Below are 257,835 nucleotides of genomic sequence, written 5' to 3'. Positions count from 1 at the left end.
AGGACTCCTGGCGGAGCTGACTGAGTGGGGACAGAGCCTCCGCTCCCTGGGGGCCTGGGGAGGGCGCCTGCCTCAGCCATTCAGTGGACCAGGGACCACCCTCCCCCAACTCCAGATAAGATAAAACCACAATCAGGGAATACAATCCAGAGCCACATGGAAAACTATTCCCTGGCAAATGGACACTCCCTCTCCAGACCTCAGGGAGACCCGGATCCAAGAACAGAAAATGCTTTGGCTTCAGGCATTAAATACAAAAAGCAAAACTTCACTTGGTGGGAGACTGAATTTTTAACAATGATAATAGCTTTGGGGGTGGGGGATGAAAGCCTTGAGTTAACAGTGAGGTCAAAACAATGAAGTGGATAAAAATACATTGGGGGCGGGGGGGGGGGACGGGGGAGGGGGGACTGACTTGTTTGGGAACACACTGTTTCCAGCTCTGCTGAGTGTCTTGTTTTTTCAGCCCTGGATTGAACTTTTCGGAGCTTCCACGGGTCTACGGTCACGTGGCCAGATTGCTGCATGCGTGTTTTCTGGAGTCATTATCCCTTCGCTTCTCTTATGTGTGTCTGCAGACTCACCGGGAACCTGTTTTCTTCCGTGTTAGAAAAGTCTCCCAGGACTTTTAATCTTGCCTCAAACCAAGAGGTGGAGAGGTGGTGTGGGAAGAGCCACAGGGTGGCTACCAGGGGAAGTGGGTTTGAGTTTCCATTTCCCCCCAAAACTGGCCGTGTGACCTCGATACACGCCTTGATCTCTCTGGGGCTCAGTCTGTGAAAGGAGAGAACTGGCCCAGACCAGGTGTCACTAGCCAGCTGGCCTGCTGATGGCTGTGGTTTGGCCCACACTTGGTCGGTCCATGTCCTGGCTGCTGGGGGGTGGGGTGGAGAGCGCATTCTTCAGTGCCCCACCCCGAGGCCCCCCCACTTCCTCTGCCCTGCTAGTGATCAGGAGCGCTCCAAGGCTGTCCAGGTCACTGTTGGGCCTCAGGGCATTGGGAAGGTGAGACATTTCAGTCCACAGAGGCCTCTCTGTGCCTTGGATGTGAAGTGCTCCACGTTAGTGAGTTTCAGTGTGTGCATGTGTGTGTGTGTGTGTGTGTGTGTGTGTGTGTGTGTGTGTGTGGCGGGGCAGGGTGGGGGGAGGTATTTCCCCTGTGGTCCTCCCATTGTGTATGTTTGGGAAGCCTGACCCTCAGGCAGGTGGGTCGTCAGGGCCCGGCCCCAGCCCGCAGCCACACCAGCCACCAGAGCAGGGACTCCTCTCTCATCTCTACCCCCACCCCCAATCCACTGCCCAGTCACCTCCCAATTTCCCCTCCAGATTTCATATCCTCCTTCAGTTCCTGCCCACACCTGTCAGCGGAATGTTCCAGAAGAACCACCTGGCTGAGTGGCCCCCAAGCACATGCAAAACAGACAGGCTTTGCTTGTAGCTGTATATAACTCAGGGTGTCCAAAAAAAAAAAAAAAATGCTGCTTACTTCAAAAGTGTTCACAGACACGGGGCCCGGGAAAGCCCAGCCAGTGGCTTCATTGGTAATTCATTCCCCCTTCGAAGTGAGGGGTAAAGTGAGGGTTAACTGACGCGTGACATGAGCTCTCTCCTGAGAGGGAACCACAACACATTCCGTTTCTAAAAATACCGTGTGGGCAGAGCCTTGCAGAGAAGCACCTGGCGGGGAGGCCAGACAGCAGAATGCCACACGGATGCAAGGCAGTGGCAAGGAAGGACAAGTGGTTTTCATGCCAGAGAGTCACGAAAGGAAACGGGAGATGCGCCAGGGTCCCGTCTTGGAGAAAGGTGGGGTTGGTGAAAGTGAGGAGATTTGGGAAACAAGGCAAAGAGCCTGCCCACAAGGAACCAGAGCTGGGGCCAACCCTTACAGACCTGCATGATCCGTGTGGTTTGGTGTGGGCAAGGCTGGCCCGACCAGGTTGGCGATAAGGGGGTTTGGAGGGGTGAGTGGAGTGGCTGGTAAAGAGGAAAACTGACCGAGTTGAATAGGAGGGGTGAGCAAGCAGAATTGAGTTCCTGGAGGAGATTAAAAAGTCCCACCACTTTAACAAGGCTGTTCCTGTAAATGATGTCTGTAGTCTCCCGCATCTTTGCCTACGCGCTGGGCCTGGCCTGCAACCGGCTTGGGGAAGCGGGGTGTTTTGCTAGGGAAGAAACAAAGAAACGGACACACGATAAAAATTCCCCTTACCGGTACGGGAAAGATTCTGTGTGCATGAAAAGATGCTATGAAACTTAAAGGAAATGCGTTCTTTCTTTTCTCTTGAAAGTAAAATACCGGGCTGCAGTCAGGGAGGACAGGTAGCTCTGACGGGAAATGTGGGCTTCTGAGTTTACGTGGGCCTCAGAGTTCAGCCCCTGTGTGGATCGCCATTGTTTTCTTATGCAGCCTCCTGGTGATTGACACCTGACTGTTCCCAGCCACTGGTGCTATGATGAATAAAGCTGCCATCAGCATTCCCGTGCAAGCCTCTAATTTCTTTTGGGTAAATCCCTGTAAGTGCAATGGCTGTTGTAGGGTGGGTGGGTGTTGAACTTTATGGGAAACTTCCAGACCACGTGCACGGGGGTGTCCCATTTTACACTCCAACCGGCCACCTAGGAGAGCTCTGCTAGCTCCATATCTTCGCCAATACTTGGTGTTGCAGAAATTCACTTTAAAAAAGAGTTCCTGTCTGGCCGGTGTGGTTCAGTGGTTGAGCATTGACCTATGAACCAGGAGGTCACGGTTTGATTCCCGGTCAGGGAACATGCCTGGGTTTCGGGCTAGATCCCTGTTGTGGGGTGTGCAGGAGGCAGTCGATCCATGATTCTCTCTCATCATTGATGTTTCTCTCTCTCCCCCAACTCCCTTCCTCTCTGAAATCAATTTTAAGAAAAGTTCCTCGGTGATGGTTTCACAGGCAGGTTTGGGAGCGTGTACCGGACTCGTAGTTCCCTGAATACTAATGGTTAACATTTCTGAAGCACTTCCTACGTGTCTGTATCTGTCCCAGGACCTTTAACAATGTTATATCATTTAAGCCTGACCACCCTATGAAGTCAATTCTATTCTTCTTCTTCCTATTTTAAAGATGAGGAAATTAGGTGCAGAGCTTAAGTAACTTGCTTAAGGTCACACAGCCCCTACATGGCAGAAGCTGGGTTTGAAAACAGGCAGTCTGGCTCTGGGTCCATGAGCTTTACCACTGAGCCCACACAAGTTCTGGGTACAGGTACCCTTGGGGCTTAGTCATAATTGCTACCATTATTATTGTTATTCAAATTTCACCTCTTCCATCAAGTTTACTCTGTCTCACCCCTCTTCTTGATGTAATCATAAGTCCTTCAGAAATGTAAGGCGAGTTTGGGGTTGTCTTTTATTTTTGTATTTTTGTACAGTCTTATCACCCCCATTATTTTTGTAAGGTCACCGAGCCCAGGGTCACTCGTGTTTATCCTTCTATTCCTGGCATGCTTGTTGACTTGAATCTTATGTTTGTCTAAAGGTGCTATAGGCGCCCTAACCAGTTTGGCTCAGTGGATAGAGCGTCGGCTTGGGGTCTGAAAGGTCCCAGGTTCGATTCCGGTCAAGGGCATGTACCTTGGTTGTGGGCACATCCCCAGTGGGAGGTGTGCGGGAGGCAGCTGATTGATGTTTCTCTCTCATCGATGTTTCTAACTCTCTATCCCTCTCCCTTCCTCTCTGTAAAAAAAGCAATAAAAGTATATATTTAAGGGTGCTATAGGCAAAAGCACCAAAGAGCTTTAAAAGGGGCTGCTTGCTCATTGGGACATAACCCTCGGGAATCACAGGCACTGGATTGCTGTTTCCCTAGGGGGAAAAACACCCCTTTACCCTCTTATTACGACTGGAAATGGGGCCGCCAGAGGGGCCCTGATGCTCATCACTGCAGGGAGAGGACACCATGCCATGTGGCATTCTTAATTTCCCAGTGGCCTTCCTCTCCCACCTGGCTGCCCCCTGTAAGGCCTCTGCTTGTTTGATCTGGCCTGGCCCCACTGGTCAGCGTCTATCAGGTGGGCAAACTTTTTGACTCGAGGGCCACAATGGGTTCTTAAACTGGACCGGAAGGCCGGAACAAAAGCATGGATGGAGTGTTTGTGTGAACTAATATAAATTCAAAGTAAAGGAGCGGTGGGGAGAGCAAGAGAACCGGATAGAACAGCCGGATCCGGCCCGCGGGCCGTAGTTTGCCTACGGCTGGCTAGTTGCAAGACTACCGGGTCATAATCAGTCATTTTCTTCCGACTGACATATGAAAAGCTACACAATTCATGGGACCCAACGAAGGTGAAAACATAGGGCTCTTCTTCAAACTTTTTTTTTTAATCTTATAAAACTTGGACTTCTTCAAACTTTTATTCTGAATTTTCAGATGTTGACAGCAGAGCATTAAATCAGGTTAAGGCAGAGGTTGGCCTTTGATAGGAAAAAATACTGCCCTCAGACATGACTTCCCACCTTTAACCTTTGGTTATAAAGAGTGTTAATTTCAGCCCCAGCTGGTTTTGCTCAGTGGTTGGAATGTCAGCCGGCAGACTGAAGGGTCCAGGGTTCGATTCTGGTCAATGTACTTCGGTTGCAGGCTCGATCCCTGGCCTGACTGGGGCGCAAGTGGGAGGCAATTAATCGATGTGTCTCTCTCACATGGAGGTTTGTCTCTCCCCCTCCCTTCCAAGTCTGTTTGAAGATCAATGGAATATATATCTTCAGGTGAGGACTAACAACAAAAAGTTTTAATTTCTGACGGTCCCATGTGGTTACTTTATGTCTCTGAGTTTCTAAGGCCGCCAGGCAGGCCTCCCCAGGGTTAGTGTGTGGCCCCTTTTTGGCCACATGACACACCTGGAAAAATAGATGTCCCAACAGGACTGGAGCAGGGATGGGGCCAGCACAATGTCAGTTTTGTTTTCAAGACCTTTTCCCTACAGTTGGGAAGGAGGGAGTGTTGCCTTGAGAGCGGCCTTTGTGGTCACATGTTAGAAAACTTGAGAACTTTGCCCTCCGGGTCTCAGCCCCAATTTCGAAAACAGCACCTGTCCGCTGCCTATAACGTGGGTCCCTTTTCCAGCGTCTCCAGGTGCAAGCTGCGTGTGGCCTGCTTGCCATTCCCAGGGTGATGTCCCACCCTCCAGGGTGTAACGTGGGTCAAGGCGGAGGCCACATGGGAACTGGCCACCTGGGATCAGATGCCTCCGCCCTCCGACGCAGGAAGGACCGCCCTACTTCTTCCTTGCCCTTCTAATGCGCAGGGGGCGCCCTTCTGGGTGGGCTCGCCAACGGGGGAGATGTGGGGAGGCCTCCCCTGTGGGTCGGGGTGCAGGGCCTGACGTCCCTCCAAGAAGGGCCTGGACGCCTGGGGTCCAAAAGGGCGGGGTGCCGCTTTGTGAGCACACAATCTGCAGAGGCTGCCCAGCCAGGGTGGACCGGGCTGACCCTCCCTACGGCACCGTGGGCACCCGGAGCTAGGGAGCGACCCAGTGTCCTCGGGACAGAGCGCACCCCGAGATGGCCTCCGAACCCAGGCCTCCCGGCCGCAGCCCAGACGCTGGGTGACGCCACCGCGGCGGGTTGCATCAGCCGCGCCCACGCGCTCGGCCCGCCCCCTGCCCACAAAGCCTGCCTGCGATTGGTCCACGTCGGGGCCGTGGCCTCGGCCTTAGCCAACGGGCGGCGGCCACACAGGGTTCCGAGCGCGGAGCCCGGCGCGGGGAGCCTATAAAAGGGGCCCGAGGCGGGGGCGCGCGCGCCCCAGAGACGCGAACAGTCGTTGCGGAGCTTGCGGGCGGCTGGGACGCCGCCTGCCCGGCACCTCGGAGTGCGGACGGAGGAGCCCACGGCGCAGCCGACATGGAGGCCGAGCCCGAGCCCGTCACGCTGCTGGTGAAGAGCCCCAACCAGCGCCACCGCGACCTGGAGCTGAGCGGCGACCGCGGCTGGAGCGTGGGCCGCCTCAAGGCGCACCTGAGCCTCGTCTACCCCGAGCGCCCGGTGAGCCGCCCCGCCCCGCTGCCCGCGCCCCGGCTGCCGCCCCCCAGCCCTCCGTGCGTCCCCCCTAGGAATACCACGTCCGCTTCCCCTTTCCCTACAGCTTCTCCCTTCTCCAGTCTCCCCCGATCTTGGGTGCTCACCCCGTCACCTCTCCCAGGGCCGGGATCTCCCCTCCCTGCCCTACCTCCGGAGGCACCCCCTCTCCCGGCCCGGCGGCTGTCACTTCCTGGTCCCAGGCCGCCATCGCCCCGCCTTCCAGACGGGCTGCCTTCCCCTGTCCCCTCTCCTCCGTGTCCCCGGTTCCCTCGGCAGTCGCCCTGCTGCCTCCCCCTCCCCAGACCCCCGCCCCTAGATCTGGCTTCTAGCCCGAGCCGAGCCGCTAAAACAGCAGTGTGACCTTGGGTGAGGCCGTTCACCCTTCAAGCCTCAGTTTCTCACCCGCCCTCCCAACGACCGGGCGACTTAAGTGTTCCCCATTAAGACTGCAGCCCCGGATAGAAAGAAGGAAACAGAAATGTTGCAGAATGAGTTTTCCGAATGTAGCCAGGGTCTCCTGGCGGGGAGGGCAGGGCGGGGCCGACCCCAGGCCACTGGCTGGAGAGATGAGGCGCTCGCCCGGGCGGGGTGTACTTAGGGCCCCACACCCAGGGCCCGACGTGGCTCTGCCCGCCCCGGCCACCTCCCGGCCCCTCCCTGCCACGCTCCACTCCACCGGCCTCTGCTCGGTCCCTGGGAGGAGCCGGCGCGTTGCTGGTGGAGGGAGATGGGGAAGCGACGCGCACAGGCGGAAGGAGGCTCCTGGAGTCCCGGTTTGACGACTTGGGTTCCTCAATTACAGAGACTTCCTTGCTTTGTTTTGGTGGACACATCTGTCAATATCACCCTTGTCCCCGCCCTCCCTCGCTTCCTCCCTCCTTCCCTCCCACGTGATGGAGGCTGTGAGCTGGACAATATTTACTTTCCACCCTGATATTATGTAAGTGTCAGCAGTGTTCCTGACTGCCCAGAAGTGTAATTCTCGGCCACACAGGAGAGGGCATCAGGGCGGGAGGAGGCTGAAACCGCTCCGTCGGAGCCCTCGAGGGGCAGTGTGCGCGGCAGCTCACGCTGGCGGTGGCTTTCCTTCCATATCTGTCCCCTGTCTAATGTGGAAATGAGTTTGCTTTCTGAGTTGTTCTGTTGAAATTTGCCTGTTTGTTTGCGTTCACCTGGGGGCTCTGGGGTTTCACCAAGGGGCCGTGTTGCCGAGCTAATGGCTGTTCGGGACACAGATGGGTGAAGCAGGTGCAGTCCCGAGTGGCATCATTTGGTACACGGCGGTGTGTGGGAGGAGAGCTTTCCTGAGGGCCTCCTGGGTCGGGGAGCATCACTCCTGTGAAGCCTCAAGACCCAGAAGGTGTAAATGCAAGGTCTCCCAGATGCGTAAATGTGGGCTTAGAAATGACAGCTGGAGAGTACCGATTTGTTTTCTAAGGTGCGAAGCCTTACTTCATAATAGTTGTTGGTGTAACAGGTTTAATTGTTTAACCAGCCTCCACGGTAAAAACACAGAGCGCCAATTTAGGCCTTTACTAGGGGAAGTAATTTAAAGGCAGGCAGCTGTGGATTGCAAAGGTTTTCCAGTGTGGGACTTTTTCATGTGCAGGACCCACCTCTGCAATAGCGTTTTACAAAATCCCGTGCATTGCGCTTGCTGATAAAGCCGGTTGGTGAGAACGGTGCTGAACACGGCATCCAATAGAGTAGTTTCTGTATTTGTTTTTGTTGCACAGTTTGTAAAAATCCGGATTGATGCGGTGATTGCTTTGTTTGTTTTAAACCACTTGTTTTATCTTCTCGGCCACTTGGCAGAAACAGCTTTATTCCAAGTCTTGCATAATAGGTTTTTCTGGCCAGAGTAGGTTGACAGGCTGGCCATCTCCAGTGTCCTCTGGCGTGTGAGGCCCTTATTTTTAAGTTCAATTCCTAAAGGCACTAAGAACAGGTTTTAAAAGGGAGACGTGTAGAAAGCGTGTGGGGTCCCTGTGGTCTTCAGTCCCTGGAATGGATAAGGGGGGTGGCATCCAGTCTAGGAGGTAGTGACCTGCGACAAGTCAATTTCAGACTTTCCGCCTTGAAACAGGAGTGCTCATCTCACAGGCTGTTGTAGAAATGTTACCCACACCCCGTCTCATCTGTGACTGTGTTTGTGTGTCCGGAAATGTCTCTTCCAGGGGTTGAGTTTAGAATCGCTTCATGTTCTTTGGGGACAATGATAGGTGGGTTTGGTGGGGGCCAACTTTGGGAGTGCTTTGAGTTTTCTCTGAAACTAAACACAAGTTTTGAAGTAAGTTGCTATAGAAGCCCCAAATCAAATGTGTGTTTCTAGTGGCAGAAAGCAATTTCCCTGAGTTAAATAGGTTGCTGTAGGTTTTGTGGACTGGAGATCATGTGCCATCCTAAATTTTTATGTTAGAGACCAGTTTAAACTTAAAGCACTTTCTTAAATAAAAGTTTTGTATATGGGGCCTTTGAAGAAATGTTTTCCTGTGATGTGCTGGGGAAAAACACGTATTTAAATTACATGTACGGCCCATCTGGTTTGGCTCAGTGGATAGAGCGTTGGCCTGCGGACTGAAGGGTCCCAGGTTCGATTCCAGCCAAGGGCACATGCCTGGGTTGCGGGCTCGATCCCCAGTAGGGGACGTGCTAGAGGCAGCCGATCAGTGATTCTCATCATTGATGTTTCTCTCTCTCTCTCCCTCTCCCTCTCCCTCTCCCTTCCTCTCTGAAATCAATAAAGAAATATAAAATAAATAAATGATGTGTACGAAGTAGTGTCTTCTGCGATTGGGAACTTGTGGGGTTAAAGGCTGACTCTGTTGCTCTTTCTTCCCATGATTAGCGTCCAGAGGACCAGAGGTTAATTTATTCTGGGAAGCTGCTGTTGGATAACCAGTATCTCAGGGACTTGCTGCCAAAGGTACATCGTTTATATATTAACTTAGGAATGTTTTGATGTTCTTGCCAGGTTGAGTTCAGGTGCTAAAGTGCCTCCATATTTCTTTTAGCAGGAAATCCGGCATGTTCTACACTTGGTGTGCAATGTGAAAAGTCCGTCCAAAATGCCAGAAACCAGCGCAAAGGTAGGTCTGAGTGGGTACCCTGTGTCCTTCAGACTCTCACGGGAGGAAGAAAGGACATTGGATAAAACTCTTCGAAGAGATTTTATGGTCTTTTTATTGTCATATTTTGTTTCGTCCCCGGTGAGAATTAGGAATTAGACAGTTATCAATACAAGTGAGAGTTTACTACAGCAGTGGCAGGCAGTGCCGTTGGGAAAGAGGCGTCCCCACCACTGTCTTCTGGGATGTGATTGGACCTGCAGAGGCTGCGTGTGCAGATCACTGAAACTAACAAGGCTCTCCACAGGGGGTTTTCATGGACTTGGGCACATGCATTTCTTCTAAGGAACTGTTAATTTTTATAAAGAGTAAAAAAGTGAATACATTTTCTTTGGAAAATTTCATTGTGATTAATTAGTTAGTTAGATAGGAAGAGGCCAGTTTCTTTTTTTTTCTTTTTTTAATCTTTTATTTATTTATTTATTTTTACATTTTTTTAATTGTTTGAAGTATTAAAAATAGTAGTACATATGTCTCTTTTTTTCTCCCATTGACCTCCCCCATGGAAGAGGCCAGTTTCTATCAAATGATCTTTAAAGACATATTTGACAGTCAAAATTATTTATGTTTAATTTCACAGTGTGTATTAATACATGTAGTGACATACTCTAAATCGGCATTATATCACTATTTCCCGAAACAGCCGAACATAGCAAAGGAAATTCTCTCCTTTGATTGCTGGCTGGGCTGTATTTATAATTGTGTTGGCTAAATTTAATTTTTGGGTTTAGTAAATGTAGCCATAGAAATACAGTGCATTACCAGGAAGCTTTCTCACCAGTGATAACTTCACTGGAAGATTTTAATGAAACTATAACATAGTTACTCGTATCAATGAAATATATATGTATACACACACACACACACACACTCACACACTCACACTGAGTGGCCAGATTATTATGATCTCTGAACGCATAATAATCTGGCCACTCAGTATATATCCTATATAATAAAAGGCTAATATGCACATTGTCCCCTCGACCAGGAGTTTGACCAGCAGGCAGGCCAGCCAACCGCCCATGTCTCCTCCCCATGGCCAGGTTGGCTGGACCCCACCCATGCACGAATTCATGCACCAGGCCTCTAGTATATATATATTATTATGCGTTCAGAGATCATAATAATCTGGCCACTCAGTGTGTGTGTGTGTGTGTGTGTGTGTGTGTGTGTATGTATATTTATACCCACACATATAACTATATTTTGAAATTGTGTTAAACAAATTTCAGAATATTTTTCACATAACGTTGTATCTATTTAATTTTGTTACATTCAGAGCCGGGGTGGGGGACATAAGCCATTCCCAGCAAAATCCTTCTTTCAGCTTGATTTCAGCCGGTTGCATCAGGCCCTTGGTCTCATGATCACGTTGCACTTCCCTAGGTTGCTGAATCCACAGAGCAGCCCGCTGGCCCCACTCAGGGACAGTATCCTGGGGATTCCTCAAGTGATGGTGTGAGGCCAAGGGAGCCTTTTCGGAACCTTTCTCCCTCTGGATGGGAGAGCTTCTCGAGGTGAGTGTTACATTAAAGAACTGGGTTTATGCAACATGAACGGGCCCATTTGCATCCATTTAAGAATAAGGTGTGTTTACACTGTCTGCTTACAGAACTTTAAAATGGACAGAGTGCTGCTTTATAAGCTTTTCACTAGAAAGATCTTTTATGAATTTAACTTTTCTCACGACACTGCCTTTTTGTCATTTAAACGCAGTTCTCACTTATTTGTACTAAATCAACTCCATATAAAATGTGGAGAAATATGTATCGAAAGGCATCGCCCCTCCTGCGTGGCTGTGCTTTGCATGTGCTGACCTCATGGTGGGAGGTCAGTGCTGCTGCAGAAAAACAGCTGTTAGAGGCGCCGTGCAGCTGCTCTGCTGAGCAGCCTGCCGTGGCGTTGGGTGACAAAGGTGAGGAGACTGTTTTAAGAAATGTTCTGCCACGGAATGTTGATGATGCCAGGAACAAGGGCCATTTTCTGGGCAGCGACGAGAGCCCTTTCCTTCAGAGCCAAAGGCAGAGGTGACTGTCACTCTTTTAATACGGGATGACTGATAGCGCCAGGTGTTTGAGGATTGAGGAGTTTTTGGAGTTTCTTAATAAATGGTAATCTCAAGCATACACAGAAGTGGAGGGAACTGTATAATGAATCCCCCCGTGACCATCACCTGGCACAGTAATGACAAAGTGTCGCCATGCTCCTTTCCTCTATTCCTCATTCCCTTATTCTTTTTCTGAAGATTTAAAAGTAATGCCCGGACATGAAATCATTTCACCCCTTCGTACTCGGTATGTGACTGTAAAAACCTTTTAGTTGGCTTGCGTATCTGCAGTGCCATCATCGGAGCCAGCGAGCTCCTTTATCCTCTCATTTTCATGCACTGTGATTTTTTAAATGAGTCACACCGAGGCCTGTTTGTACTGAAATACTGCTTTAAAACACTCTGGGTATGGAATTCGGTTAAAAGAGACTGTCAGCATGTGAGTTGGGTTCCTTATTGGATAGAAACACCTAAAACTGCTTCCCTCATTTGGGCTGTGCAGTGTGAGAACTGAGGCCCATACCTGACAGCTGTGAATTTCACGGTAATAAAACTCGATGATTGCATTCAACTATTTACTGAGCAGCCAGTGCATATAACTTTAAGAAATGAGTTCACCCAGTGGAGATGAGCATGTAACCAACTCCTGATCTCCCACAATTCCATTCGTTTCCATCTTGTGGGGTTCACTGTGTGCAACTCACAAAGCCACTGGTGACCCCCGCGCCCTGTCCTAGGCAGTGTCAGACCGTGTTGCATGATGGGAAAATGAGTGTGTGTGGTGTCAAACAAACCGCTCTCAAATCCAGCCCCACTATTTATTAGCTCAGTGACCCTGTGCAAATCAACCTCGTCTCCCCTGAGCTGCACTCGGGGCTTCCCCGTGAAATGGGGGGAGCTGCCTTCCCACAAGGCTGTTGGGGATCCACTCAGATAACTGCCCAGCAGCCTGTCCAGGGCACAAGTGGCCAGTGAGCAAGCATGGGTGATGCCACATGCACGCATCGCTGGCCCCGGCACAGATCCCGACCTAGAGGAGGGCGAGAAGGGTATTGGGAGAGGGAAGTTTCCTTCAGGAAAGGCTTTGGGAGGAATGTGGTTTCTTGGAGCTGCTTCGTAAGGAGAACAGGGGAGGGACCTGCAGTGACTCTGCAAGTCCTAAGTGGAGTGGGAGCCCACGGCCTAGGACGGGACAGCCTGTTTGTGTGCCATCGTGATGGCACAGTGAGAACCCGTGCTGGGAGGTCTGGACCCTGCGGGGAGTGTGCCATCAGTACCTTCTGCGCTCACGTTACAGTCACCTACGAGGAACTGTCGGAACGCCCATTCTTCAGTCCCTCTGATTTGAATTCCTGATTGTCGTTTAAACTCAGTTTTTACTTGTTTGGACTGAACCAACTCAAAATGGGCATTTAAAACCACCTTTCCTAGGCCTGATGCTGCCCAGCCGGCGTTCCAGGGCCTGGGGCCTGGCTTCTCGGGCTACACGACGTATGGGTGGCTGCAGCTCTCCTGGTTCCAGCAGATCTACGCGCGGCAGTACTACATGCAGTAGTGAGTCCTTCCCTGATGTGCGCCTGGGCCGGGGCGGAGGGAAGTCCCGTCCTGTTACCTAGCCAGCTAGGGAAGGTCACCCGTGTCTGCAGAGCCCCGTGGTTCTGTGGGTGGAGTGCAGTATGAGTGATAACTGCTAGCTAATTTGTGTATCGATGCCCTGAGGTAGGGGTGCTAGTGTCTGATACATGCTTTCCTGACTTCACTTATGTTCCTTCCTTTTCAATCTGTATCTTTAAAGCTTTGTGAAAATTTAATTGGTTATTGCACCACACTCTTAAAGTGGCCTGGATGCTTCATTCCAGACGAAATATCTCGTTGCTGCTCCTACGAGTAGAAAAGGAATGTATAGGTAGGATTGTTGGTAAAGACGTTCTTCACTGCCCAGGCAGGAGGGCCCAGTAGAGGGCATGCAGGAGGCAGCCAATCCGTGATGTTTCTCTCTCATCAATGTTTCTATCTCTGTATCCTTCTCCCTTCCTCTCTCTCTCTAAAAACATATTTTTTAAAATAGAAAAATTCTTCACTACGTTAAAGAAAAAATTAAGTTTGTATGTACCTACTTATAGTTCTTCACAGTGAAATCCCCTGCGTAAATAAGGTGACGGCCACAGATTTCACGGTGCTTTGCCCTCAACAGTATCTGCCTCTGTCGTTTCTATTTCAGTTTAGCGGCCACTGCTGCATCGGGGACTTTTGTTCCCTCACCAAGTGCCCAAGAGATACCCGTGGTCTCCGCACCTGCTCCAGCCCCTATTCACAACCAGTTTCCAGCCGAAAACCAGCCAGCCAATCAGAACGCTGCTCCTCAAGTGGTGGTTAATCCCGGGGCCAATCAAAACCTACGGATGAATGCGCAAGGTGGCCCTATCGTGGAAGAAGATGACGAGATAAATCGCGATTGGTTGGACTGGACCTACTCAGCAGCTACGTTTTCCGTTTTCCTCAGCATCCTCTACTTCTACTCCTCCCTGAGCAGATTCCTCATGGTCATGGGGGCCACCGTGGTTATGTACCTGTAAGCAGATGATCACTTTCCTTTCCCCCTCAGTACAAATCACTCTTTACGGCCACTCCAGCACTTACTGAGCATGTCCTGTGTGCCAAGTGCTGTTTATGTTGTGAGTGTAAATTGGGGAATAAACATGCCGCCCCTTTAAGAACCTGACAGGCCAGTGAGAGCCTGGGAGGTGGTGGGATAGAATGAGGTGGTGGGATAGAAGGTCTTTGCAGCTTCCAACTGGGGTGCTGCTCTGGTTAGAGGAGGGGAGGGAGGGGGACCTTACCTGCTGAGGAGACCCTTCTGTTGTTGAGTAAATCTCACTGTGCTCTTGACTAAGATGGGCATTTATGTGCTTCCTTTGAAGGCATCACGTTGGGTGGTTTCCGTTTAGACAGAGGCCGGCTCAGCACTTCCCAAATGACGGTCCTCTTCCGGAAGCTGTAAACCAGGACCCCAACAATAACTTGCAGGTATGGAGCTTCCGCGAGCCGGCGAGCGTGGTGTGAGGTGCAGGCGCTCAAACCCTCAGCCTTTAAATATCCCGTGTCCTGGTTTACCATTTTATTAGGCTCGATAGCTCAAGATTTCTTCCTGTTTCTTCTTCTTCTTTTTAAAATACATTTTTATTGATTTCAGAAAGAGGAAAGGAGCGGGAGAGGGAGAGAGAGAGAAGCATCAATGATGAGAGAGAATCATTGAACGGCTGCCTCCTGCACATCCCACACTGGGGATCGAGCCTGCAACCTGGGCCTGTGCCCTTGACTGGAATCGAACCATGACTTCCTGGTTCATAGGTTGATGCTCAACCACTGAGCCACGCTGGCTGGGCTCCTATTTATTCTTGATGGTAGCTATTTTGAAAACATTAAACATGTCACAGCATCTATCAGGTATTTTTGTCATATGGCAATTTGCATTTTGGCATATTTAAATAATTTTTTTAAGTTCACTATTTTGAGTGTTCAGTGGTCTGCAACCATGTGTTATGTCATGGAAACAGCTAATGGATAGTTAATTAAGGATTAAGAGCATAAGCATCTCACAGAATAGATTTCCTGGAAAATAACACACACAAATAGAATTTTTATAAGGCATTTTAGCCCTGACTGGTTTGGCTCAGTGGACAGAGCGTCGACCTGCGGACTGAAGGGTCCCAGGTTCGATTCCGGTCAAGGGCATGTACCTTGGTTGTGGGCACATCCCCAGTAGGGAGTGTGTAGGAGGCAGCTGATCGATGTTAATAACTCTCTATCCCTCTCCCTTCCTCTCTGTTAAAAAAATCAATAAAATATATTTTTAAAAAAGAGAATTTTTATAAGGCATTTTAATGCATACTACCAAAGGATATTTTTAAATTATATAAATTGGCACCCTACTATCTGCTTTTACAACCCTGGGTTTCCATTTCAATTCTTTTGACTCACAGCATCGCCGACATTAGACTGTCCATATTTAATGAGGAGGGGTGACTTGATCACTTGGTTAGTAGTGGTGGAAGATCCAGTTGCTACACCTGTTTTGATACTTGCTGGTGAGAATATTCGAAACGATGAGAATGTCACCAGCTCGGCTCTGCCATGGAGACCAGAGAACACGCCAGCCAGGATGTCGTTCCTGGGGCCCTGCCCGCCTGGCGCTTCCCATACGGCGCGAGGGGTCAGGGGTTACCTCTGCCACTGCCCAGCACGATCTGGTGTGGATCCCGGTCCTAACTGCTTTCTCACTGTTTCATTACCCATAGGAAGGCCCTGAGGCTGAAATGGAAAACCCCAACCGCCTCCCTCCAGACAGGAACGTAGTGGATGGCGAGCAGACCAGCCCTTCCTTTATGAGCACAGCTTGGCTGGTCTTCAAGACTTTCTTTGCCTCTCTCCTTCCCGAAGGCCCCCCAGCCATAGCAAACTGATGCGGTTTGCCCGCTGGCTGCTGGTGGCCTGGGCAGGCATGGACTGGACCGTTGACTCCAGCTAGATTTCCTCACCTGGACGCGGGATGGCACAGAATTAGTAAAGAACCAACGAGGAGGAGGAGATGCTTTTGTGATCAAGCAAAAGCCGAAAGTAAGACGTGAAGCCATGATACAAATTGATGAACAAAAAATGCCCAAGGCTTCCTATGTCTTTATTCTGAAGAGCTTTACTACCTATTGTATGTAGTTTATAGGCACTGTACATAGAAGGCGTTAGCGTCGCATGTTTATGCCTGAGGACCTTTTCCAGATATGTGTGTCTGCATGTGTGTTTGTACATAGATGTCATAGAGGCAGAAATGGTTCTGCTGGTGCGATTTGATTCCTGTTGGAATGTTTAAATTACACTAAGTGTACTACTTTATATAATCAATGAATTGCTAGACATGTTTTAGCAGGACTTTTCTAGGAGAGACTTCTGTATAATTGCTTTTTAAATGCATTGCTTTCCTTCAAACCACGGGCAACTGTGCAGAGGTGGAAACCTTTGCTGGGTTTTCTGTTCAATAAAGTTTTGCTATGACTGATCCTGGCAGAGAGTCTTAGCAGTTTACTCCGTGCCCGGGGTCACTGGATGGTCAACAGGTGAAATGCTGATTTTTTAAGTAACCTGAATGTTCTGCTTCTTTTTATAAAAGGACTATTGGCACTGATGGAAAATGACAAAGTAAGGCCATGGAAGTCTTAAACTAAGAATATACTTGTGTTTGCCCACACTCCTGGTTTACATAGTAACCCATCCAAGTTCATTCCCAACCCTCACGTTGGTGGCGTTAGGTAGCTCCCTCTTGGCAGTTCTGTAGTACACACTCTCCTTCTCTCGCCCACTCAGAATGATCAGGACAAAACTACTGCCTTCCCTTAGCAAAAACACATCTCCATATCGCATACCATGCCAAGCCCCTTTTTAAGTCTTGGATGGAAAAGTAATTCATTTCAAAGGAGGGGTATCCCCATTTTGTGAGGGGCCTGGAACCCGAGACACTGGTGGCACCCATTTCTTCTTGCTAAAGGAGTGGGGCCTCTCTCCCCGTGGTGTCAGGTTGTGAGGATTAAACTCCAGATTCCATGGACCCAAAATAGTTCCAGGAAGGTGCTTCTGAGAACAGCTGACAAGTGTTCAGATTGGCCCAAGCCCCACTAGGACGGGGGGCGGGGGGGGGGGGAAACCAGACAACAATTAAGGCTTAAGGCAGCTGACAGGTGGGGGACGTCGCAGAAATGTCAACGCTTCCTCAACAGTTACTAAATGTAGTATAATAACGCACTGTGTTCTATTAATACTTAGAAAATGATTGGTTTCGATCTTCATTATTTTTCGTAGGTAAAGATACTTTAAAAAAAATATTTTTTTACTTATTGAGGAAGAGAGAGAGAGAGAGAAACATTGACTGGGTTGCCTGTATACCCTGACCAGGGCTCAAACCCACAACCTGGGTATGTGCCCTGACCAGGAATTGAACCAGCAACCTTCCAGAGCACAGGACAATGCTCTAACCAACTGAGCCACTCCACTCAGGGCTGGATCTTCATTATTAAATAGCTAAGAATGAACCAAAAACTCCCAGATTTCAGCTCAGGCCAATGTAGCAGCTTATTACGTTTGCCGTTTCCAAGATGTTTGTTGGTTTTACTGGTAATCTACTTCTACAGAGCTCACGGTCACGTACATTTGGAGGCCTCAGGTTCGGCCAAGTTCATAGGCTTCTCCCCTGCGTCTTCTGGGCCTTTAATATGCGTGATGGGCCTGAAGGGGGCGTGTGGCCGGGCCCACAGCCTCCTTCCTGTGAAGGGCCCTGGGAAAATGCAGGCAGTGACCAGTAGATCCTCCGCTGGCATTCTAAGTAGCAAGCAGGTACTCGGTTAGAATGACATTTTACATGATAACAGTGGAGATAAAGATTCTGTCCGTAGCCACAAGGGAGGCGAGAAGCACGCCTGTCCACAGCCTGACGGGAGAGCTTCCAGGAGTCTGTCCCAGGAGCAGCCTGACGCCTGTCCCTAAGGAAGCTGTTTGACCCTGTGTATGAAGAACCGTAACCGCTCCCCCGGCGCCTACCTCGAAAGACACTAATTCTTCTCGTGGCCTACTCCCACCCCACCCCTCTTTGTTTCTAGTCCTATAACCTGACTGGAGTGCCAGCAGGCCTCAAAGGGTGAGGTGTGAGGAGGTGTACCATGCAGGGACACCAAAAGAATGATGTGGTTTTTCAAGTTCATACAGACAAAAATCAGGGCGGGGGCAGGGGAGGTGCGTGGGAATGGATATGAGGGTGTGGGATACTGGTATAAGGAACAGAAAGTTGGATCAGGCTGAACGTGTTCGTACAGGCCCAGGGAGCAGAGGTTCTAGAATGATGGACTAAGCATGCGGAGTTAGAAAGGGCTAGAACACTGTGCTCGGTGGTTGGCCGAGACAGATGACAAGGTGGTCTATCTGCTGGGCCGGCATGGCTCCGTGGTTAAGCGTCAGCCTATGAACCAGGAGGTCATAGTTCGATTCCTGGTCAGGGCACATGCCTGGGTTGTGGGCTCGATCCCCAGTAGGGGGTGTGCAGGAGGTGGCCGATCAATGATTATTCTTTCTCATCATTGATGTTTCTATCTCTCTCCCACTCGCCCTTCCTCTGAAATCAATATATATGTGTGTGTTTTTAAATGGTGGTCTATCTACACTGAATGAAGGTGACGTGCAGGAACTGCCTTGGGACACTGTAGAAGAAGACATGTAAAGGCTTAGGGACGCTGGAATGTTAGAATGGGTGTATCATGTGAGATCTGCTCATCCACCCTGTGAGGGTCCAGAAGGCACAACTTTCATCATGATGGAGAGAAATAAATTAGGGAGGGGGAGCCCGCCTCACTGCAGAGCTCTGGGTCACTCATCGCTACAGGTCAGAAATGACAGTGGGAAATAGTGCCACTCGACTGGCATCCCTAAATACAATGGGGTAACAGTTCCAGAGTGGCAGGGACCAGGTGGTGGCACTTAACCATCGAAGACAAGCTGGCTTTAGCATCATGGGCTGCAGAGGCAGCACAGAAATCTGATGGTTTGACTTGCAGAGAGCCATGGCTTTGGCTGGTTGGTCATGGTATTCCCTTGGGAAGAAAGAAAGGGATTTTCTACTCACTTCCTATTTGATCAGGAGAAGCGGAAGAGTCCTAGGTCGAGTGAATGCAAGTCTCTCTTGAATCACCAAAACAGAATTATGGTCCCTCAATCAACTCCCAGGCTTAAGCCAGTTTACAGACTCAGAACCCCTTGAATGAAGGGGGCTGGGTCCCCTTGAGGAAGGACCCTGCGACACTGAAAACAAGCGTATGCTGTCATGTATCTCCCAGGCTCCCCTGGGGGGCTGCCCTGGGAAAGGAAACGACCAGACTTTCAGGGATTACTCGACACTGGCCCTAAATTGACATTAAATCTAGGAGACCCAAAGCATCATTGCGGTCCACCGGTCAGGGTAGAAACCTGGGGAGGTCAGGTGGTCAATGGCATTTTAGCTCAGGTCGATCTCCCAGTGAGTCCAGGGGGTCCCTGAACACATCCTAGAGGTAGGTGTGTCCCCAGCTACTAGCAGACTCCCCACATTGGTTCCTTGACCTGTGGAGTGAGGGGTATCGGGGTATAGAAGGCCACGTGGAAGTCACTAGAACTGCCTCTACATAGGAAAATGGCCAATCAAAAGCAATGCCACATCCTGGAGGGCCTGCAGAGAGTGTCACCAGCAAGAACTTGAAAGGTGCAGGGGTGGTGGTTCCCAGTCTCCATTCAGCTCTCCTGTTTGGCCTGCACGGAAGACAGGTGGGTCTCGGAGAATGACTGGATGCTCATACACTTAGCCAGCTGCTGCTGTTTGCCAGCAATCCTGGGCCTGCCGTGGCTTGTACAGCATCACTCCAGTTTCTGCTTCACCTTCACTGGCCACTTCCCTCTGTGTCTTCACATGACCTTATAAGACGCCAGTCATTTGATTTACAACCGCTAATATTTTATTTCCAAGTACGGTCACATTCCGAGGTTCTGGATGGACATGAGTTTTTCCGAACACAAATTCAATGCACAACAGGGAGAAATGATTTAACCGGAGACACAACAATGATGCCATTGAACAGGAAGCTAAGACTGCCACCTAGCCCAACCAGCGTGGCTCAGTGGTTGCGTCAACCTATGAACCAGAAGGTCACAATTCAATTCCTGGTCAGGGCACATGCCCGGGTTGTGGAGCTCTCTCTTCCTCTCTGAAATCAATTTATATATATAAATAAAGACTGCTATCTGGCTACTTTGAACTTCTCCACAGGCAAAGGAGAGCATTACTCTATTGGCTGGGGTGATAATCAGGAGGAAACTGGGCTGCTACTATTCACTGAAGAGAAGGAAGAGGATGTCTGAAATGCAGGAGATCCCACACTACCATATCCTGTGATTACCGTCAGTGGGAAACTACAAGAAGCCAATTAAGGCAGGGTGACTGGGCCCAGTCTTCTCAGGAATGAAGGCTGGGGTCATCCCACCAGGTAGGGAGCCATGACCCGCTGAGATGTTTGCTGAGGGCATGGGCTGGGTAGTGGAAGAGGACAGCTATAAAACCCCACAACAACCATGTGACCGGTTGCAGAATTGAGGGCTGTCATTGTCATGCACATTTCTTCCTTGTTGGTTATGCATGCTTATATAGTCATACACAAACATGTATGTTTACATACAAATATTGAAAGCAAATATTTTTATTTTCTTATCATTTAACCTAAGATGAATTAATAACGGTTAACCGTACATCGCAGGATGGAAGTTACTGGAGCTCAAGTAGAAGAGTGACCACCACCCAAAGACGTGGCACCCTCTCCTGCAGAAAGGCCCCACGATGTCCTTCCTTACTCCACTGGTTCTCCCAGCATCCAGATCAGCCACCTGTCCATTGCCAGCCACCAGGAGGAGTGGGTGGGAGACAAGTCCATGGATGTCTCCATTCAGAACAGTCTGTGATCTCCAAGGAGACCTGGGGCGCCTGCTGGTAAGTGTCCCTACTCTGCTGACCTGCCTCTCCCTGGCCCTCTCTGGGCTGAGGGCAGGACGAAGGTCCCGGATCCTTGACTCTTTACAGGTTGAGCTTTGATTATCAATCTTTGAGATCAACTCCTCCGTTGACCTTCAGATCAACACACAGCAGGGAGGCCAGACTCCCAGCATTGGTCTCAGCAGAGAGGGAAGGCCCTACTGACAGGGGGTTCTGAGGGCATCAAAGGAGGCTCAATCTGGCATGTTTGTGGGGTGAGGGAGCCCAGAGCTGGCAGAGCTCCTGGTTGGCCTGGGCCACACGTGAGCACTGCCTGGAGGCCAAGGCTGCCCTCTTGTGGTGGTGGGGGACTCTGCAGCCTGTGACTCTGGCAGAGTGGAAATCCGATTCCCCTATCTCCAAGGGGAGGGTGAGTAAGTACACATCTCTGGGCCCCCTTTGATGCCCCCTGCAGGTGCGGGGCAGGCAGCCAGCCAGGGCAGGGAGGAAGCGAGGTCACCAGATGTTCGGACTGATGTCTTTCCTGGGAGATAAGCCTGTGAGGGTTGGCACCACACAGTGGTTGGGACATAGCAGGCACTCAGGAAATATCTGTTGAATGAATGAAAGGCCAGCTGGGAGGAGCCTCTAGTTCTGAGGGCAGCTCTCCCTCCCTTTCCCCATCTGAACTCCGGGCTGGATGTTTTCCAAGGCTCCTTTTTCGTCTTCTGGAAGCTGGCTCCTCGGCCCAGCAGGCCGCATGGGAAAGGGCAGGAGAGAGGTCCAGGCCGCATCCGGCTTTCTCCAGGGTCACTTCATCCACAGGAAGTTCTCAGACGACTCCTTCCTCCCCACCTCCGGCCCTGACTGCGGGGGCGCCAGCACGCGGTACTTCGGGTTCTCCACGCAAGTCCCTGCCTCCCTGGCCAAGGCCACCTCCCAGGACGGCCCCTTCATACTCAGCCCGTGCTCATGACCACCCTGTGCCAGAAGCTTGCCATGCGCCTTGTTTACACACAGAAAGGCGGCCAGCAGATGGCAGCGCTGATGCCCCCATGATGCCCCCACACTGTGCCTGTGCCCCCTTGTTGTTCCTTCTAGGCTGTTCTTTGGGGGGGGGGGGGGAAGCGTGCCCTCTTATTGGTTGTTGGATCTCTCACGTGGTGGATGGTTTCCTCCTGTGGTTTGTGATATTTGGTTACTTGCAAGCTCATCTTCAGTGGAATTTGGTTTTCCTGTGGACAGACTCAGCCTCCTGGGTTCCCTCCGTCTGCTTAGAGAGTGGTTTTGCACTTAGGCCAGGAACCCCAGGGGTTGTATAACACCCGGGTCTGGGTGGGTGGGGGGAGGGGGGTGTTAGGTTCATCTCTCGGCTCAGGACGACCTGTGCCAGCAGGCAGGACGGCAGAGACGGCAGAGCTGCATGTGCACCGGCTGGGGTTTCCTTTCTAGCGGCCCCGCCCCAACCCCTCGGAGGGTGGTCTGAACCCACATCCTGGCCTCGGCTCTCTGGATCGCTGTGCTTACAGCCTGGGCTCTCGGTTCCAGCTCCCTCTCCAGCGTCTAGCATGGTCTTTCCTTTTGGGTGAGCTCAGCTGTGCATTAGGTGAAGCCTCATGTTGTAAAGCAGCCGCTGGCTTCATGGTTGGAGCCCGTCCCAACTGTCTGCAAACGGGAAGTTCTGCTGATGGGCCCAGGCCACCTCAGGTCACCCTGCCCGCCGCCTGCAGCCCGCCGCCTGCAGCCCGCCGCCTGCAGCCCGCCGCCTGCAGCCCGCCGCCTGCAGCCCGCCGCCTGCAGCCCGCCGCCTGCAGCCCGCCGCCTGCAGCCCGCCGCCTGCAGCCCGTCCATTTCCTGTACTGGCCACGCTCCTTCCGCAGGGCCTTTGCACATGCCCAGAATATTTTCCCTCTCCCTTCCCCCATCTGATTCCTCCTCAGGGCCAGCCTCCCTCCCTCCCCCCAACGAAGTCAGATCCCCTCTCAGGGGCTCTCAAACTACAGCCCAGTGTGTCTCTCCGTTCAAGTGCCCTCAGCGTCAGTTGGGATTATCTGGGAAACATCCAGCTTCCTAAGGCAGAGCCCATGCCTGTTCGGTCTGGGCTGCACCTGCCCCTCGCCCAGGGCGCAAGCATCGCTGCTGCATGAATAGCCTCACATAGAAGCAACAGCGCCGCCTTGTGGAGGTCGGCCAGGCAGCAGGTCCTGATCTAAGCTTCTCTTATTTAATCTTCACAACCACGCTACCAGGTAGGCACTGTTATTGTCCCCATGGGGCGGATGAAGAAGGCGGGCTCAGTGGAGGCATCCTCACCAGACCCTGGGAGGTGAGCAGGGCAAGGGGTCGCTTCAGTCGCACAGCCGAGAAGACCAAGGCCGGAGGGGGCAAGCGTCATGCCCAGGTCACATGAAGAGGAGTGGCAGGGTGGGGCCCGGGGCTCAAGCCTCAGAGCTGCCCCGGCTGCTTCCTCTTTCCCCCGCCCTGGTAACTCCCAGTTGGCTTTGTCCCTCCAATCTCCCGGGGCAGTGGCCACCATTCTGACGGGTCCCTGTCCTGGCCATGGGTCGCCCCATCCCATGCCCCCCAAAGCTTTCCCATGACATTCTGACCCACTGGACCCAAGTACCTGATCACAGCCTCCAGAGCTTCAGATGTCCTGTCCCACCGGGCTGTCACCGTCCAGTCTTCCGTGAGGATATCATTTCTCACCCCACGCCCAGCCAGGCAACTTTTTGTGGCTCACGTTTTTAAAAAATATATTTTTTTATTGGTTTCAGAGAGGAGGGGAGAGGAAGAGAGGGTTAGAAGCATCAATGATGAGAGAGAAGCATCGATCGGCTGCCTCCTGCACTCCCCGCACTGGGGATTGAGCCCACAGCCCACACATGTGCCCTGATCGGGAATCGAACCTCAACCTCCTGGTTCATAGGTCAATGCTCAACCACTGAGACATGCCAGCCGGGCTCAATTTTTCTTAATAGTGAAAACAAAGGCAAACGTAATGCAAGGAAAATAGAGAAACGTGTAAAGAAAAAATCCGTGTCTCTCGGAACCACGGTTCACTTGTCATAACGAAGAGATTACACTCCTGTGCTGTTAACCAAACTCCAAACTTTGTTTAAATGTCACCAGTTTTCCACTGACTTTTTTTGGGGGGGGGAAGCGGTCAGGATCCAGGATAGCACATTGCATTTAGCCTTTTAAAATGCTCTGATATTTTTGGATTCTTTCATTGGCTTCCTTTTCATTATCTAGGAATCCAAAAAGCTCAAAGGACCTGTCACCCCCTCCCGGCATGTCCTGCTTGGTCCCCCCTCCCCTGGCTTCCAGGAACCCCCTTGTTCCTGGCTCCTGAGGCCCTCCCTTCTTGCTTGGAGCCTGGCCGTGGATGTAAACACCGTTAGGAGCCTGTTCACCGAGACTGCTGTGTGTAGGAGGCTTCCAGCAAGCAGTGTTAACTGGGCCTCCAGGGGCAGGGAGAGAGCCGTGGGGGTGTCCTGGGCCAGGGAAGAACGCTTAGGAGCTGAGCAGCGGAACCCAGCGAGGCTGAGCAGAGGGCCTGTTGGGGTGAAGTTGCTGCAGATCAGGCCAGGAGGTAGGTTGAGACTGTGTCATAGACGCTTAAAGGCCAGAAGGAGGCAGTAGCAGCTACAGAAGGCTCTGGGGTGGGGGTGGGAGGAGATGCCATGGTTGGCGCTGGTGATGGCTGGCTGGATTGGGAGCGGGCATTAAATTGAGCCCCTACTGAAATGGCAGAGGGTGGGAGTGGCCCTCAGGGGTCAGCTGGGCCCACCCCTTCACTGTAGAGAGGGAGCTCCAGAGGCTGAGAACCAGAAGGACCCTTGTTCAAGGTCACATGCCACATTCATAACAGAGTCAGTGTTTTCTACACCTTCAGCACTTTTTAAAAGAAATTAATTTCAGAGAGGAAGGGAGAGAGAGAGATGGAAACATCAACGATGAGAGACACACATTGATTGGTTGCCTCCTGCACGTGCTCTGACCAGGGCCGGGGATCGAGCCTGCAACCCAGGTATGTGCCCTTGACCAGAATCGAACCCGGGACTCTTCAGTCTGCAGGCTGATGCTCTATCCACTGAGCCACACCGGCTAGGGCTACACCTTCAGCACTTTATATATATATATATATATATATATATTTCCCCACCAAAAAATATCTGCTGAGTTCTTACTCTGGGCCAGGACTCTATGGTTTCTGACTTTATAAAGCGTAGCGTCTAATGGGCAGAGGTGGACAACCATTAGCCAAACAAAAGACTACATAACCACTGACTGTGCCCGGAGCCAGGAAGAAAAATGGGTGGGGTTGTCGGGCAGGTGCATCTCCAACTCCTAACTCACACTCAGGAAGCGATTCGGAAGTTACCTAGAGCTGGAGGCCTCAAACCGGGGCATGCATCAGAATCAGGCAGCGTGTCAGCCGATTCCTGGGCCACCCCAGACCTTCAAGTTACCTCCCGGGAGGGGCCGATGCTGCTGGTCGAGGGCCCACACTCGGGGTAGCGCCGATCTAGCGTGATTGGTCTCCCGGATGTCAAGGTGCAGATACACCCAACTGGCCCAGGTGGCGGATGACGTCCTGTGCTGGTTTCGCTTTGGAGGGGGAGGAAGTGAGCAATTGGGAAAGTCCTGGTGGACGCTGCTTTCAACCCACCAGGAGGAGGTTGTTGGGGGTGTGGGTAAATGGCAATCCAGAAGAGAAAGTATCCCGTGACCCCAAAGCCACAGGTGCTGGGGAACTTCCCAGGGTTTCAGAGGACCAATGTCTAGACCTGACTCCAGGACCCCTGGGGGCCCACTGCTTCCCGCTCAGCAGGAGAGGAGAGGAGAGGAGAGGAGAGGAGAGGAGAGGAGAGGAGAGGAGAGGAGAGGAGAGGAGAGGAGAGGAGAGGAGAGGAGAGGAGAGGAGAGGAGAGGGTTGCTTTGTGCTTCGAGCAGCGCCCCGGGATCCATCGTCGCTACCATCCAGGCCTCCTTTTCCAAGGAGAGGCTCTTCCTAAGCCTCTGGGGTTCCGGGATGTGCCACAGAGACCGGAGCGGGTGGTTGGCTCAGCAGATCAATCCCTGGACCCTCTGGTGTCGGGCACAGGCTGTTGGCAGGGAAATGTGGCTCCTTCCCTCCAGGACCTAGGATCTGACTGCTGAGGACACAAGACCCTACCTAGAGTCTTAATTAGGAGGGAGACACAGCAGGAAGGATGGAGGGAGGGCATAGCAGGAGGAAGGGCTGCCTGAGCAAAGGCCTGGCCCCTGAATGGCAGATCTCAATGGCAGATCTCAAGAGAGGGCTTAGAGGTTTCTCTCTCTCTCTTTTTTTTAAAAAAAATATTTTTAAATTGATTTTAGAAAGTAGAAGGGAGAGGGAGAGATAGAAACATCAATGATGAGAGAGAATTACTGATCGGCTGCCTCCTGCACGCCACCTACTGGGGGTTGAGCCAGCAACCCCTGCACATGCCCTGACTGGGAACCTCCTGGTTCATGGGCTGATGCTCAACCACTGAGCCACACCGGCCAGGCCAGAGGGGCTCTCTAATGGAGAGCCTTAGATGGGAGAGAGAAGCACTTAGAATCGTTCCTAGAATTTCTTTTCTCGAGGTTGGGGGAACAATAGTGGGCCAAGTTCTTATCTCTCTCTTTTTAAATTTTATTTTCCATTTACAGTTGACATTCAATATTATTTTATACTAGAGGCCTGGTACACAAAATTCGTGCATGGGTAGGGTCCCTAGGCCTGGCTGGCGATCAGGGCTGACTGGGGCCTTCTGGCTGCCAGCCAGGGCCTTCCTTTGTTCCGTCCCGCCCCCTGGTGGTCTGTGCACGTCATAGCGCGTGATGGAACTTCCAGTCTCCCAGTCGAACTCCTGAGGGGACACTTTGCATATCAGCCTTTTATATATATACTAGTAGCCCTGCACATGAATCTGTGCGCCACTAGGTCTCTGCCACCCTCCTGTAGCTCTCTGCCGGCTGCCCCGCCCTCCTGTAGCTTCCCCCGCACCCCCCCCCCCCCATAGCTTACTGCCCTGCCCCGTCCTGTAGCTCTCTGCTCCCGCTTGTAGTTCGCTGCCCCACCCTCCTGCAGATCGGTGATCAGGTTGTTCGTTGTTAGCGGTTGGTCGTTACACCTCAGGGCATAATGGTAATTAGCATATTCCTCTCTTGCTGTATAGGATAGGTTAGATTCAGGTGTACAGCATAGTGGTCAGACACTTACATAATTTATGAAGTGATCCCCCTGATATTTCAAGTTCCTACCTGGCCCCTTTCCGAGTTAGTCCAATGTACCTGACTATATTCCCTGTGCTATACTAGCACTTCACATCCCTGTGGCTATTCTGTAAGTATCCATCTGTACTTCAGGCCTTCACCTTTTCCACCCAGCCCCCCAGCCCTCCTTTGTCCATCTCTCTTCCTCATCTCTGCTGGTATCCTTGTGTGACTTGGGCAAGTTCCTTCACCTTTCTCCTCTCTGGGCCTCAGTTTACACATCTGCAAAGTGGGGTAATGCTTGCACCTGCATTTTTAGGGTGTTTCTGAGGATGAGATGGATTTGTAGAGCGTGTTTAGCACCGGTTAGAGGGCCAAGAACTCCGTCACCAAGACCCATCATTGTTCCCCCCCTTTCTCTGTAGAGAGCACCCCAGGACAGGACAGGTTCTCAGACCCCTCCTCCTGCACAGCCAGCATCTCCTCCCTCCCATCCTGTCCCATCCCTCCTTAGGAGGCAGGGAGAGTGGAACTCAGCCCAGGTCCTCCTACAGCGACTGACCCCTCCCACATGCCCATCGAGGTGAGTCTGAAACCCGACAACCAAGCGATAGGGCTGCCTGTCACTACTTGAGACAATTAAGCAGAGATAAGATTGAATCTGATATGAACGACGTTTATTCCGGCAGCATGGGAGAACAGCAGGTCATCCACAAAAATCTGCTCTTACCTCTCTCCTCCCCCCCCCGCCCCCCGCCCCCCGCAAGGCAGCTGCTTATACTGGATAGAAGCACAAAGATTCCATGGGAAAGTAGGAATTCAGACATGGGAAAGTAGGCACGGTTTAATGGTCACAGGTCACAGGCAATGCAGGCTGGGGGGTTGTCAATTGCGGGCACCTCCGGGATCAGACTGCCTCAGCAACAAGGTTGCAAATCTTGCCCTAAGGATAGGCCTTTCTCCGAAAAGGGGGAGGGACCGCGTTCCAGGGGTAACTCCCATGTCCTGAGCCTACAACTCTCAGCCAGGCTAGAATGTGGTTTCTCTGTTCAGAACAGAACCATCGCGGTTAACAGCATAATTCCTATTTCTTATCATCATAGCGGGCCCCCACTATTCTATTTCTGCCCTAAAAGTTAACCCTCACCCCCTGCCTCAGTTTCACATTCACGCAAGGGGCCTGCGCCCACCGCGTCCCTTGGGGGCTATCGCCGTCCTGCAAAAGTTGCCAAACGCGGGGAAGCTCAGAGGCAGGGCGAAGGCGCGCTGGCCCGCGCCCAGCCCGCGCTGGCGGGCACCCGCACCCCCACCCTCGCAGAGCTGGCACCTAGAATCCACGTGATTTCCTAGCAGTGGCCGCGGCTCGGCTGGAGCGGCTCTGGGCGCCTAGTTTCAGTTTCGTGCAGAGCTCGGAGGTGTGAGGAGTGCGGAGGGTGAGTGCACTGCGGGGCTGCGGCCCGCCGGCCCCTGGGAGGGGGCGCGTCGCACAGCAGATTGGGGTGCGAAGGCCGAACAGAGTGGGGATGCGGGGATGCCAGGGGGCTCTGCAGCGGGAGGTCCTGGTGGCCATCGGGTGGATGGCAGGGTGGACGGGGCGGATGGACTGAGGACCGGATGGGCAGATGGGGCGCCCGTGGCTGCAGCGGGGCGCAGCCTGCTGCCTGGCGGAGTTTGGGGTTGAGGTGCGAGCCGCAGAGGAAAACTGTGAGGTCACCCGGTTTGAGAGACATCCGCGCTGCGCTCTCCTTCCATCCCTTCCTCCCCACCTGGGAAAGCACCTGTCGCCTGTGGGGCTTCGCCTTCCCACCGCTGGTTAAAGAATTGCAGGACCCCACGCTGCTCATTATGCACAATGCAGACTTTTTAGCCGGAAAAAAAAATAAACTTTCTGATGGACAATTCCAAACGAATACAAAAGTGGAAGGAACAGAAATCGGTGGAACCATATGGGCTTGCTGGGTCTGATAGAATGAAGCCCCATGTAACAACCAGCACCCTTCAACCATCGCCAGCCCAGTGTGTCTCCACCACGCCTCATTCTCCATTCTCTCTCTCTCTCTCTCTCTCTCTCTCTCTCTCTCTCTCTCTCTCTCTCTATATATATATATATATATATATATATATATATATAATAGAATAGTGGGGGCCCTCTATATATATATATAGAGAGAGAGAGAGAGAGAGAGAGAGAGAAAGAGAGAGAGAGAGAGAAAGGGAGGGAGAGGGACGGAGAGGGAGAAACATCGATGTGAGAGAGATACATCGATTGGTTGCAACCGAGGTACCGGAGGTCCGTGCCCTTGACCAGAATCGAACCCAGGACCTTTCAGTCTGCAGGCCCACGCTCTATCCACAGAGCCAAACCGGCTAGGGCATACACACTTCATTCTTTTCTAAAATATATTTTTATTAATTTCAGAGAGGAAGGGAGAGGAATAGAGAGATAGAAACATCAATGATGAGAGGGAATCATTGATTGGCTGCCTCCTACACGCCCCCTACTGGGGATCTGGCCCGCAACCCAGGCATGTGCCCTTGACCAGAATCGAACCCGGGACCCTTCAGTCCGTAGGGGGACACTCTATACACTGAGCCAAACAGGCTAGGGCCACACTTCATTCTTAAACAAATATTTGACAGACACCATAGCATCCCAACCGAAATAATTCAGAACGAGTTTTTAAAAACACACACAAAACAATACCACCAGCATACTTTAAACATTTTAACCACAATTCCTTAATGTCAAACTCCCAGACTATTTCTAATGAACGTTTGAACCTCATAAGCAATAGGTGAATACATGGGTGTCCTTTTCTTACTTGCTTTTTGCATTTCCATGTCACTTTTAGTCATTTTTCTCTCTGGGGAGAGAATTTGCTGGGGTGGCCATTTTGGGAGGCCCCCCACCTTCAGCACCATTTTCATTCATTTTATAGGTTGGGTTCTTACCTTTCCTCTTTGAATGATTGGGGGTTCTGCAGTCTTTTTTGAAAATACGTTTTTATTGATTTCAGAGAGGAAGGGAGAAGGAGAAAGAGAGAGCAACATCAATGATGAGAGAGAATCATCGATTGGCTGCCTCCTGTAGCTCCCCCCCACCCCCGGCTCCGGGGATCGAGCCCACAACCCAGGCATGTGCCCTGACGGAGAATCAAACCATGACCTCCTGGTTCATAGGTTGACGCTCAGCCACTGAGCCGGACGGCTTCTGCAGTCTTAAAAAGCTGTTTGAAAACCAGCGCTTCCCAGTCTCACAAACCTGGGCGTGGCAGGAGGTGGGGTGTCCCCCCACTAACACCTTCAGATTCTCCTCCTCTCGAAGAAGCCATAAGCCCAGAAAAGCACTAGACTGGGTCTCCCGCTGGAGAACAGAGGGGGATGTAAAGCTGATGATGGGAAGGTACATCCAGGTACCCCATCCAACGTGCCTTCCCCAAACCTCACTGACCTGCAGCGCCTCTGGCGAGGGATTAAGCCCACCTGGCTCGTCTCCAGACGTGGCGCCAGCTTGACTGCCTGCATGTAGGCAGGTAGACCCGGGCCTCAGCCCTTGTGTTTGCTGGTTTCTGTGGACTAACCTCAGGCGTACCTTGGAGACACTGAGGCCGGCTCCAGACTACCACAATAAAGCCAACGTCTCAATCAGTGTTCGGTTTCCCCGTGCCTATAAAACTTACGTTTACACTATACCGTAGTCTATTAAATGTGCAATAGTATTATGTCTTTAAAAACAATGGACAGCTCGGCCGGCATGGCTCAGGGGTTGAGCATCAACCCATGAACCAAGAGGTCCCTGGTTTGATTCCCGGTCAGGGCACATGCCCGAGTTTTGGGCTGAATCCCCAGTAGGGGGCTTGCTTGCAGGAGCAGCTGATCAATGTTTCTATCTCTCTATCCCTCTCCCTTCCTTTCTCTAAAATATCAATGAGCCCTGACCGGTTTGGCTCAGTGGATAGAGCTTCGGCCTGCGGACTGAAGGGTCCCGGGTTCGATTCCAGTCAAGGGCATATACCCTGGTTGCGGGCACATCCCCAGTAGAGGGTGTGCAGGAGGCAGCTGGTCGAGGTTTCTCTCTCATCGATGTTTCTGGCTCTCTATCCCTCTCCCTTCCTCTCTGTAGAAAATCAATAAAATATATATTTTTTAAAAAGATAAAATATCAATGAAAACATTAAAAAAAAAAACACAAAAAAACAATGTACATACCTTAATTAAAAAGTACTTGATCGCCCTTGCCAGATTGACTCAGTGGATAGAGCATCAGCCTGAGGATTCAAGGGTCCCGGGTTCGATTCCAGTCAAGGGCATGTACCTTGGTTGTGGGCACATCCAGTAGGGGGTGTGCAGGAGGCAACTGAATCGATGTTTCTCTCTCATCGATGTTTCTAACTCTCTATCCCTCTCCCTTCCTCTCTGTAAAAAATCAGTAAAATATATTTAAAAAAATAAAATGTACTTGATTGCTAAAAACGCTAACCATCATCTAAGCCTTCAGCGAGTCGTTAACTTTTTGCTGGCGGAGGGTCTTCCTTGCTGTTGATGACAATACAATATCTGTGAAGGGCAGTAAAAATGAAGCGCAGTACAATAACGCATGCCTGTATTTCATCTGTCAGGACCTCCCTTTCTGATCTGTAAAATGGGGATGATGATATGTCCTTCAGAGCGTGTTTCATGGGTTGGATGAGATGAGTTTGAGGTCTGCCCCATGCACGCTCAGCCTTACGCACTGCCTGAGCATGAGCTCGTGATGAAGGCAGACAACAGAAGGGAGATGCTCCTCGGCCAGATGCAAAGGTGACTGTGGGTGCAGGGCCAGGTGACCCTCCTCACACCCCAACACATACTCCCTCCCCTCTGAGGAAAATGCACAAAACGTCTCAGTATGCCTTTTCCCATCAGTTGTGGATTAAACTTGTGTCCCTAAAAGAGTTACGTTGAAGTCCTAACCCTTGGAACCTCAGAATGTGGCTTTATTTGGAAATAGGTTTAGAGCAGATGTAATTAGCTAAGATGAGATCATCCTGGAGTTGGTAGGTGGGCCCTTCATTCAGTATGGCTGGCGTCCTTACAAAAGAAGAGATGAGTGTAAAGATAGACATCCAGGAAGGATGTTATGTGACACCAGAGGCAGAGATTGGAATAATGAGTCAACAAGTCAAGGAATTCCAAGAATTGTTGGCAACCACCAAAAACTGGGAAAGCAGAGGGATGGTTCTTTCCTTGAACCTGTTGTTGTTAATTGTCTTTTTAATCCTCCTCTGAGGATATTTTTCCATTGATTTTTTAGGGAGAGTGGAAGAGAGAGGGAAAGACAGAGAGAAATCTCGATGCGAGAGAAACACATCGATTGGCTGCCTCCTGCACACCCCCCTACCAGGGCCAAGGCTGGGGAGGAGCCTGCAGCCAAGGTACATGCCCTTGACCAGGAATCGAACCTGGGACCCTTCAGTCCGCAGGCGGACACTCTATCCGCTGAGCCAAACCGGCTAGGGCCCTGCTGACACCTTGATTTCAGACTTCTGGCCTCCAGAAAGTGAGGGAATACATTTCTGTCATTTTAATCCGCCCAGATTATGGTCCTTTTTTTCACAGCTGTAACAAAGCTAGGACACCAGTTCACCCTCCCAGAACCTCTCCTCTGCCTTCCACGCAGAGCCATCCTCGTGACTACGCAAACTGACACAGGTGCAAAGACTGCGTAAGACACTTTCTGTAGGTGTCCTGAGGATGTGGGCTGCTGGTTTTCTTTACCGGATTTATTTTTTGAGTGTTGGCTGGTAGCCCAAAGTGTACCTTGGCTGAAACTCAGTCTGTAAGATGTCGATGTCAGAAACATCTAAACCTGCCCAGAATTTTTACGAGTGTATGTGAGCCACACTGACAACAGTGGCCAGAAGCGACATCTCAGTGAACTGAGAAAACGGTCCCGCGAATGGCAGGCAGTTTTGCAGCTTATTTTACACACTAGAATCAAAGGGGGAGACCTAAGGAGGGTCCCATGAGGTCCCCTGGTGGTCGACTAGGGAGGCGGGAGACAGCAAAGGGGGAAGTTTCTGGGACTGAATAAAAAGTAAAACACAGGCTTCGTTTACCTTGGTGGCTACGGGACAGTTAATAGTTAACATTTACACACATGGAGATGGTGTTCGGGGGACAGGGGAACAACGACGTGTGGTGTGGTCTGTGCTCTGGTCCCCGGCTCGGAGGGGTCTGGACATTGCAAAGGTATATTGTCTTGGATGCCTTTTGGTGTTTGGGAGGAGGTTCCAACCAATGAGCCACCCAGCCAGGGCTCTTTGCTTTTTAACAGCGACTTAGTATAGCACTGTCTGGTTCGTCCACACTTGGTTTAATTATTGTGGTGTATTTTGGTTGATTTCCGCCTCTCGCTGTTCTAAACAGTGCCGTAAAGAACATCCTTGTTGCCCTCGCTGTTTTGGCTCCGTGGATAAAGCGTCGGCCTGCAGACTGAAGGGTTCCGGGTTCGATTCTGGTCAAGGGCGTATGCCCAGGTTGCTAGCTCAATTCCCTGGTGGGAGGCATTCAGGAGGCAGCTGATTGGTGACTCTCTCTCATCATTGATATTTCTCTCTCTCTCTCCCTCTCCCTTCATCTCTGAAATCAGTAACATCAATCAAAATGTATATATTTTTAAAAAAGAATATCCTTGTTCAAGCATCACTTGTACAGATGGGGGAATATTTCTCTTTCTTGCCTAATGCTCTGGCTAGAACTTCCGGTACTCTGTTGAGCAGAAGTGGTGAATGTACGCTCCTTGCCTTGTTACTGAACTCATCTTAGAGGCAAAGCTTTCAGACTCTCACCAGGGAGTATGTTTGCTGTGGGTTTTTCATATAAGGCTTTTCTTACGTGGAGGTAGTTTCCTTTTAGCTCTAGTTTGTTGGATATTTTTTTATCATGAAAGTGTGTTGACTTTTGTCAAATGCTTTTTTCTGCCTCGACTGAGATGATCGCATAGCATTTCCCCTTCATTTTGTGGACGTGATGTATTACATTGACCAGTTTTCATATGTTGAAACATCTTTGCATTCCAGGGGTAAATTCCACTTGGTCATGGTATGTAATTTTTTTTTAATAGGCTGCTGGCTTTATTTTACTAGTATATCGCTGAAGATTTTTTTTTCAGCGATGATTATACAGGATGTTGGTCTCTAGTTTTCTCGTAATGGCTTTGTCTGGTTTTGGTATCAGGGTAATGCTGGCCTAGAATGAGTTAGGAATTGTTCCTTCTCTTCGATTTTGGAATATTTTTAAGAAAGATTGGTATCAGTTCTGTTTTAAATGTTTGGTAGAATTTACCAGTGAAGCCATCAGGTGTCAGGAGCTTTTTTGTTGCTGATTTATCTCCTTACTAGTTGGCTATTGAGATTTTCTTCTTTGTGATCTAGTGATGGTAGGTTTTGTGTTTCTAGGATTTTGTCCATTTCATCTAGGTTATTGAATTGGTTGGCTCATAATTGTTCATAGCACTCTTTTTTAAAAATATTTTTATTGATTTTAGAGAGGAAGGGAGAGGAATAGAGAGATAGAAACATCAATGATGAGAATCATTGATCAGCTGCCTCCTGCACACCCCCTTCTGGGGATCGAGCCCGCAACCCAGGCATGTACCCTTGGCCGGAATTGAACCTGGGACCCTTCAGTCCGCAGGCTGACGCTCATTCCACTGAGCCAAACCGGCTAGGGCCATAGCACTCTTTTTTTATAATAATCCTTTTTTATTTTGGTAGAATCGATAGTAATGTCCCCACCTTTATTTCTGATTTTAGTAATTTGAGTTTTCTCTCTTTTCTCTTAGCTCCTCTAGCTAAAGGTTTGTCAGTTTCATTGACGTTTTGAAGAACCAGCTTTTGTTTCATTGATTTTCTCTTTTTTTATATTCTCCATTTCCTATACCTCTAATCCTTATTTCCTCCTTCAGTTAGCTTTGGATGTAGTTAGTTCTTCTTTTCCAGTTCCTTATGTTGTAAAGTCAGGTTGTCGATTTGTTTGTTTTTTAATGTAATCATTTATAGCTGTGCCCTTTTTCCTTTAGCATTGCTTTCATTGTGTCCCATAGGTTTTGGTATGTTGTGTTTCTGTTTTCATTCACCTCTATAAGTTTTCTCTCATTTTCCTTGTGATTTCATCTTTGATCTATTGGTGGTTTAAAAGTGTTTTTTAATTTCTACAATTTTGTAATTTTCCAGTTTTCTTTACATTATTGATCTCTAACTGTATCCCATGGTGTTCAGAGGAGATACTTTGTATGATATCTATCTTTTAGGATCTATTGAGACTTAATTTGTGGCCTCACATATGATCTGTCCTAGAAAAAGCCCCACGTGCCCTTGGGAAGAATACGTATGCGGTCATTGTTGGGAGAAATATCGTGTATATGTCTGTTAGATCTGAGTGGCTTATTGCACTAAGTCCTCACATTCCTCACGTGTCTTCTGTTTGGTTGTTCATCCATTATTGTGAGTCAGTATTGAAGTCTCCAACTATTACTGTAAAACTGTCTATTTCTCCCTTCAATTTTGTCAGTTTTTGCTTCGTATATTTTGCTGGTCTATAATTATAAACATTTATTAGACTTATAAATGTTTATAATTGGTATATATTATTGCTGTATTGAACCTTTTATTTTACCATCTAATATCCCTTGTCTCATAAACCTTTTTGAGTTACACTGTATTTTGTCTGCTTTAGTATAGACACACTCCTGCTGTCTTTTGCTTGTTATTTGCATGGAATATCTTTTTTCCATTCTTTTCTTTTTTCAACTGTTTTATATGAAGAAACATACTGAAACCGGAAACGCTGGTGTTCGTGCTACCCGTCACTACCGGAATCAATAAGGACAGACAAGGGTTGAATTATAGACACTTTATTCAGACGACAGAGATCTGAGAAGTGGCGGGTTATGTTCCCTAAAGACCGCCTTACATCTCATCTCCACTCACCTTTTTTATAAGGAGAAGACAAGAGTAGATAGAGTTTGGAATTCAGAAGAAAAGTAAGTAAGGGTTTGGAATTCAGGGAAAAGGGTTAATCAGATAAAAGCTGAAGTCCCTCGATTTTCCTTCGTAGCATTCGTTCATCTGCTGTCTAGTGATTCTTTTTTTTTTTTAAATATATTTTTATTGATTTCAGAGAGAGGAAGGGAGAGATTGAAACATCAATGATGAGAGAGAATCATTGATTCGCTGCCTCCTGCATGCCCCTTACTGGGGATCAAGCCCATAACCTGATCATGTGCCCTTGACCGAAATCAAACCCGCACCCTTCAATCCACAGGCCCACGCTCTGTCCATTGAGCCAAACCGGATAGGGCTGTCCAGTAATTCTTTCTCCGCCTCCTGAGCGTCCGACATTGTCTCCCTGGAGCACAATGGCTCAGGTACCACCTTGATCTCTGCAGTCCTCCTGGGGCCCACCGTGAGCTGGTGTTTGTCTTTAAATCTCTGAGTGTCTCCTGCGTGCAGTCACTTTCTCATTTCCCCACAGGCGCAGTTTTTGAGTGTCCTGGTGTTGAATGTCCGGCTCCTGAGAGGGAAAAGGGAGGACGTGAAGGGGGGAGCGGGACAGGCACGGGCCCTTTTTAATGTCCTGGAAGTCACTTTAGCTCAAGGGGGAGGCGCCTGCAACAAGGGAGGGAGGTGTGCCAGCAGGACCTCCTGCCTCTTTGCCTGCCCCTCTGAGCTAGAGCCGAGGCAGCAAGCCGCCATCAGAGCACAAGTCTCCAATACCTTGACCCACCCTGGCTCCTCCGAGCCGTGTGCAAGCTGCTCCAGGAACACGTGCACGGCCCCCTGACACGCGGCTGAGGGGTGGGGGATAGGTAACGGCCACTGTACGAAGAACTGGAATTAATCACAGTGTACAGTCCCAGCCTTGCCCTGGGAGTTGCCATGTACAGTCACCAGACTCCAGCGTTCCAAAACGGCTGTACCAGAGAGATTCTGCCCGTGACTTTATTGTCCAAGTGGGGGGGGGGTGTAGATTACTGGTACTTTCTACTCCTCCATCTTCCCAGAATCCTCCCCTGGACATTTAGTTTTATAAGGTGTTTGAGACCAGGTTGTTAAATTAATCTCTTAGGAGACTGGCCAGATGTAGAGGCTGCAGGCAGCTGGGAAGCATCCTGATTCCCCATCGTCCACCTCCCGGGGGAAGGGATGGAGCCTGGACCAGCACCAGACCCCGAGCCCCCATCAGCCCTTGGCCTTGGCAATGCCTTCTGTCCCTGCGGTGAAATGGAGGGAACATTCAAACCTTGGGGAACCGGGACTCGGAGGCGGTCGGGCGGCATCTCGGCGTCCTGTTTGACGAATTAGCTTGCTATTTTGTGTGTTTCTTGGGAGTCTTGTGGCCAGAGCGGCCGCTGAAATGGAGTCAGAGAGTAAGTCCGTTGTCTCTTTCAGTTCTGTGTCATCCTCCCTGGTCAGTCAAGGAGAAAGTGCTCATGTCTGCAACACTTCACACACACACTTTTTTTTTCTTGTTAATCCTCACCCGGGGATACGTTCCCCATTGATTCTTAGAGAGTGGAAGGGAGGGAGAGAGACAGAGGAGAGAAACATCGATGTGAGAGCGACACATGGATGGGTTGCCTCCCACACGAGCCCCGACCACCGGGGATTGAGCCTGCAGCCAGACCGGAATCAAACCTGGGACCCTTCAGTCCGCAGGCAGACGCGCTGTCCACTGAGCTAAACCGGCCAGGGTGCCTCGCACGCTCTTGATCTGTTTCAGCTGTGGGAGCCAGGCTCCGAGTCTGAGCCCCGGGGAGGCAGCAATACCTGATTCCAGCTCAACAGCATCGCTTTGGTTTTGTTCTCCTTGCGTTTCTTGTTGGAGTGACTTTCCGTGCGCGGTGAATGACACTGTAGAGAGTAACATGAAAGGGGAAATGACTTCTAGAAAAAATTTTGAGGCAATGATACCCTACTGCTCAGATCAGGCGAAAATAGTCTCAGACATGGGTAAGAAGTTTGGAAATTACACACCTCTCCCTGAAGGGTGTGATTGTGAAACCTTTAGGTTATATGTCTCTGCAATGTTTAGAACTACCCAGAGGAGCCAAGGTGATATTTTATAAACAGAAAAATAATAAGCCTCCATGGGGATGACCATTTCGTTTGGAAAGAAGACCATTTGCTGACAGTAGGGTAGAAAGGGCCTCTGGATTCAGTTAGGTTTTAAAATTAAAACACACACACACACACACCTTTTTATTGATTTCAGAGAGGAAGGGAGGGAGAGAGAGATAGAAACATGAGAGAGAATCATTGATTGCAGCCTGATTGCAGGCATGTACCTTGACCGGGAATCGAACTGTGACCTCCTGGTTCATGGGTCGATGTTCAACCACTGAGCCACGCTGGCCGGGCTCAATTAGGTTTTAAATCCAATGCTTTGCTTCTGGACTTTGCAGAGTCCGTTTATTCTTCTGCTGAAAGGAGGAAACACCTGCCTGGAAAGATTACTGAGGGTCCACGGGGGAAGTGCAAGTGCAATGCTGCAGCACGATGCCCAGCCTGTGCTCATAACTGCACACGCGTGGGCGCTCGCCAGCATCCTCTGCAGGCCGCCCTGTCCCCTCACGGCGCTCTGCACCCCACATGTAGTAACATCTCCAGTTCCCGTAGGGACCACGGGAAGTATGTGCAGAATATCACCCCCATTTGCTGATGAGGAGACTGTGGTACAGAGAGGTTAAGACACTTGCCTTAGGTTGCACAGCATTAAATGTTGAATCAGGATTGGGATCCAAGCCTCCTGACCCCTCGGGCTCTTGTCAGCTGCACGGATCCCTGTGAGTGACGTACAAGTGAACCATGGCTCAGAGCGGGCAGGGACTTGCCTGGTGTCACCCAGCAATTTTGGGGTAGTGGGGCTCAGAGTCGAGGCTCCAGCCTACCAACCCCCCAAGCCTTTCTCCTGTCCCTGTTTAATGTGACTGGGCACTGTCGGCTCCTATGGGATTGGTTCAGGTCAGTGGTCGGCAAACTCATTCATCCACAGAGCCAAATATCAACAGTTCAACGACTGAACTTTCTTTGGAGAGCCAAATTTTTTAAACTTAAACTTCTTCTAACTCCACTTCTTCAAAATAGACTCGCCCAGGCCGTGGTATTTTGTGGAAGAGCCACACTCCAGGGGCCAAAGAGCCGCGTGTGGCTCGCGAGCCGCAGTTTGCCGACCACGGGTTCAGGTGATCCACCCCAGAAGCAAAATTCCTCTTCTCGACTTCAGAGGGCCCAGCCTTCTGGTCATTGATCTTCTGTTTTCTTCCACGTAAAAAAAAAGTATTCCTTTTAAACCTCACAAGTGATACATGACTAAATCCCCTTTTGCAAAAAGCTCAACACCTTATATAGTATAACATTACTCGCTGCTCCCGCCCCAGGTCGGTTCTTTCCCAGTTTGGGTAACCGGTTTGGTGTGTGGCCTTCCGGGAACTGTAAACCTTCCCGTAATAAAAAGCATGCTTACATCAGGCCTACTAACTGCCAGGCCCCGTGTCGAGCACTTTACCTGCAGCACCTCATTTAAGCCCCACAACCACCGTGGGAGGTAGGTGCTGTCATTACCCTCATTTACACCTGAGAATATTGAGGCCCAGAGAGGCCACACGACTTGCCTGAGGCCACACAGCCTGTAAAGGGTGGAAAGATTCGTCCCAAACCTAGACAGCCTCGCTCCAAAACTCATGCTCTTAACCTCTAAGCCCGTGGTCGGCAAACTCATTAGTCAACAGAGCGGCCGACCACGGCTCTAAGCTACAAAAACAGGTTATAATAGACCTGGGGTTTAGTTCATGTGTATTTTTAAGGCAAATGATATCAGACTGTGCAGATCATGACACCACGTGGCTTGTTTAGTCAACAGCACGTCCTGAGGAGCCAGCTGTGCTAACACAATCATGGCCTTCACGCCCATAACAGCGGTGTGGTTCACCAAGCATCGTTGGCCTGCGGATTGTTCAAGGACGGCGACAGGATCGCCTCGTCTAGTGCTCCGTGCGGCTCTCGCAGGGCTCTCTGTCGAGCGAGCGGTTTGTTTGTGGGGTAAAAGCGTGGTTGCCTTTTCAGTGTTCGAAGTCTGGGCTAATTGACCCTCCAAGGCGGGCAGACCCATTTCCAGGCCGTGAGTCTGAATTCAGAGTCCAGCTTCTCTCCTTTGGATCTCAAGGCTTCTTCCACCCCCCGCCCCCTTCTGTCCCCCTGAACTTGAAAACGAACCCAAGAGCAGGGGTCAACGGTGTGGGAGGTAAAGAGGGGATTTCCAGCCCTGAGCTTCATTTTCGGTTTGGTGGCTGTGCCGAGCCTGGGCCTTTGTTTGAGGACTTGGCAGAGCCATGGGATGGGGCATAGGGTGCCAAGGAACCAGCCAGAGGCAGAGGTGGACTTCAAACTCAGCAAGGGTGCAGCGCGAGGGTTAGTCATCGAGAGACATCCCCAGGATCTCATCTATATATGGCCACCGTGAGTAATGGAGTGTTTTTTGGTTTGTTTGTTTGTTTTTTATTGAATTCAGAGAGGAAGGGAGAGAGAGAGAGAAAGAGAGAGAGAGAGAGAGACAGGAACATTAATGATGAGAGAGAATCATGGATCGGCTGCCTCCTGCATGAACCACACTGGGGATCGAGCCTGCAACCCAGGCATGTGCCCTGACCAGGAATCGAACTGGGGCCTCCTGATTCATAGGTCGATGCTTAACCACTGAGCCATGCCAGCCGGGCTGAGTAACGGAGATCTTTAATGTTTTATGTAAAGGTGTTTAGCTTTTTGCTAAGGGAATTTAGTCACATATTACTCGTGTGGTTGCACATGAACTTTTTTTTTTTTTTTTAAGTGAAAGACCAGAAGGTGGGGCCCTCTGATGCTGAGAATCACTGGGCTCTGGTTTGTGGAGGGCAGGGCTCCCGGGGCAGGGAACTCGGAGCCAGCCTCCTGCCCTGGGTGTGGAGAGGTGGTGCCACGGCCTCGCGATCACGTGGGGAGCTTCCAGAAGCACAGACACCTGTGTTCCACACTCAGCGGTGGAGTGGAGCTGTGATTGGTCAGGGGGGTGGCCAATTGGCATTTTCTCAGGTCCCCGGATGATTGTAACGTGCAGAGGAGTTTGGGAAGAAGGGGCCTGGCAGGTCCAGGGAGAGGCCTCTGCAGGCCCAGGGCCGTCTGGGCGGGAGCCTCACGGTGGAGAACTCACCAGTCCTTCCTGTGGGTGCTGGGCCAGGCCTGAGCGGGGAGACAAGCCACTGTCTGGCCACCTGCTGTCCCAGCCGGGCCAGGGCTGGCCCAGGGCTCCCTGGCCCCAGAGGAGGGTGAGTCTGGAAATCCTAGAGGCTCCTTTGGTAGAAAGGCTGAGGCTTCCCAGCAGGAAAGGCGGGGAGGCGGGGACCCCGACTCCCAGGTCCTGGGGACAAAAGAAAAGGCCTTGTTGGACTTGGAACAGGGGCCACCCAGGCCCAGGCCTGAGGCCCAGAGGGCTCTCTCTTCGGAGCGCCTTCCACCCCCAGACGTCTCCGAGGTGAGGAGATGTTTGTTCAACTCGCAGCTCTGTGACTCGGCGGCTGGTGACTCGGCGGCTGGTGACTCGGGCAGGTCCCCTTGCCGGGGGAGCCTCGGTGTCTGCGTCGGTAAAGCCCTGTGACCATGCAGCTCCTGTGACCTGCAGGACCCTGTCATTGTGAGGGACAGGAAAGATGATGGTGCTCATCACGTCGTCACCCGCCCCCTCCGCCATGGAAACGGGCTGTCAAAGGCCCCCCTGCCTGCTCTGTCAGCCCCGCCCCCTCCGCCATGGAAACGGGCTGTCAAAGGCCCCCCTGCCTGCTCTGTCAGCCCCGGGGGTGAGGGAGGCGATGGCTGCTCACAGTTCCCTGAAGGTGCGCCCCGCGGGCCCATGAACGGAGGGTAACTTCTGGGGTGGTGTCCGCCTCCCAGAAAGAGGCCGCTGGGTCAGCCTGGCCCTGCCTTTGCTTCTCATTTGCTGAGAATGCCAGAGAGGTCTTCCCGCGCAGGGCCTCAGTCTCCCCATGTATAAAGTGGGCCTGGCATGGCCCCCGCCGTCGGACGCTCCCAGCTCTGTCCCCTTCCCGCCTGGCTCGGCGCCCTGCACAGCCTCAGGCCCTCGTTAGCGAGCCTCTGGCAGGCAGAGGCCTGGCTTCTCCGTGGCGGCCCTGCAGGCCTTGGCACGGGGGGTTCGGAGAGGACGGGAGGGCCCCTGTGGGCGCTGGTCCAGCCCAGGTCCCCGGGCCTGGCCTGCTCACTTGGCCCCTAGAAACCAACTTCGATGGCACTTTCTCATCTTCTGAGATATTTCTGTCCAAGTGTTTATCGCAGCTGCCATGGCCTGGGGTGCCTTTCTTATCATCCCCTCCAACCAGCCACATACTTCCCGACCCCGAGGTTAGCACTCGCAGCCGCCTTCCTCTGCCCCTCCCCGCCCAATGCCTGTCCTCCGTTGCCCTCTTCTGTCCTCCCTTCTGTCACCCTGGCCCAGGAGCCAGGGGCTGAGTTTGGGGTCTGCTGTGGGGACCAGGCTCCCAGGCTCCATGGCCCTTCTCCTCAGCCTGACCGCCCCCGCCCCCCCGCCCCAGACCCTTACCCAGAGCAGGTAGGACAGGTGATGCAGGCCTTGTAGGAAGGAGGATACGGGTCCCCACAAACCTGGGACCTGCTAGCACCTGTCTGTCCTTACCACACAGCCTCATGGGGGCTCCCCCTTAATCCAAGCCTGGGGAGTCAGGAAGAGGAAAGAGCCAGAGGAACAATGGCCAGGAGTCCGTGAGTCCAGTCATATCCTCCCCTCCATCCCACCCTTCCTTCCTCTCACCCTGTGTTGGGGCTGGGGCTCCTCTGGAAACAATAACGCCTCTGGTGATAATAGCTGATAGGTACTGAGCCTTCCTCATGTGCCAGGGCCAAGAGGGATTTTGCCTCCTCATCTCCCAACAACCTTGCCAGCTAGAGATGAGACGATTAGTGCCTGCATAGCAGGCATTATGCCTGCTCCGTCTCGCCTCTGCTGGGTCCCGTAATCGGCAGTGCCCTCTCTCCCCTCCCCCCCCCCACCCTGTGGGTGTGGACCATAAAGGCTGCACCCTTTCCCCAATGGGTTGCCCATTGCCGACTGCCTCCGGCAGAGATGCCTGGGCTGTAACCCCTCCCTCCCCCACACACAGGGCAACACCCATAGCCAGTGACTGGCAGATTGGCAGATAAGGGGTGTAATGGGCCAGTCCCCTGCTGCTTGGCAGGACAAAGTCTTGAGTGAGACAGGCCACTGCCTGGCCACCTGCGGCTCTAGGGATCCCTGGGCCCTGAGAAGGGTGCATCTGGAAACCCTAAACCTGAGAACTGCTAGCAGGGTCGCCTAAGACCATCAGAAAACACAGATATTTACATTACGATTCATTAACAGTAGCAACATCACAGTTATGAAGTAGCAACGAAAATAATTTTATGGTTGGGGGTCACCACCACATGAGGAACTGTATTAAAGAGTCGCGGCATTAGGAAGGTTGAGAACCACTGCCCTAGAGGGTCTTGGGTGGAGAGTCCTGTGGCTCACACTCCAGAGCTCCCCACGCGAAGGTCAGGCTGGAACCAGACGTTCCTGAAACCACATTCTTGTGTAGCTTCTCTCTCCACCCTATTCTGCCTCCCTTACTCCTCAGTAAATCACTTTGATAGACACTTGTCTTGGGCTCCGCTTCTAGAAGCCTGACCTAGAGCATCCCTATTCTACAGATGAAGACACTGAGGTGCCAAGAGATGAAGTAAAAGTTCTGCAGCGGCAACTAGGAGAGACTCAAACCCAGGGCCCTGGGGCCAAGGTGTTTGCTCTGATCCAGAATCCGATACTGCCCCTGCCCTCGCGGTGTCCCCAGCCTGCTGAGGGGGAAGCTGCCTGCCAAGAGGCAATGGCCGCGCAGAGTGACAAGACCTGCCGTGGAAGGGGAAGGAGGGAGCGCTAAGGAGGGAAGCCCAGGGGTGAGCCTGGCTTGGTAGAAGGCAGCCAGGAAGACCTCCCTGAGAAGGGAGAAGGGGCTGGGTCTGGAAGGAGATGGAAGAGTTTGCAAGGTGGGAGAAAAGGGAAGGGCATTCGAGGTGGAGGAAGAGAATGTGCAAGGCCGGATGTTGGGAAAGAGGACCGGAGGTGGGGCTGTGAGTGTTGTCATGGTGTGTGCGGGCCAGCGGGGGCTTGGAACCAGCGGGCAAGGGCCAATCTTATATGCACCCTTTGAGCCTTTCTCGGACACCTGCTTGTGGAAGTCATAAGAACATGGCACGGTTTTCCCTGGGAGGCGGGGGAAGCTGAGAGGAGGTTGAGAGAGAAAAAAGGCGAGACCAGAGTTGGAGTCTTAGAGATAACTCGGGCCAGACGTGTGTGTGTGTGTGTGTGTGTGTGTGTGTGTGCACATGTGCATGTGTTCTTGTGTGCATATGTGTGCGTGCATATGTGCATGTGTTCTTGTGTGTGCTTGCATGCATGAATGTGTGCGGGGTGCGCATGTGCATGTGTGTGGGCTGGAGGTGGGGCTCTCCAGACAAAGGGAGCAGCCAGCACAAACACCCTGGGGCTGCAGTGAGGGAACTGGCCTGAGTTCTCCACTCCCTCCTCTAACCTCTACCTGCAAGGACTTCTGGGATAGCAGGAAGGAGCACAGCCATGAGGGCAATGAAAGGGGTTGTCTGCTGTCAAGTTGAAGCCCAGGTGGAGTGAAACTCCCATAGAGACCCCTCAGTGAGACCAGCACCCCGACAAGGCCTCCAGGCATGCCCCCTGCCCTCTTCCCTCTGCAGTCTGGACCTGGAGTGGCAAGACCACTGGCCTGCAGATCTGCAAGCCTGGGTTCCCTTTGGGCGCAGGCTGAGTGACGCTGGGCCTCTCCTGAGCCCATGTCTGAGCACCCACAGATGCACTGGTGATTCTTAGAGGTAACCCTTTGGACCGAAGGCCAGGGGACCCTGTGCTAAAATGCAAAGATGGAGGAGAGAAACCAAGATGGCGGCATAGGTAAACACCTAAACTGCTGCCTCGCACAACAATTTCAAAACTACAACTAAAAGACAAAACGGACATCATCCAGAACCACAGGAAGGCTGGCTGAGTGGAAATTCTACAACTAGAAGGAAAGAGAAAAGCACACTGAGACTCACAGGAGCTGCAGAAGGCAGAGGTACTGAGACGCGCACGCAGAGAGGACTGGCAATTGAGTGAGTGGCTGGCTTTCTCAAGCGGGAGGGAGACACAAGCTCCTGACTGCGCTGAACTCCAGTTCTGGGAGAGACTCTGGAGACCCAGACTCATAGGGGTGAAACTGGACTGTCAGGAAAGAGAAAAGCACACTGAGACTCAGAGGAACTGCAGAAGGCAGAGGTACCGAAGCGTGCGCATGTGGAGAGGGTGGGCAACTGAGTATGCGGCTGGCTTTCTCAAGCGGGAGGGAGACAAAAGCTTCCGACTGCACTGAACTCCAGTTCTGGGCAAGACTCTTGGGACCCAGACTCATTTGGGGAGAAACTGGACTGTCTGGCAGTGGGCGGAACTCAAGGGCGGCTTTCTCTCAGAGGTGCTTGCAGTGATTACCACAGGACACTGAGACACAGGGGCCTATTAGGGCAGGGCTGATGGGAAGCCAATGCTGTCTGCTCCACCCTGAGACTCTGCCCCATCCAAGCTGAGCACAGAGGTTTTTTCAGGTCTTGTCTCATAAGGGTGTCTCCAGCACAGAAGTTCTCCCAGAGTAGACACAGCTGATCCTCACAGCCAGTTGGCCTGGAGGTCAATTCCTCCCAGTGATACCCACAACAATCAAAGCTTAACTACAACAAGACTGTGCACACATCCCACAAAGGGGTGCACCAAGAGTGTTCACCTCAGGTAACTGGGGAGGCTGAGCCACTGGGCTCTATAGGACACCTAGCACACAAAACTACTCTACCAACTCAGGGAAGCAGCCAAAATGTGGAGACAAAGAAACAGATCACAAATGAAAGAAATGAAGGAAAGCAAACGACTGGATATAGAGTTCAAAACCACGGTTATAAGGTTTTTCAAGAATTTTCTAGAAAAGGCCAATAAATTTGGCAAGACCCTCGAGGATATGAAAAAGGATCAACTAGAAATTAAGCATACACTGACTGAAATAAAAAATATTATACAGAGATCTAACAGCAGAATAGAGGATCACAAGAATCAAGTCAAAGATTTGAAATACAAAGAAGCAAAAAACACTCAACTGGAAAAGCAAAAAGAGAAAAGAATCCAAAAATATGAAGATAGTGTAAGGAGCCTCTGGGACAACTTCAAGTGTACCAACATCAGAATTATGGGGGTGCCAGAATAAGAGAGAGAGCAAGATACTGAAAACCTATTTGAAGAAATAATGACCGAAAACTTCCCCCACCTGGTGAAAGAAATAGACTTACAAATCCAGGAAGTACAGAGAACCCCAAACAAAAGGAATCCAAAGAGGACCACACCAAGACACATCATAATTAAAATGCCAAGAGCAAAAGACAAAGAGAGAATATTAAAAGCAGCAAGAGAAAAACAGTTAGTTACCTACAAGGGAGCACCCATACGACTGTCAGCTGATTTCTCAACAGAAACTATGCAGGCCAGACGGGAGTGGCAAGAAATATTCAAAGTGATGAATAGCAAGAACCTACAACCAAGATTACTCTACCCAGCAAAGCTAACATTCAGAATGGAAGGTCAGATAAAGAGCTTCACAGATAAGAAAAAGCTAAAGGAGTTCATCACCACCAAACCAGTATTATATGAAATGCTGAAAGGTATTCTTTAAGAAGAGGGAGAAGAAGAAAAAGGTAAAGATAAAAATTATGAACAACAAATATCTATCAACAAGAGAATCTAAAAGTCAAGTGAATAAAAAAATCTGAGGAACAGAATAAACTGGTGAATATAATAGAATCAGGGGCATAGAAAGGGAGTGGACTGACAATTCTTGAGGGGAAAGGGGTGTGGGGGGTGCGGGAGGAGACTGGACAAAAATCGTACACCTATGGATGAGGACAGTGGGGGCGGGTAAGGGCAGAGGGTGGGGTGGGAACCGGGTGGAGGGGAGCTATGGGGGGAAAAAAGAGGAACAATTGTAATAATCTGAACAAGAAAGATTTATTAAAGTTTTCTTACCAGGAAAACGATGAGGGGGAACTGCTCACTAAGTGTCTTTAACGGCCTGGGCACAGATGAGGCTGTTGATACAGAAATACCGGCTTCTCCCAGCCACACCTCCGCACAGGCCATTCTGAGATCCCAGGCCTTCGTGTAAATGGAGTGAGCGTGGGGATCAGGCCCCAGTGCTCCCAACAGGGCTGAGCCGTGCCCTCAGGATGGGGAAGATGTTGGGAGAAGACACTCCACCCAGGATCCCGTCCGGGACGTGAGGCACCGGAAAGGCAGCGCTCACGGCTCCCCTGACTCCCCCTTACTTTGCCATGTTTTCCTTTCACACTGGAATCGATTTACTCATGTATCCCTAATACTTGAATATTGTAAAAAAAATAATTCAAAACTACAGAGAAAAAATAAATAAAATGCCAAGATGAAGGCTTGAGGTTTATTAGGTTTTATTTTCTTTTTTTTTTTTAAATGTATTTTATTAATTTTTTACAGAGAGGAAGGGAGAGAGATAGAGAGCCAGAAACATCGATGAGAGAGAAACATCGATCAGCCGCCTCCCGCACACCTCCCACTGGGGATGTGCCCGCAACCAAGGTACATGCCCTTGACCGGAATCGAACCCGGGACCTTCCAGCCTGCAGGCCGACGCTCTATCCACTAAGCCAAACCGGTTTCGGCTAGGTTTTATTTTCTTTGTTCCGTCGGCAGCAGCTCTGCACTCTTGTGTTTTAATAAAAATGTATGCATTTGAGTGAGACGAACCTCCAAATTCACGAGTAAATCAAAAACTGCTAGCCACGGGGGGAGAAAGTGACAGAAGCACAGAGACTGGAAATGTCTCTCTCGTTCCTTGATGGGTACCCCGACCCAAGTAACCACGAACACGGGAGATGTGCCTGACAGCGAGTGAAGGCAAGGTAATAGATATGTGCAATTTTTAAGTGAATTTGATCAGATAATGCATGCATACAGTACGAAATTCTAAAACTTCGCCTGGCCGGTGTGGCTCAGTGGTTGAGCATCAACCTATGAACCAGGAGGTCACGGTTTGATTCCTGGTCAGGGCACATGCCCAGGTTTCTGGATTGATCCCCAGTGTGGGGCGTGCAGGAGGCAGCCCATCCATGATTCTCCCTCATCATTGATGTTTCTGTCTCTCCCTCTCCCTTCCTCTCTGAAATCAATAAAAAATATATATATATATTTTAAAAATACTAAAGCTTCCCCTTCCCAGGGATAATTACTTTTATGTTTCTTTCAGGAATCATCATGTATTTAGAAACATGCACAGTTATTTTTTTTCTTACACAAATGCAGCTTACGCTATACCCTGTTCTGCCCTGGTTCTTCTTTTAAAAAATGTCATATATCTTGGACATTGATCCACGTCATTCACTTAGTTCTGCTGCTTGGTAGGATTTCAGTGTATAAACACACCATAATTGATGGCCATTTAGGTAGGTTTTTTCCAGTCTTTTCCTATTATAACTAAGGCCACATCAAATATACTTGAGCATACGTGACTATGCGAATTATGAAAATACCTATGGGCTAAATACCAGGGCATGGAATTGCTAGGTGTGGTTATGTGGGATCTGTTGGAAGATAAAGGTTGTATCTGTTTACACTTCTACAGCAATGCCTCAAAATGCCAATTAATTCACAACCTTGCCATGGAGTATCCGTGCCAGCCTACGGGCTGAAAAATGCTATACCTTTTGTTAGTTTTAATGTGTATTTCCTCTGAGGTTGAACATCTTCTCACATTTTGAAGAGCAATTTGTATTTCCTTTTTGGTAAACGGTCCATGTTCTTTGCCCACTTTTCTATCAGGTTGTTACTTTTTTCCTTATTGACTTGTAGTGCGCCTTGATATGTTAAAACATGACGTCTTTGTGACATAACTAGCAGATATGATTTTCCAGTCTGTCATCTGTCTTTTCACTTTATTTGTGGTGTTCTTTGTCAATACAGAAATGCTGATTTATATCTGGTCAATTTCATCCAGTTTTTTTTTTTATCTCTGAGTTTTGTGTCATTCTTGGCTAGGTCCTCTCTACTCTGCATTATTTTTAAGACTTTTCCGCATGTTCTTTTTCAGCATTTAAAAATTTTAACTTTTTAGTTGTGAAATATAATGCAGGAAACATGCAAAAAAGGGAAGATACAGCTTTATGAATTGTTGTAAAGTGATCATATTCTTGTAATACTTTCATGGTTTAACTTTTTACATTTAAATTTGGCCCCATCTAAACTTTATTTTGGTATAATTTGTGAGACAAAAATCCCTCTTTATTGAAAAAGAATATGTTTTTAAATGTTCATGAAATATTTTATTTATTTAAAAATATTTTTATTTATTTCAGAGAGGAAGGGAAAGGAAGAGAGAGATAGAAACATCAATGAGGAGAGAGAATCATGGATCGTCTGCCTTCTGCATGCCCCCCCCCCCCCACTGGGGATTGTGCCCAACCAGGAATTGAACCATGACCTCCTGGTTCATTGGTTGAAGCTCAACCACTGAGCCACACCGGTCGGGTAGACCCAGAAAATTTTTAAATGCATACGAAGCATCCAAGAGTAGTAGTTGTGAGAATTAAAATAGAAGGGCTAACTAAAGCACACGCTGGGCACTTAGCAAATACTCATTACATATGTTCAACTTGTGAGACCGCAGTTCTAGTGAAAACATAGTTTTGTCTTTTAAACACACATAAAATATTAAACTAAAAAGTAGGATAAAATATATCCTCAAGATGTAGAAATTACTTTTTTTATTGGAATTCTCAGCCTCTGTCTGTCATACTTGATGCAGATATTTATCCCCATTTGTTGCCTTCTGAAGTCCCGTTTAGTTATTATTCGAGTTGTGTGGGAACTTTCATTTCTCTTAGGCATTGCTGGTGATTTCTGTGCTTAATCATCATCGTGTATTTCTCTTCCTCACATATTGAGGAAATGTCTGCTCTAGTTTTTAGTGTAAATAGTCATATATATTTTTTTTTATTGATTTCAGAGAGGAAGGGAGAGGGAGAGAGAGAGAGAACCATCAATGATGAGAGAGAATCATTGATTGGCTGCCTCCTGCACACCCCACACTGGGGATCCAGCCTGCAACACGGGCATGTGTCCTGACCGGGAATCGAACTGTGACCTCCTGGTTCATAGGTCAACGTTCAACCACTGAGTCTTGTTGGCTGGGCCCCTCCCCAGATAATCCTGTCACATTTCTTGCGTAGCCCTAGAGCTGGTCTCTGTGTATGCAAGGACACACACACACACACACACACATACACACACAAAACATACACATGTGCAGCCTTTAACATTTGAATTTACTTACTAATATACATTGGGGCTTGATGTTTTTGTGGCTCACCCCTGTTGCTGAATAATAATCCATTGTGTAGATCTACTGAAACTGAGGGTCCTTATGACTTGCATTAAATTTAGTTTTATTTTTTATTTATGTATGTATGTATTTATTTTAATTACCTCTTTTTTTGTTTGTTAATCCTCACCCAAGGATATTTTTCCATTGCTTTTTAGAGAGAGTGGAGGGGAGGGGAGAGACACAGAGAGAGAAACATCCATGTGAGAGAGACACAGCGATTGGTTGCCTCCCACACACATCCCGACCAGGGCCAGGGATTGAGCCTACAACCGAGGTACATGCCCTTGACTGGAATCGAACCCGGGACCCTTCAGTCTGGGGGCTGACGCTCTATCCACTGAGCCAAACCAGCCAGGGCTTAAATTTCATTCTAAATCCTCCCTGTAGAAATAGAACGCTCCCTCTCTTTCTCTTCACAGACCTACCTTTCCCCCAGATAATCAGCAGCCCTGGAGGCAGTAGAAGACAGAGACCAGACTTGAGTAATGGGCAGGCTCAAGGTCACATCCTGAGCCTCGGAGCCCTAAGGTGGAGTGAGCCCCCGAGGGACACTGGAAAAGACGTCAGCAGGGTGTCGTGCCTCCAACGGGACATGCCACTTGCGAAGCTAATTGGACCCTGCTCGGATGTTGTCTGAAGCTGACCACTGGGTATGTTGGTTCTGGGGCCTCTTGGGAGGGACACTGGTGCAGGCCAAGGTCAGACACTACCTGTGACTGGCCCTGGACAACCTGTTTGGAGCCACAAAGCGATCCACAGTGTGTGGTGCCTCTGCTGGGCCTGGGTGTGTGTGGGGAGAACCAAGCTGTGCGCCGAGGCCAGCTTTTACTAGCACGGGTCCCGGGGGAGCTCAGCAAATGTGCCCAATACACCAAGTCTAGCTGGGTGCTTGCACACCTTTGTGGTGGGGCAGGGTCTCCGGGAGTCATCAGGGTGAGGCCAGAAGGGTTTATCCAGCCCAAGCAGACCAAGATTTGGCCGTGTGAAGGCAGGGCTCTGCACCAGTGGGGTGTGCGAGGGAAAAGGGCTCCATCCTAGAGCCACACAAGTCAGTCTGTCCCAAAGTCTGCCAGGAGCCCAGGCTCGGCAGGGCGGGGCCACTGGGAGTCAGGAGAAGGGGAGGTGCCAGTCAGTCTTGGGGGAATGTGGGGTGTGCCCCGTCTTCCACTCCAGAGCCACACAACTCAGTTGCCCAGGATTCTGCCCAGACCTCAGCAGGGCAGAGGCCCTAACACTCCAGAGGGTGGGGCTACCAGGAGTCAGAGTGTGGGCTAGCGGATCTCCTGAGATGGGGAGGTAAGCAAGGCTTTCTCTCGATTAGCTCTTGCCTCTCTCCATGTCTCCTGTTAGAATTTGACAATTTTGTTTAAAGAAATGTCATTAGTACCCCCAGTACCTCTAATTTTCTTTTTTTTCCCCATTGATTTTTAGAGAGAGTGGAAGGCAGGGGGAGAGACAGAGAGAAACATCTATGTGAGAGAGACACATTGACTGGCTGTCTTCTGCACATGCCCTGACTGGGGCCGGAGATCAAGTCTGCAACCGAGGTAGGTGCCCTTGACCGGAATCGAACCCTTCAGTCCGAGGGCTGACGCTCTAACCACTGAGCACCTGGCTATGTGTTTGTTTGTTTTCCTTATTTCTAACCGCAGTACTGACCTCTGTTATATGAGAACATGCCCTGTTTGTGTGGCTTTATCTAAAGTTCTGGGACTTTGTAGTTACCTTCCTCACGTTTCATAGATAGATGATCAGTGCACAGACTGGTCCTTTTCCTTTCTGTGTCTTCCACCTACGTTTCCATCATCTTTTCTCTTGTCCATTCCACTTGTCAGGCAAAATCCCTTCAGTTGTATTCGGTACACATTTGTGCCAGGGCGTGATTTACTGCTCCGGTGAGAGTGATTGATGCCTCCGGGTTTTCTCATTGAATAGAATGTTAACTCTCAATTGTTTGTTTCCTTTAAAATATATTTTTATTGATTTTAGGGAAGAAGGAAGAGGGAGAGAGAGATAGAAACATCCATGATGAGAGAGAATCATGGATCGGCTGCCTCCCGCAAGTCCCCCACTGGGGATCGATCCCACAACCCGGGCATGTGCCCTTGACCGGAATCGAACCTGGGACCTTTCAGTTCACAGGCCAATGCTCTATCCACTGAGCCAAACTGGCTAGGGCTACTCTCAATTGTTTAAAACTACTTCCTGCCCTAGCCAATTTGGCTCAGTGGATAGAGTGTTGGCCTGCGGAACAAAGGGTCCCGGGTTCGATTCCGGTCAAGGGCATGTACTTTGGTTTCAGGCTCCTCCCCAGTCCAGTTTCTGGTTGGGGCTCGTGCAGGAGGCAACCAATTGATGTGTTTCTCTCACATTGATGTTTCTCTCTGTCTTTCCCTCTCTCTTCCACTCTCTCTAAAAATCGATGGAAAAATATCCTTGGGTGAGGATTTAAAAAATAATAATAATAAATGAAACGACTTCCTGATGTCATAAGAAAGAGAGGGCAAATCCTGACCTTTCTGGAATTTCATTGGGAAAGGCAGCTGGCATCTGTGGTGAGGATTATTCCATTTTCCTCCCAATAAACGGGCTGTAGTCAGTCGGCTGTGTTTGAAGGGCTCACTGTGACACCGCGAGTCACCATAAGGTGGATATCCGAGGTAGAGGAGGAAGAGGGACCTCCTCTGGGCCAGGTGTGGCAGGAGGTGACCCCGGGGACAAGAAGAGCAGGGTCTGTGCACGAAGGTGCGGGAACTGTTTCAGGTCAGACGTCCTCAGAGTGTCTCCGAGGGCAGGGCTAAGGGCTGGTGCCTTCTCCAGGGCGTTCCCCTGGCATTCTGGGATACTGCGGACAGCACCCTGTCTCCTCTCTCCTTAGGAGCTTGCTCTGTGGAAACAACCAGCAAATCCAGCTCAAGGCGCAGGACTTGGCCCAGGTACCCATGAGACTGTCTCCACGGACACCCTAGAGCATCTAGGATGAACCAGGAAGCCAAGTAGGTGACCTTTCCCCTTTGCCTCCTCTCTGTTCCTCCCATTCACTCCTTTACTCCCCCACCCACTGCCAGGACATGCCACCTCCCTGCCTGCAGCTCCTTACCCAGATTGGCCCCACTGGGCCTGTCCGCAATACAACAAACCTACATTTAGCCACCATTCACGAGAGTGAACATCACTGGACACAAAATCAGCAAGGGCCTAAGATAGCATCTAACCTGCCTGTTTTATAGATGGTATAACTGAGGCCCAGACAGGGAAGGGACTTGCTGAAGGTTGATTGTGAGTGTGTATCGGCCAGGATGGGCTTGTTAATGCTGCATAACAAACAACCTACAAAGTCCCAGTGTCTTAGGAAAACAAACGTTTATTTCCTGCTCCTAGTCCTTGTCTATTATGAATCAACGGGGACCTCTTCTCCACATTGTCCTCTTTCCTGGGCCCAATCTAAAACAGCAGCCACATCCTGGAGTACTGCCAGTCCCTGTGGTTGCAGATTGAACCTGTTCAGGTCCACCTCATGACCCAATATGGCTGCCCAAGGCTCAGCCATCACATCATCATTCCAGCCACAGGAAGAAGCAAAGAAGGATACACAACACGTCCACTTACATCCCATTGGCCAACACTTAATGACATGGCTGCATCTGACTGCAAGGCTGGAAGTAGAGTCTATTCCAGATGATGAGGGAATATTCAGGGGTTCTAGCACTGAGGGAGAAGGGGAAAACCAATTTTGGGGGACCAGTGCTGAACTCAGACAGAGAGCATCGCAAAGGGGTCCATGGGAACATGATGAATAAGGCATTCCCAGGACACCATCTACAGGGAATGAACTAGGCCATTTCAGAGCCAGGACACAGGCACAGTTGGCTTCCCCCCAGCTGCCTTATCCCCTTGCTCACCTATCCCCTGTTCACCTGTCCCCCCAGCTCACCTGGCCCCTAGCTCACGTATCCCCCCCCCAGTTCACTTGTCCCCAGCTCATCTGTCCCCCAGTTCACCTGTCCCCCCCCTCCCAGCTCACCTCCCCAGCACCCCTGCTCCCCAGCTCACCTACTCCCCAGGTAACCTGGCCCCCAGTTCACTTGTTCCCCAGTTCACCTATCCCCCCAGCTCACCTGCTCCCCAGCTCACCTGGCCCCCAGTTCACTTGTCCACCAGTTCACCTGTCCCCCAGGCTCACCTGCTCCCCAGCTCACCTGGCCCCCACGGCTCACTTGTTCCCCAGCTCACCTGTCCCCCCAGCTCCCCTGCTCCCCAGCTCACCTGTCCCCCAGTTCACTTGTCCACCAGCTCACCTGGCCCCCCAGCTCACCTGCTCCCCAGCTCACCTGGCCCCCACGGCTCACTTGTTCCCCAGCTCACCTGCCTACCCTGTCCCCGCAGGGCCAGCTCCTCATGGATCCCATTAGCTTCCAGCTGGACACCAAGAACCAGTGGGGTTGGCTCGTGAGTCTGCTCAGCAATGACCCAGAATGGCTGAGTGCCAAGGTGAAGTTCTTCCTCCCCAACATAGACCTGGGCTCCAGGAACGAGGCCCCAGACCCCACCCAGAGGGTCCTCCAACAACTCAGGGAACTGCACACCCAAGGCCTGACCATTTGGAAGGCATTCATCCACTGTGTGTGCATGGAGCTGGAGGTGCCCCTGGAGCTGGAGGTGCAGCTGCTGAGCACGTGGGGCGATGGAGACGGTAAGGGATGCATGAGGGGTGCAGAGGGGGCCAGGGAAGACGCGGCCCCACTTGAGTCACACAGTTGACTCAGGCCAGGAACACAACTCCATGTTTCTGGACACTTCCTAGAGCAAATTCCCTACTGCTACCACATCAGCTGGGGACCTTCCACCTTGTACCATTCCAGTTGTCCAGGGAGGCAGGATGCAAGGAGAGAAAGAATTGGGTGACCCCTTGCAGCCAGGAAATGCCAAATAGCCCATAATGCCCCAGAGCTTTCTTCTTGCAAGAAGGTCAGAAGCAGGCACAGGGAGAGCCCTCTGACCTGTACTACTAGTTGCACATTGAACCTGTTCAGATCCGGGGGCATTTCTGGGGCACCTTCTGTTTTTGCAGCACTGTGGGGAGATAGTGAGAACTCACTCCACGCCTCCACCACAAGGCAGCGTGCAGGAAATGCAGGGGGTTCACCATGTGCACACACACATGCAAATGTCTGCATGCATGCACACATACATGTGCATGCACACATACCCGGCCATGCACAAACCTACATATAAACACACATTTCTGTCCCCGGCTGCCTTCTTGGCTCATCACCAAGTTGTGCCCTCCACAGATCGCTGATTGTAAACTTGATTTCTCCCTTGCTGGGGACCCACCCTTTAGGGTGTGCCCTGAGCCAGACATCAGAGCTGGTCCCAGCACATCCCATGTGTATTATATTCTCCCCGCTCTCTCTCAGGGTTTCCCGGTCCTTCGGAAACTGGTGCAGAAAGCCAACCTGAACCTCAGCTCCAACAGGGTGAGGCCTGGGGTTGGGGACCAGGAGCGGGGTGGTGAGCATGCTCGGTTCCCATGTCAAACCCAGAGGAGGCCACTGGCTGGTCCCAGCCATTTCCCATAAACCATCCTCCTCAGCCCCTGATCCACCTGCACATGTCCCCGGCCCCTTTCCAATCTGGATGCCTTTTAATTGTTTTTCTTGCCTCATTGCTCTGGCTAGTAGTTCCAGGGCTGTGTTGAATAGAGTTGGTGAAAGCGGGCATCCTAATCTTGTTCCTGATCTTAGAGGAAAAGCTTTTGGTCTTTCACCACAGACTATGATGTTCACAGTGGGTTCAGAACCCTTATTTCTAAATATGTGAGGACTTTTTACTTAGAGGCGTGCATGGCAGTAACATCAAGCTCTAACAGGAAACATCTAACCCATCATCCCAGCTCCCCCACAAATTCAGGCTGTTTGTCCTGGTCCCTGGTCCCTCCTGGCCCTTATCACTGAGCTGCCTTCACTCAATCCCTGAGTGTGGATCCACTTGTCTGCCTGCGTCCTGTTTGTGGAATGGAGCTCCCCAAAGTACTGGGTATCTACCTCCTCAGCCCCAAAACCTCACCCCTTCCGCTTTCCTTCATTTTTCCCAGGCCTCAAGCAGCCTCCTCAGAGCTGCAGGTCCTCACCCCGCCGGAAGCAGTTCAGGAGGCAGCAGCTCGGTGGGTGCCAAGGTGGGGAGGGACCCGAACATAGGGATTGGGTTGCATTGGGGCCAGGACACAGATCCTGGACTCTGTGCCCTGCTGACGAGCCTCCAGGGGCTTAGCGGCTCTTTGCAGTCAGGCTTCCATGAAAGAAGGATTGAAGGTCCTGGGTGGGCAGAGGAGAGGGCGGCGTCTGGCCAGGAGGGGCCTCCCCAATAGGCCACCAGGGGGCTTCTCCAGAGATGGCTCAGCTGAAGGAGCAGGAAGCAGCCCAACAGGCTGCAGCTTTATCATTTAGCTGCGTTCAGGGACACCCCATGTCCTCAGGGTTGAGGGGCCCCAGGGAAGTGACCATCATAACCTCAGGCCTGGGCCCTCGTTGGCCACTTTAGAGGTAAACAGGATACCAGGGAGAACTCCCCCAAAGCAGAAGCACATGGGGAGGAGACATGGGGGCGCTGAGGACTGGCCAGGGGACTAGGAGAGACAGAACTTCCCTCGTTTTCCACCAGTTGTGCAGAAGAGTCCTTGTTCCTGACCAGCTGTCCCACCAGCTGAGAAATGCAATCCCCCTGGGCACATCGATATAAAATAGAATGCCACCTCAGGTTCCCCAACAGTGATCCCAGTCTAAAGTCAGTACCTGGCACTGTGGGGGCCCAGTTCCCACAGTTCTGATTGGTCAGTGCTGGACCTACAGGTCGTTAGCACCCGCCCTCCCCTGCCCCGGGCATTACAGAACTGAAATGGTGGGGAGGGGCATAGATTCCTCAGATATTGCAGGAAGAGGTTGTTCTGTTAAGAAGTTGCAAAAAAAAAAAAAAAAGAAAAAAAAAAGAAAGAAAAAGAAGAAGAAGTTGCAAAGGAAGTGCCCTCTCCCTTTCCCCATCTTATTGAAAACTCTACGCCACCTCCATGCTGTTGCAAAACAAAGAGAGCCATGATCCCCACTTCCCCACCTGGGTAAACTGCTGCCAGAGTCTCTGCTTCGGCAGGAGCAGTTCCTTCTAGGGACTTGGGGGGCACAAGAGCCCCTGGGTGCTCGTGCCACTCCCCCTCCCACATATACACAGCTGGGGCTGTAGGGTCCCAGCAGCCAGTACTGGGATGAGGTTGGGGGTGAGGGGAGGCCTCTCGCCCTCATGCCATCTCCCTGCCCCCAGCAGAACTGGCCAAGAGGTACCTACAGCGGCTGAAGACCTCGGCCCGGCAGCGCCATGGCAGCCAGCTCCCCGGGCCAGGGCAGCCCCTCGCCTTCCACCAGGCCTACGTCCCCCCAATCCTGCAGTGGAGCCGGGCCACAGCACCCTTCAACACTCAGGAGGAGGCCGTGCCGGGGAGCCCCAGGGCAGAGGATGGCGCTGACGTGAGCCTCCAGGACCTCTTCGGCCCCAGGGCGGACAAGGGCCCGAGGGTGACGGTGCTCCTGGGGAAGGCAGGCATGGGCAAGACCACGCTGACCCGCTGGCTCTGCCAGAAGTGGGCCGACGGCCAGCTGGACCGCTTCCAGGCCCTGTTCCTGTTTGAGTTTCGCCAGCTCAACCTGCTGGCAGAGGCCCTGACGCTGCCCCAGCTCCTCTTCGATCTGTACCTCCACCCCGAGGAGGGCCCCGACGCCGTCCTCCAGTACCTGGAGAAGAACGCCAAGGGGGTCCTGTTCATCTTCGATGGGCTGGAGGAGGCCCTCCACCCCCGTCCCGGTGGGGAGACCGCAGGCCCCGAGGCGCCAGGCCCAGCCCTCGCCCTCTTCTCTGGCCTGTGCCGGGGGACCCTCCTGCCGGGCTGCAGGGTCCTGGCCACGTCCCGTCCAGGGAAGCTGCCAGACTGCCTGCCCACAGAGGCAGCCACCATCCACATGTGGGGCTTCGACGGGCCGCGGGTGGAGGAGTACGTGGGCCGCTTCTTCAGCAGCCAGCCGGCCCAGGAGGCGGCCCTGGTGGAGCTGCGGGCAAACAGACACCTCCGGAGCATGTGTGCGGTGCCCGCCCTGTGCCGGATTGCCTGCCTCTGCCTCCGCCACCTGCTCCCGGACATCTCTCCGGGCCAGTCGACGGCCCTCCTGCCCACCGTGACTCAGAACTACGTGCAGATGGTGCTCGCCCTCAGCCCCCGCGGGTACCAAACTGCCAAGGCCCTGAGGGGCCTTGGGGAGGTGGCCCTGAGGGGCCTGGAGACTGGGAAGGTGATCTTCTCTGCAGGAGACATCCCTCCGGCCACGATGGCCTTCGGGGCTTCCCTGGGCCTGCTGACCTCCTTCTGCGTCTACACAGGCCCCCGGCAGCAGGAGACGGGCTATGCTTTCACCCACCTCACCCTGCAGGAGTTTTTGGCTGCCCTGCATCTGATGGCCAGTCCCAGGGTGGACAAAGATGCACTCGCCCGCCACGTCACTCTCAATTCTCGCTGGGTGCTGCGGACCAAAGCTAGACTGGGCCTCTGGGACCACCTCCCCACCTTCCTGGCAGGTCTGGCATCCTCTGCCTGCTGTCCCTTCCTCAGCCACCTGACAGAGCGGGGTGAGGCGTGGGTGGGCGCCAAGCAGGCCGCAGTCATACAGGCATTGAAGAAGTTGGCCACGCGCAGGCTCACGGGGCCTAAGGTGATAGAGCTGTGTCACTGTGTGGGCGAGACGCAGGAGCCGGAGCTGGCCAGCCTCATGGCCCAAAGCCTCCCCTGCCAGCTGCCCTTCCACAACTTCCCGCTGACCTACGCCGACCTGGCTGCCCTGACCAACGTCTTGGGGCACAGGGAGGCCCCCATCCACCTGGATTTCGAGGGCTGCCCACTGGAGCCCCACTGCCCTGAGGCCCTGGCAGGCTGTGGGCAGGTGGAGAGTCTCAGGTGAGGAAGGGTGGTGCAGGGAACTGGACTTTCGGGCGAGTGGAGGCAACCAACCTGGCAGACCCGCTGCGGGAGACTGGGTAGGACGCGTGGGTACCAGGGAGGACGGGCCCTTCCTGTCCCTGAGCCTGTGACACAGTCAGGAGCACCGTGCCTCACCAGGACCTCTGGGGTCCATTGGATCTCCTCTTGTCATGGGATCTGGATGGTCAGTCTCCCTCTCCCAGTCATGGGCTGGAGCCGCTGATCCGGGCTGTGCTGCTCGAGGCCCTTTGACTTCAGTGTTATTTAACCTCTCAGCCTGAGTTTCTTCGTCCCTCAAATGAAACAGTAATAAAACCTACCTCATAGGGTTGTTGTGAGGTGAGATGATGCATGAAAAACACTTCTTAGCACAGCTCCCGGCACACAGTCAAGGCTCAATATGTGTAGTAGCTAGAGAAAAAGCTAAGCTGCAGTAACAAAGAACCCCTCACCCCACCCTTCCCAAAATATAGTGGATTCAATACTGTAGCATTTTCTTTCACTCTCTGGGAAGACTCAGAGTCCAGGTCAGTGGGATTGCTCAGCTCCACGTGGTCGCACAGGGACCTGGTTCCTCCCATTCTTGCTCCATCGTCTCCTTGGGCATGTTGATCTGCAGGGTCAAAGCTGAGTCAGGGGCATATCTGTGCTCTGGCTTGGGGGAAGGAAAAGAGAGGTCATGGATTAGACACACTCCGTGCAGTAAAGCTCATTCCTGGAAATAGGACACATCTCTCCAGTCACATCCCAGTGGTGAGAACAGAGTCATATGGCCACACTGAGCTGCAAGGGAGGCTGGGAAATGCCATCTCTGGCTAAGAAACCATCTTCCCAGGTATAGCTCCATGCGCGGATGCGTTTCAGTGGACAGTTAGCAGTCTCTGCCATAACATGTATTTGTTACTGCTACAACCATTACAACAACGGCAACAACAATTATTACATTTTCCCCCCGTTAATCCTCACCCGAAGATATTTTTCCATTGATTTTTAGGGAGAGGAGAAGAGAGAGGGAAAGGCAGAGAGAAACATCAATGTGAGAGAAACACATCGATTGGTTGCCTCCTGCATGAGCCCTGACCAAGGTCTGGGCCAGGGCCAGGGAGGAGCCTACAACCGAGGTATGTGTCCTTGACCAGAATCGAACCAGGGACCCTTCGGTCCATAGGCCGATGCTCTCTCCACTGAGCCAAACTGGCTAGGGCAACAACTGCTATTAACGTGACTGTATTCATTCGGTTCCTTCTGTCGGATGAGGGATGGGCATGACCTCTAAGCCCCGCCCAGCATTGATTACCTGCCACCTTGCCTCTTCCTGTGGCAGCTTTAAGAGCAGGAAGTGTGGGGACGCCTTTGCAGAAGCCCTCTCCGGGAGCTTGCCGACAATGGGGAGCCTGAAGAAGCTGGGGTGAGCCAGGACTTGGAACCGAGAGGGGTCCTCCACCGGGGATGCCGGAACTCTCCTCCCTTCCCTCAACCCTACGCAGGGCAGATCGGGGCCTACCCCCCTCCCATCCCCACTTCTCCCGTCCATCTTTGCTTACCCTGTAGGTTAGCAGGAAGTAAGATCACTGCCCGAGGCATCTACCACCTGGCGCAGGCTTTGCCCCTCTGCCCACACCTGGAAGAGGTCAGGTGAGTGATCTCCAGGAGGGTTCGCCAGCCGAGGGAAGAGGTCATGCCCAGGGCTTGCATGTTCAGTGGGACCTGACTGGTAGTTTTTCAGTGAGGCTCAGAGAGGGGAGGCATCAGTCTGATAGCTGGGTGGGGCTGGATCCAAACTCAAGGCTCCTAAAGACCCCAGACAAGTGCTTCTCTCATTCAATATTTTAGGCCATTTTGAAGGAAGTTGAATTTTGAGGCCCCCTTCCCTCTTTCTGTGACCCTGACAGGGGGGTGGCAGTATGTAGGCTGGTGTTAGGCACTGAAGGTACACATAAATGCATTAATCATATGCACACCTTCACAGAAACATACACTCCCATGCACTTGTCTGCTCACTTAAGTATATGCCCCACATACATGCCCATTCGAAGGTGTGCATATGTGCAGCACACACACACATGCACACTTAGATCCACATGTATCCTCCTACCTGTGTCCGTGATGAGTGGCTCGAGAAGGGTGGGGCCAGGGCGCCTCCTCAGCAGCTCGCTGGCGGACCCACTGCTGGCCGGCACCTTTGTGAGATTTAGAAAAGGCACCCCTCATCCCGGCAGGTGCAGCCTAGCACTAGGGTGCGCCTCTTGCTTAATGGAGCATTCGCTGGCCTACAGCTCTGCTCTGTCCCCTCTGCTGGGTGTCTCCATGCATGTTCACTGTGCCTGATGGGAGAAAAGATCAAGGTCACCCTCAATAACTAGAGAAGTCAATGTCAACAAGTTCAGCATTTCCAAACATGTTTCCTGACCAGAGTGGTCACACACAAAGGCACCGTGAACTCTTCAGTTCTTCTGTTCCTCCAGCTAGGAACCCAGGCGGGACTGGGCTGTGAATCCCATTTGATAGGTGAGGGATGTGAGGTCAGGGCTCTGGTGAGTCAGGGCCACAGCTGAGGCCGGAAGCGGCATTTCCTGCATCCCAGCCTAGGCCACTCATAACCTTGGAGGCAAGGGGCCCTGATGAACTTGAAACTCAGGCACATCCCAGACATTTTCCTGAGAGCAGGGTGCTGGGTCTCTTCATCCCACCTCACGAAGCCTTCAGAGTCCACCCGCTGGGTCCCTGGGGCCACCAGGCAGGAACTCCCCAGAGGGACTGAATGAGGACAGTATCGAGGCCAGCAGAGGGCCTTTCCTCCCAGCTGGACCTATTGAATACCATGGAGCAGGTCACCAACTCCTTCTGGGACCCTATATTGTGTCTCCCCCATGAGGGTGGCCATCCCTGTCCCTTGCCAACTGGAGCTTCTAAGGGCCCCCACCCCAGGGCTGAGGGACTTGGTCTCCCTGCAGCTTTCAGGACAACCAGCTCAAGAACCAGGAGTTGCTGAACATCGTGGAGGTCCTCCTTTGCCTGCCAAGGCTCCAGAAGCTTGAGTAAGCAGCCTTTCCACCTGCCTGAGTCGCCCTCCGACCTTAGAGACCAAAGGTCTGGGGCCCATGAGATGGGGGATTCACTCCTGACACCTTTGCCTCAATCATGCAGCCTGAGCCACAACAATGTCTCCATGGCGACCCTGCTCCGCTTGACCAAGGTGGCAGTCAGGTGCCCAACTATCAGGATGCTGCAAGTCAGGTGAGCAGAAGGTGTGGGAGCCTGGCCTTCACGGTCTTGAGAAAAGAGGAGGGGATAGGAAAAAGAGGAAGCCCCCTAGTGTGCAAGATGTCCATGCTTGAGCCTGTTTTACTCACATCAGTGTGCCCAGAGCCTTGCTCAGGCCTGGTACCTGGTACTCAACAAGTCGTGAATGAATGGAAAGATGGATGGACGGACCAACAGAGAGATGAAGGAATGAATCAACAAAAGAGGGGGGGGAATCTGGGAAGTATAGGCAAAGCTCGGAATAAGGCGCCTCTCCCCCCTGTGTCGCTCTCCGTGGTGCTGAACCAGCGCTGCCTGTTTGGATCACGGGCAGGTTAAGTGTTACGCCTCTTAATCCTAAAACTCAGGAACTCCTATAAAATCTCTGTGTTCCTAATTTTTATTATCTCTCTCGTAAAAGTGGTCTTCCTGACTTTCTGAAACACTCAGGATTCGTCAAGCAATGACATCGTCACAATTTTACATGTCTGAATTGGAGCTCCTTAGCCAATGTTGTGATGGTCAATCACAAAATCCGCTTTCTCTGGCGGACTGGGACAGCATGGGGTGCGCAGGTAGGGGGGCAAAGTGCTGGTTTCCAGTCCGCGGGTTTCATGGCTTGGTGTCTGGCCCTGCAGGGAGGCGGACCTCATCATCCTTCTCTCCCCGCCCACAGAGACAGCTGCGGAGCAACCTGGGTAAGAAGTTAGGGAGGGGGCTGGTCTGGGCTCAGGCAGTTGTGGGGAAAGGTGGCCAAGGGTGCTGCGGGAGAGCTGGGGTACGGGGATTCTTCTTGCTACTGCTGCCCTGAGAAGTCAGGCCCCAGAGCCCGCGAAGGACTTCCGCTGGCCTCTCTGGACCACATCTGTCTGCTGTGGTGAGGGAGCATCCTCAGAGGTCCAGAGTGAGCCAGCCCCTTGGGGTGGGGGTGAGGGTGGGGGAGGCATGGAGAGACTGTTAGACAATGTTACTACATGGGAGAACGTCACCTAACTGCAAAAAAAAAAAAAAAAGGGAAGGCAATTATGGTGCCTACATCTTACAGTTGTCCTGAGAATTAAACAAATTAATACATTAATGCTTAGAACCCCGCTGACATCCAGTTGGCACTCAAGTGCTGGCTCTTCCAGCTGTGCCTGGATCCCAGCTTGGCCAGTCCTGGATGGCCAAAGGAAGGGAAGTTGCCTTTCCGTGAAAGAACATTCCAACGGTGCTTCCCCACACCACTCCCAGCAAGACTCTGAAACAGATGACGTTGTATGTCCCTGAGCAAGTCCTTTCCTGACTCTGAGCCTCCCTCCCCTCTCCCATACAGTGACTCAGTAGGACCACTATCCTTTCCCCCACTCCCCTGACTGCCCAGAGAGTTGGTCCTAATACGGTAGCCACTAGCCACATGTGACTATTTAAGCTTATGTTAATTAAAATGAAGTAAAGTGGGCATTTCATGTCATCAGTCACATCAGCCACATTTCAGGTGCTTATTGGCCATAGGAGGCCAGTGGCTCCCACAACAGGGGGCCCAGATACAAAACCTTTGCATCATCCCGGGAAGTTCTGTGGATGGCACTGATCTCCAAGTCAGTGTAAACCTGGCTCACACCGTCCCAGCATCTCTCCAGGCCCAGCCCTCCCCTGGCCCAGTGGGAGGGAGCCTGGAGGTGCTGTGGCTTTCCACAGCCTGACTCATGTATGGCCCGTGTTGCTGGCCTTCTGACCCGAGGATGGTACATCTGCATGTGGAGACCATGGCATCTTGAACAACAGCGGCTGCTTTTTACTGAGCTTCTCTTTTGTGCCTGGGGTGGGCACTTGATCATAGGTCGCCCCATCCAGTCCTTCAGTCGCTCTGTATGCCAGGTATTATCATTTCATGTCAGAAAAAGAAAATGGAGGCTCCGAGGGGTGACGTGACTTGCCCAAGGCCGCACAGCTATATAGGGCAGAGTCAGAATTTGAATGAAGGTTCCGTTGGACACCAAACCGCTTGCTCCTGCTGCTTCGCTGAATAGTGCCGCGAGCACCTCCAAGCAGCCGGCTTTGTTGCTCATTCACTGCGGGTCATGCCGAGGAGTCTTCAGTCCCTAGAAGCCAAGAGCAGAGCCTGAACTCCGAGCCCAGGCCAATGTTGGACTTGTTCTTGCCAGATCCCCAGACCTACGGGGAAACGCCAGCCGGAAGGAGGCTCAGCGCAGAAGCTTGGCACTCAGGTACCTCGATGGGATCCATGGCCTTCAGAGGAGGGATGTGATGTGGGTGGAGGGTGCCTTCCCAGAGGTGGGGAGGGGAAAGGGGAAAAGCAGACCTGGGGCACGGAAAGGACATGAATAACCCATCTTGGCCTGAACACGGAACATCTGGCATAACAATAGCAACCATCACTGTAATTTTTTAAAAAATATATATTTTATTGATTTTTTTACAGAGAGGAAGGGAGAGGGATAGAGAGCGAGAAACATCGATGAGAGAGAAACATCGATCAGCTGCCTCCTGCACACCTCCCAATGGGGATGTGCCCGCAACCAAGGCACGTGCCCTTGACCGGAATCGAACCCGGGACCCTTCAGTCCGCAGGCTGACGCTCTATCCACTGAGCCAAACCGGTTTCGGCAACAGTCACTGTAATTTAATGGGCCCTCGCTGTGTGCTGGGCACTGTGGTATTGTATATCCATTACCTCATTGTTGTTCTTTTGAAAAAGTCCACATTATTGTTCCCATTTGACAGAGGAGAACATTGAGTCTCAGATAGCCTAAGTGCCTTGTCCAAGATTACTCAGTGACTGAGAAGCAGGGCCAGGATTCAACACCAGGTCTGTCAGCCTCCTGGCTCCCCCAGGTCCCATGCCTCGCAGCGGGGCCAGGAGCTAGAGGAGGCATCGTGCAGCTTCTTGCCCTGAGCCCCTCTGCCCCCTATGCCACCCCAGGCTGCAGAAGTGCTGGCTAACCGTCAGGGACGTGGAGACGCTCATAGCCCAGCTCCAGGAAGGCCCCCTCCTGGACGAAGTAGAGTGAGTACCTGGGACGCTCTGGGGCAGAAGACAGGAGGGGATGTGCTGTTCCTACGGCCCCATCTCTCTCCCACCCCTTGCCGATTGAACTCCTAGTTTTGCTAGCACGCAGCTCAAACATCAGGGAAGCCTTCGCTGATCCCAGACCAGGTCATATGCCTCTATCATCATGAAGTTGATCACAAGAAGCAATTGTGTAGGTTGCGGCATAAATAAATGGTTGAGGGCGGGGCCGTGAAGTCAGGCTGCCTGGGTTCAAATCCCAGGTCCGCCTTCGAGCAACTGCCCTCACCAGTCTGAACCTCAGTGTATTCATCAGTAAGATGAGGCTAACAATAGCGCCTAAGTCCTAGGGTTATTAGGGGGAGTAAAAATGCAATCATTGCAAAAGCCCCTAGGACAGTACCTGGCCGGTCATACACAATCTTTCAACATTCATTATAATGAAGGATCATTTGCTGGAATGAGGCTTTGCTTAAAGTCCATGAGGGGGAGCGTGCATGTGGAGGGTTGCGGAGGGACCCCCAGCAGCACAGGCCTCGGGCCCCTCTGTCTCAGCCTCTCAGGGAACCAGCTGGAGGATGAAGGCTGTCGCCTGATGGCAGAGGCTGCCCCCCAGCTGCGCATCGCCGGGAAGCTGGAGTGAGTGGCCCACCTCACCGTTGGGTAACAGGGCCCCGAGAGTCCCAGCTGGTCCCTGTGACCCCTGATCCCCATGCCTGTAGTCACTGAGGGAGCTGCTCCCCCCCCACCCACCTTCTTCAGACTCCAGCAAAGTCGGAATGGCTCAACCATGCCCTGCTTTTGCCTCTGACATGAGCCAATCGTGAAAGCCCCTTGTAGAATGGGTCCCTTGTACCTCAGTGGCTTGCGTTCTAGTTTGTCTTTACAGCAGCCCCGGGTGGAGCGGGGTGAGGTGGGGTGGATTGTTGCATTGAGCCAACATTGGGATATGGGATGGGTGGGTGCTGGGGTGTTGGGGTGGGATGTTGGGGTGGGAAGTGGTGTGTGAGGGTGGGGGTACAGTGTTGGGTGAGGGGATGGGTTGTGGGGGGATGGGATGGAAAGAAAGGGTATTGAGCTGTGGGGCATGCTACGCTGTTGCATGGTAAAGTGGGGGTGCTGTTTGGGTGGCCTGTGTTGGGTCGTAGCGTGAAGTGTGGGCTGGGATGGGGGTGTTGAGGTGGGGTAACTGATGTGGAGCTTGGCTTTGTATTGAAATCCTGGCTCTGTCATTTGGTAGCTTTGTGACCCTGGGGAGGTAATTTAACGTCTCCCAGCCTCAGTTTCCCCATTTGTTAAATGCGTTTAGAATGGTGCTTATTTCACACACCAGGGAGCTGAGGCTCCGAGGGGCGAAAGCACTGAGTCGGTTCTGATCACTCAGCTGCAGAACTTTATTCTCGGAATGGGGCAGGGTCCTGCGTCTCTTGGCTCATCCACATGAGCTGAAATCCTTTGAGACCCCCTCGCTAAGGACTCAGGACATCCCAAGAGGGACAGCCAGCCAGCGGCTGAGCCAGGAGGAGGGGCTGGAGCTGTCTGGGGCTGGGGACTTCAGCCACCTGCTGATGGCTGCTGCCCCCCTCCTCTCCACAGCCTCAGTGACAACAGGCTCTCGGTGGCCGGGGTGCCCTGGGTGCTGAGGGCAGTGAGCACGTGCCGGAACCTGGCAGACCTGCACATCAGGTGAGCGCTGGCAGTGGGCACCTGTCACCACGCCCTCCTCCAGCCCAGAGCTCCGGCTCCTCCCCTCATTCCCGGTCCTGGTTGCCTCCAGAAAGAGGGACTTAATAAAACCGCGATATGGCTGCAGTGGTGGTATGGAGTGGTGCATACAGCAAACATAAGCATGTTAACTCGTCATTTTTCTAACAAAGCTTTTCAGCCATACTCCAAGGTGGGCAGAAAGGTATAACAGTAATTATCCACGTCATGCCACTCTTGCTGCATCTGTCCCTTGAAAACCTGATTTTTAGAAGGACATTTGTCATTTTAATCGCATTTTTAAGAGAAAGAAAAGAACATTCACTGCATTAAAAAACAGAATTACTTTGAGGGACCCTCTCCAACATGTAGTCAGTGGTCACTGACGCGTGGAAGAGACGGTGGGTGATTTTTTTCTTCATTTTCTTTTTACTTCATTATATTTTCGAAGTTCTCCACAGGGATGAAGTGGGACTTTTGCAATGAGAAAAATATATACATAACTTTCGGTTTGCAAGGCGAGGTTAGGGATGCCGGGCTGTAAGTCACAGCCTCCTGTGGACTCTCAATGTCAGTCCCGACCTGGCAGTGACCTCCCTGCCTGGCAGTGACCTCCCTCTGCTGGGCAAGCAACCTTAGCCCAGGTGCCACTGGTGGGCAGAGGGATGGCCCTTTCAGCGTGAGGCCCAAACCACAGAGACCACAGAACTGAAGTTTTCTTTCAAGGACGTGCCCGGAAATGAGGGCTGATGATAGCTTATGAAATCTGTAAAAGAAAGACTTCAGGCCCCGAAGCTCAGAGGGTCAGGGGAGGTCAGAGGAAGTGACTGCAGCTAGAGGCTGGGGGGTGGCACCTAAGAGGTCCCTCCAGGTCAGGCTAAAAAATGATCCAGGCCCTGGCCGGTTTGGCTCAGTGGATAGAGCATCAGCCTGCAGACTGAAGGGTCGCAGGTTTGATTCCGGTCAAGGGCATGTACCCCGGTTGCAGGCTGGATCCCCGGTCCCAGACCGGGTGCATACAGGAAGCAACCAATCGATGTGTCTCTCTCACATCAATGTCTCTCTCTCTCTCTCTCTCTCTCTCTCTCTCTCTCTCACCCTCCCTTCCATTCTAAAAATCAATGAAAAATATCCTCAGCTGAGGATTAACAAAAAACAAAAACAAAACAAAACAAAAACAAAAACAAAATGATCTGGAGCAGCCGGGACACCATAAGCCTCTTGCCTCCTCCCTCTCTTCTCTCCGCAGCCTCATGCACAAAACTGTGGTCCTCACGTTTACCCCGGAGCTGGAGGAGCAGGAGCAGGAGGGGACCCAGGAGAGGTAGCGCCCCAACACCACCCCAACCCCACCCTGGGCCAGGCCACCCCCTCCCTGGCTCCCACAGCTAGTTGGTGCCACACAACTGCCAAGGAACCTTGACATTCACATAGGCTCAGCAAGCCAGCAGGCATAGAGGGGGATGCAGCCCTAAAGGGGAGGCTCAAAGGACAGATGCTGTCCCATTCCCCTAGTGGCGCCTAAAGAGAGCCCCGTGATTCAGGATGGAGATGGCACCTCGCTGGGGCAGGCACAGGGTAGCCAGAGAGACCCAGGCCCTTCGGCCTGAACCCAAGGATCGCCTGGCCTAGGGGTCTAATTTTGGCCAGAACTTCTGGTTCCCTTTGGCACAAGGACTCTTTAGAGAGTGTTTGACTCCTCCAGGGTGCCTTCCTGGATTGCCCAGCCCATAGGAAGAGACTCGGCTCTGTGCTCCTCAGTGTCCACCTACAAAGTCTTCTGCAGGGTCTGAGCTTTTGGAGGCTTGCCTGAAGCTGAGGCAGGCCTCTCTGAAGGCGATGATGATGATGATGATGAGATTAATGATGCTAACGGCCAAGGTTAATGGAGCACCAAGCACCAAACTAAGGCAATTCCCGGACATTCTCCAGTAAGAGCCTAAGTGATTTGCCCCAGGTTACACACCAGGACAGAGGAGCCCCATTGGAACCAAGGTCTGACAGTCTCCAGGCCCGGGTAGAGATTGCATGGTGGGAAGCAAGGCATTTGCTCAGCCTGGCCTGGTGTGTGTCTCTCCAGGGCTGCGTTTCTTGACAACCTTACGCTCCAGACGTCCTCTGAGCTGCCCCTGTGCTCCCCGAGGATCAGGTACAGTGACAACCTGCAGGGCCTGGGTATGGCTCCGGCCCCCTCCCTGCCTCTGCACGAAGCCCGCCCCTGGCCCCCAGCCACAGGTGCTCCCTGGATGACAGGATCTGCTCTAGTCAAGAGTTGGGGCCTGGCTTCCCTGCCTCCCCCTCTCCTGCCCAGCCCCCCAAAGGTGGGGCTCACAAGGCAGCCCCCTCAGCCACCTTCCCCACCAGGGCCCTCCCCCTTAAGTGCCCTCACCTTCCAGCAGCTGAGGGGGTGTGGGAACTCTGGGCAGAGAGCATGGGGAGCTTGCAGCCCCTTCTGTTCAGGTTCTGAGGCCTGGGCCCGGGGGCTCAGCTCAGCCCCCCAGGACGCTCATCAGTTCTCCTCTGGCCTCTCTCTTTCTGTCCATCTGCCTCTCCCTCCCCCTGTCTGTCTCTCTCAGGTCACGTCTGTCTGATTTTATGTGGACCTTTTCTCATTGTCTGTTTGTCCTCCTCTGGCACCGTGCACACATGCCCATGTGTGTGTGCATCTGCCTCCTCTCTCTCTCTCTCTCTCTCTCTCTCTCTCTCTCTCCCCCCCATCCCTCCCTCCCTTCCTGTCTCTCTCTCCTCGTTTGTCCATCTTGGTGTCCCTCTCGCTGTGTCTCTGACTCTGGTTTTCCTGTGCCTGTGTGTGACGTCTGTGTGTTATGTGTTGGTCCCTCTTTGTCTGTCAGTCTGGGTGCCAGATGTGTCCGTCCCAGTCCCTCCTGCAAGCCTGGCTCTCTGCCAGTGTGTGGGGCCGGGCCGCACTGGCCGGTGGCGGGGCTGCAGGGCTGTGGCTCTGCCTCCACAGGCTGACACACTGCAGTTTGCAAGCTGAACACCTGGAGCAGCTCTGCACAGCCTTGGAAGGGAGTTGTCTCCTGGGCCACCTCGAGTGAGTGGCGCTGCTGGAAGGCGGAAGGTGGGTGGGCGGGGCTAAGCAGTGAGTGAGAGCTGGGTTTGTTTTGCTCTTTAAGATTTGGATCTCCTGCTGCAATAGAGAATCTGGTGAAAGTTGTGCCTCTCCCCCCTAGAATATAGGTTCCCCCACACTTGACTCCCTCTGAAGCCCATCCCTGACCCCCTCGGAGTCACAAACCCCGGGATAAGAATCCTGGGGGAGACCCAGCTGACCCAGCCCCACCTGCTAACGTCTGGCCCCACCACGCCAAGTCCAGTTTCCGGAGAAGCGGGGTGACGGAGGCAGTGAGATGGAGAGACAAAACTCCTGCTCATCCCTCCCTCCCTAACCTGTTCTCCCAGCTTATCACGGAATGCTCTGGGGGACGAAGGTGCAGCCCAGCTGGCTCGGTGGCTCGCAGCGCTGGGCGCTCTGCAGTCCTTGAAGTGAGTAGCTGGCTGTCCTCATCTCGATGAGGGGATGTGGGAGGGGTGGGGGTGGGGGTTCTTCTTATGTCCCATCTCTCTCCCTCTGTGGCTTCTCAGAAAGATTAAATGAGAAAATGCATGTCCCTTGCCTGGCCCAGTCCCTGGCACGTGGTGAGTGCTCAGTAAAGGGTGTGATTCTCACTCAGATCGAGTCGGGCCTCTGTGACTCAATGGTCCAGCTTCTGATTTAAGGTTTCATTTCTCGAATCTGTGTCTGCGAGGCCCAGTCACCCGAGGCAAGGCAGGTGGGAAGTATTACTGATTAATGTAGAGGCTGGCGGCCATTCTGGCCCTGGGTGCAGGGCGGGGCTGTTTGATGGGTGCAAGCTGGTAGGCAGGGAGGGTTGGTACCTCACAGGACACCCAAGCAGGGTGCCTGGGGCATCTGGAGGACCTGGGCACCTGGCAGAGACGGGAGATTTTCAGTGGGGTTGGGGGAGGCTCTAGTTGGGCCAGGAACCCCAGCCTTTGCCTGCAGCCGACCAGACTTCCCGGGCCCTATAAGCCTCCTGTGTTCTTGGCCCCACACCCCCTCCTCCACAAGCTCTTCTGGGACAAAGTGAGAGGAGCCCTGGAGAGCGTTCCCGGGTCCCAGGTTCTCGGTGTGACCTTGAGCAGGTTACATCACCTCCTGAGCCCTGGTTCCCAGTCAGTTAACACATAAACAGTAGAGGGGGTGTACTTTGGCTCCAACCTTAGAAGGAACGCTGTGGCCTGCAGGCCCTTCCTGCTCCAACAGGCTCCCTGGGATTCTGGGAAGGAGAGAAGGGCACCCCAGTTGCTGTTGGGGCCTGCACCCGGGTGAGGAGGAGGAGGGACTCCCCCCTGCAGGCAAATGATATGCTGATGGGAGCTTTCGGGGCAAATCCCCACGTGACCTTCTCCACACTGTGGACGCCGAGTCTGCCCCAGGGCCTGCGAGAGTCTGCAGTCCCCTACCAGGATCCCGTCCCGAGGCGGGTGTCCTTAAATGGCAAATAAAGCCACCACGACAGGTGGACAGATGTTGGTCACCGGACACCACCCTCCTTTATCGGGTGCCTAAAAGCACCCCCCACATTCAGCACAGCCAGAGGGAGCCACGGATCTAATCTCAGCTCTGTCACCTGTGTGTCTCGTAACTTTGGACGAGACCTGGCTGCTTTATGGGCCTCGGTTTCCCCATCCGAGTGGGGAGTCGGAAGAGGCGCGTTGACTGATGAGAGTTCCCAGTGAGTTTCATCGTCCGGACGCGGGGACAGCCCTCCCTGCCCTGTGCTCTGACCACACAGAGGGTGTTTTAAGTCTTGTAACTTGAAATGAGACTGGGACCCCTGTTGACACCACGCCTGTGATTCCCCAGCCTCAGTGAGAACTGCTTGTCCCTGGACGCTGTGTTCAGTTTGGCCCAGTGCTTCTCTGCGGTGCAGTGGGTCCTCCACCTGGACATCAGGTGAGTGAGCCTCGGGCCCCCCCCTCCGCCCCCTCGTCTGCATTCACCACAAGGCATCCTCAGGGCCCACAGGATCCCCGGTCAGTGTGTGTGGGATGGGTGCCTGCTGAAGGAATGAATGAATGAATGAGTGAATGAGTGAGTGAATGAGTGAATGAATGGATGAATATAGCCCCAGGACACTCAAATTTCTCCATAGGACACCATGCATTGACTCCCTCACTCTCTGGATTATTCTGGGAGACTTTTTTGTATATATTTTTATTGATTTCAGAGAGGAAGGGAGAGAGAGAGAGAGAGAAACATCAATGATGAGAGAGAATCATTGATCCACTGCCTCCTGCACACCACCCACTGGGGATACAGCCCGAAACTCAGGCATGTGCCCTGACTGGGAATTGAACCTCCTAGTTTATAGGTCAATGCTCAACCATTAAGCCACGTGGGCCAGGCTGTTCTGGGAGACTTTTAAGAAAACTGGGACACCCTTGTGACCTTTGAGTGCTCAGGGACTCACTGTGATTGTGGGGTCTCTGGAGCGGATGAAACTGTAGAAGGGAATTGCACCCAGCCACACAGCTCTGGGACATGCAATGTAGATCATCCATGCTTTCTTGAAAGGCCTGCCCATTCCTCCCCTCCCCCTCCCAGGAGTGGGCAGTGTGAGAGCAGACAGACCAGGTTCAAATCCAGGCTCACCAGTTACCTGCTGACAGCTTCTAGCAGGTCACTGAGCCCCTCCACGCCTCGGTTTCCTCGTCTGTAAAATGGGGTAAGAACACTTCCTTACCTCACCGTTTTAGCATGAGACTCAAAGGAGATCATGTGGCTGGCGTGCTTTGTATGTGCCTTAATAAACGTAGCGGTTGTCATGCAGTGACTGTGGCGTTCGCTGAGAAAGAACGCGGGCCGCCCTCCAGGCCCCCCTTGACCTGGTCAGTCTGCTTTCCCGCCCCTGCCTGGGCAGCGGGCCTTTCGCCCGGTCTCTGATTGCTGCCTCCCGTCTGCCTGCAGCTTCGAGAGCCAGCACGTCACCCTGAGAGGAGGCAAAAGAGCCAGGTGAGGGCGGAGAGCTCCGCGGGGGAGGCGGACTCCCCTTTCCCTCTGGTCCCCCTTTCCTGGAGGAGCCCCCCACCCCAGACCCATGCGGACCGCTGTCAGCTCTACAGTAAACCCCCTCCCTGTGAATGTGCGGTAACCCCCTCCCTTCAGCGCAGATGGAGGGAGGGAGGGGATGCTGGGTGGCAGGCACCACGGTGGAGCCGCGCTGGCAGCTGCCGCTGTGGGGGAGGGGAGGAGGAAGCGGCTCCGGGGACTTTTGCAACCTCTGCAGGCTCACAGCCTCTTATGAGTCACTGCATCTGAGAAGCCAAAAGCCGTTGGCGCTCTGAAAGTTTCCACATCTTTGCTGTAAACAAAGAGCAATAGCGGCTCCTCGTAGATGCTCCCGGCTGCCCCCTCGTGGGCACCGCGGTCTCACTCTGCAGGTTGGCAAGCACCAGAGCCACCTGATGCGGGTGTCCCGGCGGGTGCGGCAGGCAGCAGCGTCCCCTCCCCAGGTGGCTGTCTGAAACCAGGGCTGGCCCAAGGCCGGGGTGATCTTGCTTCCCGGTCTAGGGTCTCTATTTCTGGGGACCCTCTGGGTTTTTGAGGCCCAAAGTGTAGAGGCACAGGGAGACGAGTCATGTGAAGGCCACATCTGTGATCAGAGTGAGGAGAGGCTTTGTCCTGTCTCCCCCACCCCCCGCCTCACCTGGTCAGGGGCCGCCCCCTGGATAGGTGGAAGCTGCCGTCTTTCTCACTGTGATTTCCCTCCCGTGGGCCTCAGTTTCCTCATCTGTACAGTGAGGGGGCTGATTGTCCTGAGAGCCCCTCCCTGCCCTGACTGATGAGTCTGATCTTTAATGTGGATGATTTAAACGTTCCTCTCAAAACGTTTCCCCACCCCAAGGCATCTGCTGGCCGGCAGCCCTCCGCCAGAGTCCTCTGCCCAAGCCCAGTCCTCAGGGTTCGGTCAGCGCTGCGTCCCCAGGAGCTTCTGGTACCTTCTTACCCACTTCTTGTTTGGGGGTCACCACAGTGGGGAGAGGGCTCAAGGAGTGAGGAGAGCCTGGGGGGTCAGGCTGGGGACTGGGAGAGAGGAGAAAGGGAATTTGAGAGAAGGGGAAAGAGAGGGTGAGTGTGAGGACTGGTGATGGGGCTGTGGGCCCCGCACTCCAATCCCACACTGATTTCTCTGAAGGCTTCCCAGCTCCCCCACCCGGGGCTGTGGGACCTGGTGGGCCCCTCCCTTTCCTGGCCTACGATTTCTTTTCTTTGTTTTTAAATATATTTTTATTGATTTCAGAGAGGAAGGGAGAGGGGATAGAGAGAAACATCAATGATGAGAGAGAATCATGGACCGGCTGCCTCCTGCACGCCACACACTGGGGATCGAGCCGCAACCCCGGCATGTGCCCTGACCAGGAATCAAACTGCGACCTCCTGGTTCTTAGTTTGATGCGTAACCACTGAGCCATGCCGGCCAGGCCTGGCCGCATTTTCCTCACATAAGAAGCGACACCCCAGGGTGGGGCTGAACAGGGTTGTCCTGAGGAGAGGGAGGGTGTCCAGGTGGCCTGCCAGCGTGCACAGAGGCCTGGAGGAGGGAAGGCGGGGCTCATGGGCAGTGTTCCAGTGTGGCCACAGCACATACAGGGAGCGTGGAGGCGAGTGGGGCGGGGGAAAAGGCTCTTTGCTTTTAGCCTAAGGGTAATGGGGAGCCACAGAGGGTTTCAGCACAGGGGGCCTGGTCAGGTTTGCACTGCTCAAGCATAGGACGCTGGCAGGGTGAAGAAGGATGGATGGGAGGCAAGCGGGGAGGCCGGGGGTGGTAAGTGGTTCAGGTGAGTGGTGGTGGCCAGACTCAGGCAGGGCTCCGTGGAGAGCACAGAGGGGCTGGAGAGGGCAGCTGCGCACTCAGAGGGTCAGAATGGTGGGAATGGGGGGCTCTGGGAGACTTGGGGGTGGAGAGCCTACCCTGTTGGGGAGGAGCCTGCAGCTTGGGGAGGAGCTGAGAGTCCCTGGGGCTGCACAGGGGCCCCGAGCCTTCTCTGACCCCCTGCCCTGCCTGCTGCTCCTTTTCAGCCTCAGGGAGTGTCGCCTGGAGCCCCTGAGCCTCACCCACCTCTGCGAGGCTCTGGAGAAGTGCCCGGGGCCTCTGGAAGTCAGGTTAGTAAGGAGGACACAGCCCCAGAGGGCACAATGCGGGACTCTACCCGGTGACCTGGGGGTGCAGGGGTGAATCTTTTCTGGTTCCTTCCCACCAGACCTCACAGCCCAACCCCATGAGAGTTCCCTGACCCACTGCTAGAAGCCTTAGTAATGAAAACACTTTGGTTATGGAGACTGCCAAGCATATACACAATCGGAGAGAGTCGCGTAGTGGGGCCTCAGTTCCCCTCTACCTACCTCAGTAAGCCATCACTCCGTGGCGCAGCCACACAGGTGCACACGCATGCACCCCCAACACCTCATTTTAAAAAAATATATTTTTATTGATTTCAGAGAGGAAGGGAGAGGGACAGAGAGCTAGAAACAGCAATGATGAGAGAGAGTCATGGATCAGCTGCCTCCTGCACGCCCCACACTGGAGATGGAGCCCGCAACCCGGGCATGTGCCCTGACCGGGAATTGAACGGTGACCTCCTGGTTCATAGGTCAACGCTCAACCACTGAGCCACGCCAGCTGGGCACTCTATTTTATTTTTTTTAACAAAACCCACTGTTACAGAACAGAAAGGGTTTGTCCATCCGGTGCTAGCAGAGCCAAATACTAGACGCCGAGGACTGCAGGGGAGAGAGATGGGCTATTTCATTATGAGTGCACCCTCCAGGAGAACGGGAGGCTAATGCTCAGAAGCGGAACTGTCCCATGGCCTGTGGATTACAGACCCTGTAGGACAAAATCACAGGACATAGGGGCGTTAGGGGTTGCGGGCTGCGCTGGGAGCTGATTGGCGGCGGAGATGAGGTAATGAGTCATTTCTCTGGGTCTTGAGCACAGCTGTGAGTGTTTCCCAGTGTCCCTCTGTCCGATCTCATGGGAAAGTAGCCAGGGGGTCTGTTCCACCTGAGGCCTCAGGAGCTGAAACTTAGCAGGTCAAGATGTGATCTTTAGCCGGACCATCACCCAGGCCTGGTTTCTGCTGATTATCCGAGGGAAAGGTCTCTTACAGGAAGAGGGAGAGCGAGAGCGAGAGATTTCTAGAGCTAGGATTTAAAACTAAATGTAGTCAAAGTCATAAGGACCCTAAAATAGCAACATTATTTTATGACCTATTAAAATCATCAAATATCCCATCAATGTTTCATTGTCCCGGATGGCTTGTGTTTTTCACACGATGTTTGCATATTCGTGCCTTTTAATACTAACCCTCCACAGTTTGCTTGTGCCACAAATTATTCAGACACACACACACACACACACACACACACACACACACACACACACGACGCCAGAGTCTATCAGCCGTGGGCAAACTACGGCCCGCGGGCCGGATCCGGCCCGTTCGGCTGTTCTATCCGGCCCGCGGAGCCGAAAGAGCGGAGGGTTCTCTTGCTCTCCCCTCCGCTCCTTTACTTTGAATTTATATTAGTTCACACAAACACTCCATCCATGCTTTTGTTCCGGCCCTCTGGTCCAGTTTAAGAACCCATTGTGGCCCTCGAGTCAAAAAGTTTGCCCACCCTTGGCTCTAGATAGACATGCAGGCTGCTCCCAATATTTTTTGTTTTGGTTCGGTTTATTATAGTTGTTGTTGCTGTTGTTGTTGTTGTTGTTATTATTATTATTATTAGCACTGCAGCCAACGCTGCAAAAAGCACTCTTCTTAGAAGTCAAAGAAAACGAATCTGGCCTAACCCAGCACTTCCCACGCGCATATGACCTTCCTCTCCCTCTCGCCTCCGTGATAACCCAGGGACCTGGTGCTCAGAGGGAATGTTTGGGGCCCGGCTCTGGCTGCGCGGCCACGCTCCTAGCTGTCCCCAGGGCTTCCCCACGTCATTCAGATGTTCTGTCTCACAGATTGTCCTGCGTGGTGCTGAGCGACCAGAGCCTGGACACCCTGCTGGGGCGCCTGCCCCAGCTCCCCCAGCTGAGCCTCTTGCAGTAAGTGTCTTCCCAGTTTCCCGTGCAGCCCTGGCTCCAGCATTGCAAAGCCACCCCCTCCCTCCCCGGCCTGCCTTCTCCCGAGCTGTGTCATCATTGTGTCTGTCACAGCTGGGAGCTCAAGTCTACTTGCAGTTCTTTCCTTAGACTTTATCCACCTTCAGGGGTGTTATTTGACCCCTCTGGGCCTCAGTTTCCACATCTGATAAGTGGGATTAACATTCCACCAGGGACGGGACTCAAACAAGACCCTTGTTTCAAAGCACCTTGAAGAATGAAAGGCCTGTGACAGGTGGGCTATGGGACTTCTCCCCACCCACAGGGGTCACCTGCTTCTAGAAAGGGACTCTCCAGATGCAGGTCATGCACACGCCACACCACTTTTTAAAGGTCACCGTGCAAGTTCAGAAAAGGGAAACGGAGCAGTACCCCCTGAAGCATTTAAAATTCTGTTTTCTAATTTCAGTTCCAACTGGTTGGAATTTTAAAAGGATTCACTTTCAATCTTCTAGCAGGTGGGAGAGGCTGCAGCTGAGATGGGAAAATACACAACAGGAAAATAAATCGTGTCATTAATAACAGCAACCCAAGTTCTAATGCTAAGGATCCGGGGACACCTGAGCCGGCTCACAAACACCCAGGCTCTCCATCATCCTGAGTCCCGTGGGAGGGAGGGAGGGAGGGAGGAGACGGCGGCTTTCCAGAGGTGAGCAAATTCACGGCAACCCCCATGGCACCCACTCTGGTCCTCCCCTCAGGAGAGAACGGGTCAGGCAGGCTCCTTTGGACGCAGAAGGTGGCGGGTTAAAATGAACAGGTGCAAAACTTCAGACCAGAGAGGGACGTTTCTATGCCCACGTCACACAGCGTCCGTCCTTGGAGCTAGGGGGCCAGCCTGACTGTCCCCGGTCTTTCACTTCGTATATTGCTCAGTCCTAGTGCTTGTGCACTGCTGTGGGCCAGGAGCTGTTTGGGGTGCTGGAGACACAGTGGGGGGGCCCTGCTCGGGGTGCTGGACACGATGCATCCTGCTCCCTGTCAGCAAGACTCGCCTGATAAGTCTGTGCTTGAGGGAGAAACAGTATAACAATAATGAGCATAGGCATCGGTTAGGCAGTGCCCACACTCGATGTAATTAAATCCTTAGGACACCTGCAGAGGAAGGTGGACCATGAGCAGAGGCCTGTTGTCCATGTGGGGAAACTGAGGCTCAGAGAGCTTGAATGGCTCACTCAGGGACAGAGAGCCAGTAAGCAGAGCTGGGGCTCAAACCCCAGTCTGCTTGACCTCACGCCCCTGTGTGTCCCTCTGAGTCCCCGCTTCCTCATTGCGGTGCTGCCCTCCCCGCCCCGGGTTCCTTCCCACCAGCCTGTCCCGGCTCCTTGCCCACTGAGCTTGCCCGGCTCCGACTTGCTGACTGGGGTCGCCCCTTCCCTCCTCAGGCTGAGCCAGACGCCTCTGCCCCCGAGGAGCCCCTTCCTGCTGGCTCACCTCCTCAGCCTGTGCCCACGAGTGGAGAAGGTGGATCTCAGGTGGGCATTGCCCAGGGACAACTGGGCTGGTCTTGGGGGTTGTGCCTGCAGCCTGGTGGGTGTGAGGGGTAGGATGAAGGCAGTAGGACCCACGTCAGAGGCTGGGCTCCTGGAGGAGGGGTGCCTCCTGGGGGCATCCCGAGGCTGTGGCCAGGGGGCTGACCCAGGTACCGTGTGCTCCAGGTCCTTGCATGATGCCACCCTGCACTTCAAGTCTAGCGAGGAGCAGAAAGGCGGGCGCTGTGGGTAAGTCCCAGGGCGGTGCCCTGGCAGCCAGTGGGTAGTGGGGACCAGGAGACCTGCCTTCTGATGGCGAGAGGACAGACAGCAGAGACTGTGCTGAGCGCTCCCCCAGAAGGACCTGCAAGGAGACTTGTTTCCTCCAACGTGAAGAAGTGGGGCTCCAGCCCTGGCCAGGTAGCTCAGTTGGTTAGAGCATCGTCCCGATACGCCAAGGTTGTGGGTTCGATCCCTGGTCAGGGCACATACAGGAATCAACAATGAATGCATCAATAAGTGGAAGAACAAATTGATGTCTCTCTAAAAAAATAATAATAATAATTTAAAAATGAAGCAAGGCTCCAGAGAGGGTGGGCTTTGTCAAGGGCTAAGGGGTACACGTCAGACTGGCCCAGAACTGAGAGCTGGAGAAAAGGGACTTCATAACCGCTCACCAGGCTTTAATCCCAGCTCCACGAGGCCTGGCACTTTGGGCAAGTTCCTTGACCTCTCTGATCCTCGGCTCCTGCTGGCTGGAGACGGGAGACCCCGTGCTGCAGGGCGCCTGCAAGGATTACATGAGGCAACGTGTCAGGCATGGGTGTCCCCTGCTGACTCCGGGACCAGTGCTCTGTGTTGCTGGCTGAGAGGGGCAGGTATTGCATGGAGGCAGGCTAATGGGGAGGGTGACTTCTGAGTGCAGAGATGACAGTTCTGCCACTGGCTCCCCGAGGCTTGGACCAGACCCTTTTGGCTGCGCCTCAGCTGTGAACTAAGAAGCAGAAGAGCTAGTATTTGTTGAGCTTCTGAAGGCACCGTTCTTTGGAGGAGGAGGGAAAAGGAGGAGGAGGAGGAGGAAGAAGAGGAGGAGGAGGAGGAGGAGAAGGAGACATCGACTTATTGTTCCACTTATTTATGCATTCATTGGTTGATTTTTTAAAATATATTTTTATTGATTTCAGAGAGGGAGAGGGAGAGATAGAAACATCATGATGAGAGAGAATCATTGATTGGCTGCCTCCTGCATGCCCCCCTACTGGGGATCAAGCTCACAACCCAGGCATGTGCCCTGATCAGGAATCTAACCATGACCTCCTGGTTCATAGGTTGATGCTCAACCACTGAGCCATGCCAGCCGGGCTTAGCTGTAGTTTTGGGTTTTTTTTAATATATTTTATTGATTTTTTACAAAGAGCAAGGGAGAGGGATAGAGTTAGAAACATCGATGAGAGAGAAACATCAATCAGCTGCCTCCTGCACACCCCCTACTGGGGATGTGCCCAAAACCAAGGTACATGCCCTTGACCGGAATCGAACCTGGGACCCTTGAGTCCGCAGGCTGACACTCTATCCACTGAGCCATGCCAGCCGGGCTTAGCTGTAGTTTTTGACTCCTGTCCTAGCCCAGTGATAGTTTTCAAGTCAGAGGTTTCCAAAATGTAGGGCCCAGACCGGGGTGGGGTGATTTTTAGGGAGCTGGGCAGATAGCAGAGTCGTTCAAGTTCATTGACTCCTTCGTGAGACCACGATTCCCTGTGTCTACGACCAGGAGGAGTCTTGGTGGTGTGTGAGTGGGTCCTTGAACACTTCTCAACACTACGCTCCCTTTTTAAGAAGGAGAGAGCCCTCGGCAGGTGTCAGTATCTGGCGGGGATTTAATGACGGGATTTTGCTCTCTCGTGTGTTCTTATGCTTATGGCCTGCGTGTGGCACGCGATGCCAGTTTCCCGTCTGAGTGAGTGACACGGGGTTTCCTTTTACAATAAATGAATTAAACCAGAATGAGCTGATTTGAAAATAGGAAGTAAAAATAGTGTACGAGGGAATTTAGGACTGTGGGGAAAGCAAGGAAGGAAAGTAACCGTGATAAAAATTTGAAATATTGATTTGGGGGACTTTCTGATTTTAAGATTTTTTTTCTTCAGTTGCTGGCTGGTCACAGGCTCTTCCTTTGCCTTATTACAGAGTCCAAGGTTAGGCTTTTCAAAGGCAGGTTTGCCGCTCGTTTTCATTCCAGCATCAGTAGCCTCTGCAAGAGTACTCCCTACCCCGCGTCTTTTCGTTAAAAAGACTCTGAGTCCTAGCTTGTGTGGCTCAGTTGCTTGGGCGTTGTCCCGCGCACCGAAAGGTCGCCGGTTCAATTCCTGATCAGGGCACACACTTGTGTTTTGGGTGATGTTTCTCTCTCTCAAAAAAAAAAAAAAAAATAGACATATTTTTGAATGATCCCAAGGGCTGTTGTTCTCCAGGTGGAGGCTGAATCAGAGAGCTTTGCCCCCAGAGGTGCTGACTCAGTGGGGCTGGGCTGAGTTTCCAGACTTTGCGTCTCAGCAAGTTCCCCCTTTGAGAGCCACCACCCCAGAGGGAGCACGGGGGTGCCAGGGGGACCAGCTGTGGGGAAGGTGGAAGTGGTGGAAGTGGATAGCCCCAGAGAGTCCAAGCTGGGGTGAGGCCACCCCGGGACAAGCCAGGGTGGAGTGGGTCTGAGGGGCTCACCGCCCCAGCTCCGGCTCGTTCCCCCTCCCCCAGCAGGTTCACGGGCTGCGGCCTCAGCCCGATGCACGTGGAGCCACTGTGCGAGTTGCTGAGGAAGTGTGAGGACCTCAGCCAGCTGGAGTAAGTTGCGAGGAGAGGAGCAGGGAGAGCAGTCTCGGAGCAGGCACCTGGGTGGCGCTGGAGGGTGTGTGTGTGTGTGTGTGTGTGTGCACTCAACCCCCAGCCAAGGACTGTGGGTCACACCCTTAAGGTTTCTCTCTACCATGTTATCCCTCCCACCCACCCCCACTCCCACGGTAGTGGAGCTGGTTCAGAGTGTGCCCTGGATCTAAGTTGGGGAGCCCTTCACTAAGGGCCTCAGGAGCCCTTTGGCCTCGCGTTGATCAAGGCATCGGAGCTCTGCTGGCTGATGGGCACTAACATGAAGGATCCATTGGTTTGCCTGGCAGAGGGTTAAAAGTACCAAATGCCTTGGCCTGAGGGGGGTCCCGGAGCCAGCTGGGCGGGGACTCATGAGCTTTCTTGCTATTGAGAAGTGATATCCATGTGGCCTGTCTTGGATGCCCAAATAGTGCAGCCCCCACATGGGTAGAAAAAGCTACACTAATAAAAGAGTAATATGCAAATTGACCATACCTCCATCACGCCCACCAGCCAATCAGGAGAGCATATGCATATTAACCCAACAAAGATGGTGGGTTAATTTGCATACACAGGCTCGGAGTGGCGGGGCGGGCGGGACGCCTGCTATGAGGGTGAGGGCGAGGGTCGGAGGGAGCTACAGGTGTGGTGCTCCGGCTGGAGCGGAGAAGACTGAAGGCTCGGGCTGGAGGAACACTTAAGGCAGAGGCCAGAGTGAAGGCCTGGGTCCCAGGTGCTGCAGGAAAACCAGTGCTGGCAGCCAGGGGAAGGAAGGCCTATTGCACAAATCTTCATGCAACAAGCCTCTAGTAATAATAATAATAGCAAACACTATTGGGCACTTCTCCACTGATCTAAGTACCTTAGGTCGTCTTTTCATCCTTCCAACAAACCCAGATACTATCATTCCCATTTTGCACATGGGAAAGCTGAGGCTCAGAGAGTTTAAGGACTTGCTCAAGGTCACACAGCTAATACAATGCAGTCTTTTCACAGCTCTTAGAGAGCTCAGCTAAGGACCTGTAGCAGTGAAAAAGAGCTGTACAAAAAAATTAAATTAACTTCTGTCATGATGTGGCCACGAAGAGAAATGTGGTTGATGAAAAAACGTACTTTATTTTTTAAATATGTTTTTCAATGATGTTAATTTTTTTTGTTGATTTTAGAGAGAAGGGGGCAGGGAGGGAGAGAGAGAGAGAGAGAGAGAAACATCAATGAGAGAGAGAGAGAGACATCTATCGGCTGCCTCCTGCATTCCCCACACTGATGACTGAGCCTGAAATTCAGGCATGTGCCCTGCTTGGGAATCAAACCTGCGACCTCTCGGTGCATGGGAAAATGCTCTACCAACCGAGCCACACGGGCCAGGGCAAAAATTATGTATGTTAACGAAAAAGGAATAAGCAATATGCCTTTTGCGTTTTTCTCTTGTTTGTTTTTTCATGGTAGAGGGCACTTTTTCTTATCTTAAAGATGTTTAAGGGGCTTTGTGAAACAAGCTAATTTTTACAGTGTCTTGGGAAAAGATGAAATAGATAAGCCTCGGGAGTGTCAAAATCAGGGACAAAATGAGTTCAAAGATGCAGGGCAAAATCTGATATCCCAGGGCATGCTGGTTATATTGTTCCTACACTGTGGCTAAAACCACAGGCTGCTACAATGAAGAAGTAAGAAAGCACTCAAGCCCAATTTCTGATATTGCATTCCCAAATTAAAAGAGGAGCTCTGTTGGGTAAATACAGCCCCCAAATATCTTTTTCCTGAGTTTACTCTTGTTCCAAAATGGCAGCTCCCAACTGATGCAGGCCAAGGGCATAGTCAAAGCTAATTTAGGTTTTCTCTAACTCCCGCAAGCCTGCTGGAGTCCTGGGAGTGGTCAGCAGATATTGAAAGGGAAGATGAGGACTGGTTGACTGTGGTGCTGGTGAGGGGGATGGTGACGGGGACACGGGAGCTGTTGCGTGATGGTAGTGGCGGTGGTGATAATTGGTGATGATCCTAGTGGTGCTGGAGATGATGGTGGTGGTGGTGGGCTTGGAGAATTCAAGTAGTGACGATGGGATGAAGCTGGTGATGATGGTGATGTTGGGACAGAGCAGCGCTGACTGGCGGAGGTGATGTGAAGGTGGTGATGAGAGTGCTGTGTGGGTGGAGTGGCAGCGATGCAGCTCTAACCATCAACCGCCTCCTCTTACCTCCTACAGCCTCTCAGCCAACCAGCTGGGAGACGACGGGCTCAGGTGCTTGCTGAGGTGTCTGCCTCGGTTGGCCATCTCGGGTTCTCTTGAGTAAGTGATGAGCAGCCTCAAGGACAGCAAAGAGGAAGCCTTCCTGGGCCAAGAGCATGGGTTTGGAGGGATCTTTTTCTATCTGTGTATACATTTTTATTGGTTGGTGGATTGATTTCAGAGAGGAAGGGAGAGGGAGATTGAGACATCAATGATGAGAGAGAATCATGGATCGGCCGCCTCCTGCACGCCCCACACTGGGGATCCAGCCCATAACCCCGGCATGTGCCCTGACCGGGAATCGAACCATGACCTCCTGGTTCATAGGTCGATGCTCAACCACTGGGCCACACTGGCCAGGCGGAAGAATCTTTTGAGGGATCCCCAGAGAACTCCAGAGGACAAGGACTTGGGAGGGGAAAGGGGTGATTCTTACCTTGATACCCCCACGTTGGGCCCTTTCCTCCTCCTCCCATTGCACCCCCCCCACCGCCCTCCCGCCCCGGGAAGAGCCCCCACCAGACAACCAGGAGCGGCTGCGATTGAAGCTTGGTGACTCCAGCTGACTGTGCGGGGAGCGCCATGCACCCCTGCACAGCGGACGCGGGGTCTCAGCTCTCTCAGCTCCTGGTCCACCCCGTCCCTGAAGCTCCTCTGACCAAATCCACGGGACACGGATTTAGAGATGTCCCCACAGCAGGGAGGGTCCCAGGAAGTCACCCATACTCTCCCCGATCTCCCCAGTGAGCTGGGAGGCAGGCGGCCAGGGCCGGGATACAGCCCGTTGCTAGGTAACAGAGCTGGGTGCTCTGTGGGGCGGGAGCTGCCAGCCTGGCCTGTCCCGGACCCAAAGGACAGCAGGCCCAGAGGGTGCAGCTCTCGAGGACGCGGGGGCCACGCTGCCCGTACGGAGATGGGGCCCCTCTGGCCTCTCTGGACCTCGGTGCCTCCACCTGGGGAGTGGACACTTGGACATGGAGGACTCTCCTCCTGGAAATGACAGCGGGAGGGGAGACAGGGGGGCTGGGAAGGGCTCCATGGAGGTGCTGCCCCCACACCCCAGCCCAAACCTTGTTTCTCTTCCAGCCTGAGTGGCAACAGCATCTCTCAGGAAGGTGCCCTGTGCCTGATGGAGACCCTGCCTTCCTGCCCGCGTATCCGGGAGGCCGCTGTGCAGTAAGACATTGGGGCCACTCGCTGCTGGTGGGGAAGCAAGGCCCCCACACGTCGCGCCTTTGTCTGTGTGATGGGAGCCAACCTCTGAGTCGCACGGTTCACTGAACGGGGGCCCACAGTGTCCACCTCTGAGCCCCCATGCCGTGGGACCAGGGAGGTCCCAGGGAAGGGCGGGCGTTAGTGTGCTTGCTGGTTGGGGTGGGGTCTCCTCTGGTCAGGAAGGGCCTCTCCCTCATGGCTTCCCCACCCCTTGCTCCTGCACCCCAGCCCCTTTCTCTCCGGCGCCCCCTGGCGCCTTGGTGCTGAGGATGCTGGCAAGCCTCTGGCTTCTCACACCCTCTCTCTGCAGCCTGGGCTCCCAGCAGAGGTTCCGGATTCACTTCTCCCAACAGGAGGAGACTGGGAAGACCCTGAGGTGACTGATGGTCTGGGGGGAGGGGGGCTGACGGGGGGAGGGGGGCTGACTCTGTGGAGGCTCCATGCCTCCTTCTTTGCCGGGCCCTCTCCTCCTTCACGCACCTTCCTTCATGCTCTGCCCCTCATGTGCTCCCAGTACCCCCACACTTGTGCCTCTTAGCCAGGGGCTAACCATAGGTCTGGAGGCTCATGGTTAGGAGCTTGGACCCTGGAGCCACCTGGGGGGTAACTGCCAACTCTATCACTTACCAGCTGTGTGACTTTGGACGCGTGACTTAACCTCTCTGTGTTTCTTCAGTAAAATGTTCCTCACCTGCAAAATGGGGTTACAGTAGGACCATCCCCCTGGGGTTTTTGTGAGGATTAAATGAGTTAATGTGTATAAAGTTCTTGGAAAGGGCCTGGTTCATTTGAGTGCTGTGTCAGCTATTATTATTATTATTATTATTATTATTATTATTACCCTTCAGTAGCCTTGGGCTCCTCCTCTGTCCACCACTGCCCTGGTCAGTCAGTTCCTCTACATGTCTGACTTCAGCCATGATCATGGCCTCCAAATGGTCCCCGGGGCCTGGCCAGGCCTCCCTCATCCATTCACCCCCAGCACCTGGGGTTAGTCAGTGTCTCGCCGTGAATGTCACTGTTGGGATTCAGTGAGCTCCGGCGGGTGCACGGAGGCTCACTAAGTGACTCACTTCTAGCACTTTCTCGAGGAGCGGTCTCTCCAAAGAGCTGCCCCTTTGGCCTTTCCTCAGGCCCTGGTCCAGGCCTTTGCACTCAGTGGGGGTCCCCCAAAGGCCCTGGGGGGCTGGGAGGAAGCAGGACAGCAGCTTGGACAGACTTCACCCAGGCTCTGCCCTCTGCCCTCTGCCCTCTGCCCTCAGGCTGAGGGAGTGCAGCTTCAGACCAGAGCACATGACCAGACTGGCCGCTGGCCTGAGCCAGGCCTGGCACCTGACGGAGCTCACGTGAGTTACGGAGCCCAGCCCGTCGGGGCAGCCGGGGGGCGGGGCTCCCTCCTAGAGCCACCGTCTCACCTCCCTCTGCCCCAGGCTGAACCGGTGCTGCCTGGGCCTGCAAGACCTGACCCTGCTCCTGCGTCTGCTGCGGCGGCCCGAGGGGCTGCTCGGGCTCAGGTAGCATCTTCCTCTGTGGCCCTGGGTGGGGGCGGGGGCGTGAATGAGGGGCAGGGGGGGCACTGGATACGGGTCCCCCAGGATTGTGCCCTGGCCATTTCCTGCACCTGGAACTCTGCCACCTGGACACAGAGCCGACCTGGCCATTGGTCCCAGAGACCCTCAGGCACACACAGAACCTGCCTTCCCCAGGGTGGGGTCTACACTTGGGGACTTCAGGGAAAAAAAAGGATGCTCAGCCAGTCATGCTCAGTGGTTAGAGCGTTAGCCCTTGGGCTGAAGGGTCTCAGGGTTGATTCCTGGCCAAGAGCACAGACCTCGATTGCAAGCTTGATCCCTGGCCTGGTTGGAGTGTGAATGGCAGGCAACCAATAAACGTGTCTCTCTCACATCGATATTTCTCTCTCCCTCCCCCCTCCTCTCTCTCCTCCACTTTCTCAAAAAAAAAATCATTGGAAAAATTATTCTCGAGTGAGGATTAACCAAAAAAATAAAAATAAAAACAACTACAAATGGCATCCAGTTGAGGTCAGAAATAACATCCAACAAATAGCGTGTTCGTATGTTCACTCCTGTCATTTTAAAACCTTCAGGAAGAGACAGAAGACACCAAAAAGGAGAATCATTTTGAAAACTCATATTCCCATCACCTAGGTTTGATGATGGTTTATATTTTTCCAACTTTGCTTCACTTTTTTTATTTCGGCTGAAGTGTTTTATTTTTATAAATATACTAGAGGCCCGGTGCATGAAAATTCATGCACTTGGGGGTCCCTCAGCCCGGCCTGCGCCCTCTCGCAGTCCAGGACCCCTCGGGGGATGTCCCCCTGCCGGCTTAGGCCCACTCCCTGGGGGGTTGGGCCTAAACTGGCAGTCAGACATCCCTCTGGCAGCCCGGGAGCCCTCAGGGGATGTCCAGCTAACAGCTTAAGCAGCAGTGGGACATCCTTAGCACTGCCGAGGAGGCGGGAGAGGTTCCCGCCACAGCCGCTGCGCTCACAGCCATCAGCCTGGCTTGTGGCTGAGCGGAGCTTCCCCTGTGGGAGTGCCCTGACCACCAGGAGGCAGCTCCTGCTTTGAGCGTCTGCCCCCTGGTGGTCAGTGCGTGTCAGAGCGACCAGTTGTTCCCTGTAGTTCTGCTGTTAGGGTCCATTTGCATATTGCCCTTTTATTATATAGGAGGAGGATATTTTTATTCATTTCAGAGAGGAAGGGAGAAGGAGAGAGAGAAACACCAGTGATGAGAGAGAATCATTGATCAGCTGCCTCCTGCACGCCCCCTCCTGGGGATCAAGACCGAAACCCGGACTTGTGCCCTGACGGGAATTGAACTGTGACCTCCTGGTTCATAGGTCGACGCTCAACCACTGAGCCACACCGGCCGGACCATTTTTAAATGTGCAGTTCAGTCGTGTGACGTACACTCCCATTGTTGTGCCACCATCACCACCGTCCATCTCCAGAAGGCTTTTCTTCCGGCAAAACTGAAACTTGGTTCCCAGAAACTTTGTTCCCATTAAACACGAACTCCCCACGCCCCTCCTCCAGCCCCCGGCAACCACCCTTCTACTTTCTGTCTCCAAGTCTAGGGACTCATAGAAGTGCTTATTTCACTTACCATGTGTCCTTAAGGTTCATCTGTGTTGTAGCATGTGTGCCATGTGTCCTTAAGGTTCATCCACGTGCAGCACGTGTCAGGATTCTCTTCCCATGTAAGGCCGAATAATAATCCGCCGGGTGGATGTACCACACTGTGTCTACCCGCTCATCCATGATGGACACTGGGCTGCCTCCACTTCGGGGCTCTTGTGAATGATGCTGCCATGACCGCGATGCACAAACATCTCTTTGTATCTCTGCTTTCAGTTCTTTTGGATGTGTACCCAGAATTGCTGGACCGCCCAAAATCATGTTGGAGAATAAAACTTCTCTTCCTCTAAAAATAATATATAGTAGTTGTAGAAATTCTTGGAAAAGTCCATAAGAACATAAAAAAAAAAAAACCCAGCACTTGAAAAGAATACAGTATAACTTTAAAAGCAGGAATATTTTCAACAACTCTCTTTTTCCTGTGTCTAAGTTAATGCATGTGCATTTAGAAGGCCCAGGAAATAATGAAAACTAAACAAGAAATAAAATAAAAACCATCACGAGAATACCACCATCTAAACAAACACCATTAACATTTAATGTATTTTCCTCATCTCTCTCTCTCTCTCTCTCCATTCTTATTTTCCTTTCCTCGAATAGAAAATTGCAATCATGTTTTAGACACAGTTTTGTTTCCTTCTCTTTGCGAGGTGACATTATGTGGACCTTTTGTTTAATCTAAAAGTATTATTTTAAAAATGACATTTTCTGTTTGCATCGTTGCACTAACAGCTGGAATGAGAATAGTCATTTCCTCTGTTATAGTGGTCATTTCCTGGCTGTATAATGGTATAGTTTTGAAATAAGCAAAACCCCCCGAAGCCTCTAGGACTCCCTTGGCACTCTCCCCCTCCCCCCCAACCCCCCACTTACCCAGGGGACCTTTGTCTGTGTCCGCTTCTGCGACAGGGTGGAGGAGCCGTGGATGGGCAGAGCTGGGGTGCTCACCCTGCTACAAGTCTGCGCCCAGGCCTCGGGCAACGTCACTGAGATCAGGTGGGTCCAGGGAGGAGGCCCCTCTGAATTCTTCATCAGCTCATGGCCGTTGGGACCTTCCCTCGCCTAGACGTTAGTCTCTTGTCCTGTGGGGTGATAGCCATGTCACTAGTGAGCTCTCTGGGTCCCCAAAGTGGCAGCAGCTCCAGGGGCACCTGTGGGGGGCTGCACTCTTGTTGGGACTGGTGCAGTAGTCAAGCCGCAGTGCCAGGAAGGGGAGGCAGCCCCAGGTCAAGACAAAGGCCTATTGGAGTGGGGACCTCAGAGAGAAGGCGGGGGAGGGTGGGTGGGTGGGAGGTGATCAACCAAACGCCTTGTACGGACATGTGCATAACCCATGGACACAGACAATAGGGTGATGAAGGCCTAGGGCAGGGGGGAGGGGCGGGCTGGAGAGGGTCAATGGGGAGAAAAGGGGACATGTAATACTTTCAACAATAAAGAATTATTAAACACACACACACACAAGACAAAGGGCTGTTGGATCTCAGGTGACACGGCGGGGAGTCCACACTGGTAGCCTAGAAGTGGCCCCTGGCTTACAGTAACACACATCGTGGCTCTGTGACCAGGCGTGGCACAATGATGTGGAAGTCGCTAAGAGCAAGGGCTTTGGGGTCCCACTGACCTGTGTCCGGGTCCCCACTGGGTCTGAGAGCCGGGGGGCTGAGCAGCCTGGATCCCAGCTCAGCCAACCCAGGAAAGGTGCCGTGGCCTCACGCTGGTCCCTCCTCCCCCGCAGCATCTCCGAGAGCCAGCAGCAGCTCTGTCTCCAGCTGAAATTTCCCCGTCAGGAGAACCCAGAGGCCGTGGCCCACAGGTGGGACCCAGAACCTGGGGCCCCACGGGAGTGGCTGGGGATGGGTTGGGGTCTGCTGCTTCTGACCAGTATTCCTCGTGCCCCTGCTTGGATGCCCAAAGTCTCTACGTGGCCCGGGAGGTCTGCTTGAATCTGCCTCTCCATGCCGTCCATCCCTGCCCCGAACCCCAGCCTCAGCTTCCCTTCCAGCTCTCAGTTCCCCAAAGACCACCCTGCTCCCTTTGACCTCAGGGCCTTTGCACAGGCGGTACCCTGCCTAGAATGTTCTCTTCTCTCTTCCCCTCTTCCTCCTTCTTCACTTGGCTAAGTCCCTCTCATCTTTCAGGTCTCAGCTTAAATGCCACCACCTCAGGAAGGCCCCTCTGAACTCCCAGACTTAGTCAAGTCCCCCCCGCCATTATCCTCTCTTTTGGAAATTAAGTGTCATCCTTATGGATGGATGCAGCCTTGCCGTGTACAGACCAGAGCTGGACCGCAGCCCCAGCTCCCCTCCCTGGCTAGGTCCCCGGTGCAGTGACAGCCTGCACAGCTGCACCAGCTCCCATCTGAACCTCTCCTTCCCCTAATTGAATAGTAAGTGGTGGAACTTTATTTGATTGACATGTATACACCCCCTCAAGGGAAGGTGCTTGCAAGCGGGGGCTCAGTCCCTAATACTGATCCAGGCGTTCAGAAACTGCTGCCTCCCTGCCTCCCTCCAGGTTGGCTCGCTGTGACCTTGAGACCCACCACAGCCTCCTTGCCGGGCAGCTGATGGAGACGTGCACCTGGCTGCGGCAGCTCAGGTCAGCGCCCCGAAACTGTCTGGGCCCGAGTTCTCTGGTCCACCCCAGTGTCCACTCCGGGCCCCGTGTGAGAGTCTGGCCAGGCCAGGATGGGGGTGGGCAGAGCCTGGGGTGATGCCGGACCCCGGCATTCCTGCTCCCCTGTGCAGGAGAGAATTGCACTTGGCTGGGGGGGGGGGGGCAGCCCTAGGGTGACATGGGGGGCCCTTGGCCCACTGGGAGCTCTTGGGTGGACTTTTCCCCTTTCTGGGCCTCCCCGTCTCCATGCGACTGATGATCCCTGAGGTCGTCGGCCTGAAATGCCTTGGACTATGCTTGGCCCCTTCAGCTTGTCCCAGGTGAGCCTCTGCCGCGCCAGCTGCCTGCTGCTGCAAAGCTTCCTGCTGCCCCTCTCGGAGCTGAAGGCCTTCCGGTAAGCAGACAGGGCCGTCCCCAGGCCCGCAGCTCTGCCCGGCCCCCGCGCTCCCCACTCCCGAGTTCAGTGGAACCCGGTCCAGACCCCGGGGGCTGGGCCACAGCTCAGCCCTGGAGCTGACGCCAGGGTGTGGCTGATGTCAGGGTGTGTGCTCATAGACGTGGCCACAGGCGAGAAAGGAACCCTGTTCCCACACTCGTTCTTTTCCCCCTTTATTTCTTGGAAATCATCGCAACCTAATAGCAAAGCTGTAAGAAGACGGGGAACTTCATGTACCATTCTCCCAAATTCACTCTTCGTCAGTATTCTTCTCACACTGCCTCTTGTCGTCCCTCCCTCTGTCCTCACCCCTCCCCTCGTCTTCCCTCTCCCTCGTTCTCCCTTCTTTTCAAACATTTCACAATGAGCTGCATAAGCATGCCCCTTCATCCCTTAATATTTCAGCGAATTTCCTAAGAGCAAGGACGGACAGTCTTTCCCAGGATCCAGAAAAAAACAGGAAATTTAGGAAATTTAACACTGACACGCTTCTATTATCTAAACTATAGTTCACATTCCAGTTTTGTCAATTGTCCCAATAACGATGTTTATTGCATCCGCTCCCCCACCCCCACCCCACACACCAAGTCCTGGACCACACACGGCCGTGAGTTGCCGTCTCTCTTGGTCTCCTTCACATGGAACAGGTCCCCAGCCCTTCGGTCTTTCATGATATTGTCATGACAGTCACATGTAGACCGCCCTGCAGCCTGGGCTTGTCCGACGTTTCCTCGCCCTGAGATGCAGGTTCTGCGTGTTGGGCAGGAGCGTCACCGAGGCTGTGTGTCCTCAGCCCGTCACATCTGCACGTACATGATGTCTGTGTGTCCCCTTACCGGTGACGTGAACTGTGATCACCTGGTTTCAGTGGCATCTGCCAGGTGTCTTCAGTCCCACAGCTCCTAGTTTTTTCTCTCTCATTAGCAAGTGTCTTTGATGGAGCTGCTTTAAGACTCCGCAAACTTCCTGTTCGGCCTCAAACTTTCACCCACGATGTTTTGGCATTCGTTGGCAATTCTTGCCTGAATCAAATACCGGTATGGTGGTTGCAAAATGGGGTTTTCCTAGCTTTCAATTCTGTGTGAATCCAACTGTTTGCATCCCAGAGAATGTCTCCTTTTGCCAATATGTCTTTTTTTTTAATAAGTTTTTTTATTGATTTCAGAGAGGAAGAGAGAGATAGAAACAGCAATGATGAGAATCATTAATCAGCTGCCTCCTGCACGCCCCCTACCGGGGATCAAGCTCACAACCCGGGCATGCACCCTGATGGGACCTCCTGGTTCATAGGTCGATGCTCAACCACTGAGCTACACCAGCCTGGGCACCAATGAGTCTTTAAGGCCGCTCCGTACTTGCTTCTTTTGTTGTTGTTGTTGTTGTTTAAATAAAGGTGTAGAGCTCGCCCTAACTGGTTTGGCTCAGTGGATAGAGCCTCAGCCTGCCGACTGAAGGGTCCCAGGTTCGATTCCAGTCAAGGGCATGTACCTGGGTTGCAGGCACATCCCCAGTAGGGGGTGTGCAGGAGGCAGCTGATCGATGTTTCTCTCTCATCGGTGTTTCTAACTCTCTATCCCTCTCCCTTCCTCTCTGTAAAAAAATCAATAAAATATATTTTTTTAAAAAAGATGTAGAGCTCATGGACATGGGCAGTCACTAGCTAGATTTCACAGTGACGCCCACTTATGGCATAAATTGTGAAGCTGCCATCTGAATGATGGTGGTTTAGGAAAATACTCAACTAGTGCTGTCTCCAAGCAATGTCTCAACTTACTAATTCCAGGGGGAGAGATTTATGAAGGAAAGGAGGACCGCCTCCCCCTGCCCCCCCAGGAACCGCTTCCCACCCACTTCCTTGCCCTCTGCCATCAGCATTCAGAGCCCCCAAGACCCAGAGCTCCTGGCTGACGTGCTGCCCTTTGACCTCCCCCCCCAGGCTGGCCTCCAGCTGTGTGAGCTCCGAGGGCCTGGCCCCCCTGGCGTCTGGTCTGAGCCACTGTCGCCACCTGGAGGAACTGGAGTGAGTCTCAGGGAGGAGGGGTCTGGGAAGGGCTGGCCCCGCTGAGGGTCAGGGCTGGAGAGGACAGGGAGGCGGGCTTTGGGGAGCTGGGGAGTAGAGGTCAAGGGATCACTTTCTCCCTGATGAAGCGCAGCCTCTCTGGGTGTGGCCTGGGGAAGGCTGAGCGCTGTGCTCTTGGTCCCAACTCCACCTCTCATTCAGTGCCCTGGGCAAAAAGCTGTGCCCTCCAGGCTGGCATGCCTCATCTGCAACCTGGTCATAGCCTTCTCTGCCCAGGTGGCTGTGGATGAACAGAAAAGATCACTGTGTGTGGGTGTGTGGGTGTGTGGGTGGGGGTGGGGGTGGTCCCTTGCCCCGGCCTCCTCTTTGGCAGCCCTCACTCAGAGCATCATTTCTTAGCCCGGACAGTTGTGACGGCCATGCCCCCTCCTCCAGGACCCCGGAGCCTGACTGTTGGAGCCAGGAATGCTCCCAGGAAGCCTGGGCAGGAGGGGTGGGCTAGGACGGGCTCCTGCGGGCACTGAGGGGTCCAGGGCTGGGCAGGCTTGTCTAACCCTCCCCTCGTGCCTGGTCCCCCACAGCTTGTCTAACAATCAGCTTGGCGAGGAGGCCTCCCAGGTGCTGACGGGGGCCCTTGAAGGCAAGAGCTGGCTGAAGAGGCTCAAGTAAGTGCTGTGGTCAGTGCCGGGAGGGCTGCTGGGAGCAGGCCTCGCCACCTTGGCAGCTTTTGGGAGCACGAACCGTCCAATCGCTGACTGGCCCGGGGAGCTGGACGCCCTCCTTTTCACGGCCTGACCTGGCTCTGAGGCCTGTCCCAATGCTTGCTCACGCCAGCCCACCCACGCCAGAAATGCGCTGGCTCAGGTCACAGAACATTACAAGGGAGCTGGCTTCAGGCTCGGCTGGATCCAGGTTCTGTGTTTGTTCCCACCCCCACCCCCCCACCTCCCCGCCTTTCTCTCTGGCTCTCTCCCTCACCACCTTTTTTTGTTGTTGTTTAAATCCTCACCTGAGGATATTGTTTTCCATTGCTTTTTTTTAGAGAGAGTGGAAGGGAGGGAGAAAGACAGAGAGAAACATTGATGAGAGAGAGACACATGGATTGGTTGCCTCCCGCATGAAACCCAGGTGTATGCCCTTCCATCCGCAGCCTGGTGCTCTGACCACTGAGGAACCCGGCCAGGGCTCTCTCCCTCTTGACTTCATTCTCAGGCAGGCTGTTCCTGCAGCCACAAGGACTGGTACTTTCTCCCAGTACCTACCACAAAGGCCTTTGGTGGACTCTCACTGGACCAGCACGGGTCACATGGCCATTCCTAAACCAATCGCTGTGTCTCTGAGCATGCAGTATTTTGATTGGCCCGATCTGGGTCATGAGCCCCCCCAATGCTCTGGACTTCCTGGGGGGGTGGTATTTCAGGGTGCTATTCACAGAACGAAGGGAAACAGAATCTGTCTCCACAGATGTCCGCTGCCGTTTGCCTACCGTCTTTTTTTAGGTTCTGGCAACTTTTATAATTTGGAGTCACCAAATTCTTAGAAACACCACAAACAGCCTCCGACTGAAGGCTAGGTCCCATCTTGCACAGACTTAATAACATCTAGATCAGGGGTGGGCAAACTTTTTGACTCGAGGGCCACCATGGGTTCTTAAACTGGACCGGAGGGCCGGAACAAAAGCATGGATGGAGTGTTTGTGTGAACTAATATAAATTCAAAGGAAAGGAGCGGAGGGGAGAGCAAGAGAACCGGATAGAACAGCCGGATCCGGCCCGCGGGCTGTAGTTTGCCCAAGGCTGATCTAGATGGAACATTTAACAGGGCATCTTCTGCTTTTAATCTCCGAGTTCTTCCCATGACCAAAAGCACACACTCGCTCTAAAGTTCTGTCAGGGTAGAAATATGCAGCCGAGGACATGCGATCCCCCGAGGGCGGCACCCTGGGAAAACTGCTCTGCAAGGACAGTTGGTAAACTTTGCTCCAGATGATTGACATGTGTTTTGGACACAATGAAAAAGTAGCCTTCTGACTTGTTGCTTCTTGTCAATGAAATTCTCCCACTTTGGCCCCCTTTGGCCCAGGGATGGGGTGGTATTAGGGCGACCTTTAACCAGAAGGCTTACCTGTCTTCCCACTGAACTGTCCCCCTCCATGTGCCTGCCCCTCTGCTCAGCCTCCCTGCCTCTGGAAGCTTTTGTTTGGAGGGTTGGAGGCAAATGAGGTCATTTATGGGCTCATGTATGCATTTGACAAATATGGACTCACCTGGGCCCCTGGGCACCTGGGCACCTGGGCACCTGGGCCAGGACCCGGAACTAGAGGTGCTGCAGAGAACAGAGCAGACCTGTGGCCCTTTCTCTTCTTCTTCTTTTTTTTTTTTTTAAATATGTTTTTATTGATTTTAGAGAGAGAAGAAGGGAGAGGGAGAGACAGCGAGAGGAACATCCATGTGAGAGAGAAACATTGATTGGTGGCCTCCTGCCCGCCCCCTACTGGGGATGGAGCCAGCAACCCGGGCATGTGCCCTGACCGGGAATTGAACCGGCGACCTTTCGATGCACAGGACCATGCTCGACCACTGAGCCACACCGGCCAGAATGGCCCTGAGCCTGGATATGTGGTCGCTCTGGTTACTGATCAGTAGTCCGGGTCCCATGTGGTTCAGAAATGGAGCTGCTGCTGGGATGGCTTTCATGATTCGTGCCGGGAAACGGCGTTTGGCTTCCCCGAGACAGTTTTGTTGTGTGCGACATTTTCGCACCGTGTGGCTGGAGGTGGCTGTCTGGGCAGCCTGGCATTGCCAAGCACTGAGGCCTCAGGCAGCTGGACTGACGGGCCTCGGTCTGCACCTGGGGCCCAACCCCAGCAATGCCAAGTCCTCCTCTGGCTCCTCCCCTCCAGCCTCAGCCACTTCCCCCTGGACGACTCCAGCCTGGCCGTACTCACGCAAGGACTGAGCCACATGACCCGCCTGCAGAGCCTCTGGTGAGTGCCCCAGTGACCTCTTGGGCGTGAGCGGGAGGACTTGATCTCCAGCTCCACGGGGACCTCCGGCCCAGGAAGCGCTGTGCGCCTGTCTTTGGGACATTCTGCATCCTGCCGGGTGGTGCCATTGCCCTTGCCTTTCAATGCCACCAGCTCCCTCCCGGCTACAAAAGTGACCTGAGAGGTTGGGGCCACGTCCCAGAACAACCCACCCTTCGTGTGCACAAACTCACCCTGTGTCTGGTTCACACTTCTGGTTCCCTGGGTCCGGTTTGCCTAGATTCTGCGTCTCTAACCAGCTCCCACGAGGTACCTGTTCTGGGGCCCCAGACCACACTGAGTAGTGAAGGTCTAGACCAGTGATTTCAACCTTTTCCATCTCGTGTCACACACAGACGAATTCCTAACATGCTATGGCACACCAAAAAAAAGTTACATGTTTTGCCAATGTGACCCCAAAAAAGTGTATAATTTTTTTTAAAATATGTTTTTATTGATTGTAGAGAGAGAGGAAGGGAGAGGGATAAAGAGATAGAAACATCATTGATCGGCTGCCTCCTGCACACCCCCTACTGGGGGTCGAGCCTGCAACCAGGCATGTGCCCCAACCAGGAGTCAAACCGGTTACCTCTTGGTTCATGGGTCGACGCTCCACCACTGAGCCACGCCGGTGGAGCAAGGGTATATTTTGATTCATTCACACCGGACAGCTGTTGTTGTGTTGGCTGTTGTCATTTTTTTTTTTATTTGACAATCTAACAGAAAAAAAGCCAGAGCTCTTGACTACATAGTCAGGTATTGCATGTTCTTCTATGTGCCCTGACTGGGATTGAACCACACTCCTGGCATGTCAGGACGATGCTCTAGCTCAGTGGTCGGCAAACTGCGGCTCGCGAGCCACACGCGGCTCTTTGGCCCCTTGAGTGTGGCTCTTCCACAAAATACCACGGCCTGGGCGAGTCTATTTTGAAGAAGTGGTGTTAGAAGAAGTTTAAGTTTAAAAAATTTGGCTCTCCAAAGAAATTTCAATCGTTGTACTGTTGATATTTGGCTCTGTTGACTAATGAGTTTGCCGACCACTGCTCTAGCTGATGGTGCTACATGGCCAGGGCAGGTGTTGCGTGTTAAGAACTCTCGCGGCACACCGGTTGAAAATCTCTGGTCTAGACTCAGACCTGGTGACCTTGACAGTCTCCCCTGCGGCCCTGGCCACTTTGATAAACAAATATCACGCGCTCTTTCCATGTGATATTTCAAAATATAAAACATGATGACTGAAAACAAACCCAAGCCCTGGCTGGTTTGGCTCCGTGGAATAGTGTCGGCCTGCAGACTGAAGGGTCCCAGGTGTGATTCCAATCAGGGGCACATACCCAGCTTGCGGGCTCGATCCCCAGTAGAGGGCATGCAGGAGGCAGCCAATCAGTGATTCTCTCTCATCGTTGATGTTTCTCTCTCTTTCCCTCTCCCTTCCTCTCTGAGATCAATAAAAATATATTTAAAAACACACACACACACACCAACCCAAGCATGACACCAGGCATTGCTTTGTTCTTATCCCAGTCCACCCCTCCCCCCGCAGCACTGTAGAGGGCTAGGAAATGAGGTCAGAGGGTTTGGGGAGCATAGCACGTGGGAGCAGGTCATTGCCCCCATAATTTAACGGAAGGCAGATGGCTAATTTTAATAATTTGCAAAAGAAGAAAACCCTCAGGCAAATATCTAACATGGGGATAAGTTTGCATGGACTACATCATTTTCCTTTTTCCCACTCCCAGAGGCAGGGCTCAGTCAGGGCTCAGAAAAGACACTAGACCGGTTTGAGGATAAGCCCACCATTTGCAGGGATTAGCGAAAGATGCCCGGGGAAACTATTTGCCTGAACTGCGGAACCCACATGAACTTGGCACTCAGCGGGGCTGGCTGGAGATCGCTGATGTGGGGCTGAGGCCAAGTCTGATCAGACCAAGACACGTGGGCTCCGCCCCCAGGCCGGCAGTCCCGGGCCTGCATTTCCACCTGGCCTGGGGGGCTTTAAACCAGCCACCGCGCCTCCCCGGGCCTCTGTTTTCTCACCCGGACATGGGGTACAGTCATGCCCACCTTGCCCGTCCTTCCTCCCGAAGCTTGATGACTGGCTGTGAGTTCCTAGACGTGCAAAGGCTTTGCAAGCTGCAGAGCTCGTAAGCACAGCCCCTGCCAAGGCCTTTACTCCTGCGATGGCCTCCTGGCCTGGTCCCTGCTTCTCCAGCCTGAGTAGGGACGACATTGGTGACGTCGGCTGCTACCGCCTGGCCAAGGCTCTCAAAGCCGCCACCAGCTTGGAGGAGCGGGGGTGGGGGGGGGGGGGGAGTTGCCTGTCCCTGCCCCAGGCCCCAGAACACTTTGGCGGGGGGAGATGACAAAAGCAAGAGGCTCCTTGAAGACACTCCTCACGTATCGGTGACACTCGTCGCCCTCACCCACTCCTGCACAGCGTAACCCCTGACATAGGGCCCCGGGAAACCCAATGGCCGGATGTGAGCGTGTTGATGGCAGCAGGAGGCGTTTAGAGCAGACATCAGGCAGGACATGGTAAACACGGGATAGGAGTTTGGAGTCGTCACCCAACGTAGTGTGAGGGACCTCATCAGAGTGAGCCAGAGGCCTTTCTCCAGACGTCAGCCTCCTCCTGGTCTGGGATGGGGATGGGAACCGACAAGCTGGGGGCAGGCGGATGCTTCCAGTTGTGCTGTTTTCTCTCCAAGCTTGAGCCACAACCAGATTGGAGACGCAGGTGCCCAGCACTTGGCTGCCATCCTGCCCAGGCTGCCTGAGCTCCGGAGGATAGAGTGAGTGGCCAGCCCTCCCCACGGGGGCCCTCGGGGGCCGCCCCATGGTCTGAGGAGACCCTGGCTTCTGCCTCAGGCTGAACTCAGTGCCAGCCAGCGGGGCTGGGTTACCTCCTGGCCTTGCTCACATTGGGACCTCAAGCAGCCCAGCCCCTGCCCCTCTCTGGGCCTTTCTGCCCCACCAGCCTGGGAGGTGTGCAGGGGGGATGCTGTCTCCTAGGGCCCCGGGAGATGTGGGGGGTAGAGGAAATGGGGGGTCTGAGGGCCTGATGTCTGCCCCCTCTCAGCCTCTCAGCAAATGGCATCTGCCCGGCTGGGGGAGTGCGGTTGGTGGAGTCACTCGCCCTTTGCAAGCACCTGGAGGAGCTGATGTGAGTGTGTGCCCAGGGGGGCCGGCCTCCACCCTCTGTGTCCTCACGGCCCACCTGGCCCTCATCTCCCCCGGGAGGCGCAGGGCCGGGATCGGAGGCAGCCAGCCAGGTGCTCAGCCTCATCCTTCTCTTCCTCCAGGCTCGGCTACAATGCCCTGGGGGACCCCACAGCCCTGGGGCTGGCCCGGGGGCTGCCCCCGCACCTGAGAGTCCTGAAGTGAGTGTCCCCGCCTGTGGTGTGTGCCGGGCCAGTGGGCGGGGCTCCTCCATGAGCGCTTGGGGGTCAGGGTCCTCATCCATTGGGCTGCCCTGCCTTTGGGCAAACTGGTGTGTGCCGGGCTGGCTGCCAGCTCTCCCGCTTGCTCCTCTCCCGCCTCTGGAGTCTGGGGAGCCTTAGTCCCAGGCTCGGCCACAGCCCCTGTGTGCCCATGGCCAGACCCTGCCCCTCTGAGCCTCAGTTTCCTCACCTGCAAAAGGGTTACAAGGCTCCTGGGCCCCTCTCTGAGGGTGAACCAGGAAGTGCCAGCGAAGGGCCCCGCGGGAGAAAAGCACTCAGCCGCACGGCCCAGCACTCGCCAGTGTGTGTCATGGTCTCATTGGAGCCTCGCAGCGGCCCTGGGGGCTGGGATTTTATTGGCTACATTTCCAGGCAACAGAACTGAGCGCAGGAGAGGTGTGGAGAGCTTACTTTCCTAATACATGGAGCCAGGCCTTCAGCTTGGGACCTCAGACTCCACAGCCAGGGTCCTTGATACCGCCTGGGTCCTGTGTGGCTGGGGTTGGCCGCTACCCAGAGACCGTCTGAGGTCTGGCGGTATAGCCTGAGACAAGGCTGTGAGTGGGGGATCCAGCCCCCCAGCCCCCACATGGTTCCCCAAGACTCCCCTTCCCGCTCCCCTTTCCCCAGCCTGCGGTCCAGCCGTCTGGGCCCAGAGGGGGCACTGAGCCTGGGCCGGGCCCTGGATGGATGCCCCCATTTGGAAGAGATCAGGTGAGTGGGCACCGTGGAGCCTGGGCATGGGGACAGGAGGGGGCGTCTGGGGGCTCTTCTCACGGTGTCTCTGCCCCACAGCTTGGCAGAGAACATCCTGGCCGGACAGGTCCCCCACTTCTGTCAGGGGCTCCCGCTGCTGAGGCAGATAGAGTAAGTAGCCCCCTGAGTCCCTGGAGCTGGGCAGGAGGGTGGGGGGCAGCCCTCTCTGACACCTAGGAAGGCCCCCCCCTTTTTTTAAAAATGTTTTTATTGATTTTAGAGAGAAAGGAAGGGAGAGAGAGAGAGAGAGAGAGAGAGAGAGAGAGAGAGAGAAAGAAACATCGATGAAAGAAACATCGATCTGCTGCCTCCTGCATGCCCCCTCCTGAGGATCGAGCCTGCAACCCGGGCATGTGCCCTGACTGGGACTCGATCTGGTGACCCCTCGGCTCATGGGTCGATGCTCACCCACTGAGCCACATCAGCCAGGCGGGAAAGCCTTTGAAGTGACAGAGGCCTCAGGTCCGGGGGGAGCCTGGGACCAAAAGGGGCACTTTTCTAAGACTCCCACGTGCCCCGGCCCTGGTTACTCCACTCCCTCCTGCTCAGTGTACAGCAGGGGGGAGGGGCTGGGGAGCTGCCCCTGACTCAGACACCTCCATCCCGTCCCTCTCTTTCCCCAGCCTGGTTTCCTGTGAGATCGACGACCAGGCTGCCAAGCTCCTCGCTGCCAGCTTCATGCTCTGCCCGGCCCTGGAAGAGATCCTGTGAGTGCTGGGCACCGGGGCGTGGCCCTGGCCTGCTGTGCCAGGGAACTGCTCCCTTCCCCCAGATCCCTCCTGCTGCTAAGTGGGAAGGTCGTTCTTGCTCGGTTCTCCTCTTGAGGAAGTTTTCACACTTGAGCTGCGAGTGGCACAGTTGGGCACTGTGTTCACAGTCTTTTGTGTCTGTATCTCTGCCTCTGAGTGGCGGGAGGGGAGGTGGACCAGCCAGTCCCTAGAGGCTCTTTGCCCCTGACCTTCCCTTTGGGAGGTGGCTGGATAGGCTGCCTGGTCTGGCTTATGGGACCTTGATTTACAAACCACCTGTTGGTAGTGAAGAGTAGCTGAAGCCAGCAGGCCCCCACCTGCCCACTGGCCTTGCCCCCCACCCCCATCCCCACCCCCTTGGCAATCAGAGGCGTTCAAACCTTGCCCGGCTGGCATGGCTCAGTGGTAGAGCGTCGACCTATGAACCAGGAGGTCATGGTTTGATTCCCGTTCAGGGCACATGTCTGGGTTGTAGGCTTGGTCCCCAGTGTGAGGCATGAAGGAGGCAGCCGATCCATGATTCTCTCTCATCATTGATGTTTCTTTCTCTCCCTTCCTCTCTGAAATAAATTGTGTGTGTGTGTGTGTAGAAAAATAGGCAACGAATAATAGCATAAGAGGTTCATGGATGTGACAAGAGTCACGATGGAGCACATGCATGATGGGAGTTTGGACCATGACATCATTTCCACAAACCAAGTGTTCGGAGCTCTGGGGACAGCCAGGTCCTGAGCTGCCTGGGTTCTGAAGGATGACCAGCTTGGGAATGCGTTTGGGGGGAAGCAAGGCCCCACCTTGAGAAGTCTTCCAGGGAGGGCACACAAGCACCCCATCAGGGACCTCTGGTGCCTGTTGGCCCAGCCCTCCCCATCTGCCACCTCATCTTCACGCCCCCACCTCCCTGCTTTCCTGATGCTGACCTGGGCCCCTGTCCTGCAGGTTGTCCTGGAATCTGCTTGGGGACGAGGCGGCTGCCGAACTGGCCCAGGTCCTGCCTCGGATGCAGCGGCTGAAGAGTGTGGAGTAAGAGGGGCCCATCCTGGGAAGCCAGAGGGTGCGGGGAGCCAGAGGGAAACCTCAGGCCTGGGGTAAACCCAGAGGCCATGGATCAGGCCTCTGCCTCCAGGAAGCCCTCCTTGCCCCGTGGTCGGCAAACTGCAGCTCACAAGCCACACGCAGCTCTTTGGCCCCTTGAGTGTGGCTCTTCCACAAAATACCATGGCCTAGGTGAGTCTATTTTGAAGAAGTGGTGTTAGAAGAAGTTTAAGTTTAAAAAATTTGGCTCTCCAAAGAAATTTCAATCATTGTACTGTTGATATTTGGCTCTGCTGACGAATGAGTTTGCCGACCACTGCCCTAGCCCTAGCCATAAGCCTAACTCTAACCCCTAAACCCTAAGCCCTAACCCCTTAACCTTTAACCCTTAGCCCTTAAACCTTACCCTCACCCTCACCTTTGACTCCTGACCATCAACTCCCTGACCTTTAGCCTTTGACCCTTGGCCTTTGACCCCTGACCATTGACCCTAACACTTGACAACCCTAACCTTAGACCCTAGTCCCTTGACACTAGATCCTTGACCACTGACCCCTGACCACTGACCTTTGACCCCCTAACCATTGACCTTTGACCCTGACCCCTGAACTTTGACCAGGGATCCATTTGACCTGTGATCCATGACCTTTGACTCCTGACCTTTGACACCTGACCTTTGTCCATAACCCTCAATGGCCCTAACAACCCTAATAATAACCTTAACCCTAGTCCCTTGACTCTAGATCCTTGACCCCCTGACCCCCCAACCCTGACCCTTAACCCCTGGCCTTTTGATCCTTGACCCATGACCTTTCACCTTTGATTCTAACTCTTGACTCTTGACCCTAACCCTTGACAACCCTAACAACCCTAAACCCAACCCTAACCCTAGACCCTAGACCAGTGGTCGGCAAACTCATTAGTCAACAGAGCCAAATATCAACAGCACAACGATTGAAATTTCTTTTGAGAGCCAAATTTTTTAAACTTAAACTTCTTCTAACGCCACTTCTTCAAAATAGACTCGCCCAGGCCGTGGTATTTTGTGGAAGAGCCACACTCAAGGGGCCAAAGAGCCGCATGTGGCTCGCGAGCCGCAGTTTGCTGACCACGGCCCTAGACCCTTGACCCTAGATCCTTAACCATTGACCCTGGACCCCTGACCTTTGACCGAGGACTCCTCATCTTTGACCTTTGACCCTTGACCTTCTGTCTCTCCCCTTCCTCTGCTGTGCCTTGGGAAGTCTGGAGAAGAATCGGATCACAGCGTATGGAGCCTGGCTCCTGGCTGAAGGGCTGGCGCAGGGCTCTGGCATCCAAGTCATCCGGTAACGGACTTGCTGGGGCACGGAGGGTGGGTGGGAGGCCTCACCGACCCCTACAGTGTAGGGGGACCTGGGTTGGGAATTGTCAGGGAGACTTGGGCCACTCCACCAAGAATTTGGTAGCAAGTAAACCTTGTCACATTCCATCTCTGCCATCCCAAGTTGTGTAACTTTGCATCAGTAATTCAACCTCTCCCAGCCTCACCTTCCTCATCTATACAATGGGGATAACGAGAGCATTCACCTCAGAGAGTTGCTGAGAGGACCAAATGGTGAGGTAAAGCACTGAGCACAATTTCTGGCTCAGTCAGCACTTACTATGGTGGCTTTAACCAGAAGCACCGCACACAGGTGTACAGGCTGTGCAAGGGCATTGCATCTACGACACCATTCATCTCGTAGGCATGCTAGACGGCTAGTAGACAATAGTGAAGCGTTTTGTTCTATAAAAATCAACAGGTCGCCCTAGCCGGTTTGGCTCAGTGGATAGATCATCAGCCTGCGAACTGAAAGGTCCCAGGTTCGATTCCGGTAAAGGGCACATGCCCAGGTTGTGGGCTCGATCCCTAGTGGGGGGCTTGCAGGAGGCAGCCGATCAATGATTCTCTCTCATCATTGATGTTTCTCTCCCTCTCTCCCTCTTCCTTCCTCTCTGAAATCAATAAATATATATTTTTTTAAAAATCAACAGGTCATGACAATTTCAGACAATGCAAGTAAAGTGTCTTTAAGAAGGGAGCTTTAACCCTAGCCAGTTTGGCTCAGTGGACAGAGCCTCAGCCTGAGGACTGAAGGGTCCTGGGTTCAATTTCAGTCCAGGGCATGCACCTCGGTTGCAAGATTGATCCCTGGCCCTGGTCAGGGCACATGCAGGAGGCAACCAATCGACGTGTCTCTCTCACGTAGATGTTTCTCTCTGTGTCTCTCCCCGCCTCTTCCACTCTCTAAAAAGCAATGGAAAGATGTCCTCGGGTGAGGATTAACAACAGCAAAAAGGGGAGCTTCGCTCTTACTTGGCAGGGTGTCAGATGAGCCGGGATCACTAGCTCTCAGGCGGGAAGATTGAGCGGAAGTCCGGGGGTGGGGATGGCGAACACCTTCTCCCTGGGTGGACCTGCTGGTCTAACACCTGCCTCTGCCAGGTGTCTCTGGACACAGCTCTCCCCCTTGTGGCCTCGGTCTCCCGTCTGTAGGTAGGACGGAGGGCAGAGACAAGAGGACGGGAGCTGAGTGTCTGTCTCTGTGTCCGCAGCCTCTGGAATAACCACATCCCCCCAGACGTGGCCCAGCATCTACAGAGCCAGGAGCCCCGGCTGAACTTTGCTTTCTTCCCCAATGAGCTGCAGGCCCCTCCGGGGACTTGATGGCCATCTCACACCCTTTGAATCCAGCCAAGTGATGCCAACTTGCACCCGCCTGGATAGAGGCTCAGAAGGAGCCTCAGCGGGCGCCGCTGTCCCCTGCCCCAGGAGGGAGGGACACACGTGTCCTGCTACAGTCTTCAGGGAGGACTTTGTGAGAACCAGGAGCCTAGTGTGGCCAAGGGACTACCTTGCATCACATGTGACATGCGTGACCAGTAGGGACATGTGGCATACTGAGGATGTCATGATGTGATACGTGACACAGAAGGTCACATGTGGCAGAGTTCCATGTGACATTACATGGAACTTGCAGTGTGGCCTGTGGCTCAGTGTCAGGGGTCCTAGCACCACACATGATAGGACACATGATTGGTGGTTCATATAAAACACATGACGAGCGTCCATGTCACAGGACACGTGGCTGGCCCGATGCCCTCAGGCTGGCCCACGATCTAATTTATTACTTTATAAAAACCAAGTGTGTATTTACAGATTGCACTTCCAGAGCAGCTAAGCCAGAGCCTGTCTTCCACTCGGGACTGGAGCGAGGAGAGGGTCTGAGCACTGACCGGCCTCTGAACCAAGACAGGGACTCAGCCACGAGTCTTCAGGATGAGCCCCCTCCTGCCTCAAGTCTCAGTTTCCCCTTCAGTGAACTGGTGACCCCTTCCCCTTAAATGCTGACCTACACGGACTATGGGCCCAGGTCCAGGGGGAGCCAGCTTGACCTGTGGATGGATGGGGCCCAGTCTGTCCTGTGTAAGGGACAAAGCCAGGTCTAAGATAATGAGGCAAAGGCCATGGGGTCCAGCCACTACCTCAGCGAGACCCAGTGAGCTCCTAGGGGCTGCATATGTTACACAGTGTTCTCATTACTCCCAAGGGGGCGCCAGGATGGCCCTGCTACCCTCTAAGCCACGTGTGACCAATAAATGTGATGGCTTCCCAGCCTCTAGTCTGAGTCGGATGTGTCCCACCACCTCCCCGAAGTCAGAAGTGGTTCAGCCCCTGCCCCGGGGCCTGGAGAGCAGAGTAGACCACAGAGACGAGCACTGGCTCAGGAGTCAGGGGTCAAGTCTGTGCTCTGTCTGCATATGGTCATTTGATCGTGGGCAAGTCACCTCCTCTCTCCAGACCTCACCTGCCCCCTGAGGGTGTTAAAGAAGCTCAATGTTTGACTTGCCTTCTATTTAAACTCTTTTCTGAATTCATTGTCAATATTTAAAGTCGGGAACTTTTATATCAAAATGCAGACCTTCAACTTGTCTTAGGGGCTAGTCCAGCATTCTCACTCAGGAGAGAGCGAGAGAGGAAAATTGGTTGCCTCCTGCACATGCTCCGACGGGGGTGGGGGTGGGGTGATAGTGAGGTGGTGATGGAGATCTAACCTGCAACTCAGGTATGTGCCCTTGACCCAGAGTTGAACCCATGACCTTCTGGTGCGCAGGGCGGTGCTCTAACCACTGAGCTCTCCAGCCGGGGCTGACTGTGCCCTTTAGATGTGGCACATATCCCTCCGTTTTCTGCAGTCCCACCCACTCCCCAATGATCCTCCCTCCCGTTTGCTGTTTGCCTGGTTCTTGCCAGAGTCTGGAAACTTCTGGCTTAGAGGGTCTCCACAGGCAGGTGGTACATTAGAAACATGGCTTTGAAAGTCAGACGGGCCTAGAACGGACTATGGTGTGACCCGAAGTCAGGGGCTATTTCTGTACAGAAGATAGTAATAGTCCCTGACCCCTGGGACTTTCGGAGCGGTCAGGGAAGCAAGGTATGCAGTCCCTAGTATGAAGAGGTAACTTACATGCTAGTTACATTGCCCTTTTAGGGTTCAATATCATGTGAGGAAGAGATGCTTGAAATGATAGGAGAACAGCACCTCCTCCTGGTCACCTGTGGGTCTCAGAGGAACTTTCCTCAAAAGCGGCAACGCATTGTGAAAAGCTGGCAGGGAAAGTGCAGTTACTGCTGAGCACCACTAGAGGGCAGGCTGGCCCAGATTTCTGAGATCACTTCTTTCCCATTAGACCCAGAAGGGAGTTAGGTGATGCCAGGGGCTGCCCCCAGCCTGGTAGTGGCTCGCCTGGAAGGCTCAGCCCTGATCTTTGCCAACCTCCACATTGCCCTTGACCCCCTGCTGAGTGTGAGGAGAAAGTCCTCTGGCCGAGTGCCAAACACCCACACCCTGGCACCAAGTGAGGCCACCAGCCTAGTCATGGGAAAGGGGGTGGGCAGATCGAAGATCCAAGAACTTTACCTGGAAACTTTAAGCCCAAAATTCCATCTCCCCTTTCCGGGAAATGATGCCAAGGTGACCTTGGGCCCTCAGGGTGCACCTTCATGCCAAGGGAGTTGTGCTGCCTCCAGTGCTTGCCCAAGACTGGAGGATGAGTCCCTCAAAGCCTGCCAATGGCCTGCCCAGCCGGCATGGCTCAGTGGTTGATCATGGACTTCGAACCAGGAGGTCACGGTTTGATTCCCAGTCAGGGCACATCCCGGATTACGGGCTCCATCCCCAGTGTGGGGCGTGCAGGAGGCAACCGATCAGTGATTCTCTCTCATCATTGATGTTTCTCTCTGCCCCTCCCTTCTTCTCTGAAATCAATAAAAAAATATATTTTTAGTTTTTTTATCTTTATTGTTGAAAGTATTACATAGGTCCTCCTCCCCCCACCCCATTAACCTCTTCCAGCCCACTCCCATTTCCCCCACCCAGGCAATAAAAATATATATTTTTAAAAAGCCTGCCGATGCCTTGACAGGGAAGCCGCGGCTGAGGAAGGAACAGCACGACCAGGAGCGCCAGGCCGGTGCAATGCACAGGCAGCAGCCGGAGCTCAGGGGCATTCTATCCACTTGCTGCTTACGCGTTTTACCTTTCCCTCCTCCTTCCTTCCCTTCCATCTCTGCCCGGGTTCTCAGCTCCAAGACGCTTTCAGCAGCTGCCCTGAGAAGTCCCAGTGTTGTCAGCTCTGCAGCTCTGGCCGCGCCGCCTCGGGTCGGCGTGCTCGCCCCTTGTTCATTTTATTAAGAACCTGTCTTTCCTGCCGCCTGCCTGCTTGGAGGTCTGGACTCTTTTTTGTTGTTGTTGTTGTTTAAAATATATTTTTATTGATTTCAGAGAGGAAGGGAGAGGGAGAGGGAGATAGAAACATCAATGATGAGAGGGAATCCTTGATCGGCTGCCTCCTGCAGGCCCCCTGCTGGGGATCGAGCCCGCAACCCTGTCACGTGCCCTGACTGGGAATCGAACAGTGACCTCCTGGTTCATACCTTTGCGACTTTTTTTTCCCCCTACTCGCCCCCCGTCTCCCCCACCCCCCACAGTTTTACTGAGATATAATCAACATACACACTATAAGTTTAAGGGGACAGCATGATTATGTTGTGGGCGGCTGGAAGGGCACCAGGTGTCTAACCAGTGGGTCAGACTAAACCTGGGTTCAGCAATCTCGGTACTTGGGTTCTGGCTAGGAGAGAATTCAAAGTCTAGACCCAAACTGTAAGAGAACATGTATTGGGTAAGTTACAGAGGTAGAAGAAGTAATTCCTGGAAGAAATGGGCTTAGCAAACAGGTTCCAGAGGTAAAGGAAGGGCCTTGGAGCTTGGGAGTGGGGAAGCTAATGCTAACATGCCTGGGAATGGGGGGGGAGGGAAAGGAGGGGGAGGGAAGGGTGTGCTCCCTGGAGGGAGAACACACTGGCTCCTCCCTCCTAAGGGTTTTCAGGGCGGAGATTTTAGGGGAGGTCCCAGCGAAGGCCTCAATAGAATATTCGGTAGCTTGCCAGGTGAGTCCATTCAGGGTTGTGGTCTCCACTGACTGACTGGCCGGCAGGCACCAGGGCAGCTGGTCCTGAGGTCACCCATGGCTGGTTTGGTTGCTTATCTGGGCCCGGAGCTGAAAACCAACTGAGGCCTAGATGTTACCTCCAGGGAGGAACGGTCAGGGGGTCCCAACTGCATGACCAGCGATAGGCAAGGGGGGGAAAGGTCACCCTGGGGGCGAGGTTCCCCCCTACCTTTGTCCTTTGCTTTCTGCCCTGGTGACCTTCTGTTCCCCCCATCGTCCTTGCTCTGCTCATGTCAGTCTAACTGCCTATAGCATCCCCACCTCAAGGATCTTGGCTCTGAAATCTTCCCGAGAAAAGGGGCATCGGGGTCTTCTGTAGCTGCTTCCTGCTGAAAGGGGGCGACATTTTACTTCAGAGCCAAGAGATCCTTGCTCTGTGTCGGAGGGACAATGAGGCCTGGGCATGGAAGGAGTTGGCGACGGCGACTAGAGGTGGTATTCCCTGAGTATGAGTAGGCTTGTAACCTGGCAGAGACAAGCTGTGTTACAAATCTTAGTGTTATTGGGGAGTCAATTTACATTTTTGGGAGGAGATCCTCCTGTCCGCGGATGGATTGGCGGCACCAGGGCGGGGGTCATTATTCAATGCAGCTGGTTTGGCTGCTTATCTGGGACTGGAGCTAAAATACAACTGAGGCCTAGGAGTTACCTCTGGGGCTTTCTTTCCATCGCGGTGACCTTCTGTACCCGGCCCATCGTCCTGGCTCTGCTCACGTGTGTCTAACTGCCTGGAGCAATTGGACATACATGTATTGTGAAATGATTCTCACAGTACGTTTAGTCAACATGTTGTAGGCAGCGGGGAGGCCTCAGTACAATATTCAGCCGTTTTCCAGGTGAATCCTTTCAGGGTTGTGGTCTCCACTGACGGATGGGCCGGCAGGCACCAGGGCAGCTGGTCCTGCGTCAGCCATGGCTGGTTTGGTTGCTTATCTGGGCCCGGAGCTGAAATACAGCTGCAGCCCAAATGTTATCTCCAGGGAGGAACGGTCAGGGGGTCCCAAGCACATGATCAGCGATATGCTAGGGGAGGAAAGGTCACCTTAGGGTCAAGGTCCCGTCTTACATTTGCCCTTAGCTTTCTGCCCTGGGGACCTTCTGTACCTGTCCTTGCTCTGCTTATATCTGTCTAACTGCCTACAACAGACATCCATCATCATCCATCCAGGTGTCCTCAAACTATGGCCCGCGGGCCACATGCGGCCCGCCAAGGACATGTATCCGGCCCGCCGGGTGCCGCTGCCTGTCCTGCTTAGCAGCCGACGCGTCCCGGGCCCGCAGTGCGCATAGGAATTTGTTCATAGTTTTTTTTTTAAACTATAGTCCGGCCCTCCAACGGTCTGAGGGACAGTGAACTGGCCCCCTGTTTAAAAAGTTTGAGGACACCTGATAGACACACAAAAAAAGGAAAAATGGTTTTTTCCTTGACACGAAAAGTCTTAGGATCTACTCTCTTAACTTTGCAACTTTGGGGCTCTTACTCCCACAGGTGCAGCCCCAGCTTCCTCATCTGTACAGTGAGATGAGCAAAATGGGACAAGGCACAAGGACCCACTTTCTACAGCTCAAAGCCGACCTTCCGGTTCCCCCTGCACTCCCTTGGGGAGGGTCTGACTCCTGCCGCCTGCCTCGCCTGGTTATGGTTGTGCAGGGCTTCGCCATCTGTGGTTTCCTCTAGTCTCGACCCTCCGCCACAATTTCAGCAACAGCCTCCCCGTTTCACAGATGAGTCCAGCGAGGAGCCAGACCCGCCCGAGGTCACACAGCCAGTATTCAGTGGAGCTCGGACTCCAAGCCTGGAGCGAGAAGGAAAGGAGGATGTCGGGGTGGTCCAGGCTGGGGATCTAACTGGTTTATGGGTCTGTGTTACCCTCAGAGAGCAGGGTGCTGGGCAAGGTGGGAGGGCTGTGCACCCTTCCTGGCCCTGCTTCTGCTCCCAGCCCCACCCCTGAATGGCGAAGGCCAGGCCTCAGGGTGGAGGCCCCAGCCACAGCTGGACACATCCGGAGCTTCCTGGAAAAGACCTCGCAGTGGCTGGTTTGGTAAAGATCTTCCTGGGGCTGGGCTGAGCTGAGGAAGTTTCCAGGCCAGCCCGTCGTCCTTGCATCCCCGCCCCCACCCATGTGTCTCCCAGCCCTTGGAGCTGGAGTCCTTCCTTCCTCACGTGGGCCCTTGGCAGCCACGCCTTGTTCCTTATCCCACACGAGCCCTAGCCCGGCCTGGCTGCCCAGAAGCCAACCTCTGCCCAGAGGGGAAAGTCACAGCAGAGGCGCCTTCATAAGAGAATCAAGACCCAGCGGGGTCCCCAGGTTGAGTCACTCCTGGGCTGGACCCCCAGTCCACTCCCCTACCCCCGCCCCCAACACAGATCTCCAGGGCCAGGTTGGGGCTGACGGAGGTGTCTGGTGTCTGGGGCTGACAGGGTCGGTGTTCCAGCCGACAATTCCAGCTGTGGTCCCAGCGGATAGCGGCCCCCATGGCCAGATGTGTGAGAAAACCTAGAGAACTCCAGCCCCTGTCATCTTCTGGCGTCAACCGTGCGAGAAAACCTGAGCAAGAACTGCCCTCGCAGAGCCCAGGCGGCCTCCAGAGCCGCAGAGATCCTAAGGTTCGGGGTGACGTGTGATAAATACCGAGTCGCCCTCCATCCTTCCCCCTCGCCCACACCCGCAGCACACTGAAGCGTATGTACAGGCAGCCCTGTTATCCTGGCCTATTTGTCCAGACAGCCTGGAACGTGGACATAAATACCCAGATGGCAGGTGCTTCACACACACACACACACACACACACACACACACACATGCCGGAGATAGGCCTATTTAGGGAAACTCAGGCCGCTCCTTCCGCAGAGAGGTCTCCACCAGCGTCAGGAGAGACTGCCTCCAACCTTTGCCAGTGGCGGCCTTGTGCCGGGTGTGAAGCGAGGACAGTGTAAATCAACTCACCTGGGCGCTTGGACTTAGGCGACTGCCCCCTGGGGCTCTCCTGATCCCTGACATTTGTCTACACAGCTTTATTGAGATGTAATTCACAGGCTGTAGCATGCACCCCTTGAAAGTATCCACGTCAATGGTTTTGAGAATACCTACATTTTTGTGCAACCGCCACTCTTATCGAATCTTAGAACATTTTCAATCATCCCCAAAGAAACCTCATACCAACAGCCATCACCCCCCACTCTCCCCGCCAGCCCCAGGCAACCGCTCTTCGGCTTTCCGACTCTGTGGACTGGTCTAGTGTGGGCATTTCAGATGTGGAATCACGCATCTGTGGTCTATTGTGACTGGCTTCTTTCACTCAGCATGTCCCTTAGAGTCCAGCCATACGGCATGGACATCAGACCTCTCTATGGCTGAATCACAGTCCGTGGGATGGCTGGACCGCCGATGTTTATCCCTTCCTCGGTTGGTGGACATTTGCATTGTGTCCACGTTTTGGCTATTCTGAATCATGCTGCAGAGAGCATTCACGGACACGTTTTTGTGTGGCCACATGTCTTCGTTTCCCTCGGGTAGATGCCCAAAGTGGAATTGCTGTAACCTCTGGCCTTCATACTCTGTCCCCTTGGCCAGGATGGTCTCACCCCTGGGCAGGCCCAACTACCTCATCCCCGGCTCTCCTAGAGGGAGCCTCACGGACCCCATAGCTGAGCGGCTCTTCGGTGCCACCCACCTCCAACCTTCGCACTTTTCACCTGGTCATAGGATCGCCTGGGTCATAGGTCTTGCCCCTGGGGTGGGAGGGATTGGGGGGGAGGTGAGCAACTTGAGGGGAGGAACTCTGCTTGGGTGCACCATCGTCCATCTCCCTGACTGGCCCTCCTGCTTTGCAGCAAGGGGAGGAGAGGGGTTCAATCAGGTAGGGCTTCCTGGAGGAAGTGGGGCTGGCGCTGGGTCTCTAGGTTGGTTGGCTCCGTTACTGGGCTGAGGGCTTTGAGGCCTCTGGGTGGAAGAGAGATGAGGAGAGCTTGGAGAAAGGGAGGGTAGATGGGGAGCAGGCCGGCAGAGAGCAAAGCCCAGAGCCCCAGGGCTTCTTAGTGGCCACCCCTCTAAGGTACGGAAGTGCCAGGGACTCCCATGTGAAGGGAGGTTCCAGGTTAACCCTCACCTGCCTGAACTGCAAACCCACAACCCCAGCGCCGCAAATGAACTCTCACAGTCTCGGGGCCACCGGCTTTGGACCTGGCCTTGAGGTCTGGGGTCAGCTTCTTCCCCCAGGATCTGGTGCAATGAGGCTCGGTCGTCTGAGACAATGAACGGGGGTGGGCACATCAGCACCGCCGAGTGGGGGGCTGCATGAACGCCCCGCATTCTTAAATGGACGCCTCGTTTCTGAAAAGAAGGCCTTCGCAAAAGGGGTTTTCAGCGCCAGGGTCTCAAGGACCCGCCTCCCTGCCCTCTCCTGACTGACGAGCTCTGGGCACCGTTCACACTGTGTCTGTCTTCTTTGTCAGAGGAATGTGTGCCATCTTCCCGGTCTCTGGAGGCAAGAAATTGCCGAGCTCTTTTACTATCGAAAATAAAAGAAAACACTGCGGTCCCGGTCTGCCCAATAGGGCCCGGAAGCCAGCCCTGTGCTGTCCCCCCCGAGGGCGCGGCGCGGAGCCCTTCAGCCCTCGGGGTCGAGGCCACAGGCGGCGCCCTGGGGACCCCGCAGGCTGGGGCTGAGGCCACCCCTCGGTCCCCGCGTCGGCGACCTGAGCGCACGGCGTTCCAAACTCGGAGGCGCCCGCGGCTCCGCGAGGCCGGCCTGGGCGGGGCAGAGCAGCGGCGTTCGGGTCCGCGGATTCCCAGCCTGGCGCAATCGGACCCCGGATTCCCAGCCTGGCGCAATCGGACCCCGGATTCCGGCCTCGAACATTCGGGTCCCCGCGGCGCTGAGAGCCCCGAGGGCTAGGGCGGGCGGGGAGCCGCGGGCAACGGGCGGGACAGTGTCCCCGCCACGCCCGTTGGGAGCGCTCACCCTCCAGGAAGCGCCCGCCTCGCCTCCTCACTTCCCTCCCCACACCCGCCCCTCGGCCGGGGGCGGAGCCCGAGCCACGGCTGTCGCCCGCCCGGCCGGGGGGAAGGACCGGACCCTGAGCGGCTGGAGCGCACGGAGCTGGCCACGGCCGCGCGGGCAGCGCCCTGAGCCGTCCCGCGCCCGCGGGTCCGGCCGAGCAGCGGAGCGCCCGGGGATGCCCCGGCGTCCGGGAGCGCGGGCAGCAACGGCCGCGCAGTGAGGGCGGCGGCGCCCCCGGGACCCGCGGTGAGTGGGGCCGGGAGGGCCGGGGCGGGCGGGGCGCCCTGGCGCGAGAGCTCAAGTTCGGCCTTGGGGCTCGGCTACGGGCGGGTTGGGAGGACGCTGGGTTCCGCCTCGGGGGGCCTGCGGTGCCCCAAGCCCCGCCACCCGCTCGCACCCAGACTCCGGCTCTTGGGTGACTCAGCTCCGACCCGGCCACTCGGGGGCGCTCCGGCTTCACCCGCACCGCCGAGGGCAGGGGGCGGCCTGGAGGGCGGGGCGCAGGCGGGGGCCGGAGGTGGGCTGCGCCCTCGGGGGTCTGAGCCCAGCTGTCTTAGGGACCCTCCTAACCTTCCCGAGGAGCCTGGGTGCGTCCAGCAGGTGGAGTCCCTGTCGCCGTCTCCGCTGCCGAAGACTGAGGTCGGGCTGGCTCTTGACTGGCGCGGGCCCCTCTTCTCACCCCCGTACCCCGCCCCCATCACCCCCACCCATCCCCACCCCAGGGAACTGCCGGAGAGCCAGCTCCCAGCCCCAGAAGGGGGAGCGGAGAGGGAGTGGAGCTGACAGCTTCCTAGAAGTCTGAGTGTGTTTGCAAACTAGTTTTTTTTTTCCCCAAAGCTGTCTGGCACCTGTGTGTTGGGGTGTGTGTGGGGCGGGGGGGGGGGGGGGGGGGGGCATGAAGAGATACAGAGAAATGCTTTCTTCCTTCCTGTTACCCCCTCCCATGGCCGCGCTGCCTCTGTGAACACAGAGGAGGCTTACCTCGTCCCTTCTCTTCCCATCCCATCCTCCAGCCTCCACCTCCCCACCCCATTCCACAGCCCCCCTTTGGGGAAGGGTCTCCTTCAAAGGAGGTTGTGATTTGCCCAGGGTCACAGGTGGGCCCTGGAACCCAGGGCTCTGGTAGACATTTGGGGGTTCCTCTTGCTGCCTGTGACCCCCAGCCCTGTTATGTATTGGGGGTAGAGACAAGGGCAGGCCTCTGAGTGGCCTTTTGATTTATCTATACTTAGTCTTTTTAAAAATATGTTTTTATTGATTTCATAGAGGAAGGGACAGGGAGAGAGAAACATCAGTAATGAGAGAGAATCATTGATCCAGCTGCCTCCTGCTCCTGCAGGCCCTCCGCTGGGTATCGAGCCGGCAACCCGGGCATGTGCCCTGACCGGGAATCGAACCGTGACCTCCTGGCTCAGAGGTTGAGGCTCAACCGCTGAGCCGCCACGGCTGGGCATGAAATTACTTAGTTTTTGCTTGCCTAGGGTTGTGGGCTGTCACGGGTGGAGAGGGGCTTTTTCCGGTTCTTGGGGCACACCAACTTCAGTAATTGGGGGAAGGAGCCCCTCTGTAACGTTCCAGGCTGCAGCCTGTGTGGCCAGCCCAGGTGGGGAGCTTTGGGAGACCTGGGTCTGAACACCCACCCAGCAGTGCTGCCCCCCACGCAGACCCTCCTCCCCCCCCGAGTCCCGGTTCTCATCTGTGAAATGGGCTCAGGCCTGCGGCGGGAGGCTGGCAGCCAGCAGAACGCAGAGGCTTTATTGCAGTTCCTCTGGCACAGGGCCCGGTGACCCCGTGAGCCTGGCACCCCCCAGGTGGGCAGGCGACCTACTGGCCAGAGGGGGAGGGGTCACCCAGGCAAGTTTCTTCATGCAAAGAACCTGGGGCTAAGAATGTGGACACAGGGTCCTTCTCAGCTGCTGCCACTTCCTGTCTGTGTGCCTTGGGCTGGAGGGCGGCGGAGTATGACAGTCAGTTTACAGGGCTGCTGAGAGCCGGAACCAGGGGCGTGCAGGGGGGGGCAGGTGTCCTGCAAAGTGGGTGTGGTTCATGAAGTAGGTGTCTCTGGTGGGGTTTCAAGGGAACTCGGGGTCAGAGCCCAGCTGGTGTGGCTCAATGGTTGAGCGTCCACCCAGGAACCAAGAGGTGGCCAGTTTGATTCCCGGTCAGAGTACATGCCCGGGTTGCGGGTGTGCAGGAAGCAGCCAATCAATGATGTTCCCGTCTCATCGGTGTTTCCATCTCTCCTCCCTGTCCCTTCCTCTCTCTCTAAAAATCAACTTAAAATACTTAAAACAAAACAAAACTCAGGGTCATAAGAAGAGGGTCCGGGGAGAGTGTCATATTCTATGCCCATAAAGTAGTGAGAACAATACTCTATACCTCTGTGGCACTTACATATTCCTTTAGCGGTAGGTGTGAGGGTTAATTTCGATGGCACGGGGCTCATAGGCCAGGGCTGCGACTGGTCCACCATGAGCAAGCGCTCAGTAACCCTTAGCCGTCGGTGTCATATTCATGGGAATGTTCGTTTTTTTAGGATTCCTTCTGGGGTTTTCTCCGCTCCTCCTTCTCCCACCTCCTCCCTGGAGTGAGGCACTTCAGGATCCGGATGTTGGACTTTGGGCTGTTCCAGGGGCAGAGGCAGAGTGGGAAGGTGCCACCAGGCCCCGGAGATGCCCACGGGGCGGGGGGGTGTGGTCGTTCAGGCGGGAGCTCCCATTTCCCCTCCTGGGGCGGCCTCTGGGGCTCTAAGGAGTGAGCACATGGAGAGCGTCCTCTGGGCATTCCCTCCCTCCTGCAGAGCAGGGAGCGTTGTTGTCGCCAGGTAAGGTCCCCTACTGAGAGGCCCCAGGGTCCCATCTGCCTGATGCAGGTCTCCCTGGGGTCTCCTCCGTCCCTTACAGGGGCTGCCGAGTCAGGGGCAGTCTTTTCAGGGGTCCAGCCCCTCCCCTCCTGCCCAGCCCCCTGCTGGACACAGGGTGGGTTTCTTGGAAGCTGGGGAGCAGCCAGTGGAGAAGGTGGCGATCTTATCCCACCCTCACTGGTCCAGAAGGGAGAATACAGGGTCCCCAGGGGAGTCGTGGCTTCTTCCTGTCTCCGTTGTTCCTGAGGACTGAGTCAGGGTCCGAGGTGCCTCCTGGCTCTCAGCCCAGTGTCCTGTGCCCTCCCTGGCCATCAGCCTCTGCTCCCTGGTGGTGTCGAGTGTGCTGTTCCGTACCCCGGGGCGCTTCTCCCCAGGCCTGGCCACACTTCCCTCCAGGGTCCGGGATGAGACCAGCCCTCACTCACCGCCACATCAACTTGCTTCATTTTCCTCGGGATTCGCCGCGCTCTACCATCATCTGATTTGGTCATTTGGTATCAGGGTGTCAGCTCCCTGAGCGGCGAGGGCCGGGTCCGGCTGCTTCAGGGCCCTGGCCTGCTTGCTCTGAGATAGGTGCCGGGCAGATGTAAACCCAGTGACTGGATCTGCCCCCCTTGTAGCCTCCGGTCAAACGGGCTGGGAGGTCAGGGGATGGAGCAAGGCAGAATCATGAGTTTGCCCTTTTGGGTCTCTGGAGGGATGGCTGTCTCACCATGCTGAGCGCTGGGGGACCGTCAGAGGGAGTGGACTCACCAATGGAGAAGGGACAGGTGCTGGCCTGGGGGACGGAACGGTGTGTGTCTGGAAGAAGGTGGGGTCCTCCTGGCACTGACAACTGGGGGCTGGTGGCTGCTGCCCTGGGTAGGGTATCCCCTGTCGTACCCGGGGGACAGAGGTGTCCTGGGAGAATCACCCTGTGTGACAAGTCTCTTGACTTCTCTGACCTCAGTTTCTTTTCTTTTTAAAAAAATATATTTTTATTGATTTCAGAGAGGAAAGGAGAGGGGGAGAGAGATAGAAACATCAATGATGAGAGGGAATCATTGATCGGCTGCCTCCTGCACGCCCCCTGTTGGGGATCGAGCCCACAACCCGGGCATGTGCCCTGACCGGGAATCAAACCCTGACCTCCTGGTTCATAGGTTGATGCTCAACCACTAGGCCACACCGGCCGGACTGGCCTGAGTTTCTTGCACTAGAAGATGGGGCTCTTGAGGCAGGAGCGTTCCCCACTGGTTCCTTCCCGGGGCTCTGCAGCAGCTGTGAAAGGGCTTGGGAGTGGAAGAGGGCAGTGCACAGGTGCTCCGATGCCTCCCCCACCTGAGGCTGTGGGTCCCGCCCTCCGGGAGGGCTTCCCGCATGGTGCGGTCATTGGTCGTCACTCATCAAATAATTGAGCAGCTTCTCTGGGCCAGGACTGTGCTGAGGGTGCAACCACGGAGCTCCGCGTGGAGTGTGGAGACAGGGCAGACAAGCCGATGCCAGAGAGGCAGGAGGCAAGCTTCAGCTGGGGGAAATGCCTTAAGGAAAACAAAGGGGAGTGATGGAAGTCACTCTGATGGGCAGGGGTGCCTGAGGGCCAGGGGGGGGCCTCTTGAGAGGGAGACAGTGATATGGAAGCTGGGGTGTTCAGCTGTGGCATTGGTCTCTCCTTCGTGGCTGTATCTCAGCCCACCTGGTGCCCAGCAGCAGATACGAGTGAATGAATGAATGCGTGAACAAGGGAGGGAGGGAGGGCGAGGAAACAGCACGTGCAAAGGCCCTGAGATGGGAACATGCTCAGTATATCCCAGGACCCCCTTCTCCCCACAGCCCAGCTCTGCCTCTTTCGGGGGCTCTGGGGCATGGGGCCTGCCCGCTTGCCCTGGCCTTGCCGACACAGGATCGTGTACTCGGCTCCCAGCAGATGATGCTGTCCAGCCCCCCCTCCTGCTGGGCCCCAACAGCCTTTCTGAGTCACACTCCGTGGCCCCTGGGAGGGGAGCAGTGTGCGAGGTAAGAGCGCCACGCTGCCTGGTGTCAGACTCTGGTTTGCCTGGGACTAGGTGAGTGACGCTGGCCAGTGCATTCGTTCCCTGGAGCTGCCGTAACAAAGCACCACCACCTGGATGGTCTAGCACCGTGGTCGGCAAACTGCGGCTCGCGAGCCACATGCGGCTCTTTGGCCCCTTAAGTGTGGCTCTTCCACAAAATACCACGGCCTGGGTGAGTCTATTTTGAAGAAGTGGCGTTTAAGTTTAAAAAATTTGGCTCTCCAAAGAAATTTCAATCGTTGTGCTGCTGATATTTGGCTCTGTTGACTAATGAGTTTGCCGACCACTGGTCTAGCACAACAGGGATGTCCTCTCTCCTGGGCTGGAGGCTAGAGGTCCAAAGTCAAGGTGCTGACAGAGCCGTGCTCCCTCGGGGCTCTAGGGGAAGGGACTTCCTCGCTCTTCTGGTAGCTGCAGGCATCCCTTACCTCGAGGCCACGTCTCTCCAGTCTCTGCCTCCTTCTCCCGGCTGCCTTCCCTCTGTGTCTCACTGTCCTTCCCTAAGGACGCCAGTCACGTGGGATTATGGACCCACCCCCCTCCAGTGTGACCTCATCTTAACCAGTTACATCTGCACCGCCCCCACTTCGAAATAGGACCACATTCTGAGGTCCCGGGGGTTAGGATTTCAACATATCCTTTGGTGTGTGTGTGGGGGGACACAATTCAGCCCCTAATGGGCAGGTGTGGCATCAGCTCTCTGTGCCTCAGTTCTCTGATCTGTAAAATGGGGCGATACTCACAGGGCCCATCTGCTGGGTTGCAGGGAGACCTGGAGCTGGAGAGCAGATGGCGATGTCCTTGGGCAGAAGGACTTGCCAAGGAGGGCCTGGGTCCCTGGGTGTGGGCCTCTTGCCTGGGGTGCAAGAGTGACCCCTGCTCACTGGCTGGATGAGACGGGGCGGGTGGGTGCTTTTCAGCGTAGCAGGGTGTGGGTGGCGGGCGTGAAAGCCAGCTCACTGCCAGGAGCCATTAACAAAAGGCAGGAGATCCCATCTGTGGGGGATGCGAGCAGAGGCTGCTGCTGGGGGAATGCAGAGGGGATTCAGGCACTGGGGGAGCCGATGACTTTCAGGCCTTATTTACCCGGAGACACTGGGCGGGAGCTGGGGCTGGGAGCCAGGGCAGCGATGCCTGTTAGAGTCCCCAGGGCTGGAAGGAGCCCAAGCCCTTGACAGGCAGGGGACCAGGCACAGAGAGGGGAAGGGGCTTGCAAAGGGACTTGGGGGAGTTCTCACAGCGCTGGGAGCCCCTGTCCCCTAGGCCTCCCCATGGGAGTTCCCTGGAGGAGGTGGGGCACCGCAGGGTAGAGCCACAGGGCTGTGCCCCAGTCCCCGGTCTGAGGCTGCCCCAGAACCCCCTTTGAATGAAGCCAGACGTTGGCCCATGGTCACTGTCACCATGCCCTCCATCCATTAGCTGGTCCACCCTCTGAGGCTGGCCAGGCCCGCCCCAAGGTCCCTGAAGTACTCTCCGAATCCCAGAGCACATCCACGCCCTTCCCCGTGGTGTTTCCTGGGAAGCTGGAGGGCAGGGCATCGCCGGCCCACTTAGTGGGTGAAGGAGCCAAGGCTGGACGGGGAGGCTGTGGCAGAAGCAGGTCTCAACCCAGCGGCCCCAGGGACCCCCCACCCCCAGAAGCAGAGCTTGGTGCTTAGAAGGGGGCTACAGAGAAGAGCCTCCCCTGGGTGTGGTCTGGTGGAAGCCGGGGGCCCTCCGGGGGCATGGGGCCATCCCTGCCACCGCCTCCTCTCGTGCGGCTGTATCTATATTTATCCCCATAATGGCCTGGCTGCCTGTCGGGAGCGCGGTGTCTTCTGAGCAGCAGCCAGTGCCTCAGCGAAGGTGGAGCAGCGATTGGAGTGGAGATGCCACCCCCCACCTTGATGAGAACACCAGCCTGTTCTCTGGGGGCTGTGCCTGCCTGGCAGGAGCCGGCAGCATTAGGTACGCAGGGAGGCCCAGGGAGGATGAGCAGCTTGGGGTGCACCCCCTCCCCCCCAGAGAACCAGGGCTGTGGGAGGTTGGGGTGATGGGACTGTGGCTGGCGTTAGTATGTGGCTGGAAGGTGGGACCAGATAAATGTTAAAACCTTTCAGCTCGCCCTAACCAGTTTAGCTCAGTGGATAGAGCGTCGGCCTGTGGACTCAAGGGCATGTACCTTGGTTGCTGGCACACACCCAGTGGGGAGTGTGCAGGAGGCAGCTGATCGATGTTTCTCTCCCATCGATGTTTCTAACTCTCTATCCCTCTCCCTTCCTCTCTGTAAAAAATCAATAAAGTATATTAAAAACAACAACAACAAGAAAACCTCAGCTCAAGAGATTCCAAGAACCCATGATTCCAATCATTCCAAGATTCTTTCCCCTTCACGCTTCCTCACTCTTTTTTTAAATATATATATATATTTTTATTGATTTTAGAGAGAAAGGGAGAGGGAGAGAGAGAGAGAAACATCAATGATGAGAGAGAATCATTGATTGGCTGCCTCTTGCATGCCCCACATTGGGGATCAAGCCCACAACCCAGGCATGTGTCCCGACCGGGAATCGAACCGGGACCTCCTGGTTCACAGGTTGACGCTCAACCACTGAACCACGGCGGCCGGGCACTCTTCCTCACTTTCAACCAATGTTTGTCTAGCTCCCATGCTCTGCCTCTGTGCCGGGAACAAGAGAGATGGAAATAAGATTCAGTCTCATCTTTAAGCTCAAGCAAGGGTGACTTTTCCTAAGCTAGTGTTCACATGATTGGGGCTCAGGAGGGACTCTATAGAGGAGTCCCTGCATTATTTTTAACGTTTTATTAAAGTGCAACATACAAAATCGAGCAGATTTCCCACAGATACAACTCAGTGACCCTTCGTAAACCCAAAACACCTGTGTTAGCAGCACCCAGCCCGGGAAACGGACACCTGCCTCCATTGTATGGTGGGCCTCATCCGACCGTTTGAAGGCCTTCAAAGCAAAGCCTGAGGTTTCGCCAAGAAAAAGGAATTCAGCGTCAATACTGCAACACAGAAACCGTGCCCAGTTTCCGGCGGCCTGGCCTGCCCTGCAGATTTCACAGTCAAGACTAGTCTATCACAGTCACCTGAATTTTCCAGCCTCCTGTCTGGCCCTATAGGTTCCAGCTTGCCAGGCCCCACAATGACGTGAGCCAATTCCTTAAAATGTATTTAGAGCCCTAGCGAGTTTGGCTCAGTGGATAGAGCATCATCAGCCTGCGGACTGAAGGGTCCCAGGTTCGATTCCAGTCAAGGGCACATGCGTGGGTTACGGGTTTGATCAGGCATGCAGGAGGCAGCCGGTCCATGATTCTCTCTCATCATGGATGTTTCTACCTCTCTGTCCCTCTCCCTTCCTCTCTGAAATCAATAAAAATATATTTAAAATATACATATATATCTACTTAGATATCCCATTGGTTCTGTTTCCTCTGGAAAACCCTGCTGCCATTTGTCTTCCTGGGTCTTCTCATCTGGGAAATGGCGTGAAGGAGGTAACTTAGATCGAGATTCATTCAAGACAGGTTAAAACCCTGCAGGTTCAGTGAAGGCAGCCACCAGGACCAGGGGGACCAATATCTGGTTACTCGGAGGGTTCTGGTTAGCAGAGCATTACCATCTAGGCCGGAGGCTGTGAGCTCAGAGGGCTGGGCTTCGTGTGCATTTAGCCCCCGGCAGGATCACCAGGGCGCTTGTTGAGGCGCAGGGAGATACGTGCCAGTCTGGGGGCTCCAACGGAGCCTGTCTGGTCGGGGCCTGAGGCTGCCCGTCTGGGAGCCACATTTGGAGCAGGGAGAGCAGGGAGAGCCTAGGGCCACCCTGGGGCTTCTGCTGTCAGTGATTAAGTCCCACTGAGCAGGACTTGTGGGCGAGGACCCCGCAGCCCTGGGGGTCCTGGAGGCCACAGCCTAGGAGTGTAGCACCCTGGAGGGCTTGTGGGTGTGGGTCTGAGCCTCTTATTCCCACTCTGCCCCTTGCCCCTTGCCCCCCATGCATCACCTTGGCATCCCTGCCAGCTGAGAAGGGGAGCCCAGAGCCACATTTCTCAACCAGTTTAAACTCCTCGCCCCCATTACATAGACCATGAACTTCACACATCTCCTGAGGTTTTGACCTGCCCCTCCTCCCCCATACATTAAGAATCACGGATAATAACACAAGTTACATAGTGTTCTGAGGGCTGTGCCTCACTTAATCCTCACAATACCCCCAAGAAAGCACTCTTACTGTTCCTGTTTTACGGAGGGGAAACTTGCTTGAGGTCATGCAGCAGGTAAGCAGAGCCTGGGCTGTCTGAGTCCAGAGTCCGTGTTCCTAACCTCTGCACGGTGCCGACAAGTTCTGTCTGCAGAGCGGGAGGCCAGTGTCGCGGAACAGAGGGAGCGAGGGGAAGGTGGCATGAGGTGGGGTCAGGTGCGGGCCTGGGGGGCGAGGAGGGAGCCACTGGAAGGTTTTCAGGCAGATCCGTGGTAGCATCTGACGTGAATATTGAAAGATTCCCTCTGGCTCTGGTGTGGCAGAGAATTGGGACTGTCATGGGCCAGTGCATGGCTGAGCATGAGATGACCGGGCCTGGCCGGGCCAAGGCAGGGGCGTGGGAGATGAGGACGATGCTGGGTGCAGCTTGGAGGTGGAATCGGCAGCAGCAGCAGCGGGATAAGGGGGTGAAGGAAAGAGAGAGGTCAAGGAGATGGGTTCTGAGGTTGCTGGCTAAAACCAGAATATTCTAGACCTGTGGTTCAGTGCTGTCCTTCTGCCTAAGTGACAAGGTGTCCTCTAAGCTGGGGCCCGTGGACCCTGTGGGGGCCAACACCTGTGTCTTGTACTGCTGCTCATTGCAGGGAGCTCTGGAATGTTCGTGGGGTGACTGAATGGGAATCCCTAAGCCCTGCCTTCTCTCTGCCTCAGTTAACCCATCTGTAAAAGAGACGACGAATTTGTTTCCCTGCCTCCCAGCCCCTTCCCTGGGGGTCCAGCCACCCCGGAAGGCCTGTGCCCATCTGGGCCAGGAGTCAGCACCATCTGTGAGCAGGCCCTGGCTCCCCGTACCCCCTCTCCAGCCTGAAACCTCAAATTACCTGTGGGGCGGGTGCTGCACCCAGGAGCGCCTCCATCTCAGCCCTCTCTTAATGACACCTTGCCCGCCTGCCCTCCTTGCTGGAGTAGGAGGGGAGGGGGCCCGGCTGGCCTGAGCTGTGGTTTCTTTTTCCATTGCGTCAGGCCTCAGGGTCCCGCCCGCCTGCCTGCCCACTGCTGGGCTGGCACAGAGGGGCCCACTCTGACCAGGCCCGCCCCAACTCTGGACATGATGTGCTCCCCGTTTGGGGGATCCAGAGGCTTCCAGCCGGAGGGTGAGTTGGGGCTGGGGGACCTGCCCCAAGCTGGGGGAGGAGCGCCCCTTCCCCGCCCACCCATCCCACCCATGGCTCACTGGCTCAGCTCACTCACTCACTCTGGGGCCTGGGAGCTGATCTAGGGCGTGGCAGTGGCTCGGGGACCCTTCCTGTGACCTGCCCTCCTGCCCCTGCCCTCAGCCAGGCCCAGCCAATGAGGGGCAGGAGGGCAGGCGAGTAGTGATGGTGACTTGGACCAGGGAGAGCGGGGGCGGGGAGAAGTGGCCCCCGAGTGTTCAAACCAGAGCACGCCTTTGCGTGTGCTCTTCGGGGACATGTGTGTATGTGCATATGTGACCATACACACGTGTGTACGTGTGCAAGGAAGTGCATGGACCTGAGTGTGTGTCCCTGGGAGCCCTCAGGATGAAAACAGCTGTCCGACTTGGCAGGAGGGGAGGCGGTGGCCCAGGTGGCATCTAGCATGCCAGGAAGGGGGCCTGTGAGGTGGAGAGGAGGTGGGGAGCTGGAATGCACCCCATCGGTGATGATGGGAGATGCAGGGGCATAGACAGGGTGACCCTAGAGAAACTGCTGACCTTGCACACTCTGCGGCCCTCTTAGCCTTTTGCTTGGCTGACTCCCCATCTGTCCCCAGCTGGGTCCTAGTGCCCCCACCCCAGCAGAAAGCCCAGTATTGGCCTGGGAGTCTGGAGACCCTGCCCCCATGCTGCCTCTGCTGTTTTCCTGCCCTGCCACCTCCGGCAGGTGACTTGTGCTCTCTCTCTCGGCCTCAGTTTCCTCATCTGTAAAATGGGTGACTGTCATGCCCCACCCCGCCTCTGGCATAAGCAGGCATTCTCTCAGCCACAAGGCAAGATGTCCCTTTTGGACATGGCTCTCCCCCACCCTCCCAGGGTCATGCTCACCCCTCCCCCACTGGGCACGGCACCCAGCTGCTCGCAGTGAAAGGGAGTGCGGCTTGCAGCCCCTCCATGGAAACTAATTTTTACACGATGAGAATAAATCCTGCCGGCAAAAATCCTGCCGGCAAATTGCACCGCTTCCCTGCCGCTCCGGGCTCATGTGATGATAATGAGGTTCTAGGGACAGACGGTAAGGGGAGGGTATGAGCACTGGCTTCGTCACTGTCCAGATCCTCTCATGCGGGGCAGGCCTGGAGGTGCTGTCTGGAGGAGGCCTGGGGCCTGCCCCACACTCACCTGCAGACGGGCCCCCAGAGAGGCTGGCACTCAGAGAGTGGCCTGTGGCCAGGGTCGGAGGGAAGGGGAGGGCCCAGCACTGCCGTGGTGGCTTCATCCACCCTGCCTGGATGCCAGCCACCTCCTCGCCAGCCTCCCTGCTGCCTCTGTTTAGCCTGACAGCCCTTTTTCCCCTCAGGGGCCAGAGGGAGCTTTTAAAAACAGAAATCAGATCATGTCACCTGTCTACTTAAAACCTTCCACGGCTTCCGTGAGACTCAGAATACAGCCCCAACTCCCTGCAGGGACTCCAGCCCCGAAACCTGGCTGCTGTTCCCACTCTCCCAGCCAGACGGAGCGTGCGGCCTGAGCCTGACAGTCTTCCCACTGCAGGACCCCAGCCCTCGCACAGTGCTTGGACCGAGTAGACGCTCAGTAAACATGCTAGTGGGAATGAATGAGCCTCAGTGTCTTCCTCTGGAAAATGGGGACATGTTAGCAGCCGCCCCACAAGACTGAAGCTGGATTAGCGACTGCAGGTCGAAGTCAGGGCCCAGAGCACACAGAAAGTCGGATTCATCGTCCCACCGGGAACACCCTCCTCTCACCTGCCTCTCTGGGGCAGTGCAGGGCCAGTTTCTTCCTCAACAGTGAGGGGGCAAGATATTAGTCAAGGAGTTGGAAGCTGGTCTTTGTAGGTAAGCGTCTGGGGCTGGACTCGTCCACATGGTGATGGGCCTGTGTTAACTAAACACGTACCAGAGGAAATAAGATCTGGTCACAGGAGTCCCCAAGACTGTGTCCTGCTGTCTCATGGGCAGATGAGGAGACTAAGGCACAGAGAGCCAGCGGGCTTGCCCATAGGGCCTGTGCCCTGTGGGACCCAGAGCTCCCCGCCACCCCTTGCGGCGGGCTTCTCCACACTTGCTCCAAATGAACACCTTGCACTTGGAGAGAAACAGAGCTGCTTAAAGTGAGCAATGCCAGTAATTAGTCTTGACAGTGGGAGGGGTACGTAAGGCCCAATGCATGGAATCTTGGGAAGCTGAGTACAATGAAAGGATAAGGACCAGCTCATGGAAGATCGGCGTGAGGTGGAGGGTTTATTTGTTCATGATTTATACACTCATGCTTTTTTTTAAAAAAAAATTCTATTTGCCCTAGCTGGTTTGGCTCAGTGGATAGAGCGTCGGCCTGTGGAGTGAAGGGTCCTGGGTTCAATTCTGGTCAAGGGCACATGCCGGGGTTGGGGGCTTGATCCCCAGTTGTAGGCATGCAGGAGGCAGTTGATCAATGATTCGCTCTCATCATTGATGTTTCTCTCTCTGAAATCAATAAAAATAAAAATTTTTAAAAATTCTATTGATCTTCAGAGAGAGAGGAAGGGAGGGAAGGAGGGGACAGAGAGAGAGGAAGGGAGGGGAGGAGGGGGCAGAGAGAGAGAGAGAGAAACATCAATGCGAGAGGAAACATTGTTGGCTGCCTCCTGCACACCCCCTACAGGGCATCGAGCCCACAACCTGGGCATGTGCCCTACCAGGAATGGAACTGGGACCTTTTGGTGCATGGGACGATGCCTAACCAACTGAGCCACACCGTCCGGGGCACACTCGTGCTTTATTATTATTATTATTATTATTATTATTATTATTCAAATATATACTGTGAGCATCCTATGCACCAGTCACATGCTTAGGCCAGGGATACAGGATGAGTAAGATAGACAATGAACAAGGTCAAGTTTGGGATAAGTTGCCAGAAGTGAGCTTCCTAGTGGCCAAAGCAATGAGGGAACCCTGAGTAATGACAAGCTCCACTTTCGCCACAAGCTCCCAGCATGTTAACGGCTCGGGAGAAGCCCAGGTGTTCCTGCTAGAATGAATGTCTGGGATGCCCATGCCAATGTGGTTTGTTGCTGATCCGGCTGGGGCAGCTTCAACCTGTGTGTTTCTCATAGGCAGAAACTGACCAGAGCAGAGAATAACTCCAAAGACACACTAACCACATTGACCAGAGTCCTTCATTTCCTGCGTTCTCCTTTCTCCAATCTTTTGCCCACATACATGCCCCTCCCACACACACCTTTCCTCATATCTCTCTACCCACATCCTCTGTCTCTCTACCCAGGTGGTGTGGTAGATGTCGGTTCTCTCTCTCTGACCCCCCACGCCTATCCCCGCAGACTGCCAGGAACTGTTGCCGCCACCGCTGCCACTTCCCATGGCCCACATACAGGGTCAGGGCGCCCCAGCCGCAGGGGCCGCCCCCATGGGCTCCCAGTACTGCGTGTGCAAGGTGGAGCTGTCTGTGAGTGGCCAGAACCTGCTGGATCGGGACGTCACCTCCAAGTCAGACCCCTTCTGCGTCCTCTTCACAGAGAACAATGGCCGGTGGAATGAGGTGAGCCCCTCCATGCGCGTCTGTGATGGGTGGGGGTGGCTAGGTGTCTGGGGAAGGGCTTCTCCTGGATCCTGGGGCCTCCTGGTCAGGCCTTGGAGGTAATCGGAGTGTGGGCTGGGGAATTCTTAGAAAATGGTTACTCTTTTTTAAAAAATATATTTTATTGATTTTTTACAGAGAGGAAGGGAGAGGGACAGAGAGTTAGAAACATCGATGAGAGAGAAACATCAATCAGCTGCCTCCTGCACGCCTCCTACTGGGGATGTGCCCACAACCAAGGTACATGCCCTTGACCGGAATCGAACCTGGGACCTTTCAGTCCGCAGGCCGATGCTCTATCCACTGAGCCAAACCGGTTAGGGCAGAAAATTGTTACTCTTAAAATTAAATTTTAACCCGGCTGGAGTGAGTGGCTCAGTGGTTGAGCATCAACCTATGAACCAGGAGGTCGGGGTTTGATTCCCGGTCAGGGCACACGCCCAGGTTTCAGGCTCCATCCCCACTAGGGGGTGTGCAGGAGGCAGCCAATCAATGATTCTCATCATTGGTGTTTCTATCTCTCCTTCTCCTTTCCTCTCTGAATATATTTTAAAAAATTAAAATTTACTTAAATATTACTTCAAGTATATTTGTATTTAAATTACTATAATTATAATTCATAGACTTATAAATATACTAGAGGCCCGGTGCACAGATTCGTGCACTGGTGGAGTCCCTCGGCCTGGCCTGCGCCCTCTCGCAATCCAGGACCCCTCAGGGGGATGTCTGATGGGTCAAAACCGGCAGTCCGACATCCCCTGAGGGATGTAGAAGTGCAAGAAGCGGCAGGCAGCTGGGGCACTGCTCCCGCTCATCCCGACCTCGTTGCGCCTGCCGCCAGCCGCTCGCTCGTAGCCAGCGGAGGGGGGAGAGGCTCAGGCTGCGGAAGCTGTGCTTGCCAGCCGTGAGCCCGGTGTCCCGCGCCCGTTGGTCAAGTGAACAGCACTCCCCCTGTGGGAGCACACTGACCGCCAGGGGGCAGCTCCTGCATTGAGCCTCTGCCCCCTGGTGGTCAGTGCGCATCATAGCGACCAGCCGGTTGTCCGGTCGACTGGTTGACCAGTTGCTTAGTCTTTTATCGTAATATTTTAATGATTATATATGTAGTTAAAACCATAGAGTTTTATAAAGCGCTCGCTTCCACTTTTAAATAACTTACCCCACTTATTCCTAAACGAACACACAGTGAGGGGCAAACAGGGATAGGAGGATCCAGGCTTTAATCTCAATGCTGGACCAAGGCCCAGTTCTGTCACTCCTTGCTGTGTGGCTTTGAGAATGTGGCTGTCCCTCTTGGAGACTGTCTCATCTGTGAAATGTGGATTTCCCCCCTGCCTATCTTGACAAGCCCAGAGCTGGGGGTGTCAATGGGGCCACAGCCACGCACTTTGGAACTGGAATACTTTGGCCTGAGAATTGGGGAGCGATGCAGGGTGAGGAAGGACATTGAGAAATCCGAACTGTTAAGATTTTCCAATCTTAAAAATTGCTTTGTTGCTATTCCCTACAGGGTCTATGTTCATTGTAGTAAATTTAGAAAAGCCAGATGGACCGGAAGAAGAAAGTCAGAATAGTGGGGAGCCTGCCTGTGAGGGAGAGTCTCTGTTAAAAGTTGGGTACCCAGCCCTAGCTGGTTTGGCTCAGTGGATCGAGTGTCAGCCTGAGGACTGAAGGGTTCCGGGTTCGATTTCTGGTCAAGGGCATGTACCTCAGTTGCAGGCTCGATCCCTGAGCCATGCGGGAGGCAACCAATTGATGTGTTACTCACATCGATTTTCTCTCTCTCTCTCTGTCTCTCCCCCTCCCTTCCACTGTCTCTAAAAATCAATGGAAAAATACCCTCTAGTGAGGATTAAAAACAAAAAAAAGTTGGGTACCCAGCCTTCCAGATAGTTTTATATGAGTATAGATTTTCCAAAATATGTATCTGTTTGTCATCATAGTTAACCAGGCCACAGTGGCCATCCCACTGGACATACTGTGGTTTACAAAGACTTTCCACAGATGTTGGGTCCTTACAAAGCCAAGGAATTGGTGCTGAGATTGTTGACCCATTTTACAGAGGGGCAGCTGGGGCCCACAGCCGGTAGGGACTTCTCTGTGTCGCCCAGTGCTTTGGAGATGAAGCCAGAATTGGGAGGTAGGACGTGGGGTCAGCTGAGGATTCCTGGAGCAGGGTGGGTAGCTCCAGGCGCGAGGCCAGCCTGTCTGGAGCATCCTGTCCCCTCTGCCAGGTCCCTAGAACCCGTGCCTGCCCTTCCAGGAACAGTGCCCCCAACTTCCTTGACTATCTCTCTCCCACCCAGACCAGCCACCCTGGCTAAAAATAGCCCAAGATCAAGACCTCTGCCTGCTGCTCCAGCCCTTAGAAATGGACTGGGTGGGAGGGAAAATCAACACAGCCCAAGCCCCAAAATAGACGGTCACCCAGACTCTGCGGTTTGGGGCCTTCGTGTGGAGTGGCCAGAGGGCAGGGCTCCTGTCCCAGCCCCACCGCTGACCCACAGTACAGGCCCTGTCCTCACCCAGGCCTGGTTTCCACCGTGGGTGGGACTCTGGGGTTGCACAATTCCAGTATTGACATTCCAGGATTCGGTACAAGGCACAAACATCTGCCCTCGGGGGGTGGGGAGCCCCAGATCCCCTCCCCCTAAGGATCCCTCCTTCCTGTTGCCTCTCTCAGCTTCCATGTAAAATGTGGCTTGAAAAAGGATCCTTCCAAAATGAAAAGAATTAAAACCACAGAGAGTCAAATCCTTCACTTTACAGAAGTGGAAACGGAGGCACAGATGAGGAAAGGGACTTGCCTTCTGTCACTTATCCAGGCAGGACAGGGCCCAAGCTCTTAGCCTAGCACCTGGGTATGGAGGCAGGGCCAGAGAGTTGAGAGTGTGGGTGCTGGAGTCAGACCTGGGTTCAGATTTTGGCCCCTGCCCGTCTAGCTGTGCCACCTTGGGTAAGTCACTTAACCTCTCTGTGCTTCAGTGTCCTCCCCTGTGGGCTGAGAGCAGTGCTCGCTGCAGCCGTCCAGGTAACTGGCCAAGTGCCTGGTACAGAGTCGGTGTTCCGCGAGTTGGCGGAGTGATTTCCAGCAGCCCGAGAAGGGTTGAACTCTGACCCCCGTTACCCTGCCTCTCTGCCAGTACGACAGGACAGAAACTGCCATCAACAACCTCAACCCCGCATTCTCCAAGAAGTTCGTCCTCGACTACCACTTTGAGGAAGTGCAAAAGCTCAAGTTCGCCCTGTTCGACCAGGACAAGTCCAGCACACAGCTCGACGAGCATGATTTCCTGGGCCAGTTCTCCTGCAACCTGGGCGTGGTGAGCCAGGCTCTCCAGGGGGATGGGCAGTACCTACACTCCCAGATGTCACCCTGCTCCCGAGGACAGGGCGGTCCCTTGGACAGAGTCTCTCCTGCTGCAGGCTTTCCCTGGCTCTGGTTTCCTGTCTGGCTCCGGAGGTGGCATCACAAATACAGATTGCTTGAAGGGCCAGCAGGCAAAAGAGGGGGGCAGTAGCCTGGTGGGTTTGGAGCCAGGTGAGGGGCTCGCATTGGGTGACACTGAGCACAATGCCAGCCAAATGTTGCCGCACAGGAAAGGGGGCCCCACGTGGCCAGAGCTACTGATTGTTAGAAGCCATCAAGTGTGGTCTTGACTTTGGGGTAGGAGGATCCGACCAGAAACCAAGACACCCAGGGAAGTCCTACTCTGTGATGGGCCTACTGTGTGACCTTGAGCAACTTCCTTTCCCTCTCTGGGCCACACTTCCCCATCTAGCTCAGTCCTTGGTGAACTTATGGAGGTTGGGAGTTCGCAGGGCTAGGAGCCTCTGACCCAATTATCCTTTATGACTGTGGACCCTTAGACAAGCCCCAGCCCCTTCTGGGCCTCCATGTCCCCATATTTCACTTGGGGACAATGTTGACTGCCCAGCCCAGTGGTTGGCAAACTCATTAGTCAACAGAGCCAAATAGCAACGGTACAACGATTGAAATTTCTTTGGAGAGCCAAATTTTTTAAACGTAACTTCTTCTAACGCCACTTCTTCAAAATAGACTCGCCCGGGCCGTGGTATTTTGTGGAAGAGCCACCCTCCAGGGGCCAAAGAGCCGCATGTGGCTCGTGAGCTGCAGTTTGCCGACCACTGGCCCAGCCTGTAGGGATGGTGAGGGAATAAAATTAAAATTCCTTTGAGAGGTTCTAGCGGAGACTGAAATGCCCTGGGCCTTGCAAGAGATGATGCTCAATGAAAAAAGCAAGGGTCCAGCACGTATGTAAGAAGTGGGGTGCCTCCATCAGGGCTCCCGCCTGCCTGTGTGTCCACACCCTCAAAAGGTAACTGAGGCCAGAGCTTAAGGCCAAATGGTCAGCAGCAGGGAACTGACAAGGGCGGGGAATCCCGTGCAGGACCCGACACCAGCCCAGTAGGGCCACCCCAGCCGGGAGGGAGGGGCAGGGCAGGAAGTGTGGGCGGGGCTGGTGAGCGCTGTGGCCTCAGGCAAGGAAAACGGCTTCTGCCAGACCACAGCCAGCCTCCTCCCCTCCTGCTCTCCTGGCTCCTGCTGGCACCCCCACTGGTTGAACCCCCACAAGCCAGAAGGACAGGGGAGCCTGGTGCTCTGGGCCCCCAGTGGCACAGAGAAGGTGGAGAAGCGCAGGGAGGGGACTGGAGAGAGAGACCAGCATAGAGAGAGTGGAACATGCTCGAATGGGCACCAAGAAACCCTGGCAGTTCCCCTAAGAAACAGAGCCAGGGTGGCCCCTGAAGGGTGTGGGGGATGGAGTGGACAGAGGTGGTGGAAGGCGTCTTTGCATTGTGGCCCCTTTTGCCTTCTGTGTTGTGTTGATCACTGACCCAGGGGTGACTGTATTTCCTGTGCAAACCAATGAAAATACGGAGAGAGTTTGAGCCTCTCCATCAAAGGAGGGTGAGGTCGGTGGATAGCTTCCCGGGATGCAGTTAGGGGGCTAAACTCCCCACAGTTGTCTCCAGATGTGAGCCTTGCAAGAGCCTTTTCCTGGGGCAGCCCGGTCCGTGGGAGTCGGGCTGCTGGGCTCCCATCCCAGCTGTGGGACCTCAGGCGAGTGTCTTAACCCCTCTGGGCCTCAGTCTCCCTGGCAGCCCAGTGGGGTTAGCAATAGCCAGCTACCTTCTGCCTCCCATGAGCATCGCGCAGCGGGAGGTGTAGCCAGCGCCTGGCGTGGAGCAGCGAGCTGTGTGAGTGGTTGAGCATCTTTCCTTCTCGCCAACCCTCACGGAGCTCCTCTCTCTCCTCTCTCCCCTCAGATCGTCTCCAGCAAAAAGATCACTCGGCCTCTGCTGCTGATGAATGACAAGCCTGCCGGGAAGGGCTTGATTACGGTACCGGCCCCCCACCTCTCCCCTCCGCACCCGCACCCCCTCCGCTTCTGCGGGCTGCCCTCCCCCATCAATGGGCCGCTTCCCTGGCAGATAATTACCAGCTTTGTTTGGAGTAAAAAGGCCCAACTTACAACTTAGCAACAGGTCTCTTAGCAACGGGCTCCTAGCTCCACACACGATGCCTAGGGGGCCGCCAAGCTGGGGGTAAGGGGGTTGTCAGAGCCCCCCCCCCCACACACACACACAGCCTCCTATTCCCGGGGCAGGTGCGCTCCTACTCTGGAGGCCTCCAGAGCCCTCCCTGTCCTGGCCCCTGCCTGTCCTCGGTTGGGGGTCTTTCAGGGGCGCCTTGCCAGGCAGAAATGGGCTTGTGGCTGCAGCGCGCAGGGATTCTGCGATGCGCAGTGATTGGCGCGATGCGCAATGATTCTTGCGGTGCTCAGGTCCTCTGCGGGATGAGCGCCTCAGTCCTCCCAATTCCAAAGAGGCGGAGAAACCCCAGAGAGGGCGCCCTCGGGCGGTTCAGCTAGTGAGATTCTCTCCTGGAATGTCCCCTTCAGACCCCAGGTGACTCCGAGAACTGGCCACACGGGGAGGGGTGGGGGGCGCGGAGGGCTGGTCCTAGGTGTGTTCACACAGCGTCACTCTCCTGTTTTGGAGCCTCCCTGGCTCCTAAGGGCCACGGAGCCTTGCAGTCCAGGTTGTGAGGGACCCACCGTCCCAACCTTACTTTCCTGCCTCGTCTCTTCCTGTACGCGCCTCGGGTTGGAGGCAACTGAATTCTTGCACACCTTGCACAGGCCCCCAGGCCCTTATCCACTGTCCTGCCACCTGGCAAGGCCTCTCCCCACCTCCCTCCACCTCTTGGGGTTCAAAACCTCCCCACACCTGGCCTTCACAAGCCAGCTCCGCTCCTCCTGGAAGCCAGCCCAGGTGGACCGCACCCGGCCTGATGTGCCATCCCCCTAAGCATTTCCACCTGTCCCAGCTAGGCCTCAGTGCCCTCCTCCGTGCAATGGGTGCAGCAATAGGACCCACCCTGCAGGGTGTTGAGCGTGTCTCAGCTGGAGGAGAAGAAGGGGAGGCCGGCGCCCAGCCTGGCCTCTGTCTGTGGTTCTGCAAGCATGTTGGGTGAGGCCGACCTAGAGGTGGGGGGAGGGGAAGCCCCAGCCCAGAGAGGACCCAGCCCTCTGCACTACTGTGGACCCGAGGGCCTGCCCAGCCACTCGGGAAGGAGAGAGAACGGCCCAGGGCGGGCACCTGGCAGTCCCAGGGTGAGCCAGCTGGTCCGTCACTGTTTGGCTGGGGCCAGAGAGCCATCCTGGCTGATGGGGAAGGCGCGGAGAATGGATGGCAGTGTGAGCTGAGAGAGGAGAGGGAGGTCAGGTGGCTGCCATCCCTGCCCTGGGCCTCCGTTTCCCTAGCTGCATAGTGAAGTTGCTGGAATTCCTGAGACTGTGGTGTTTGGGCGTGGCTGTGCTCTCCAGGCCCACGGTGGGGGCGTGAGGGGGCCCAGAACCTCTCCCCAGGACTCAAGACCACCCCTCATGTCTGGTGCCTGCTTTTTCTGCCCTCGCCATCCCTCTCTGGAGCCACATAGGGTCCCTTTTTGATTCCTCATATCCACAGGGGTTACCCCATTTTCAGAAGATGGAAACGGAGGTGTGGGGAAGACAAGGTCACTTGGCACTATCCCTCCCCTCCCTTCCCCCTCTTAGCTCTGGAGCATTAACTCCTGGGGCACCCTATGCCCACCCTGCCCGGCAGGAGGCCGGGGGAGGCTGAGGCACAGGTGCTGAGCCCCCCATTCCTCTGGCCTCACAGATTGCTGCCCAGGAGCTGTCAGACAACCGCGTCATCACACTGAGTCTGGCGGGCAGGAAGCTGGACAAGAAGGTGAGGTGGGCGGAGTGGGGGGGGTCTCCTTCTGGGAGCAATAGCCCTCCCCAGCCCCAGGGTTGTATGGCCTAGACCTGGAACTTCTGGCCGCCACTGTCGTCACCCCTCACCGCGGGACAAGCCCATCGCACAGGGCTGTACTGGCCACCCCCACGTAGGACCTCTTCACCGTCGAGGTAGTGAGTTTCCCATCACTTAGAAGTATTCAAGACATGGCTCCTGGTCAAGACCCACTCCTTGGGAACTGCCTACCTCACTTTGTGTAAATGCTAGGATCCTCACAGTAACCTGCGGGGCCCCACCCGGTGTGTCCGCAGCCCCAGACCCCCTGACCTCACCCGTTTCACTCTCCTCACCTTCATTCCGCTTCAGCCAAAGCAGCTCCTCCTTGTCCCAGAACTGCACCAGGTGCTCTGCTGCCTCAGGACCTTTGCACTTGCTGTTCCCTCTGCCTGCAGGGTTCTTTTCCTTGACTCTTCTCCTGATGGCCCCTCGCCTCCATCATGCCTTTGCTCTTATGTCACCTCCTCAGCAAGGTCTTCCCCAAAACTGTAATGACCCCTGATCTCCCCCCCCACCCCTTGCTTTACTTGTCTCCTTAATACTAATCGCTGCCTGATGTACATTATTATTTATTTTCTGGCTCCCCCACTTGATTATCGACTCTTTGCAGGGGTCCTCAAACTTTTTAAACAGGGGGCCAGTTCTCTGTCCCTCAGACGGTTGGAGGGCCGGACTATAGTTTAAAAAAAAAAACTATGAACAAATTCCTATGCGCACTGCGGGCCCGGGACGCGTCGGCTGCTAAGCAGGACAGGCAGTGGCACCCGGTGGGCCGGATAAATGTCCTCGGCGGGCCGCATGTGGCCCGCGGGCCGTAGTTTGAGGACGCCTGCTTTAGAGTGACACTCCTTTAACTTAAATAACTGGATTTTAGAAGGATATCATATCCCGTCTATAATGTGCTGGGGACAGTTGCCATTTTTTTGGATTCCCACTAAAATAAATGAGAATCACATCCTGCCGGGGCCTCCCCTCGCCCTGGGAACAGACACCCTTTTGAAACCCTGCCTGGCCTCCGATGCTGGCCTCCTGCTCCCGCAGCTCCACCCTCAGGGTCTCTGAGTACAAGTGTGGGAACCCCGGGGTGGGGTGGTTTCTCTGGGGAGGCAGTAGGTCCCAGCAGCTGCAACAGCTCTGGGCCTCTCACTGGGCCCCGCAGAGGCCGAGGGGAGGGGAGCCCGGCTGGCTTTGCCCACAGCCGCCCCCCCGACACTGGGCTGGGGAGGCAGCTGGGCCACACACCCCCTCCCGGCCGAATCTGGCAGGGTGCATCCCTCACCTGCAGCCTCTGCTCCCTCCAGGACCTCTTTGGGAAGTCAGACCCATTTCTCGAGTTTTATAAGCCCGGGCATGATGGCAAATGGATGCTGGTCCACAGGACGGAGGTGGGTGCCTGGGGACCTGGGGGTCTCTAAGCCAGTGGGTCTCCGGTCCAGCTGCCCCCGAGAGGGCTGTGCTGTCACAGCCAAGCAGTGCCGAGGGGAGCGGGATGGTGCCTGAAGGACCTGTTCTCCCTGCCACAGGGATGCCCACTTCCGTCCTCAGAAGTGTGGCTGTGGGTCTCTCCATCTTGCCACTCCCCGTCCCCACTGGGCTGACCTGACCCCAGCGCACTGCTGTCCCCTGGCCCAAGCCCACCCTTGCCCTTCACCGTCCTGCAGGTGATCAAGTACACGCTGGATCCTGTGTGGAAACCGTTCACGGTGCCATTGGTGTCCCTGTGTGACGGGGACATGGAGAAGCCCATCCAGGTGAGGGGGGCCCTGGGAGCCCTGCTCCCCACTCTGCCAGCTGCAGCCTTCCTGTCTCCCCGAGGCTTCCTGGGGTGTCCTGGCAAAGCTCTTTCTTTAAAAAATATATATATATTTTTATTGATTTCAGAGAGGAAGGGAGAGGGAGAGAGAGAAACATCAATGAGGAGAGAGATCCTACTGGGGATCGAGCCCACAACCCAGGCATGTGCCCTGACCAGGAATCAAATCATGACCTCCTGGTGTATAGATCGATACTCAACCACAGAGCCACGCCGGCCAGGCAGCTTTTTCTTACTAAGCTGGAGAGAGAACCCATCTGGGGGGAGGGGGAGGGGGAGGAGACCCGGGTCCTGGTCCTGGGTCTGCCCAGCAGCCCTGAGTGGCCTGGGCAGTGCTGCCAGCTTTGCGGGTCCCTTCTCTAAAACAGGGTGACTGTCCTGTTGTCCCCGAGGGGTTTGGTCAGGGAACTGAGAGGTGCTGGAGGGCTCCTCTTTGGGGGGCAGCTCTGGGGTGACCTCACTGGACCCACCCCAGGTCATATGCTACGACTATGACAACGATGGGGGCCACGACTTCATCGGCGAGTTCCAGACCTCGGTGTCACAGATGTGTAATGCTCGCGATGGTGTTCCGGTAAGAGGGGTGTCTGTGTGTGTGTGACCCCAAGACCTCAGCAGCGGCCGGGAGGGGGCACAGGTTTTGGAATCAGGCAGGCCGGGGCTCAGATTTTACTTCTCTGGCTGTATGACCTTGAATAAGACATCCATGCTCTCTGGGTTTCAGTTTCCCCATCTGTCAAGTGGGGACGGAGCAGAGTGGGAATTAAATGAAACGATACAGGGAAAGTGCATAGCACACAGCGAGCACTCGGGAGCTGCCCATGTAACTGACCCTGAGCAGCCAGGCCCTGGATGCCAGTTCTCATGGTGTGAACCCAGGTAGCAGGACCCATTTCTGGGTGTGGACATCCAGGAAGGCTTCCTGGAGGAGGCATGCTACCCCTGGTTGATGCTGTGGAGGGGATTCTGGGGTCCAGAGGAGGGTCAGTCCCCAGGCAGGCCCTGAGGTGAGCTTCTCTCCCTCCTCCCAGCTGGAGTTCGAGTGCATCAACCCCAAGAAGCAGAGGAAAAAGAAGAACTATAAAAACTCGGGCATTATTATCCTGCGATCCTGCAAGGTGAGCCAGCGGGGAGTGGGGGAGGCACAGGGCAGGGCTGGTGAGCCTGCGTGCCAGTCCTGGTTCTGCCAATCCCGGTCCTGGCTCTGTGACTTTGGGAGCTGAACCTGTCTGGGCCTCAGCTTCCTCATCTGTAGAATGGGGATGTTGATGAGGTAAAGCGGGCGGAGGTCTTGGAGGACATGAGGTGACCTTCCAGAGCCCCTCCCACTTGGAGGGTAACTTTAGGGACTTGCCGCTTCCCATGCGGGCAGCTTGCCCATTGCATGCTTGGCATCTCGGACCGTGACCTCCTAGTTCATAGGTCGACGATGTTCAACCACTGAGCCACGCTGGCTAGGCGCCCCTTTGGTGATTTTTGACACCTGTCATATTTTTGTCATCAGGCCTTCCCCCCCACCACCACTTTTGTTTATTTATTTCTTTTTTAACTTAAATGCATTTATGTTGAGAGGAACCCTTGTAACGCTACCAAAATTGGAAGGCCATTATCCTTTGCCAAAAGGGGGGCAAAGAGCACCAAATAATGTTAGCAGCTTTATTAGTTTAGAGGGGAAGGCCTGGGGCCAGAGGCCAGGCCCTGCCTGTTAAGTGTGGAGGTTGGTAGGAGCTAGAGGAGCTTACGGACCAATAACATTACTCATAACCACATAACAGCTGGAGATGTTCTCTGTCATCCAATTGGTAGGTGTAACTGATGCACTGGGTCCTAGGACCCCGCCTGCAATCATTGTGTGTGTGTGTGCGTGTGCGTGTGCATGTGCATGCATGTGTGTGTGTGCATGTGCGTGCGTGTGTGTGTGTGTGTGCGTGCATGTGCGTGCGTGCGTGTGTCCCCGCTGGGAGCCCTTGCTCCAAGTGCTTTGTCCTAGCGATCTGGGTTTTGTTGTAGTCAGATCCAGTTCTGTCGTCTGCCTTTTTTTTTCTCTGACCCTGCTGAGGTTTCAGGGTGCAGAGCAGCAGCCCCAAGGTCATCCGTGGAGAGTGTGGCCCCGGGGAAGGCAGGGCGGGGACCCACTGACTCCCTGATTCCTTGCAGATAAACCGGAACTACTCCTTCCTGGACTACATCCTGGGAGGCTGCCAGCTCATGTTCACCGTAAGGCTCCCCCCACCCCAGTGGGGATCATGCAAGAGGGACTTTCTGGGGCCCAGGGGTGTGACTGCCCTGGCGGGTGGGCCTGAGTCTGGGCTTGGCTGCGCCCAGCCCACAGAGGTTGCTGGCAACACCCCTTGAGAAGGAAAAAGCCAACTTCCCCCTCGCGGGCCACAGGCCTTCCTGCCTCACCTGCTCCCTCCCTCCTCCTTGTTCCGCTCTTTCCACACGGATGCTCACTCTTCCCCCCACATGCCAAACCCCGCTCTGCTGTAGGCCTTTGCATTTGCTGTGCCTTCCGCCTGGAACTCTTTCCTGAAACATTCTGCCATCCTGCAGGCGGGGCATGGAGGTCGCCCTGTGAGGGACCTCGTCTTCCCCTGTTGCTCTGTCACTTCTAGTTTATCCTTTTCAGGGCACTCGCCACTCTGATTGCCTGAAGTATTTCCTGCTCATCCCGGTCTGTCCCACCTCTAGGCTTAGCAGGTTTCTGCTCCGACCTCAGCAGTGCCCAGTGGCCAGCACGGAGCAGACGCTCAGTAAATACTGCTGGAAAGGACTCGTTCCTCTCCTGTGGCCTGGAGTGCGCTCTGCAGACTTCTGTCCCGGTTCCTCACCCCAAGGGGGAGAACCTGCTGGTCCCATGCTCTGCCCACCTCCCCTCCTTGCCTCACAGCCTCCATCACCACCTCTAGGTCCCTGAAGCCTGGAGGTCAGCTGCAGGGTTAATGGGGTCGGGGGATTGGCCCTGTTGACCTGTAATTCTCTGGTCACCGCCGCCCCCTCACCCACAGAGAGGCCAGGCAGTCCCATTCCTCCTGCATGCATGTGCCCACTCAGCAGATGGGCACTGATCACCTGTGTGCCAGGCTCTAGGCTGTGCCCCTGCAGGGGTCCCTCGAAGACTAAGACATGCCACCTTGACCTCAGGGAGCCAGCCCGCCTCACAGCCACTGGGTCCTAAGGTGGCCATCTCCCCGCTGGGTCCCTGTCCTAACCCTCTGCCCCTCTGTGCTGCCCCTGCAAGGTCTGGGCTGGGCTTCCCTTAAGGCTGAGCGCTGGGACAGCCCGGATCCCTGGCCACTGTCAGCCCTCGTCCCTGCCCGGTGCCTGTGCCCAGCCCTGGACCCAGTTCTGCTGGGGCATGCGTCTTGCCTACAGCGAGCATCCGGTCTGATTGGGGAGGTGGGCTCTGCCCTGCCTGGCAGCCTCAGGTCCCCAGGCCGCTTGGTGGTCTGAGGGGTGAGGAGGAGTTGGCTTGGGGTGGGTAAGTGTCTGGGAGAAAAGGGGGCCTGCCTGGCTCTTTAGGGGGCAGGAGCCTCAGGACTGAAGGCCTGGAGATGGGAGCCGGTGAGCTGGGAGCGGGGGGGGGGGGGGGGGGGAAGAGATTTGGGCTCTAAGTTGGCTTTGTACCCCGTCTGGGTAAGAGACTTGATGCTCAGGCCACAGCTGGCGTTAGAGCCCGAGGAGTGACTCAGGTGTCAGACTGCCTTATGGGAGAGGAGCGGGCTCCCCGGGCCCCATCAGCCTCTCTGTTCCCCGTGGGTGAGAAGGGAAGCTGGGGTCTCTGCTCACACTGGGGGGTCTCCTCCCCACCCTGCAGGTCGGGATAGACTTCACAGCCTCCAACGGCAATCCCTTCGACCCCTCCTCTCTGCACTACATCAACCCCATGGGCACCAACGAATACCTGTCGGCCATCTGGGCTGTGGGGCAGATCATTCAGGACTACGACAGGTGAGCTGGGGAGGGACTCCGCGGGTCCGCTCGGCTCCCTCCCACCTCCCACGCAGCTGAGACACGGCCCCCCGCCTCGGGGAGTTTCCACCTGAGGGCGACGATGGGGGGACATCACTGGAGTCTCCACAGACCAGTTTACAAGTGAGGCAGGGGTATCGGGGAAAGCCCCAGAGAGAAGGGGCCATTTGAATTGGGCCTGAGAGGATGAGGAGGAGTTCCCATAGGGAACAGATGGAGGAGAGGTGTTCAGGAGGGGGCGCCCAGGATGGAAGGTGGAGTGGCCAGGGCTGGGGGGACAGGGCGTGAGGGAGGGCAGGTGGAAGGAGATGAGGCTAAGGGCCAGCGTTCTCCTTTGGGGAGAACTTCCCCAGCCATGAAGGAAGGCTGAGTGAGCCAGTGCCTTTCCCTTCTACCACGCCTGGTTTAGCAGCTGCGTGAGGCCCCCGTGTGAGAAGGATCTATACCAGGGGTGGGCAAACTTTTTGACTCGAGGGCCACCATGGGTTCTTAAACTGGATCGGGGGGCCGGAACAAAAGCATGGATGGAGTGTTTGTGTGAACTAATATAAATTCAAAGTAAAGGAGCGGAGGGGAGAGCAAGAGAACCGGATAGAACAGCCGGATCCGGCCCGCGGGCCGTAGTTTGTCCAAGGCTGATCTAGAAGTTGCCTGCAGGCCCATTGGTTAGACACCCTGTGTCTGCCACAGTGTAGATGGGGTCAAGCCACACCAGACACCCAGAGGCAGGTCTACGCTCGAGGGTCCTTTGAACAGAGCTTGGCTGGAGGGGGTGAGCTTCGTCTGTGAGTGCAAGCCAGAGGCCCAGCCCTGGGGAGGGCTCGGGAAGGGCGAGTGCGGGCGGATGCAGCCCCGCCCCGTTGTCTCACAGTGATTTTTCCTCCTCTCTCTTGTCAGTGATAAGATGTTTCCCGCTCTAGGGTTCGGGGCCCAGTTACCCCCAGACTGGAAGGTGAGTGAAGCCGGACTCTTGGCCGAGATGGGATGTGAGTGGATCTTCCCCGGATCTGCTTCAGAAACTCTGGCGCTCGGCCCAGCTGCCCTGCCTTTGAGATGCCCCAAACCCACGCTTTTTTCTCACCCTGAAGCTCCCACGGAGCAGGACAGTGATGCTGTCTGCCCCCCGGTACCCAAGTCGGGGGTCGGGGGGGGGGGAATGAGGAAGCTATCAGACTTAGCAAATAAAAACACAGGACACCCGTTGAATTTCAGATTAACAAGGGTTTTTTTTTAGTATAAGCATGTCCTAAATATTGCCTGGGAAATGCTTATACTGAAATATCCATTGTTTATCTGAAATTCAAATTTAACTGGGCATCTGTATTCTGTCTGGCAACCCTAAAGACAGGCGGGGTCATGAGGGCGGAGATGGGACAGCATGGGCTAGAGGAGGGCCCCAGTCCAGCCTGGGAATATCTAGGAAGGCTTCCTGGAGGAGGCGTGGTCTAAGCCAAGAGGGGAAGGGAAAGTAGGGATTCTCAGTGACTGGGGGTGGCGCTGGGGCAGGGAGCGTGGTAGAGAGAACAGCCTGTCAAAGTCTGGGCGGCAGAGGAAGCAGGCCAGTTGGAGGAACAGAGGGAAGGTGGGCGTGATGGACTGTCTGTGGAAGATGGGCAGGACAGAGAGAGAGGCGGCTAGAGGGGTAGGGGGCAAGGCATGCAGGGCCTCAAACGCATATTAAAGAGCAATGGGGGCTGCTGCAGGGTCCACGTGGAGGGTTACAATCCAGTTGGCATTTTTGAAGGCCCACGCCGGCTGCTGAGGGGGCCTGGCTGGGGTGAGGGTGGGCAGGATGAAGGGATGGAGAGAAGGGACGGTGTCCATTTTACAGGGGCAGGAACAGAGGTTCAGGTGACCCGCCCAAGGTCACATTTACAACAGGGGCCTTGATCCCAACCGGGCAGACGGACTCTGAGGTTGATTCTCAGAAGCTGCAGCCTCTCCGAGGAGAAGCCTGGGGGGGTGTGCACAGGGGCTCCTACACCTGCGTGTCTGTCCCAGCCAGTGCGCCCGCCTGTCCACGTTGCTTGCTGCGCATGCTCTTTCCAGAATGAGCGTTCGCTTCCCACCCTCCCCAGGAGGATGGTTTTCACCTGGAACTTCAGAGAGTGGCTAGGGGACCTGCTGGCCACCCTGTGGCAGGGGACAGGGTCCTGCAGGACCAAAATGGTGCCGTGGGGAGAGGGGGCAGGGAGGGCTGGTGCTGGCAGGCCCAGCGGGAGCCTGTTGCTAGGACACCAGCCAGCTTTCAGAGAACTGGCTCAATGAGATGTTCTCTTGCGCAAAAGCCTCCTTGAAAATGTCACAGGGCAACTCTGGGGAGACTGGGGCTTGGCCAGGCTGGAGTGCCCAGCAGTGCCTGGAGGGATGCCGGAACCAGGCAGGGAGAGGACAGAGAACTCTGTCCCGTCTTCCCTGCCAGGCCTGACCCCTCCTGGCACCCCCTCCCTCTCATTCTAACAGGCCTTGCTCCTGCCACATGAACCTTCTTTCCTTCCTTCCCACCCCAGGGCCTTTGCATGTGGCCTTCCCCAGCCTGTTGCTCCCTTTCACTCACTTCCCACAGCGCTTCTCAGGGGAGATCAGCCCCTGCCCCATCGCCCAGGCCTTCTCTGACATGGCCCCTCCTCCCTGCGGGGCACTGTCCTCAGAACTGTGGTCACGTCTGTCTGTGTGGGCTCAATGCTGGGGAGGGGGGTCGCGGCCTCGCTGTGTGCCTCGGCATGCACTTGGGGTGTGTGTTTGTTGACAGTGAGTTTGAGGCCCAGGGGCCTGAGTAGGCAGAGGTGTTGGTTCTGAGGGTGGGAAGCTGGGAGGAGCTAGGAGGACTGGCTCCCTGCCCCTGGGGTCTCCGTTCCTCCCTGGCCTGGGCAGGGGCTGAGGGATGCAGGAAGCGTTCCCCTGAGGAGGTGGCATGAGGGCTTGGACCTTCGAAATGAGCCAGAATTAGATGAAGGGAGAGATGGGGCAGAGGAAGGGCTGGGTGGGGAGGAACACCGTGCGTGACTCCCCTCCCTTGACGGATGGGGAAACGGAGGCTTACGGAGCGCAGCTCCGAGGTCGGCTCCCTCTGCCATCCGAGCCTGTGCCTCTGCCAGGGCCACAGGGAGCCGTGTCTTAAGTAACTCACCGAGCAGGGCCAGGTGAGGCCAGCGGGGCCCATGGGTTGTCACAGGCCACGGGAGTCCCAGGACAGAGGCCTTGGCCAGCCGGCCCCCAGGGGCCCCTAATCGGCTTGGTGCGGCCTCCTCGCAGCTGGTGGTTTACTGGCGTTTTTCAGCAAACCAGGGCAACCAGTGTGGGAGGGGCTGTGCACGGGCAGCGTGGACACCTGTCCCCCAGGCCGGTTGCTGGCTCTGCTGTGGCTCACTCACGTGACCCAGGCATCCCTTGGCCTTCTCTGAACCTCAGTGTTGCCACCTGGGAAATGGAGCAGCTGCCGTAGGTAACCTGAGAGGCCTGGGGTGGAGGCTGACCTCCACAGCCCCACCCACTTGACCCCAGGCCACGCCCTCCCCCAAAGAGGGGAAAGGAGTGGGCAAGGAGAAGAGGTTGAGAGGCTGAGAAAGGTAAATATCAGTCCACCCCTATGGGGGGGGGGGGGGGGCTTTTCCCCCTTGGTCTCTAAAATCTCCAAAAATCTGATTTTGTAGGAAATCGTGGGCCCAAGGGAGACCTGTTTCCCTGGCAACCGTTTTCCTCTCTCAGCCCCCTCCAGGCAAGCCCCCCTCCAGATCGCTAGGCTCATGAAGTTGCCACGGCAACGAGGACCTCGGGGCCCCTACACCTGGAGCCCAGACTGGGGACAGAGGAGTGGGGACCTGGGCAGGGCGAGGGCCCAAGAGGGACATCAGGGGACTGGCTCCATGCCAGGCACTTAGGGCTGAAGGAGCAAAAAACAGAACCCTCCCATCCCCAGAACAGGCAGGGGTCTCCTCAGGCCTCTGCCCACCCTCCCCTCTTGGCGCAGGAGGGCTCCCCAAGGGCTGGCGTCCAACCCCATCTCAAGGCGCGAGGGGCCTGCGTCTCTGGCCTGTTCCGCTGCGTAGCCTTGGCACCTGGCCTCCCCTCTCGGGCCTCATTGTGTGTGTTTGTGAAATGGGGGCATTGGACTTCCAGCGCCTTCACTGAGGTGTCAGGAGCTAACGTGTGTGTCTGGGGTGGTCTCTGCCCACACTGGAGCTCCCCCAGGGCCGGACTCCTCACCCTCCTAATTAAAAACCCGCAAGGCAGGAACACCTGCTGAGGTCCGTGGGTTTATGGAAAGTGAGCGCAGGAGGCAGCCTGACCTTCAGTAGAGGTGAGACCACGGGCACGTTCTGGTACGTGCTGTGTCTCAGTTTCATCATCTAAAAAATGGGGCAATAACTGGCCTTTCCCCACTGGGCGATGCGAGGAAGGAGTGAGGGGTGATTGCGAAGCAGGAACACGGGGTGTGGCACGCAATAGGGAGGGGGGCTGAGTGGGGAGTTTGAACCCGCAGGAGGAGGGAGAGTGGGGGGAGCTCTGGCTCTCCTGAGGCCCCGGGTTCTGCAGCACCCCCCATCCCACCTGCAGCCCTGGTGGGGTCTAGTTCTGGTCCATGCGTGTTCCCCATTGTCAGCGTGCACTGGCAGCCAGGAGTGTGCGGGGCAGCCTGTGATGCAGGGGAACTCTGGTTCTGGCCCCAGCACACGCGAGAGCTGGTGAAGAAGGGGCATTCCGAGTGTTCCTAGACCCACCGCCTCAGAGGCACCTCTGCCCCACTCAGGCAGCCCCGATCCTGAGGATGGATCAGGGTGATGTGGAGGGGTCTCGAGGGGCCTCTCTGTGTGGCTCAGACCCTGCAGTGGAGGTTACACAGATGTGGGGGCATCAGTAGCCCTGACCTCGGGGAGGGGAGCAGTAAAGAGCCAGGTGCCCACAGAGGGAGTCTGGGCGCAGCTGGGGGGTGGCCTGGGGCCAGGTTTGGGGCCAGGAGGCCGCCAGCTGAGCATCTTCTCTGCATTTCAGGTCTCCCATGAGTTTGCCATCAACTTCAACCCCACCAACCCCTTCTGCTCAGGTGAGCGTCAAGCCTCCCCACACCTGCCCTGGGTTTGCGCTGGGCCACCTTCCTGGGCGGAGGGAGGGCGGAGTACAGGCCTACAGGCTTCCGTACCTTTCTCCTCTCTCCTCCCCCTCCGGCTTTCTCAAAATGAGAAAGATGGGGGCTGGAGTTGCAGGTTGGAGTCGGGCGGTCCTGGGTCCAAGATTAGCTGCTGCCCTTTCCTGGCCGTGTGACCTTGGAGAGATCACTGCACCCCTGAGCTTTTGGCTTCTCACCTGCCCTAGGAGAGGTGATACCTGCTTAGCTCACATCACTGTGGTCAGGTGGGAATTCAGGAAAGCGCTGACAGGAAGCCCTGGGTAGACCAGGAGAGGGTAAGGCAGAGATTACACCCCTGCCCCTCACTTCCTGCCAGCTCTGGCTGGGAGGGCCCAGCCCTGCCCCACTCCGCTCTGCCTTTGAGGAGAGCCTTGGCACCCAAGGGTAGAAGGTTGCCTGGGGCAGGGAGGAGGAAGGGGCAGGCAGTGGGCGGGCAGTCTGTGCTCAGCCCCGTACCCCAAGGCCTTAGAGGATTTCTGAGCCTCAGAATCAGTTAGGAAAGTACTGGAGGAGGAGCAGGAGCTCTGGGTGGGTATGGAAGAGGGTGGTCCCTGCCATCATGGGACTTTTCAGCCCATAAAATTCCTGGGGCTTTGGCCTGGGTGAGGCACCCACCTTCCTGGGGGAGCCCCCAAGCTGGCCTGGTTTGTACTTGGAAGGGAAACGCATCAAGTCCCCAACTTGGGGACGATGCTGAGACTCAGAAGCCACAAGTTGGCAAGAAATGTGACCCTGCCCTCCTGCTGGGGTCCGTCTGGTTTGGAGCGGGTCTCCAGAGATATTTTGTCCAAGTTCCTGTTAGTCACCCTCATTTCTGGCCAGAGACCTTCTAGAGAGGACCACAGGACAGGCGGATATTCTTGGGCTCAGAATGGTGGCTATTTACAGAGCACCTACTGCGTGCAGGGGCGGGGGAAGCAGCTCAGTCCCCCCAGCAAGCCTGAGCAAAAGCCACAGCGTGTCCCAAATGGACTTCCTGATGGCTCCCCGTGGCCCTGACGTGTCATCGCAGGCTTTTCCAAGTCTGCAGGACCCCCTCCCGCCTACTGCCCAAAAGTAGATTATCAGCCTCATGAAAGGGAAACGGTCAGAAAGATTAAACTTGCCACAGGTCACACAGCTAAGAAGTTGCAAAGGTAAGATTTGAACTCAGGCCTGTCTGACTCCACATTCGGGGCTCTTTATACCGCCCGGCCCTGCCCTCCGGGATCTTCCAGTGGGGGCACTGGGGTGAGCAATCTGGATGAGAAGGCACGGGCTGAGGGAGCACCAGGCTGACCTAGACTCTTATCTCCGAGGCAGGCGTGGACGGCATCGCCCAGGCATACTCGGCTTGCCTGCCCCACATCCGCTTCTACGGTCCCACCAATTTCTCTCCCATCGTCAACCACGTGGCCCGGTTTGCGGCCCAGGCCACGCAGCAGCAGACGGCCACGGTGAGTAGGGGCCTGAGACAAGCCCCTCCCCAGCTCTGAGCCTGTTTCCTTTCTGAAATGGGAGAAGGAAAGCTGCGGGGGGGGGGGGGGGGGTGCTGTGAGCATCTGGGGCAACCTGAATGGGGCAGTGTCTGGGACTGGCCTGGGAGTGGCTTTTCATAAAATTCCTGGGGCTTTGGGCTGGAATTGTTTGGATGCCTGCAGCCACGCAGGCCATTGTCCTGCCCAGGCTATTATCCGCCTGAGCCAGCTTTCAAAGGAATGGAAAAAAGACCTGCATTCTTGTTTAAGGGGAAAAACCAGGAGGGGGAGCAGGAAGGAAGCCAGCAGCCCTCCAAGGCCCTTACCTGCTGAGAGCTGGTAGGGCTGAGGTGGAGGTGGGGTCCAGGAGACGTGGCCCCTACCAGCTGGATCCTAGGTCTGCAGAGGGCCTGGGCCCCGGGGAGGGCCAGGAAGGTGCCTGGGCTGAGGGGAGAACTGGCCCATTCCCTGAGCAAGTCTGCATTCTGACCATTCCTAATTCTCCCAACACTCCAGCCACTTTATGGTGACTCGGGAGCCAGCTCCCTCCTGTTGCCCACCCCACCTCGGGCCGTCTCCATCCATCTCTGGGCCGCAGGAGAGGGGCCAGGGCGTCTCTATTGGCTCCTCTTACACCAAGAATGGATACTGATAGGTCTCTACCTCCTGCCCGACCTGGGTCCCGTCTCACCTTGCACAGAATATGGGGGCGGTGGGCTGTCCGATGGTTCAGCGATGTGAGAAATGGTCACCTGTCCGAATTCAAATGACAGACTCGGAGACAGAAGTATGGCGAAAATGAGACTTTAATACCCTCTGGAGAGGGGGGCGTCCGTCCATCCCATTGTACAGGCACACCTGGTGCAGGGAGCACAGCCTATTAATTTAGTCCCTCCCCCGGTTCCTCATTGGCTGAGTACTATGGGGTCACCCGTTTCCTCACATGTCGCCTAGGTCTGGCTGTCTCCCATTGGGCCATTTAAAAATAAAATTGGGCTGAGGCCTTTCTAGCTGCCTCCACCTCCCGTCTAGCTGAGGCAGGCACCCCAGGAGTTTCCACCATGATGCTGGCCCACATGCAGTTCTTTGTTCCTCTTTCCTCCTCCTACATTCTGTTTGCCTTGGGGAATTCAGCAAATTCCATCAAAAGCCAACCATGCTGGAGATGGGTCACAGAGGTCCATTTCCTACAGTCCCAAGCTCTGGGAGGCCCCAAAACCCTGTTCATACTCCAGTGCCCCCATTCATGGCTGTGGGACCCGCAGCAGGTTGCTTAAGCTCTCTGGACCAGTTGCCTCACCTGAACGATGTAGGTGATGGAACAGCACTTGCCTAATAGCAGCATGGTGAGGATTCAGCCAGATGAGCGTGTACATTGCTCAGCACAGTGCCTGATGCACAATGAGCACTCGGAGTGTGGGTGGCTGCATCTTCTGGGGTCGTCTCTTGGGCCAGCATTTGGTGATGCCGAGCACATTTAGGCCCGAGGCAAAAGAAAACCATCGGAGCATTAACGGATGCTTTATATAGCCGCTTTGGGGGGAATACTTGGTGTGGCTTCACCCTCCCTGTTCCCAGACACACACACACGCATGCATGCCCACGCAGAGGAAAGAGAGCAGGTGGTAGGAAGTGTCTCTCTAGGCAGGGCTGTACTCCATTCATTCACACAACACATCTTTTGTTTTTAAATACATTTTTATTGATTTCAGAGAGGGGGAGAGAAACATCAATGATGAGAAAATCATTGATCAGCTGCCTCCTGCACATCCCCCACTGGGGATTGAGCCCACAACCTGGGCATGTGCTCTGACCGAAATTTGAACCATGACCTCCTGGCTTGTAGGTCGATGCTCAGCCATGCCAGCTGGGCCACACAACCCATCTTTACCGAGAATATTTCTGTGTAGTCGTGGGGGGGGGGGGAACTGTGATATACAAGATATGGCCTCTGTCCTCCCAGAGCCTGCTGTCTAGTGGGGGGCCGGGCCAGAGAACAGCAAAACCTGCGGTGACAGAAGTAGAGTCATAAAGGTGGCACCTGACCCAGAGGGTGCAGGAAGGCTTCTTGGGAAAGTGATGTCCAGGCTGAGACTTGGAGGATGCTTGAGAGTTAGCCTTGAGTCATGTGTGTGCAGGTGCATGTGTGAAAATGTGTGCATGCGTGCGTAGCATAGCATCCCAGGCAGAGGGAACAGCACGTGCAAAGCCTGGAGGCACAGTGTGTGGGCATAACTGAAGGAGAGTGTGGTGGAAGAGGGCTGAGCCAGCTCCCACAGGGCCGTGGAAGGTAGTGAGGAATCTGAACTTGCCCTTGAGGGCAGGCGGAGCCACTGAAGGGTGTTAAGAGGTTCTGGTGGGGCCAGGGGACTCCTACCACAGGGCCTTCATTTCTCCCTCTGCTCTGGCCCATAAGACTCGGGCCGTCTTGTCCATGGCCCATTCCTGGTTGGCCTCCTAGGTGTCTGGTGTTCCAGTGGAGGGGATCACAGCATTAAATGGGTTATTGGCTAGTTACAGTCCTAGAAACCCAAAGAACCTCTGGCCAAGGCAGAAGATGCAAGGCAATCCTTGAAGGGTGCTGGGAGTTTGGGTTTGGGGTTCAACCTGACAGTGATGGGCTACGTTTCCGGAGCACAGACAGGGTGAGATGGCCTGTGAGGTGGAGAAGAGGGTACACGGGGCTATCCTGAGGCTTGTTCAGGGTGTGGGGTTTTGGAGCTGAGGCTGGGAAGGGTGTGCCAGGCGGAAGTAAACCAGGGAAGGCTCCCATGGAGGTGGGAAATGTTGGGGTAGCATAGACCAGGGCTGTCTGTGGGGACAGCAGAGCCCCTCCCCCTCCTACTGCCCAATTCTGCCCTTCATTCTCCCTGTCCACAGCCCCCTCCCAGGTCCCTTCTGAGCTGTCTTCGGGGGAGGGGGCTTGGACCCCTGGGGTTGTAATGAACCCTAGAGGCTCCTGGACAACCTGGGTTCTGCCCACGATGGGCAAGGAGCCCAGGACTTCCATCGCCAAGGCTGGTGATCCCAAGCTGAGGACAAACGTGAGTGTGGGCATTGTGACTAGCTGGTTGGCACCCAGGAGCGAGGTGGAAGTCCAGTGCCACGGCTCTGGACCCTGCCCTGGGCTGCTATGTTGGACATTCTGGCCTCCTGACCCTAGGGTGCTGGGTGAGAGGGTGCAGGCCCCACTCCTGGAGAGACAACTGCAGGCAAAGGAGGGCGCTGTGGGAAGAACCCCAACTTTGGAGTCAGCTAGGCTTGGCTCAGAACAGACTGGCTGGGAGGCCGGAAGTCACTTAACCTCAGTGCGTCTTGTCTCTAAAAGGGGACTTGCAGTGTGAAGGTGCCAGGGAGGGCCTGCGCAGTCCCTGTGTTCATAGGGACTTCCTCACCCAGATAGTTGGTGCCCACTGCCCTGCAGCAGCCCAGGCCCTGTCTGTGCCCACCTCCCTGGACAGGGCTGAGGGAGGCTCAGGCCTGTGCGCTCCAAGGCTCCCAGTGCAGATGAGGGGCTGATTGAATGGGGAGCCAACAGGGCCACGGGAGGTGAAGGATGGGAGGCCTGTCCCACCCCTTCTTTTCCTCCCTCATTGCCAGGCCTCTCAGTTCATGTCTTCTTGCCAGCTAGGTGCCCTGGAATATTTCTGGTGGGATGGAAGCACCCGACTTAGGGAAGGGTTGCTAGGATGGGGGGCTGGCACCAGCAGCCCTCCACTGCAGGGGTTCAGGCCACCATCTCCATAGCAACAGGTATCCCCAGTCAAGGGTTTGATCTCTTAAAGGCACAGTGCAGGAGCCAGCCTACTGCTGCCAGGACTGGGATTAGGATCGTGGGGTTCATGCCTCCATGTGACTCTCCCCCTCCTTCCTTCCTCAGTTTGTGCTTGGGGGACAGGCAGGAGAGCAAGGCATTCTAGGGGCTGAACTTGTATACCCTGAGGAAGCAAACAGGAGCAAACAGGTGTGAAGGTGGCCAAATGCTGGCCTGGGGGCTGACTTGGGCCTGCCCTCCATGACCTTGACTGGTCTGGGCCCCAATTTCCTCTCCTGAGAAGCAGGTCAGCATTAAGAGGCAAAAGCTCTAAGCAGAGATTAGGCAGCTACGAGGGCTCTCCTATTTATGGATGCGGAAAATGGAGTTCCCCCAGAAAGGGCCAGAGGGTGCTAAGGGCTGAGCTGAAAACGAAGTCTCAGGCTGAGACTGGGTCGGGCTTTAAACAGACAAGAGGGCTGCAGGGCCCCGGTGCTGGAGGGGGCTGGGACTCGCTACAGCTGGGGAGTCACCTTCCTCCCATGGGTCAGAGGGCTCTGAAGAGGGGGATGGGGAAGGGGCCTCAGGGCTCTGTTGAGTGCTCGCTGACTTCCTCCCCACAGCAATACTTCATCCTCCTCATCATCACGGACGGCGTCATCAGTGACATGGAGGAGACGCGGCACGCTGTGGTACAGGCTTCCAAGCTGCCCATGTCCATCATCATCGTGGGCGTGGGCAACGCCGACTTCGCTGCCATGGAGTTCCTGGACGGGGACAGCCGCAGGCTGCGCTCCCACACTGGGGAGGAGGCAGCCCGAGACATCGTGCAGTTCGTGCCCTTCCGCGAGTTCCGCAACGTGAGTGGGGGCCAGGCTGGGGAGGGGGCGTCACTGGGCCCCAAGAGCCATAAAAAGGATGAAGGTCTTGGGATTGTCTGCCCAGTCCCAGGCTCCTCCATCCTCAGCTCCATTGACTGTGCACTTCCTGCGGGCCTACTAAGTGCCAGGTGCCATGCCAGGCCCTGCCCTGGATAAGACCATGTGATACTGTGAACACTGGCTTCAGACTGAGGCTCCAGGCAGGGTTTCCTGGAGGACCTGCCCTCTAACTCTGACCAGAAGTCAGTTACCCGCGCGAGGCAGATTTCAGGAGACAGAGGGGCGAGAGCAAAGGCCTAGAGGTGAGAGGCTTTCCTCATACACCTGGCCCAGCCTCCACGTCCCAGATGGGAACCAGGCCCCTCTCAGGACGGCTCCTCTCTCTAAGGGCCTCTGCCGGGAGGACTGGCTCCTGGAGGGACTGTGCCAAGTGCAGGTGACCCCAGGTCGGCTCATGGGAGGCTGTGGCTGGCCTCCTGGTTACTCCCTGGTGGCTGGGCCCATGAGGAGCCTCTCAGATGCCACTCCTGTAGTGCCAGCCTGGGGACTTTTACTTGACCTTGGACAAGTCCTTGACCTCTTTGAGCCTCAGTTCTCTCAGCTATAAGGACCTCTGGCTCAGCAAATCCCAGCAAGAACTGACCACTCTTGCCCTGGCCAGTTTGGCTCAGTGGATAGAGCATCGGCCCTCAAACTGAAGGGTCACAGGTTCAATTCCAGTCAAGGGCATGTACCCCGCCCCCCTCGTGCAGGAGGCAACCAGTCAATGTGTCTCTCTCACATCGATGTTTCTCTGTCTCTCCCCCTCCCTTCCACTCTAAATATTAACAGAAGAATATCCTCGGGTGAGCATTAACAACAAAAGAACTGACCGCTGTTTTGTACCTGGTGATCTCACATCTCTGCCCAGTACCCTCTGGGTTTGCTGAGACGGTTCAGTTCCTTCTCTGGAGCATTAGCTGTCTGAGGACAAATGCCAGGCCCGGCCATCATTCATGCTCGCCCAATGACTGAGCACCCCCGGTGCCTGGCCTGGGTGTTCAGCAGTGAACCAGTCACGGCCCACTTATACCAGCCAAGGTGCTCGGGACGTGTTTGCCACATGAGTAGGCTGTGCCGCAGCTTGCCTCCCACGGGCTCTTGACCCGAAAAGCCCCCCACAGACAAATTCTTTCTAAAATGTTACTCCCAGGCACCCCAAGTGCTCAAGAGTTACACTTAGTCCGGCCGGTGTGGCTCAGTGGTTGAGCATCGACCTATGATACTGTGAACACTGGCTTCAGACTGAGGCTCCAATAAGTCACGGTTCAATTCCCCATCAGGGCACATGACCAGGTTGTGGGCTCAATCCCCAGTGGGGGTCTTGTATTCTCTCCTACCTCTTGTAGGAGGCAGCTGATCAATGATTCTCTCTCATCATAGATGTTTCTCTCTCTTCCTCTCTGAAATCAACAAAAATATATTAAAAATAAAAGTTACCCATAACTCAAGGTACTGCTAATGGTGGGACTTCAGGCAGGGACAGGGATGAGGGACACCAGTTTAGACAGCCCTGTGTCCAGTAGTTCGTCCTTCCTCTCTACTGGACCTGGGAAGCCACTCCCTGGCCCCAGCCGATCTGTCCAGGGACACCTTCGGGAGCAGCTCTCTGAGAAGAGTGCCCCTCACAACTTTCCGCTCAGTAACCCTTATTCTCTCCTCTCTAAACCCCACCCTCCACCCTGCAGGCAGCAAAAGAAACCTTGGCCAAAGCCGTGCTGGCGGAGCTGCCCCAACAAGTTGTGCAGTATTTCAAGCATAAAAACCTGCCCCCCACCAACTCGGAGCCCGCCTGAGCCAGCCCCCAGCAGCAGCATGCGCTGGCCTCCTGCCCGCCCCAGGAACATGCACGCTCGCCCTGCCTCCTTATGGGGGGCCTTTTTTTTTTTTTTTACCGATCCACATTTATTTTTTACAATCGGACCTCCGCCCCCGTGTTCCCCAGCCCAGCTGGGCTTCCTTGGTTGGAGTCGACTGGTGATGCTTCCAGGCCAAACGGGCCTCCTCTCCTCCTGTCCCCGCCACTCCTGAGTATTGAATGTACTTTGTATAATTTTTGTGGAATTATTACTGTTATTAAAGAGAATAAAATTTTTACAATCATGACTAGCTGCCGACTCTGAGAGGAACGTGTCCCTGGTTCACACTCTGCGTTGCAGCCCGCACCTAATTCCTGCTCTGTTTTGGATGCTGTGACCATAATCTATTCATTACACTCGGGGTAATAAGGAGGCTCTGACATCCCTGTGTCAGCTCCTTCCTCAGCCGGGACCCAATGGGTTCACTGCGCTGGGAAATGAACCTGAAAAGCCCTTCCCCCAGCAAGCCTGTGAGGGTGGTGCTCCCTGCTGTTTGGAGACCTGCATTCCACATGAACAGTAAGACTTCTGTTAAACTGGGACAGCACCTGGCACAATGTACATGCTCAATAAACACTTGTGGGTGAACAGCATGCACAGGCCCCACCAGCGACTGGGTTTCCTGGCCCCTGCAGAGCCCACACCAGTGTTACGGGGTGCTCCCGAAAAAAAGCTCAAGAGGCCTGTGTGTAACCAACAACTGACATTTACATTAAGCACCACTTATACTGGAAGTTGCCCCATGTTGGCCCAGCCAACACCACATGGTCACCACCCCTTCTTCCTCTTGGTCCGAACTTTGTGCCCTCACTCCCCTTACACACACACAGGACAGCAGTCACTGCCACCTATCTGCTGCCCTTCCAGGTGTCTGACATCGGGGTCCGCCCTGTGGGAAAGGCTCTCAGGATGCCAACAGGGCTGCTCTGTCCCTGCTGACAGCAGCCATTGGTTTCTCCTGCATCCCCTCTCTGGGCTCAGACCATGAAACCAACCAGGAGACCCTTCTCTCAAACCCCCGCCATCCTCAGTCCCCGCCCCTCCCCCCCACATCTCTTTTATCCACCTCCCCTGGGAGCACCATGCAGAGGCTTGTGTATAACCAATAACTGGCGTTTATATTAAGCGCCTTTCCCCGCTTCGTGTTTAAGTGCTTCACAGGCATAATCCTGATGAACCCTCCCAACAGTCCGTCCAGGACCATTTCAGAGACGCGCACGCAAGCAGGCAGCTAGTCGCATCTCTCAAGAGGCAGAGCCAGACCTTAGATCCGGGTCTGGCAGACTCCAGAGCTCACACTCGCCCACTGCATTGATGTCCTCCCTCGACCCTCCAGGGGTCTTCTGCTCCAGCTGGTAGTTTGTCCTTCCTCTCTACTGGACCGGGAAGCCACTCACCTGGACCTCCTCTCCCAGGTAATTCTTACTAGTGGCTGCTACACCTGGGTGGTGCGCCAGGCAGGGTCCCACCTACGGGTAACTGGTGACCTCAGGAGTCAGTGTCTACCTGGTAGAAGCAAGTGAGGAATATTTTCATCCTAAATTTTTTTCTTTTTCATCCTAAGTTTTCAATGTGTCTGCTGATTCTGTAGCCACCAAGAGTTGGCTAAAATATCCTTTAGGGATACCCTCGCGTCTCCTGAGAGGGCTGAGGACTGCCTGGAGCCCTGGTCCCCCCAAGGACATTGGAGAATCACACAAAGGTCTCCTTGTTGTTTTTCTGGAGGGGCTTAAGATGACAGCTGAGCCATATACCCACGGCTAGGACACCCGAGCCAAGGAACCGCGTGTGCCTGAGCAATTAACATTTAGCTGAGAGGGAAGCGCACAGAACCAGCTGCTTGTGGCAGCTCTGACAACCAGATCTGACCCTTCGTCCTGTTAAGTGTTCTCGCTACAACTGAGGAATGCCAGCAGGATGCACAGACCTGCCACAAAGCACCACTACCGGAAGCTCCGACACCCCGCCTGCAAACGGGGAGGCTGGCCTAACAGTGCTAACGGGATGGCTACTATCCACTGAGCACTGTGCCAGCTACCACACCGAGTAGCTACCTAGGTTATCTCACCCTCGCTAGGAAGTTGGTGTCGCTGTTCTTATTCATTGAGGAGGACACTGAGGCCCAGAGGTTAAGGGCCTTGCTCAAGTGACCCAGCCAATGAATGTCTGGTCCAAACTCACAGCCACTATGGCACCTCTACAGAAGGTGGAACCAGGCCAAGTTCCCAGGAAGAAGCAGGGCAAACGTTTTAGGCAAAGGAAGCGTCTCTCTTGGGTGGAAAGAAGGCAGCCAGAAGGGAAGTACCTGAGGTGGAGAGTGAAAGAAATGCCAGGGATGAGCGGGAGACACCTCTAGTCAGGACCTGACTTGCAGTCCAGGATGCTCCTGACAAAAGCTTGCGCACCCTCCCCAGCCCGAATGCGAAAAGCCAGCTGTCCCTCCTCCCGAAAAAGACATAAACAGGTCACAGCCACCTCATTAGGTCCAGTCACATCAGATGCAGTGGTTGCTTTGAATTTCATGCTCCCCTTCTCCCCGCTGCCTCCTGCACCTCCACGGTGAAGATTGAGTCTGCAATCCGGGGATGTGCCCCAACCAGGAATGGAACCATGATCTGCTGATTCATAGGTCGATGCTCAACCAGTGAGCCGCGCTGGTCAGGCTCAATAAAAACATTAAAAAATAATAATTATTATTATTACCATTCAGGACAACATAAGCAAGTTTAAAGAAACCCACCCCGAACTTTGTTTTTATCCCTCATGACCTAGTTATAAAACCCGTTATCTATTAAGACAGGAGCAATGCTTCCTCCCAGCCCCGTTTTCCTATTCTTTGGGTTTGAACCACACGGTCTACACTGGATGCTTTACAAGGCTGCTTCCTCTATTGGACAGACCAGGTCCTGCTTTGCTATACAGATTCCCACAGAGCCCGTGTTTCAGTCCCAACGCTCCACACTACCTGGTACAACAGAATACGATGTAATGATCACCAGTAATTCTCAGTCTCGCCTGAGACACACACATGAGCAGAACTCTCAGTCTGAAAAGCCCCAGCCTTTGCCACAATCTAGCTGCTAGGGCAGATGGGGAGTTGGGAGCACAGATTCATTCAGTGCAGCACAAGCAAGAGCTTGTTGTTAGCCTTCACATTAAGTATGTTTGTTTTTTTTAATATGTTTTATTGATATTTTACAGAGAGGAAGGGAGAGGAATAGAGAGCTAGAAACATCGATGAGATAGAAACATCGATCAGCTGCCTCCTGCACACCTCCCACTGGGGATGTGCCCGCAACCAAGGTACATGCCCTTGACCGGAATCAAACCTGGGACCCTTCAGTCCTCAGGCCAACGCTCTATCCACTGAGCCAAACCGGTTTCGGCTAAGTATGTTTTAAATTCCTGCAATGCTTTGTTAACTTCCTCCAACGTAGCAGAGGCCATGAGGTAGCGCAATGGCCTCTTACTTAAGTCACACCACACAAAGAGGGCGCCTTTGATTTCTCGATCTGCTTCCTGGAACGAGCCGAGGTTGCTCCGGGGACGTTCTGTAATCATGACAGCACGCGTCACAGGAACAATGAAGCAGAGAAGCAGAAGGTGCCTACAGTTTTACCTACATGCCTTGTTTGTTAGAATAGAACCGACGTGCCTGTCCTGCCAGTCAGGGACAATTAGCACAGAGTGGTTCCGAAGAGGAGGAAGAACCCCAGGCATCAGTTCTGGGTGAAGAGAAGTCACCATCTGGCAGTGGGCACTGGAATGCCACTGCATGGGAAGGGGGAAAGGAGTGGGTTGGATGAGATCCAGGGGCCTCTCTGCCCACGTTAACACTGAGCAGCTTCTCTGCCTGCCAGCCTCACAGTGTCACACATCCTGTGTGTCTCTCTCTTTCTGTCTCACACCGGAGGAGGGAGAAACAATTGACGTAGGAAGCCAGAGGGAAAAGAACCGGACAGGCCCATTCTCCTGAAGCAGGGGGCCTACAGGTTTGGTTTTGTTAATCCTCACCTGAGGATATTTTTCCATTGATTTTTTAGAGTGGAAGGGAGGGGGAGAGAAACATCGATGTGAAAGAGACACATCAACCGGTTGCCTCCCCAACGCACCCCGACCAGGGTTGGGGATCGGGCCTGCGACCCAGTTATATGCCCTTAACCAGAATCGAATCCAGGACCCTTCAGTCCATGGGCCGACACTCTATCCACTGAGCCAAACCAGTAGGTTTTTTGTTTGTTTTTAGACCCATGACTACCTCTGTCCTTGAGGCCTCCATACCAGTCTCCCTCCGTCCTTTCCTCCCTCCTGAAGGGATAGCCCCTGCCTCCTTCTCTGACACACAGAGGTGGAGCAATACCTCTAGGTCTTGGCGGCTCCCCGCCTCGGAGCTGCTCTGTGTAGGAAGGGAAAGGAGCAGGAGGGGCAGCAGAGACGAGGAGGAGGATTAGGGCAGCACCTCAAGCTAGACATAGCTCCCAGAGTTGGAAGCCACACTATAAAGTTATCAGCCAAAGAGGAACCTCGACAGAATACAGAGCATAGTCAGAATTTGCAGGTGGGGTCCACAGGAACCCAGGAGCTGCCCAAACTAAGTCATCTTGTCCACAGACCTATCAGCACTTGTGATTTCTGGCTCTGATGAAATAAGGCCTATGTCTGCTCCTCTAAGGTTTAGTCTTTTTTTTTTTTCCTTTTCAAATATATTTTTATTGATTTCAAAGAAGAAGGGAGAGGGAGAAGGAGATAAAAACATCAATGATGAGAAAGAACCTTTATCGGCTGCCTCTTGTATGCCCCACACTGGGGATTAAGCCCACAACCCAGGCATGTGCCCTGATCAGGAAGTGAACTGTGACCTCCTAGTTCATAGGTCGACGCTCACCACTAAGCCACTCCAGCCAGGCTAAGGCTTAGTTTTAAATGGGATTAGCTAAAGGGAGGAGAAAGTCTGCTTTCTCAGAGTAAGGAAACACTTCACAGTGAATGATGAGTGTGAAGTGACACCCCCTGCAGATGTAGTTTTTAATCTTAGTCACACAACATCAAGAACTGGTTAGTTCCAGGGGAGTGCGCCCGTTCATTACCTGGACCAGTTCTCTCCCTCTGCATCTCCACAATGCAGTGCCACCAAACAATGTGTTCATCTAGGAGAGAATGTTTAAAAGAATACCTGTCCAAGAATGGCCCTTGCTTCCCTGTGCTGTTCAGAAAGGAAAAAACACGAAAACAAAACAAACAAACAAAAAACCCCACAAGAAAGCAACATAACCCAAACCCTGTACCAGCCAGCTGCCCTGTCTTCCCAGGGCGTTTTCAGTGGGGTTTCTGCCGGGCCCTGACCCCCACCCCACACATCAGTGAGGAGAGAGGCAGGGGCCAAACTGGGCATCTGCACCGGAGTGGAAAGAGAAACCAAACACAGGTGGGTGCCGGCACATTTTTAGACGAGGTTAAAAATGTCACGGTGTGCACAGGAAGCAGGCAAAGACGTTTTCTGAGGGAGGCAATGCCTGCAGGCAGATGAGCCATCTGTCTACTCTTGGGGGAAGCTCCCTGGATAAGGACACAGAAGCTAGGGGGCCTCGAGGAAGCTGTTGGTTCGGAAGATGGAGGAGACGATCTTGCCGGTGGCGTTGATGGTGCCTTCGCTGTCCGAGCTGGACTCGGAGTCGCTGCTCCCAGAGTAGGCGCCCAGGCCTGGGAGGATGCCGATACAGACCGCAGCCGAGGGGCAGTGGATGGAGGGACCACTCAGGGATGTGCTTCCAAGAGCCACGCAAGACGAGGCTTCTGCAAAGGAGGAGGGAGGACTTTAGCTTCATCACCCCCTTCCACAGTTGATGGTCTGCTTTTCCTGTGCCAGGCACTGTGCCGAGGGCTTTACCATGGAAGCCTCAAAACCACCCTGTGCCAGCGACACTACTGTCACCCTCACCCTCTAGCTCACCTCCTCCTCTACATCTAAGAGAGCGGAAGCCACAGCCAGAGAGCATTTTAAGACCAGAGAGCGGGCAATGCCACCAAGTAGGCCGAGGCTCTTTTGCCCCAGGACACCCCCAGTTACACTGCCACCTTAGTGACAGAAAGCCTCAATCTAGAGAACGCAGGCCTTAAAGATTAAAGGAAAAGTTAAGAGGTCCACTCCTCCTTCTTCCTTCTAAATGTTCCCAGCCTCAGCCATTACAACAACCTGCCATGCAAGTTTTATCCCTCATTTTACTGGTGAGGGAGGTCAAATGACCTGCTAGGTTACAGGCCACGTAGAGGAGAAAATGTTAAACTAAATCTGAATCAAAAAAATCATGTACTAAAAGGATTCCTGAGCTCTTCACTGCAGAGGAAGAGCTGGAGTTCAAACTTCACCGTCTCAACTGACAAGCATACTATCGTCTAGGGTTTGTCTTAACAAAGCCCGACCTAACAGCTCATGTCAATATGGAAAGGATACATGGTTCCTAGTGTATAAAACCAGGGGTAAGCAAGAGATACGCTGAAAAGCTAAGAGAGATCTCAAATGCCCCAACACAGAGTTCAGGACTGGAATATATCTCCTTATCTTACTGGAAGGTCTAATAAGCTGCTAAGATAGGCAGTGTTAAAACAGGGAGATGTAGAAAAGTGGAATGAGAGCTGACAGTGACTGCAGAAGTGGCCATAAGGCCACAAGAAAGTAGAGGCAAATATCTGTAACAACTATCACAAAAACTTTCAAGATATAAAGAGTTCTTCTGAAACCAACCAACCAATCAATAGCCAAATAGAGAAGTGGACAAAAGAAATGAACAGTCCCAGAAAAAGGAACAGATGAATTTTAAACACAGGAGAATAAAAAATATATAAGAAGGGAAAGTATGGGGAACAGTCACCTTTACATATTGCTGGGGGAGGGAGGATAGGGCAGTTCTGCAATGTCCTTCAAACTTACATGATGTTCATATGAGAACATTCCCTGCAGCACTGCCGACAGCAGCAAGACTGCAGACAATCGAAATGTCCATCAATAGGGGATCATTTAAGTAATGGACTACTATTCAGTCACCAAGAAAAGTAAAACATCTGTTTACTGGTATCAAATGGTCTACAAGACACTGTGCTAAATGAAAAAGACAAGGGTGCATTTAAGTTATAATTTGTGTGTGTGTGTGGTGGAACATGCCCAGGTTTATGCATGACAATGTCTGAAAAAAAGACATTAAAAACGGGCAACAGGGGCTGCTCTGGGGAAAAAAAAACAAATCTCAGTGGTTGGGAAACAGGAGAGAGAACTTTCTACTCCACACTCCTTTGTCCCTTTAGAATTTTCTATTATGTGCATGTACTACCTATTCAGACAAATTGTTTTAAAGGTAAATGCAAAAATCCAAAGAGCACCCTGGGCCACTTAAATTAGGGAGGAACAGTACCACGTCTCTGTGACCACAGGGCATCCCAGTATTATAGCCAGGAGGGCTGGGGACGACTGGACAGTCCTAGAGACAACAGAGACTGCTTGTCTATATTCTCCTCTAACCATGAGTCTCCAGAGGACAAGGGTTCTTTCTTCACCATGCCATCCCCTGGGCATACAGCACAGGGCCTGGCACAGAGCGGGCCAGTGTCCACAATGTATGAGAACGCAGGAAAATGTGTTCAAGACACAGAGGATTTTCACTGCAAATGGCAAAAATCTTTTGTGGGGGGTGGTAAAAATTTTGCGGGGTGGACATGACATTTTACTGTATGCCATTCACTATTTGAACATTGACTGTGTTAAGTTACATATACAATGATACTTTCAGTATTCTGTTAAAAAATATATAGAATATAAGTCAGTTACCTAGAAAAATAATTGTCAGTGAGATGTGACATTTTATAAGTATTTCAGGGTGACTTTCTTAGATAGAAAAGAAGGACCAAGTCCAGAGTACCTGTGAGGACCAGAGCTGGCCGAAGGGAAGAGTGGAAGGCAGCCACAGAAAGGCAACCAAAGATCTAGAACTCTGTGGCGTCAGCAGAGTTTAAGCCAAAAGACCAAATCTCCCAATTATCTAGGTTTCAAGAAAGAAAAGACACTACGACTCTGACAAATTTCATTCCAAAAGCAGTTAACTGTCCAAAGAGAACAAAACGGTGCCCTCTGATCGCACCCATTTGGTGAAGTTTCCTGCCAACTTCTGCATTTGCAGGACCACATTGTCACAGCAAATTAACACTGAAAATTACTAACAGAGAATGTGCTTGGGAATCAGACAGCTGCGTGACTTGAGAGTAGATGGGGTCAACGAGTGCGTTCTGCACAGAGCTGAAGCCCAGAAGCTCCAGTGGGGGAAGCCTGACTCTCCCCAAGGGGCAAAGAGCTATCTTCTGGGGGACCAGCGGGGTAAATCCTCCTACTGCTGAGGACAAGACCCTGAAGCAAGACACAGCAGACATTCTTCCTGTGTGGCCTTAGCTCCTAGCAAAAGAAGGTCTTTCTTGTCCGGCTTCTGCTGTAAGAATGGAATGGGGAGGAAGCAAGCATTTAGAATGCCAAAAAAGATGGCTCTGAACACATGTCTGCCTCACTGTAAAGACCCCACACAAGTTTTTCTTTCCACTGATTCACGCAAATACTTCCTACCAGAGACTAAGCACCAGATGCCGAGCTACGAATTACCTGGCTGAAATATGTTTAAGATTCCCATGAAGTATACACAGTACACACTGATGCTATTTAAGCAACCACAGTATATTCTTTCTGACCTAATAACTCCATGTATTTAACCTGACACTTGTGAATATGAAAAACGATGCATGTATAGGATTAATACAACATCATAAAAGTGAAAAAATGGAAGCTAAATGTTCATCAATAAAAAATGGGATAAATATACTATGTAAAACCATACGATGGAATACTAGGCAGTCTTAAAAAGGAATGAAGAGGCTGGCCAGTGTGGCTGTTACTGAGCATCGACTCAGGAACCAGGTCCCAGTTAGATTCCCAGTCAGAGCACATGCCTGGGTTGCAGGCTCCATCTCCAATGGGGGGCATGCAAGAGGCACCCGATTCATGATTTTCTCTCATCATTGATGTTTCTCTTTCCCCTTCTCTCCCTGCCTCTCTGAAATCAATAAAAATATATATTTTTTAAAAAGACTGTACAGCAAAAGGTTTTAGCAACAGTTGGCCATTACTGGTGCTCAGTAGATACCTATTTTAAAATATCCATTATTTTTTTGAGAGAGAAAATGAATTAGGCCCCGTTTTATGGATGACCCACTGAGTTTAGCTCAGACTCTCAATCCCACAGGGAGTCAGGGGTAGAACTGAAAACACTCCTGAGTTTCCCATTCTTGATCCAGCACCCAGGATACACTTACCTTCACTTACAACTGTGCCACTTAATGCAGTGTCAGATTTGATCACATAACCATAACCATCAAAGAAAGCGTAGTCCTGGAAACTGTATTAAAACTAGGCTCAATCCAATCCAACCACTAGCAGGAGCCAGGCATTCTACCTCTCACTGGTAGCAAGCCAGGTGAAATCAAGAAACTTAACATTTGGGGAAAAGAGACAAACCCTTTGTGAGAAGAGGTGATAGGACCAGGGCTTTGTACGCACTCCTAGGGAGCACAATGGCCACTTATCAGTTCCACGGGTTTCTAACACAGTGCTTTGCAGGGCAGCTGACATACTCTTGGGTATAAATCCTGTCTGGTAAAAAAATTTGGTAAATTAAGTTTAGGTAGGCCTGCTTCGAGATAAATGCAGTCATTCATAAGTGCAATGCATTCCAGCCCTTTACTATGTGTATTAGGAATAAAGAACAAAGTGGAAGCTGCCACCCACCTTGATTCTTGTCATCTGGGTCAGGGTCCGATTTCAGCCTTTTTACACTGTTGCCACTCTCTGAGCTGTAACAGAAAACATGGTGATGTGAGCGAAGTCCAATCTTGGGGATCAAAGCTTTGGGACCAGGAGCTCCAATAACCATTTATATGGCTCTGAGGCAGCCTCAAGGAACTGGAATAATCTGGGGGGAAAAAAGTCTTCATTTCAGAGTCTCCCTCTGGTTATATTATTGGTTATAAAGACAACTTAAAACCCTGACCAATTCAAGGGATAAAGTGTTATATATACAACCATTTCCTACACTTCAGATCCTTTATTGTCCTTATCATTCATCTTGGATAGAACCATAGATGGATTTCAAGACTATCTGGACATGTTCATAAGTGACAAAAATTTAGTTTAAGTTATTAAAGACCAAAGGAAACATCTTTAGGGACATGCTAGAGATTCTGAAAGTCACCCAAAAGGCCTTCATTAAAAGATCATCTAAACAGTGTACTTCAATGAGGAAGAAAATAATTCAGCAAGGAAGGACTTAATTCCAGAAGGAAGAAATGGTGGGGGAAAAAAACACCAAAAACCTGGCAAATACAAATATAAATCTAAACACAATGTTGTCTCTATAAAAAACACACAAAAACCCCATCTAATTTGTGGTGTCAAACATGATCATACTAAAGTCCTAAGCATGTAAAAAAGGAAGACGGTGATTGTAGCTCAAAGTCCTAAGGTTGGTGTATAATTTTGCAGGGAAGTAAGATGGCTATTTACTTTAGGTTTTCCTAAGTATGCTGGTCAATTGCAAGGTTAGCCATCAAAGGAACAGAAATAGAATACCTAAATCCAAACTAGTAAGAAGAAAGAAAAACTGAATGAAGTAATTTTTAATCTTTTTTTTTTTTTTTAAAGCAAGAAGAATACAAGAAAAAAAATTTTAAAGACAAATAACATTAAGATAGTAAAAACTGTATCACCCTGGCTGGGTAGCTCAGTTGGTTAGAGCATCATCCTGATATGCCAATGAATCAACCAATGAATGCATAAATAAGTAGAAGAACAAATCGATGTTTCTCTCTCTCCCCTTTTTTCTTTCTCAAATAAACAATTTTTAAAAAACTATCAAAAATCCTAATAAATCCAAACCTACCAATAAAAAGATATCAACAGACTAAATTTTAAATCTGCTACATATAACACACACCTAAAAACAAAATGAGACAATTCCAGATAGAGTAACAATCAGAAAAAAAAAAATACTAACAACTGTAGTTAATGTATTTGAAACAAGACAAAATGGGTGAATTCCCAGAAAATAGAACCAAATAAAACTGACTCAGAAAGATATAAACTTAGTCCTATAATCATAAAAATTTTAAAGGGGGGATAAAAATGATTTTATCTAGTTCTACTAAGCTTTCACAAACTAGAACACTACCAACTTATACACACTCCTGAAGAGAAGAAGGAACACTCCCTAAATCATTCTATGAAGCTAGTTTTCATTTTCATGTCAAAATCAGATAAAACTGGGGGGTGGGGGGGGGATACAGGCCAGTCTCCCTCAAGAACATAGATTCAACAACTGATACAAAATATGAGCTAAACAGGCCAGTGGAGTTAAGAAAAATAACACTATATCACTGCCAAGCTGGGTTTCTCACAGGAATGCAACATTAGAAAAATCTATAAATTTACTTTTTCGCTGTAACAGAGTAAAGAAAAAATTATTTGATCAACTCAAAAGCAGAAAAAGAATAAGACAATATTTAACAGTTAATGGCTACAAAAGAACCTCTTATCAAACTAGGAACAGAACTTCCTTAACTTGCTTGCCAAAGGATATCTGAAACAAACAAAAACGATCAATACTAATCTTAGAAGTGAAAGTTATAAACAGTATGTTTAAAACTAGATTGTGCAGAGTTGTTTCTAACATTTTACTGGTGGTCCTAGCCAGTGAGGTAAGATAAGAAAAAGGAATTAAAAAATACAAGGAAGAGAATAAAACTGTCATTACTTACAGATGGTAACTTTCTACATAAAAATTTCAAAAGAATCCACTGATAAGTTATTAAAGTTAATAAGAGCTGGTGGCTGGATGTAAATATTCCACTGACTGCATTTTTTACACACCAGCAGCAAAAATATACATAAAATACTTAGGAATAAATTTAAGAAAAAATGTACACAACTTTTTTTTTAATATACATTTTTATTGATTTCAGAGAGGAAGGGACGACGGGGGGCGGGGAGGGAGAGGGAGAGGGAGAGGGAGGAGAGAGAGAGAGAGAGAGAGAGAGAGAGAGAGAGAGAGAGAGAGAGAGAGAGAGAAGCATCAATGATGAGAGAGAATCATTGACTGGATGCCTCCTGCATGCCCTGCACTGGGGATTGAGTCCGCAACCTGGGGCGGGAATCAAACCATGACCTCCTGGTTCATAGGTCGACACTCAACCACTGAGCCACACCGGCTGGGCTGTGTATAACTTTTTTGAAAAATAATTATAAGACTTTACAGAATGACATTAAAGGAAATCAATAAATGTAGATATATGCCACGGACAGGAAGACTCAAATCCATAAAGATCTGTTCTCTCTATAAATTTATCATTCAATTTAAATAACATTCCAATAAAAATTTCAATAGAGATTTAAAAAAATTTAAATCTAAAATTTATATGGAAGAACAAAGTGGCCAAGAATAGATATGACTGGCCCGACCAGATATCAAGATTTATTATAAAGCAACAATAATTACCCAAAATGGTACAGGTCCAACAGATCCAACCAAAGACAAGGAAAAAAGACCCCTCAAACAAACCGATATATGTATGGAAACTTGTTATAAGACAGAGGTGATATTAAAGACTCCTGGGGGGAGGGAATACACATATTTAGTAACAGCTGCTAAAAATTCGCTTTTCGTTTGAAGAAAAAAATTGAAATGGGATCCCTACCTCATACCCTTCACAAAAATCAATGACAGATGGATTCAAGACTACCATGTGAAAGACGAAACTCTAAACTTGAGAAGAAAAACTATCTTATGACCTTAGGGTAGGAAGAATTTGGTGAATAAAATACAAAAAGATCTAACCATAAAATACTGGTAGATTTGACCACCTTCAAACGGTACAAACTTCCGGTTATAAAGTAAACAAGTCTTGGGGATGTAATGTACAGTCTGGTGACTAGTTAATAATACTGTATTGTATGTCTGAAAGTTGCTAAGAGAGTAGATCTTAGTTCTCATCACAAGAAAATAAACACTGTAACTATGTGTGGTGATGGATGTTAACTAGACTTAAATAGACTCCCAGACTGACTCACTCCAAACTTACTGCACCAGAATTTGTGTGAGGCCTAAAAGCCACATTAACAAACGCCCAAGTGATTCTAATAAACCCAGGCTGGAAGCATTAGGAACTCCAGCCCCAGGAGACTCATTTATCACCTTGCTACACAAAATAACAATAAATGATGTAGTTTCAAAACCAAAAAGGGGTTATATGCGTGTCACCGAGTACGCTAAGGACCATAAGGGAGACAGTTATAAGACCCATTCTGCTGGCTGCAAGACACTGCTAAGGTAACTGCCCACTTAGAAAGCCCTTTCTTGGCGCAGTCCAGGAAAACTGACTCAGGCCCAAATCCTGAAAGACACTGGGCCAAGCATGAGAGCTTCTGTGAAAACGTGAAAGGAATAATTCATAGCTCAGGCAACTAGCCCTCTTCACGCTGCTGATCCTCCTCCCCTCCGCTGCTATCTCATAACGACACTTTTACACGTAAACAATGTTCTAGAACATCTGCGGCAGATGAATGGTGTGCCAAACCACAAGACTGCATCAATACACTCCCTTCAATACACGTGGCTGGCTGACAATACACCATATTGATTTTCCTAATGGACTGCACTTAAAAACTTTCTGTCATTTTGCCCGTGGTATGGTGGTCAAACTGAAATGACCAGATTTAATCGCTCTGGTGCCATTCAGGATTTGGAAAGGGAGGAGCAAACATAACAAAGAACTTACCTAAATCTCCAGGCACTGCGGCCACCCCCACAGCAATCAAGCAGAGCCCAGCCAGGTCTGCGGCCCTGTCACAGGGCCATGTTCGGACAGCCACAATGCCTTTGCTGCTAGCAGCTGCCCGCCCTTCACCTGTCCGCCTCTCCAAGTCCTAGTCATCCTCACTAACCAACATCCCCTTTCTAAAGCCTTCCTAACTTCTCCAACAGGAGCACACACACCCGCCAGGCAGCCTGAGGTGTTTCCTCTTCCCTGCTCTTCTTACGCCCTGAACAAATCCTTTCATAGACCTTGCTACCTTGTCTGCCTACAAACACAAATGCCCGACTATTAAAACTCCACCCCTCCTATTATTTTGTGACCTTGGATAAAAGTTCTCAACCTCTCAAATTCTCGGTCTCCTCACCTGGTAAGTCATTTGTACTTCATACACTGGTTGAGGAGGCAGAATGAGTTCATGTGCAGAAAGCACTTAGCACAATGCCAGGCACACAGCAGGTGCCCACGGCAGAGTGGCCATTATTACGCTGAATGAACAGTCAGAGACCAGGGAGAGGCTACAGACCATACCAAACTGGGAAGGGGAGAGCCAGGGGAGGCTCCTGAGGGAACTGCACGGAGACTCACGCTTAGCTCTGGCTATCATTCCAAGAGGCATTTCAGAGGACACGGTCAGAGGGAGATTTAAGTTGTGCAAGTGTCGGCTGACCTCTTATGCTTCACAGCTCCCGCCAACAGCTTTGCCTGGGAGAACTTGTTCTTGGTTTCTATGGGTTTCATGGCCACTTTCTTCTCCACTTCCTTCCTGTTTTCTGGAGAAATCCCAGCCTTGGTGAGATTACTGTGAGTTACAGGTTAAGGGTCAAACTAAGCAAAAGGAAGAGCTGTGCCAGAACAATGAGAAATTGAAAAAGAATGCAAATCTAACCCACTAGCACCCTGGCTCTGCCACGTAATGTCCAGCCTACTGATTTCAAAAAGCCCGCCCCTTTATTCTGCCAGTCAAACCCAGCTCATTTCAAGAAAAATGAAGGTGAACACAGAGGAAGATGGCAAATCAAGCATAAAATAATATAGGCAAGGGAACTTTTCCCCTCTGATTCTCTATGAAAATCTGAGTACAGCCAGAAAACCTGCTACTACTGAAGACATAGTCGACATCATGCTCGCTGGGGAAAACAAAAATCTTAAGGAATAGAAATGCAACAGAAAAAAATATGGCTTCCCTGAAAATGTTTGCTTTTCCAGTTTTGCAGAATGTCCTATGACTATTAATGGCATCAATCTTAGACACGACGAAGACTACCTCCTACTCTGCTGGTGCAAGGCAACATCAAAACCACTTAAGTTCATTAAAAAACAGAGTCTTCGCGTCGATCAGTCACCACCCCCTCTCCTGTCACAAGCCTCCTGAATGCGGACCTCCAGCGGCCCAGGAACCAGTTTTACATACTCCCTCAAAGTGATTTTAACGAGAAACCCCTGTGCATATACAACACAAGAACCAAGTTGATTTTGAAGCATAACCTGTTCCTGGTAGCATCACTTTTTTCATGTTTGATGTCAATCTCTGGCATTCAAGGTCTGTCACTTTCTTTTGTTCTCTCTACCTGCCTCCTCTCTACCTTCCCTTTCATTCTCTCACAACCTATTATGCAACAGATGAGTATTCCAACAGGGTGCCACTCCTTAGTTAAGACGCAGTCGAGCCCTCTTGGAACAATAGTGACATCTAGTGCCCAAGGAATCTGAGAAGCGTCTACTACTATCAACCCCAAGAGGTGGGGATGGGGGTGTATGGTCTAAGCCAGTGGTCGGCAAACCGTGGCTCACAAGCCACATGGGGCTCTTTGGCCCCTTGAGTGTGGCTCTTCCACAAAATACCACGGCCTGGGCGAGTCTATTTTGAAGAAGTGGCATTAGAAGAAGTTTAAAAATTTTGGCTCTCAAAAGAAATATCAATCGCTGTACTGTTGATATTCGGCTCTGTTGACTAATGAGTTTGGCGACCACTGGTCTAAGCTGTTTGTCTTTAAACAATGGAGAACACTGGGTACCAGAAATAAGAAAAGTTTAATTCTGATCACTTTCCAGGCATTATCTCTGTTCCTATGAACACCAGTTACCTTAAATATTTGCACTATTCAATGGGGATTATGCATATAGCTCAATACTACTGTGAGTTTCATCAGTTTCATGTTTTTAAGGTCATTATGGGAACAGACAGGATGTTAATACTGAATGTTCATCCTTTTTAAGAATAAAAAATGGAGAGAGAGACACACACACACAAACATCAATCGGGTGCCTCCCAAATGCACCCAGACCAGGGATTGAACCCACAACCCAGGTATGTGCCCTGACTAGGAATTGAACCTGAAACCTTTCAAGGCATGCGAGGACACTCCAACATACCAAGCCACCTGGCCAGGACTGTTACTGTAATTCTTAAGTGCATTAATAAACAGTTTAAATTTGTAAAAAAAAAATAAAAATAAAAATGAGCCCTAGATGGTTTGGCTCAGTGGATAAGAGTATCGGCTTGTGGACTCAAGGTTCCCAGGTTTGATTCCAATCAAGGGCACGTGCCCAGGTTGCAGGCTCGATCCCCACTGGGGGGGGCGTGTAGGAGGCAGCGGATCAATGATTCTCTCTCATCATTGATGTTTCTCTCTCTCTCTCCCTCTCCCTCTCCCTTCCTTTCTGATAACAATAAAAATGTATTTAAAAAAGAAAGAGCGCCCTAACCGGGTTGGCTCAGTGGATAGAGCATCGGCCTGCGAACTGAAGGGTCCCGGGTTCGATTCCGGTCAAGGGCATGTACCTTGGTTGTGGGCACATCCCCAGTAGGGGGTGTGCAGGAGGCAGCTGATCGATATTTTTCTCTCATCTGATGTTTCGAACTCTCTCTCCCTTCCTCTCTGTAAAAAAAAATCAATAAAATATATTAAAAAAAAAAAGGAAGAGCATAACCCATAGACACAGACAATAGGGTGGTGAAGGCTTGGGGGGAGGGAGGTGGGGGAGGGCAAAGGGGGGGAAGGGAAATATGTAATTCTTTCACAATAAAGATTAATATATAAAAAAGAATAAAAAAGAAACAGATTTTATCTTTCTAGTATAGAATGGCAAAACCCATGAGCATGCTGTGATTTTTCCCTGCAACTCCAACATTAAGAAATAGAAACTCAAAGAAAATTCTTAGTATTAAATGTTGAAAAATAAAACAAATTGGAATTAACACAATAAAAGTACTCATGTATTTATAATACCAGGACGCAGACAAAAACAAAACACCTTAAGTTTTTATTCTTTTAAAGTGAAGAAAAGTGTTCATCCTTTTCTTTTGGGGGAGGCGGGGAAGATGGGAGGAAGGTGGTAATATTATTTTTGATCCATATCCAAAGCATAAGCAATTTTTTCCCGTAAGTCCCTCTCCTGTAAAATGCTTTAAATACACAAACACACCTCAAAACTCTCAAGGAACTCATTAAAAGGCTTTTTAAAAAAATTACAATTCTTAACACATAATATGGCTAAAGGAAACTAGAGGTCTGCTGTTTATATGACACAAACAACAGCTTATTCGTATTCACAAGTATCACATTATAAAATGTATCATATTATAAAGGTCAGTTAAAGCCAAGAGCCAAGAGCTTCCATAAACAAATGTGGAGTCCTTCAATTCCTCCCTCAACATGTCTCTGGCTACAGTCACCCTTGGGATTAGTGCATATACATCAGTGAGTTGGAAGGCTTGCTTTTCTTCGGTTTTTCTATCAGGGGTCCTCAAACTTTTTAAACAGGGGGCCAGTTCACTGTCCCTCAGACCGTTGGAGGGCCGGACTATAGTTTAAAAAAACAACTATGAACAAATTCCTATGCGCACTGCGAGCCCGGGACGCGTCGGCTGCTAAGCAGGACAGGCAGCGGCACCCGGTGGGCCGGATCAATGTCCTCGGCGGGCCGCATGTGGCCCGCGGGCCGTAGTTTGAGGACCCCTGTTAGTCAGAACTTTCCAAGTTTCTGACGAAAGCCAATACCCCTGGGGCCTCGTCAATGTGGCTGTAATGTTACCAGGACGGGAAAGTTTCTTTGGCCTCACTGCTGCCCTGTTCATTCTTCCCTTTGAACTGGAAACTGAAGGGCCTCTCATCCCATCACCAACACTGCTTTCCAGAACACTGCTTTGGGAGGCACTCAGTCTTACTTGCTAGCCTACCAAATAAAGCACATGAAACAGGACAAGTCACGTGAGACGTGGAATTAATGTACTTCCTTAGAGGAAAAAGCCTGGTGCCTGAAATGCCATACACGTTTCTGCCCATCTCTGCAAACCTTAATGCATACTGTTGTTCTGGGGTCAGCAGAGGGGAGCTTCTGAATAATCAGTCTCAATCCTACAGCTGGGATCGAGGGGTAACTTTCCATCAACTCCTATCTTAATAAACCAGAAAGCCACTCGGAGAACTAGGATGGGAAGCCAGGTCTTTTGCTACCAATTAAGAGATTTTGTGACACCATGCTACCACCTTATTTCAATCACTGTCACCTTGATTTAAACCAAATCCCTAGGAACCTTTGCACACTTTCTCCCATATAACTCTTTAATAGAACCCACTGTACACTGCCTGCAAAAAAATATCAACACACACACAGCACAGTGTCCTATCACTCTCGGAAGTGAAGCCTGTTCCATCGCACTAGTGAAGTTACTCAACATATAAGCTTTGAAATATTCAAATAAGATTTCTCATAGGAGGCCCAGCCAGCATGGCTCAAATGGTTGAGCACTGACCTATGAACCAGGAGGTCACAGTTTGATTCTCAGTCAGGGCACATGCCCAGGTTGCAGGCTTGATCCGATCCCCCGTGTGGGGTGTGCAGGAGGCAGCCAATCAATGATTCTCTCTCATCATTGATGTTTCTCTCTCTCCCTCCCTTTTTGTAATCAATTAAAACATTTTTTTAAAGAAATCAACCCTCTTCCCTTAAAAAAACTTCTCATAGGAAAACTAGGGTGGTCTTATTAACCTCTCCTATGAGTTATTCAGTACTTTACCCAAATACATACTGAGCAACCACTACATGCCAGGCACTGGGAAATCAGTGGTGGCCAAGGCCTTGTTCTTATAAAGCTTTCTTTACATTCCAGCAGGTGAGAGGCAAACAATCCAAGACTTTCAGGAAGTGACAAGTACTATTAAAAATGACATTATAGACAGTGATGGGAGGGGGTGCAATTTTAGGTGGGCTGCTTAGGGAAAGTCAGGGAGATGTGATCTGAGATCCGAGGGCCATGAAATGAGCCTTGTAAAATCTGAGGGCAGAGCATTCGTGGCCAAGGAAACAGCAACTACAAAGGCCTTGGGATGAAAGCACAAAGTTTAGTGAGAGGAACTTAAGGAAGGCCAGTGGGCTGCAGTACAGCGAACACTAGGAGAGTGAGCTCAGATGCAATGGGGAGGTTAGTTGGCCTAAATAATGCCGAGCCCATAGGGCCTGGTAAAGAACGTAGACTTAATTTTAAATGCAACAGGAGGCCACTAGAGCTCAAACAGTAAAGCGACATGATCCCATGTATGTTTTCAAAAGTTCCTGAGAAAGGACTGTTGGGGATGAGAGAAGCAGCTGAGGCTAAGTAGATGGCCATAGCAGTCCAGAGAAGAGTCGATGGCTACTGCAATGGCAGTATGGAGAGCAAGAACTACACAGATTTGGAGCACATTTTGGAGGCAATTTTTGACCCAGGCACCTGGAGGTATAGGAGTACCATTACTGAGATTGGGAAGACCAGAAAAAGAAGAGATTGACCCAGGGTTAGGGTTAGGGTTGTGAAGCATGGATTTAAAAATTTTGATTTAATCAAGTTACATTTGGGATGTCTATTAGGACGTTCAAGTGGATGTTAAAAAGGCAATACTGAGCTGAAAGAGTCATCTTTGTTGCTGCCTCTACTCCTCTATGGGGACAGACCAGGGGAGGTTACTAAGGACACAAGAAAGTTGCTAAACATTTTATTTTAAAACTCAGAGGCCAGTTTTTCCCCTAGATGAGGTTTACTGCATAGCCCATCTGTTTCAGAGCCTAATCTCAAAAGGGTATATTATTAAGATTTAGGCCTTTAGTTAATTCTAAATGATTTGGACTTTTGATTGCACCAGGTTCTTAAATGCAACATAACTCCATAAATCAGTACCAGTTAGTTACTCAGTCATCAAAATATCACCATTGGTAGGGCCGTCGTGGCTCAGTGGTTGAGCATTGACCTATGAACCAGGAGATCAAGGTTCAATTCTTGGTCAGGGCACATGCCCAGGTGTGGGCTCGATCCCCAGTAGGGGGCGTACAGGAGGCAGCCAATCAATGATTCTCTCTCATCATTGATGTTCCTCTCTCCCTCTCCCTTCCTGAAATCAATAAAAATAAAGACCTTCATTCTATTTATTAAGAAACCAAAATCGTAGATGTTGATGGGAAAACTGACACCTTCTCTCAAAGTACAAAGGATATTCTGTATTCCTTCAGTTCTTTCAGTTCTTCTTCTCTTCGTTGCTTTTCTATTAATTCCTGCTGCCGAGAAACCTCATCAAGGAAGTTGGTCTCATCTTCATCTAAGCCTCTTACCATGTTTTCTGAGGAAATAATTTAAAAAGGAACACTTACCAGGCTTAAGGGAAAATACAGTCAGATAAGAGTTTTCCTTTACCTCGTTTTTAATAAACAGCAGATACTTCAGAGGATTAGAGGAAGGATTTTGTAAACACCATGGCTTTGGAATAGATAGCATGGCAGAAAATCAAGGCATTTCTCCCATTACTAGATATTAGCATAGAATGGAAATGGGTATCTTGAGCTCTAAACAAAATGCTCAATGTGGTCTAGAAGGCAGAAGTTTGTCTCTTTCCCAGCAAACAAGCATTTAGAGACTAGATAATCACAACGATTCCATGGCTAGTTAGGAAAAGTGTTGCATGAGGTAGACATGCATTAAAAAGCCCCTGCGGAGACCCCTGGACTCCGTGTTTCCTGAAGCTTACTGAATTTGAACTGCTCCTCGTACTCCTGCTGCTTCCTGTCTTTCTGTTCCTGTAGCCTTTCATATAGAGACCGCGGGTCATACACCTCCTCTGGACATTCTGAAAGAAACAGGAAGGGAGAAAGAAGGGGGAGGGGGATTACATACTTTAGAACTCTTTCATATTATTTTGGAATCACAAAAGAATATAAAGATCAAGTCAAGTCCCTGTATGAGCTGAGGGCAAAGATGACACAAAAATAGTACAAAGTCCATAGCTTCCCTTTGGAACTTAGAGCCAACTGTCAATGTCAATGTCAATGTCTCAGTTGTTCGGATCCTAGACCCACCTGTCTAGACAGAACAGGCTAGTAGAATCTCCTGGAAGACAGTGGGGTAGAGTGAAAAGGGCAAGGACATGATTAACCTGGCTTTGTTTCCCACTGTGGAGGCTTAGCACAGGCTCCTTCACCCCTCTGAGCCACAGTTCCTCTACTTTAAAGTGAGGACACTGGTACCTCCTTTGCGGGCTTGTGGTGAGGATTAAGACCATGATGTTGAATGGCCAACTGTAAGCTCATATACCTTCTGGATCTTCAGGTTTTCGAACTTTCTCCCATTCTTCTTGCCTCCTTTTGCGCCGTTCATCTAGTTCTGCCTCAGTCACAAACCTCTTTTTGATAACAAGGTTACCATCATCTCCTCCATCCATAATGGAACAATCAGTCTATGGAAAACAAACAAAATATTTCAAGTGAGAACTGCAATTAAAATTCTACAGAGAAACAAGGAGATTTAGCTCTCTCACCCAGCAATGGACTACCTCAAAATTCCCTTTGACCTTGAACTGAAGAAATCCTCAAATAGTTTAATTTATAGGTCATTGATGAAAACACTTAATTACATTTTCCCTAATGTATGAAGTAGTTTTAAGAACCCTAAGTTATCTACAAAGTCAGCAAGAGGATCTGGAATAATTCTCATTACATGCTACTCCATAGTAAATCTTACACAGCAAATATTTCTGTCTCTCTGATCTAGATTGATTGGCCTCCTGGCCACCCTTTTTCCCAGTTCGCATTGTCCTTTATTTCTGTAATATCTGATATTGTTCTTTCTTGAAAGTCCTGTTTCAGGGACATCACACTACCTCGACTCACCTGTTCTTATTTTCAAGTAGGTTCAAAATGGAAAAACTCAGCTATTCAGGGAGCCTTAGAGATCAAGTCTGGTCTATAAAGCAGGAAAGAGGCACACAAAACATGAATGGAGAAAGTGAGACTAGAAGAACCCAGATGTCCCAACTACAGATTCAATGTATTCTGCATTACACTCAACTCCTCCTTCCTTCCTTAAATTCCGTATCTGTGCCACTTAAGTTTCTATCTTCAATCCTTCTGTTTTCTCATTTCCACAATGACCTCAACCACTTTATCATTTCTTGAAGCAGAAGACTCCCAAATCCCAATCTGTATACCTCTACCTGAAACCTCAGAAAGGAGGAGGGAAGGGAATAAAGATATAGAGGAGTGTGCATTACTCCTTTTAAACAAAAATTTTCTGCTTTTCTTTGCTGGTGTCTTGCCTTTTGAAGAACTGTTTTATGCTCTTCACAGAATCACACGCTAACAAGGAAGCACACATTCTGCACTACTGGCACATCGATTCAACGTCCATTTCAAGTTGATCCCTAATAGCCAAAATAACAAGTCCACTGGTTGCATGAGAATAAAGTAGCAACCATTTACTGAGCTCCACCGTGTACTGAAAACTTTTTATGTATATTACCTCATTTACACCCACAATGACCCTATGAGAAATATATCTCTTTACCGAGGAAGAAATTGAGGCCCAGAGAGTTAGGTCAGTTGTCTAAGGTGATAAAGCTGGTGGACGGTAGAACTGAGATTCAAATCCAGGCCTGACATCAAAAATTCATACCCGCTTCACCATACCCCTCTCCAGAAACCAGGGCTCCCGGTTGAAAAGGACATGTCAATTTCAGCTTTCTTCCTAAATCAAATTCCAGTGATGAGAACGTTCTTACAACATTTTTCTTTAATGAAGATGGAAAAGAAAGCTGAGAAAATAAATCCAAACATTCAGAACAAGAGAATAGTCTCAGCCTAAATCCCACTGTTACTGAAGTTCAGTTTAGTGTAACAATGAGAGATTTTTTTGTGTGCGTGGAAATTTACTAGAAAGAAAACTAAATCAATTGACAGAAGCTGTTGCTCCCACCTAGAAACCACAGCCCGGACACTTCTGATTTTGCCTCACTTCGCCTCTCCTCCCAGAAGCCTGTGATAGAAACAGAATTATGCAGTCTCTGTGAACATGCCAAACATTCCTCCATTCTGCAGAATGACCTCTTGTGAAACAGGAGCCAGCATTTTCTTAAACATTCCTGGCAGAGACAATGTCAGCTATGAATGACTCTAATGGATGAGACGTACTAGACCCTCAGTTTCCCCCTCCTTATCCTCTATTAGCTGTCGCTCTCCTTTTTCACCCTATATTGGCAGTCTGGTTTCTTCCCCTCACCCTTATTTCCTGGTACATAACTCAGTGTGGGATGGGTCCTTACCACCCACCTAATCTGATTCTCCATCTGGTATCTGATCTGAGATTTTCATCCAACTCATATTTAAACACTTCAAAATGGGCCACCACAATCCCTCCAAGAGCAGACCTGACTGATAGTATAGTTCTTCCTTAAACTCAAATTTGTCTCCCTACAAATTCTACACATTGGTTCCATCCTCCGGGAATCTTTTTTCAACATGACAATACTTCAGCTCTTTGAAGACAATGACCATGTTCCTCCTATTTTATCACTTTTCTGGGCCAAACATTTCTAGTTCCTTTAATCTTATAAGTGGAGAAAAATAACAGTGTCTCAAAGTAGTGACTTACTTTATCAGGTTGCATGATTTAAACCTGAGAAGTAATTATTAGAATCTGGTAATGCCACTGGCATCTCTACTCTCATTATACATTTTTAAAAATGAAAATCTATATATATAAAAGGCAAGTGACTGACCGTAGGTCCATCCCAAGGTCCCATACATATGATGCACACTGGCAATTTAAAAATAAACATTGACTCGTGCATGCGTGATACATATAAAGCTCTCGGAATGGATATAATTGAAATCCCCCATGAAATGATTTTAACGGATCTATTATTGAAACTACCTTTGGAAATAGTATATCTATAGATAATATTAAAAATATATCTAAACATGCGATTCTTTGTCCTAAAAATGAGCACGTTCATAAATTAAATGAAGAAATTTTGGATATACTTGATGGAGATTTTCACACCTATATGAGTGATGATTCCACTGATTCAATGGATGATGCCGAAAAGGAAAATTTTCCCATCGAATTCCTTAACAGTATTACTCCTTCGGGAATGCCAAGTCATAAATTAAAATTGAAAGTAGGTGCAATCATCATGCTACTGAGAAATCTTAACAGTAAATGAGGTCTTTGTAATGGTACTAGATTATCAAAATATTGTGACCTAACATAATCGAAGCTGAAGTATTAACAGCATCTGCTGAAGGAGAGGTGGTTCTGATTCCAAGAATTGATTTGTCCCCATTTGACACTGGCTTCCCATTTAAATTAATTCAAAGACAGTTTCCCGTGATGCCAGCATTTGCGATGACTATTAATAAATCACAAGGACAAACTCCTGACAGAGTAGGAATATTCCTACCTGAACCCGTTTTCAGACATGGTCAGTTATATGTTGCTTTCTCTCGAGTTCAAAGAGTGTGTGACATTAAAGTTGTAAATACTTCATCATAAGAGAAATTAGTCAAGCACTCTGAAAGTGTTGTTACTCTTAATGTGGTATATAAGGAGAAATTAGAATAAGTTCAATCAATTTATCAGTCCTTGTTTTTATCAATGTTGTTTCTATATCATGTTTTTGTTGTTTATTAATCTATATATTTTCATATACACTTTACTAATTTTCTTTCATCTCTGACACTTCTATTATAGAGAAAGGGCGAATAGCGATATTAAAATATTTCTTCTAAATTAATTTCCTTTCAATGTGCACAAATCCATACTCCGGGCCACTAGTAATACATATTAATACTAAAAAAAATCTTCCAATAGGCCAAAATAAAACCTGGAATCTTACATGCTTTCTTCTAAATAAGAATTCAGAGACTCTTAAAATTTATTCTTATAACTCAAAATTAAGAAAGGAAAATCATTTATTTCATGACCTGCTGAGTTTCTAAAAAGAGAAGCCACTACCCTTCATTTAACTTTAACAAAGATCCCTGAAACTCAGGGACAAAGCCTTTAGGATACTTGTCACAAGGGTTTGAACTTGAAACAGAAACTAGAGCAGCGATTTTCAACTGGGGTGTCACAAGAATTTTTAAAACATGTAATACCTGACTATTTAGTCAGGGGTACTGACCTCTTTTCCCTTAGACTGTCAAAGAAAAAAATGACAGTAGCAAACACAATAGCTGTCCAGTGTGAATGAATAAAAATTATACCTATATTTTTTGTCAGATCAACAAAAAATATATTTTTTGGTGTGATGCAGAATTTTAATTAGTTTATGTGTGCCATGAGATGAAAAAGGTTGAAAATTGATGTTCTAGAGAAATAAGGATCTTCCCAAGAAATTATTACTCTCTTTTTCCTCAATATCTTTCTTGTGTTAGAATTCAACTTCTACCCAAAGAGCTGAGTCTGTGCTGTTACCCATCTTCCACAGACACAAATCAGGAATCACAGTTGGTTAATGAAAATAAGGCAAAAAGCACAGCTCTCAATGGACTGGTTTCCTGAAAACACAGTCAGCCCTAGCGGGTCTGGCTCAGTGGCTAGCAGACGTGGGCAAACTACGGCCCGCGGGCCGGATCCGGCTGTTCTATCCGGTTCTCTTGCTCTCCCCTCCGCTCCTTTACTTTGAATTTATATTAGTTCACACAAACACTCCATCCATGCTTTTGTTCCGGCCCTCCGGTCCAGTTTAAGAACCCATTGTGGCCCTCGAGTCAAAAAGTTTGCTCACCCCTGGTAGAGCGTCAGCCTGCGGACTGGAGGGTCCCGGGTTCAATTCCAGTCAAGGGCACATGCCTGGATTGAGGGCTCAATTCCCAGTAGGGGGCGTGCAGGAGGCAGCTGATCAATGATTTTCTCTCATCATTGGTGTTTCTCTCTCTCTCTCCCTTCCTTTATATCAATAAAAATATTTTTTAAAAAACACAGTCAGTCAAAACTAATGAATATTTATAAAAGTCTGCTCTTTAAAGCTAATATTATAATCCTGACATTCTCTTGATTCCAAAACAAAGCTAGCTGGCCACACCAAATTATAATGAACTTGTGAGTTTAAAAGAGACAAGACTAAAACACAGGCTGCTTTATCCATTTCTTTCTTCAACCTGCATTCCTTCTGTAGGTCCTCGTTCCCGAGCCCGTCACTATTGTTCCCTCTTTGCCTTCAATAGCCTTCTGGCTAATTAATTTGGTCATCGGCTATGCTTGGAGAGGTCAAAGACAGGGACAGTACATGCTCACAAACAAGTGGCATTACTCCTGAATATTTTGAATATTATTCAGAATAGTCTTTCTCCAGAAATATGCAGGTCTTTTCAGAATTCAAAACTTCAGTCAATAAATGCTGCCAAGAAATAAGCTTAACTTCACTACAACCCAATATAATTAAAATAAATATATAGCGAGTACCTTTTTTTGCAGTCTTCTTACCAAGAGGGGTGCAGGTAATGATAAAGAGTATAGAAGACTCTAAAATCAAGAGACTGTGGTTTGAAACCTGGTTCTGCCACTTACCCATTGTATGACCCTGGGCAAGTCACTTAACTCCTGAGCCTTAGTTTACTCACCCACAACTGCATTCACCAAAGGGGACTAAAAGAATACTGCACAACATAAATCTTTTGTGAGAATAAACAGATAACTCATGTAAGGTACTTCCGTGTTTGTTTGGCACATGCTTAAAGATGCTCTGAAAGGTCTGCCATTAGTACAAAGCACTACGCTAAGCTCTGGACAGGCTGTAGGAGTGAGAGAAGTACTGTATGCACTCGTAGGGGAGACATAAATAGAGACATAAACAATCATGACACCTGAAGTGAGGAAGGGATCACATCAAACCGAGAGGAATTAGACATATACCTACACTCTCTTTTTCCTCACTTTCTTATGTAAGTTCTATTATTTCTACTTTCTAAAGACCTCTTTTTAATCCACTCTCTTCTTTCTTCCTTTTCTTTTTTAAAGAGAAGAGTCCTTTCCTTTCTAATCTACTCCTTTCAGGGCCTACTCTTGCATGGACTACTGCAATAGCATTCCAGTAGTCTCCCTGTTTCTGCTCCCAGCCCTATCACAGCCATTTATACCTCTACTACAGCACATACCCATTCATCTTATCGTTCATGACTGTTCCAACAGCTCTTTGTATCCACAGTGCTTATTAGCAGTGTCTGGCATATATTAAGTATGTAATAAATACTTACTGAATAAACCAACCATAGAGGATTGGAAGAATTTAAGTAGAGAAGAATGCTCTCACATAAATATTTCTAGATGTTGTCTGATGTAAGTTATAGAGAAGGGTAGACATTAAATTATTAGCTGAGGCTTCTATGTCCCACGGGGAATTCTTCTATGTCCCACGATTTGTAAAGTAGGAAACACAGGACCAAAAATTACTAGTAAATCACTTTATTATAATTGACTAGAGGCCCAGTGCACGAAATTCGTGCACGGCGGGGGGGTGGGGGGAGGTGTCCCTCAGCCTAGCCTGCACCCTCTCCAATCTGGGACCCCTCGAGGGCAGTTGGCTATCCCTCTCACAATCCAGGACTGCTGGCTCCCAACCACTCGCCTGCCTGCCTGATAGCCCCTAACTGCTTCTGCCTGCTAGCCTGATCACCCCCTAACCACTCCCCTGCCAGCCTGATTGATGCCTAACTGCTCCCTTGCCAGCCCAATTGCTCCTAACTGCCCTCCTCTGCCAGCCTGGTCACCCCTAACTGCCCTCCCCTGCCAGCCTGGTCACCCCGAACTGCCCTCCCCTGCAGGCCTGGTCCCTCCCAACTGCCTTCCCCTGCTGGCCTGGTCATCCCTAACTGCCTTCCCCTGCTGGCCTGGTCATCCCTAACTGCCTTCTCCTGCAGGCCTGGTCCCTCCCAACTGCCCTCCCCTGCCGGCATGATTGCCCACAACTGCCCTCCCCTGCTGGCCATCTTGTGGCGGCCATCTTGTGTCCACATGGGGGCAGCCATCTTGTGTGTTGGAGTGATGGTCAATTTGCATATTAGGCTTTTATTATCTAGGATGTCTTCTTCAAGAATAACTCATTACTCGCACTTCATTTCAACTGGTTGAAAAATGTTCTTTTACATGGATTATTAAGTATTTCCCACACAAAGCATTTTTCTCTGAAGAGTCCAAAATTCATTCACTGTTTATTCTGCAATAGGGAGTTGATGAGTACTACAACTCATTTACCTCCTTCTGGAAATGACAGAAGAACCGGAAGTTAAAGTATTTATTTCTAATTCCTACTGCCTAGCTAAATTTTCACAAGTCTCATTTCTCTCCTTTGTTTGCTAGAATTGAAAACAAAACAAAACATAAATAAAATCCTAGGGTACAACTATAAAGAGTCATGTGGGAATACTTGTTTTGTCCTTACTGTGTTTAATTTTAGAAACAATGTTGTCAACGTTCCTTTACTCACATAACTTTTTTCTTCAAGGTGACCTGAGTTAAATGATCAAACTTAACATTACATTATTTTAAAAAGAAGTTCTTCAAAAAGGGAATTCATGGAAAAACCATACCAAAATCACTTTGTCCAAACTTGAAAGTTTCAAACTGATATAAATAAAGAACATAGTTTTCACATTTGCTTGACAGCCAAAAAAAACAAAGTTCTTATATTTCAAGCCAAAGTAACCGTAATACACTGATCTACTGTGTTTGCACTGGAGACTGTGGTATTTAATTTCCAGGTTGGTGGGACAAAATGGGCTCAGTGTCTCACATAGCATGACACACAAGTTTTAAGATACAAAATTTACATTGCTGCATGCAAAAATTGCTACTGCTGAACTAAAAAATTATGCCACTTAGCTAGTGCCATGATACAAGTTAAAGAGATCTGGTTTCCTATGGAATTAAATTTTGTAATGGCAGACTACTTTAAGTGTTTGCAGCACTGACCACCATACACCCTAATTCTAACATTAGTTAGCAAGTGTAAAAATACATTTGGGGAACTCTGTGTTAGGGTGTTCTAAAGCTTCTCTCTTTGAGCAGCAAAAGCAACAGGACAATACACTTTCCTTTAAATATATATATATATATATATATATATATACACTAGAGGCCCAGTGCACGAAATTTGTGCACTGGGGGGGGGGGGGGGCCAGCCCAGCCTGCGCCCGCTTGCAGTCCCGGAGCCCTCAGGGGATGTCCGACTGCCGGCTTAGCCCGCTCCCCACTAAGCCAACAGTCGGACATCCTTAGTGCTGCCGCAGAGGTGGGAGAGGCTGTCACCACGGCTGCTGTGCTCGCTAGCTGTGAGCCTGGCTTCTGGCTGAGCGGTGCTCCTCCTGTGGGAGCGCAATGACCACCAGGGGGCAGCTCCTGCATTGAGGATCTGCCCCACCAGGGGGCAGCTCCTGCACAGTGCGCATCATAGCAACCAGTTGGTCCACCATTAGGTCAATTTGCATATTAGCCTTTTATTATATGGGATTATATAGGATATATTTTTTAATTGATTTCAAGAGAAAGGGTGAGGGAGAGATAGTAACATCAACAATGAGAGAGAATCATTGACTGGCCTCCTCCCGCACACCTCCCACTGGGGATGGAGCCCAGAACCGAGGCATGTGTCCTGACCAGGAAACAAACCGTGACTTCCTGGTTCATTGGTCGACACTCAATCACTGAACCACACCAGCCAGCCAATACACTTTCTTTTTGTCAATTTAGTTAAGCACTGCTCTTTCTACATTTCTACCCTAATGTTCAAGTCACAACTAAGAGGAATTCTCCATCTGGCAAATTCAGCTATATTACAAATAAAGACTGCTTTCTGGCCATAAGGCTCTTCTACCAGCTACAGTAATTTCCAGTAGATCATTTTCCCTGTATTATAAAACTTCGGAGAATGACAACTACTAACAGAGAACAATCTGTTAGCATTTATTAGTAGACCAAGTAATCTTCACTCTTCTAACAATGACGCTTATTTAACATACCCCAGTACCAAAGGAAACTAAAAGAACCTAAAAATGAGGGTACAACATAGCAATTTAATTCATATTTAAAATTTTTATTATGAAGAACAATTGGTATAACCTTCTTATCATCTAGGCATTTAAAAAACACATGCAATAAAGTTATTTTTCACCATAGCTGGTTTGATTCAGTGGTTAGAGCAACGACCCATAGACTGAAGGGTCTCGGGTTCGACGATCCTTGGATCCCAGCCCTGAATGGGGCACATGCGGGAGGCAATCAGCTGATGGGTCTCTTTCACATCGATGTTTCTCTGTCTCTCCCTCTCCCTTCCATTCTCTCTAAAAAAAAATCAAAAGTAAAAAAAAAAGTCAATGGAAAAAAATATCCTCAGGTGAGGATTAACAACAGAAAATTATTAAAAAAAACACACACCTATATATGCATTCATCTTCTCATAACATGAGAAGTGAGTCTCATTTATATGTGCATTTACCTGAATTCATTTATATACACTGGAAGAAAAAAAGAGAGAACTTAAATTATTGGTTCCCTTAGCTCAGTGGTCGGCAAACTGCGGATCGCGAACCACATGCGGCTCGCGAGCTGCGGTTTGCTGCTCTGTTGACTAATGAGTTTGCTGACCACTGCCTTAGCTGATCCTCAGTTCCCTAGTTCATGAGTGCCTCTCAGTGTATAAACACTTCCCTCACTGTGTATGATTCTAATATTAGTTGTATCTGTTACACATTTTGACTCCTAAATGTAAACCAACTACTTCATCTAGGGCTCACAGGGAAAAAAAAAATAGCATCTGTTCCAAAGCTGGAGAAAAACCTGGCCATGCTGGAATTTTGCTGCGCTGGTATACCTACATCCATCATAATGCTCCCCTAAAAGATTTTCCAGGGTAGCTTTGATCATTTTGCATCTGGGCTGGCTTTGGAACCTAACCCACACTAAATCATACCTCCCCTCCCCCAGGATTTATATAACTCCTCTCAAGATCAAATTTTAAAAAAAGAAAGAAGTAAAGGCTTTGCATTACACAACCACACATAAGGTCTACTAACTCATTCAGCTGTATTTTTGAAGTAAATCTTTACAGGGGACCTATTATGTGGAAAGCACAGTGCTAGGCACTAACCTGGCGCTCTACTATTTAATAAGTGAGGAACTCATATTCAGGAAGAGATAAGGTTGGTACATGAGCAATTTAGAAAAGCAGTGTAAGAGTAAATGCTGTAAGAAAATAGAAGCTTAGAAGTTCAGAAAAGGCAGACTAGAAAAAGCATGAGGGAAGCTTAATTTTGATAGTAGCTGTGACAGTGCAGTGAAAAGTGGTAGAAATTTGAGGCATACAAAGAAAAATAATCTGTAACTCGAGATTGCCTGAAATCACAAATTTCACATTCCAAAATCAAAACGAAAGGGTGCTTTTATTTCCAGAAATAGTGAGTGAGGTAATTGAGGCCAATCCTGTACTTCTATGATAAAAAATAAATTAAATAGCCCTAGCCGGTTTGGCTCAGTGGATAGAGCCTGTGGACTGAAGAGTCCTGGGTTCAATTCTGGTCAAGGGCACATGCCTGGGTTGCAGGCTCCGTCCCCAGGAGGGGGCGTGCAGGAGGCAGCCGATCAAGGATTCTCTCTCATCATTGATGTTTCTCTCTCCCTCTCCCTTCCTCTCTGAAGTCAATAAAAATATATTAAAAATAATTTGCCCAAAATCCAAAACCAGAATTAAAGCTATTATCCACACTTGTTTTCATCCTAAGGGTTTCTCTGACCTTAATGCTGTTGTTTTGGTGCCTTTGTGAAGCAAAAGAAACTAAAGCCCAAATAGGATGTTATTTATTTCTCCATGTTAATTTGGTGCTCCAAAGAACTACACCTTCAAGGTAAAAGTGAACTGGAAAGAAAAAGAGCATAAATAATGAACAACAGAAACAGACTCAAAGGGAATTCAGACAGTAGATTTAAAACATTCAGATTATAAAACAACTACGCTTATCATGTGTAAAGAAACAAAAACCAAGCCTCAAAATTAACAGCAGGGAATAAGAAGCTGTAAAACATGGTAGAGCACATTTGAAAAGAACAAATAGAACTTCATGAAAAAAAATGCAGTAACTGAATTTAAGATTTCAATGGGTGAGTTTAATAACACATCAGAAATAGGTTAGAGAATTAACAAAGAAGAAATTACCCAGAATGTAATATAAAAGAATAAAAAGTGATAAGAGAACAGAGTAAAAGGTCTATGTTAAATCAGTAAAGAAGGAAGATAAAAACAATGGGGCAGAAGCAATATATGGATATAAAATGGCCAAGAATTTGACAGAACTAATTAAAGACACTCAACTACAAAATCAAGAAGTCTAACACACCCCAAACAAATGCAGAAAACCAAAGATAAAGACTGAACAATCTTTTAAAACATCCCACAGTGAAGAGTGAAACAGATCCTATTTAAGAAGGAAGTAGGATCCAAAGGTAATCCAGAGTGAGCACACTGAAATTGCTTAAATTAGCTGCCACACAGGTGTAATTCCACTATGGTTGAGTCTATGGCTGAACCAGGCACTTAAATTACTTTGTTTACCAGATATGTGGTTTTCAATTTCTGAAGCGGCATCTTGACTCTAACCAAACATCAAGATTCTTAGATGGTGAAAGGAAAGACTGCTAACCAGGTAGAAGGTCTTGAGGTAACTCTTCCTCTCTAAAAACCACAAAGAAACTGCCCACTGGGGTAAAAGGCACCAAGACTTCAGGTGAGAAAGATAACTGGCCAGCCTCTGCTCTCAGACCCTTACAAATTGTCAACAGCTTAGCTCAAGCTGTATTTGAAAGACTATATATGCTGCTTTTATCTCAGCTAAACTCTTGTATCAAAAAGGAGTGGACACACGGACTCCTTTCCAGGATTTCAGATGCATTGTCCTCCAAACCATTTTAGGGGATCACGCTTAACACAGCAATAAACCAAACAGCTGAAGAAATCAACAAGTCTTACCTCACAGCTGGTACCCAAGCAGTCATTGGGAAATCTGACCACCAGGCCGGCACCTGGTTTTCTGCGTCCCACTCCAGACCTACTCAGTCAGACTATCCGGGGATGGGGTCCGAGAATCTGCATTTTAAAAGGGCCGCAGAAGAGCTTGTTTTCTACTAGTTTAAGGACCACTGCTAAGTCCGAACAGATATCCTTCTTTAACCCCGCGCGGACGTTGGCATCCACGTGGGCCACCAACTCTCAAACAACGTGCTTCAACTCTCGGTCTTAGTTGCTTAAGTTTTCTGCAAAAACGAGCACGCTACAGCGACTGGTACATGGTATATAATAAAATGTGCTTCCCGTCTTACACTTACATGTTGTGAAAAATCCATTTCCAACCACGCATCCCCACATCTCCTGAGTAGCCGGGAGCCGTTCCAAGCAAGACCTTAGGAATAGACCCGCTCCTCACCTGGTGCAGGGAAGCCAGCAAGAAGCCCAAAGTCCCCATTCCGCCTGAAACCGTCAGGTATCCTCCCCGACTCGACCTGGAGGCCACCCCGCGGGCTCCCTCGGCCCCCCTCAGGCTGGGTTCTGCAAATCTCTGGCCCCGGCGACCAAGAACACTGGGCGAGTGCACAGACTGAGAACAGGCCTGGCCCTAAACCTCAACTCAGACACAGCCCCCCAACTCCTCGGCGAAGAAGCTGGAGCCCAGGTCTCGCAGCCTGGCCCGGGCCTAGGCCACACTCACCTACCAACGCGCGGGAGGCGGGACACCCTCTCCTCGGTAGCGCTCACCCGAACCGCCACCGCCACCGCCGCTTACTCTTTAGGGGTTAAAAAAAGAAAGAACAGAAAAGGAAAATAGCCTTTGCTTTTGTATTCCTTTTGACCCTTCAGGGCTTCCTGTTCCTCGCCGCCACAACAAAAGTCCACCCCGCTTCCGGCGGCGAAACCCAATCCGCAACTCTCTTCCTCCTGAGGAGTCCGATGGAAATCCGGTGCCCGGAAAGCGGGCGGGAGACACTGGATTGGGCCATTCACACCTCAGCCAGCGGATTGGCCAGCTCGCGCCTGGGGGGCGGGCCGGGCCATGAGATCACGTGATCCAGTCCAGGAAAGATGATTGGTTGTCAGGGAGAGGGATTGCCACCGAGGAAGGGGCGTTTCCTAGGGGACTGAAGGAGGGCCTGGGGCGGTACGAAGCGGGGGTGGGCCCGGCACGTAATGGCAGCGCCGTGGCCTCGCGTCCATCTTTACCGCTCTCTCGGACCTGTCACAAAGGAGTCGCGCCGTCGCTGCCTCCCCCTCTCTCGATCGGACCTGGGAGCTGGAGCAAGTCAGTGCCGCAGCCCAGCCGCTGTGCCCCGGGAAGCCCCTGGGGACGCGGAGCGGGGGGAAGTCCGAGGGCAGGGGACGTCGGAGAGGGAGGGAACAGTCCCCGAGTCTGCGGCGGGGAGACCGGACTGGGGTCGGGGGAGGCTCGGGGAAGGGGCCCGGGAAGGGTGGCGTTTGGCAGAGCCCGGGAAACAGCCCGGAGATTGTCCACGGAGGCCCGCGCGGAAGGCGCCTGAAGAGGTTCCTGGAAGAGGGTGTTCCCCCTTTAGGGGGATGTTGACCAGAGGAGGTGCTCGGGGGTCGCCCTTCTGAGAAGGCCGCGGTTTAAAGGGGTCCAGGTGAGAGGCAGGTAGCTCCCGGGAGGCTCCTGATATTTAGGAGTGCTCTCGGGGGTGTTCAGGGCGGAAGGGGTAGATGCGAGGACGCTTTGGGAGGGTTTCCTTTTGTGGAGTTTGAGGTTTAGGTGGCACGGGTGGGAAGCAGACATTCCCCCGGGAGACATAAAAATGCCGCGGGGTGGAGAGATGCCAGAGAGAGAGGGGCTAGGAATCTGGAGCCCGAGCTAGCCGATTCCCGGAGGCCCGACGTGGAAAGTGGGTAAGGGCCTCGGGGAGAGGGGATCGCTGGGCGGTTCTGGGAAGAAGAGACCCCGATCCGTAGGAAAGCCTCGGTGAGGAACCGTGAGAAGGTAGCAGGAATGGCGAGACGGTCCCCTCGGAGACTGACCCGGGGTCTTAAACACAGAATTCAGCTGCTTCTGGGCTGAGTGCAGGTGGGGTGGGGGAAGTCCATTCCCACCAACGCTCCCGGCGCAAGTCTAGATCAGACTTTTGCCCCTCCCGGCTGCCTCAGTTTCCCTGTCTTTGTGGAGAGACCTCAAGACAGAGACGGTCCACCGAGACTGCAGTTCTGTCCTTTCTGAATGAGGCTGGGCTCCTTGGAGTGGTGTACTTTGAACTTTTAAGGGCTGAAAGTGTCTTCTATTGACTGAGTAGAGTCCGGCAGTTGCCCCAGCACCTCACCTACCATCTGCTTGTCTTTAGAGACAAGTGACTCAACCAATCTAGGTCTCTCCTGTAAAATCACGCAGTGTGGAAAGCACAGGCTACAAGCAGTGTGAAAGGAAAGTACTGTGATTGTACCACCAAAGGGCTTGCTGTTGAGGAAGGAAAGTGAAGGCACTTTCTAAACCAAAACTGGATAGCTGTAAGGGGTTCGCCTTCATACAGTAATTGTCGATCACTTTTGGAGACTGAAAGCTTCAAGGTTCACAGCTGTGTAGGTCATATTATGCTCTAAACCCAAGGTTTCAACCCCTGCTAAGATGGGGGTGGAAGGATTCCCAGTTTTTGCTCAGAGTTTTAATTTACTTTGAAATTCTGATGGTGCTGGCAGGAGGCAGCACTATAACATAATCTTTTCCTTCAGGAAATTTTTCCCTGATAGCTGACCTTTTCTTCCATGTAATTTCATCTCAATTATGTAAACTACCTCCCCTTTTTCATATATATATATATATATTTCATGGCCTTTGGATGTCTACAGGTAGGAAATCTTTCTTCCTTCCTCAGTTGTGATTTTGTAAGTGAGACTTCCTTTTTCCTCCATGGAGATTATGCCTTCCTATAGCAGTTTCAAACTAAAGATGAGCAATTGCTTTTAAATTCCTCTTCCACAATGGTTTATTTCCCACCATCGTAGACTTTGCATTTCCTGGATGACATCCTGCTGTGTAGCTCCTCTATGAGGTGATAAGATACTTGTGTCCAGGTATGACATTTTCCTGGTGTTCAGTTAGTGGCATTTGTTAGAGTTGGTTTTCCAAATAGTCACTAATTTATGATTTTTGAAGCTTGTTTTTAAACAAAAAAGCTGACTCGTATTTCCTGTTTTTCTAGTCTTCTGTTTCATGGGTCTTTTAAAAAAGAATCACTGTGGCAATTTTGTGAGGTTTCTCATTTTCCAGGATACATGTTGTCCTGACCTACTGCCTAATGTCTGTGACTTGCTTTTGGCTGTTTTCACACACCCTTCATTATGTCTGTACTCCGTGATTATTTTTAAGTTATTGATTAGAGGAAGTGTCCCAGCATACTCTATGTGGACTTTTTCTGCTTTGTCAGCAGAATAATTTTTCACTTACTAACTTGGCTAAGAATCCAGAGGAAATAAAAACTTAACATTTTGTATAATAGTCTGCTACTCGGTAGCGAATAGGGAAGAACAACAACTCTGAAGTATGTTTTGGCAAGAGAACAACAAAAAAATTGTTGTGTGTTCCTGAAGTGCATTTACAACAGTTTATTTCAACTCATAAGCTTAATTCAGTCTGTCAAGAATTGCCTATACCTTCCCTAATAATAATTTGTTATAATGAAATGAGACGTCACTTTGCATCCTTTAAAATACAACTCTCTTGGATAGTCTAATAGCTATCTGGTTTGAGAAGTTATTAGGAATTCTTGAGGATGGTAATCACTATTACACTACTTCAAACTGGAGATTTTCTGCTTTGTGGTGGATCTTTATAAAGAAGGAGGTGATAGCCACAGGGCTGCACCACGGATGGGAACCACAGTGAAACCAGTAATCTATTTCAAAAGAGTTACTTGGGCGAAGTAAACTATCAATTTAGCTTCTCTCAAATATTTGATATTTTCAAGGCATTTACCATTGAAATTGCATAGTCCTTCCCCCCCACCCCCCAATTCAAATTAGAAAATTGAAAAACAGAATAGTCAGGAAGTAGTGAATGCCAAAACTTGGGCCACAGCCTTTAGAAGACTTACAAGTTTTAGCGGCGTAAAAGAAAGAGTATTTTCCCTTTGGTTTATCTATTCAATAAGTCAGCTTTGGAAATAGTTATCGTGCCAAGCTTTATGATTAGAAAAAAAGCACATAATTGTTATACTTGACTCTCAGTGTCCATTCCAAAAGGAAATGCTTGCTTGCTGGTTAAATATGTAAGAGCATATTTAACTGTGGATAACTGTGTGATACATACAGGGCTAAATGAGGTAAAGTTAATCTTACACACAGTGGGGGCCTCTTAGGGGGTACTCCCCTTTCTCCCTTTCTGAGCTTTTGAAAACTAAGAATGCATTTAAGATAGCAAAGAATTGATGCACTCCTTAAGTTTGTTAAGGAATGAACCCTGCTCATTGCTTTCTTATTGCTTGAAATTATAGTTTCCAGGCATAATTCCATGGGTCCTATACACATCAAATAGAAGGCTTGAAATACCTTACTTGGCCAGTTTATTATTACCTCATAGTTTAATGTTGCAGTGTTAGCTTATTCTCACCCCTTCTACCTTCGGAAGAATCACGTTTTCTCTCCGGTGATCCCTTGGTGCCTTGGTTCCCAAAGTCTGACTCCTACCCTGCCCCACCCACCTTGTGGAAAGAGCAGCTCCCTTTTTCCAATTCTTATTGCTTCATAGTTATTCATACTTACACATGCCTGAGGGCTACTTATTCATAACCTACCAAGTGAATCATTAAGGGTTGCTAAAACATGGTATTCATAAACCAAAACCAGCACGCCAGAGCTTACCGTTGTCTGACACCTTTTTCTCCCAGGAAGCCTGTCCTGGGAACACTGGCACCACGCAAAGCTGCTTGCGTGGCATGTGCGGAGAGGGATTCCTTCCGTCATCGGAATGGTGCTTATTTTCCATGGCGCTTCCTCTTGTGGTTTTTGTTGGTTTTGTTTTTCATCAGAACTACTATTAGCTTCATTATCAATTTAATTTATGGGCATTTGGTTTCCCTTTCACTGTGGTCAGGATATTTGTACCAACCATTTTTGGCTTACAATTCAAGACATGAATGTGTGGCAATGCAAATATAAGTCCTCCATACCCCTTTTGCTGATGCTGATACGTAGTCACCTAAAAACTTGCTTGGACAGAAATACTTGATGTTACTAAGTTCCTTTTCCACTGGACAAATGGAGGAATGAGGTGCCTGCTCCTGGTGAACCCGATGATGCTTTACCCGGAGGCGTCTCTGGCGTGTATAACGTTATGGGTCAGGCACTCCGGTGTTATCTATTGCTTCGTCTCTTTGCCAAGAGCATGAGGGACCTTTTTTTTCCATCTCTTCTCAGTGCCTGGCTTGTAAGCATTATAATCATATTTATTGAATGTTTTTTGTTTTTCAAAATGGTAAGTATTTTGGAAACATTCTCTACTTTTACAAATTTTAGAATAAATTCACTTGATGTCATTATTGAATACCTTTTAGCTTCTGGGTGTCCAACTGAGTGTTTTCAGACACCATTTTAAATCGATTTCATTAAGGAACGTGTTGCTACCCATGCTGTTTATATATTTTGTTTCCTTCTCTTACTAGTAAAGAGTTTTCTATACTAGAAAAACCCTATCCTTCAGATTATGAATGACCTGTTTAAATAACACATCGGTGTGGTTTCCTATTATTTTGTCTCCTGGGGGGACAATCCCAAGCACTGTAGAGTGTTATGTTTTTCTCCTTTGTGCTGCAGCCATCGTTAGCACTTACCTCAGTTCTTCTGTAGTGTTTCCTTTTTGGGTCCAAGGCAAAATTTTCAGTCTTGAGACCTGGCAGGGATTATTTACTTCTCCTTTTTTCTTTCTTTTTCTTTTTTCTTTTTTTTTAAAACTATTATTTGCTTCTAGGAATTTCTTAATCTATCCCAGCCCTAAATTTTATCTTTTAATACATTTTTTGAATGCTGAAAGGATTTGTCTTTTCTCTTTTGTACTTTCATATCAGACTGTATTCTATAATTTTTTAAAATATATTTTTATTGATTTCAGAGAGGAAGGGAGAGGGAGAGAGAGATACAAACATCAATGATGAGAGAGAATCATTGACCGGCTGCCTTCTGCACATCCCCCACTGGGGATCAAGCCCGCAACACGTCCACCTATGAACCAGGAGGTCACGGTTCGATTCCCAGTCAGGGCACATGCCCGGGTTGGATAGATATGTGATAAAGCAAGCATCCTATATAATGAAAGGCCAATATGCAAATTGACCAAACGGTGGAACAACCGGTCACTATGATGCACACTGACCACCAGGGGCAGACGCTCAGCGCAGAAGCTGCCCCCTGATGATCAGTGCGCTCCCACAGGGGGAGGGCCGCTCAGCCAGAAGCCGGGCTCACGGCTGGCAGTGATGGGAGCCTCTACTGCCTCTGTGGCAGCACTAAGGATGTCCAACTGAAGGCTTAGGCTCGCCCCCCATGGCCTAAGCCTTCAATCGGACATCCCCTGAGGGCTTCCAGACTGCGAGAGGGCACAGGCCAGGCTGAGGGGGGTCGTCCCCCACCCCGCACAAATTTCGTGCACCAGGCCTCTAGTAGTAAAATGTTAATGGTAAAATCCAGCTGGTGGGTATGTAGGTGTTCACTGTAAAATTCAACTTTGCTGTATGAAATTTTTCATAATAAAAGTGGGGGCTAATAAACATGCACAAAGAACTATCACTTTTAATACTATCTTAGGAAAACATCCAAAACATTTTCTAATGAGAGAAAATCATGAACATTTCCAGTGCATTTCATATTGTTACTTTTTATGCTCTGTGATTTAGCCTTGACTGGTGAGAAGTGGGTTGGAAAAAAACGCTGCATCCTGCAACACTATTTGGGAATGATAAAGTGAAGATGACAGCAACAGTAATTTCATGCCCACAGTTTGGTTTTTACTCCTATGGTCATTTATTTAACCAGCCTCTCCTTTCTTGGAAACATAATCCTGAAGTCTGATTTTCAGAGAAAAGAAAGTGGTCTTACTTAATGTCACTGAGCTGTATTATGATCGAATGCAAGCAAATATTTGAAGAGCTGAATCATTGATTCCTGGACCATTTGTTAGAGAGGAGTAGGCCAGTTGGCCAGATGTCTCTTGTGGTGAGGTGTTTATGATGGTAGAGTTCTGTGTTTTGAGTACCAGACCTCATTGCTTTAACACAAAACTTACTGAGAACCCAAGTTTGATTTATAAAATACAAAAATCTAATAAATCATAACACAGAAGGGGAAAGAATAGTCTTTACTTTCTTCTTAAAAAAGAGTCAATCCTGGCCGGTGTGGCTCCATTGGTTGGAGCATCATCCCATACACTAAAAGGTGGCAGGTTCCATTCCCTGTCAAGACATATACCAGGTTGCGCACTTGATCCTGGTCAGGGCATGTGGGGCGGGGAGGGCAACTGATCAGTGTTTCACATCAACATTTCTCTCCCTTCCTCTCTCTAAAATCAATTAAAAAATAGAAGAAATCAAAATTAATACTACTCTTCGGAGAAACAGATTCACAAAGGAAATGCTTGATTATAATTATGCTCTTGCAGAAAAATTGCTATGGACAATATAATGATTTAAAAAGCATTACCATTTAGATGGTGAGAAGTCTTTCTACTAAGCAATGGCATCCAGTGGTATCATCATCATTAATACAATCGATAATTGCCATATCAGTTGATGATTGCCATGGCTGCAGATTTAATAGTTGTGTATGTTTAAATTTTGTGACTAGCTTATCTTTGGTCTTAAATGGACTTGACTGCCCATCTAATGCTAAGTAGTGTTCAAAGTTAAGGTGAAGGATCTAGGCATTACAGATTTACATAATCTCTAGTCTTATTCATTTTCTCTCTCATTCAGTCTGTCAACCCTTGGACGACATTGCCCAAGAGCAAGGTACCATCTAGGTTCATTTTGATGCTCTATAGGGTAGATCTGGTGAGAAATATGGGGAGCTGTTTTATTCATTGTGTTGCTATGCATTGTACATAATGACTAACGGATGTAACTGTGGTCTAGTGGGTATTTTGGCTGACCACTCCAAAGATAGTCACAATTCATTTTCCTGGGAAGAAGGTTAACTTTTTTGAACCCAGAAGAATCACCCATTCGTGTTTCAGTTTGTCCCTTCATTCAGTCAGTAGTAGGTCCTGCCTGCTGTGTCAGTTCTTTGTTAGATTCTATATGCAGTGATTTCCAGACCTGGTCCCAACAGAATTACCTGGGGAATTTTTTGTGTGTTTTTTTAATATGTTTTTATTGATTTTTTAGAGCGAAAGGAAGGGGGAGGGAAAGAGTTAGAAACATCATCTATCGGCTGCTTCCTGCACGCCCCCCACAGGGGATCGAGCCCACAACCTGGGCATGTGCTCTGACCGGGAATCGAGCTGGCGGCCTCTTGGTTCCGTGTTCAACAGGTGAGCTACACCGGCCGGGCATCACCAGGGGAGCTTTTAAGAAAGCACTTGCTTGGACCACATCCTAGAAATTCTGACTCTGGCTATTTGGAGTGGAACCAGGAATTAGCAAGAGAAGTACCTAAGGGCTTTGAATGCTCATCACCTTTGGGATGATTAAGCTACAATCCCTTCCCAGGTGTAGTCTAGAAGTATGGCTAAGTAAAGGTTATTTCAGTACAAGGTAGATGAGTGCTGGAAAAGATAAACTGTTTAGTTATCTTAGTGCTCTTAAGTCTTACTCCAGAGTCCCACCTCCCAGATTATTTTGTTACCTTGGATTAGCTAGGTCTCATTTTCTAAGAACATCTTGCATTTGGGCATCCTTTAAGTATAGGCACTGTGCCATTTGTTTTACAAGCCCTGTTTGATTTAATCCTCACAGTAGCACTGTGAGCTGTAAGAACTACTACTCTCTCCCTGTTTGTAAAGTGTGTCTATAGGCAGGGTAATTAGAATGCTTAGTTGTCAACATTGCAGGCTGGGCCCTGTGCCCAGTCTTTCTGACTGCAAAGCCCCTCCCCTGTGCTGTCGGTGGCCTCTGGCATCCTGTACCAGCTCTGGAGGCCGAGTGTTACTGTCTTAAAACAATGGCCCACATAATGCTTTTGGAATGAGATAAAGCTCTCTAAAGAGGAATTGTTCAACTTCACGGCCCAGGCTTTTGCCTGAAGTACTTATTCACAGTTTGTTCTCTGAGAAAAGTATCAGGAATGACAGCCTTTTCCAGAGGAAGAGCTATAGGTTTCTCAGTGCTGCGTAAATCTGAAAGATCATGCACTCTGCTTATTTATGTGCCCTGCCTTTGGCTGTAACTTCAAAAGCACTCTGCATATGCTCATTTCAGAACATTTCAAAAGATAATAGCTCATATTTTTCCCTGTATGTTTTATAGCTTTACCTTTGAAATGCCTCACAGCTTCTCCCACCTATTTCATCTCTTCTTTACACTGGTCTTTACAGCTAGTTCTTAAAAAAGAAAGCCTTGGTTTTGAAATATTTGAAAACTTTTTTTTTTACTTATTTTTCTTCTCTGACAAATTTTGTAGTTGACATCATTTTCTGGGTCAAATAAGGAAAGTGACTTAGAAGAAATTGACCCAAGCTACATTGAGTTCAATTTAGAAATAGACAAAAAAAAACAAAACACAGTTTTGGTCTTCTCACCTCCAAATTTAGTCATATTTTGAAAAATGCCTGTTTGTATGTATTGGATATCTTCCATTTACTTTGAGACTATACTAAATGGAGCGCTGCGTAGATTAATTATTTTACATTCAGTTTACTAATATATAAGCATTAGCGAAAAAGTTTTGGATAGAATAAAATTTAAAAATTTGTGATCCAACCACTTTTTAACTCACTGCTTTCCTCACAAGCACTCCCAACACTTTCTTCTTAGTTATTCTGAATAGCTTTACAAGTGTTGACATTTTTTTTGGATTACAAAATCCGCATTATTAACCAGTTAAATAGTTAATCCACACTATTAACCGGTTAATGATTAATCCACATTTTTAACCCGTTAATGATTATTCCGCATTTTAACTGGTTAATTGTTAATCCGCATTATTAACTGGTTAATAACTAATCTGCATTATTAACCAGTTAATAGTTAATCGCATTATTAACCATAATAATTCGGATTTTGTAATAAAAGAAACAGGATAATTTCAAGAGAAACATCAAAAGTGCTTTATTCAAAGTAATGTCCATTGCTAGCTACACATTTCCCCCATCTTTCAGGTAATTTGTGGATACCGTCCCAATAGAACTTTTCTTGTTTTGAGGCAGACCATTCGGAGACCCAATTTTCCACTTCTTCGTACGTTTTTTGAAGTGCTGCTCAGAAAGTACGTGTGCCATCGATTGGAACAAGTGGTAATCTGAAGGAGCAATACAACAAAATAGCATACATATCAAATCTCATATATATCAACATATGTGTAACTCGGCTGAAACCGGTTTGGCTCAGCGGATAGAGCATCAGCCTGTGGACTGAAAGGTCCCGGGTTCGATTCCGGTCAAGGGCACGTACCTTGGTTGCGGGCACATCCCCAGAAGGAGGTGTGCAGGAGGCAGCTGATCGATGTTTCTCTCTCATCGATGTTTCTAACTCTCTATCCCTCTCCCTTCCTCTCTCTAAAAAAGCAATAAAATATATTTTTTAAAAAAACACAAACATATGTGTAACTCTATCTATTGAGAAAAATTCGCATTATTAACCGGTACACCTAGTACACACAAACTTTCTATCTCCATCTTATCTGTCTCTTTCTTCAAGCCCCATCCCCGTTTATGAGCGATAATTAAACTTGACATAATGTTTAAAATGATTTGTTGCAAATCTGTTCAAATAATAGAATTTTTCTCCTGTTTCTAATCCCACCAAATTATATATTTATTCCTGAGCCATTACTCAATATCAGAGGACTTAATTGTAAGTAAGCAAATGTTTCGTTCTTTCTGTGTCCATTTGAGTCTTAATGGGTCCTAGTTTCCAGGTCTCGGCATGATTTTTTACTTTTTGCTACCAGCCCCATGTCAGTCTCCTGCTTCTAAATCTTTCTTTCTAGACCTAACCAGATTTTCAGTTTAATGAAGTGCTAGTTCTATCATTAGGCTTTCAGTGATTAACATACTGTGTGGGATGAGAATGGCTATCCATGAATTTTTGGAGGACAGGGACTGGGCCTTGTTCTCCCAGTGCCAGCATGGTGACTGAACCAAGGTGCTTGGTCAGTATTTTCAAAAACAAATGGCGCATCCTTATTCTTGACTTTGTAGCAGCTATGTTGTACAACAAACTGATCATTGTGAAAATGCAACCTTGTTGCATCTGCCTTTCCCCAAACTGAATCTGGCTTAGATAACAGAAAAACTTTGTAACTACCTGTATGATTTCTGTAAATTCTCAAGAGAGCCTCTAGGAAACCACTGTAGTTTGGGTAACTTAAGTGGAACGCTCTATCCTTTTATTCTTCTTGATATCAAACGGGTGCCATCACAATTTTATCATACTTTTTTAACAACAAACCTCTGTAATTAGATATTTTATTTGAAACATTAAATTTTCTCATACATGTAAAGTAAGAAAGGAGGCAATTCATTTTTTATCCAAGAAAGAAACCCTTGAACAACTGTACACATTTTTCTAATGTAGTTCTGTATATAGAACCGCACATACTTTTTTTAAAAAAATCGATGGTAACTCCGGTGGTTTATAAGGATATGGTTTAGCAATCAATTTTATAATGTAACTAGTGACCCAGTGCGCAAAATCTCACGGCCCTGCCTACCAGCGTGCACCCCGCCCACCTGCACCCCCTCCCCCCACGCCCCACCTTGACACCCTAACCTCTCCACCCAGAGCTCTAGTGTGCCTGGCCCCACCCCTGACCCCTCCAGCCTTCTCTGGCCACTTCAAGCCCCACCCTCGGTCCCGCAAGTTGCTTTTGGCTGGTCCCACCTCCTCCAGGCGCCTCCCTGCTTCCACCCTGTCTCCGGAGCAACATGGAGGCTCCGGCCCTCCGTGCATGCGCATGCAGCCTCCTGCTGATTGGTTGTTATGGCGTGAGGGCATCACGACCACAGGCTTTTTATAATATAAGATGATAAAAATTATTGATTGTTAATTCTCTCATGCAGAGATACCTCTTTGAGTCAGAAACGTATAAAAATAACCAAAGACGATTCTTCATTGTAATCCCACTGTCTATGAAATCAAACTAGAAAAGTTTGAGTCATTGAATAGCCACAAACCTTTGGCTCATTTTCCTTCTGTTTTTTCCTTTTCTTTTAGAACTGCTGCTGGATGACCAGGATTCCCTGTAATTGAGAATGTTGGAGATCAACTCTGCACCTTTCTTCAGCATTCAGTTGTTAAAAACAGATAGGATGCAAGTGTCTCAACCCTGGATTATGAAAACAATACTTGGAAAACTGAAAACTATCTAAATGATTGTCTTTGGTTGGGCCGTGTTCTTAGCAAGCAGAAGCCTTGGCCAGGGTCTGCTGTTGACTCTTGAGGAACACATAGCCCACTTCCTGGGGACTGGAGGTGCTGCTGCTGCCATGGGGAATTCCTGTATCTGCCGAGATGACAGTGGAGCAGAAGATAGTGTTGACACCCAGCAGCAACAGGCCGAGAACAATGCAGTACCCACTGTTGACATAAGGAACCAACCCCGGGATCCTGTTCGGCCACCAAGGAGGGGCCGAGGACCACATGAACCACGGAGAAAGAAACAAAACGTAGATGGGTTAGTGCTGGACACACTGGCAGTCATACGGACTCTTGTAGATAAGTAAGTATCTGAGTAACAGTCGCCCTCTGTGTAATGAAAAGTGTTCTGCCAGGAACCATAACTCTTGGACTCCTGCAGTTCACAGGATGTATTCGCCAAGCCTTGAGCTCATAGAGCAAGGGAGAATATTTTATTTCTTCTCTGGGGGCAGAGTATATTTTACAGTTGTGTGTTTTTACTTACTAACATCTCCCAACTGGAAATGTCTAAATACCAACTGGAAATGTCTAAATATTTCCTTTTTTTTTTTTTTTTTCTTTTTTGTCAATCCTCACCCAAGGATATTTTTCCACTGATTTTTAGAGAGAGTGGAGGGGAGAGGGAGAGACAGAGAGAGAGAGAGAGAGAGAGAGAGAGAGAGAGAGAGAGAGAGAGAGAGAGAAACATTGATGTGCGAGAAATACATCAGTTGGGCCCTGACCGGTTTGGCTCAGTGGATAGAGCGTCGGCCTGTGGACGGAAGGGTCCCAGGTTCGATTCCATTCAAGGGCATGTACCTGGGTTGCGGGTACATCCCCAGTGGTGGGCGAGCAGGAGGCAGCTGATCGATGTCTCTCTCATCGATGTTTCTAACTTTCTGTCCCTCTCTCTTCCTCTCTGTAAAAAAATCAATAAAATATATTTAAAAAAAAAAAATACATCAGTTGGTTGCCTCCTGCACGTGCCCTGACCGGGGCCTGGGATGGAGCCTGCAACTGAAGTAAGAGCCCTTGACCAGAATCAAACCAGGGACCCTTCAGTCCTCGGGCCAACACTCTATCCACTGAGCCCAAGTATTTAGTCTGACTAGGGCTGTCTAAATATTTCTATAGCAGAAAACACTAATTAAATCTATGGTCTTTATAGGGAATGTAGTAAATATGAAGTGAGTTTGTATTGCAGGCTACAATAGAAAATGGTTTCTCGAAGACCCACTTTTATCCTGTCTACTCCTCTGACCAGAAATTCAGAGCATGGCTGCACGCAACTTGTGATGGCAACATAAGAGCATAGATCAAGGAGTTTCCATCCTGCTCTCTTTTTTAATCTCCCTATTTGGCCCTCTTAGATCCATTCGGGAAAATTGTAAGTTGAAACTGCAGGGCACACCTGTACCTATCTTGTGTTTCCCTCTGCTTTGTCTAACTCTTGAACACGACATCCCAGATTGAACAATGGTGAAATCAAAGGGCATTGTTCAAACTGAAAAAATCTTTTAACTGAACCATACAGTTCAGTAGTTAGGAGCAGAAGTTTTCGAACTTTTGATGAACCATGATGGACCAAGATTGAGATTCTAGCCCTAATCGGTTTGCCTCAGTGGATAGAGCATCAGCCTGCGGACTGAAGGGTCCCAGGTTCGATTCCGGTCAAGGGCATGTACCTTGGTTGCGGGCACATCCCCAGTAGGGGGTGTGCAGGAGGCAGCTGATCAATGTTTCTCTCTCATTGATGTTTCTAACTCTCTATCCCTCTCTCTTCCACTCTGTAAAAAACGCAATAAAAATTTATAAAAAGTATATTTAAGAAAAAAAAAATATTCAGATTCTAACCCAGCCCCTTCACTAGCTACATGACACTGGTAAGTGACTTCTCTAAGCCTCAGGTTCCTCATCTTTAAAAGGGGAATAATGCCTTTCTTAGAGGATTGTCATGGGATAATGATAATGCTTTTTATAAGTTATATCTGAATTGTTTTTCCTTCAAGCTCTGCTAGTAAATTTAGTTGTCTAAATACTTGATAATCACATTTTTAGAATGTGATTTTGTTTAGTCCCTCAAAAATCATAGAATAAAGCAAAGTATACCTGTGCATGTTATTTTGAGGTGGGTTTTTTGTTTTCCCTTGTAGAAAGCAATTTGTTCTGCATATCTTTTTAATGTATTTTTATTGATTTCAGAGAGGAAAGGAGAGGGAGAGAGAGATGAAATGTCAATGATGAGAGAGAATCATCTATTGGCTACCACCTGCACACCCCACACTATGGATCGAGCCCACAACCTAGACATATGCCTTGACCAGGAATTGAACTGTGACCTCCTGGTTCACAGGTTGACACTCAACCACTGAACCACGCCGGCCAGGCTGTTCTGCACATCTTTTTATCTGCTATAGAACATGCTGGGGAAAAGTGTTTCTTAAATATATTCTCCATAGTAGTTCAGAAAGGCCTTTCTAAGTTCATTAAAACCAGCCTTTGCAGTAGTTCTGAATTAATTTAATGTAATCTTAATATATTTGTAGGAAATACCTATTGAATAATTCTATGCCGTTTACATCCTCCAAACTCAAGCAAGGGACTAGAAGCTGTTATATAAAATTTCTTCATGGTGAAATTTAAAACATACCATAAAATTGTAGTGAAAAGTTGTCCCTCCCAAATAAGGAAGTAAACCATAAGCAATGCTATTTAAGCCCGTTGGAAAAACCAATATAGAATAGACTTTGTCATATATTTTAAAAAGTGACTCAGAGAGTCTGGGGGCAAGGTGGGAGCTTTACGTATTTTTTAAAAATATATCTTTTATTGATTTCAGAGAGGAAGGGAGAGGGAGAGAGAGAAACATCAAGGATGAGAGAGAATCACTCATCGGCTGCCTCCTGCAGGCCCCCCACTGGGGATTGAGCCTGCAACCCGGGCATGTGCCCTGATCCGGAATCGAACCATGACCTCCTAAGTTCATAGGCTGATGCTCAACCACTGAGCCACACCAGCCAGATGCAAGGTAGGAGCTTATTTCCAAACTTCAGGAAAATGTTAAAAATTATAAGAGAACTTGCTGATAAAGCACATAATTCGCTTCCATGAGGCCAAGTGATGTACATTTGAGTAATCAGGTAACTTGCACCTTAAACCTGTTGTGCTGAATTATAGTTACAACTCTTCTGAGAATAGAAAACTAAGGCAGGTGTAGAACAAATGTGAAGTGCCACATTGGAGAATATAATGGCAAAGCAGGGTTCAGACAGTCTATAAACAGAGTCACATAACTTGCTTTTTAGAAACTACTGAAGGAGAAGAATTTTATAACCTATAAAGTTTATAAGGCTTTTAAAACTAGACATGAAAGATAGATGGGCCTAGTAAGAATACACCTAAAAGGGTGTCTGCAGTCATAAAATGGTCTGTGTTTATTGTTCTCCTTGTTGCTTAGGAAAGGGTGACAGGAGAGCACAGTTCTCAATATAGTGAGAGAGCGGCTGTAGCAAATACACTTTATTATTATTTTTTTTTAATCATTTTTTAAAAAATGTTTTTAATGATTTTAGAAAGAGGAAGGGAGAGGGAGAGAGAGAGATAGAAACATTAATGATGAGAGAGAATCATCGATTGGCTGCCTCCTGCCCGCCAATCCAGCCAGCAACCCGGGCATGTGCCCTGACCAGGAATCGAATAGTGACCTCCTGGTTGACAGGTCAACGCTCAACCACGGAGCCACGCCAGCCGGGTAGAGGGTAAACTTTTGTTTGGAATTGTCATTTCTCATTTCTTCAAGTCTGATGCCTTGAATGTTTGTTTTTCAGTGATCAGGAACCTCCCTATTCAATGATTACATTGCACGAAATGGCAGAAACAGGTATTTTTTAAGTTTTTTTTAAAAAATACTTCCTAATGAATTAGTGATTATGAAATTAACGATTATAAAGAAATGTGACCACTTTTTTAAAAAACAAAAGATCCCAAAAATACTTCACAGGTATGACAAAGAAAAAAAAAATCCCTTAGTATATGGAAATTTTCTTAGACAAGGCATAGGAAATGTATATTGCATCCTGAATATGTAGCTGTACCTCTCAGTAATAGTTTTATCTCATTGAAATTATTACCAGAAAATTTTTTTGGCATTGATGGATCTTTGACCATAACTCTTCTAAAATGGGAAGGATCATTTTTGTCCCTCAATTTGCTAAATATAATTCTGAAAATAGAGCCAACTACTTCAGATACTTAATCTTCTTGGTTAACTCCTATGTCATAAATAAAATGCCAAAAACTTTTTAAATCATATTTTGAGAACCTGGGACCATAGCTTGAATTTCCTCCAAATAAAGCTGCCAAAAAATCACCAGACTCCTGTAACTTTGGATTCTTTGACTCTACCATGATTACTAGCAATTGATGACTATGTCCATGCCAGATTTTAGCTGCTAAAAAGTTACAGGATGAAGGCCAACAGTGTTTCTATTTTAATGTGAAGTCATCTTGGGTCATAGGTTATGTATTTTCACATTTTTAAAATAGTGGCTCCATCATGTAATCTTCTTGATTTGCTCTTAGATGAAGGATGGTTGGACGTTGTCCAGTCTTTAATTAGAGTTATTCCATTGGAAGATCCATTGGGACCAGCTGTTATAACATTGTTACTAGATGAATGTCCATTGCCCACTAAAGTAAGTTAATACTTATCTTTTATGAAACTGTCATCTGTGCTTAAACACAGGATGAATGACCACAAAGAATTATTTGATGTAATGCATTTCCTCTTTATGGTATCTGTTTTTGTTTTTTTTTCAGTATTAATTTCATTATATAAACTAATGAAATGCTACATTCTCCTATCAATGGCTCACTATAAAGCTTTAGTTTAAAAATTTAAAAATGGAGGCATTTAATCTAAAATACAATCTTTGGAAACTAGAAGAGAGGAATCAGTTGCTGAGCTGATTTTCTTATATTTAAACAAATTCCTCGTAACAAAAATTTTACACATTTTCTATTAAGAAAAAAACTGTTATACTGAAAGCACTTTTGAGTCTTATTCAAACATTAAAGATTGTATAACCTTGATTATCCCTTACATAGAACCAAAGTTCAAACTCTCATTGCCTTAGTCCATGTGTTCTATGGAATCCTTTTTTTAAAATGCTGGATTCTGGCATCTTTCATTTGTTTAAACCTCAGACCTTAAGGCCCAACATTGCAAAACAATGTGGACAAAAGGGAAGAGTCTTTGGCCAAGTCACTGATGAATTGACTATTGCTTAGGCTTATAAGAGGTTTGTTTTTATCCTAATTTGTCTCAAAAGCTCTGGTGAGATTTATTCTTGCTTGGTAAAAGAATAAAAATTTTTAAAGTAACTTTTTACTTCAACATCACTAGACCCTGTTGTTATAAATTATAATGGCACTGGTAGATTTAGTCTACCCAAATGATTTCATGATTCGAGAGTATATAGCATATATCTGGTATGACTGTTACATTTTGAATGGAATAGAATTTAGCAATTTATGTGAGACAACTTTCAGGTTAATCAAATAATATTTCCCATCGATAATGATATATTGGGTAACATTATATCATTTCTGTATGGTTATTCTGAGTTAGCACCTTTTTATAGCTTTTGCCTATGAGGATTATCTTGGGCGGGGGCGGGGGGAAACTAAGTAGTGTATTTATCAAATCCACTTGTTCATTTTTGTTTTTAGGATGCACTCCAGAAATTGACAGAAATTCTGAATTTAAATGGAGAAGTAGCCTGCCAGGACTCAGGTCATCCTGCCAAACACAGAAACACGTCTGCTGTCCTGGGCTGCTTGGCCGAGAAACTAGCAGGTAACTCTGGGAAGCTCCACCAAGAAGATCTTAAGTTGTTTGACATTAAGGGGAAGATTTCACGGCAGGGCTAATAAGTTATAATGGTACCAGAAAGAAGAATCTCCCCCCACCCGCAAAAATGAGGGACAGGGATAATGAAAAAAATTACACAAAGGCCACGGAGGTAAATGCAATCTAATTAAGCTTTGAGGATTTTCAGAGGAAAATTTAAAAGAACGAGTAGTACATACTTGATTTAAAATTAAGAATAGGAGAAAAGGCTGAGCTTAGTATTACTAACATAAAGATTCTATATGTATGTATGTAACGTACATATGTGCACATACTTTATAAAGTTTATCTAGGTGATAGAGACATAAAAGGTAAGGGGGAGAGGAAAAAGAATTTTAAATTGGAGCAGTTCCTGAGAAGAGAAACAGATATTTAACTTTTTTATGAATAGTACCCATTTTAGGAAGGTTAACATTAAAGTACAGGGGACTAGCTCACTATGTCTTATGTGGTGGAAGGAGCAATGGATTCGAAATCAGAACAAATGGGTGCTGGTTCATGCTCTGCCATGTGCTCCCCAAGTGGCCTGGAGTAAGTCACTTCACTTGGGGGGCACCGGGGGAGGGCTCAGTTGCTCATCTATGATTTGGGGATAGTACTAGTCCCTACCTCAGAGCAAGAGGCTTGAATAAGATCATGTGCAGGCGAGTGCTTGGTAAGAGTTCTACCAAAACTATTGTATTTTTACTAGTTACTGCTCAAAAATAACATGGCACATTTAATTATACCCAGTGTTTGTTGTATTCATCTAGGTCCTGCAAGTATAGGTTTACTTAGCCCAGGAATACTGGAATATTTGCTACAGTGTCTGGTAAGTGAGACATCAAAGCTAGTTATTCTTAGCCATTTAGAATGGTGCATTTTTCTAAAATTGCCAGCTTAGCCATTGGCACAGAGAATGGAATCAGTTATAAATGTTATAAATTTTATTTGCAGGTGTTTCCTGAGTGCTTATTCCCTCCTATGTTAAAAAAAAAAAAAATTGAGGGTGGGATAGGAATTTATTACAAGCAAAAACAGCTGGGCTGGGCTGGTTTTAAATGTAGTCACAAGATAGCGGCTATGATTGACTTTTTGTGTGTGTGTCCTTAGAGTCTAGCAAATGGTAGTAGGGGTCCCCTCTCCCCGCGCCCCAGGGAAACAAAATTACATGGCATTCCAAACCAGGAAATGTGCAGGTCAGACTCCTAGTGTATCTAAATCTCTAGTCCTTCTCCTGTCCCCGTCACTAAGGCTCCTAAAACTGTTGTTGGGGATTTGATGTATTGTCTGGGAAGCTTGTGGTTTGCTGTGCCTCTACTGTCAGACCTCACACTGCTGGGCTGCAGTCTTGACTGCTCTGTATTTTTCAGTTATTTTTGCAGTGAGCATTGGCCTTCAAAATCTGAAAGACCTCTTTCAGTACTATGTGATGTGGACTTAAAACACTCAATATTATGTCAGGGAGCCACTCTGGGGATATGGAGTTGTATACCAGTTCTTTGCCCTCCAGAAGTTTCCTGGTTAGTTGAGGGAACAAAACTACTCAGACAAGACAATAAGCCTCCATGTTGTGGCAGGATATGATCAAGGGCAAAATCGCTTCCTTCAGACCACGTGCTGCGAGATCTGAGGTGATAGGAGGTGGGAGCTGTGGGTGGTGCCGGCGGGAGAGTCCTGGGCGACAGGCTTCCTGAGGAGGATGGGCCCTCGTGGGCCACATGGTGAGGTTAGGAGTTGCTTGTGCACACAGGGAGAAAGAAGTGAGTTCTGGGCCAGCGGCACCTCGCTGGCAGAGCCCAGAGACAGACAAGACCGTGTTCCTGGCATATTACAGAGAATTGACTGCTTGGAAGATAGTGTTCAAAGACAGGAGGACATAGACTGAGCAGCCAGAGGGGAGGGCCTAGGGCCCAAAAAGCCAGACAGTGGGGTGCTGAGCAGGCTTGCAACAGGGGAGGATGGTGGTTATATGAGCTTCGCAGAACCTAGGTGGGCGCCAGGGAAGTGAGTGGGCTCGTTGGATGTCCTAGAGCTCCTAGTAGCTGTGTGAAAGCATGGCTGTGAGATGTGATGTTAAGCAGGTAGCCCTTTCTTTATAGGTAAGCTCATGGGACGTGACCTGAAATGTAACTGAAAGGACTCCCTTGCTTTCCCACCTGCCATCGGCATGTGGCATTCCTTTCAGAGGACAGATTGAAAACTAAGCCACTGGTTGTTAATTTCGTTATTATTTAAGAATCCAGCAATGATGAATTGTTCCATTTAGGGTGCTGAATAAAGTCATTTTTTTGCTATAATTCTAGGTTTCTGTTTGGCTTGCTTAAATGAATGTAAGAATCAGTATTATTTTATTTAATAAAGCCCTAATATACGTAAATGCTACTAAGTAAAATAACATAGTGCATTTAACCAGATACTTCTGAAATTTCCATAACTCTAAGTGAACCCCGTAACCTCAAGAAAATAACATAAGCCTCGAAGAGACTCTGTCTTGGTTCTTCATTACTAACAGTATTAGCAAAGGGATAATGGAGGCCTGGAATGAGGAAAACTTTTCTGACTGCTCCAACAAAAATCTAGCACATGTTGGGTAAGAAGAGGAAGTTGATAACTTGCCGCCTCTGCAGGGAAATGATGTTTTTGTTTTTTGTTTTTTTATCTTTTGTTGTCTTTCAGAAGTTACAGTCCCACCCCACAGTCATGCTTTTTGCACTTATCGCACTGGAAAAGTTTGCACAGACAAGTAGGTATAGTGACTTCTTGCACTAATGATCTTATGTATCGGTTGTTAAAAATCTGATTTTTCTCAGTTACTGGATGAGTTTACGCTTGGAACCCCATGGAACATGCATACATCCTGTTTTTGTCTGTGTAGACACCTCAAGGCCAGTGAGATGTACCAGGGACAAAAGCAAGAGGTTCTCACCTGAGAATCAAAACTTGGTGACCATGATTACCCACTTTTTGTAGCTAAAAAGTTAGCGATGAGGTTGCTACTTTCTAGAAAATAGCAGAGCTCTTGAGCTATGTCATTATTCTAGTCTCCAAGTTCTCTACCTCTCCTCACTCCTTCCCACCACTAATCTGTCCAGCGAATCATCTTACTCTTTCATGGTCCATTCAAGGTTTACGTCTTTCCAAACAGGTGAAAATAAGTTGACTATCTCTGAATCCAGCATTAGTAACCGGCTTGTCACGTTGGAGTCCTGGACCCATGATCCCGATTATCTGAAACGTCAAGTTGGTTTCTGTGCCCAGTGGAGCTTAGACAATCTCTGTAAGTTTCCATTCCCAAACCCACTTCTTCTTTTTTTTTTTTTTTTAATACATTTTTATTGATTTCAGAGAGGAAGAGAGAGGGAAAGATAGAAACATCAATGATGAGAGAGAACCATTGATTGGCTGCCTTCTGCACGCCCCCTACTAGGGAGGGATCAAGCCCGCAACCCAGGCATGTGCCCTTGACCAGAACTGAACCTGGGACTTTTCAGTCTGCAAGCCCATGCTCTATCCACTGAGCCAAACCAGTTGGGGCCCAAACTTATTTCTTACAGAGGATCACTGGCCTTCCGTTTGTAACAGTGAGCATGAGTCTTTCCTTATAGGACCTCTACTTGTAGGTTGGCTGTATTCTAGCAGAAACATGTTCTAGGGGCCCTTCAGACAGGCATGATTTGGAATGCTTCCGGTTCCAGCACTCTCCCCTTCTAAAAGTTTTACTGCTGCCCTGTTTCCTGCTGCATCAAGGCCATTAATCAGATGGCACTACGTGATCAACTCTTCCCAGCACACACTGTCTCCTGCTGTCCTACAAGCAGGTCCCCATCGTTCCTACCTCTGGGCCTGTTCCCTCACTAGGCATTTCCTCTCTTTACTCTTCTCTCTGTCCCATCTTGGCTCTTCAAAACTCAAGTCATGGCCCAGCTGGCATGGCTCAGTGGTTGAGCAATGACCTATGAACCAGGAGGTCACGGTTCAATTCTGAACCCTGGTCAGGGCACAGGCCCAGGTTGCAGGCTTGATCCCCAGTAGGGGGCGTGCAGGAGGCAACCGATCAATGATTCTCTCTCATCGTTGATGTTTCTCTCTTTCCCTTTCCCTCTCTGAAATCAATAAAAATATGTTTTAAAAAAATATTTAAAAAAAACAAAACTCAAGTCATGTCTTACCTACACAACAGGGTTGCTCCTGAGTTTTCTCTTCTTCTCCTCCAAGGGCTGCTAGAATAAAACAATATTACCAGTAGCTCCTCACTTCCCATCCACAGTGAGCACTGTGCCGAAGCGGACATGTAACCCCTGCTGCTACCGCAACATCGTGGGGGCTGGCTTAGCGCACAGCCTGTGTTCTGCCAGTCAAAGAATAATCCTGAAAAACTACAGTTCAGATTTTGTTGCATATAAAATACAGACAGACCTCTTTTTATTGAACTTGGAAACCAGAAGATTCATGTGACTTGCTTTATTGCAATACTTTATTGCAGTGTCTGGAACAGAACCCACAGTATCTCTGAGGCTTTCCTGTAATGAATATGGGGAGCAAAAGCATAAGCCCAGCAGTGCTGCCTTCCCTAGCGTCATAGGGTAGTGTAGCCGCAAAGCCAAGGCTGTAAGTCCCCCCACCAACCCTGCCGCTCCTGAGCACCTCCGCTTCTGAACAGGCATGACACTGAGCCACAGCACTATTTCTTTCCACAACAGTGGGGCTTAGAAACATGACACTTTCTCTTTTGCAGTTTTGAAAGAAGGTAGGCAGCTGACCTATGAGAAAGTGGACTTGAATAGCATCAGGGCCATGCTGAATAGCAATGATGTCAGCGAGTACCTGAAGATCTCGCCTCATGGCCTGGAGGTAAAGCTGCTGCACATATTGGGGGGAGGGGTATTGTATTTTCATTTTCATGCCCTGGTTCCGAACGAAAGCAATTTCCTGCAGAGGAGACGGACATTTATTTCATTTCAGAGAGTGGTTAGAGGTCCAGGTGACAGGAGAGAGGGTGTTGGGTATCATTTACCCTTTTAGATCCCACATAGTGCTGTACGTATAGGAAACACTATGATATTTATTGACGGTTTGGTTTAAATATGTCCGTCTTTCATCTCTGCCACGTTATCCAGCTAAAGGTACAAAGACGAGTGTTTCTAAAAGAGGCCCTTCCTTTTATTAATCCCGACATAGCCAGTTGTCTTGGGGCCAGTGCTTCCTCTCCTCCCTATGTGTTGGAAATGCTGCTGGTCTTGTGAAGGTTGATGAGAAAGCTGCTTATGTATAGAAGGCACCATGGGCAGTAGGCATGTCAAGATGAAAGAGCTGTTTGGAGAATGGCTGCAGACAGCTCTTTGATCTTCCGTATTGCCAAATGCTTGATGTAGTTTTCTGCTTTCAATTATTTTTAGGTACCGCATCTTATACCCTTCAGTATCCTTCTCTTCCTCCATCATATCAAGTACAGGTTAAGGCAATGTGTATGCATTTGTAAAAGATTCTACTGTGAGAGCGAAGCTCTGTAGGTATTTAAAAATGAAGCCAGGAGCCTTCACTACCTCTTACTGCCGCCGTCTTTGAGGTCTTCTGGTCCTGCTAGAACTCCCTGGAAATAAAACTGCGACCTGGTGTGTGCTTCACTCGGCTTTGCGCTTTTTGTCACTGAGGTGCGCAGAGGAGGAGGCAGTGGTCCACCAGAAGCTTTCAGAAGGAAAAACTCAGCCTCCTGAGCTGTCAGTGTCTTTGGTGGGCTTCAGGCATTGAGGGGGGCCTGTCTCGCTCTTTGGTTTTGCCAGGCTCGCTGTGATGCCTCCTCTTTTGAAAGTGTGCGTTGCACCTTCTGTGTGGATGCTGGGGTGTGGTACTACGAAGTAACCGTGATTACTTCCGGTGTCATGCAGATCGGATGGGCCACCCGAGACAGCAAATTTCTCAATCATGTGAGTACCCTGAGGACTGCCAGTGGGTGCGGCGGCAGTTTTTGGCTGAGTGGGTGGAGGATTCTTATTTTTTAGATAGGTTTGCACATGCCGGGGTTGTGGGCTCGATCCCCAGTAGGGGGCTTGCAGGAGGCAGCCCATCAGTGGTTGTCTCTCAGCATTGATGTTTCTATCTCTCCCTCTCCCTTCCTGTCTGAAATCAATAAAAATATGTTTAAGAAAACAACAACACACTTTTCCTGCAACACGGCAGGCCTTGCTAATCTCCTGGGCCCTGTCTCCCTCCAGGAAGGCTATGGCATTGGGGACGATGAGTACTCCTGTGCTTACGATGGCTGTCGGCAGCTGATTTGGTACAATGCCAGAAGTAAGCCTCACCTGCACCCGTGCTGGAAAGAAGGTATTCATTTCTCTCCATCATGAAGTTAGCGATTAGGTCAAGACATTACTTATTATGAAGCATCTATTCTGTGGGGCCTTAAAATGTTTTAATGGAAGAACATGAAGTGTGAAGAGGGTTAGTTCACCTTCACATCCCCTGCCATGGATGGGAAAGGTATTCACTTGGTAAATTCACCTCTGGTGGAGCCCTTCCTTCAGCAAAAACATCTCAGAATACGAAAGTCTTAATTTAGTGGGAAATGATCATCTTATGATTAATGTGAATTCTAGTTTCCTCTCTGGGTATATGTTTTGAATCAAAGCAGCTATGGAGATATTGAAGATACTGAAAGTGTGATGCCAGTTAAATGAGGATATTTTCAGAGACCAGATGGCTGAGGAATAGGCACTGTTCAGGGACACATGCTGGGCACCTCTGGCGCAGCCTTTAAGGGCAGCTTGAGCACTTTTGGCCTCAAACACATCTGCTCGGCCTCCCTTCTCCAGACGGCAACCTCAGGATGCTGCAGGAGACACAGGCTTCCAGAAACTCAGTCATGGCTCTAGGATGTTTGCGGGAATGTATCTTAGCAACAGTATGATCTTTTTCACCCCATTCCATTTTTGTTCCATCCACTCTGCAGTATCTAAGACCCTGGACTCATGAAAACATTTATTAGTGAAAGATTCAAGCAGGAAGTCAGAGCCACACAGTTGGTTTGTTAAACAATTAGATGGAAGGATCTAAGGTTATTGAGTCTTTTCACCCCTGGCTAAATACAGTGAAAACAGGCTTTCCCTGCCATAGCACCATTGCACTAGAGGGCGATATTCTCAGGGGCCTCCTGGTGCTGTGCCCCAACCCTCCCCCACTCCCACCCCCAACACACACACACACACACACACACACACACACACGCAGGTTCTGAAGACATAGCATCAAATGGTAGGGGATGGATCCTCTGCAAAGATGTTATCCCCAGCATTGGAGCTAGATAGGGGATATAGCCAGCTCCTTCTCCAAGCCTTCTCTCTCCCAGTTTCCTGCCCCAGTCTGCATTATAAATGTGAACTGAATTTTCAGGTATGCTAAGAGAGCAGGAAATTGACCCCTGCATGCAGGGACAGCTCCACTTAAGTAACTAAAGTGATAGTGGAGGAAAGAAAAAAGCCTTAAAAATCAAACATAGGCCTTCATTTGAATGGCTTGCAGGTTCTTAAAGAAGGTATATAAAACTTCATTTAACAGAACATAAGATAGAGGCACTGTCTATAAAGACTGTGTAATTTGTTTTTTTTATAATTTTACAAAGGATTACTGAAGTAATGTGTTTATTATCAAATTTTGGAAATTAGAAGAGGGAAGCAAAATGAAACTTAAAATCCCTTGTAATTCCACCATCCAGAGATATTTTAAAAAACACTTAAAATTTGGTGTAAATATGTTACATAATTGTACTTATTAATCAATACCCCAAGGTTGGATAATTACATTTTAACCTTTTAAAATTACTATCATAGAAAAATATGAACCATTTTGGATTTTCTCAGGATAAATGCTTAAAGTGGAACTTCTGATAAGGGGGATAAAGAATTTCATTTTGTCAATGTTTTGCTCTATATTACCAGATTATCCTCCACTAGCAGTGAGTGTCTATTTTTCTTACCATCATTGTATAATTTCATGTGTTCACCTTTAACAACTTAAAAAGCAAAAACTTGTCCAGCTGGTGTGACTCATGGTGAGCGTTGACCTATGAACCAGGAGGTCATGGTTCAATTCCCAGTCAGGGCACATACCCAGGTTGCGGGCTTGATCTCCAATGTAGAGTGTGCAGGAGGGAGCCAATCAATCATTCTCTCTCATCATTGATGTTTCTCTCTCTCCCTCTCCTTTCCTCTCTGAAATCTAATAATAAAAGCGTAATATGCTAATTAGACTGAACAGCAGAACGACCTTCTGGACATCATTCCAGATGTCCTTCCGGAAAACCTTCCTGATGAAGCCATGGCGTTGGGGGCAGAAGCAGAGGCGGTTAGGGGCATTTAGGCAGGCAGGCGAGCAGTTAGGGGAAATCAGGCAGCAGAGTGGTTAGGGGCGATCAGGCAGGCAGGTGAGTGGTTAGGGGTGATCAGGCAGGCAGGCAGGCAGGCAAGCAATTATGAGCCAGTGGTCCCAGATTGCGAGAGGGGTGTCTGACCAGATCGGGCCTAAACTGTCAGACATCCCCTGAGGGATCCTGGATTGCAAGAGGGTGCAGCCTGGGCTGAAGGACACCCCCCACTCCCCCACCCCCGTGCACGAATTTCATGCACTGGGCCTCTAGTATATATATAAAACCCTAAGACACTTAGCAGAATCCCAGTGGTATACACCCTCATCCTAACAGTGCTTTGCTTTATCCTGCAGGAGATACGGTAGGATTTCTATTAGACTTGAATGAAAAGCAAATGATCTTCTTTTTAAATGGCAACCAGCTGCCTCCTGAGAAGCAAGTCTTTTCGTCTACTGTGTAAGTAGCTTTTCCCATTCAAAAACTTGAGGACATGCACAGAATGCACTTTTTAAAAAAAAAATTGTTATTCTGAGAAAGCTAATTTTTAAAATTTTTATCTTATTTATTTTCTTTAATATATTTTTATTGACTTCAGAGAGGGGGAGAGAGAGAGAGATAGAAACATCAATGATGAGAATCAGTGACCCACTGACTCCTGAATTCCCACCACTGGGGATCAAGCCTGCAACCCGGGCATGTGTCCTGACCTGGAATCTAACCTTGACCTCCTGCTTCATAGGTCGACACTCAACCACTGAGCACACAGCCAGGCCAGAATGTACTTTTTTCCAGAAAAAAAAAAATTTGTCCATTTATATAGTCAGGTGTGATGGGAAACCATTTTATTTCAAGTAATTGGGGACCCATTTGATCATACGTCAAGTTACCTCAAAGTTTGACATAGGAAGATAAGGGCAGGAGATCCTGTCCCCCTTTCCGTTAGGATGTGACTCATTCCAACTTCTGAAAACCACTTCACATGTGAGCGTTGCTTTGTTTTTATGAATTTTCTTGACCTCTTGCTTATTTTTTTCTGTAGATCTGGATTTTTTGCTGCAGCTAGTTTCATGTCATATCAACAATGTGAGTTCAATTTTGGAGCAAAACCATTTAAATATCCACCATCTATGAAATTTAGCACTTTTAATGACTACGCCTTCCTAAGAGCTGAAGAGAAAATCATTTTGCCAAGGTAAGGAGTCTACAGACCAGCTCCAGACAGCCTCGTGTATCTCATGAGAAATTATAACCGTTTCTAAAGCTTTTTTCAGCTTTATACAAATATGAAGCTTCATACTCAGGTTTTTTTGAAAACCTGAGTAAAATGGCAACTTCCTAGGAAATATAAATTACCAAAACACATCCCAGAAGAGGTAGAAACAAAACAATTATTACAAAATTAATTGAAAGAAATCAAAAGCTATGGTCCCAGAAAGCACCAGACCCAGGTGGTTTCACCGGAGAACTCCACCAAATATTTGGGCAACAGATCACTTCACTGCTATTTAAAATGTTGCAGAACCCAGAAGGAAAGAGCACTTCCAAATAATTGTTCTGAGCTGACTAATACTGGGTATAAAAATCAGACAGTATCACACATTGCACATACACCAAGAAAACCTGCAAGGAGGAGGCGGGTCCTAGGGTTGGTAGGTACAGGATGGTTACCATTTAACATTTACAGACTAGAGGTTGTATGTGGGCAACAAGATAACTCTGAGGAGTTGCAAATGCTCCACCCAGGGGTTAGAAAAGAAGATTACTCTTAACATTTCAAATTCTGGTATCCCAGATGCCTAAGAACATGGACAGGGCTAATTAAGGTAAAGGTTAACCTTTTCCTGAGGAATCAATAGGCCTGGGATGTGACTACCTACGGTGACCTGCCCAGTGAGGAATTTATGATCAGCTCATCCTGTGTGGATAGTCAGTCACTACTTGTCAGTCCTGTTCTGTGGCCCTGAGCGGGTCATGTCTGCTGTGTAGCCCCTCTTTTTTTTTTTTTTTTTTTTTTAATATATTTTATTGATTTTTTACAGAGAGGAAGGGAGAGGGATAGAGAGTTAGAAACATCGATCAGCTGCCTCTTGCACGCCCCCTACTGGGGATGTGCCTGCAACCGAGGTACATGCCCTTGACCGGAATCGAACCCGGGACCCTTCAGTCCGCAGGCCGACGCTCTATCCACTGAGCCAAACCGGTTTTGGCATGTGTAGCCCCTCTTTCGTTCACAACACACAGCATTTTCAAAGCATTTCCTGGGCCTCACTGCTCACGGGCCCACTCTCTGACACGCTGTGTTTTCCACTCAGGCACAGGCGTCTTGCTCTGCTGAAGCAAGTCAGTATCCGGGAAAACTGCTGCTCCCTGTGTTGCGATGAGGTAGCAGACACACAGTTGAAGCCATGTGGACACAGGTAAGAGGGCTTGTGTGATTAGTTCCTGTTTTGTACGATACATTAGGCAGAGTTTCATCGTGTCCTTGAATTGATTTTAGAGTGTCCAGTTTCATAGCTGTTCATCAAGTTTACTGTGTTAAAGTGGGCTAAATGAGGAGCTCAATTGGGCAAGTAATGCATGGCTGTCTCCAAGAACATACCTGAAATAGCAGCTGCTTCATACCGAAGGCCTTTGTTTTCTCAGTGCTGTATTTTCAAATCTCAAAATGTGAAACGTTTAATGTTATTTATGAGCTTCGTGGGCAGTCCCTCTTAGTTGTAGAGTCTCCTCATATATTTATTATTTATACTCCTAACCATTGAGCAGGCAGGGCCTCCCTGCCATCTAACCAAACATCAGTTGTCTGAAATGAACGCAGAGGGCAGCCTAGACCCTATAGAACAGAGTGGCTAAACATCAGCAAGATCAGCAAGTAGGACAGTCCCCAAGAATGCCATCCCAGCCAGGGTTAGAAAGGGGTTGGCAGTGTGCGGGCCCAGGCATGCATGCTGACTATATGTGAGCAGCTCCCTGTAATTCAGCACAGCCCGTGCCCTACCTTGCTCTTATGTTTGATGTAACTTTAGCCACCAGGCCTCCCAGGGTCTAGAGCCTGGAGTGATGGACCTGTTTGTCACCCCTAGGTGTGCCTCAGCCTGGGCCCTGACTCTGCCTCTATTCCTCTGCTGTCTTTTGAGATGTGTTGTTATCTAATGGCAGTTAAGGAAAGTGCATTCAGTGTACCTCATTTCACCCTTTTCTGTACCAGTCTCTCCTGAAAGAAGGGTACAGTGGCTCCAGCTATGGTTGCTCCTTGATATCTACTCCGCAGCCAAGAATTCCTCACTTTGAGGTTTTAGTTATCAGGGCCTCACAGGCAGTGCAGAGTTTAAAGGTTGGGTATCTCAATACCCTTTTTGATCTTTACTCCGTAAGTATATTAAGATCCCAAACAAACAGCAGGATCTGGTCTTTTATATACTAGTATATACTAGAGTCCCGGTGCACGAAATTCGTGCACTGGGGTAGGGTGGGTCCCTCAGCCTGACCTGCGCCCTCTCGCAGTCCAGGAGCTCTCAGGGGATGTCTGACTGCCGCAGAGCCATGAGCCATGAGCCCGGCTTCTGGCTGAGCTGCGTTCCCCGCTATGGGGGCATACTGACTACCAGGGGGCAGCTCCTGCATTGAGCGTCTGCCCCCTGGTGGTCAGTGCACATCATAGTGACTGGTTGATCCGTCAACTGTCTGCCCCTTGGTGGTCAATGCACGTCATAGCGAGTGGTTGAGTGGCCTTAGCATATCATTCGCATATTACACTTTGATTGGTTGAACAGCTGACTGGATGACCGGACACTTAGCATATTAGGCTTTTATTATATAGGATATATATTGATTGATTGATTTCAGAGAGGAAGGGAGAGAAAGAGGATATAAACATCAATAATGAGAGAGAATCATTGATCGGCTGCCTTCGGCACGCCCCTCAATGGGGATGGAGCCCGAAACCTGGGCATGTGTCCCGAATGGTAATCAAACCATGACCTCTGGGTTTATAGGTTGATGCTTAACCACTGAGCCACGCCAGTCGGGCCAGGATCTGGTCTTATTCATCTCTGTACTCTTGGGCCCTCTCAGTGGTTTTTGCACATAATAAGGGCTCATGAATGAAGGCTGAAATCTAAAAACTTAGAACCAGCTATCTTAAATATGAGCACAGCTTCCTTAATAGACAAACCCAAAACAGATTAGAGGAGGAAATGAGAGGGAGACTTGTTATTTATTTACATATGTACTTCATTTTATTAGCCATGAACTATTACTCTTTCAATTAATAAGCTTGTTAACATTGTTGATCACATCAGTCTGGCCTCTTGATGCATTTACCTAACCAGTGTTTGTCTTTCTCCACAGTGACCTGTGCATGAATTGTGCCTTGCAACTGGAGACCTGCCCATTGTGTCGGAAAGAAATAGTGTCTAGAGTCAGACAGATCTCTCATATTTCATGACACTCAGGAAGAGGCATCACGGACTTATTTCTACTCAATTCCAGCCAGTGTGGAAAAGAAAAAGAAAAAAACCATCTCTAATCAGTTGTACGCACATTGAAACTTATAGCCATGGCCAGATTTTATGCTAAAAGTGGTAGTTTGTCAAAGACAAAATTCTCTTAGAATCTAACCCAACTTGCCAGCCCTGAGAAATTCTTTTCAAGGCCAAGGAAAGCTGAATGCTAACAAGTGAGGCCTGTGGTACTTCCATGAAAACGATAGGGGACAGCACCTCGCGAGTGCTGGGACCACACCGGATTTCTCCCTGTTGGGTTCGTTTGATTGTTTAACAGGATGTTTTGTCTCATATTCTGAAGTTTTATTTGGACAGAAGGTCATTATGGAGGAGTGAACAGCAGCATTTCTGGGTTGAGTATAACTTCCCGTTGGTCAGAGATAGCGGTGTGATAAGTGTGGCTACTGCACTGTAAAACTTGAATCTATCAAACTAGAACCACACAGGTCAATACTACGAGCAATTTGGAGAGCCTAAAAGAAGGTGCACAGACTGTAGAAAACCCCCAAATTTTTGATATTTTAGTGATTCCAAAGAACATTCTAGTTTTTTTTAACTGCAGAAAATCGGTGGTATTTTCACATTCATGGTGTTTCTATCCAACTTCAGTACCCACATTTCGTGAGGAAAACATGTTTTAACAATGCAGGATGAATTCTTAAATTAATTGCAATGTTTGGAGAAAATTTGGTATTTAAGGTATTTTTAAGGTACCATCAAATCAGGTTTTTTGGTTAAAAAATTGTTTTTAATCAGTATTGTTTTTGGAAGTAGCATACTTTGAAACTCTTGAACTAACAGTCTCAAAAACTCTTAGCAGACAGTCTGAGAGCACGTATTCCTGTTGTTTTAAATAAATAACATGTTTTGAATGGTAAATTCAATCATGGATTGCTGACTATATCTTCATCAAAAGTGTTACTCCCTCTCAGGGTCTCTGGTGAAGACCTTCAAGAGTTTGGTTTTTTTCTCCCAGAAAATTGGAAGGTAGAATTGTAAATTCCTAGAATTTACTTTATAATGGTGTACCTCAGCAGCTGCCTTTCAATTTATGCCAAGTCCTTACTGAGTTTATACTTGAATAGTAAATATGTCTTCTGAGTTTTACGGTGTCTTAAACTCAATGCACATTTTTTCTTCCTTCCCCACTCTCTTTCATTTGTAGTTCATTAAAATGTCCTCTCAGTGCTGGTTTCCTTCCTGGCCGTACTTGTTGGGGTGCTGGATTTTTCCCATGTCTTTAGTCTTCCATAAATTCAAAAATATATATAAATATATATATATATATGTTCTCTTAGCTTGTGGTGAATACAGTAATTTGCATTGAAGAAATAAAACATTTGTTGCCTTTTTTTAACTAAGATTTCACAACTTTCATTGGTCCCTGCTCCTAAAGTTCTAAGACAGCATATTCTCAGGTGTAAGGGCCACTTCCCTGAGTAGGAGAGAATCACATATTAGAATTAAGAAGCGAGGTTAATCACTGTCCATCCAGCAAATCTTTATTCTGGGCACTTTGTGTACAAAACAGATCTGTTCATGGAGCTTGCGTACATCTGGTAGTGGGAAGGAGACCACTGAGCAACACCAGCCGGGCTACTTTTCCAATTCTTCTAGACCATAAAACAAGGGTTTCAATATTAAATTATTCAGGATGGAAGCAAAGTTGTAATTTAGGAGTTGCTTCCAAGGGAAAGACATTTACTCCACATAGAAGAGAAAAAAATTACCAAGCTATGTGGAAGAGGGTAAACAAGGATCTATATTCTGTGTGGCCTGTAACCATTTTAAGAGAAATGGAAAGCTAAGCTTTTATTGATGATATATTGTACCAGAGAGAACAATATGTAATGTATATATTTTTAAATTTTATTACTTGTGTATTGTCAAGTCATTTGCATTAGATTGTTTTTTTACCCTCGCCGGAGGATATGTTTTATTGATTTTAGAAAGAGACATCCATGTGAGAGAGAAGCATCAATGGGTTTGCCTCCCGCATAGGCCCTGAACGGGTATTGAACCCTCAACCTTTTGGTGCACAGGACAACGCTACAACCAACTGAGCCACAGGGCCAGACATGTAACATATCTTTTTATTTCCCGGAAATACGCCCAGGATTCCAGACAGCCGAAAAAAAAAATGTTTCTAATGAATTGCCACCTTTTTTGAATGGCAAGGTAAAGTCATGATGCCATTAGCTGAATGCCAGGAAACAGCGATTCAGTGACAGAAACAATTTCACTTGCAGAAAATATTTCATTAATTTCAACCATCTCGAATATGTATCCATGAAAACAAACTATCCAACTATGATCGCTCTTCTAAATATTATACTTTTTTTTGCTACTCCAATTATTAATACCCACGATCAAAGGATTTAATATGGAAAACGTTTAATATATTCAAGTAAATGTATGTTTCTACAAAAAGGCCACCATTCAGGTTTTTTCCCCAGAAAAGTATCATGTTCTGATTCCCAGTATTGTTTGACAAGTCGGGGATTGGGGCCCTATATAGGGCATGATGAGATGAGTGAAACAGGAGTGAGCCTCCTCTCAGATTCCAGCCCCATAATGTCACTTCCCACAAGTATGCAAGTACTTCCAAGCCTGGGTTTCCTGATCTATAAAATCGAGATGATGGAGTGTTTCTTTTATTTTTATTTTTTACATATATTTTTATTGATTTCAGAGAGAAAGGGAGCAGGAGAGAGAAGATAGAAACATCAGTGATGAGAATCATTGATTGGCTGCCTCCTGCACGCCCCACGCTGGGGATCAAACCCACAACCAGTCATATGGCCTGACCGGAATCCAACCGTGACCTCCTGATCCATAGGTCAACACTCAACCACTGAGCCACACCGCCTGCCATGGAGTGTTTCTTTTTTTCTTTTTAAAATATATTTTTATTGATTTCAGAGAGAGAGGGAGATAGAAACATAAATGATGAGAGAGAATCATTGATTGGCTGCCTCCTGCACTCCCCATCCTGGGGATCAAGGCCGCAACCAGGGTATGTGCTCTTGTCCAGAATCGAACCCGGGACCCTTCAGTCCACAGGCCGATGCTCCGTCCACTGAGCCAAACCGGCCAGCTTTGGAGTGTTTCTTTAAAATCATAGTTTCAAGTATTTCACTTTTTTATGCACTTCTATTGGATTTTTTGGGTTAACACTGGTTAACAAAATTATGCACGTTTCAGGTGCAATTCCACAACACGTCATCTGCACACTGTACTGTGTGTTCTTCCCAAGTCAAGTCTCCTTTCATCACCATTTACGTCCCCCCATAATCTCCACCTCCCCCCTCGTTTCAGATATTTCAAGTTCTTTAACATTCCTCCCATCTATAAATGAGATTTATGTCCCTTCCTTAAATTTGGTGGGCTCGGTGTCTGCTTGGCTAACATACTTCAGTGAAAGTGGTACTGTGCCAAATTCCTAGTCCCAGGCCTTTAAGTGACTGGCAGCTTCCACTTCCTGTCTCCTGAGGTATTTGCTCTTGGACCCAGCCACCATGGTGTGAGAAAAACCAAGGGAATACCTACGTAGAGAGGAATTGAGATCCCTCCATCCCAATCACCATCCACACGGAGCTCCCAGCCAAGAGCCAACACTAAGCTCTTTGCCGCCATGTGAGTGAGCTTCTGGCAAGAAGCTCCTCTAGCCCATTCCACCTGCCCCAACTGATGAGTGGAGCAGAGACCAGCTGTCCCTACCGAGTCCTGCCCAAAGTGCAGATTAGTGAGCAAAATAATTGTTTTAAGCCCTAAGAGTTTTGGGTGGTTTGTAATGGAGGTAGATGACCAGAACAGATGAAATCATTTTCCCTCCACTCTGATCTCATACATGATTTGGCAGTAGACAGGGTGGAGAGGCCTGGCCGGGGTAGCTCAGTGGTTGAGCTTCAACCTATCACCCAGGAGCTCACGGTTGCGGGCTCTATCCCCAGTAGGGGGCGTGCAGGAGGCAGCCGTTCAATGATGATTCTGTTATTGATGTTTCTCTCTCTCTTCCTCTCCCTTCCTCCCTGAAATCAATTTTTTTAAAAAAAATTTTAAATAAAGAGTGGGCAAGTTCATTTAGTCCAAAAGAAATTAGTGGTTTATAGAGAAAGTAGGTCATGAGGAAATTTGCTGAGTTTGCTTTGAGCTGTGTGACCAGTGCTTGACTTAAACAGAGCTCGGCCCGGTTACTCAGCAAATCTTTTCGGATGCCTGGCTTCTCTTCGGTGCTACGCAGAGTTAGTGCCTCTGAGATACCATTGTCCTGATAACAAATCCCTGTACCCATGCACCACACACTTGGCTAAGATGTATAAACGCAACCGAAGAGACGATGCCCAAGGGGTCCAGTCAAGAGAAATCTGCTCTAGGGAATCTTTTTGGCAAAATTTGGCAGCATTGGAGGGGACTTTTTCTGATTGCGTTGTTCAAAGGGGTTCTATCAACTTTCATCTCGCCTAATTGGCCAAGAAACCATTTACTGCCGAATCTTTATGATGTGAATATGCATGACGTACAAGACATCCACTTCTTGCGATGAGGCTTTCCTTCCACGGGAGGGAGTAGCTGCCTTGCAAATCGGCAATTATCTGATTCTAAAACTAAGGATTGCCTCTCAAGAGATTTGCTATTTATAGTGCTCTTAAAATCCGCTTTAAACTACTTCATCTTCTTCTTAAGTCTTGTAATTTGCAAATGAGGAAACTGAGGCACTTGGCTTGGATTCATTCCATAAAACGGGGCTACGTGAGATTCAATCGCCGCCCAAGGAGAGAACACGTCAGCGAGCCCTCGGTGCTCACGGAGTCCCAGCCGCCTTCCCCCTCCCGCGCCGCCCCCGACGCGACTCTCCAACCTTTTCCCTCACTTCCTCCTCCCGTTTGCCCCGCCCCTGGCGTCGGCAGCGCGCATCTGTGATTGGCTATCGGGAGTTGCGAGGCAGCGGAAGAGGTTGCGGTGACCATGGTGACGGGAGGCGGGCGCGGCGCCCCGAGGTCAGTAATCGCCGCTAAGCCCCTGCGGCTGCTAAGGCTCACGCGGAGGCCCGGCGGGCAAAGGCCGGGCCGGCGCGTGGCTAGGCCGTGACCCGACCGTGGCCTCGGCGGCACGGCCTCCCCGACGCCAGTTGGGGCTCTGCGGAGCAGAACGGAGGTTGGGTCCGGGCCGCGGGCCGGGTAGGAGGCGGACGGGCCGGCTCGCCTGCGCGGGGTGGATGCGGCGGCGGCGGCGATGGACACCCTAGAGGAAGAGAGCTTCGTGCTGTCTTCGTAGGTGACACGGCCTGGGCCCGGGCCCCCTGGCGCTCAGTTTCGGCCTCTGCCCTTAGAAACGGGTCTCCTGACGGGGTGGGGGACTGTCAAGGCTCCGCCCCAATTCCCGGGGTCGGTTCTGTCGCTGGTGCGACCCTTGGTTCAGGCCCGGAGGACAGGAGTGCAGGGCGGGTGTCACGCGTTGACCAACGCCTCCATCACAATCCCCCCACCTCCGCCTCCAATCTTTCGTCGTCGGCAAAACCTGGCGGGTTTGAGCTGCCGAGGCCCGACCACGGGTTAGAGGACCCTCCACCACCAGGGCCCCTGGTCTCATTGCTCCCTCCCCGGCCGGTATCGCCCGCGCCAGGTTCCCGTTCACCAGCAGATAGGTGTAGGCTGCTGGCCAAAATGCGGTGAGTGGGACCCACAGGGAAGACATGCGGAGGAGCCTTAAAGATGTCCTATGCGACCCCTTCCCATTTTGTAATTCTTTGTGCAGCATCGGGTTTTCTGAAAAGTGGAGCCATTGCTATTCATCTTTGATGTCGCAGATGCGCTCAGTGGGTTTTCTTCTCTTTGGAATTGGTGGACTAATTAATTGTTGAAGCTGAGTGATAGGACGCTCATTTCGCTATCCCATTTTTTTTTTTTTTTTTGCGCATGCTTGTAAATGTACATAATCATTTTTTTTTTAAAACTATTTGAAACAGCACCTAATCCAGGCATGTTTTTCAGCTCTTCCGCCTCTGATGCAGAATTCGACGCTGTGGTTGGCTACTTAGAGGACATTATCATGGGTAAGCCGCCTTGCTCTTACTTCTTAGACCTGTGCTTTTAAGGACACTGAAATCAATTTGGGGAGTTAATTTTTAAGAGAGAAGACATCAAGCTGTGTGTAATTTTTAATGTAGCACAATGTAACATTAAGTCTTACTGTGATTTGTCTTAGAGGCAAACAGCCCATATTGCTTAAAACAACAAATCCCCCCCATTCAGGCCTCAGGAAGGAACTTTTCAGGAAACCCAACACCTAGAAGTTATGGGGCTCTTGGCGAAACTTCAGGAAATATTGATCTACTCTGTATCAGAGACGAAGAGCAATTTAGTTTTTCCTTTTAACATTTTCATGCTAAGTAATACCATAACTATAGCACACATGCATGAATCAAACAAGCTATTTCCTGTTTGTGGGTTCATTTTGGCATCCATAATTCCTACTAAGGAATTGGCAGCAAAGGTTTAAGACAAATATGTGGGAGAGAGAAACTTAAAATTGGAGAAAATGTTGTCTATTGACTTCAAGCCTTCTGAGAATGAGGAAGAGAATGCTGTTATTTGGTGTTACTAGCTGTGTCTCCTACTCTAGGTTAGTCTGAAAAAATTACTTAAGTTTTTGTATGTCCAGGTAGGTGTGGCAAAGGGTCATGCCCTTAAGTGAAAATACAGGTGTTTCACCACGAAGCTCTCATTCCATGTGGGTCTGAGGGTTTGGGGGATGCTGAGGAATACTTTGAATTCTTTTGCCTTTTATGGATACCCTGTGCCCTGTGGGAAAATGAACTTCTGTAAGCCCAGACTATTTATCACAAACTGGTTAGGGCTGTTGTATATATTTAATTACAATTTTTAAAATACTAATAAAAAAAGCCAGTTTGGCTAAGTGGGTAGAGTGTCAGCCTGCAGACTCAAGGGTCCCGGGTTTAATACTTCCTTGAAAAACCTTTCCTTTTCTCTCCTGGAGACTGACCGTTGAGAAACCACTTCTGACATATAACTCCTGCCTGTTTATAAATCAGAATGGTTTTTAGTTAGACTTAAAAATAATAGTTGTTTTTTATTGTGGTTCAGATGACGAGTTCCAGTTATTACAGAGAAATTTCATGGACAAGTACTACCAGGAATTTGAAGACACAGAAGAGAATAAACTCATCTACACGCCTATTTTTAACGAATATGTAAGTGGATTTCTATTTCTCTTACCAGAGATTAGAGTTTCATTAAAATGTGAATTTAGAATCAAAAGATGCTGAAATTTGCTTGACTTTTAAAATCTGCCACCGTACCCTGTCAGGAATCCTGTTAGAATCTGGTGTAGTTCTCATCTCCTGTCACTTTCCCGCACACAGCTTTTGGGGCTGTTTTTCAGATATTTGATGATTTCATCAACTTTTATTTCACAAGCTGTTTGGATTATCATAATTCCGCTTTCAGTTACAATTGGTGGGCTCACCACACCATGCATTTCTAACTTTTGACCTTTTGGCTCTCACACACTCTTTTCCTATTACTAATCCAGGTATGTATGACTATCAGGTGAACATGGAAACCAAGACTAGAATCCAGGAACTTCCATTCTTGACCCTTGGGTGTTTCCCCTCTGCCAAGGTCAGGGCCTCTGGAATGCTGTCATCTGGCTGAGAATGGGCTTGAGCCTCCAGAGCCTTCCTTTCTTAACGTAGCAGCTTGGCAATCAATGCAGGTTCCCTCAGGCCAGGCCTCAGCTTCTAAGGACCCTGGACTGCCTCTCTCCAGAACTTCTGCGTATGTTCTGCACAGATTCCCATCTGCCCAGGAAGAAAAAGCCATTTACTTCATTCCTCACTTTCGGCCACGGGTGGGGGGAGCCCGGCTGCCGTCCCTGCTGATCTGAGAGCATGCGTGTTGTTGCAGTATAATGACCTGTGAGTGCCTCTCCCTCTGTGGGCCAGGCAGTCCAAGAGGCCAGGAGCTGTGTTTTGGTCTCTTTGGTGTCCCCAGCACTCACCACAGGGCCTGGCACATAGGATCGGCTCTTTGGACAGGCTTTCTAAAAAAGCAGTCCTGAGGTCTGACAAGATCCTTCCCACTTAGATTTCTTTGGTGGAAAAGTACATTGAGGAACAGCTACTGGAGCGGATTCCTGGGTTTAACATGGCAGCCTTCACGACAACCTTACAGTGAGTTGAGCTTGACTCTGTGTTTTGCCTTTTTCACCTCCCTCCTCCTCCGCTCTGAAAAAAAAGACCCTCTTTTTCCAGTGCTTGACCATCAAGGCTGAGAGCACTTGGTGGTTGGGTCCGGGTAGGAAGGCCTCAAAACCTTCGACCGAAGCGTTGAAGAGACAGTGTTTGGCCATTCGGTCGTGAAACAGCCACCCTCTCCTTTTGCAGGCACCACAAAGATGAGGTGGCCGGGGACATATTCGACATGCTGCTCACGTTTACCGATTTTCTGGCTTTTAAAGAAATGTTTCTGGACTACAGAGCAGTAAGTCACCCGTTTTGGTTTTTTCCTTTTTTTAATTCTGTTTTTAATAAGTTACTCTTGCCTGTTCAGTTAGTCACATTGAACCACTTAGAATGCTCTAGAACGGTCTAACACAAACCACCTCTCAGCCTCTCCCTGTGAGCCTGGCCAGTGGCACCTAGAGGGTGTCAGTGAGCTGCTGTCCTCCAACCGGGACCTGGGATCCTTACTGAGGAATCACATTCTGTGGTTAAGACTGACCCTGGCCAGTGCTGAGCAAAAATGCAAATCACCCTCCCCTCCCTGTGCTCCTGGTGCCCCACACTCCCCCCCGAGCGCCCCCTTCCCCAGGCGGGTTCTGAGCTAGGGAGGACTGTTCTTATGTCTTGCCTCTTGAAGTTGTTTCTTTTCCCGTGTAGGAAAAAGAAGGCCGGGGCCTGGACTTAAGCAGTGGTCTCGTGGTGACTTCACTGTGCAAATCATCCTCTCTGCCAGCTTCCCAGAACAACCTGCGGCACTAGGTCCCCTCCAGCAATGACATTGTTCAACATCAGCCCAGTGTACCAGGAGAGGCGTCAGCTACAGCTAGCGACGGAAGTATAGATCTTGGGGAGACCGGCTCTGTTCCGCAATTCTTCATTAACATCAAGTATTGATAGAGGAAAAAAAAATGGCATGACCCTCCTGAGACCCGTTTCTTCAGAAAACCCTTGTGTTCTGTAACCCTAGTTCTCCTCCCTCGGTGGCCATCTCTCTCAGGGGCTTGAGTCGGATTCTCTGGACAAGTTCACGTCCAGCATTCCACCTGGGGGCTTCCCCCGCACACGTGTGGGGGTGTTGCATTCATGGGGTTTCACTGGTTGGGAGCATTTGTCTAGGGTGTTCCTCAAGCATCTGCCGGACTTGAAACTTGAGCTCCTATCACCACGAGTGTTGGCTGTCAGAGTCACCCAAGAGAGATGTCCTTTACCTAAAAGCTACATGTCCAAGTCAACTCCTAGTCTTACATCTGCAGTCCCTGTGTCACTGTCTTCCGGCCCTGATGTAGTCCCCCATTTCCAGAACTCTTTTAAGCATTTTTGAAAGAAACTATTTTTTATAGATGAATACTCAGGCTAACCTAGTGGATATAATCTTGGAAGTCCCACGATTACCCACTTCAAGATCAAAGTATTATATGCTTTTTAGTTGTTGGTGCCACGAACGCGGATGCTCTGTTGGGGCCCCGCCAGTGTGTGCTTACGTGTGCTTCCGCTAAAGTAGGTCAAGGTCCCCTTTTCTCAGCATGTGGGGTGCTTGTGCAGGCTCGCTCGAACTGTTTCTGTATAAATCAGGTGGTTAGGTTTTCTGTTGGAATGGAGGGTCTGCAATGCCTTCTTCCCATCAAAATCTTCCCACCAGGGCAGTGTTCTGCTGGTTAGCTCAGTTCCCGGTGTGTACCTTAGATTTTTTTTAAGTAAAAATAAGAATCTGTACTGACTTCATGTGGCAGTTCTGGTTTTAAAGGATGAGCTATATATAGGCTGTGTGTTTTCTGTACTGATGTGGCGCTTATTAAATGCTTTTGTATCGTTAAGTAAAACTTGAGGTGTTTTGCAAGAACCAACTCAGACAAGTTCTTCCGTCTTTATTTTTGTAAAAAATCAAAAAAAAATGAGAACAACAAAGTCACCACCAAGCACATGACAACTCACCAGGCAAGGCCTTGACGCCCTGCCTCCATGTCCCAAGTGTCCAATCAGCAGGGTCAGGGAAGCAGCCGTATGGATGGTGGCTTTCCCCAGTCGGGCTGTTAGAAACTAGGGCTTGGGAAGGGAGGGAAGCCTGTGAAACAGGCTTTCATCATTGGGAAGTTGCTTGAAGCCAATCTGCTCTAAATAACCATAAGTGGCCCTCGCTGGTTTGGCTCAGTGGAAAGTCGGCCTGTGGATCAAGGGTCCTGGATTCGATTCCGGGCAAGGGCACGTACCATGGTTGCAGGCTCCTCCCCGGCCAGGGCCCTGGTCATGTGCAGGAGGCAACCAATCAATGTTTCTTTGACATCGATATTTCTCTTTCTCCCTCTCTCTTCCACTCTCTCTAAAAAAATCAATGGGAAAAAACCTCAGGTGAGGATTAACAAAAAAAAATTAAAAGTCTCCCTTTTTAAAAAAAAACAAATAAAACCGTAAGTGTGAAATACAGGGAAGGAAGAGCATGCTGTCAGAAAAGTCTCCAGCGACATGGTTTGGGGGAGGGTCATGTCGGAATTGTGTTTGAAGGACCCAGAACAGTTTCGTGAGCTTGCTCAGTGCTCCTGGAACAGACTGTGATGATACATACATGTTGCTTGTTAGGCTTATCTGGTAGGTGGGGGCTGCAGGTCTGGAGTCCTTGTTAGTGTGTTTAGTGCTGGTGAGAAGGCTGGGCCCCGCCTCGGATGCTAAAGTCCTCTAGACAAAGCAGACGGCAAGCCCGCGTCCCCCGTCACCTTCTGCTGAATAAGGGGGACGAGCCGGTCTCGGCCGTTGGCTCTCTCCAACCCACGCGCATGCGACCTGGGCCGAGCCGGAGGAAGGATTCCGATTCCTTAGGAGTGTTGGGTGAGCCCACGTCTGGTGGTCAGACAGGAGCAAGTGTAGTCTCTTCTGGGCCGACCCGCAGGGCCACCCTGCATGTGACCCGGCTGCAGCCTTCAGCCCCACGGTGGGCCTTGGTCAGGTGGTTTAGGCATAGCCGCCAGCCATCTGACTGGTGGCCGCATTGCTGCCTACTCCTCGCCAGGCCTGGAAGCTGAAGAAAGCGCTCAGTCCATAGGCGATCATCACTAAGCACGCGAAGAACTGAAAGAGGAGAGGAGACACCTCGGCTGAGTCGTCTGCAGCGTGGCCCGGGGGAGGGGCGCGGTGACAGTGACACTGGCAGGAAGTGGGCAGCTTGGGGCAGGCACAGTGGAACCTAGGGCTCCTCCATTAACCCGGACCAGTTGCTCTGGCAGCCATACCAACTCGTACTGAGCCACACACTCATCGAACATCTAATTGTTGGGGGCTGATGGTGCTGACATTACATTCCAGTGGGGGGAACCCTTAACTATGCAGACAGGTATGTGATAGGCAATTGGACAACTTGCTAACAAGTGTGATTGAGGGGCAGGAGCTACTTTAGACATGAGTGATTTAGTTCTTAAAAGGCAACATTCCAAAGCTACGCTAGGAATCTTCTGGAATCCGTTCATGGGAGAGCCTGTGAATCCCCCCAAATGGTCTAAAGGTCTTCGCATGTGCCCTTTTCAAGGTAAAGATGGGGGTGATACTTTCTAAGGTTCTCTCAGGGTGGGTGGAGGGGTTGCCTACAATCCTAAGTCAGTGAGTTGCAACTGATTGACAGCCAAGTTCAAAGGTTAACCCAACTTCCATTCACCACAAGGTATTTCCCAAGCCTGGTGCTCCTTCGGGCCTTTCTGTTAACTGTGGGGGGACCGAAAGCTCGGCTCCCCTGAGACCTGCTGAGTTAGGACGAGAACTCGGGAGGTGGCAGGTGCCTGGCCTCAGACCAGGGAGCAGAGGGGTCCAGGGGCACAGCCATCGCTCTGGCCAATCCCCAGTCACTGCTGAGGCCCAGGGAGCCATACTCACGGAGGCAGCTGCACGCTGGTTGTACGGCCGGGTGTTCTTCAGGGACGTCTGCTCGACCGAAGCGGAGCAGGTGATGAAGGCGGTGATGTAGAGAACGGTGGCACCCATGTTAAATACCATCAGCTGGGGGCGGGAGAAGAGGGAACTGGCTGAAGACGTGAGACTTCCGTAACTGGAACCTCATGGCTCCCACCTGCACCCCCCTGAGCAGCCAGAATGGACTGGCACTTGAGGATGGGGATGGAGACACCTGGGCCTCACAGGCGCAGTCCACCCAGGCTCTGCCCAGAGGCCATCTGAGCGGAGCACAAACATCAAGGCTGCGGGGAGCTGGTCAGGGGCAGCGACATGCCCAGCGGGCAAAACCCATTCCCTATGGCAGCCGTGGGCAAACTACAGCCCGCGGGCCGGATCCGGCTGTTCTATCCGGTTCTCTTGCTCTCCCCTCCGCTCCTTTACTTTGAATTTATATTAGTTCACACAAACACTCCATCCATGCTTTTGTTCCGGCCCTCCGGTCCAGTTTAAGAACCCATTGTGGCCCTCGAGTCACAAAGTTTGCCCACCCCTGCCCTATGGCAAGAGGCCGAAAGCAGCCTGTCACTGGGTGCACCAATCAGCTAAAGACTCCAGGCCACTCCGCCACGTCCACGCAGGGCTGAGCCCAGGCCCCCTCCCCACTGCAGGCCTGCGGGGGGAAGGGGGGTTCCACATCCCTCTCTGCCCCAAGTGGGAGGAATCTGTTCCCCTTTTGGCCACATTTTAGGCTCAAGGCCCCACCAAATGCCAGGGTCAGGACCCAGCAGGATCCCGAGCCAGACTGGAAGGGAGGACCCCTCGCTGACAGCCAGGCCCGGGTGCCTGTTCTCCAACCCGGGGCCCCTGGAGCCAGTTAACGGTCTTAACAGAGACTGCGAACTGGTGGCCCTCAGACATGCTTGGTTGATCCTATAGTTTATTTTTTAAATTACCAACATTGTAAAATTAGATTTCATATGAAAACCTGAAGATTTCATAAAATCTTTCAATCATAAAATACCAGATCTGGCACCAAGCGGCCTGCTTCCCACTAACAGCAGTTGGAACCGAGTAGAGGGGGTCCTTGTGGGCCGATGGGTACTGGGCTCTCCAGAACCCACTCCTAACCCGCTATTGCCTGCCTGGTAAAATCCCAGAAAAATCCCGACTCAGCAATCCCAATCTAGCCCTCTGAGAAAAGGCCTGGGAGTGTAAGAGATGGCCTTGCCGTCATGGCCTACAAAGGAACCACCTGCCATCAACTGCTGAGGCTGGAGGCAGTTGGGCCCCTCCATCTCCAGGGCCATGGGGCGGGGGGTTGGGGGGGCAGACTCTCTCCTCGCCCCAGGACCTTCCCTGCAAGCCCGGCTCCTGCTGCACACGCTGCCTGGCTCCTGCCAGTGATGTCAAGATCCAACAAACCCGGTCTGTCTTAAGGATGACTCACGTTTCCTCGCTTTAAAAAGTCATTGAATTGCAAACAATGCTGCCTAGTCCCAGCCTTGCTTGTCTTACAGTCATGTGCCTCTCTCTCCTCTCTGCTCGCTGAGAGCCTCAGATCCCAGCTGCAGGGGTTTTCCGGGTCAGAGAAAAAACCCAGCGCTTTCTCTGCGTCTGGCCCGGGCACTTCCTGTGCTCGCTCTCTCCTGAGGAGACTGACCTGGGCAAACCTGGGACTCCACCCTCTCCGGCTGCAGAGGCTTCACCCTGGAGGCAGCGGGTGGACACCCTGCTGCACCCAAACGCATCCTGCACACACCACCCTGCACACACAGCCCTGCACACTCCCCCCTGCACATACCGCCCTGCACACACACCCCTGCACACACCGCCCTGCACACACCCCTGCACACACCGCCTGCACACACCGCCCTGCACACACACCCCTGCATACACCGCCCTGCACACACACCCCTGCACACACCGCCCTGCACACACAGCCCTGCACACTCCCCCCTGCACATACCGCCCTGCACACACCCCCCTGCACACACCGCCCTGTACACACCGCCCTGCACACTCCCCCTGAACACTCCCCCCTGCATACACCGCCCTGCACACACACCACCCTGCACACACCGCCCTGTACACACCGCCCTGCACACTCCCCCCTGCACATACCGCCCTGCACACACACCCCTGCACACACCGCCCTGCACACTCCCCCCTGCACACACTGCCCTGCACACACCGCCCTGCACACTCCCCCTGAACACTCCCCCCTGCATACACTGCCCTGCACACACACCACCCTGCACACACACCCCTGCACACACCGCCCTGCACACTCCCCCCTTGCACACACCGCCTGCACACACCTCCTGCACACACAGCGCAGCCTGGGTATTCCTGCCAGGCCAGCCCAGCTTCCAGAGACCCTCTGCCACACAAGCTCAAACTCCGACTGCCCCCAAAAGAAAAAATATATTTAAGACTCCAAATGGCCTCTGGTCTCTCCAGCCAACAGCCCCTGACCTCGACTCCCTTCCCCGGAGAAAGCCAGGCCCGCGTCCTTCCTGGCTCCGCTCCCAATACCCAGAAAAACTAGCCACCAAGCCATCGACCCCTCCTCCCCTCCCCCCAGCTCTGCGGGCTAGCGGAGGGCCCCTGAGGACTGCAGCCATCCCACCCACCACCTCTCATTTAGGGGAGGTCACACCCACAGCTCAGCCTGGAGCCCCCCCACCCCCCTGCCCAGAGCCCCGCCCAGACTCACCACCAGCGGCCAGGGCACCATGTACAACTTCATGTGCAGCTGAAACAGGTAGAGGACGAAGAGGACGATTGTCACCAGCCAGAGGAAGACAGCGACGAACATCACCCAGCCGTAGGCCGGGTACAGGTGGTACGGGGTGTCGGCGATCAGGGCCCACACCAGCAGCCCCAGCACCTGGAGGGAAGAGAGAGGGCCGAGTCTCGCAGAGCACCCAGCACTCGGGCTGGGGCCACAGGCTAGGGGCCCCCCGGGGCCTGATGCTAGCGGGCTCCGTCACATTTTCATTCAGTCAAGAAGTATTTACCTGGCTCCTCCCGCATACCCCTGTAGACCAAGCCCTTGCCTGGGAAGGTCCTCCCCTTTCAGTCTCAGCTGAATGTTACCTGCTCAGGTTCCCCTCCTCCACTCTGGGTCCCAGAATTCTCTTTGGGGCTCCCACGGCTTCCCAGGCACCCACCCCCCAGGACGGAGAGTCTGTTTCTTCCCCCGGACTGTGAGCTCCCCAAGAGCAGGGTGACGGTCTCACACAGACAGCCAAGCTGTCGTTTCCCCCCTCCCCATGGAGAGTGAGCCCTAACACCTGGCAGACCGTGTGTAGCTGCTAACAGCACGAACCCCAGAGAGACTGGCTGGTTTGAAACGTCCCTCCCCCTGCCAGCTGCGTGACTTGGGCACATCTGCCAGCTCTGTCTGCCAAATGAGCGTACTGACCACACACACCTGCGTCTTAGAGCTGCGTGAAGGACCCCGGATCTCTCCTATGGACGTGTTTGCTTTAATTATTCCCAGCCCTCCAGGCCACAGGGATTCGACACAGCCCTCCTGGGGCCACCTGGGGGAACAGCAAAGGGTCTGTCTGCTCTAAGGCAGGGAGCTCAGGGGAGGCCCCTACAGCCCTCTCATCAGTGAGTCTTTCTTATCCCATCCCCCAAAACAGAAACAGAGGGAAATGCGCCCTGGTTATCGGGGGCACCCGTGGGCAAAGGGCAGGATTTGAACCCAGACCCGTCCTCCTCTGGAACCGGGCCCCGGAGAGTTACTTAGTGATGTGTGCAAACGAGGACACTGCAGCGGCCCGAGGGCCAGGCCCCGCTGGCACCAGGCTGCCCATCCCTGCCCAGCCTCGGGGAGATGGAACTGCTGGATAAGCAGCGGGAATTTCTCCTGTTCCTTCAGGCCCCACTGCCCTGGCCCAGGCCCAGGGAGCCGCCTCAGGTTCTGCCCTAGAACAAGGAAGGTCCATTCCTCCATCTGAACCTGATGAACTGGTTCCCTGCCGCCCGCATCTCCTCCCTCACAGCCCAAAGCATCTGAAGGGAGCACCCCCACCCAGGGCGCCAGGACACCCCCCTCAGGACAAGGCACCTCCAATTTGTTGACACCTTTGCTGGCCTGGGTGGCCCTACTGGGGACCCATACTCTAGCAGGGAGAAGGGACCCGAGACTTGTTTATAAAACAGTAAACCCCACTGTTCAGAGGAAGAGGGATGGACCCCAACTGCCACCTGCCTCCAGGGCTGCCCCCGGCCCCTCTGGCCCGACCCCCGGGTTCATTCATTCAACAGGTACCTGTGGAGCAGCCACTGTTCTGACTGAAACAGACAAAAGCCCTGCTCTCACGGAGGGAGAGGCACTAAGAGCCCAAGACTCAGTGAGATGGAGGGGGGTCCAGGGTAGGGGCTAGGGGAGATACCCCAGCTGAGAGGGGAGCAATGGCGGCGGGGTCACTTGCAATTTTATTTTTAATTTTTTAAAAAATATATTTCTTTATTGATTTCAGAGAGGAAGGGAGAGGGATAGAGAGATAGAAACATCAATGATGAGAGAGAATCACCGATCGGCTGCCTCCTGCATGCCCCCTATTGGGGATCGAGCCCACAACCCGGGCATGTGCCCTTGGCCGGAATCGAACCTGGGACCCTTCAGTCCGCGGGCCGATGCTCTATCCACTGATCCAAACCGGCTAGGGCAGTCACTTGCAATTTTAGATAAGAGGCCAAGAAGGATCTCAGTGGGAAGCAGACACCTGAGCAAAGGCGGGGAGGGTGGGGGAGGGGACGGGAGGGAGCCATGTGGGAGGAGCAGAATTCTGCCTTTACACCTGGGACCCCGTCCCTGGCCTACATGTTCACCTGCCCCTACATGTTGTAGGCCAGTTGGTCGGCAAACTCATTAGTCAACAGGGCGGCAAACCGCGGCTCGCGAGCCACAGTTTGCCGACCACTGTTGTAGGCAGTTAGACAGACATGAGCAGAGCAAGGACCATGGGCCTCGCACAGGGCACCAGGGTGAAAAGCCCCAGGTGCCTATGGAAGGACAATCAATTGTAGGGTGGGACCTCGCCCCCAGGGTGACCTTCCCTCCCCTAGCAGATGGCTGGTCATGCCACTCGGAACCCCTGACCTTTCCTCCCTGCAGATAACATCTAGGCCTCAGCTGGATTTCAGCTCAGGCCCAGAGAAGCAACAAAACCAGCCTCGGGACCAGCTGCATCAGATAATGCCCCCTGGCCTGGTGCTGGCCAATCAGTGGAGACCACAACCCTGAATGGACACAGCTGGCAAGCTGCTGCATATGCTCTTGAGATCTTCCCCTGGGACCTCCCCTAAAATCTCCGCCCTAAAAACCCTTAGGATAGGGGACCCAGCACACGCTCCCTCCTGGGATCAAGCCCAGTGCCTTTCTCTTTCCCCCTCCACCCCCCACACCCGCCCTGCACGCTACCATTAACTCCCCCACTTCCAGGCTCCAAGGCCCTTCCTTTACCTCTATAACCTGTTTCCTAAGCCCATTTCTTCCAGGAATTACTTCTTCTACCTCTGTAACTTACCCAATACATGTTCTCTTACAACAGTGGTCGGCAAACTCATCAGTCAACTGTTAGTACAACGACTGAAATTTCTTTGGAGAGCCCAATTTTTTAAACTTAAACTTCTAACGCCACTTCTTCAAAATAGCCTCGCCCAGGCCGTGGTATTTTGTGGAAGAGCCACACTCAAGGGGCCAAAGAGCCGCATGTGGCTCGCGAGCCGCGGTTTGCCGACCACTGTCTTACAGTATGGGTCTTGCTCTGAATCTTTTTCTAGCCAGAACCCAAGTACCGAGGTTGCTGAACCCAGGTTTGGTCTGATCCACGGGTCTCACACCTGGTGATGTTCCTGCTGCCTACACCACCATCATACACATACATCTTCGAGTCTTCCTCTTAAACACACACACACACCACACAACCAAACCTGCCCTCACTCCTAAACTCTGAAGCCCCTGCAGCACCTCCTCAGCCAAGTGCTATTGATAGAGAGAACTCTCTGGAAATCTTAAAGGTGCAGCTCCCCCCCCCCATTTTTTTTTTCTAAAAACTTAAAGATTTCAGGTTAGTAATTTTCTCTTTAAATGAGGACTGTCCAAAAAAAAAAAAAAAGGCGCATTCACATATGCCCCAGGACCTTTGCACCTTTCAAAGAATTTCTAAGCAAGTGGATAACAGAGATATTTTTGTTAAAGTCACCTACAGAGAAGAGAGAGATTCGTCACCAATGCCAGACCAAGAGGCATTCTGAGGTTAGGGTGGGCCCTGATCCAGGGACTGGTGTCCTTCCAAGAGGGAAACTGGACACAGAGACACAGAGAACGCCATGTGAAGACGGAGGCAGAGACTGGAGTGATGTGTCTCCAAACCAAGGAACACCAAGGACTGCCGGCAACCACAAGCTGGGAGGCCTGAATCAGATTCTCCTTCAGAATCGCCAGAAGGAACCACCCTGGCCAACACCTTGATTTTGGACTTCCAGCCTCCAGAACTGCGAGAGAATACGTTTCTGTGGTTTTAAGCCATCCAGTGCGGGGAACTTTTGTTATGGCAGCGCTAGGAAACTAATACATCTCTCTTGGCTGCTCTTTGAACCTGCGGGCGGATATCCTGATCTGATTTAACTGTGGGACGCTGGCATCGGTTCTTGGCCTATTAACTCTCTGGGTTCAAGCTCCGATCCTGCCACCTTCCTCGCTGCATGACTTCGGGCAAGTTGCTGGACCTCTCTGGACCTCCACGTCCTATTCTTCAAGTGTGCCTACCTCCTGGGGTAGTTCTGAGATGTCGATGGAGAAATATACAGGAGGTGGGCAAAGGCAGGTAAAGACATGCAGGTTAGGATTATCACAAGAGCTTTAATAACCCGAAAGAATCTCACACGGCAACTGTAAACATACTTTTGCCCACCTGTATATAAGGTACTTAGACCAGCACCCAACGTAGACTTAACACTCAATACCTGTTCTACCATCATTGCCACTCTAAGAAGTGTCATTGTGGGTTTTCCAGTCCATTCTGTGCCTGGAGACCTTGGGTCTTAAATAGTGTGTGCAGTTCCCAGGGGTAGAAGGCCCGGCGAGATAATGAATGTATCTAAACTTAAGCGCCAGCCACGGTGCCTGGCAGATAAGGGCCTTGCGCCAATGTGGGCCCCACCCATCTGTCAGAGATGGGCTTAGCCGAAGGGGGAGGCCCAGGTGCCTCCTGGAGCTGCACTCCTGCTCCTCGTAGGCTGAGGGTCCCTGAGCAGAACACTTTATACCTTTAGACCTCAGTCTGCCCCTCTGTACTATGTTCTCCAAGGCTCCCCTCAGTCTGAGTCCTGACACCCCCCTACACAGGCCTCCCCCAGGATGACCCAAAGCCCGCTCTCCCATCAACCCCACAAGTGCTAAGCTAATTTCTCTCTTGCCCAAAGAGGGTCACCCCAAGTCTGCCTTTAATCCTCCCCACTCCCTGGGCTGGGTCAGACCCTTGCCGATTCGCTGTGTGGCACTGGGGGAATCACCTAACCTTTCTGTTCTGTTTCGTCATCTGACATGTGAGGAGGTCGGGGAGGGGGTGCTGTGCGGGATAGTTCCAAGCTGTAGTGGGCATGAGCGGCCATGGGGCTGTTAGACGTCAGGGCGTTAGGGAGAGTAAACCCGCGGGAGGGACAGCGCCTCAGAGCCTGGAGGCTGACACTGGGGTAGGCAGGTCACAGGACGAAGGGGCTCCAGGGGGGTGGGGTCTGTGGCGCTGGTGTCTGAGGGAAGGCAGGCCTGAGGCAGCCAGAACTTCTAACTTTTCAAGAGACACTGGAATCTGAATTTCTGAAAGTCTTCGACTTTTTGTTGTTGTTAATCCTCACATGAGGATATCTTTTTCCATTGCTTTTGAGAGAGAGTGGAAAGGAAGGATGGGGATGGGTGGAAGGAAAGAGAGAGAGAGAGAAGAGAGAGAGAGAGAGAGAGAGAGAGAGAGAGAGAGAGAGAAGGAGCAAACGAGAAAGAGAGAGACACATCGAATGTTTGTTTCCTACTCATGCCTGGACTCGGGACCAGAAATCACCCTTAGGTCCACGGGTGGACATTCTAACCACTGAGCAACTGGCCAGGACAAATCTTCAGCTTTTTAAACATTGAAAAGGAAACCAAATGTTTCAGAAAAGTGCAGGGGCCACCCAGCACCCCCCAGGACTCCCTTCCCCGCACTGCACCGTCCGGGAAACTGAGGCCCCTGAGGGGAACCTTGTCCCACGGTTCCCCCTCACAGGGACACATCTGGGCATCTGAGGACACTCAGAACTTGGCCTGGCCAGGCGCAGCCTCCACCCCCGCCCTGGCCCTTCTCCCTGGAGTGAAAGGGACTTTATGGGGACAAAAAGCCACCTATTGTGCCACAGGAGACAAAGGCGCAGGGGACAGAGGCTCCAGGCCCCCGGGCTGGCCACAACAACCCCACAAGCCACCCCACCCCTGTGTCAGGCGTCGGGGTCAGGCGTGGGGGAGGCCGCGCGGAATTCCCGCGCTCACTCTGAGCCTCTATACTCTGAGCATCCGAGAACCACGGCGAGAACCGCAGCAGCGCCCCAAGCCTCGCTTTCCTTAGCTGCAGAGTGGGCGTGAGTCCCCGAACCCAGTCCTCCAGGCACTGAGCAAACACCGAGGCCCTCCAGTCCGTGCCAGGCGCCCAGGGGCCGCAGGGAGCCTGCCCCAGGGTCCCCGCCCCCGGGAGCTCCGGCCTAGGCTGTCACAGGGAAAGCGATGACAGCCGGTCACCTTCAGGGCTTTCCAAAGGCGGCCTTTATCACACTACCTGTTATTCCCCAGTCACGGGTTTCAGAACTGAGTTTTGGGGTGTGTTTTTTTTTTAATTCGCAGACCCTGACCTTTGGCCCTTGCCTTCCTGCCTGACCTCTCCGTGCGACCCTGAGGTGCCACCCTGGCCCCTCCCCTTTGGGCAAACAGGAGGGTCCAACCCAACCCAACAACAAAGGACCTGTTAGTATCCAGGTTGGAGCTCACTGGGCTGCCAAGAAAAACAGGCTACCCACCCCCACCCCCACCCCCGCGCATCAGGTTCCCATTAGCCATGGGGACCAGGGCAGGACCCCTGCCGCCTCCCCAGACCATGTGTGAGCAGGACATGGGGACCTGGTCCTCACTGCATTCCACCACAAACGACTCACCAGCTGACAAGCAGTGGCCAGCACCTGGCCTTGCCATGTGTATAGAACAGCGACTGTCCACCACACGTGGACAGCTTCCCAGCCCTCACCCCCGCCGGCCCCTGCCATGGGCCTTGTCCTCTTCCCAGTTACAGATGATTAAGGAAACAGCCCAAGGTCACCCAGCCAGTAACACTACTGCCTGCTGCTGTGTGATCCTGGGAAAGTGCCTTCCCTTCTCTGGGCCTGAGGGACCTTCAAGTGGCACCTTCCTGGCTGTTTGGGTACCTACAAACTCCCTGAACTATTTTTTTTTTACTCAATTTTCATGTACTTGAAAGGTTTTTTGATAAGTTATTTTATTTATTTTTGAAATCTGTAATATATATGACTTTTAAATCACACAAAAAAGTGGGAAACCTGCATTATCTATCATAAAAGCTGACCATAAAATTAAGTACAACAATATATAACAATGTTACTATATCCTGGACAGATACAGTTGCCTGCCAGGGCCCAGCTCCCTCTTAAAAACGGGGAGGTGGGATGGGAAGGCGTGAAGGCCGACTTTCAGGATGTGACACTTTCAGGTTCGACACAGAATTACTTTATTACCTTTAGAAAGTCCTAACTGGGAACCAATTGCCAGAAGCCAAAAAGAACAAAAGAAATTCAACAACATAAAAGCAAAAGTGTGAGGCAAAAAAACGAAACAAAACACCATGAGCAAAAAAAAAAAAAAAAAAAAAAAAAAACTAGGAAAAATCTGCAAAGCTTGTCGAGCTGGTAGCAACGGGCAAGACACGGCCCCCAACTCGGTCGCATGGGGAAGGAATACAGACAAGGAAATAACAAATGGCTCTTAAACATACTTCAAAAGGTCAACCTCACTCATAAGACGACTACAGAATCATGCTACACCGACTACAGAATCATGCTACACCCACTACAGAATCATGCTAACCCGACCCGCAGGTTCGCCCCTCAGAGGGGCATGTGAGAGGTGGGCTAATTCACCCTGGTGGGGAGGCCGTAGGACAGGCGCTGCACCGGGAGGCACACTGAGGGGACGGGTGTGACCCCCACAGGGGACATTTGGCAATCTCTGTCAAAATCATGAACACAGCCCTGGCTAGTTTGGCTCAGTGGATAGAGGACTGCCCTGAGGACTGAAGGGTCCCAGGTTCGATTCTGGTCAAGGGCACATGCCTGGGTTGCAGGCTCGATCTCCAGGAGGGGGCATGCAGGAGGCAACTAATCAATGATTCTCTCATCATTGATGTTTCTATCCCTCTCCCTCTCCCTTCCTCTCTGAAATCAATAAAAATAATTTTGTTTTTTTAAATCACAAACACACACCAACCCCCAACCCAGCAGTCCCACTTCTGGAAACGTGGGGCACAGATGCACTTGGTGGCTGATACAGGAGGGTGGGCAACAGCAAGAGGAAAGCCCAAGTGTCTATTTTTGAGGGGGGCGGGCCCGGCAATTCAACCTCAGCTGCACGATGAGACCCTTACACAAGCCCCCATTCCACACACTGAGACCGAAGGACCACCAAGGCACATTTCCAAGGGAAAAGGGTGCAGAAGTACGTGTGTGTGTGTGTGTGTGTGTGTGTGTGTAGACTATACCCCTGGGGTAAAGTGGGGCGAGGGAGGCATCTATAGCCACATTTGCGTAGATCTGAAAAACAAGGGGCCCCCTCTAACCAAAAGGGACGGAGGTTTTTCACTGCGCTCTCTCCCACTCCACTGGACTCCGGAGCGTTGTAAATACATCACTTATTAAAGAAGGTAAGTAAATAAAGGACTAAAGAAACGGACACACGCGGTGCGATGGGCACTGGTACAGAACATCTGGGTGTGTTGCCTCTGGGGGAGGGGAAGGAGGAGGGAAAGGGGGAGGAAGCATGGCTGGGCACAGGTTCCCAGGGCTTCCATTGGTGCTCTTTTAAGTGGGGATGCGGGTTCTGTGTAGAAATATTTACCAACTGGCCCTGGAACCCCACACACATATGGGTGGCTGCCTCGCAGGCCCGGTCAGGGAGGGACAAGAAAGACCGTATTTCCATGGACCGCCCTTGGTACTGTTTGAATGTTTTGCTTTTGTTGATCATTTTTCTAAACCATTTGTTAAATAGTTCCATCAACAGAGAAATGGCTGAAAGAGAGGGGGCTACCATGACGCTATGGGGTACCCGGAAAGAGTTAGAAACGAGAAGGCAGCTCTGGCAGGCGCACTGGGTGTGAGGAAAGCAACTTCCTGAACAAAGGATACAGAATAAAGCCATCAATGTTTTTTTTTAAACGCACAGGAAAAAGACCTGCAAACACCTCAAAACAGTGGTTCCCTTGGGGAGAGGGGTAGGAGATCCAAGAATAACTTTAGCCTTATCTGTAGTAGGTTTTCATTTTTTTTTAAGGCGGGTGTGTTCGTATATTTATAACATAATTATAAATTAATTCGAAATAAGTCAACACCCTCCCAGCCATAAGGGAGGTGGGCGGAGCTAACAATACCAAGCATGGTTTGCTCTGTGTTGGAGGAAGCCTGTGAGCTTTCGGGGCCTGGAATGCAGCACCAGGGACACCGAACCCACAAATCTCAGCGCTAAGGAAAGCCCCGGGGGAACCCCAACACGGCATTCCCAACGCAACCAACCTCTGCTCACACCTCTCAGACCCGAACAACCTCAGCGAGGCAGCCTCTTCCAGGAGGCCAGTTGACCCCTGCCCTGCCCCGCACCTGGAGAGGAGCTGGCCTGCCTGCTGGGGCTGCAGGCAGAGCCAGGATCAAGGAGGAAGAACTTCCTAACATTCCCAAGTGCCCCAGGATGGAGCAGGCCGCACTTAGAGGGACTGAGCTCCCTGTCTCTGGAAGCATGCAAGCTCATGTTGAGCATGCACCAAGGGACCTCTGGTAGCAAGCTTAAGAGCCCTAGGATTGTATGACACCGTGAATCCTAAGTGCCCTCCATCCCAATATACTCCACGATAAGCTCTTGGTAGGCATTATCCTCCACAGTCCTCACAACCCCACAGACACCATTTTACAGACAAGCAAACTGAGGCTCGGGGAAATTAGGGAGCTTACCCAAGATCACACAGCCAGGAAGGGGCAGAGGCAGGATTTGAACCAAGGGCTGTGCTCCCACCAATACTCTCAGCATCCCCCGCACTGGATGCTGGGGCATTGTGATCGAATGTAGGTGAGGCTTCTGACCTGTTTATTCACCTGCAAACTGGTTTCCCAAGAGGGAGGACAAGAGGAAGGACAGAAGGTGCCAAACTCAATGGCGGTATTGCCACAGGACATTCACACGGCTCCTACATCTTGGGCCTCAAGGATGCCCTGGCTTGAGCTATGGTCTGTTCTGACCCTCCTTAGTACCGCCTCCTCCTCCCATTTTACTCCACCCTTTAGCACGCACTTCTGTCAGGGAGCCTTCCCTGAGTGGCCCTGGCTCCCAAAAGAGTCTCCCTTCCTGAGGTCCCTCCCCTTCTCCTCCAAAGCAAAGGAACACCCATTCCCCAACAAAAAACAACACACTAAAAACAGGAAGCAGAGCTAAAGCCAGGCTTTGAATTTACGGATCTTAGTGCAAATCCCAGCCCTGCCACTTTAACCCATGACCTTGGGCAAGTTCTTCACCCTCTCTGAGCCTGTTGTCCATCCATTTTCTTCCCAAGACTTGGGGAGGATTTAAAAAATAATAAACATATGGTCACGTAACGGCAACCGCTTTATGCTTATTCTATAAAGGCTTTGGGATCAGCCATAAACACAAATTAACCTGACCTTCCACGACATTCTTATACCCTCTAGCCACACAAAAATCTGCAGCATCAAACCTCCAGGTTTTTATCATCCAAAGAGCTGTCTCTAGATCAAATGTGCCTGCTTCCTTTTTCACGATGCTATCTGCGTAAATTCACCATGTTTCCCCTTTTGCCCAGGCCGCTAGGAAGCTCAACAAAGAATAAGAGCCTTAAACTTGCTGCAAATTGCTGGTACAATGATCTCTTTGGGACTAACGTTCATTCTGGAACTAGATAAGGAGGGAGGGTTGATAAATCAGTGAACACTGAGGTTGGTTCTTTAGGACACATTTCATACCAGACGAAGAGCCTATCTCCTGCGCCCACCCCACCCCTCTCCTCCCAACACACACCTGGGCCACTTCACCAAATCCTGGGAAATGGAGAGGTCTGAGGGAGAATCAGCTCTCATCCTCCCATTTCCCACCTCCTCCAGGCAGCCTTTCCTTCAACAGCACCAGACCCTGTGCCTGGTGGGAAAATAGCTGATTGTGATCCTTAGGGCACAGGCCAGAGAAGTCAGGGCTTAGCTTCCGCTAGGGAGGAGGGCTGTGAGATCTTGGGCAAAGAACTGACCTCTGAGCCCCAGTTTCCTCACCTGTAAAGGGGGGGGGGCGGGAATAAGAGGATCTAAAGCCCTTTGGGTACCTGACTAGTGAACATCTCTTTCCCCCCCACCCCCAAGCCTCAGACCCAATGGAACTGTCCGTTGCCAGAGAAACAGCTCAGGAAGCAGCTTCTCCCAGAAGCTGATTGGTGTAGGCACTAAAAGGAGCGGATCTTCAGAACTCTGATGGGAGACCCTCATCTTCTGCACCCCAAAAGGCCACCCCAGTCACACCCAGGCCGTGGGAGTCTAGAGACCTAAGTGCCAATCTCCACTATAGGACTGCGTTCTATCTAGACCTCAGTGTCCACATCTGTGTGATGGGACCCAAATGTTCAAGACTGATCTGCTGAACCCACAGGGACCCCCCCCCCCCGCCCCGCCCAGTCCCCAACCAAGTCAGAGACACAGGCCTCCTCTGGAGGAAGCCACAAGGTCCTTGTAGGTGTTAGGGGCAGAAACAGAATATTGAGGACTAGCTCTGGTTACAAGAAATCATGCTCTGTTAACTGTGATTGCCTTGTTCCGATTAAAGAAAGGACATGCTAACCTGGCTGGGGTTGTACGCCCCTGGGACCTGGGAGTCTACCTTGGAGGAGTCCTTTTGCCTACTTCCCCATGTAATCGTTGTCCTACCCAATGTAAGCTGCTGGTTTATGGGGGGCGGGGTGCAGAGCAGATTTTCGTGGGTGACCTGCGGGCTCTCCCATACTGCCGGCATTATTGGATTCAACCCTGTCTCCGCTTAATGGGCTCCAGCAGTGACAGGCAGCCTGCACCCATGGGTTGTCTGGTTTCATGGGCACAGCAGGATGCTCTTCTTATTCCAAATTCCTCTAATTCCCCTTATTCCGACCCTCATCGTTCTAATGCAAAAGGAGCGGATGCTTAGGTCCGCTCTACCCAGAGCTAACCCTAGGGATCCACCGAGGGCTCATCACCTCAGCCCCACTGCGATCCCTCTCCGGTCCCACACCTCCTGCGCCCGCCAAGCACACGGCCACCTACAAGTGTTCCGAGTCCACTTTCACCAACCTGTTGGCTACTCTCCCCAACTTCCTTTCCGCTTTCGGGTCCCCACACCTTGGCTCACAGGGCACCCCGCCCTTTGAACCCCCTTTCCCTCCCAGGCCTCAGGTTTCAGGGAAGTCCTGCTCCACAGCCACCTCTCCTCCGTGACACTTCCCGGACTCAGAACTGACCTCCTTCTCCTCCGCCCTTTCCCACCCGTGGGACCCAGGCTCCCTGCCTGCTCCCCGGCAGCCACCCAGAGCCTCGCCCACAGCCCTGCTCCAGATCAGAGGCAGTCCCCGACCGCACCCCTTCCCCAAAGCAACTCCTGGAGAAGAATTAAAAATGTAGATTTCTGGGCTGCACTTCCTGAGATTCAAATTCCAATTCCACATTTTTTCCGGGGGTGGGGACGGAGAAGCTACAGTTTCAACAACCCCCTCCAGGGGAAGCTGAGGCTGGGGTGCAGAAGGGGGGCTCACAGGGAAAGGACTGAGAAACTAGGAAACTGAGATAGCACTGACCTAGGAGGCTGAGGGGCGCCAGGAGGGAGGTCTGTGCTCAGAGGACCCCTCCTTCCAGCATGAGCCTGGCAACCTGCTAGGACCCAGCGGTGGGGGGGCGGCGGGAGAGGCCCTAAAGGAAAAGGGATCCTGGCCCACCTCCGGGTCCCCGTACTCCTCTGGGTCCCCCGTACTCCTCTGAAAATGGCCCAGGCCCTCGGTTGGGGGAGCAGCCACCCAGCTTCCCGACTCGCGCCAGAGGGCACTTAGTGGAAGAGAGCTAAGCCCCCACGCCAGGGCCTAGGTGTGGAGGGGCAGACGGGCGTTCCCACCGGTCGGCCGCAGCCGGGTCGTCAGAGTCTGGAAGGCACAGGAGTCTCACCCCTGGCTTCTCGCAAGTCACCCCCCGGCGCTGGGCGCGGTATCTCGGTCCGCGAGGCCGGCCAAACCGGCTGGAACCCGGCGGCTCACCCAGCGGAGGCCAGACGGGCCCGGCTCCCGCGGGGGCGCCCACAGGGCCGTGCCGAAGTTCAAGTGCTGGAACGGACGTGCCCTCTCGATTAGACCGGGGTGTTCTGGGGTGCGGCCCCGCGGACAGCGTTGGCCGAGACTGGACTTCGATTTAGGCCGGGTGCCCTGGAGGCTGGGGCACTGTCCTTGCAAAGACAGAGACCGAGTCGTACGCGGGGACGGTGGCTTATGTGAGCGCGTCTGTGGGTGGCCTCTGGGGACCACCTGGGGGATGATGGGGCGTTAGTGGCCTCTCTGAACACGGGCGCACCGTGCGTGTGCGCGCAGGGACGGCAACGGGGACTCTCGAGGTGACAGGGTCCCAGGGTGATCTCGGGGGCGTCGGTGCTAAAAGCGCCCCAGGGAAGACACGGCGTGTCGGGCGCGTGTGGGCCTGGTGTGGGGTGTATGAGGTGCTAAGGGGGCCTCCCGGGAGCCCCCATCCCCTGGGGCCCCGGCGCGCTCACCAGTTGCAGCAGCATGAGCGCACCGACGACGGAGCGCACGAAGCCCAGGTCCGGGCGCAGCGCGGAGACCGATGCGCCAGCGCCCTGCGCGGGGCTGCTGGTCCGCGTGCTCACTTTGGACGGGAACTCGGCCATCGCGGCTCCGCTCGCCTCCCCGAGGTCGCTTCGGCCGCCGCCGCCGCCCCTCCCGCGGTGGGTACCCGCTCCTGCGCTGCTCCTCCCGGGAGAACCCGCTCCAGTCGCCGCTCCCGGCGCTACGCGCGGCGTTGAAGGAGGGATTCCGGAGCCGCCAGGTGTCCCGGCCCCGCCCTCGCCGCGGGTCCCGCCCCTTTAACCCTTCACTCGCCGCCCGCGGGTCCAGCCTGGAGACGCATGAAGTCGCGTGGTTCCACTTTACAGACGGGGAGACTGAGGCCGCAGTCCGTGAAATGGTTCCGCCAGAACCAATCTGGATAGCTGCGCGTCCTGTCCCGGGGAAGGCCTCCTGCTAGGACTTTGCACCGCGGCTCCGAGCCATCCTAGCCCGGAACAGCTACCGCGCTCTCCTGGGTGTCTCTAGGGCGCTGGGTGCCCTTCGGCCGGCCCCTGAGCCTCTTTTCTCTTCCCTGAAAGCGGAATCAGCATCCCGGGAGACCGAGCGCCAGCAGGGAGGGTCTGTGTGCGCTGTGGGTGCCTGTGACTCCGTGGATGTGGTTTCCACTGAGGAGCACGCTGAGCCGTGACTTAGATCTCTAAGCCTCCGTTTCGGCGGCTGTAATGTAGGGATATAAAGGGACCTGCCTTAGGGAGCCGTTGTGCAGAATAAATGAAGCCCCTGGCACACAGTGGGGCGGGGTGTCACTGAGAAGGTGGGAGATGATGTTGGGATTAAGGTTTCATCGCCCCACCCGCACCCTGAAACACACACACACACACACACACACACACACACACACACACACACACAGCCTTAGAGGCTTGCACAGATCACTCATTTTATTCACCAACCAATGTTTGCTGAGCGCCTACTGTATGCAGGCCCCTGGAGATAGAGCAAGGATCAAGGCAGACACGGCCCTGTAGGGTGGTGAGTAGTAAACTGGAGAGAAATAAGAAACTTCAGATCGTGACAAAAATGCTCTGACTAAAGTAAAACGGGGGGCTGTGACGGAGATGACCAGGAGGCAATTTTTAGATAGAGTGGTCCGAGGAGCCCTCTCAGGGAAGGTGAGGTGTGTGCGGAGAGGGACTCAGAAGTAAGGACCTGCCTTGGGAAGGTCTGGGGGAAGACCCTGGGAAGCGCAAAGCCCTGAGGCGGGAGGAAGCCGGCCAGTCGGAAAGACGATCCCTGGTGGCTGGGGCAAAGTGGTGAGGGTGCGAGGCGACACCTGGGCAGGGACCAAGTCCCAAAGGGCTACTTAGTCTCCTGTGGCTGCCGGAACGAATGATCATGAACTTGGTGACTTAAAAGAACAAAACAGCCTTCTCAGAGGTCTAAAGGCCAGAGTCCGAAATCAGTTTCCTGAGCCGAATCAAGGTGTCAGCAGGACTGCTCTTCCTCCGAAGGTGCAGGGGAGCGTCTGTGCCTGTCACTTCCAGCTCCTCGTGGTGGCTGCTGGCATCCCTTGGCTGGTGGCCTCATCACCTCCATCTCTGCCCCTGTGGTCACATTGCCTCCTCTTCTGTACCCATCAGATCTCTCTCTGCCTCTCTCTGGTAGAGACACTTGTGATGAGATGAAGGCCCACCCCGGTGATCCAGGATGATCTTCCCCATCACAAACCTTAACTTAATCTGCTGACACCCTTTTTCTCTATGAAGTAGAAGCTGCAGGTTCTGGGACACAGCCTGATGTCTTTTGGTGGCCATTGTTCATGCAACAAAACAGTGGAGTAAATTCTACTTTAGGGCCTGACGGTTTCAAGTCCGAGAGTGGCAAGACCTGAGTTGACAGTGTCAGTGGTTGATGCCGATTGAACCCTTTGCCCACTCATCTGGATGCTTGACTGCTGCTTCCTCCCAATACACCTGACTCCACGCCCCAGGAGGTGCTCAGGAAATGAGGGGTGCTTCTTGGTAGCTACAAAAGCATTACCCAGAGACGAGCCTCTCTGCTCACTGCCCGAGCCCAAGTGCAGAACCAAGTGCCTGGGCAAACCCTTCATGTTATTATGACACAGAAAACAATAAGATGATTGTTTCCCAAGGCAGATTCTCAAACAATAGGGTGGTTTTGTGTTGGTTTGGGTTTGGATTTTGTTTTTTAGCTAATCCCACTTTCATTCCTTTCAAATGGCAGCGAGCAAGACTCAATCCCTGCATTGTTTTTTACTGGGACATTTTCTTCGAAACCAACTTTGTTCACTGCTCCCTCCACCCCCGTCAGAAAAAGTGGGAAGGGACCTGTCGGCAGGCTGGGGCCGCCGCCCACCCAGGGTCTCAGCTGGCGCCATGGGAGCCTAGATGAGGAGGTGAGGCCTGTTTATTCTCAGGGCTGTTCCCCCGCCCCAGGGTCTGAGCGGGCCATTGCCATGATCACCTGAAGCACACGTCTAGTCTCAGTTCTCACTTCTGCAAAGGCTCCTTACTCTGACCAAGCCCTGATTGGGCGCTGGGCCTGCCCCACCTCGGGCGGGTGGGGCATGCTGGAGAGGCCCTGAGCAAATGTTTACTGTGCACCTTGGGTGTACCAGGCACTGGGAGCGGAGCTGGGAGCCCTCCGACCACACCCCACCCTCAGGGAGTCTGATGGGAGAGACGGTCTAGATACGCGAACCCACAGATCAATAGATACGTGATTACCAGCTGTGCTAACCTCGCTCCAGGGAAAGAGCAGGGTACCTTGAGAAAAGAAGAGTAATTGGGGTTGGGGTGTCATTCAGATAGCTGGGTCAGAGAATGGCTCCATATTTAAGCAGAGGCCCAAAGGACGGATGAGAATCGGGCAGGAAAAGAGCATTTCGGACAGAGAAATGTGCAAAGGCCCTGAGCCAAGAGAAATTTGAAGAAGGACAGAAGGTTATGAGTTGAGGGAATTAATTAGGAAGAGCTGAGGTTCCAGAGGCAGCCAGGGGCCAGATCACCTGGGGTTTAAACCCTCAGCAACCGAGTGGGTTTTATTATTAAAAAACAACAACAACAACAACAACAGACCACTAGAGGACAGTTATAAAAATTAAAATAGAATTACAGTCTATATCCCACCTCTGGGTATATATCCAAAAGAATAGAAAGCAGGGCCTCGAAGATATATTTGTACACCTATGCTCATAACATTATTCACGGTCGCCCAAAGACAGTAGCAACCCAGGTGTCCAATGGATCAGTATACAAACAACACATGGGATATATGTATTCCACAGTGGAATATTATTCAACCTGAAGAAGGAATGACATTCTGACACATGCCACATACAACATGAACTTTAAAGACATCCAAAGTGACATATGCCAGTCACAAAATTACAAATACTGTATGACTCCACTTACATGAGGTATCAAGAGTAATCAAACTTGCCCTAGCTGATTTGGCTCAATGGATAGAACGTCGGCCTGCGGACTGAAGGGTCCCAGGTTTGAAGCCAGCCAAGGGCACATGCCTGGGTTTTGGGCTCAATCCCCAGTAGGGGGCATGCAGGAAGCAGCCAATCAATGATTCTCTCATCGTTGATGTTTCTATCTCTCTCTCCCTCTCCCTTCCTCTCTGAAATCAATAAAATATATTAAAAAAAAAAAAAAAAAAAAAGAGTAGTCAAACTTGCCCTGAATGGGAAGCTTAGTGTTTCACGGGGACGAAGTTTCAATTTGGGAAGATGAAAAAGTCCTGGAGATGGGATGTAGCGATGGTTGCACAACAATGCAAATGCCACAGAACCGTACACTTGAAAGAGGTAAATTTTATGTTATATGTATTTTATCACAAAGAAAAAAAATGTTTTAAGTCTTTCAATTAAAAAACATTTTAAGTGCACAAGTGGTATGTAGATATGAAAAAACAAGGTAATAAGTGCCTGAAGTTTAGGAAACAGTGATCTGGTCAAACTCCTTCCTGTCGCTGTTGGGACATCTGTCCATCTCAGAGAAGGACAGAATTTAGCTCAAGTTGCACAGTGAGTGTGTGTGACCAGGGGCCAGGTGGCTCTTCTCGTCACTGTGCACCTCCGTGGGGTGGGAAGTGGGCGTGCATGAACACAGAGCCACCAGCTTTGGTGGGCTCTATTGATTGCAGGCCAGCACCCATTCTCCGCACTGCCACCACGCCTGAACTCCCTGGGACAGGAGAAAATATGAAGCTCAGGGTAGAGGTGCCATTTGAACAGAGCCTTGAAAAGAGCAATTTGAGAAGGGGCATCATTCCAGGTGGGTGATGCAGGAGCAAAGGGTGGGTACCAGGATGCTGAGGACGTTGGCTGATGGCCTTTGCGATGTCTCCATGTTGAGATGCAGCCAAGACTTGGACGGAAGGGGCAGGTGCTTGCAGGGCCCTGCCAGTCACCTCTGGGCCAGTTATTGATTGGCTCAGAATGAGGCCAAGGTCAGACTTGGGGTTTGGTTATTTTCTCTGCCTGGACCCTTCTGCCTCTTGGAATAGAGGCAAAGGTTGTTCCGAATGGGAGCTTCGAAGAAAGGGCATTAGGATTAACTATTTGTTCAGTGATCCATGGCTCAAATTCCTGAGAGATGTGGCCAAACCAGGGTTTGGGTGAATCCTCCTCATTCTGCCCAGGTGCCAGCTGCACCAGGAGGTCTGCACCGGGACTTCCTGCCCCTGGCTCACCCCTATCCTGTTGTTTGCATTCATTCATTAGTCAACCTGCACTCCTTTAGCTCCTTCGCCACATTTTGTGTCCTAGACCCTAGGGATTTAGGGGCAAAGAAGCTCTTACAGCCCTGGCTGGGTAGCTCAATTGGTTAGAGAATCTTCCAGATGCACCAAGGTTGTGGGTTTGACCCCTGGTCAAGAGACAACAAATTAATGTCTCTCTCTCTCTCTCTTTCTCTAATTAATCAATCAATTAAAAAGAAAACTGGTTCAAAGAAGAATATATGTATACAGAGTGAAGCAAAAGTAGGTTTACAGTTGTAAGTACATGAAACACCCAGTTTATTCTTGTATTATTATTTCTCGTATTATTTTTCACATGAACAACTGTAAGCCTACTTTTGCCCCACCCTATATACTATACTACATATCTCACAATCAAGAATGCTGAAGGGAATTTTTTTTTTTTTTATGACGAAAGCGAGACTTTTAATGTGTTCTGGAGAGTGGGTCAATGCTGAAGGGAATTTGCTAAGAGATGCAGAACTGGCTTCTACCACAGGGTGGAATCAGTCGCATCTTACCAATGTTTGTTTGCATGTTTATGACCTGAATTTTAAATAGTTTTAAATAATACATTTTACTCAACTCAAATATATTCAAAATGCTGTCATTTAAACACGTGATCAATATAAAAATTTAATGAGATCTTTCCCTTTTTTTTGTACTACGGTCTTCAAAACCCCAGGTGTATCTTACACTTGTGCTGGTCCCAGTTCTGACCAGCCACATTTCAAGTGCTCGGTAGACACACAGATAGTGGCCACTATATTAGCACAGCTATAGACAACACCTAATATTCCATCGAAAGAACGTCCAGGAATCTTTTTGCCTTTCCCAAAGTTTTTTCCTTTTTTTTTTCTGACAGTTTTTTAATTAGAAAGAAAAATTACACGAAGTGACTGTCCAGCCTTGTCGAATGCCTCCAGTGATGGGGGTGTCACCATGTACACAGGCACCCCGTCTCCTTTCCAGCAAGCTCATTCTTTAAGGAAACCTTCCTCTTTAACTACTTACCCAACAATATCTCGACCCATTCCATCAATAACATGAGTCGTTAAAAAACAATATAAAAACTTCCTCTTCAGAGCCTCGGCAAGTGGCTAGAATTTAATGATATAGTTTCGTTTTCGTTGTATTTATTTTTATCGTTATTTTTTACTGATGGCAAAGGAAACTTTCCGTTTTTGCTCAGGCTACAGTGTTGTTTCCACTTAAAAACGTACAAAATAGTAAAAAGACTGAACTAGTTTGAGAATAACGGCAGGGACCGTGTAGATGAACTTTAAGCTGAACGACCACAACTAGCTGATTCTCAAACCGCGTCACACTGCGGTAGAAACTATATCCTAACCACAGCGAGCCCTCCAAGCAAGTCAGGATGGCCGAGCGGTCTAAGGCGCTGCGTTCAGGTCGCAGTCTCCCCTGGAGGCGTGGGTTCGAATCCCACTCCTGACATGAGCTGCTTTTTTTCTCCTCCCAAATTCATAAAGAAAGTGTGTACATTGAACTACGCCAAGAATGTTTCACAGTACACAGAGGGGGATTTCGTTTTACAGTCTGAAGTTTAGTAAATATCATTAGGAAGAAAACGCCTGTTAAGAAGAAAACATCCGTTTTGTAAGAAGATCAAAAGAGTATCCAAAGGTGTGAAATATCAGTTGATTTGGAGTTACCGCTGAAAAGCTAAAAAGAAGACCTTGTCAGGAGTGGGATTCGAACCCACGCCTCCAGGGGAGACTGCGACCTGAACGCAGCGCCTTAGACCGCTCGGCCATCCTGACTGCGTAGCTTCAGACTCACCAGAAAACCTTTCCGGAAGATCTCTAGTCTACGCATGCGCACGTGTATGAAATGGGTGCGCTCGGAGAGGTCCGGAGCAGGGCGCCTAGGCGGCGACAGAGGGCGCACACAACCCGTTGAAAAAGAATCTGAAAATCCCAGAGGCCCAGGACTACTCTGCCATGCATGCATTTGTGCTTCCGACATGCATTCATTCTGCATGCATGCATGTACTATTCACATCAGTTTTGAATCTTGCATATCTGCAAGCACCCTTGATTTTCTGCACAACATTTCCTTGTGCGTTTTCTACTGGCTAATAGATCTGATTGCTGGCTCCCGAAACAGGCGAAGCCCGGATGTCGCGAGGTCTCCTGGCACCTGTACCTCATTCTCTTTCCGAACGTTCTTCAAAACTGCAACTTCACATTTATATGCGTTTAACTCGCTTAGGCTCCGGGTTAGATCGAGTCCTGCAGCCGCACAGCCGCACCCACCCTATTTCTGACCGTGTCCCCAGTGCCCAAACCGTGATTGGCATAAGGTGGGCTCTGACAACATCTGTGGATTAATCCCTGCTCGCCTCCTCCTGCCTGCATTACGTTATTTCGTGACTCATGTCTCCCCCCCTCCCACTCCCAGCTCTGGGGGATCCGGGGCCCCACCTTCGGCCCCTTCTTTTCCTAACCCCTTTGTGCCCTCCCCTAAAATATAAATTGCCCTCCATACTGCAAAAGGCGTCAGCATTTCCTGCGCACTTGCTATGTGCCAGGCAGTCATTTAGTTGCTGTGTACAAAACAATTTCTGCCCTCAAGATACAGCCCAGCGTGGAGTGAAGGCAGAAAGATAAGAAATAAGTGAATAAATAAATTCAGGTGCTGGTAAGTGCAAGAAAGAGGATGTGTGAGGATATTTGTAAGAGACTTTGAAAAAAAGCCAAAAAAAAAAAAGGTAGTGGTTGTCTTGGCTGGGGCACCAGTCCCGGCGATCTGACTCTCTAGGGGCCTGCACCTTTCATTACCTCTGCGTGCGAATGACTCCTGTCCCGGTGTCAGGACCCCATTCCCTGCTCTGGGCATTTGTCCAGTTTAGGAAAGTCCCCTGAAGTCAGTCTGGAAAGTCTACCAGCATCAGGGGAAGTCCCAGCCTGGCTGTTCCGCGGCTTAGTTCCAAGACGTACAGATGAAGTCAGGCCCCGGAGTGGGATCTGGTGCTCAGCCAACCAAGGGGCCTGAAGGGAGGAGTCCTGGCATCCCGGGGATGTTGGCACACATCTCCACCTCTGCCTGGGAGAAGGGCAGCAGACATCGAGCTGGGTTTTAGTGAGTACCTCCTTCACAGCCACCATTTCCCTTAATATTCTTTTTTTTTTAATTTTTAAAAAATATTTTTTATTGATTTTTTACAGAGAGGAAGGGAGAGGGATAGAGAGTTAGAATCATCGATGAGAGAGAAACATCAATCAGCTGCCTCCTGCACACCCTTTTCTGGGGATGTGCCCACAACCAAGGTACATGCCCTTGACCGGAATTGAACCTGGGACCCTTCAGTCCACAGGCCGACGCTCTATCCACTGAACCACACCGGCCAGGGCTCACTTAATATTCTTAATAGCACCATGACGCAGGTTATCATTGGCCTCATTTTATAGATGAGGAAAATGCGGCTCAGAGAGGCCAGGTACCTCACCACAGTGGCACAGCTGAGCCGTGGAGCCTGATTTTTCTGGCTCAGTACCCTTTCCTGAGAACTACTCTGGGTCTCCCCCGGAGGCGTGGGTGCGAATCCCACTCCTGACAAGGACTTTGTTTTTTGCTTCTCAGTGGTAACTCCAAATCAACTGGATGATATTGCTTTACATTTTCTCCTAAAAAAAAAAAAAAAAAGCCATGAGGGCTTGCCAGCTCAGGTGGTAGCCTTGACTTTGAGATGCTATTTTTAGTCCTGTTTTTATTATCAGAGACTGAAAGACGAAAAGATGGGCTGTCCCCTGCAAGCCAGTCTAAGCAGCATGGCCATGGGTGTCCTTGGCCATGGGTGGGGACAGAAGCCCTCGGGTGCCAGCAGCGAATCCCTGCGGGGGCTCTGGTTTGGGCATCTTATTCCACTGAGGGGTGCAGTGGGTAAAGCCGGCGTGGATCTCTGCTGGGGTGGCATGGGAACTGTCAGTCCCTCTGGAACCAGAGCCAAAGACCCCAAGGCCCACATTTTGCATGAAGAGAGGTGGGCAGCCCAATTCCCCGATCTTGAATGGATCACATGGACAGTGGTGACCAGAATGGACTGAGCCCAGGAGCTCACATCCAAGTTCTCTGGATTGCTTACCCTGCCCCCTAAACTTTTGGTCACCCCAGAAAGAGAACCCCAGGAGTGGGAGAGACTGTATAGCTTACCCCTCTGATAAGCAAGGGGCACCAGCCGATTTTAACTTGAGGCAGCATGTAAGCGTGTGGATTCTGGAGCCACCTGAGTTCGAATCCTGCTTCTGCCATTTGCCAGCTCTGTGACCATCGCGGAGTTTCTTAGCCTCTCTGTTCCTCAGTTTCCTTGTCTGTAAAATGGGTTTAGGAGTAGTATCTGCCTCTGAAAGTTGTTGTAAAGTTACAGAGTTCATACATGCTGAACATTCAGAGTGCCCGGGACAGAATACACGCTTTCTAAAAGCTCAGAAAAATAAAGCAATGCACCATTTATTGCACCTGGTGAGTATTGTGGGGGAGGTTGTCACCTGCTAAACTGACTTTGCAGAAAGCGTATCTACAGCGCCCTTCCCACAAGCGCAGTCGATCTGACTGCCCCGTTCGAGCCAGCCTCGCTCACCTTTTCAACCTCATCTCCCCCTCCAGCGCCCCGCCCCCATCCTTCTGTGTCTGGCTTGTGATATATTTTGATTGGACAGTGTGGGCCCCAGTGGCTCCCCTGTAAGGAGCAAGAGAGCAGAGCCTACCCAATTAAATGTGCAGTCCCATCAGGAGAGAGCTCCAAGGATGTCAAAGAGGAGAGGGCTTGCTGGGAAAGGTGGGCAAAGAAGGACGGGCCCCTCTGCAGGGGTGGAGAGGGAGGGGGGCATTCCATGGAGGGGGCACAGCATGAGCGTGGCCTGGGAGTGGGACTGAGCGGACACGGGTGTGAGAGCTGTTGGTATAGAGGAGCCTCAGGGTTAAGATGGGCCATGGATTTCTCCAGGGAAGACGGGCGTCTTGGGGAGAGGGCAGTACCAAGGAACAAACAGTCCATTTCCCCTTCAGCCATCCGTTGTTTTCTCGGTGTGTGTCCTGAGGACCCAGCCTCCCAGGGTCTGATCTGGTCCCAGAAATGCAGGAAGCCAGCATTGCAGGCTCTGTCCGATGTCCAGGCCCATCACAATGGGGCTTCTGAGGAGGAAGAGGGGCGCTCCGATTCTGGCAGGGGCTGGAGCCAACGACCGCAGGCCTTTCCCACCAGCACAGAACCAGAATTTCAATATTTCCTCCGGAAATTCTGTCGTCCTCAAATAGCTCCGTTTCCCTCTGAACCCTGGGTTCGCACGCTTTCTGACTTCGCGGCTGTTGGCTGCCGTCCCTTTTGTGGCTGCTGGGTGGGTCCACAGCCTGAAAACACGGCTATGTTTTTAGTCCTGGGAACCTCAGCGAAGGACAGGCCTTGGACCTCGGTTGCAGGTTCCTCAGCCCTGGTAGGGCCGCTTTCGGGAGGCAACAAATCCACGTGTCCCTCTCAGTCCATGTTTCTCTCTCCCCACCCCACTCCCCCCACCCCCTCTCCCTTCCTTCCACTCTCTCTAGAAATCAATGGAGAAAATATCCTGGGTGAGGATTCAAAAACAAAAAGAGAGAGAGAGAGCATCGTAGACACCTCCTCTCCTTCGTTCCCCAGAGGTTCCAGCAGGTACACAGAGCAAGTGTCTCGGTTTACGAAGCTTCCCATAAACGGGAGCGCGCCTGATGCAGTACTTTGGGGGTCTGGCATCTGAAAAGGAAAGGGTTCCTCTTTGCAGAAGGAACTCCATGCCATCACCCGGGGAGAGGGAATGAGAAAGGAGTCCCCGCTTTCCGAGGTCCTGGCATTTCTTATTTTTTTAAAAAAAAGTATTGATTTTTTACAGAGAGGAAGGGATAAGAATAGAGTTAGAAACATCGACCAGCTGCCTCCTGCACACCTCCTACTGGGGA

At 51.2% G+C, this 257,835-nt stretch overlaps 7 protein-coding genes across 14 annotated transcripts; 5 read left to right on the top strand and 2 right to left on the bottom strand.

The window, feature by feature from the left end:
* Positions 1-5,103: 5,103 nt before the first annotated feature.
* On the top strand, positions 5,104-16,285 carry HERPUD1 (homocysteine inducible ER protein with ubiquitin like domain 1). 2 transcript variants are annotated; one of them, XM_080645611.1, is made up of 8 exons: positions 5,104-6,016; positions 8,901-8,978; positions 9,070-9,141; positions 10,567-10,697; positions 12,659-12,781; positions 13,449-13,799; positions 14,149-14,254; positions 15,526-16,285. In XM_080645611.1, exons 1-8 carry the CDS (start codon positions 5,876-5,878, stop codon positions 15,688-15,690), a joined length of 1,167 nt encoding a protein of 388 aa, XP_080501737.1. In that variant the 5' UTR covers positions 5,104-5,875; the 3' UTR covers positions 15,691-16,285. The 2 variants fall into 2 exon arrangements, with proteins under 2 accessions (XP_080501737.1, XP_080501736.1); XM_080645610.1 differs by having other exon boundaries at positions 9,067-9,141.
* Positions 16,286-53,458: 37,173 nt separating this feature from the next.
* NLRC5 (NLR family CARD domain containing 5) lies at positions 53,459-106,379 on the top strand. Its single transcript, XM_080644166.1, has 47 exons — positions 53,459-53,555; positions 54,946-55,252; positions 55,980-56,039; positions 56,657-56,725; positions 57,877-59,551; positions 60,900-60,983; positions 61,127-61,210; positions 62,530-62,613; positions 62,723-62,812; positions 63,457-63,516; positions 64,966-65,028; positions 65,745-65,828; positions 66,387-66,470; positions 67,428-67,517; positions 68,785-68,859; positions 69,616-69,684; positions 70,507-70,590; positions 70,959-71,042; positions 72,427-72,516; positions 73,531-73,575; positions 74,468-74,557; positions 75,643-75,726; positions 77,585-77,668; positions 79,111-79,200; positions 79,384-79,446; positions 81,949-82,035; positions 84,261-84,344; positions 85,371-85,460; positions 85,810-85,875; positions 86,762-86,845; positions 86,930-87,013; positions 89,573-89,659; positions 90,402-90,479; positions 91,181-91,264; positions 91,593-91,676; positions 93,655-93,738; positions 94,320-94,403; positions 96,641-96,724; positions 99,472-99,555; positions 99,843-99,926; positions 100,066-100,143; positions 100,834-100,917; positions 100,999-101,070; positions 101,583-101,666; positions 102,648-102,731; positions 103,988-104,071; positions 105,321-106,379. The coding sequence occupies exons 2-47, from the start codon at positions 54,958-54,960 to the stop codon at positions 105,430-105,432; spliced, it is 5,526 nt and encodes a 1,841-aa protein (XP_080500292.1). The 5' UTR covers positions 53,459-53,555; positions 54,946-54,957; the 3' UTR covers positions 105,433-106,379.
* A 7,924-nt stretch (positions 106,380-114,303) lies between these two features.
* Positions 114,304-154,642, top strand: CPNE2 (copine 2). Its single transcript, XM_080644857.1, has 16 exons — positions 114,304-114,530; positions 127,905-128,122; positions 131,305-131,484; positions 133,454-133,528; positions 135,353-135,424; positions 136,792-136,875; positions 137,152-137,241; positions 137,779-137,877; positions 138,335-138,421; positions 139,461-139,520; positions 141,121-141,254; positions 142,173-142,227; positions 146,268-146,319; positions 147,706-147,839; positions 152,238-152,474; positions 154,223-154,642. The coding sequence occupies exons 2-16, from the start codon at positions 127,943-127,945 to the stop codon at positions 154,328-154,330; spliced, it is 1,647 nt and encodes a 548-aa protein (XP_080500983.1). The 5' UTR covers positions 114,304-114,530; positions 127,905-127,942; the 3' UTR covers positions 154,331-154,642.
* A 4,741-nt stretch (positions 154,643-159,383) lies between these two features.
* Positions 159,384-188,513, bottom strand: PSME3IP1 (proteasome activator subunit 3 interacting protein 1). 5 transcript variants are annotated; one of them, XM_080644859.1, is made up of 7 exons: positions 188,285-188,513; positions 175,851-175,992; positions 175,288-175,386; positions 174,761-174,882; positions 168,957-169,090; positions 164,211-164,275; positions 159,384-160,186 (listed from the first exon to the last, which is right to left on the bottom strand). In XM_080644859.1, exons 2-7 carry the CDS (start codon positions 175,975-175,977, stop codon positions 159,969-159,971), a joined length of 765 nt encoding a protein of 254 aa, XP_080500985.1. In that variant the 5' UTR covers positions 175,978-175,992; positions 188,285-188,513; the 3' UTR covers positions 159,384-159,968. The 5 variants fall into 5 exon arrangements, with proteins under 5 accessions (XP_080500985.1, XP_080500987.1, XP_080500988.1 ...); XM_080644861.1 differs by having other exon boundaries at positions 188,289-188,362; XM_080644862.1 differs by lacking the exon at positions 188,285-188,513 and adding an exon at positions 188,003-188,118 and having other exon boundaries at positions 164,207-164,275.
* Positions 188,514-188,684: 171 nt separating this feature from the next.
* Positions 188,685-220,064, top strand: RSPRY1 (ring finger and SPRY domain containing 1). Its single transcript, XM_080643723.1, has 15 exons — positions 188,685-188,872; positions 199,926-200,430; positions 203,936-203,988; positions 204,690-204,802; positions 205,839-205,965; positions 206,772-206,830; positions 208,678-208,744; positions 209,147-209,278; positions 210,737-210,852; positions 211,782-211,925; positions 212,214-212,325; positions 214,717-214,819; positions 215,403-215,555; positions 216,676-216,780; positions 218,714-220,064. Exons 2-15 carry the CDS (start codon positions 200,081-200,083, stop codon positions 218,808-218,810), a joined length of 1,731 nt encoding a protein of 576 aa, XP_080499849.1. The 5' UTR covers positions 188,685-188,872; positions 199,926-200,080; the 3' UTR covers positions 218,811-220,064.
* Positions 220,065-223,430: 3,366 nt separating this feature from the next.
* On the top strand, positions 223,431-228,955 carry ARL2BP (ARF like GTPase 2 binding protein). 3 transcript variants are annotated; one of them, XM_080645720.1, is made up of 6 exons: positions 223,431-223,868; positions 224,862-224,923; positions 225,975-226,081; positions 226,977-227,062; positions 227,276-227,372; positions 227,771-228,955. In XM_080645720.1, the coding sequence occupies exons 1-6, from the start codon at positions 223,837-223,839 to the stop codon at positions 227,870-227,872; spliced, it is 486 nt and encodes a 161-aa protein (XP_080501846.1). In that variant the 5' UTR covers positions 223,431-223,836; the 3' UTR covers positions 227,873-228,955. The 3 variants fall into 3 exon arrangements, with proteins under 3 accessions (XP_080501846.1, XP_080501845.1, XP_080501847.1); XM_080645719.1 differs by having other exon boundaries at positions 223,842-224,141; XM_080645721.1 differs by lacking the exon at positions 223,431-223,868 and adding an exon at positions 223,904-224,145.
* An 8-nt stretch (positions 228,956-228,963) lies between these two features.
* Positions 228,964-247,823, bottom strand: PLLP (plasmolipin). Its single transcript, XM_080645718.1, has 4 exons — positions 247,083-247,823; positions 233,703-233,876; positions 230,969-231,091; positions 228,964-230,173 (listed from the first exon to the last, which is right to left on the bottom strand). The coding sequence occupies exons 1-4, from the start codon at positions 247,215-247,217 to the stop codon at positions 230,057-230,059; spliced, it is 549 nt and encodes a 182-aa protein (XP_080501844.1). The 5' UTR covers positions 247,218-247,823; the 3' UTR covers positions 228,964-230,056.
* Between the last annotated feature and the right edge of the window lie 10,012 nt (positions 247,824-257,835).

Source organism: Plecotus auritus (assembly GCF_963455305.1).
Source record: "Plecotus auritus genome assembly, chromosome: 10".
In the NCBI taxonomy this organism is placed as follows: domain Eukaryota; kingdom Metazoa; phylum Chordata; class Mammalia; order Chiroptera; family Vespertilionidae; genus Plecotus; species Plecotus auritus.
The sequence above is the reverse complement of the archived record's forward strand: the minus strand, read 5'-3'. Positions and strand labels throughout refer to the sequence as shown.

Coding starts and splice junctions, on each gene's coding strand:
- HERPUD1 (XM_080645610.1), top strand. CDS start 5,876: ATGGAGGCCGAGCCCGAGCCCGTCACGCTGCTGGTGAAGAGCCCCAAC. Junction 6,017..8,900: donor TCGTCTACCCCGAGCGCCCG/GTGAGCCGCCCC, acceptor TCCCATGATTAG/CGTCCAGAGGACCAGAGGTT. Junction 8,979..9,066: donor TCAGGGACTTGCTGCCAAAG/GTACATCGTTTA, acceptor TATTTCTTTTAG/CAGGAAATCCGGCATGTTCT.
- NLRC5 (XM_080644166.1), top strand. CDS start 54,958: ATGGATCCCATTAGCTTCCAGCTGGACACCAAGAACCAGTGGGGTTGG. Junction 62,813..63,456: donor ATCAGGATGCTGCAAGTCAG/GTGAGCAGAAGG, acceptor CTGGCCCTGCAG/GGAGGCGGACCTCATCATCC. Junction 71,043..72,426: donor GGCGCTCTGCAGTCCTTGAA/GTGAGTAGCTGG, acceptor GTGATTCCCCAG/CCTCAGTGAGAACTGCTTGT.
- CPNE2 (XM_080644857.1), top strand. CDS start 127,943: ATGGCCCACATACAGGGTCAGGGCGCCCCAGCCGCAGGGGCCGCCCCC. Junction 139,521..141,120: donor GCTGCCAGCTCATGTTCACC/GTAAGGCTCCCC, acceptor CCCACCCTGCAG/GTCGGGATAGACTTCACAGC. Junction 147,840..152,237: donor CGCAGCAGCAGACGGCCACG/GTGAGTAGGGGC, acceptor TCCTCCCCACAG/CAATACTTCATCCTCCTCAT.
- PSME3IP1 (XM_080644862.1), bottom strand. CDS start 188,041: ATGGGGACTTTGGGCTTCTTGCTGGCTTCCCTGCACCAG. Junction 175,993..188,002: donor TGCTGGCTTCCCTGCACCAG/GTGAGGAGCGGG, acceptor TGTTTTCCATAG/ACTGATTGTTCCATTATGGA. Junction 174,883..175,287: donor CGAGGAGCAGTTCAAATTCA/GTAAGCTTCAGG, acceptor TTATTTCCTCAG/AAAACATGGTAAGAGGCTTA.
- RSPRY1 (XM_080643723.1), top strand. CDS start 200,081: ATGATTGTCTTTGGTTGGGCCGTGTTCTTAGCAAGCAGAAGCCTTGGC. Junction 209,279..210,736: donor GTGGAGCTTAGACAATCTCT/GTAAGTTTCCAT, acceptor TCTCTTTTGCAG/TTTTGAAAGAAGGTAGGCAG. Junction 211,926..212,213: donor ACAGCAAATTTCTCAATCAT/GTGAGTACCCTG, acceptor GTCTCCCTCCAG/GAAGGCTATGGCATTGGGGA.
- ARL2BP (XM_080645719.1), top strand. CDS start 224,104: ATGGACACCCTAGAGGAAGAGAGCTTCGTGCTGTCTTC. Junction 224,924..225,974: donor CTTAGAGGACATTATCATGG/GTAAGCCGCCTT, acceptor ATTGTGGTTCAG/ATGACGAGTTCCAGTTATTA. Junction 227,373..227,770: donor TGTTTCTGGACTACAGAGCA/GTAAGTCACCCG, acceptor TTTCCCGTGTAG/GAAAAAGAAGGCCGGGGCCT.
- PLLP (XM_080645718.1), bottom strand. CDS start 247,217: ATGGCCGAGTTCCCGTCCAAAGTGAGCACGCGGACCAGCAGCCCCGCG. Junction 233,877..247,082: donor CGCTCATGCTGCTGCAACTG/GTGAGCGCGCCG, acceptor TCTTCCCTCCAG/GTGCTGGGGCTGCTGGTGTG. Junction 231,092..233,702: donor TGGTGCCCTGGCCGCTGGTG/GTGAGTCTGGGC, acceptor TCCCGCCCCCAG/CTGATGGTATTTAACATGGG.